Source organism: Prionailurus bengalensis, chromosome B3 (genome assembly GCF_016509475.1).
Source record: "Prionailurus bengalensis isolate Pbe53 chromosome B3, Fcat_Pben_1.1_paternal_pri, whole genome shotgun sequence".
NCBI classification, from domain to species: Eukaryota; Metazoa; Chordata; class Mammalia; order Carnivora; family Felidae; genus Prionailurus; species Prionailurus bengalensis.
In genome coordinates, this window is record NC_057355.1 from 36,391,809 (window position 1) to 36,639,314 (window position 247,506).

A 247,506-nucleotide genomic window follows, 5' to 3' on the forward strand; every position below is an offset into this window, starting at 1 on the left:
ATGTCAGGAGAGGCAGCGAGGTGACATGGAAAGAGCACCAGGAGTCAGGCAGCCTGGATGCAAACGGCCTTGAGCAGCTGTTTCTTTATCTGCGAGCGGGGATCGGAATCCTGTTCCTCGTAGGGTTAGCGTGGTGACCACAGAATGCATTCGGAAGTGCTTTGGGTGCAGGAGTGCTGCGTGAATTCAACATTCAGGCTTTGGTTTCTTTTCAAGGGCCTCAGCGAACATTTGTGGGACCGGCCCAGCGGGGGGGCAGGCACTACGTGTCCTCGTGGCCATGGGAGGTGGACCACGGAAGGGTGTGGGGGGATGTCTGCAGTGGTCCGAGGGACCGAGGAGGGGTGGGGGAAATGGAGAGCATCACTCAGAAATGTCAGTTCTCTTTGGGGACACCTTTATAACACAATGCAAATATCCTTTTTGGGCAGAGCCCCGCCCTCCATCCATATGACGCAGAATCTACATTTCTCCCTCTTGCCCTCGCTGCCCCCTGGGCGTGCAGGGTGCCAGGTGTCGGAAGTACTTTTCCCAGCCAGGAGCCCACTCCTCAGGGGGCTCACCAGCTCCTCCCGGGTGGCCCCAGATGGTCTGTCCCCTTTGTCCAGAAGGCTTTATCTGACAGCAAGAACTGTGCACCCCAAACATAGCAGGACTCGGCAGCCTCATGCATCCTTAGCTCTCTTAGCCCCCAAGTTCTCTCCCTCCTCTTACCTCCCCTGCGATGGAGTCTTCAGGCCGGGCTTCCTGCTCCACTTTGCAGATGAGAAAACGGAGGCCGGGAGAGGGGTCAGCGCTTGCCCGACAGTGCCTCTGACGAGGCTCTTCCCTTGCTGCATCAGGGCTGGAAGTATTAGCCTCATTTCACAGGAGAAGAAGTCGCCGCTCAGGGGGAGTACATGGTTGACAGAAAGGCCTTCTCTCACTATCCTGGGGGCTAGAAGTCTCCAATCGCTATGTCAGCAGGGCCACGCCCTTCGAAATTTCCGTAGGAGAGTGAGTCCTGATCTCTTCCAGCTTCTGTGGGCTCCAGGCGGTGCTCAGCTTGCAGGGGCGTGACTCCAGTCACACTCCCTTCTCCTCCGTGTCTCTCTGGGTCCTCTCCTGTTTGTATGAGGACTCCAGTCCCTGGGTCCAGGACGATCTCGTCTAAAGATCCTTAATTAGAAGTACAATGGCCCTTGTTCCCAAATACCTTCACAGACCCAGGGACTGGAGGTTAGGACATGGCATTATCTTTTTAGGGGACACCAACCAGTTCGGTGTTTTTCCTCCTAAGGGTAGCACCTCGTGGTCCCCCAGTGTCGTACCTCATCTCAGCTGCCTGGGAGAGGCCTCCCTCAGCCTCCTCCCCCACCTGGTTGTTTAGGGAGGAGACAGGCTAAGGCCACTTGGGGGCCTTGCTGGGGCAGTGAGTTGGGGGACTCCCCTTCCTCTGACTTCCTGTCCCAGCACCTCCCAGTCTGACCATGGCTGTTTCAGTAGCACCCTTTGTGTCCTTTTCTCTAATACCTTTCCATCATGGGGTACTTATGGGAAAGACTCCCTTCAAGGGGGATGTTCTCCCCGCCTTCCGTGCCCCAGCCCCTCTACTGATGCCCAGGGCTTGACAGCCCTTTACCGGGGAGCTACAAGAAACGACAAAGTTTTGCATTCCCCACAGAAATCACAGACCCCCAGGGGAACCCCCCCCCCGCTCCGGGGGGGGGGCACAGTCTCTCCCCAGGTGTGGATCCAGTCCTTAGAGCGGAGTTGAGGGAGGTAAAGCATGAGAAGCCCCCGAAGGGTGTGTGTGGAGTGGGAAGATGCTGAGAGGGGAGGAGGGTGACCCCCCACCCCCTTGTCTGGGACTCACCTCGGCCAGGGCTGAGCCACAGGGCCAGGCTTAGGGCCCGTTCACCCACCTCCTGAGGGAAATACCACGAGGGCCTGTGCCCGGTGGGTTTTTCTCCACCAAGAACCAGAGAATCTGGAAGGGCCTTCAGGGTCATTTGACCTAAGGGGTAACGGTGCTCAGGGAGGAGCAGAGATGCCATGAAGGGGACCAGCAGGCTGATGGTGTCTCGCGTGCCAGCTTCCTAGGCCAAGGCAGGTCCGTACAGCAGCCCACAGTCCTCTAGGCAAGGGGCTTGGGCAGACCCTGTTTGCAAGGGGAGAGCTACAGGACTGGTCTTGAGGCCACAGTAGCAGAGAGGTGCACGGGGTCTATTGGGTGGAGGGTTTCTAACGGGTGGCCTGGGGGAGGGCACACATGGACGTTATGAAGGAGATTTAGCTCCTGCCCCACCCCCTGGCAAACTCCATCATAACCCCACCGCAACCTCTGTTTTCTCCTGTCAGCCTCGGAGGGCCTCTGTCCCTGCAGCCAAAAATGCCCTAGCGTGAAAATATAATATCTAATCCAGCGGTTCTCAATCCCGGCTGGACATCAGCACGAGCCACCGATTCAATCCAAATCTCTGGAGGTGGGGCCTGGGTCTTTTCTAAAGTTCCCCAGGTGATTCTGGCGGGCAGCCAGCGTGGGGATCCCGAGGTAGTCCGACGCCCTGGGCTGTCTGGCTCTTGGTCTGTGTCCTCATCATCCCGCCCCCAGTGCCGTGGGTGGGACCCAGGTCACAGCAAATATACATACAAATACGGGAGCCCGCCCCTACGGCTCCAGCACCCACGATGGTGGCCTACGTACCCCAAGCCATTGTAGCAACACTTCCTGCCTGGATTCTGGGCCATCCATTGCACGTGGCTCAGTGCTTCCCTGGGTTTCTCCTGCTCCTGTCCCCCTGAGCCCCACACACCGGGTGTGGACGGCGCAGACCGGGTGTGAACATGCTGGAGGTGAGTCAAGCTCTCCGGGCGGGGGAGGAGGGGGGTAGGGAGGGGGACGAGGGGTGCCGCCTCTGGTTCTCTTCTCTCAGCTGAGGCCGCTGCCTCTCCTCCAGGCTTTTAAGGACTGCCCTCCCCCACCGCAGCAAACGTTGACTGCCCCGTGAACCCAGAGACTCCCTCCCAGACCCCCAGCTCTCTCTCTGCCCCCAGGTAAGCTCCCCGCAAAAACCGGACTCCCGCTCTCTCTCCAGAGCCAAAGGCACACGCATCGCCTTTAACACAAGGGTCCCACCCCTGAGAGCGTATCCTAAGGGAATAATCCTGAAGAAATGAAAAAGCTCTTTGAACAAAGTTTCGGCATTGTATCCAAAAGCAGGGAGCTGGAAGCAACCTAAGTGTCCAGTTCCAGGGTACCTGGGAAGGAACAGCACACCCACTGTAAAAGCTAATTGTGAGGACGGTTGCAACATCGGAGATGGCTAATGATACAGTGTTGAGTGCAAAATTGCATTGGGCAGGAGCCCAGCTGTGAAAAGTTGCATATGTGCATGTACAAGGGCTGGAGGGGAACTGGGGGGGGGGGGGAGGACTCTAGTGCCCACTTTTTAAAAGGCTGGCAATTGTGGGTGATTCTTTTTCTGCTTTCTGATATTGTTGTAATATTGTTTGTGCAATAAATAGCTGAATGAATATAAAATAATAGTAATTATTATTAGTCTCTAGGGGAAGGCTCTTGAATACACCTATTCAAGCTCAGGTATAAATGAGCACAGGTCCCCCGTGCGGGCTGCCTGGGTGGAACATTTGCATTTGAAAGAAGCTAAAGTTTCAGACGAACCCTGGTATTCAGGTCTGGGTCGCAGGGCTATTTTACAGGCAGGTGAAGGCCTGAAGTCCCCAGCCGTAGATGAGCCCCCTTCTCCACACATTTCTTAGCTCAATGTGCTCACTTTGTGGGGCCACAGGGGAAGGGACAGCGCACAGGTAACTCAGCCTCTGAGCCTCGCCCTACACTGCACATTATTTTATTCAATAATAAGGATATCTGTGGCATCAGACAGCGACACTCTGACTGGGCAGAAAAGGTGCCAGGGGTTCACAGCCAGGAAAAGGCAGGGGCTGAGATCTGAACCCTGGTGGGGTTCAGCTAAGGGGAAAGGGGCTTCTGCCCTCTGGTCTTGGGTCTTTCCTCGGAGATGAAAAAGTGACAGGTGCTATCCAGAGCCTCTCAGTGACAGCCTGGATGCACAAGGACAGTTCTAGTCATAGGAGTGGGACAGGGTGCTGACGGACCCCAGGGAGAAAGAAGGACAGGCTGGCACCGGGTCTGAGGCTTTCTTAAAAATCTGGGTGTGGACCTTTTGAAGTTGTGTGCTCAGGAAAGGCGCAGGAAGCTTGCTGTGTTCTCTGTCCCCACCCAGCTCCGGAGCTGTCAGAGGTGGGAGGGGGAAGTGATCCCCTGCTGATCTCCTGGGGCCTGGCTGGCTAGGCAGGGCAGCTCCAGAGAGCCAGTGAGCCCTGTGATATATACCCAGTCTGCTCACGGGCGTGGAAGTCCAGATTTACACAAACAAGCAGGAAAGCTTCTTTCTGACCAGAGCATTGAAGGCGACAGTCCCCACCAGTGTTTACCAAGCTCTTAACTACTGCTGGCGTAAGCTCTATAGACCCCGTATCTCATTTAATGCTCACTGAGCCCCATACCATTGTCCCCGTTTCAGAGTTGGGAAAGTGGAGGCAGTGACTTGGATGAGGTCACGCAGCAGGGACTCGGGACTGGCGCAAAGTTTGTGCTCTCAACCGCGGTGCCATTCTGCCTTAATAACCAGAGGCTACATTTTGATTTCCGAAACTTAAATCTATATACGACTTCTCCTGGAACACGTCTGCTCTGAAGTTCACCACAACGTACATCCTAACAGCTAACGTTCAAAATAGGACTCCTATTCGCATCAGCCAGCTGCTCCCCAGGCTTTCACAGGTCCAAGCCTTTGAGAAACAGTCCGCTTATGGGAAATACGGAGCACCTGCGGTCAGTTTCATGCATTAGAATACAGGGACCATAGCCATCTATTGGCCATCCTAGCAACAGTAAGATACTAAAAGAGCAAACGAGGGGCACCTGGGTGGCTCAGTTGGTTGAGCGGCCGACTTCGGTTCAGGTCACGATCTCACAGTCCGTGAGTTCGAGCCCCGCGTCGGGCTCTGTGCTGACAGCTCAGAGCCTGGAGCCTGTTTCAGATTCTGTGTCTCCCTCTCTCTGACCCTCCCCTGTTCATGCTGTGTCTCTCCCTGTCTCAAAAATAAACATTAAAAAAAATTAAAAAATAAATAAATAAAAGAGCAAACGACTTGCCTGAATGGCTCCATGACCTAGACGCCGAATTTGTATCGCACAGCCATCGGGCCTGCTAGGATTTCTTCCTCCTCAAAAATTGTTGTGCAACTCTTTTCCGGGATGGTTTCTGACCCGTTTTCTAGAAAGTCCCTTTGGCGCCAGCCCGTGTCATACCTAGCCAACACGGTCTGCTTTGCCTTTTAAAGATCCAAGTGCAATGTCTTTCTTCCGATGCCCAGGTCTGGAAGATCCAAGGGGATGGTCCTGGCCTCTGACGGAAGCAGCCGGCGCTGGGAATGTGCCGAGGCCCCCGGTGGCATCTTTGTCACTCTGAGCCATAGTTGGGTTGGCGAATACTCCCGAAATCCCTGCTAAATATTTTAGCATGGGGAGGAAGCTGCTAAAGAGAGGGAGAAGATTCTTGAGGGCTGTGTAAATAATTTAGCTCCAAGCTGGTAACCTCAATTTCAGCACACTAATGCCTTTAGCGTAATATTCCTGAATCTGAGGACGAAGAGCCCTTTCTCAGGCACACGTCAAACCCCTTCACCAGCAGGGCAACCCCACCCTCATTGACCACACCAGGGCTGGAAACCTCATGCCTTCTCTTCAGTTCTCACGACAGCCTGGTGAAGCTGGTGATATCATCCCACATTGCACAGGAAGTAACCAAGGAGGCACAGAGTGTGTACGTAAGTGGCAAATGGCTGAGTCGGGACTCGAGCCCAGAATGTATGTACTCTTGGTGACCCCGGCCACCAAACCTACCAGCAGGCGTCCCACATTCCCTTCATGGCCCACCTTTGGATTGCTGGCCCACCGGTCCTGATGTTCGCGGAGTGGCGTCCCTGGCTCCGTCCTGGCTGGTGGAGCCTCACTTCTGAGTCTCACTTGCCCAACGCACATGCACTTGTATCCAAGAAGCAATGTGCTCAGGACTATGGACAGGTCTCATCACCTAGGAACCAGGTCAGATGCTCACAGGATGCGGCAGAAGGAGGTTTCCTCTGGACTCCGATTTCTTTCTTCATTCACTCATTCACATTCTTACTACAGATCCTTGCTGAGCACGTGCCGTGGGACGGATGCTGTGGTAGGCTGCATGACGGTCCGTCAGAGATGCTCCCAGATCCTGTGACTATGGTAACTTATGTGGTGAAACGAATTTTGCAGATGTGATGAAGTTAAGGCTCTTGAGATGGGCGGATCGTCCTGGATTTTTAGAGCGGGTCCCTTGTAATCACAAAGGTTCTTATAAGCGGAAGGCAGGAGGGTCAGCGGTCAAAGTGTGACAATGGTAGCGGAAGTCGGAGAGACGCAGAGGTGAGCGGAGGAAGACGGGCAGCCTCTATAAGCAGGAAAAGGTAAAGAAATGGATTCTCCCCTGGAGTGTCCGGAAGGAACATATCCATACCAACACCTTGATTTTACCCCCAGTAAAACTGATTTTGAACGTCTGCTCTCCAGAACCATAAGATAATAAATTTGGGATGTTTTAAGCCACTGCGTTTGCAGTCATTTGTTATAGCTCCAATAGGAAACTAATACAGATACCAAGATAAATGAGGTGTGGTCCCTAACATTGAGGAGCCCTTTATGGGACCATGAAGAATCCCCTGGAGGGCTTGTCAAACACAAATGCTGGGCCCCGCCCACAGAGTTTCTGCTACAGTGGGTCTGGGGGGCGGGGGGGGAGCTGAGAATTTGCTTTCTAACAAGCTCCCAGGAGATGCTGAGGCCATAGGCTGAGGACCACACTTTGAGAATCGCTTGCCTCGAGGCGCGGTTCTGGAGTTTTACTGTGCATTCAGCCATCCCGGGGGATCTTGCAACATGCAGTTTCTGAAGATAAATGCGTTCATTTATTTGTTGCCATGTGTATTGCCTGCACCCTCCGCTAGAATATCAGGTATGGGAAAACAGCTCCTTTGCAGCTGCTGCCAGAGCAGTGCCTCGCAATGGACATGAAATAAACATCTGGTGACTGGCTGGGTGGATGAGCGAGGCTTTGGAGCTTGCTGGCACCGTTTTAGGTCAGACACGGTGATGTGGGTGTCCTGGGTACCCTTCCTGATGGCACGGAGTGAATGAGACCCCATAGGGACAGAATGAAGATTAGGAGGCAAAAGGGGATGGAAGGGTCCCCAGGGGCCCTCCATCATAGGAGAAGGGCAGCATGAGTATCCCCGAGGGAGGAGGAGCAGTTGGGGGGGGGGCGCGGAGTGGGGAGAGCCAGGACACAGCCAGGAAGGAGGGTATTCCCAAGAGGGAAGGGAAGTCAGCAGCTCCTACAGCAGCCAGCCAAGAGGGGCTTCCGGATAAGGCTCCAGGGAGGGAGAACTCAAGCACAAAACTCCCACTGTTAGGAACTGGGGTGGCATCTTCTGTGTGAAGGGAGGGCTTAGGGGCTCAGATAGGCATCCATTTTTTTCTCTCTTATTAGACAATTTATAAAAGCAAGATGTGTATGCTGGGAAATATTTTGGAGAATTCTGAGAAGTATACAGAAAAAACGGAAATCTCCAGTAACTGCCATACCCAGAAATGAGCCTTATTTATGTTTTTATATATTTCTGTTTTTATTTAATACGTGTATGTCACACACACACTATTTTCGTTCAAATTGGGATAGTACTGTTTGTATCTTTAAATCCTGTTTCTTTTACTTAATACAGTGTCCCATAAATATTTTTTTATGTTATTTTGAAGAGCAAAATATAATTTCTGAAGGAGGATGATACGCTTCCTCACAAATGCACCATAATTTAGCTCTACCCTTATTTTTTTAGTCTTTAAGTTGTTTCATTTGGTTTTAATTTCCATCACCCTAAGACTAATGATGTTCGGCATCTTTTATGTGTTTATTTTCCATCCTTATCTCTTCTTCAGTGAAATAGCTACTGAGATGTTTTGCCTATTTTTTAACCGGGTTACTTCTTTTCTTATTGTTGAGTCCTTTACATATTCTGAATATAAGTCCTTTTTCAGGGATAGGATTTGTATTTTCTCCCACTCTGTGTTTATATTGTCCATGTCTTGGGCAGAGCAAAAGTTTTTAATTGAGATAAAGTCTACTTTATTATAAATTTTTTTTTCTTTTAGATTATGTTTTTGATATCTGAACACTCTTCACTTAACCCAAAGTCACAAATGCATTCTCTCGTGTCTTCTAGAAGTTCACAGGTTTGCATTTTATATTTAGGACTATGATCCATTTTGGAATGAGGGCTTTGTTGTTGTTGTGTTGTTGTTTGTTTGTTTTTTAATAAGATGTGGGGTGTGTGAGGTCTTTTTCTTCTTCTTTTTTTTTTTTTTTCCTTTTCGGTCTTGCAAATAGATGCCCAGTTATCCCAGTCATTCATATACTTGTCCAAAGGATGTGAGTATGCACCCTGGCTTTGCACATCCGCGCTTACACATAGAAGACACAGGAATTCGCCATCGCTCTACACTCCTTGCCCACAAGGAGAGACAGCGCCTGGCACGAAGTGCCGGGGTCTTGAGATCAGACCTCCACCGTCTCCAGCCCGCCCCTTGCTCTGTGGAACAAGTCACACCATCTCCCTAAGTCTCCGTTTGAAAACCGGCAGCAGCAGTCCTGACCTCAGCGGGTTGTTGTGAGGGCTGTGGTGTTAATCTGGTAGCAAAATTCTGGACACACGGTTACAAACCGCGAAGAGCTTTCCCGAGGCAAAGGAGGTGGGTGTGAGCGCGAGCTGCGGCTGGAGAGATCGGGTTCGCAGGAATGGGACGGGAACAACCCACGCATTTGCAGGGAGCTGTATCTCTGGAAGCCCTAGGAAGCAGCTACAAAGGCTGGGGTTGCCGGTTCTCTGCAGTGAGAAAGGCTTCCTTTGCAGATGGAGCGATTGAGGTTAGGCATTGGGAAGAACTTTCCCTCTGCCGGAGGAAGAAGTAAAAAGGGATAACTGAGTAAATTGGGGAGGGGCGTCTTTCCTGATTGCACATGTGCAGACCTTCTTCTTTCCCGCGGGCCCCGCACGGGCCTGAGCAGCCTCTGGTCGGGTGCGGTTCTCCGGGCGATGCGTGCGAACGGGCTTGCTCGGGAAGGGCCCCCGCTGCCCTGCAGGTGGCGCCCTCGTGCCGGCGCAGGGGGCGGCGCGGCCTCGGTCCTGCTCTGCCTCCGCGGTGACCGCGGCCAGGGTCCGGTCCCCACCCTCGGCTCCGCACAGCCTCAGGCTAGGGTTGCAGGACCCCCGAGCCTGAGGCCTGAAGGAGCCAGAGCTAGCTTCGCGCATCAGTGTGAAGACGAGAACACCCACCTGCCCACAACAGTTCAGATCCCTGCCCGATGGGTACTCAGCTGTGTGGTGAGTCAGAAAAACCTGAATCGGGTCCCGGTTGTGGCCCTCACTGCCTGAGGCCATCAGGACAAGTCCTTGGTTTCTCTCTTTTCCCTAATGAGTGAGTACTCCCTCCCACCGCATAGGACCGCCAAAACACGTAATGAACACCTAATACATGTGAGCAATTATTGTTATTCAGCAAACACGATGTGTCAAAGACTCAGGAAAGGCTACATTGCCAGCTGGGTGGACTGGGTTGAATGCCAGAACCACAGCGGTTTTTATTTTTATAAAATATTTAACAAGGTTTAGTTACGATTTCAAAACATTAAGAATTCCAAATCAAGTAATTTTGGTTTCAAGTTTTGATATTCATTACCTACCATTTGCATTTGGCCTCTAAAGTTTAACAGTTAACTTTTGAATATTTTGGGGGGAAAAAAAAAGAGATTATTTTTCACATACATTTTTTGAAGTTAATTTTTACAACTGATGTAATTTATATTCCTATGATGAAAGTACATTCAAATTGTATACCCTGGATGTAACTCATTTCGCCTCGAATCCCTTGGATCATCCAGACTGAGCGCAAATAGAAATCACAGGAGAAGGCACAATCATGATAGTGGGGTGCAGGCAAAAAAAGGAAAAAAGAAAATGAAAAACCTTGAAGGAGACCATCTGCTTAAAATTTTTTAAATTCCTAACAGCAAAGTGAGCATATTTCACTTGTACCCCCCAAAAAGCATTTATATGATTACTAGAGACGGGAAAGAGGCACAGACAGTAATCCACGGTCAGTCTTCAATAAAGACAAGGGAACAGCAATAGGAAACATCCGTAGGATGTTCCTAAAAGAATAAAATTATGTGCCTTATGTTCAGCCAAACGTAATGTTTTATTCGGGGTGGGGTGAGGCAATAATGGCGTAAAATATACAGAAAACAAAATAATAAAGCCTAGGTTTAGTAGAAAGGACTTCAATTTGTTTTTCCTATTTCACCCCTCCCCCCACTCTTGCAACCACCAGTTTGTTTTCTGTTATTTAAGAGTCTGGTATTGTATTTATCTCTTTCTTTCCTTGTTGAAATGACTTCAAATTTTAATGTCCAAATAGCCAACCACGCAGGATGGATTTGTAAAAAGTGAAACAAATAATTACCTAGGAGATAGACAATGACTTTATTAGTTTGGGGGATAAGAAACGGGAGAAGAAATTGAACATAACAAATATTTTTAAGTGACTATTACTCAGATCGATTAGACTGTATCAGGGTCAAAAGCCACAATGAATGATTAATGTTTATTGTCCACATTTTGAACTACAGAAAAAGAAAACAGTCACGGAGCATTTCACTGGTTTTATGCCTTTTACGGAAAGTAAAGGTTTTGATTAATATGATGAACTGAATAAACAGTTTTCAGTTATAAGCAATGAACTGTCAAGGGTAAACCTATGATGATGTCAGCAACACAACTGTAAAAAAAAGGAAAAAAGTGTATAAGCCAGAATTTTGACTATAAAGGCAGAAGCATTCTCTGTGCTGTGCACAGATCGTGGCTTCAATTCATAGCAGGAGGCGTGGCTTCACTTATGTCCATGCAATGGCATTCTTTGGACAATTCAACGATCCTATGTGATATTTTCTGAGCCACTAACAATGTTAGCCAAAGGTTATTTTCAAAAACAAACATCTAAATTGGCTGTGTCATTTTTTACTTTTAATATTTGAGAGAGAGAGAGAGAGAGAAAATCCTAAGCAGTCTCCATGCTAGGCATGGACCCAGACACCGGGCTCTATCCCATGACCCTGGGATCATGACCTGAGTTGAAATCAAGAGTTGGACGTTCAACCAACTGAGCCACCCAGGCGCCTCGGCCATGTCATTTTTTAAGGGACTGAAAATATTTTCAACGTTTAGAGAAAACGTTTTCTTTTTTTAATACACAGAAGGAGCCTTCATAGAAAATATGCAATAAAAGTGATATTCCAGTAAAATATAAGAACATTAAAAAACAGAGGGAAAATGCTCATATGACTATAAATGAGAAGATTCATATTCAAATAGTCCAGTTTATATCTCTATAAACTATATTCAGGTCACTCTACATTAAGGCAGAGTCTCAATTGAAGAGATTTGAACAAATGAGCCAAATACTAGTGTTTTGGGTTTTCTTGATAATATGCCAGTATTGACAAATGTAAAAGAATTTAAGAAATGTTGGGGCACCTGGGCGGCTCGGTTAAGCGTCCGACTTCAGCTTAGGTCATGATCCCATGGAGCGTGAGTTCGAGGCCCGCATTGGGCTCTCTGCCCTCAGCCCAGAGCTCACTTCGAATCTTCTGTCTCCCCCTCTCTCTGCCCCTCCCCCGCTCAAGTGGGCACCCGTGTGTGCATGCGTGCTCTCTCTCTCTCAAAAATAAATAAACGTTAAAAAAGAACAAAAAGAAGCTTAAAGTGTCTCCATGTAGAATTTAAAGGAAAATTGTCTAAGAATTCAAGAAAGATTGTCTCATGTGGCATTTCAGTCAATAGAACAAAATTTGGTTATTCACTATGTCACAGCACAATTAGTAATTTTGTTGAAATAAAGGGAGATAACTTACAAAATCAATCGGTGCGTAACATATGTGTGTTTTTATTCTACTATCCTTTCAAACATCACTAGCCCACCAACAGAACCCTGATATACCCAGCCATGATTAAATGCAATCCTCCTTGATATTTGACTAATTTTCAGCCATATTAAAAACCAGTTTTCAGTCCCTTGAAAACACACTGTTCAATTCTGTCACTATTAAGGTATATTTGTTAAGGTAGGAGGAGAAAATATTTTCCTTTTATGGACCGTGAGCCTGATTAGTAACCTAAATATTGAGACATATAGTAGGTGGGCCTCCATTGGTGTTCTTTCAGGCCCCAGAAGTGTCAGGAACCAGCCTGAACCTTCACCAACGATAGTGTTACGCAGACGCCTCACTCCCCTTCTTCTGAGAGGCTCTGAGGCATAAAGGGGAAACCACTGAGTATGAAACATGAGGACCCACGTCACTTGCCTTATTTCCTTCATCATCCATGAAGCAAAGGTGATACGCCTGCCTCCCAGCACTGTTCAGAAATCATGTGATATGGTATATGTGGGAGTGTTTCACGACACAGGGAGGACTGTCCAGATGGAACTATTCTTGCCATGCCCCAGGACCCCTGGGATCATGCCTTACCTCCTTCCTAAGGAACACTGGCTTGCCCCAACACTTGACTCAAAGGCAGGTATAGGCCGTCATATTTTATACGATGGGCTTCCTCGTGCCCCGCGGTAGTCAACCTATGATGTGGGGCAGGAGTAGACAAAGAGAAGCTGGCACAGTAGAACATTTTGAACCGCCTGTTGATTTCCCTGCCCTCCCCAGGACATCCTTAGGATTGTTGCCAAACTTTTCTCTTCTCCAATCTGCCTCTTGTTCACCATCCTGCCTGTCCAGCTCCTAAATGTAGTCACAATTTATGTGTGTGTGTGTGTGTGTGTGTGTGTGTGTGTGTGATTTAAGCTTAGAAGTAGTTATAAATTTTTTTTTTTTTTAAATAGGCTTCATGCCCAGCATGGAGCCTAATGCAGGGCTCAAACTCACAACCCTGAGATTAAGACCCGAGCTGAGATCAAGAGTCAGACGATTAACTGACTGATCCACCCAGGCACCCCAGAAGTAGTTATACATTCTGAAGTTTTTTATCCAATGCATAGAAAAACTAAGATAGCTAAATTCAATAATTTGTAATCTACTAGAACTCATGAAAGAATCCAATGTTCTTGACAAAACTTGGAACAAAATTGGACCCTGGAAAACGGACTTGGTAGAAATAAAGTTCACAAAAGGAGAAACTCACCACCACAGAAGCTGTCATCAGTGAAATGTAATATTGACAAAAATTTGATCTATGGACCAAATTTCTGATATAAAACTTAAGTGCAAAAGAATTGGTCCCAGTGAAAATAGTTTCAATCAACTCAAAATGAAAAAAGTGAAAAAATTGGAAATAGCTTAATGGAGCTTTAAGGAAAATTGATCAAGGAATTAAATTGACTTCTTGGGGTCTATTCCGGAAAACCCTTTCCCAAGGAAAATTCGTCAAAGTCAGCAGCCTTCCTAGTTACATGTTTGAATTCAGAATGTCTCCCATGGATTTTCTGGAATTTTCCTTAAGAAGCAAAGGAGAGGGGCGCCTGGGTGGCGCAGTCGGTTAAGCGTCCGACTTCAGCCAGGTCACGATCTCGTGGTCCGCGAGTTCGAGCCCCGCGTCGGGCTCTGGGCTGATGGCTCAGAGCCTGGAGCCTGTTTCCGATTCTGTGTCTCCCTCTCTCTCTGCCCCTCCCCCGTTCATGCTCTGTCTCTCTCTGTCCCAAAAATAAATAAACGTTGAAAAAAAAAATTAAAAAAGAAGCAAAGGAGAGCTGGCCTGTGGGGAAAGTTGCGCCTGTGAGGTCACAGCGTGGAGAGACCAGGAAGTGTGATGGGCAGTGCCTCAGTGGGCAGGCCCCTCTCTTCGTAAAAATACATTAAAAATTATATAGACTGTGTTGGCATAGAGCAAAGGGCATAATCTAGACTAGATTCATTATTTTATATTCATTATTATTATATTCTTTTTTTCTTTTGATTTTAAAAGAAATTAAAATATTTTCACTAAAAAGTCCCCAAGGCACTGTGGCTGATGGATAAGTTGGCCTGGTAGGAGCCCAGGTCAAGCAGGAGAGTGTGGATGAACCTGGGGCAGGGCGGGACAAAGAGAAGAGACCCAGCTTTCTCTGAATCTTCTTAATGGAAGGCGCCAGAGGCTCCCAGAGGCTCCCAGCCTCGCCTTCCCGGCCGGTCAGCTTTTGCCACACCCTGGGTTTCCATTCACGTCTCTTCACAGTGAATGAATGTTCCACCTTAAGGCCTGGCTGCATTTCTGTTCTTCTAACTTAAACAGCCCAACTGAACAGACAATTCTAATGTTCCCCCCCACTCCCGCCCCCCGAACTCATGAAGCCTGTCTCAGCGAACTCACGTCCTGGCGGTCGGGCCTTAGTTGAGTTGTCTGCATGGAGGAGGCTAGCCGTGCTCGAGGTGGCCTCCTGACCCAGCTCTGCACTACTGGGGCCCAGGCTGACTCTTTCTCTTTAGGCCCACCCTCCAGGCATGGGGTACCTCCTGCATGCCAGACCCTAGGTCACAGGCCCTGTGGGCAAAGCATTAACCAGAACACAGAGCTGCCCTCAATAAGCTCATTCAGAGTCAGCTCAGGACAGGGTTTCTCAACCTTGGCACTATTAACAGCTGAGCCAGGTAATTTTTGTTTGTGTCCTATGTTCAGCAACATCCCTGTATCCCATCTCCAAATCATGGCCTTCAAAATGTTTCCAGACATTGCCAGATCGTCCCCGGTTGACAACTGAGTCAGAGGGCTCAGGGAGCACAGTGTAGCTCATCATGGGCTCCTCCAGAACACCCACAGGAACTAAAGGGCGGAGGCATGTGGGTCTGGCTGTCAAGGACGCTTCATGGCGAAGGTGCTGTTTAACTTGGGCCTCGAGCGAGCAGCCCCCTGGAAGAACTGGGAGCAACCCAAAAGAAAAGCAGTGAGAGAATTCTTATCAAGGAAGATGGAGGGGAACTGGCATATGCACCAGTAGGAATGATTGGGTTACGGAATAGGTAGATCTCGTTATCGGTTGGAGACAGGGGGCAGATGTAAATACCTCGGCAATCCTAAGACCTGGTAATAATTTAATTTTTGAAATGATTTTACTTTTCATTATTTCAATTTTTATTTTAGAGAGAGAGAAAGAGAGCACAAGATGGGGAGAAGGGCAGAGGAAGAGAGAGAGAATCGTAAGCAGGTTCTATGCTCAGCACAGAGCCTGACTCGGGGCTCCATCACATGACCCTGCCATCAAGAGTCGGACGCTCAACTGACTGAGCCACACCAGGCGCCCCTGATTTTTGAAATGATTTTAAATGCTTCATTTTAGCCACAGTCCCCACCATTCCTTATCACCCACTGACCCAACTATTCATTTGTAATGATTTTACCTGCCAGGTTTCTCAAGGCTTGTGAGTTTATATTTTAAAACATAAGCAATAAAGTGATTTTTCACCTGGGGTTCATGGACCCTCTCCAGATCTTTGGTTGAAATTCAGGGCATCTGGAGGCTCAACAATTGTAGGCAGGGACGATGAGACCCTGAATGCATCTATACTTTTCTGGGCACTATATTTTCTGGTGAAAGAGTCCTTGGCTTTCATAGGTTTCTCCAAAAGCTCCCCCGTCTCCTCAGAAAGAAGTCTGGCAAGGTGGGGCAGGGGTCTCTGCAGGTCCCTGGAGAAAGGAGAGACAGAGCCAGGGCTGAGTTCTATTCACCTTTCCCTCGTAGGCCATTTTAATTCCATTAGTAATTTAAAATACTAATGCACTGTGGGGTCTGCTATAGCACAGGCAGATGCTGTGGCTGTCACCGGAGGGCTGGGTGCGCTGATCTGAGGAGGGGGTGCAAAGTGAGCAACTTTGTGAGCCAGAGTGAAAGCCTCCCGTCGGTGATTTCTTCCACCCAGGAAAAGGCTGCTTTGGAGGACACAGAGCCAGAAAGGGAGACCGGAGTTGTGGCAGGTGGCAACCAGCCAGGGAGGACCCTGCTCGAGGGTGGTGTGGCCCACAGCAGGCCTCTCTCACCCTCCTCCACCCCTGGTCCCAGGGCCCACTGGCTGTGTTACCTCCCAGCAAACCACTCCAAACAAAGGATCTGCTCACTCCATTCATACCAAGGAGGAGACAATGAAAACAGCTTACTAATATTTTAACTGGCAGCATAGTTCAGCCCAAGGGCTGAGTCTCTGATTTCGGCGATAGCTTGTTGGGACGAAGCAAGGGAACAGGATAACTCTGGGAAGGGGTCTGTGGCGGTGGGGCCTCGGGGAAGGGGTAGGGGTCCTGTCTTCAGATTCAAATCCCTTTTCTTCAACTGAGAATTGGAATTGTTTGACACCCTAGGACAGCTAGGGCATTTTTTCTTGGTGGTTCCAGCATGGGTGAAGACGCATTTCCATTGAAAAGACAGCAGCTGAGTGTGCTTTTCCTCATTTCTCTCGGTTTTCTGTTAACTGTATTTCCCTCCAGCTTTTGCCCAAAGGATCTGCTGGGCCCACCAGGCCTGAGAGGAGCTCTGGATTTCCCACAGGGGTGGGCAGGCTGGCAGTGTGTATGTGTGTGTGTGCTCACGCGCACACGCACACTCACACACACAGGTCTGGGGCTCACTCTGACCCTGGCCCACCTTCCCTGCTGAGCACCCACCAGAGAACTTCCTGCCAAGAGCTCTGGAGACCTGGTCTGTTTTAGGGGATGGGGAAAATGAGAAGGCTTAGGGAGGTCACTGTCTGACCAGGGTTTAGTCCCTAGTCCGATCCCCAGTCTCCCTGCAAAGAGCAACATGAAGTGGAATAAAACAGGGCCCCGAGCACCTTAGGAACCAGGAGAAGGGTGCTTGAAAATAACAAGCACCCTGCTGATGGCTGGACCTAAATGGGAGGCAATCACATTTCCCTTTCTTCCTCCCACCGTCTCCAAGCCTTACCATTCCTTGAGCCCTGCGTTTTGCTTGCCAGCAGGCAAGAGCTCGTTCTCTCCCCAGCTAGTTCTCCACCTTGGCTGCACAGTCTAACGGGCTGGGTACTCGGCCACAGTCAAGAGCAGAGCAGATCAGAAGCCCCAGGGGAGGGCCCAGGCAGCAGTGTTGTGTATGACTCCCCATCAGTGAACTAGGGGGCGCTTCATACACTTTAATATGCACACCGATCGCCTGGGGGTATTGGTGAAATGGTAAAACCCTGACTCTGATTCAGTAGGTTTGCATGGAGCCTAAGATTCTTCATTTCCAGCAAGCTCCTAGGTCATCACCCAGGAGCTATGCTGATGCCAGAGGTCATAAGGAACTCCGTCAGAGTGTTGTAAGGAGAGAGCTAATTCCCAACCCCCCCCCCCCCCCGAATTCTTTGAAGCTTGCATTCATTCGTTCATTCATTCAACCACCCATGCACCATTTATTGAGCTCACAGGGCTGGGCTCTGTGCTAGGTGCTAGGAATAAGGTAGTGACTGACCAGAGTTAAGCTCCTGCCGTCAAGGAGGCTGCATCCCAGTGGGGGGCAGGGGGGCGGGGCACAGGTGAACCAACATGCGAGCAAGTCCATTCCTGCTGGTGAGAATGGCTATGCACATATGAAGTGGGGGGCTGTGACAGGGGCGTCCGGGAGGCTAGCTTCGCTGGGTGCTCAGAGAAGGCTTCAGGAAGGATCTGAGATTGGAGCTGGTGACTGAATGAGAAGCCAGCCCCTGAAAAACTGGGAAACAGTTCCGGCAGGAAAAATGACAGTGCCCATACCCGGGGCTGGATCAGGCGGTCCAAGAAGCCTCTGCGTGGAGCGCAGTGACAGGGGAGAAGCTAGGACTGGGCGTGAGGTGGGTGCAGGGGCAGGGGCAGCTCCTGGTGAACCTCCCAAGACTGCGGAGGAATCCGGATTCTGGTTTGGAGCAATGGGAAGCCATTGGAGAGTTTCGAGCACCTGATTTTTGTTCTAAGACAATGTCTCTGCTGGCTATGTGGACACGGGATTACAGCGAGGCAGGAGTGAAATCCCACTGGTGAATAAATTGGCCTCGTAGTGACACACACACACACACACAAACACACACACACACACACACACACACACTGCTTTTATCTCCTCATACCCTCACACACCCCTGGAAAAGGCACTGTTCTTTGGCCTGGGAGGGGACCTGGTCTGCAGAAGACCCCTGTGAGCACATTTAGACCTCTCATCTCAGCCAATGACCCTTCTGTCACCCACACCTAGGAGCCGCCCCTCACCCCCACCCAATCCTGTCCCATTACCCCCTACCTGCCACACTGCCTGTCAATTCTTAGTTCAACCACATCTCACAATCCAACCACCTCAGTCCTGGCCACCCCCCTATCCCACCCAGGCTCCTGCAATGACCCCCTTACTCCACTGCCCACTTCCCCGCCTGCCCCTGCGACCCTGGGTCCACACAGCCGGCGGAGTCACTGAAGTGTGGGAGAGGCCCAGTGAGCAGTGGGCCAGTGTGAGGACTACAATTAAATGAAAGGCTGGGGGGCCACTCAGTGGTGAAAGACTCAGCTTGGATTTTCCTTGGGAAGGAAATAAAACTATGGTTTCTAAAATTTATGAAGAAAATTGGCACCTTGAGAGACAGAATTTTTTTCCCCTTTAAAATTTAATTTGCTTTAAATAAAAACCCAGCTTGGGGCACCTGGATGGCTCAGTTGGTTAAGCGTCTGACTTCAGCTTAGGTCATGATCTCACGGTTCATGGGTTCAATCCCCGCATCGGGCTCTGTGCTGACAGCTCAGTACCTGGAGCCTGCTTCGGATTCTGTGTCTCCCTCTCTCTCTGCCCCTCTGCTGTTCATGCTTTCTCTCTCTCAAAAATAAACATTTTAAAAAATTTTAAATGAAAACCCAGCTTTAAACAAGGTGGCCAGGCAACAGGTAGGCAGACCTTTGGGTGGTTCTCTGGGTCACTTTATTCTATCTGGTAAGAGCTTGCATGTGATGAGACAGGGGACTGATAACCAAAGAGAAACAGAAACCAACAGAGAAGGGCCCCCCACCCTCATGCCAAGCCCAGGGCCAAAGGAGACAAGCCAAGGCCCAGCCCTGGCTCACGCCAGGCCGTGCCAACCCCGGGAGCCCCCTTCTAGACTCCCACCCAGGCTGTGGGTACAGCACACGATGAGGAGACGAAGTGGGGGCTTCAGTCCAGCTCTGGTGTCAGCACACGGACCCCAGGACGCCACCACACACCGAGCCCCTGCCCCTGCGCTGGAAGGAGACCCCACTTGGCTGGTCCCCCAGGACCAGTCTGAGGCTCGACTCACACAATGAAAGGACTCTAAAAGGTGTGAATGTAGGCAGGTCCTTTAGAATCTCATTAATTCAAACCCTGATTTGGAATTTGTCATATTTCAAACATGTTTTGATTCATTTTCACGGCAAAGAGTAAAAAATATGTACCTGCTGAATCTGTTACTTGGCGGACGTGTGAGGGGCAGGGACTTCTTCCTCGTCATCGCATCCCTGCAGCCGGCGGGGTGCCTGGGAGCTTCGCTGTGACTCCTTCCAGGTGTCTTCCGTGCAGCTGCGTGTGCACACACACACACACACACTCTCTCGATTACATCCTACTCTATAACAGATACAGCTTTTGGAAGTCCATTAGGGAAAACAGTCAACGGCAGGAAGGTGTTGCAGAGAGGCCACAGAGGGGACCGTCCTGCCGGGTCACCCCAAATCTAATGTAAACAGTCTGGGGATGCCGAGGAAAGGGGGGCACATACCAAGGAGACTTGATGGCGAGAGAACCTCCTGTTTCTGGACTCTTCTAACCGTGTCGTGGAGCACGTATCAATTTCAGCAGAGCTGATAGAGTCTGCGGATGAAATGGGCTAATTCTCTCACCTGTGGGGGAGCGCCGGGGCTCTCTCGTCCCCGGGAGGCCTGCAGCTCGGGTCGAGCACACTGTGCGGGGTGCAGTCGGGAGCGAGTGGAGATGGTGATGGCCTGAGGACCTCGAGGACGGCGCTTCCGAACATGGAACCTGGCTTCCGGACCTTGGTGTGTCAGAGAACCGAATGACCTCTGGCAAGCGGCTTTGCTTCACGTTTGTTTTCTCCACTGTACGGCTCGCATGATACCACTTCCCAAGATCGTCAAAAGAATTCTAAAGAACGTATACAGGGTCCTTCTGCAAAAGCCTGACTGCGGACACTTGGCCACTTTAGCTGTTAGTGTTGCCACTATCGCTTGGTCTTTGATTCTGGAAAAGGAGGGCTACCCAAGGCCTTCCAGAGCGAAGAGCATTCCACGGTGTGACTCAGGGCCGGAATGGGATCTTGTCATCCTGTCTTCTGGCAGAGAGCACAGGCTTGGCGGGAAGGTGGTCAACGAGCGTTTCAGGGAAAGGCACTGTGTGACCTTGACCAAGTTATACAGTGTTCCATTTTCTCATCTTCTGCCAGGGATGAGCCAGGCTTTCACTCATGGCTGTGAGAGTTTGGGAAGCACCTGCAACAGTGTTTGTTCCCTATCCCTAAGCAAAGATGGTCAAGAAAGACCAATCAGAACCATAGTTTGTTGTACCCGGACAGTAAGAACTCAGATTTATTCAAGCACACAAGCAGTTGCCCAGGTAGTATCTTTTGGTGGGTGTTTCCAGATGGAGATAGTATCTCTCTCTCTTGCCTGCAGGAGTTGAGAAGATACACTCTCCTCCTGATTAACTTGCCATACCATTGACAGGACCGGAGAATCAGTTTGGGGCCTCCCACCCTATATCCAACTGAATTACAGAGATTTCATTTCACCGGTGTTAAAAAGGAAAGATGAAGTTAACAGGCGTTAAATTAAAATCATGCGTGTTTGCCAAGACACCCCCACCCCCACCGCGCCCCAGGGATTTCTTTCCTTCCTCTAGTCTCCAAAGAGAGGAACGCTCTTTACTAGATTTTCTAAACTGGAGTGGGGCGGCTCAGTGCTTTCACGGGGTGCAGATGAGAACAGAGTAGAACCCCAGGAAGGTACGAGCTCTTCCAGGAGGTGGGCTTGGGGTTGCCCCCTAATATCCTATCTAAACCGTGTGTTTGCCGTCAGGCTGCTCGCTTTCTGACCCTTCACGGGTGTTCTTTCTCCCCCTTTGGCTGTTCTCTTTGCCTCTGCACCTCTCTGCTTTGCTTTGCAGCCCTGTCATTTCAAGAAATCCTTCTACTCCTGGAAAAAGATTAGCAAAATTACACAGTGTTGCTGCTACTTAACATTCAGGAAATGCAGCACGCGCGCGCGCACACACACGCTACCCATCATGCTTACCAGATGGCAAATGTAGCTCTTTTCACCAGAAAGTGAGCAGCGTTCAAATTCATCACCAATACAACATTTAAATTCACATCCATTTTCAATTTGACATCTTTAATGGGTTGGTATAATGAAAAGCAATATTTTATCCCAATATTGCTAACTATTTGTAAGTTACAATAATGCAGACTTGAGAGTAAAAAAAAAATTGTCATTAAACAAATCTTACGACTTGCAATTTTGATACACTCTGGATCTATTTATCTATTTTTGATCCCTCCGAGTTCTGTATTCAGAGAGGCTAACAGGAATGGCACTGGGTAGGAAGAATAAAAATCTAGTAGCTAATGTTGGGGTCTGTATATATATATATATATGTTATGTATATTTTAATTTTTTTTAATGTTTATTTATATTTGAGAGAGAGACAGATGCAAATGGGGGAGGCGCAGACAGAGAGGGAGACACAGAATCCAAAGCAGGCTCCAGGCTCTGAGCTGTCAGCACAGAGCCTGATACGGGGCTCGAACTCATGAACCGTGAGATCATGACCTGAGCTGAAGTCAGATGCTTAACCGACTGCGCCACCCAGGCGTCCCTGGTCTGTACACTTTTTTTAAATGCCACTGCTTAAGTTTAGTGGTGACAGTTTACTAGTTTATAAAAAACTTTAAGATTGATTACTCTTATTAGACTGTATTACCAAATAGCTGAGGTCCATGGGGTAGAGCAAGTTCCTTATGCTAACAGTGGCCAAGCCCACGAGCCCTGTCTCTGGAGTCTCAAGTGTAGATGTCTGCCCACCTACTGTTCCCCAAAGATCTCAGAGTTTTGGGTTTTAAGCTGGTTATCAACTAACTAAATGGCACCCCTGGCTAGTTCAGTTCCTCTGCACTGAAGAGTAAAGAGTAGCAAGGGGAGCCTGGGTGGCTCAGTCAGTTAAGCGTCTGACTTCAGCTCAGATCATGATCTCACGGTTCATGGGTTTGAGCCCCGCATCAGGCTGTTGACAGCTGGGAGCCTGGATCCTGGTTCAGATTCTGTGTCTGCTTCTCTCTCTCTGCCCCTCCCCTGCTTGCGCTCTCTCTCTCTCTCTCTCTCTAAAATAAACATTAAAATTAAAGAGTGAAGAGTGGTTTTTATGAGCTGATTGTGTCCCCCTCTCCCCACCAAATCCACGCTGAACGCCTAGGACTTCAGATTGTGACTGCGTTTGGAGAGAAGACCTTGAAAAAAGGTAATTAAGGTAAAGAGGTCATATGAATGGGGCCCTAATTCACTACGACTGGTGTCCTTATAAGAATAGGACACAGGGGTGCCTGGGTGGCGCAGTCGGTTAAGCGTCCGACTTCAGCCAGGTCACGATCTCGCGGTCCGTGAGTTCGAGCCCCGCGTCAGGCTCTGCGCTGATGGCTCAGAGCCTGGAGCCTGTTTCCGATTCTGTGTCTCCCTCTCTCTCTGCCCCTCGCCCGTTCATGCTCTGTCTCTCTCTGTCCCCAAAAAATAAACGTTGAAAAAAAAATTGTTTTAAAAAAGAATAGGACACAGACAACACACAGGGGGGTGACCAGGTAGGGGCACAGCAAGGCAGCCATCTACAAGCCAAGGAAAGAGGCCTCAGAAGAAACCAAACCTATCGACACCTTAATTTTGAACTTTTAGCTTCCAGAGTTGTGAGAAAAGAAATTTCTGTTGCCTAAGCCACTAAGTCTGTGGTATTTTGTTATGGCAAACCTAGCAACCACAGTGGTCCGGACTGGGGGGAAATGTATGTAGAATTTACATTATACATTTCTCTGTAATGCAGACACCATGTTATTAACTAGGGCTTGTTATTCTAGGTAACAGAGGCCAAATCCGGCCAACCTAAGCAAGCACACATTAGGAACGCATCCTGAGGAGACAGCAGTATCTCACGGAACTGGAGAAACGCAGCGGGCCCCCGAAACGCACTGCATGCAGGGCCCGAAGCACTGACAAGATTCTGTTCTCATCTCTGCGTTTCACGATGTATCTACTTCGGTTTTCTAATCCATCCCAATTTCGGATTCCCGGGGCAGACATTCATGGGCCCAGCTTGAGGGACTCACCCCTGGTCTCACAGTCCTGGCTCGAGGCAGCAGGGTCACGTGGCACAGTGGCTGGCAGAGTCCCGTGGAGAAGGAGGCATTCTCAGGTCACACGAGCTCCTCAGACTGTGGAATAAGTCCTCTGGGGCTTGGAGGGTCTGTTCCCGCTCAAGGACAATGGCGGAGGCGAACAGAAGAGGTTTAGTGTGCTAAAGCAGAATGGCCGATGGGTTAACAGTTTGGCTCTAAAAAGCAAATCAAAGCAAGAGCAGCCTGAGCCCTCATCCAGACCAAGAACTGCTTGCAACCCGTGGCTGTCTCCCAACTGAGGATGAGAGAGAGAAAAAAGAGATGCCAAGGATGTGGAGTCGTAGCCTGTGCACCCATCAGCTAGAGAAGTTGCTTGGGGATCCACCGGTAATCCGTCACACAAACGGTGTGCAATGTGTCTAACCCAAAAGATAACGTGCAGGGAAACACAACATAAACCCGGACTGGTCTCTGGTTTTACATGTACTGGGGAGGGTAGATCATTACTGAGAAGAAGGGAGGGGCGGAGATTCAATACTGCTTATTGTTCTGGAGAAGAGGCAAGGACAGAAAATACAGGAAGGACAAACTTTCAAATAAATCTAAGTCAGACGAAATTGGTTACCAGCCTGAATCAGCATGGCAAAGGGCACCCTGATTTTGCTCGTTGCCCTTTCCTCTTCTTCGACTCGGCACCGGGAACTGAAGCCCCCAGGGAGGCACTGTCTCCTCCACAACACCTTTCCTGACCAACCACAGAGTCTGGCAGTTTACTTTTCTGAAACTGTTCTGTGGACACCGTGTCCCCCTGTACAATAAACCTCCCAGGGGTTAAGACCCACGGGACAGGCCCTTCCCCACTTTGTCTTAAAGGGCCCGATACACCTCTGATGAATATTTACTGCCTAGTTGTCACCGGTTGAACAGAAAATCCTCAGAAGTCCACTTGCTGGGCTCAAAAAATCTTAGATTAGAGAAGGAAGAAATCTCCAGAGATATTCCTTTTAAGATAAAAACTTTATTTTACAATTTTATAAAGCAGCTTTACATTAAGCACAAACAATCCATTTACTTTGTATAGAAACAAAATACCTTTCCATCTGCAAAAATCCAGTTTTGCTGTATAGAAAACTAACATGTGCACATTGTGCTTAAATTGCCAAGTCTGTACAGCTTTACAAAGGACCGCCCTTCGGAAGGGCGTCCTGTAAACACTTTATTGCATATTTAACACATGGCATCTAACCCACATGGACAATGGAGGAGAAACAAGAAAAACAATTACAACAAGGATGAAAATAGCAGCTTTCAGTGAAAGTTTGCACACCGACAAAGAAAAGGCCTCTGCCACATCTGGAAAGTTGTGCTTGTGTGTCACTTCTGTATTTGCTCACAGACACTGGGTGGTTTTTGGATGAAGCCTTTATGTACAATAATCCTAAAGGGCCAAACTTGACCTTTATCTGGAAACTTTTGGCTGGTTTTACAACTGAAGTGGCAACAGATTTAATTTAACATCAGAGCTAACTCAAGATGAATGCAAAAAACAAAGACCCATTATCTTGAAACAAAGACAAATCAAAAGAAACAAAACAAAACTAAAATACCTTCCCCATTCTTCTAAGCTGAGAACAAGTAAACATTTCACATGGTTTAAAACCCTAGAAAACTCTGTAGGTGTTTCGGAACAAAAACGCAATCGATGGTCTTGGGCAGTGTTCCTCCACGTCTGCCCCGCAGATCACCTGCATGAGAATTATCCGAATGCTTGTCAAAAATGCAGATTCCCATGCTTCACGGGCAGATTTGGTGAGTAACCGGCATCTGAATTTCAGGAAGCTCCCAGGTGATGCTGAGGCACCCTGAAGTTTGAGAACCACCGGTATATGCTGGCGGGGCTGTCGCAGGTTCAACTCATCCTCTTAGAAAATTCTGGAATCACGAGAAAAATCAAGTTGCTGTTGCAACGTGGAAGGCAGTGTGAAACCAACAGCAATGAAACAGCAATGCCATTTCTAGATCAAAATGTCTTTCCTTTTTCAGTGGAAAAGGACAGCCACATCGTTAAGGCACTGGTATCTGTCACGGAAGCATACCATGCTGTTTTTGCTGATTCCCTTAGTCTGAAGTACCAGTATGCAAACACAAGGCAGAAGTCTGGACCGCTCTAGATAATAACAGAGAAGATGAAGTAAAAAGGGTTTCCAGATTGGAGAAAGTTTATTTTTTGAGCACTGAAATTAAAAAAAAAAAGAGGAGTCCAGGTATTTTTGTTGAGACATCTGATGTAGAACTACAAAAGTCAAATGCTAGGGGGAAACTGAATAACCCGCAGCTCTTCTGTTGTGGGCAAAATAGAGTTGTGGCCACATAACTTGGGAGTTGAAGCTTACTTTTCCGTAATATCGTCTTCAGTGTAGATCTATATTGTTTTCTCGGCTCCTGCTCCCTTTGCCACTAATATATATACTTTGCCTTTATGTTACACTCATACACATGTATACATTTTCTGACTTCTAAGTTGTGTTGGTAGGCTGAGTTCAATTTAAGATGCAGTATGTGGGCAAGTGCCTTCGTGGCTCTTGATGTGCATTTAATACAGGTCACAGACAAATTGCAATGTGTTTGTCAGACTCAGTCTCCTGAAAGTGTGGGGTCTCGTATTTCAATCTGTGTAAGTTACAGTAGTGATTTGGTGTTCATCACACACTAAAACAAAAACAGCAAAATCAACCTCGCTTGATATTGACAATGCCGGAAGCCCTCTAGCAGACACTGCCCGGGGTGTGAGGGCTGTGAACCTATTTATGTGAGGTATGGTGGGATATAAAACCAAAAGAAAGGTCTGGTTACACACGTACAGCGCATGTGGTAGCATCTACCCAATAGCTGAAATAATTTAAAATTAAAATTGCAAAAGAAAAACACTGATGTGCAGAGTCAATGGTCTGGAAAGTTGACAACCAAGAATGACCTAAAAGAAGGGAAAAAACCTGCTATGGTTCTTGTGTATAATATCTGACAGAGTATGTTTCTTTACAGAGGGGAAAAAAACCCCTGGAAGGGCAGCGGGAGGGGACTAGCTCCTTGAAGAAAATTTCCCAAATGTCCCCCCAAAACAGATAAAACTCTCAAGTGTAGTCTGAAATGAAATACAGAATTCTAGACAGTGACAAAAAGAAAGCATCACAGGGGGAGTGGGGAGGGATAGACTGATTATCAAATCTTTACTGATTGTAGATCGAGTTTCATAAAACAGAATAACATTTTTGTGATTTCTTGTGCAGTCAACAAGTTTCATTTTAGTTGTGCTTACATTATATAACTGTGAAGCCTGAACACTGGTTGTGTTTTTAATTTACATGTTTCAAGAAAACCATACATTCAAAATATTCTCCATATATAACAAATTCAACAAACGCAACACGAAATTTGCCCAGAAATTAATCTATAGAAAAGAAACATCATTTTAAAAAGTTGCACACAGTCCACTATTCAGGCTGCGAGTACACACTTACTGTATTACAGCACATAATTTTTTAAAGTTTGCTTCCAACATAAACATAAATAGTCACATTTTAAGAGAGGCCCATACTAAGTTTTCAGGTAAGCACTAGACAGCTGGCCACTAACAGCCACTTACCAGTGTCTTTCCCAAACCCAGAGGGATGGGACTATCTGTGGAACCGCAGAAGGTGATAAGCAAGGCAAAGTTAAACATCTTTGTTCAGCCATCGACTAACACTTTTCTGCTCCAAGGGCCACCGAGGTTTCAAAACACCCAACCCACAGAATGCAATGATCTCCGACGACTGGTTTCATTTATCACTTTGATGTAATCCACAAAAACCTAGTATACCACCTTTTAAAACGTGCCTATGCTCCGCTGACGTAGAGCCCATAGTTGTGTACGACAGAGGCTGAAAGACGATTTTGGTTCTGAGCTCTAGTTGTGCTTTGCCCTGCTGCCTTTAAGGTAGCTTTTCCACCTCTTGACAAACTCTTTGAAGATTGGGGACTCATCGATGGTGCTGAGTAGCTGCAGCTGATTGATGTGGGTGGTGTGGTAGTCCCAGCGGGCCAGGTTGGGGGCAATGCCAAGCATGAAGTGGCGGAGGTCATAGATGGTTCCTGACCCGGTGTCATACAAGGGGAGCATGGCTTTAAGGGATTCCATACCACGCTCATACAAGGACCTCGCTTCTTTCCCGAGTTTTTCCCCTGCAGTTTCTTTTAAGTCATATAGCCCAATTAAAGAATACATAAAGCCATTTAAAACGAAAGAGCTAGGTGTGGTGGGATATTCTTCATACCAATCGTGTTTATTCATAAACACAGCCCTAACTCCATGCTGTTCTGACAGAAACTTGTAAGGGGCTGTTGCCCTTAAAGCTGAACTGAGGAATAAATGGTCTTTTGTTAATAGATAGGCCCTGACTAAGGTAGAAATGGCTTGCCCTTGGGCCATGGCCGAGTACCACCCTGGCTCTAAAGACTTGAACCCCTCCCCTAACTTACGGGTCACCATAATTGGCCAGCCACCTTTCTCATCCTGGTTCCTTACCAGCCAATCGCTGGCAGCGAAGAATGCAGCCATGTGGGCTGTGGTAGAGATGGTGATGTTGTCAAGGAATCCTTTCCCTTTTGCAATCAACCTAACCACCTTTTTGGGCATGATTTTGGTTGGCTTGACAGCTTTTGTGTTGGAAAGACCCACTCCTTTCCTGAGGTCAGTGACCAGGTCCCTTGTGACCGTGCTCCATGAAGTTCTAGGCCCAATGCCATAGTATATGTCTCTTTCTTTAAAAGCAATTAGCTGGGTATTTGAGACATAATGTACAGTGAAGAGCTGATTCTTTTCTGTGGTCTCTAGAACCACGGACACACTTCCATTTGTCAAGAACTTGAGGTCAAATGAAATAATAAAATCTTTTGTGTTCCCCAGTTGCAAGGATACACCTTCACTGGTTTCTGTAGGGGGAAAATATACCAACAAAGACTGGTTAGAATAAAAGCTCTTTGTATTAAAAATAAATCGCAATTCATCCTTGATAACCACTAACCATACAAAATTAGCATTTCGATATTTTGGTTAACCATATCATCATCATCCTCCTCCTCCTCATCATTTTACTGAAGTAACCAAAAACAAATGATACAAATGATGAGCCCATCCATGATGGCTCATGAGTTTCAGGCCTGTCTAGTTTACGTTAGCGGGCTAAGAACAAATGATTAAGGTGTTGTTGATCAAACTGCCTTTTCTAGATCGAATGCTGGCTGATCAATAATCAATGGCTGCTCTAATATACCCATTCTATAAAGAGAAAAAAATAGCCAAAATAGGCTTAGCACATAATATTGTGAGACGTTAGAAGAATGGCTGCACATGAATTGAAATTTTTTAATCTAATTAACATTTAGTAAGTATTTACTATGTTCTAAGTGCTTTACTAGTCGCTTTTTTTTTTTTAATGTTTTTATTTTATTTTTGAGAGAGAGAGACAGAGTGCAAGCAGCGGAGGGGCAGAGAGAGAGGGAGACACAGAATCGGAAGCAGGCTCCAGGCTCCGAGCTGTCAGCACAGAGCCCCATGTGGGGCTTGAACCCACAGACCGTGAGTTCATGACCTGAGCCCAAGTTGGACACTTAACCGACTGAGCCGCCTAGGCGCCCCAGTGCTTTACTAGTCTTAACTCACTTAATCCTTGTAACAATAGTGCTATTGTTGTAGTGCTATTAGTGCTACTGTAGTAATAGTGCTATTATTGTAATAATAGTGCTATTATTACTCTTACTTTATGGTTGACAAACTGAGACACAGGGAAGTTAAGTAACTTGCCTGATGTACAAAATGTGAAACTCAGGTTGCCTAGTTTGGCTTCACAATACACTTTTTTTTTTTTTAAGTTTATTTTTAAGTAATCTCTATGCCCAACATGGGACTCAAAGTCACGACCCAGAGATCAAGAGTTGCTCACTCTGCCAACTGAACCAGTCAGGCTTCCCTTTTAACTGCTGCTAACTGATGCTGAAAACGATAGGTTTGCTTCCAGATATCTGCTGGAGTTGTGAATAAAATTTCTGAAAATTCAGCAATGGGTTCATGTAGCCCACAAAAAGGGAGGGAAACTGGGGGAGGTCGAGGGGGAAGCATAGAATTAAAACCCCACAAAACCTTGTTTGAACTGTTACTCTACCACCTACTAGCTTTGAGATGTTCAAGACGATAGAACTCTTTGAACCTCAGTTTCTTCGCATGTTAAATAATACTTTGCAAGGTAATTGTGAGGATTTAAAAAAAAAAAGATAGTGGCTTGGAACAAAGTAAAAATTGATAGTGATTATCATTATTATTACTCTGAAGCCACTGGCCTTCAGAGGCTGATAAAACAGTAACAGCTGTTTTATCTGGCAAATCATCAAATAAGAGATTTCTCTTGCGTATCTACAGTACAATGACAGCTGACTCCCAAAAAGTTGCCTTGCTGAATATGGCTGGTCTAGATCTACCAAGGAAAGAAACAGAGCATATTAAAGAGCAGCAGCAACACGACTACCACCACTAGCAAAAATATACGTACTGCATATTTTATATATGAATTTACCTTCCCATGTGTTATCTCACAGGATCTTTATAATAATCTGAGGCCGGTAGAGCAGGAATTACTACTTCCATTTCAGAAACAAAGATATGGAGGCTTTGCAAGGTTAAAAGGTTTGCTCAGAGCCAAATGCCAATTCGTGGTAGAGTAGGGACCAGAAACCAGGATTCCTGGACCCAAGATCAAAGACTATGAAAAAGAAATGGTATTGGAAATGGCATCCTCATGAGCATAATCGCTGGAAGAGTTATTTCTCTCAAAATAGCTACAGAATCAGATCTGCTTTGAGGAGTCCTTTGAAGAAATCTTCCGTATATCACCAGGGGCAAAGATGAAGTGTGGATTGATGATGGTGTATACAAGTGTAATTAGCCTGGAGAGCCCTAGCATGTGGAGCTGGCTGTTAAACTCTCCCAACACTGGACTCTACCAGTGTGGACATAATTGGTCCAGGGCTCTTAATTATTTCATTTGATGGAACAGACAATCATGGAAATTGTATAAGGAATGAGAACATCTTGATAGACTTACATGTCAAATGATGCTTTGAGTGACTTTTTTTTTTTAACTTTATTTTTTATTTTTTAAAATTTACATCCAAATCAGTTAGCATCTAGTGCAACAATGATTTCAGGAGTAGATTCCTTAGTGCCCCTTACCCACTTAGCCCATCCCCCCTCCCACAACCCCTCCAGCAACCCTCAGTTTGTTCTCCATATTTATGAGTCTCTTCTGTTTTGTCCCCCTCCCAGTTTTTATATTATTTTTGTTTCCCTTCCTTTATGTTCATCTGTTTTGTCTCTTAAGAGTCTTGAGTGACTTTTTAAAAAGGGATTTCAGAAGCATATTTCTAATAAAGATCCATTTTATCTGGAAAAATGTCAACATGCAATCTCTCTCTTTACTAGTTGTTTTCCTACATCTACGGTAAAATGGAATCTGATGCTCAATACGACATTCCCAAAACACTGCAGGGATTCTGAATTGACTGACAAATCACTCAAGTTTAAATTATATTCAGCAGAGAAGACTGTCTTGAGTGCTTATTTTTTCATTCTTAGGGTAATGCCTCATTAAGAAGCCAATATTATTAAGTATGACCAATTCATTCTCATGAAACTGAATAACAGTGATCCATCTTTAGAAGTTCAAATGGGGGGCTCCTGGGTGGCTCAGTTGGTTAAGTGACTGACTTTGGAATGGGGCATGATCTCACGATTTGTGGGTTCAAGCCCTGCATCGGATTCTGTGCTGACGGCTCAGAGCCCGGAGCCTGTTTCTGATTGTGTCTCCTTCTCTCTCTGCCCCTCCCCCACTTGCACTCTCTTTCTCAAAAACAATAGATAAAAATTTTTAAAATTTAAAAAGTCCAAAATGGGAGGAAGCTGAAGAATTATCTATTTTCCTCCCAGAATTTCCTTCTTTCACTTTATCAATACAAATCTAATGAAATGATATGGCCAAAATTACCTGATGTTTCACTATAACAGATTAATTGATGTCATGGGATATAACCTTTAAAAAAAAAAGACTATTTTCCTAAAACGCTATCGCCACCAGAGGGAGCTACTGAGCCACACAGAAGAAGAGAAGAAGTCCCAATTCCCAACACAAATCAATCAAACAAAAAATGGTAGTCTTTACAACAATCTTCCAAGTCTTTTAATTCCCAATTTATAGACATACAGAGTGGTTACATAACCTGTCAACACCACTCGGAAGGATCCAAATGGTAGCAAAAGGGATGTGAGTGTGGTTGTGGCAACCACTCTGGAAATACAGCAGGCGAGGTCTGAGCTCTACTGAAGGAATTCTGTATCTAGAGATGCCTACTTTCAATCTATTAGTAGAAAGTTCTGGGTTTCCCATTTTTTGAAATCCATACTCGTCCTCTCTCTGAGCAGTTAAGCCTAGGAGTTACTATAAGTGTTTATTCTTGGTGTATGTGTCCTTTAGGCCAAAAAAGGATGATAAACACTTAAGAACAGTCTTTAAATCAATGTTTTCACATACAACACAAACCATCATCATTCATTCATTTTAATCCACAGACTTATTAAGCTCAGTGAGAAGAGGCCCTCCCTACTCAGAACCTTGAGGAACAGTGAGAGATAAGGGCCAGGCAGAACAGGCGAAGCTCACAAGAAGTCTGAGAAAGAATGGCTGCACAGAGAGAGGGGAGAAAGTGAGGTCATGCAAATGAAGTGAAGAAAGTACATCAGGAAAGGGAAAGCTAATTTAATTTAATGGAGTATGACAGGTATAAAGTTTCAGTTCATTCAATATTAAAATTAGGAAGAGGAACTCAAACATTATTCAACAAACAAAACAATAAAATATGATGTAGACCCATGTTCTGGTTCTTTCTTCTAGAGGATTTTATTTCCTTTCAAGGAAAAAAATTAAAGGCCCCAAAAGAAAAACTAAAAGGCCAACAGCATTCAGCCCCTGGTCCTCTGAGACTCACCTCATTGAGGCCAATGTTTCTATACAAAAGTTCCAAATTCTTCTCAACAGGGATTCTCTGAATTTATCCCCCCAGGAGGTCTATACCCTCTGAAAAGCCTCATCTCCCCATCCTGCGCTTCAAATACAACAGTCTCACTGCTTTGATTTCCTTCTCCCGTGCTGAGCAACAACTTCCATGTAACCCAACTCACTTGCCCTCATAACCTAGATCAAATACACCTCCACGCATGCCCAAGATAGCAAAACAAGGGCCCCATTCCCAGTTAGCACACTCCACCAACAAGGAGTTCCAACTGTGAGTAGCTTGTGTGCCATTGACAGAGTGACCGTCCCAGAGTTCTCTCCCCCATATACTGAAAACCACCTTAGAAAGCAGTTCTATCTCTAGCTACGGGCTGCAGAATGAAGAGCTGACGTGAGGGTCCCTCACACAGTATGAGGTGACTTATCTTTTGTTATCACCCGGGGCATCCAAAATGAGCAATGAAATCTACTGCTGTAAATAGAATAGAGTTCAAAAGAGCACTCTAGACAACTTCTCAACATTTGAGATCAAGATGAGAGCTGTTTCTCACCCTAATCCAGACAACATTATTAATTAGTGCAAAAGTAAGTTCCTTGGGTACATACAAAAACAAATGTCCTTTTGCTTAGTCTAATCATTTCCTGCTACAATAACCTCTTTGGTATCACAAGCTAAATACTCTTGAACATCTCCTTGTACTTTCTCACCAGTCAAGCCTGTGGTTTTACAATAAGCAGAGATGCTCTGTGTACTGGAATATCACAGAATACCATAGGAGAAAAGAAGTTCTAGTCACAATAAAAACTAAAGGTCATTCATTATTTGCACTGCATTAAGCACTCATAAATCCATTACTTAAGGTCATCTAGAATGAGTAGATTTGTATTGTGGCTTTCAAGGTCTGTGAATTACACAGTCATCAATAAAGGACAAGGAGAGAATACAGAAGAGGTCTTATAACCTTTTCTCTCGTTTTATTTACCGACTGCAAGGTTGGTGGGAGGGGGGAATCAGTTCTGTTCTTGACAACATTTCCCCCATAGAGAATTAAGCCTGAGGTGCTAACTGAAATTATTTCATTGTCTTTTTAAGTAATCGACTCATTAATTCTCATGGATATTGATTAGAGGAGAAAAATACATTACATCCTAATTAATGAGACTGTCTTACTAAAAGGGGAAATGTTGCATAAAGTTAATTTGATTTTATAAATGATTTTATTAATGAAATGGTTTTATATGAAGTTTGAGACAATCTAGTACATTAACAAAACTCAATACGAGAAGCAGGCCTGGTTGCTAATGCTATAATATTTTGAAAAAAAAAAAACAAAAAAAACCAAAAAACAAAAATAACCATGCTGGTAAAAACCTGACAAAGGAAAGGATGGCTCTCTATAAAGAAAAATTTCTACCTTAATGCAAAACAGTTTAAAAGTTAAAGAATAAATGCTGCACTGAAATACTAAAATAAACCAATGAGGGTCATTCCTATGGGACATAGATCCCTGGAAGGAGACACATACCATGTAGCCATGTAGTAACCCGGATCTTAATATTCAATCTATGGCTTGGTTTTCCACGCAGTTTTTTTTTTTTTTTTTTTTTTTTTTTAAATAACCTTGAGTTTTTAGCTGTTCTTTTTCTAGGGATTTCACTTGGGTGACACCATGTCTCTTTATATAGATACAATATAAAGGGTCTGCTAATGTGCTTTTTAAAACCATAAAAGCAATTTTAAAGGAGTTATCAGGTACCATAAATCAACATAAAATTAGCAGACACATATAATAATCATCACTTACCTGGAGTAATGAACTGCTTAACATTGGTGAATCTAGACTTATCAGCCACACTAGCCATAAAGCAGCCCTTTGGCACAGTCCAGTCATTCGGCTTGTTGTTTCTGTCTCTGTCTTCTGCTGTTTCATATACCTCTACGTGAGGGGGTTTCTCAGTTAGATTCTTGCTGTAATGACTCAACCCATATTGTGCAATCTGGATTGGGTAGAAATAGCCTTGAGGTCCCCATTGTGTAGATAAAGGTACACCTACAAAATAGAGAAACTAAATAAATAACCACATCTGGACATTTCCAAGCGTATTCTGAACAACGCTCTCCACTGCTTTACCTCTGGGGCACGTTATAGGGTTATCGGCAGCTTTAAAGCTTTGGTATTACACTACTTTCATAATGATTAAAAACTAATAATGAGGCAATCAGACATGAAAAACAAAATTGAGGCTTATTCACTCTTGTTCAGTATTTGACAGACAGCAATGCAGTGTGGTAGAAAACCCTTTAAGAACTGATGTTTTACAGAGCTACAGACATCCCGTTTTCAAAACCCCGTTTCATACATTCGTATTTTGTACAATTTAAATACATGTAGATAATGTTACCACAGGTTTATCCTAAAATATTAACTCTGAAATTTTCTTACATGTTTGTACTTCACATTCAAGTTAGTAACCTACTCCTCTCTCTCTCCAATGTTAAGATGTGGTCTAACTATATCAGCTGATGGTTAAAGTATTTGCTTAAGGAGCCGGGTATGACCAGGTAACTTCAAGTATAAACGCAGTTTGCAATTCTTCTTCATATCCGGCATGTCAAAATGTGACTCTTGAGAATGAGGCGTGTTTTTTAAATGAGTTAAAGTTGTATATCTAACTAGAGATTTCTGACATAATTCATTAATGGATGATCTCTTGTAAAGTTCTAAGCAAAACTTTGAAATGTTTATTCGTGTTTATTTTAGTAATTCTACATGGGGAATACAATAATGCCACATTGCACAGAATATTGTATTGCTGCATCATGGTCTATGTGTTTAGAAATAAACTCCTTTCTGTAGTCCTAAAATAATTTGATCAACATCAGATGGACATAGCAGAAACCAAGAACCTACAAAACTGTATGTGTGATGTAGTTTCAAAACAGTTTAAGGAATTAGGAACTATAAGGGCTAAGAAACCTAGGCTACAGATATGCTTTTAATATAAAGACTGCATCATGAATTGGTGGGGACAAAAGATTATTCAATACATGTGAGGGGAAGAGTCTGAAATTATACCCTGACTTTGTACCATTTACCAAAATATAAATCAATTAAGCTGGCCTAAAAAGCTTAATGTAAAAAACCAAAACCCTAATAAAACTATTAAGAGAAAATACAGATGAACAGCTGACCACAATGTGCCAATGACTTTCTAACCATAAAAGTAAAAAAAAAAAAAAAGTCTGTAAGTTTAGTAAATGAAACTAAAAACTTCCAAAACAAATCATAAGATGAAAGATAACCAAATTGAAGAAAATATCTTTAATAAGTGTAACAAAGTATTATTAACCTTACTATATATATATAAAAGTTCACATAAATATTTTAAAAGCCCACTTAATTACATTAGAGAAAGAGGGAAAAAACATGAAGATCATTTTATAATGATTGAAAGCATATGAAAAAGATATCTGACCTCACTAATTGTTATAGAAAGCAAATCATGAGATCCTTTGTAAACAACAGATTAAAAAAAAGAAAAACCAATGTTCCTTGGGGCCTCGGGTGGCTCAGTCAGTTAAGCATCTGACTTTGGCTCGGGTCATGATCTCACGGTTCGTGAGTTCGAGCCCCACACTGGGCTCTGTGCTGATGGCTCAGAGCCTAGAGCCTGCTTCAGATTCTGTCTCTCTCTCTCTCTCTCTGCCCCTCCCCCGCTCACACTCTGTCTCTCTCTCACAAATAAACATTAAGAAATTAAACAAACAAAAAAACAATGTTCCTTACAGAAAAACAATAAAAACAAAAAACGATGTTCCACGATGTCAAGAGCTGGGTGACAAGTGTGCCCTCACACTCTGCTACTGGAAACATGAGTAGTTCAACCTTTTTTGGAAAGCAGTGTAACTAAATAGATCAACTTCTATTATTTGAATGACAGTTTATTTCCTAGGAAACTACTCTTAGAATATAATTAAAACAGCAAATGATTAACTATAAATATCTATACCATTATGTATAAAAGCAAAAAAAAACTGGAAATGACCTAAGTGGCCAACTAAGGAGAAAGGCTGAATACATTACACAATGAATAGTAGTTGTTAAAATATTCGTTAAATATTTAATAACAAGGGGGAATAATCAATATATTTTAGATGAAAAAAGGAGAATATAAAATTGACTACACAGTATGATCTCAATTTATTTAAAAAAACAACAAAAAGATAGGGAAAACACATCAAAATATTAACAGCGGTTATGGGTGCTTTTTACTTTTTCTTTAGCATCCAAACATCTATTAATTTTATACATTTTACCTAATTTACATGAAAAGGTTTGACGATGGGTATCTCTGAAATCTCTAAGAAAACATTACCACCCTGGACACTGTATGGTTAAGTATCATTACAACTATGTTAAAACATAGACCTAGGTACAAAGACCTCCAGAGAATATACAAAATGGTAATAATTATCTTGAAGTGGTACGAATATAAGTGAATTTGGCCCTTCCCTCTTCTGAACATTAGGTAAAGATATTATAAAAAACTTAAAATATTGTATTAAAATCACTTTTTAATAGAATGAAGAAAATAAAATAAAATAAAACTAAGCAAAGCAATCTGAAAACACACTAAGTTCTTTCCTCGGGTTAAATGATGTGTTTTAAGGTCAAATTCAATTTGGCTTTCAGATCCATCTTAGGTTTGAAATACAAATTCCAAAATGTACTAATGACACTCATAACGGGCTCCTACTGCTTCAGGTTTTAAAGACAATATGCAATAGACTATAGGAGTGTAGCATAAAAATTCCGAGAAAATGGTGTCTTGTTCTGAGGACTTTAAACCTCCATCCAGAGATGATACCTGGTTAATCTGGTAGCAAGACTGCATTGGTACACAGGTCTATTGGTCTCCTCTCATAGGGCACTAACTGCATATTTTAATGCAAAATTTTTGGAGATGCTGTGCCTCTACTTTAGAGGTGATAATTTTAGATTCTGAGGCGGGTTCGTGGAATAATCCTATTTGATCAGGTATCATCCTGCAGCCCCCATATCACATCATCTAGAATGATGCCTCAGGTTTAGACTTAACCCGGTCCTCCTTGCGAAGTCAGAGTGATGAATGGTCTCCTGACAGTAAGCTATGTATGTACTTGCTATATAATTAACACCTACAATTTCTTATTCCTCAACACAATCAAGACAGAAAAAGGCAGTGGGGCAGACAGATACCAACCTTCAACCCCACTTATGCACTTGACTCTGTCTCGGACTTCCACATTGTAGCCTTCAAAGGACATAAACACGCCATCAGGGTGATAAGGGGCTCTCTGTGCATAGACTTTGGAATAGCTATGAGAGAATTCAAACCGATCGTAGCCATCATACTGAACCACCTTTCCATATACGTCAAAATATTTCTCTACCCAAGTGAATGGAAGAAAGACTTCATTCCCCTCTCTTCTCCCTTTAATTGTGTGTTCATCATTTATGAGACAGTCAATTTCTTCGTATTTGAGCCCTAACACCTTGCTTCCCCCATTGCTGTTGAAGCTCCCAACAACAGGGGGTGCTTTCTGCTGTTCCTGAGGGAATGCCTCCTCAGACTGCTTGGCCATGTGGTTCACATAGTTGTTACTCTCAGATGCTGCTGCTCTTTTTTCTAATCCATCCACTCTGAAGCCACTACTCAAGTGCCGTGGAAACTGGATCGCTTTATCGCTGGAACATTTATTCCACAAAAGTACCGTGACCAAAGTGAAGAGTGTGCAGATGATAATCAAAGTCTTATAGTTGACCCGAGCTGCCAAGCAACGCATATTTCAGACCATACCTATGGAGGCAAGAAGAAAAATTCATGCAAAGCTGTACTGCAGACATTTCATAGGATAAGGTTTTCCTTATTTTTTTTATATTGAACCACATTAGGGCAATTTTATTCACTGCAGTAATCTGATCAGATTTAAAATGACTAACTCAAACTTCTCAGCAGAGACCAAGAAAAGGCAAGAGGAGCTTCCCCCTCTTAAAATACTTAGCATGATCCTCTAAAGTAGAGACTCTCAAACTTTCTGTTTGTGGCTCTCTTGGTATCTTACTAATTGTTTCAAAGTCCCTAGGCCAAAAGAAATACCTGACAGTTCCATTTATTAAGTCCTTGGGCCCAAATAACTTAACACATGATTTTTGTCTCAACAAGTTAGCAGCTGTCGGAAAAAACACAGTGGCTTTTGTAAAGGTAAACACTGATATCCATGCTGCGAAACCCAACAGTGAATTTTCGGTGCCCCTCCTACTTGCTCTCTCGGCAGCATGAATAGTCAATGACTCTTTCCTACTGGAAACACTTCCTTCTCATGGCTTCCGGGGCACCATCCTCTCATGGATTTCCTTGTACACCACTGGCTGCTCCTCCTCAGTCATCTCTGACCATTCTTTCTCATCTCCCTGAACCGTAAGTGTTAGCGTGCCTTAGGGTCTCAGGCCTCATACCTCTTCTTGACCTCTATTCACTCCTAGGCGATCTCACCCAATCCCATGGCTTTAAATACACTTTATATGCTAACTACTTTCACAATTTCCTCTCTAAGCCAGAACTTTCTCCAGAACTGCAGGCACATACATCTCAGTACCAATCCAAGTAGCTGACATCTTTACTTGGAGACCAAATGAACTTTTGAAACACCCCAAACTTAACTCCTCATCTTTCCCATCTGTTTCTCTTTTCCTGTTGCTCAGGCCAGAAACCTCGACTCTTTTCTTGCTCACCCCATATCCAATCAGTCAGGAAATGCTGTTGGCTCTACCTTCAAATTATACCCAGAATCTGACCTCTTTTCACCAACTCCACCATCACCACCACATCAGAGCCACTGCCATCTTTCACTTAGAATACTACAATGATGTCCAAACTGGTCTCTTCTTATTTCTATCCTTGCTCTACTATTCTACCCCAAGTCTATTCTCAACATAGCCATTAGAATGATGCTTTTTTTTTTTTTTCAGTTTATTTGAGAGATACAGAGACAAAGTGAGTAGGGGAGGGGCAGAGACAGAGAGAATCCCAAGCAGGCTCCGCACTGTCAGTGCAGAGCCCGATGTAGGGCTTGAACTCACAAACCACGAGATCATGACCTGAGCCGAAGTCAAAAGTCAGATGCTTAACTGGCTGAGCCACCCAGGTGCCCCAGAATGATGCTTTTAAATGTAAGCCAGATCATGTCACTCTAGTCACAATGGGAAAGGAATCTGATGCTGTTGCCCCTGCTGGCCATATAATATACTAGCCAGTTGTGACTGCAATTAAGTAGTCCCGAATTACCTGTTGCTGAAGTCACTGGGAACTATGGGAAATTATGGGATTAGTCTCCTTAGTGTTTGCTACAGTAGCTCTATAATTCATTTTATGGTGTAAATCCACAACTACTTATTTTACTGTTTGAAATTATTCACCCCCTTTTTTCTTTCCACAAACCCTTTTGGGAGCGATGAGATTTTTTAATGTTATTATTATTATTTTTTAAAGTTTATTCATTTTTGAAAGACAGAGAGAGACAGAGCACAAGCAGGGGTGGGGCAAAGAGAGAGGGGGACACAGAATCAGAAGCAGGCTTCAGGCTCTGAGCCGTCAGCACAGAGCCTGATGTGGGGTTTGAACCCATGAACTGTGAGATCATGACCTGAGCTGAAGTCGGATTCTTAACCGACTGAGCCACCCAGGTGCCCCACAATGAGATTTTTTTTTAAAAACCCCAAAATGAAAATGTTTAATGAGAAATTACACAATAATTTTTTATTTTTTAAAGAAAGGTGATGGTGAGGGGCACCTGGGTGGCTCAGTGAGTTAAGCATCTGACTTTGATTCAGGTCATGATCTTAATGGTTTGTGGGTCTGAACCCCTGCATCTGGCTCTCTGCTGTCAGCACGGAGCCTGCTTCAGATCCTCTGTCCCCCCACTCTCTCTGTTCCTCCCCAGTTTATGCTGTCTCTCTCAAAAATAAATAAATTAAAAAAAAAAAGAAAGCTGATGGTGAATGTGTAATTCCCTATCTATTTATCTATCTATCTACAGCTTGAATTCATGACCCCAAGATCAAGAGTCACATGCTCTACCAACTGTGCCAGCCAGGCACCCTCACTCATTTAATTCCAAAAGAAGGTGCCTTTGAGTTCTTATGTGTCTAAAATCAACTTCAGTCTGCTCTCTCCTTTGATTTATAGTTTGGCAAGATATAGAATCCCTGGTTACACATTATTTTCTTTTGAAAAGTTGTAGGCAATGTTTTATTGTCTTAAAGCATTAAGAACTACTGATGAGAGGGGCGCCTGAGTGGCCCAGTTGGCTGGATGTCCAACTCTTGGTTTAGGCTCAGGCTCACGATCTCGCAGTTTGGGAGACTGGGCCCTCTGTCGGACTCTGCGCTGGGAGCACGGAGCCTGCGTGGGATTCTCTCTCTCCCTCTCTGTCTGCCCCGCCCTTGCTCACTCTCTCTCAAAATAAAGAAATAAACTTTAAAAAAAATTTTTTTTAAAGAATTACTGATGAGAGGTTTGACTTCAGTTTGATACTTGTCACTCTGTACATGAATTTCCTCTGGATCTTTTATCTTTAGAATTCTGCAGCTTCCCAAGAATGTATTGCATTATGATATTTGACTCACTATTTCAGCACTTGTTGCGCCCTTTCCATCTGAAAACGTGTGTTCTCCTATTTTTGTTTAATGCGTGAAGTTCTCTTCCTACAGCCCTGAGTATATTAGAGTTCCTTTCTGGTTAAGTTCTCTCTGATTAGCTCTATTTTCTCCAGTAGCAATTTTTCTGGTTATTTTAGTCTTTCATGCCATCAGTTTTCCTCACATGCCTGGTGATCTTTGGTTACTCATTCGCATTTACATCTGAATGATTCATTTTAGCCAACACAGATTTCCTCTTATCATTGTGAAGATGGTTTGATTTCTGGTCGGACTGCTCTCCTGAGGAGGGAGGGCTCTGTGTGGGGTAGGTATAGGCTGACTGGCAGTGTTCCTTTAGGATGCATGGGTGGGGACCAGCAGACCTGCTAAATACCAGAATAAAGATGGCTTTTTTCCCCCTTTTGTTCTGGAGATATAACTTGTACTTTAAAAGCCTTAGCTTTTCCCAATTTCTCTAAACAAAATCTGTTTGATGTCTTGCCTGGGGTTTGTGCCTGCTGTCAACAGTCTAAGTGCAGGGAGGAGAGTGGTAAGGAGAAATGAGAGCCTTCTAGTACTCGAGCAGAGACCCAGAAATCTGTTCAATTACCACTCTTTGGTAGCCTTCCTATTTATTGTTATTGGTTTCTTCATTTCTTATTTCTATACATTTTATTTCAGTAGGGCATCAAGAGGGAAAGTAGGCAAAGACAGGGTTTTGGTCCATCTTGGAAATCATACACAGATTTAAGAGCCAGAATCCAGTAACACTTTATCATCCACATTATTACCATTAGAAAATGTACTGAATGCTAAAAAACCAAAGCGTGGTACAAGCGAACCTTTAGAAGTCATATATTTACAAAGGATTTCCTTGTATTATAGTACCAGCAAACCAACACACTAAATGGCATTTATTTTTAAAAAGAAGTCCTTTGTTAAAAACACTTATGTGTCAACATTTCAATCATCTGTCAGCTCTACCTAACATTTAGACCAATTAAAATAGAAATATACAGATTTTATCCCATCTTTGAGAAGTGCCCCTTCCTTCACGACTCAAATGAGAGTAAACCCGCCTATGGAAGTAAGCTACCATTATAATGAGATGCATCATGGGAAAATATGGAAAAAATAAAAATAAAAAACTTTCAATAACCTTTATGCACAGATTTTGTTATCTGATCCCATTCTTTAACAAAAGCAGTGAGGGCTTCTTAGAGAAACGGATGACTCCAGGTGTAGGTCCTTGTCATGTCAGAAAATAAAGAAAACTTAAAAGGATCAATGGATTCATAATCCAGGGGACCAAAAAAAAAAAAAGCAGTAGGAGAAAGATAAAATGAGATTAGAAACACCGATAACGTTGAAACTGAAAGATATGTTGAAGGTTCACTACATTATTCTCTATACTTTCGTTTGTTTGAACATTTCTGTTAAAGAAAAAGAATAGTATCATAGCAAAAAATACAAGACAAGAATCACCCTGAAAGTTCCCTTTCCCCATTAGTCAAAGTTGTGAGAATTATGACTGATCATAACTGAAACACACTGAAACCAGAAAAATCTGAGCCTACAATGATACTCAAAAAGGAGAAAGCCAGAAAAAAACACTAATGTCATCTTCTGACTGGGCTGGTGAAAACTGGTAACTAAATGAAAGAATTTATTTATCTATCTGGCCTTGTAAGAGAAGAAGAAGTCAATAGCCTCAGATAATAAAGAATTCTGTTACAGAAAAAGGGTGGCTAATGATGTAGAAGAAAATTGTTTAAAACATCAGAAAATTTGCATTGTGATCCCTCACAAAATTTACTAATTTAGACAAGTATTATATTTGGGTATATGTTTGACAGGGACCTAGTGATTCATATTACTCAAGGTAACACCAAATACATTATTTTCTAGTAGCAAGAGGAAAAAGTTGAGACTCTACAATGAGGGGATCAGATTCATTACCCTAATTCAGTACTCAAATGCAGTCTCATTAATGCTGACTCATCCAGATACCGTGGCTTTTGATGAGTTAAAAGAAAAAGTAAATAACCTATTATATGTCCCAGCTAAAAATGTTTAACATGATCTCTAGGCTTTACAATTTGACTTGTAACTAATAGGATATACAAGAGACAGAGGAACAAATTAAATGCAGATGCAACCAGACAAATCTAGAAGGCAAGACGTCCTGCGGGAGAGCTGGCCCTGTCCCTTTAATAAGCCAGTGGTATGAAAAGAAAAAGGGGACTAGGTCAAATTTTTTGGGATATGACAACCAGATGTGAGACACAGTCCCTCCCTGGGAAATCAGACTGTGGACTTGATAAGACATGAAGACAGAAGAACATACAGAGATTGTAAATTGGAAAAAGGAGGCTACAAACAGCACACACAGAACGATCTCACTTTAGTAAACAATGCATACATAGGTCTTTATTTTCTCATTTCCCATGAATATATTTACTGGTTTTTTTTAAAGCATTAAAATAGAAAATTAAGGTCAAAGCCACTTTTGTTAAAATATTAAAGTAAATCTAAAATTTAACTTTAAAAATGTCTACAAATATACAGTTTTCGAAATAGGCACGGACGTCTCTTCAGGCGAGAGGGGAAATATGGGAAAAAGAAGGAAGATGGAAAACAAGAAAACCCTGAGTACCGACATGCACTATTTATTAACTACTAAATAGATTTACCTAAAGGTAAACATGATGATTTTATTATAGTGTTGTTCAGATTATAGAAAACTAAGCAGAAACTTCAAAATTTCAGAAAGTATACTGCACTGACATTTTGCTAGTGCAGTAACAACGGTACTTGTAACAGCCCAAACCAGGGTTTTCTGCTGACTGTTGATAAGCTTCCTACTTACTTTAAAGCTTTTGCCACATCTATAAACCAGATTAACCTTTCAAGTTAAAAAAAGAAAAAAAAGTTTTAAACAAATCAATAAATTCCAAAACCTTGAAACCTCATCTACTGCCAGTCCTAAAGATTTATTTCATTAGAAACATTATCCAATAAAAATTGGTTTTAGTACCTTTGGAGATCTAAAACAGAAAATAACATTCAGTAAGCATCATAAAGAAACGGGAATAATTTCTCTGCAGAAATGGTTAAAAATTAGGGAAAACAAAATATGACTTAGTTTTCCTTTGGGAAAGCAAACTGTTCTCTTCTAAAACGATTTGCAATTCTAAGAACTCTTGTGTGATACTTTACTGAAATTGAATTCATTTTTCTAACTGAATATTTCAAGTAACCAAGTCATTCAGTAAACATTAAATCATGGATATCACCATGAGTTTTTAAAATATGAAGGTCGTATTTCAGATAAGAACATTTAAATAAATTTGTAGAAGATTTCATTGAAAGAAACTTTCTTCCTCTGAATAATGCAGACCAAGGCTTGCCTGATCTTTATTTTCTCTTATTTACTCACATATCTAACAATTTGTATTTCTCTGGTACCAAGTACATAGGAAGAAAAGTAGTTGTGCAATATATAAACTAACTGACTTGTTCAATCAGCATCTATTCAGCACCTACTATGTAGCAGGTGAGGCACTACTTCTGTCCCTAAAAGCCAGATTACTGGGAGATATGTGCACAAAAACGATAATGCTGAGATACCAACCGAAAAAAGTTACACAGGATCCTACACAGAGGAGGAGGCCTGTAATTCTCCCTTAATGTTTTAAGGTGTTAAGGAAAGCTTTAAGGTGGAATGAATAGAATACTCACAACTAAGCATACTCCCAGATCAAGTACCTGAACTTGCCATGCCCTCTGCCTGGCACCGTTTCCCCAGATATCATTTGGCTTGCTCCCTTACTTCTTCAGGTCACTGCTTAAGTGTTAATGTATCAGAGAGGGCTTCCCTGACCACCTTATCTAAAACAGCACTTCTTACCCCAACATTCTCTAGGTCTTTACTCAGCTTTACTCTTCTTAATAGCATTTATCATACTTGATATCATACATATTAAGCTTATTATCCATCTCCGGAATCTAAGTTCCATGAGGGCTGGGTTTCGCTTCTCTTGGTCACTGCTGGATCCCCAGTGCCTAGAAATATGTCTGCTTCACACTAGGCATTCAATAGAGATTTGCTGAATGAACAAATATTGTTAAGTATGCAATTTTAAAAAATGATAGACAACTTTGTTTTCTTTCCCATATTTGGGTATTCTGAAATCATAATCCAAATAAAAATGAATGTAACTGAGACAACAGAATATGGACTGTGATGCTGTATACTGGCCAACTCTTTAAAATAGATTTACAACTTAATTACTCCTGTTAGAAATGTTCCATCTGTTTACCGCTTGATAGACCAAGACTTAAATTACACAGTCAAATGGTTAAGTACTCTGTGACAGCTCTAACACAAAAGAGAAATGCCTAATATTTTTCGTGGTCAGGACTCTTCCAGTAACGTAAAACAGTATTCTCACTATAAAGAACAAAGTGAGAAGGTAACTTTGCCATCCTATTTTTTAAAAATATCAAAGTTAAGGGCGCCTGGGTGGCTCAGTCGGTTGAGCATCCGACTTCGGCTCAGGTCATGATCTCGCGGTGTGTGAGTTCGAGCCCCGCATCGGGCTCTGTGCTGACAGCTTGGAGCCTGGAGCCTGCTTCCAATTCTGTGTCTCCCTCTCTCTCTGCCCCTCCCCTGCTCATGCTCTGTCTCTCTCTGTCTCAAAAATAAATAAAAACATTAAAAAAAAATTTTTTTTAATATCAAAGTTAAAATAATCTCTGATACAACTGGCTCACGATGCTTCAAGTAAGATTATACCTCTAGGCAAATATCCCCAAGAAACTGAGTAGGGGGTATGCAGTACACAGGCATACCTTGGAGATATTGTGGGTTAGGTTCCAGAATACTGCAATAAAGCAAGTATCAAAATACAGCAAGTCAAATAAGTTTTTTATTTCCTAGTGCATATAAGTTTAATAGAGTACATTGTTTAATAGACTAATATGCTAAATAGACTATAACGCAGTCAATATAAGTGTGCAACAGCATTATGTCTAAAAAATCAGTGCACATACCTTAATTTAAAAATAATGCTAAAAAGTGCTAACCATCATATAAGCTTTCAGTCATAATCTTTGTACCAGTGGAGGGTCTTGCCTCGATGTTGATGGCTGATCAGGGTGGTGGGTGCTGAAGGGCAGGGTGGCTGTGGCAATTTCTTAAAATAAGACAACAGTGAAGTCTGCCGCATGGATGGACTCTTCCTTTCATGAATGATTTTTCTGTAGCATGTGATGCTGTGTGATAGCATTTTCCCCATAGTAGAACTTCTTTCAAAATTGGGAGTCAATTCCCTTAAACCCTGCCACACTGCTTTATTAACTTACTTTATGTCATATTCTAAATCCTTTGTTGTTATTTCAACCGTCTTCACCAGAAGTAGATTCCATCTCAAGAAACCGCCTTCTTTGCTCATCCATCAGAAGCAACTCCTCATCCGTTGCTAAGTTCTATCCTGAGACTGCAGCCATTCAGCCCCATCTTCAGACTCCACTTCTAATTCCAGTTCTCTTGCTATTTCTACCACACCTGCAGTTAGTTACTTCCTCCACGCAAGCCTCAAACCCTTCAAAGTCCTCCATGAGGGTTAGAATCCACTTCTTCCAAACTCCTGTTAATGTTGGTATTTTGACCTTTTCCCAAGAATCATGAATGCTCTTAATGGCATTCAGAATGCTAAATTCTTTCCAGAAGGCTTTCAATTTACTTTGTCCAGATCCATCAGAGGAATCACTACAGCAGCTATAGCCTTTTAAAATGTATTTCTTAAAATAATAAGACTTACAAGTTGAAATTACCCCTTGACCCATGGGCGGTAGAATAGTTGTTGTGTTCGCAGGCATGAAACAACATTAATCTCACTGTATACTTCCATCAGAGCTCCCGGGTGACCAGGTGCAACCGTCAATGAAGTTATATTTTGAAAGGCATCTTTTTGTTCCAAACAGCAGGTCTAAACAGTGGGCTTGAATACAAAATTCAGTAAATCGTGCTGTAAATAGATGTGTTGTTATCCAGGCTTTACTCTTCTATATAGACCATAGGCAGAGTAGATTTAGCATAACTGTTAAGGGCCCTAGGACTTTCATAATGGTAAATGACCACGGGCTTCAACTTCAGGTCATGAGCTGCGTCAGCCTCTAACCAGTCAGCCAGCCTGTCCTTTGAAGCTTTGAAGCCAGACACTGACTTCTCTCCAGCTATGAAAGTCTCAGATGGCATCTTCTTCCAATAGGAGGCTGTTTCATCTACGCTGAAAACCTATTGTTTACGATAGCCAACTTCCTTAAATATCTTAGCTGATATTCTGGATAACTTGCTGCAGCTTCCGTATCAGCACCTGCTGCTTCACCTTGCACTTTTATGTTATGGAGACCTTTCCTTATACCTCATGAACCAACCTCTACTCGCTTGCTCCAACTTTTCTTCTGCAGCCTCCTCACTTTTCAGCCTATGTAGAATTGAAGGGTTAGGGCCTTCCTCTGGATTAGGCTTTGGCTTAAGGAAATGTTGTGCCTGGTGTGATCTTTGTTTCAGACCACTAAAACTTTCTCCGTATCAGCAATAAGGCTATTTCGCTTTCTTATCACTCTTGTGTTCACTGGAGTAGCACTGTTAATTTCCTTTAAGAGCTTTTCCTTTGCATTCACAATGTGGCTAACTGTTTGGTGCAAGAGGCCTAGCTTTTAGCCTCTCTTTGCCTTCAGTGTGTCTTCCTTACTGGGCTTAATCATTTCTAGCTTTTGATTTAAATGAGAGATGTGTGACTCTTAACTTTCACTTGAATACTTAGAGGCCATTGCAAGCTTTTAATTGACCTAATTTTGATATTGTTGTGTCTTAGGGAATAGGGAGGCAAGGAGAAGAAGAAAGAATGGTCAGTCCATGGAGCAGTCAGAACACATGCAACATTTATTAAGTTTGCTGTCTTATATGGGCAGGGTTCATGGAGCCCCAAAACAATTATAATATTAAGATCAATGATCACCATAATAAGTAGATAACATTTAAAATATTGCAAGAGTTACCAAAATGTGACACAGGGACAAGAAGTGAGCAAATGCTGCTGAGACCCACAGACTTGCTCGATGCAGGGTTACCACAAACCTACAGTTTGTGAAAAACAAAACAAACAAAAAACCAAAACTGCAATATATGCGAAGCGCAATAAAGCGAAATGCAAAATGAGGTATGCCTGCCTATATTACATGATTCACATTTTATAGATGAAGGGACTAGGATATCATAGCCCACAAGAGATTCACTAAAGAGGACAGGAACAAAGCCAAGAGAGATGAGAACTTAAACATGGTTAAACATTGTGTTCTTTCTTACTTTACGGATGATGAAACAAACAGGCCTTGTCACGTTAAATAATTTACCCTAAGTTACATGATTATTTGATGGTTCACTTGAAATTTGAACTCAAGTTTGTTTGTCTGACTCCCAACCCTGTGCTCTGACAGGTCATAAGGTATCTTTGAGCAGTTATACATTATATTCCAGAAACTGAATACTATCCTTCCCCAGAAGATATTCTAATTTATAACAGGTTATCCCATTGTGAATTGAACTCGGCCATCAATGGGTCTTATTCTAGACAGAGCTGAATTTTGATCTTCAATCAATAATTTGCATCGGTAAAATACAATTTTAGGAAAAGTTATTCTAAAAGTTTATTAGTATTTTTGAATGAAACTACCAGAATTTTGAATTTTCTTCAAATCTAACAGTATAATTATATGACATATTAATATCAGAATAGAAATGAGTCAGAATTATGAGTATTTATGTATATATCATCCAATAAAGCTATCAGCTCTCCACATTAGAATAATTAAGCCCATGAAAACAGGATCCCCATTGCCCCCACAAATCTAGCAACAGCTCACAAATGCATTACAATACCTCATCTCTGCTAATAATTATTATGATGTACTGGGATAACTTGTCCAAGCAAAACCTTTCTCTAGAGATAGGAATGGAGCTTAGTAACAGTTTTATCAGTCCATGTTAGTTTGAGGCTCTGAGAATAATGTCGTAAAAACCCCAAGGTGGCAGTATATAAGAAGTGTAGCTAGCATTCATATAAGAAGTTAGAGTACAGGGGCACCTGGGTGGCTCAGTTGGTTAAGCATCCGACTTCGGCTCAGGTCATGATCTCGCAGTCCATGGGTTTGAGCCTCGTGTCATGACAGCTCAGAGCCTGGAGCCTGCTTCCGATTCTGTGTCTCCCTCTCTCTCTGTGCCCCTCCCCTGCTCTCGTTCTATCTCTCTCTGTCCCTCAGAAATAAACGTTTAAAAAAAAATTAAAAAAAAAAAGAAGTTAGAGTATAACAAAGTAGAAATCTTAAGTCTTATTGGGCATCATGGCTGTGTTGTGGCCCAGAAAGAAGAGAGAAAGGCAAAAGAAGGGCAAAAGAGCGTATCTCTCAGTAGAACGTCTTACCCACTTAATGGGAAGTACTCCACAAATATTAAACCAGAAAGGGCCTAATTCAGTCACACTGATCTAGTCACGGTGTTTATGGTTGCATACATTTTCAATTTAATCTATTGGCTTGTGTAACCTACATGGCAACCTAGTCTTCCCACAGTCTATAGCTTGTGCTAAAACTTATCACTAACTAGCAATCACTGATGGGTAGGTCAGTCATGCCACCTCATCTATCCTCAAACCTTCATGGGACATACTTAGGCTTAAAACAAACAAACACCAAATTACATTTGAATGATAAAGGAAGTTTGCTGATTTTTGAGGGGGTAGGGGGAAAGGCTACAGGGAAAGGAAACATTTAAAGACCAGTTTTACTATATGCCAGGTGCTATACATATTTCAGTTACTGAAATCAAACCCTAAGCAGGAGGAGTTCTTGTTATCACCATCATATAGCTGAAGAAACTCTACAGAAGACAAATTATTAGCAAGCACACAGTGGGATTTAAACCTAGATTTATCTGGCTTCAGAGTGTTAGGTTCTTCTTATCATACCACAATAGCCTATTATCTGCTTCCAAATCACTATTTACTTTCTCACCAACTAGATGAAGAGTAGAATGATTTGCCCTTAGTTTGTGCAGACATCTTAAACTACTGACACTATGCAGCAACTTTTGAAACTAAAAATTGTTTCTGAAAAGAGGTTCTAAATGTATTCAGCTTAATTCTCCCTAACATTGAAAACAATAATATAAAGAACTAGGGCAGCAGTGTTTTTTAAGGAGCAAAGAGCAGCAGCTTTTGTATCCAGAAAAGTTGAACAGCTATAGTGTAGCTAAAATGTTCTTTGAAGTGCTGTATAATATTTAACTAAAAAAACTGCTTCTTCTGAGCAATGTGTCAAACTCAGCATATGTTATGTAAATAAATCAGTTCAGAAAGAAGTCCTAGGCTTCTCCAGCTGTGTAACATTTCTCCCCTCATTAGGAAAGCAAGAGAAAGAAAACCTAATGATGTGTTTACTCTGCATGGTTCATGCATACGGGGATTTTACAGTACAGATTGGTGGAACTATCCTAAGAAGTTCTACAGAATAGCTGCTAATAACTTTTTATCAAGTTTGACGCACTCCTGCAAAACAGAAATGACAGAAGGGGAAAAGTTCATCAAGTTGCTTGCTTATAGCAATTTTAAAGGTATAAAGGTATAAAGATAGAGTCTTTGGCCATGCAGAAAGTATGTGGAAGAAATCATATGTGGACACTGGTCCCAGATGATTTATATATATATATATATATATATATATATATAATTTGAGAGAGACAGAGACAGAGAGAATGAACGAACGGGGAGAGGGGAAGAGGGAGAGAGAGAATCCTAAGCAGGCTCCATGTTCGGCATGGAGCCTCAATCCCCAGATCTTGAGATCATGACCTGGGCTGAGATCAAGAGTCAGATGCTCAACTGAGCCAGCTGCCCAGTGCCCTTAGAATGCAGTGTTGAGTTACTTCACAAGTAATGCAGAATGTATCACTTTGGGAAAAAAATGATTAAGGGAATGTGCTAAAAGGATCATGTGAGAACAATCTGCCAGGCTGTTGGGCTGTACTGTGAATTCTATTTGCTAGCCGAGTTTGTGTTTTTCTAATGTTTACAATAAAAAGAAACATCCAATATACTGGCCTTCTGATATTATATAATCTTTTGCAATTAAAGACATTGTAAGATGAGCACCCATATTTTAGATTTCTCTGAATAAACAGTTAACAGAAGTGCAGGGCAGGAGACAGGGAAAGTGGGACCTTTATAAGAAGGGAAGGAGAGGGGAGCCTGGATGGCTCAGTTGGTTAGGCGTCTGACTTTGGCTCAGATCATGATCCCATGGTTGGTGGGTTTAAGCCCTGCATTAGGCTCTGTGCTGACAGCTTGAACCTGGAGCCTGCTTCAGATTCTGTGTCTCCTTCTCTCTCTCTGTCCCTCCCCAACTCATTCTCTGTCTCTCAAAAACAAAACAAAAAAACCCCACACATTTAAAAAATTTTTTACAAAAGGGGGAAGGAGAGGAAGAGACTGGCAAGTCTGAGTCCTTATTAATATGCTCACATTTAATTCTCACAACTACAAAAGTGGGTATTATCTTCATTTTCCAGATAAGGAAACTGACAGGGAGTCAACTGTTGACTCACCCACCTTACTGGCTCTGCTCCCGCTGTCAGTTACCTCATTTCTGTGATTCGCAGTTTCCTCATCAGTGCAATAGGACTGGTACTAATCTACCTCATAGGTACCTCCTAGGGTGTCTAAATGAGCTAACATATACATCTAAACGATGTGGAAACCTTAGTTCCATCTTCCTTCTTGCAGAGTAATTATTAATTTGTTCAGTCACAATCTGTCCAAAGTATAGTAAGACATACACAGCTGGAAACAAACCAGGTTAAAGGACTAGTAATCAATTTGCCATTTTACTACATTTTCATTGTATTTCATTTCATATCCTTTATCTTCATACTACTACGGCATACTACGTTAAAAAGAGTATGTCCCAAATATCAGAGTACCCTTCAAATTTTGAAAACAGTCAACAACTTTCTTCATCCCCTGATTTCTAACAGAGGGCTCAGAGCCCTCCAATGAGGTATCTCATATTTTATGTTATCCATGACTAAATAACCTATGAAGTAGTATCAAGAGAAAGCCATGTCACTCAAGATGATGTCATGGTAACACAGAAATTTTAAAACTAAACAGGTTACTAACATGAATGTTTACAGCATTTATTCATAATATTCTAAAACTGAAAACCCAAATGTCCATCAGCTCAGGCGACTACATAAAGAAGCTGTGGTTCACCCATATAATGGAATACAACTCAGTAATAAACTAATACCTGATATCTGCAATGACATGGATGAATCTTTTTTTTTTTAAGTTTATTTATTTATTTTGAAAGAGAGAGACAGAGAGAGTGAGAGCAGGGGAGGGGCAGAGTGAGGGGAGGAGGAGGAGGAGGAGGAGGAGGAGGAGGAGGAGGAGGAGGAGGAGAGAGAATCCCAAGCAGGCTCCGTGCTGTCAGCACAGAGCCTGATGCAGGGAACTTACAAACCATGAGATCATGACCTGAACCAAAACGCAGAGTTGGACGCTTAACCAATGGAGCCATCCAGGCGCCCCATGGATGAATCTTTAAAAGCATTTTACTAAGTGAAAGAAGGCAGACACAAAAGGTTACTTAATATATGATCCCATTTACATGACATTCTGGAAAAAAGCAAAATTACAGGGATAAAAATTAGATAAGTAGTGGTGGCAAGGGATTAAGAGGCACTAGGAACTTTGAGGGGTAATGGAAATGTTCTAGATTTTTATTGTTCTGGTACAGGTTACATGACTGTATACATCTGTCAAAACTTATCTAACTGTACACTTTAAAAGGACTGCATTTTGGGGGTGCCTGGGTGGCTCGGTCGGTTAAGTGTCTGGCTTCAGTTCAGGTCACGATCTCACAGTTCATGGGTTCGAGCTCCACACCAGGCTCTGTGCTGACAGCTTGGAGCCTGGAGCCTGCTTCAGATTCTGTGTCTCCCTCTCTTTCTCTGCCCTTCCCCCACTCTCGTTCTGTTCTGTCACAAAAATAAACATTAAAAAAAAAAAAACTTAAAAGGAGTGCATTTTACTGCATGTAAATTATATCTCAATAAATCTGACTTTTAAAACTTGTAATTTATAAAATTAGTCAAGAATAAATGCATTTCAAAGGGTGTCTGGGTGGCAGTTAAGCATCTGACTCTTAATTTTAGCTCAGGTCATATCTCACAGTTCATGAGATTGAGCCCCACGTCAGACCCTGAACTATCTTCTTGGGATTCTCTCTCTCTCTCTGCCTCTCCCCTGCTCATGCTGTCTCTCTCTCCCCCAAGTAAACATTTAAGAAAAGATTTTTTAAAAAAGAATTAATACATTTCTATCATTTTTTTGAGTAATAAATGCTATGAATATACAGAAGTAACTTATAAAATAGGCCATAAACAAAAGGAGAGACTGTATTTGGGGGGTGGGGGGGAAACAAGCTTTTGAGCCCAATACTCCTAGATTTCAGTAGTGGTAATCTGGACAATCTTGGACCAGGTAATCTCAATTTTCTTATCTGTAAAGCTGAGATAATACCTTCTGCTTTATAAAGCAGTTGTAAGACTAAATGAACACTTAATTTGGTTCCCACCGTGTATCAGGCAAAGAAAGGAAAATGTCAATGGATGAAGTGATACCTCTTTTTGAAGTCAATAAACAGTAAGTTTCATCTATCTGTATCAGTTCATTTAATCAGCATCTATTTGTTAAACATCTATTATATGGTAAGTCACCATTTTCCCAAATAAGCATTATGAAAAAAGAGAGAATTATATGTCTCTCCCCCTGAAAAGAACAACGTTCCCTAAATTTCTATAATTTTTATTATCTCATGAAAGTTGGTAAGAACAGCAATCAAGAAACAAACAGAATGATATATTAGTAAGGAAAATACATTTTATCAGCAACAAATGTGAATTAAGTAAGATTTAAGCTAAGGTTTCCCAAATGTACAATTTTCTGAGCAAACAGGAAGGTTACCAAATTGAATTAACTTCAGCACTGTAGGAACTTTCATTTAACTCCTACTTAAGACTTTACTGCATGCTGAGCAAAGGGTATGGATACTTTCTGGTGGTTTTTAAAACTGAGATGAATGTAAATTACCACAAAGAAATAAATAAGGTGGCTGGAGTAGAAATGAAACTTATCCAAAATAGTATTTCTTAATGCACAAAAATATATTTCTATACATTTTCTAAGGGTTGAAGCTAACTTTTCACTGACAATTATGTAAAGTCTCAGATCCTGGCACTAGGATCATTTATGATGGTAAATCTGAATTACAAATATTTAACAAAGAAAATTACATCTTCTAGGATTTTTTTCCCCAAATCAAAATCCTTTTCTCCATATACATATATATGTTTATTATGTATATTTCATATACACATACATACATACATATATTTTTTCTTCTGGCAACAAAGCCTATTGTATACCGAAGCACACGCTGCTTCATGTTTCTAAAAAATTATTCCTTCAGAACAGAATTTAAAGTATTATCCAACGTCTCATGAGCTTTAGGTTTCAAAGTGTGGCAAATACTGATTCAAGAATAAGAAATGAAGATAATACACCAATTTTCCCTTTGCTCTTTAGCCAACCATAAAGCAGAGATGGCCTTCCAACAACCCAATATGAATCTCTTCCTATCATGTCCTATGATGCACATTTGTAATAAGGATAGAGATCATTCTTTGTTAGTGCTAAACTCCATCTCTGGGAAGCAGAGTGAATTTATGTAGGCATGTATATTTTGAGAGAGAAAGAGCAGGGTAGGAACAGAGAGAGAGAGTGAGCGAGAGAGAAAGAATGACTCCCAAGCAGGCTCCACGCTGACATCACAGAGCCCAATGCAGGGCTCAAACCTATGAAGTGTGAGATCATGAGCTGAGCTGGAATCAAGTTCAGACGCTTAACAGACTGAGCGCCACCCAGATGCCCCAGAAACAGAGTGAATTTTAAAAGCTTAATATTATATACTGAATCTGAATACATAATACCAATGTTTTCTACCCCCTTACTATTTACTGCCTAGGGTACGAAAGGGAGAAGGTGTTCACATTTGTTATTGGCAACTATTTCTTGACTGAAAATTAAATTCTTCTGGCAGTTTCTTGGTATAAATTGATATGGCCTGAATGCAGAAATGAAACAAGGGGACTTTGTTTGTAAGCTAAAAACAAACAAGGTCATTGAAACTTTAATTTCTCATTCTCCACTTTAGTCAGAAAGTGACTAGTGCTCCACAACGGAGCAAAGGGGGTTATAGGAATTTGGGGGCTTCAAGACTTCTGGGGGTCATATGGAGTCTTTTACATGTTTTCTATATACTTTAGAACTAAACTCTCTGAGGTTATGGAGCACCCTAAAGATAAACATGTCCAACCTGAACATACTTTTCTATAAGGAACTCCTTAAGAGAATTCATAAAATTCTAAACCAGTATATCTTCCTGCAGTCTTCCCAGGAAAATGAGAAATTACCCTAAAATGCCCAATATGGATATCCTACAATCTTTAATAATATCAAATAAGTTATTTCTTTACATTATTAGAAAATTATTTCTCATTTGTATATCCTTTGCCTCATTCCTTAATGTCTACTGCAGCATATCCTCCACCAAAACAGAAACACTCTGAATTTATGATTGTGGACTAAAGTTTGTAACTTTCCAAGGATGAATTTCTTATATACCTTTGCTGTTGCATTTATATCAGAAAATAAAGTTCTAAGAAAGAAAGAAAGAAAGAAAGAAAGAAAGAAAGAAAGAAAGAAAGAAAAAAAGAAAAAAAAGAAAGAAAAGAAAAGAAAAGAAAAGAAAAGAAAAGAAAAGAAAAGAAAAGAAAAGAAAGAAAAAGAAAATTAAGTCCTTGAGGGGAGAAACCATGTGTGAACAGATTTTTCTCCCTGCCAAAGTGCCTAGGAGTTTTCTTTTCACATAATAGCCTAATTATTCCTGAAATACATTTGGATAAATTCCTATGAATGTAATTCCCACCTCAAATTCTACTTTGCTATCTCATCCTAAATATCCACCTAAGGAGAAGTAGCCAGTTTGGGAAGTATAAAGGATCCTAAGCTCTGCAATAATGAAATACACGTTAAAAAATCAACACGTTAATTAAAAAAAAAAAAGTATTTTGAAATCTTTAAGACAACTGGCAGAATAAGATAAAAGTACAATTGAGCAATTTCTACTTTCACAACAAATAAACCTAAGAGGAAGGAAGGAAAATGGGCACATGAGTTTACACACACACACACACACACACACACACACACACACGCTTCATGCACTCACACCAATCCCAATGTACCAAGTGATAAATCAAGATCTTTACCTGGAAAAACATTTTGTAATATAGCACAATATTATGTATCTCATCTAAGATGCTACTGCCTAGAAATATCATTGATTATTTTTAGCATTTTCTTTCTTTTTTTAATTTTTATTTATTTGGGGGAAGGGGAGAGAGAGAGGGAGAGGGAGGGGGAATGAAGGAACGAAGGAACGAACAAGCAGGGGAGGGGCACAGACAGATGGAGACAGAATCTGAAGCAGGCTCCAGGCTCTGAGCTGTCAGCACAGAGCCCGATGCAGGGCTCAAAATCACGGGCAGTGAGATCATGACCTGAGCCGAAGTCGGATGCTTGACTGAGCCATCCAGGTGCTCTGAAATATCACTGATTATTCAGAATATAATATTACACCTGGATCAGCTACTGACTGTTAGAAAAGCATTAATGACTGTTCAACCATACTCTCCTATCAGATTGATACTATTGGCTTGACATACCAACATACTAGATACATATAGGAAGCTGTCCTCTAGCTTAAATAATTAGAATATTTTTATGCAGATAAAAGGGAACTATGATCACTCTGTCAACAGTCTGTTTTATTCCATTCAAAGGTTTGTATGAAAGGCAGAAACACCTATATACCCTAAATAAGAAAAACTTGTAAGGCATACATAAAGATATTGAAAAGCTCTTTCAAGAGCTAAAGAACAGAGAACACTAATAACATAAATATGAAATGGGGGCATTTGCTGTGAGTTTCAAGAGTTCAATGAAGACTCCACCAATTCACCTGATTTTTTAGGAATGACTGGAAAATAAATGGTAGAAGCAAAAACAAAACCCGTCTCCTTGGAAAAATTTGGTAAAATTTAGATATTTTTGTCTTCAAAAATCTAAAGTATAATAAAATCTGTCTCTCTCTGTCCACTTATCCACACCCGAAGAGAGCACTAGGAGAAAACTGATTTTTGTCAGAACTGCAAAGTGGATTTGAATTCTTAACCATTTGTTCGCTTTTTCAAATATTTATTTTCGCTCTCTTGTTTGAATTATCTATATATCAAGTATTCCATCTGAAATACAGGCTTTTTTACTTTAGAAGGGAGTCCTGAGCCACAGAACATAGACAGTCTCTAGAAGCTAGAAATGCAAGCAACAGGCAATTCCTAAAGCCTCAAGAGGAATGCAATTCTGCCGATACCTTGATTTTAGTCCAGTGAAATCCACTTTGGACTTCTCACTTCCAGAACTGTAAGATAATTAATAAATTTGGGTTATTTAAAGCCACTACGTGGTAATTTGTTACAACAGAAATAGAAACCTAATACATCTAGCAATTCGTAAGTCTCAATAATTATTTTTACTGATCCCTGGTTGTGGATATTTACACAGAATCGGCACCTTAATACTACTCTGATAATCAGGTTTGGTAGGCATAGTCTTTTGGTTAACAAGACAGAAAGTCTCAAATCAAAGAAAACATTAAAACGAAAAAACAGCAATAAATCATGCCTCTCACGGTAGACTATAGGTCAAACATGTATTACTGAGAGAATGCTGAAGTTTGCAACTATGTGCGTTTGCCTACTTCTCCTTTTAGTTGTACTGCTTTTCCTCCATCTATTTGAAACTCCTGTCATTAGATGCCTACAGATCTAGGACTGTTATAGCCTTTTGACGAACTGACCCCTTTTTTTTTTTTTAATTTTTTTTTCAACGTTTATTTATTTTTGGGACAGAGAGAGACAGAGCATGAACGGGGGAGGGGCAGAGAGAGAGGGAGACACAGAATCGGAAACAGGCACCAGGCTCCGAGCCATCAGCCCAGAGCCTGACGCGGGGCTCGAACTCACGGACCGCGAGATCGTGACCTGGCTGAAGTCGGACGCTTAACCGACTGCGCCACCCAGGCGCCCCCGAACTGACCCCTTTTATGTTATGAAATAATTTTCCTATTTTTTGTTCTGAAATCTACATTATCCAGTATCAATATAGGAACTCCAGCTTTCTTGTGATTACTGTTTACATGGTGTTATCTTTTCTGTTTACTTTTAACCGGTATCTTTATATTCAAAGTGGCTTTCTTATAGACAGTATGTAATTGAGTCTTTTAAAACATCTAATCAGGTAGTGAGCACATAGACCATTTAATGTGATCACCAATATGGATGGATTTAACTGTTTTACTATATCTGTCTTATCTCTGTTCTCTTTTTCTTTCTTTCTTTCCACCTTTTGGTGTTTTTTATGATTCCATTTTAGTTCTACCATTTTTAGCTCTACCTCCTTTTTTTTGTTTTTAACTTCTACTTATAAACACCATAATGTGTTGTTATTCTTGTTCTAAACAATTGTCTTTAAGAATATATGAGGGGAAAAAGAATTTTATATCCACACACATATTTACCATTTCTTATACTCTTCATTTCTTTTTGTGGATACAAATTTCCATCTGAGATTATTTTCTTTCTGCCTGAAGAACTACTCTTTTAACATATCTTATAGTATAAGCCTGCTGGTGACAAATTCTCTCAGCTTTGTTTATCTAAAAAACTCTTTATTTTGCCTTCAACTTGGAAACATCCTTTTTGCCAGGTACAGAGTTCCAGGTTGAGTTTTTGTTTTTCTTCTTCTAGTAATTTAAGGATGTCATTTCTGGCATGCATAGCTTCTGACAAGTCTGTAGTGATTTTTATGTTATTGTTCATCTGTTATTTAAGGTGATATATTTTCCTCTGGCTGCTTTTAAGGTTTCTTTCAAGATTTTTGTCACTGGTTTCAACAATTTAATTTTTGTGCCTGGTTCTTCTGCTTAGAAATTTGTGAACTTCTGGGGCGCCTGGGTGGCGCCGTCGGTTAAGCGTCCGACTTCAGCCAGGTCACGATCTCGCGGTCCGTGAGTTCGAGCCCCATGTCGGGCTCTGGGCTGATGGCTCAGAGCCTGGAGCCTGCTTCCGATTCTGTGTCTCCCTCTCTCTCTGCCCCTCGCCCATTCATGCTCTGTCTCTCTCTGTCCCAAAAATAAATAAACATTGAAAAAAAAATTAAAAAAAAAAAAGAAATTTGTGAACTTCTATAATCTGTGGGTTTACAGTTTTCATCAAACTTGGTAAATAGTTGGCTTCTATTTTTTGAAATATTTTTTTGTCTCCCGATCTCCTTCTAAAACTTGTTATACTTGTGTTAAATAGTTTAATGTTGTTCCATAGCTCACTGATAGGCTTTTTCCAACTATTTTTTTCTGTTGGTATTTCATTTTAGATAGTTGCTATGTCTTCAGGTTTTAACTAATCTTTTTCTCCTGCAATGTCTGTTAATCTCATCTGCTGTATTTTCCACTTCAGAAATTTTATTTTTCATCTCTGGAAGTTCCATTTGGGTCTCTCTTTTGAAAAACAACTCCCACTTCTCTCATTGACATGTTTGTTTTCCTTTACTCTCTTGAACATACGGAGTATAGTTATAATCACTGCTTTAATGTCCTTGTCTGCTAATTTGATCATATGTGCCATCTTTCTCTCTTCCTATTGGTTGATTCTTCTTCTGGTTTTGGGTCACATTTTCTGCTTCTTTGCATGTCCGGTAATTTTTTATAGGATGCAAGACATTAAGAATTGTTGGGTAATGAAATTTTTTCAGATCTGTTATGGATATTTTTACCTTTCATGCTTCATCCTCACTACTGCATGTTTTTTAAAGCAGAAAATGGTATTTATAGAAAATATGAGTTGACAAATGAATTTGTGCAATTTACTTTTTTGTCTACGACAAAATTTTAAGTGTATAGTACAACATAAGCACAATGTTGTACACAAGATTTCTAGAACTTTTTCAACTTCCATCACTGAAACATTATACTCATTAAATAGCAGCTACCCATTTTCCCCTAGCTCCAGCCCCTGGCAATCACTACTCTACTTCCTGTTTTTCTGAGTTTGACTACTTTTAGATACCTCATATAAGAGGAATCATGCAGCATTTGTCTTTCTGGGACTGGCTTATATCACTTAGCATAAAATGTCCTCAAGGTTCATTTATGTTGCTGCCTGACAGAATTCCTCCTTAAAGGCCAAATAATATTCTACTGTACATACACATCACCATTCTCATCTATTGAGACACTTGGGTTGCTTCCACCTCTTGGCATCTGTGAATAATACTTCAATGAACACAGAAGTGCAAATCTCTCTTCAAGATCCCGATTTCAATTACTTTAGGTAAATACCCATAAGTGAGATCACTGGATCATTCGGTATTGGATTTTTCTGAATTCCTGTGTTGTTGAGCTTTGTTCTGGGTGTAGTTCAATGGCCTGGAAACAGTTTGATAGTTTCAAGGTTTACTTTTTAAACTTTGTTAGGTGGGACCAGAGTACAACAGTTCCCCCTCATCTGTGGGAGATGTTTTCTAAGACACCCAGGGGATGCTGGAAGTTGAGCTTAGTCCCGAAACCTATGTGTGTTTTTTCCTAAACACATACTTCTGCTAAAGTTCAATCTATAAATTAGGCTCAGTAAGAAATTAACAACTAAAAATAGGACAATTATGACAATATACTATAATAAGTTACGTGAACGTGGCCTCTCTCAAAATATCGTACTATACTCACACTTCTTGTGATGATGTTAGACGATAAAATGCCTATGTGATGAGATAAAGTGAGGTGACTGACACAGGCACTGTGATGTAGCATTAGGCTACTGCCAACCTTCTGAGGATACCTCAGAAGCAGAACCACCTGCTTTTGGACCACAGTTGACCATGGGTAACTGAAACCACAGCAAGTAAACCCGCAGATAAGGAAGGGCTACTACTGTAGCTTCTGGTCTAGAGCAGTGTCCTTGAGACTTTATCCAGTCCTATTAGGAGGTCGTTCCACTCTGGCTAATGTGGCAACTTACTCTCTGTGATCTCTGAGGGCTTTTCCTCCTACTCCTTCCAGTGGTTCTTTTCCTAGTGCTGAGTAGTTACTTCACATGTATACACAGATTGATAGCCAAAGACTTGAAGAGACACTCTCCAGGTCCCTGGAGTTCTCCATTTCTATACTTCTTTCCTTTCCAATATTTTCCCTTAAAATTTTAGCTTGTCATCTCTGAACCCCAAACTCAATCCTGTGAGGCTCCTGGGCTGTTTAGGTTCCCTCTGTCGGCACTGTGGCTTAGAAACACGGTGGACTCACCCGCATTCATTTCCCCATCTCTCAGAGATCATTATCCCGGATTGACTTTTAGCCAGTATGTCAAAAACCACAACTAAGAAAGAAGTGAAGTTGAGAAGTCAATTCTTACCATTAATACGTTCTATTTGATAATTATGCCATTGCTTTGCTCCAACATAAAAAGCCTCACTTGTATTTATACCTGAACTTCATGGAGGCATGTGTTAATTACTAAACTATCTCATAAAATGTTATTATTCTACAAAGTACATTCTTTTTTTAAAAAAATTTTTTTAATGTTTTAATTATTTTTGAGACAGAGACAGAACAAGAGCAGGGGACGGGCAGAGAGAGAGAGGGAGACACAGAATCCGAAGCAGGCTCCAGGCTCTGAGCTGTCAGCACAGAGCCCGGCGCAGGGCTCGAACTCACAGACCGTGAGATCATGACCTAAGCTGAAGTCAGATGCTTAACCAACTGAGCCACCCAGGCACCCCAGTACATTCTATTTTTGTAAATGTTTATCCATTTTTGAGAGAGACAGAGAGAGAAAGAGGGAGAGAGGAGAAGAAGAGGGGAGGGGCAGAGAGAGAGGGAGACAAAGAATCCAAAGCAGATTCTAGGCTCCGAGCTGTCAGCACAGAGTCCAACATGGGGCTTGAACCCATGAATCGTGAGATCATGACCTGAGCCGAAGTCTGACACTTAACCCACTGAGCCACCCAGGTGCTCCTACAAAATACATTCAAAATCAAGCATGACTGAGAAAGAATCTTCCATGGAAATGCAAAGTTTTCTTTATCTCATCTTATAAACTGAACATGTACATTTTTGGCTAACTCTCCAAGTATCATTTTCATTTTTTTATTAAAAATTTTAAATAAACTTTTTATCACAGTATAATATAGTAATGAATAGCTTAATTTTCATGAAGTTAATGTGCCTCTGAAACCAATACCCAGATCAAGAAATATAGTACAAGTACACACGTCTGGTTTAACATTCAGAATTCAAATTAAAAGAAAAAGAGAGGAAACCCATACCATGTCAATAGCTTTTATCATATAAAAGCATTTGATAAAATTTAGTCAGTATTTTATTAAAAATGCTTAGAGCAAACTATCGGACTAGAACTTTCTTAACCAGATACACAGAAGATTCCCTGTTATTTCCCTGTCACATCTTTCCCCCAAAGAAATAATTCTCCTGACTTCTAACACAATAAATCAGTTTTGCCTATTTTTGAACTAAGTGGAATCACAATGTGTACTCTTTTGTGACTGGCTTTTTCTCCTGAACATTATGTTCCTGAGGCTTATCCATGTGGCTGTGTACTACAATAGTTCATTTATCCTCACTGCTGTATGGTATTCCATTGAACAAATAATACCACTATTTAGTTATCCAGTTTGCTGGCTTTGAACATTTGGATGGATTCCAGTTTTTGACTGTATGGGTATTGCTCTATGAACACTCTTACACGTGTGTTTTGGAGAACATATGTTAGCATTTCTGTTGGATATATACCTAAGAGTGAAATTGTAAGGTCATGTGGTATAAGCATGATTAAGTTCAGCTTTAGTGAGAAAAAAATAAAAAAAAAGTATTAACCAGAGTGGTTAAAGCAATTTATATTCCTACCAGCTGTGGAAAATGAGTTGCAAATACAATACATCCTCATCAACATTTGATAGCATCAGTCCTTGAATTCTAGCCATTCTGTAGGATAGACAGCGATATCACATCATGGGTTTAATTTATACACTGCAAATGACTAATGAGATTGAGGATCTTTTAATATGTCTGTATGCTTTCTGAAGACCTTCTGCTGCGAATTGACCATTTAAGTGTTTTGCCCATTTTTCTACTGGGTTGTTTGTCTTCCTATTGCTGTACAGGAGTTTTTAATATATTCTGGCTGAGTATTCTGCAAATACCTTTTGTTCCAAACGCAAATATCTTTTTCTCACTCTGTGGTCTGCCTTTTCAATCTTAACTGTAGTTTAGTGAACAGAATTTCTTTTCTTTTCTTTTCTTTTCTTTTTTCTTTTCTTTTAAGTAGGTGTCACACCCAGCATAGAGCCCAATGTGGGACTTGAACTCATGACCCTGAGATCAAGATATGAGCTGAAATCAAAAGTGGGACAGTTAACCAACTGAGCTACCCAGGTGCCCCAGTGAACAGAATTTCTTAATTTTAATGTATATTCCATGCAAAAGGAAAGGAAAGGAAAGGAAAGGAAAGGAAAGGAAAGGAAAGGAAAGGAAAGGAAAAAAAGAAAAAGCTGGGGGAGTAATACTTACATGAGACAAAACAGACTTGCAAACAAACATTGTAACAAGAGCCAAATAAAGGCATTACATAACGATAAACATATAATCTTCCCAGACGGAATCGAGAAGAAACAGAAAATCTGAGCAGATTACTGGCTATGAAATTGAAACAAACAAAAGTCTAGGGCCAGATGGCTTCACAGGTGAATTCTACCAAACACTTAAGAGTAAATGCCTCTCCTTTTCAAACTATTCTAAAAAAAATGGAAGAGGAAGAAATGCTACCAAATTCACTCTATGAGGCCAGCATTACCCTGGCACCAAAACCAGACACTACCAAAATTAAAAAAAAAAAAAAAAAAAAAAAAAAATTATAGGCCAACATTCCTGATAAACACAGATGTAAAAATCCTCAACAATATATTAGCATACTGAATTCAACAATACACTAAAAAAGATCATTCACCACCATCAAGTGGGATTTATTCCAGAGATGCAAGATGGGTCAGTACCTATAAATCAATCAGTGTGGTACACCATGTTAACAAAACAAAGGATAAAAACCATATCATCATCTCAATAGATGTGAAAACCCCATTTGACAAAATTCAACACCCATTCATGATAAAAAATTCTCAATAAAGTAGGTATAAAAGTTCTCAAAAATACCTCAACATAATAAAGGCTATATATGACAAACCTACAGCTAACATCATACACAATGGTAAAAAACTGGAAGTTTTTCCTTTAAGATCAAAACCACGACAAGAATGCCCACTCTTGCTACTTTCATTCAACATTAACAATGGAAGTCCTAGTCACAGCAATCAGACAAGAAAAAGAAATAAAAGGCATCCAAATTGGTAAATAAGTAAAACTGTCACTACCTGCAGATGACATGATACTGTATATAGAAAACCCTAAAGACTCCACCAAAAAAAAAAACAACAAACAAACATGAGAACTAATATGTAAATTCAGAAAAGTTGCAGGATACAAAATTAATATATAGAAATGTGTGTTTCTAGACATTAATAACAAATTGCCAGAATAATCCTATTTACACTTGCATCAAAAAGAATACAATACCTAGCAATAAATTTAACCAAGGAGGAAGGAGGAAGAAGGCCTATACTCTGAAAACTATCAGACACTGATGAAAGAAATTAAAAATGACGCAAACAGGGGCATCTGGGTGGCTCAGTAGGTTAAGCATCCAACTTTGGTTCAGGTCATGATCTTGCAGTTTGTGAGTTCGAGCCCTGTGTCAGGCTCTGTGCTGACAGCTTGGAGCCTGGAGCCTGCTTCAGATTCTGTGTCTGTATCTCTTTCTCTCTGCCCCTTCCCTGCTCATGCTCTCTCTCTCTCTCTCTCAAAAATAAATAAACATTAAAAAAAATTTTTTAAATGATGCAAACAAGTGGAAAGATAAACCATGCTCACGGATTGGAAAAATTGGTATCGTTAAAACGTCCATACCACCTAAAGCAATCTACAAATTCAGTGCAATCCCTATCCAAATTCCAATAGAATTTTTCACTGAACTAGAACAAATAATACTAAATATTGTTATGGAATCATAAAAACAAACAAACAAACCCAAATAACAAAGCAATCTTGAGAAAGAAAAAAGCTGGAGGTATCACACCCACATTTCAAACTACACTACAAAAACTACAGTAATCAAAACAGTACAGTACTGGCACAAAAAGAGAGACATAGATCAGATCAATGGGACAGAACAGAGAGCCCGGAAACAAACCCATGCTTATTCAGTCAATTAATCTTCAACAAAGGAGGCAAGACTATACAATGGGGAAAACACAGTCTTTTCAATAAATGGTATTGGGAAAACTGGACAGGTACAAGCAAAAGAATGAAACTGGACCACTTTCTTATACCACATACAGAAATCAACTCAAATGGATTAAATACCTGAATGTAAGACCTGAAATCATACAACTCCTAAAAGAAAACACTGACAGTAAACTCTTGAACATCAGTCTTATTCATATTTTTTTGGATCTGTTCTTCAAGCTAGGGCAACAAAAGCAAAAATAAACTGGGGCTAGCACAGACTAAAAAGCTTTTGCACAGTGATGGAAAGCATCAACAAATTGTAAAGGCAACCTACTAAATGGAAGAAGATATTTGCAAAGGATATTCTAATAAGGGGTTAAATCCAAAATATATAAATTATAGAATTCATATGAAAAAAGCAAACCATCGGATTAAAAACCAGGCAGAGGACCCGAATCGAAATATCCAAAGAAGACACACATGGCCAGCAGACATATGAAAAAATGCTCAACATCACTAATCACCAGGGAAATACAAATCAAAACAGCAATAAAATATTACCTCACAGGTGTCTGAATGGCTAGTTAAAAAAATAAAAAAACAAAATAAACACAAACAAAAACAAGAATAACAAGTGTTGGTGAGGATGGAGAGAAAAGAGGCCCTCATGCCCTGCTGATGGAAATGTGAACTGGTACAGTCAGCATGGAAACTAGTATGGAGGTTTCTCAAAAATTTTAACGTCGAAATACTGTATGATCCAGCAATTCCACTTCTGGGTATTTCCCACCCAAAATGAAAAAAAAAAAAAAATCAAAAAAAAAATACATGCAGTCCTATGTTCACTGCAGCATTATTTGTAATAGCCAAGATAAGGAAGCAACATAAGTGTCCACTGATAACATGAATAAAAAAGATGTGGTATACGTATAAAATGGAGTATTTTTTAAAATTTTTTTTCAACGTTTTTATTTTTATTATTTATTTTTATTTATTAAATAAATAATATTTATTTATTTATTTTTGGGACAGAGAGAGACAGAGCATGAACAGGGGAGGGGCAGAGAGAGAGGGAGACACAGAATCGGAAACAGGCTCCAGGCTCCGAGCCATCAGCCCAGAGCCTGACGCGGGGTTCGAACTCACGGACCGCGAGATCGTGACCTGGCTGAAGTCGGACGCTTAACCGACTGCGCCACCCAGGCGCCCCTAAAATGGAGTATTAATCAGCCATAAAGAAAGAATTAAATCTTGTCACTGTGACAACATGGATGGACCTAGAAGGTATCATACTAAGTGAAATGTGTCAAAGAAAGACAACTATGATTTCATTCATATGTATAATCTAAAAAAAAAAAAAAATGAACAAAAATAACAAAACAAAAACAGACTCATAGATAGAGAAAAATGGGTGGTTGCCAGAGGGGAGAAAGGTAGGGGGTGGGCAAAATAGGTGAAGGGGATTAAGAGGTACCAACTTCCAATTATAAAAGAAATCAGTCAAGGGACACCTGGATGGTTCAGTCAATTCAGCGTCCGACTTCAGCTCAGGTCATGATCTTGCAGTTTGTGAGTCTGAGCCCCGCGCCGGACTCTGCGCTAAGAGCTCAGAGCCTGGAGCCTGCTTGGGATTCTGTGTCTCCCCCTCTTTCTGCCCCTCCCATGCTCATGCTCATGCTCCGTCTCTCAATCATAAATGAATGATTAAAAAAATTGTTTTAAATAAATCAGCCACAAGAATGTAAAGTAAGGCATGGGGAATATAGTCAATAATTTGTAGTAATCTTGTATGGTGACAGATGGTAACTACACTTATCATGGTGAACATTTTTTTTAAATGTTTATTTATTTTTGAGAGAAAGAAAGGGGGAGACAGAGCGTGAGTGGGGAGGAGCACACAGAGAGGGAGACACAGAATCCGAACCAGGCTTCAGACTCTGAGCTGTCAGCATAGAGCCTGACGTGGGGCTCGAACCCACGAACCATGAGATCATGACCTGAGCCAAAGTAGGACATTTTTAACCAACTGAGCCACTCAGGCACCCCCATGGTGAACACTTCTTAATGTATATAGATGTTGAATCACTATGTTATAGACATGAAGCTAATATTTATCAATTACATTTCAATTAAAAATTTTTAAAGATGTTTTCTTCTAGAAGCTTTATTGTTTTACTTTTCATATGTATTAACTCATCTATATTTATTTTTTTGTGTGGTTTGAAGTCAAGGTCAAGATTCATCTTTTTGTTTTCCCCACGTGTATGTCTAATAAACCCACTACAATTTATTAAAAAGAATATCCTTTCCTTCTGCACTGCAATGTTATCTTTAATATAAATCAAATGACTATACATGCATATATCTGTTGGGCTCTGTTTTATTGATTTGTCTTTTCTTGTGGCAGAACCACACTGTCATTATTATAGTCACCTTATAACGTCTTGATATCTTGTAATATAAATCCTCCAGTTTTGTTATTCTTCAGTATGATTTTGGCTATTCTTGGCTCTTTGCATTTCCATAATTTAAGAATCAGCTTCTCCATTTCAAAAAAAACTAAACTAAGAAACAAATCTGGGATTCTGTTAGAGACTGCATTGAATCTACCTGGGGAGAAGTGTAGAGGTCTTTTGTTAGATGTTTGGATATTTGGTGTTTTTGATATATTGATAGGGAAACATTTAAAAAATTTCATTTTTGGCTTGTTGCTGGTATTCAGGCCTAAAACTGATTGTTATTATGTCAATTATGTATCTGGTCAACCCTGCAAAAATTTCACTTTTTAATTCTATTAGTTTGTAGACTCTTGAATTTTCTTTGTAACAATCATGTCATCTGTAAATAACTGTAGTTTTCTCTCTGCTTCCTCCCTTAGTGCACTGAGTAGGCCAGCACTGTCCAACAGAACTTTCTGTGGTAATGCTAATGTTCTATATTTGTTGTGTTTGGTGGCCACTGGCCACATGTGCCTAGATGTGGTATGCGGCCAGTTTGATTGATGACCTATAATTTTAATTAATTGAAATTTCAATTGCGAAATAAGGTATTAGACAGCTTAGGTCTAGGATCTCCAATATAATGGTGGACACAAATGGTTATAGCAGTCACCCCTGTTTTATTCCTGATCTTGAGATAAATGTTTTCAATATTTTACCACTATGTGATGCTTGCTATAGATTTTGGGGGTGGCACGGGTAGAACTCTCTATCAGATTAAGGAATTAACATTCTACTGATGGTTTACTATAAGCATTTAATAAAATCATGAACAAATAAATTTTATCAAATGCTTCCACTTGATAAAACCTATTGAGATGATGTAATTCTCTCTCTTTTTTGTTAATTTGGTTATATTCACTGAGTTCCGAATGTTAGATCAAATTTGTGCTCCTGTATTAAATTCAACTTGGTCATGACATCTACTTCTGTACCTACCTATCTATCTACTTAGACTTGATTTACTAATATATTGGAATTCGTTCACCTATATTTACAAGAAAAATAGACTTGAAATTTTTTATAATGTCCTTATCAGGTGTTGACACTAAGGTTATACAATCCTCAGAACAGGTTGAAAATATTTTCTTTTTATTCTCTGAAGGAGTTTTAGTAATACTGATGTTAGTTCTACTGAAAATTCTTGGAAGAATTCATTTGTGAAGCCATCTGAGCCTAGAAATTTATGTGCGGAAACATTCCAAATTATAGACTCAATTTCATTAATTAATATGAAACTATTCAGATTTCTAATTTTTTGAAAGTTTTAAGGGGTGCTGTTTTCCTAGGAATTTGTCCATTTCACCTAAATTTTCAAATCCATTGGCATAAAGTTATTTTAAAAATCTTCTTTTTTTTTAACATGTGAAGTATCTGCTAAAATGTCCCTTTTTCATTCCTGAAACTAGAAGTTTAGGGGTGCCCGGGTGGCTCAGTCAGTTGAGCATCTGACTCTTGATTTTGGCTCAGGTCATGATCCCAAGGTCATGGGCTCAAGCCCTGCAACGCCCTGCAACAGTCTCCACCATAAGAATGGAGCGTGCTTAAGATTTTCTCTCTCACCCTCTGATCCCTCCTCTGATGGGTACACACACTCTCCCTCTGTCTCTCTTTAAAAGAAGAAGAAGAAGAAGAAGAAGGAGGAGGAGGAGAAGGAGAAGAAGTAGTAGTAGTAGTAGTGGTAGTAGTAGTAGTTTATGCTTTTATTTTTTTCCTTCATCAATACTCTGGTGGGGGGAGTTACTGTTTTTATTACAAGTAGTGATTGTGTTGATTTTCCCTTTTGTACTTTTGTTTTCTACTTTATTAATTTTGGCTCTAACTTTTATTGTCTGCATTCAACATTCTTCATTGATTGCTTCTTACAAGACTTTGCTTGGTCCTAAGTCTTTGCTCAAAAAAAAAAAAAAAAAAAGAAAGAAAAAGTTATCCCGTTTTTTTTAGTGTCTTAGAAAAAATAAGTTGCTGGCTGCCCTGATTAAGCTACCTAACAGTTCATTCTATTGGCTGTGTTTTTAGAAGTTTCCTCTGCAATACCTACTCTAGTATCAGCTCTATAACGAGCAATTAATATTTAAGACTAGTGAGTTGTGTTGTTATAGGGCTTCACTAACACTTCACTAATACTGATATTTTCTCTCCAAAGTATGCTTATATATAAATAGGGGGCCCCTAATGATTAATTGGATACCCTTACTGTAGAACATACAAATTAGGCTAGTCAGGATAATCAAGGCCTGGGGGAAGTAACAAATATTCTTGATACTTTTAATGACTTTAGCAAAACAAATTTATTTCTTGCTCACACATGGTCTCCTAACTCAAATTACATTTAAACAATCAATCACCATTGATTTAAGTAAGCAATAATTTTATATGTGAGGTGTGTGTGTGTGTCTTTTTTTTCCTATTGACATGCATTCAAGAATATACTCATTAGTTGGCATGCTTACTCTGGCTGAAGACAGGAAATCTATATTTAAAGTCCTGATTTACAGATTAGGAATATACATGAACATGAAGTCCTTATAAAGTTTCTATGCAGCCATGTTTGGATTTTCACTAAGGAGTTGGGATTCTTCGTAGTATAAACTTTCCTGCTTGGCAATTTAGCCTTACTCCAAAGACCCCATTATTTCTATACTGCTATGCAATAAACACTATGGACAAGGAAAAAACGCTACATTTAAAGGGACTGATTGGCTATATTATTGCCTTGGATTTTCCTATCTTCTGCATTGTACATCTATCTGTGGGACAGACAAGGCTTATACAGACTAGGAGGCTTATGAGATCTTTAGAAAAATATTCTATTTTCAATGTCCATCTTAGTACAGTATCCAAAATTCTATTTAGCTTGACAGTTCCAACAATAGCAGTGTTTGGAACTTTGCCAAAATCAAGTTTATTACTCATGAAATAGTTCTAAAATGTTAATAGTTTGGAACGAAAGTGTTATTTGCGTCAAAGAGCTAATTTTTATCCAACTCACCTAAAGATAAGGAGTTTAGCGGTCACAACCACAAGATTGTCTAATCACTATAATAACAAAGAATTGAAATGGGTGTGTGTGAGGTCTGATGAATTTAAAGCCCGAAGTCCAACAAAATTCTGAAACTTCACATATATAACACTGGGAAGCTGTATAGCATAGTAATTAAGGATGTATGCTTCCAATTGCTCCTTATGGGTTTGAATCTTACCCTGTCACTTATTAACTCTGTATTTAAGAAGGTTATTTAACTTGTTTACATATCAGTTTCCTCACATACCATATGGGTTTAAAGAGTAACTACTTCAGGGGCACCTGGGTGGCTCTGTTGGTTAAACAACCAACTCTCGATTTCGGTTTACGTCATGATCTCATGATTCGTGAAATTGGGAGATCAAGTCCTGCATAGGGCTCTGCACTGGCAATATGGAGCCTGCTTGTATTCTCTCTCTCTCCTCTCTCTCTGCCCCTTCCCCCACTCTTGCATGTTCTCTCAAAATAGATAAACATTAAAAAAAAAACAAAACTACTTCACAGATTGGGATTAATGTGTTAATGCATGTAAAAGGTTTTAGATCAACGCCAGGCACAAACAAAGTACTCAATAAATGTTAATAAATCCACCACAACCCACCATCTTAAAAAAAAAGTGAGAAAAAGAATTTTTAATTAAAAAAGTCAAAGTTCAAAATTTTAAACCTCACAACAAGTTGTTCATATACTTTCAACCTAATGTCTACCAAAGTTTCAAAACCTTTATCATCCCCCAAAACATTACTATTCCTTATACATGACGATCCAACCAACAGTGTTTATTGAACACCTACTAGGCACTTGGACATAAAGACAAGAGGCATTACAACTGCTATTAAAAACCTTATAATCATATTAAAAATTTTTTTTAATGTTTATTTATTTTTGAGAGAGACAGAGACAGAATGCGAGTGGGTTAGGGATAAAGACAGAGGGAGACACAGAATCTGAAGCAGGCTCCGGGCTCCGAGCTGTCAGCACAGAGCCTGACGCAGGGTTCGGACTCCTGAGCTGTGAGATCATGACCTGAGCTGAAGTCGGATGCTCAACCGACTGAGCCATCCAGGTGCCCCAAAACCTTATAATCATTTTAACAAATTATTTAGAGAATTAGACCATATATAATCAGATGCTGAACTCTGTGGTAAAGAACATACATCTTGACTAAGATGACAAGGAATTCCATGAGAGCTGATACAAAGGTGCCTAGTGTACCACAGGCATTCCCAGTACTAAGGGCTAATGCCACATTATGCTAAGCATAGAGAGGTCCAAATAATCTAACCCTTCCCTATCTCCCTCCTGCAAAAAAGAAAAAAAAAAAGGTTAAAAATATTTGGCTAATGTTATAGTCTTTTATTCCTAATGGCAAGAAGCATTTTTTTTTTTTTTACATGTACTGTATTACTATAGGTAATCTAAGCACTTAAATTCATGAGCATAGTTGTGCTGGGCTGCTCATTCTGAAAACAAAAAAACAAAACAACAAAACAAAAATCCCTATTTATTGGTTAGAACCAGAAAAGAAAAGTAGACCAACTATACTATTTACATTAGTTTTAGTACAGACATAATTTCTGGCCTAAGAATCACAGACGTGGAATTAATCTTAGAAACCACAGTCTAGGGGCCCCTAGGTGGCTCAGTTGGTTAAGCATCCAACTTCAGCTCAGGTCATGATCTCAAGGTTCATGAGTTCAAACCACGCGTCAGGCTCTATGCTGATAGCTCGGAGCCTGAAGCCTGCTTCAGATTCAGAGTCTCCCTCCTTCTCTGCCCCTCCCAGGCTCTCTCATGCTCTCGCTCTCTCTCTCAAAACTAAATAAACATTAAAAAAAAATTAAGAGAAAAAAATGTTTAAAAAGAACCCACAGTCTAATTACATTACAGACAAAAGAATTTAAGATCTAGAGGAGTTTAATGCTCTGTCCAAAGTCACATGATTAGTATTGGCTGTACCAACATTACAATTCAACTGTGCTGATTCCTAATGGTGTACTTTCCTTTCCAACCTACTGCCTGTATAGATCTTCGTGTAACACCAAAACAAATAAGTAAATAATAAGTAAATAAACAAGTAATGTTTTTACATCATCCTACTTAATATTATACTTTTCCCTAAAATATTAACAAAAGAATAATGAATTCTTACCAGATGTCAATTAACAGCACTTTTAACAAAAGGTCTGTAGGTTGACTGCTTATATATACTGAAACAATTTCCCATACAATTTTATCATATTTGAAGTATTTTCTATATTTATTGATTTGAGAATTTTAATATGCTAGAAATAAATACTAAATAACTAATGACCTGCGTATAGATGGATTTACACTAAATGTACAATAAGATCACTAATACGATGAAAATGTTAAGGAAAAACTCTTACAACTGACACCAATTCTACATATAGTCATTAATTTTGACAGTATAACATCACTACGGGGTAAAATACCATTCAGATAAAGACAGCTTAATCACTGCACAAATAGAATTTATTGATCTGCCATAAAATGAATTTATTGACCAAACAATCTAAAGCATTATTTGCAAGCTATACAACAGTTTGTTTTGCAAATGTTATACTAAGTATCATTTCTAGTTTAATCAGACTACTAAAAAGTTACTAGTTACTAGAAGTGTGAAGTTTTGAAATAATTTTTTTTTTTAATTTTTAAAAAAAAAAATTTTTTTTTTTCAACGTTTATTCATTTTTGGGACAGAGAGAGACAGAGCATGAACAGGGGAGGGGCAGAGAGAGAGGGAGACACAGAATCGGAAACAGGCTCCAGGCTCTGAGCCATCAGCCCAGAGCCCGACGCGGGGCTCGAACTCCCGGACCGCGAGATCGTGACCTGGCTGAAGTCGGACGCTTAACCGACTGCGCCACCCAGGTGCCCCTGAAATAATTTTTTTTTACTACTAAGCAATTCATACACGTATTATTTCTGATTCACACACGATTTTTATCAAGAAAGCTAATTATCACTAACATCACTAGAATCCTTTTTGAGACATAAATTGGAGACTCAATCGTCATGAGCATTAACATGTTTTATGTATTAACATGTATTATGTATTAATTAACATGTATTATGCTGGCAGTTCCCTCATATAACCTGTATAAAATAAGTCTTCCAAAAGCGAGGTCCCTTAAGGTTGAAGAAAACACTACCAAGGTTAAGGTAATCTCAGTCTTACCTAATTATTAGTTACTCTCCTAAATGTTTAGAGATTTTCTAGTAATTTCCATTATTTTCTTCATTTTAGGATAAGCAGTATAATGGGTAAGCATAGGCTTTTAGCTCAAAAAACAAAAGGTTCAAAATCCGACTCTGCCACTATTAGCTGTTACCTTGGATACATTTTATTTGTTAAAATGTGGGTAATTATACATACCATGTAGGCTATTGTGAGGACTAAGTTAAATAACGTGGAAATTACAGCACCTGATTTGGAGTCAAGCAAAGAACAGCTGCTCAGAAGTTAAACTATGGGGGCGCCTGGGTGGCTTAGTTGGTTAAGCTCCCGACTTGATTTCAGCTTCAGGTCGTATCTCACAGTTCGTGAGTTCTGTGCCCACAAGCACAGACCCTGCTTGGGATTCTCTCTCTCCCTCTCTCTCTGCCCCTCCCCTGTTTGTGCCCTCTCTCTCTCTCTCTCTCTCTCTCTCTCTCTCTCTCTCTCTCTCTCAAAATAAATAAATAAATAAATAAACATTAAAAAATAAAAATAAAAAGAAGGGGGCCGCCTGGGTGGCTCAGTTGGTTAAGCGTCTGGCTTTGGCTCAGGTCATGATCTCATGGTATGTGAGTTCAAGTATGTCGGGCTCTGTCCTGACAGCTTGGAGGCTGGAGCCTGCTTTAGATTCTCTGTCTCTCTCTCTGCTCTTCCCCTGCTTGTGTTCTGCCTCTCTCTCTCAAAAATAAACATTAACAGTTTGTTTTTTAAAAGTGAAACTCCATACTTCCTCAATTCCCCAAATTCAGAAATGGTGATTTCTTTCTTTTCTTTTCTTTTTGAAGTTTATTTACCTTGAAAGAGAGAGACAGAGTGGAAGGGGAAGAGAGAGGGGGAGAGAAAGAATCCCAAGCTTGAACCCACAAATCTCAAGATCATGAACTGAGCCAAAGTCAGAGGTTTAACCAACCGAGTCACCCAGGCGCTTGAAATCGTGATTTCGATACTGGAAGATAAAGCTGATACTGTCAACTGTCACACATGCACCACTGTTTGTGGCTGCCACTTCTTGGAACCTAAAGCAAAATCAACCGAAGTCACAAAGTTCACCTTCCTAATCTGTAAATACGGAAGAAGCTACCATCAAAACATTAGAAAACAACCCCCCCCCTTCCTCTTTTTTCCCTGCTGTTCCAAGGAAAATGGAAAGAAGGAAATAAAATATATTTATAGCATAAATATATATAGCACACCCCCCCACACACAAGGCTGCTTCTTCTTATCTAGAACTTATTTACAAAGAAAGTCTGAAAAGGTAGGTCAATATAAGTAATATACAGTGACCAGAGCAGCCACTATAGAAAGGTTAAAATTTCCAATTTAAACTTTGCTGGTTTAGGGGCACCTGGGTGGCTCAGTGGGTTGAGCATCAGGCTCCATGCTAGGCATGGAGCCTGTTTGGGATTCTCTCTCTCCCTCTCTGTTTGCTCTTCCTCTGCTCTCTCAAAATAAATTAATTAAAAAAAACTTGCTGGTTTAAATTCAAACTGCCATGATCATACTAACAACAACCCAGGTTCAGCTACTAGAATCATCAGTAATGTAATCACACTATCAAACAGGATATTTAAAGAGACAGACTCATTCTAGTGGTGCCTGGGTGGTTCAGTCAGTTGAGCATCCAACTCTTTATTTTGGCCCAGGTCATGATCTCGCAGTTGGTGGCATCGAGCCCCACACTGGGCTCCATGCTGTCAGCTTGGGATAATCTTTCTCCCTCTCTCTCTCTCTGCCTCTCCCCTGCTCATGCTCTATTTCTCTCTCAAAATAAACTTAAAAAAAAAAAAAGAAAAGAAAAGCCTCATTCTAAAGCAGACAAGAAAGGCATCTTTCCATTTGTAATAAGTTCTAATAATAACATTATTTTCATAATCTGAATATGTAAATAAAATACTGCTTAAGTTGGCTTTTTCTGCTGAAACTGGGGATAATTCATTTTGTTAACTAAAAATCCTTATCAACAGAATCATCATAATTAACCAAGTGATTGACAGCAATATTATCCTTTAAGGCTTACATAATTATTTTCCCAACTTAAGCATACATTTTATGAAGTATACTAAGTTCTTAAAAGGACTTTATACAGCAAACAAACAGAAAAATCTATTTAAATAATCTGGCATCCGTGCATATAGTCTAATAGATCAAATACAGGCCTTTGCAAAACAGAAACAGTAAATACAAAGCTTCAATAGGGTAAAAATCACTCAATAAAACTTTATATGTTTTTACTTCATTCTGATAGAAGCTAAATTTAAACTAAGAACTTAGTTACTGAATTACAGCTTTTTTCAGCAGTAGTCTTTGAAATGCACGAACGTAGGTGACGAGTATTCCACACATTTTTATTAATTCAGCTCAAGGAAGCAACATGTTATTTTTAAGCTGTCAATTTAAATGTTTATGTAAATTGGGGCAAATTTAAAAACATTCACTTCTAATCTCTTTCACCTAATATTAACTGATGAGTTTATAAGAATGTAACAAAGGCTGCATATCTTGACGGACATCCCAAGAAAGTATCAGGTTTGTTTGTTCATTTGATAGTCAAAGGGGAAAAGATCTCACCAAAGACCCTAAGATTTCTTTTTCTACAGTGACATTTGTCAATCCAAAGCCAACCTTTAGCACTAGCAGAGAATTTATTATGTTTTACCTTACCTTGCATGTCTATGTAGTTACAGATGTAATCTATGAGTAGATTCTTATAAAACAATCTAGCTTTAGACAACAATGAAATTATCATTCAAATACTCAGCTACATAAACACATTTGTTCCACTGTAGTGAGTACAGAAAGCCAAAACTCATAATGGAAATGTGCACTTATTATAAAATATAGCCAAATCGTCAAAGATAATAGCAACAAGTTAAATCAAAACTATATTGGAAAAGACTATCCACCGGGTTGATCATAAAAGGAGAAAATCAAGAGAAATAAAAGGGACCAGCTACCCATTTACAAACATGGATGGCATATTAACATTACTGGACATTTGGGAAACGCAAATTAAAACCACCACACAGATATTAGAACAGATACAAGACAAAAATGGACTGACAATACCAATGTGCTGATAAGGATACATACAGAGCAGGAGAAACTCTCATACTCTGGTGGCGGGAACGCAAAATTATATAGCCACTTGGAAAAAAGTCTGGCAGTTTCTTAGAAAGTTGAATATGTACTTACAATAAAGTCTGTGATCCCACTCCTAGGTATTTACCCAAGTGAAAACAAAAACAAAAACAAAAACCACCTTCATGTAAACGTAGCTTTATTTGCAATCACCCAAAAGTGGAAACAATGCAGATGTCCCTCAACAGGTAAATGGATAAACAACTCTGGTAATACAATGGAATGCTACTAAGCAATAAAAAGGAACAAACTAGTGATTTGTGTAACAGATAGATGAATGTTAAATGCATTTTGTTAAGTGAAAGAAGCCAGTCCTAAGAGGCTACATATTCTTTGATCCCATTTATATGAAATTCTGGAAAAAGCTAACTAACTAAAGACATGGAAAACACGTAAGTGCTTGCTAGGTTTGGGAATGGGGCTGGGTAAAAGGGTTGACTATGAAAGGGCAACAGAAGACATTTTGTGGATGATGGAACTCTTACTGGTAGATACATGACTCTATGCATTTCCATAGAACTGTACAACACAAGGAGTGAATTTTATTGAATATAAATTAAAAAAAAAAAACAATCCAGAGTGTCGGGGAAACTGACGATGGAAACAAACTGTGAAAAACTGGATCTAACTGTATTACAAATGAATGACATAGGAGACTGAAGGGGGTATGGGAGAAAAGACCTGACTTAGCGAGCTTTGGAGCATTTTGGCTAGACTCTGCAAGAATAAAGATAAAAAGAACTGTACACAAACACTGTATTCTATTTAGTAAATGTGTTTCTCTCAGAAGTATAGGACTGAGCAATTCTGAAACTACTACATACATGGATAGCAAATAAATAATTAAACTGCAGATAATGAGAGGTTTCTCACTGTGGGCAAAATAAGTTACAAATAAGCAAAAGGAAATGCGAGAATAATCCTTATGGTGCTAGGTTGGAGTTGGAAGTATCAGTATCAAATGTTTTATATATATACAGATAGTACATACAGAAATAAACATAGGTGTGTGTGTGTGTATGTGTGGGTTAGTATACATGCACACATTTTCTAGGTCTGAAAGGCCTAGAAGCAGTTAATGCCTCAGTAGCAATGAGCACACCTAGCACCCAGATGTTGGTTTGTAAAGACTATTCTCCAAACAGATGGACCTGGGCTCCTTGGAGATGTGAGTGATTTCAGGCCTGGGGCAGGAAAAATAGAAGATGAGCCTAGAGCATTGTGTAGAGCCATAGAGTAAGAAATTGCTGGGGGGAAAAAAAAAGATGCTTTGAAAGGACAAAGATGCAAACTTCAAAGGGCTCCCAGGGGCCAAAACTGAAACAATTTGAGCAACAAAAGAAATCAACACTAGTACTGTTTCTAATCCAGAGAATAAAATAAAAATCCAAGAATGTGTATAGATATAAACAAATGATCAAATAAAATAAGTTAATGTGGGGAAGGACAACTCTTTCTTACAGAAGAAATGAAATTAATAAATGTAAGAGAAAGAAGTGGAATAGAAAATCACCATCAAACCATCAAAGGAGGGGCAACTGTGTGCCTCAGCTAAGCATTCACCACTTGATCTCAGCTCAGGTCTTGATCTCACAGTTGTGAGTTCAAGCCCCACAATGGGCTCCACACCTACTTAAAAACAAATCAGGGGCATCTGGTGGCTCAGTTAAGCGTTGGACTCGATTTCAGCTCACAACTGGTGAGACCACATCCCATGAAAAATATACAAAAACTATATACTATCTTTAGACTTATTTCTACACCTAAAATTATTATAAAATAACAAGTTGAAGAAAATCCCATAATGATCAAATAAAGTAACATTTTTTGCATTATCTCCTATAAGGATAAACCTTAAAGGTTTATTTCCAAATTACTGTCTTTACTGCCCTAAAGGCTATACAATGACATTATCAGGGTCTACAAAACTAAAAATTTGAATGTTTCTGTCCCCTGGAAATTCACGTTGAAACCCTAACCCTCAGTGTGATGGTACTTGGTGGAGGGACCTTTGGGAGGTGATTAGGTCATGTGGGCAGAGCCCTCGTGAGTGAGATTAGTGCCTTTATAAAAGTGGTCCCAGAAAGCTCCCGCGCCCCTTCCACTACATGAGGAGAACAGAGGGAAAAGACAGATGTCTACTGATCAGAAAGCAAGTCCTTACTAGAAACTAAATCTGCTGGCACAGATCTTGAATTTTCCGGCCTCCAGAACTGTAAGAAATAAATTTCTATAGTTTATTAGCTACCCAGTTTATGTTGTTTTGTTACAGCAGCCCAAATGGACTGATATTGACATTCAGAAAAAAATTCCTAACTTGTCCACCCAACCTTTCTTCTCCAGACACATATACTCTAAAAAACAAGCAGCATATTCCATTTAAAGAAGAAATTCTGTGTCTTCAACCCATGCATCTAATTGCAGTGATACTGTCAAATTAACAGTGGCTCAGTATTTGATTTTTAAAATGAAATATTTTATGTTGACCTAGAAAAATCTAACTAATCTAAGTCTGTATGGAAGGACTATGACAAAACATAAATCAGAGAAGTTAAAAAAAAAAAGACATCTTAAGATATGATTTTGATAGAGGCAAAAAGCTTTAGCAGTACCTTCTTATATCATCCATCATTTAAAAGGGAATTCTTATCCATAAGTCTCAATCTATGAATCAGATAGGTACTTCCCCAAACCAATTCAGTTTAGACCACAGCTAAACACGCATAATACTAAGATGGCCTCATTCACATATTCAAGCTACCAAGAGTCCCATCAATTCTTCTGTAGCTTAATGTTATCCATCCTTCATAATTCAAATGTGTAAGTACTCTAAGTCTATACTGATTGAAGTATAAAATGATATAAAATAATGCAAAATACACTCTTTCAGATAAAATTCCAGATTCCTCCTTATTTAAAAGTTAATTTTAAAAGTTTTAAATTCATTTTATAAGAACATAAGCAAAGATACCTCACACAAGTCTATTAGAAAGTCAAGTGTATCTCAGCTTTATGCATGTTATAAAAGAGACTATTTTTCAATTTTTTTTTTTCAACGTTTATTTATTTTTGGGACAGAGAGAGACAGAGCATGAAGGGGGGAGGGGAAGAGAGAGAGAACAGAATCAGAAACAGGCTCCAGGCTCTGAGCCATCAGCCCAGAGCCTGACGCAGGGCTCGAACTCACGGACCGCGAGATCATGACCTGGCTGAAGTCGGACGCTTAACCGACTGCACCACGCAGGCGCCCCAAAGAGACTATTTTTCAAATCAAATAGTTCTTAGGACATAAAGATTTTAGAAACTTATTTTGTTAACATTACCTAGAAAATAGCAAAAAAGAATTTCTTTTTCAGATTTTGGTTTCCAAAAAAGCAAAATCCCTTTGTTTGATATTGCTTGGAAATTCAAATTTATATGTCCACGTATTAAGAAATATGTTTTTCTGTGGTACCTGGGTGGCTCAGTTGGTTAAGTGTCCAACTTAGGCTCAGGTCATGATCTCACGGTTCATGAGTTCAAGCCCCACATCAGGCTCTCTGCTGTCAGCACAGAGCCTGCTTTGGATCCTCTGTCCCCACACCTTTCTCCCCTGCTCACACATTTTCTCTCAAAAATAAAAAAATAAACATTAAAAAAATATATGTCTTTCTTTCGCCAAGAGATTCCTGAGCAGCCTAGAAAACATTTTATTAACTATGTAGGCTCATATTTTAATTTTTCCTTCTATCTTCCATTTTTAAAATACTCATAATTTCAGGAATCACAAACAAGTATAAGTGATTCAATACAAATTTCAGAGAAACTAATTCCAACTTTAACCACTAAAACACAGTTTTATATTAGAATCAGTTTTATTTCATTAAAAAATTTATGTACTCTAAAATACTTCTGTTACTAGGACAGATATTAAAACACATAATGATTACTTCCAAAATGTTCTGTTTAAATTTACTAGGAAAGAAAACAGAATTAAAAACATTTGTGTGCCTTTTATTTTTTTTCTTTAGAGCAGGAAGTAGCTTGACCTTTATCACATAAACTTTAACTTTTTTTTAAATCTAAGCAAAATTAAGACTTCTACTGGAAATAAGAACTTGGCATTTAACTGCTCACAGCATTGTCTTATTTTTAAAATCAATTACTTCAGAAAATTAACACCTCTTTCTAAAAAATAATCTCTAATTAGTTTTCATACAGTTGTCTGTCACTTCACATATAATTACACAGCACGGTTAAGATACTCTCGATTCAGTTTTCGAAGCCAAAGGTCAACAAACTTTTCTTAAAGGGCTAGATTTTAGGGTTGCAGGCTCTACAGACACTGTTGGAACTAGAGAACTCTGCCACTGTAGTGCTAAGACAGCCACAGACAATACATAAGGAATGGATGTGACTATGTTCCAATAAAATTTTATTTAAAATAGGTGAGTGGCCTGTGGGCCACAGTTTGCTGATTCCTGCAACCAGGCAAACAGATCTGATTATCAATATATAATACCCTCAGTAAACAAATGATCACATGTTCCCTTGTTTCTGAAAGTTATTATGTCCTCTTAAATCTAGAAGTGAAACATCAGTTATTTATATGATAAAGAAATCATTAAAATACTTTGAGGTCAGAATCTCAGATAAACTGAAAAAATGTGCTAATAGAGAGCACACATTAAAATATAAGTTTCAAAATGTATAGTGGGGATATGATTAATTTTAACTAAGCAATCTTACATTAATCAAATGAAAGAATTTAAACTCTATTATTACATGTCTGGTTTCAAACTCAAAATATATTTAATCAAAACTTCAGTTTTTTGGTCAAATTCCTAGATAAATAAAATTTAAAGCTTTTAAGTCAGGTTCTAGTTCCAGATAAAATGGGTTAATCATACTCCAACCTGTCTCTCTGAGTAAAGGTAGCTACAAGACCTGGATAGAATACATGAATAGCTACTTTGTTTTATTATAATTATTATTATTATTTTTTTTTTGAGAGAGAGAGAGAGACAGAGCGTGAGCAGGGGAGGGGTAGGGAGAAAGGGAGACACAGAATCTGGAGCAGGCTCCAGGCTCTGAGCTGTCGGCACAGAGTCCGACGCGGGGCTCAAACCCACAACCGTGAGATCATGACCTGAGCCAAAGTTGGACACTTAACCAACTAAAGCACCTAGGCGCCCCTTGGAACAGCTACTTTAGAACTCTGAAAAGTAAACAGGAGCACAAAGATTGGGTTAGAAGACCAGAACTTGAAGTACCACTGAAACATCATTTTCCAGTATGTAAACCTCCAGTTCAGGTATCCTCTAGCCTGAACCTAATACCACCCCAAAACTAGAAGTGGGCATTAGTGCTGGCTCTAGGAGAGGGAAAGGGATCTTCCAACTAAAAGGAAAGTGTGGAAATCCCTCCCCCATTCCCTCAAGCTCAGCCTCCTGCAGCAGCTGTGGCAATGGAGGCCCATTAGGACCCTAAAACTCTGAGGAAGGGAAAACCTCCCTCTGATTAGAGGAGCTGTGGTCCAAAGAGGATGTGGTGAATCCCTGTTGCTTTCTCTCTGTTATTCTGCCACTTGGCGCTGGATATGGGCACAGTTGTAGGGACTGCACATTAGAGAAGAAAAAATAAAGCTCTACCTTTCTTGTCAGAGAAAAGGGGAGCCCTGAGGAATCAGAAATTACTGGGAGATCCCAAAGAAGGAGCAGCTTCGGAAAGCAATGCTTCAAAGTTGTTTATGGACTCCCAGGCTCATCTCAAGCAGCACATGTGTGTATCTGACCCAGACAAGCACAGACTTTGAGACTTAACTATGATATAGACCACTACCCAAGTTCCAGAATGGCCCATGTGTGGTGCACATGTGGGACAGATCCATAGAGCATGGCAAAGGCTCTGAAAATCCAACTAATGTTGTAGTCACAACTCACAGGAACTCGCATCCTTAACCAAACTGGGCTATTTGCCTACTAAAACAAATACATCAACATTCTGCACAGGAACTGAACAAGACCCAAAGTCTCATAACATACTAGTCAAACTCTCCAGGATATAATCCAAAATTACTTGGCAAATGAACAACCAGGAAAATCTCAACTTGCATGGGAAAAGATGCCTACACCAAGGAAATACAGTTGCTAGAATTGAGGAAGATATTAAAGATATTAGAGCAATCCATCATAGAATGCTTTACCAAGTAAAAGCAAACATTCTTGAAACAAACGGATAGATAGAAAGTCTCAAAAAAGAAACAGAAGATATAAAAAGAGAACCAAACTCAAATCTCAGAAGTGAAAAAGTATCAATAACCAAAATTAAAAGCTCACTAGATGAACTCAACAGTAGAAAAGAGATAACAAAAGATGAAGTCAATGAATACAGAGGAACAGAATTTATCCTCTGTGAACAGAGAAAAAGATTAAGAACAAAACAAAACAGGAAGAGTGCCTCAGATCCCACATTAATGACACCAGAATCCCAACAAAGGGCACCTGAGTGGCTTAGTCGGTTAACGGTCTGACTCTTGATTTCGGCTCAGGTCATGGTACTACAGTTCATGAGATCAAGCCCTGTGTTGGGCTCTGTGCTGACAGTGCGAAGCCTGCTTGGGATTATCTTTCTCCCTCTCTCTGCCCCCCCACCCTCCACCTACACACACGCTCTCTCTCAAAAATAAATAAACTTTTAAAAAATCCTAATATGAGAGGATTTCAGTATTTGTTGAATTTGTTGAAAGACAAAAACTTAGAGTTTCAAGCAGCCCAGCCAACTCCCCAAAGAGAATAAATATAAAGAAATCCATGAATAGCCACATTTAGAAAACTTTAGACAAAAAGTCTTGAAAGCAGCCAGAAAAATTTAACATTACTTAGAGGGGGAAAGTGTTCAAATGACTGTGAATCTATTTTCAGAAATCATGCAGACCAGAAGGAAGTAGAACATTTTTAAAGTGCTGAAAGAAAAGAACTGTCCACCCAGAATTCCATAACCAGCAAAAATATCCTTCAGAGATGAAAGTCAAATAAAGACATTCTTAGATGAAGGAAAACTTAGAGAATGTTTTGACAGCAGGAGTGCTGTAAAAGAATTGCTAAAGGAAATTCTTCCAACAGATGGTAAATAACGCCATAAGGAAACTGAAACATCAGTAAGGAAGAGCAATGTAACTGTTAAATATCGAATTAAATATAATGGACTATTCTTATCCTCTTGAGTTCTTTAAATATGTTTGATAGTTGAAAGCACGAAGTATAACCTTCTGTGGTGGAGCTTTCAATGCATGTCATACAATACAATATATAACACAACTACAGCATAAAGTGGAGGGCACAGTAAAGGGACTGACTGTATGATGGTACAGTTTCTATGAGCCACATAAAGTAGCAAAATCTTGATGCTAAGTAGACTGAAAAGTTAAGCACATTGTAACTTGCAGAGCAATCACTATAAAAAAAAACCGTAAAAAGATATAATTAAAAACAATCAATAAATTATCATAGAATACCTAACCAAAACACACACACCAACACACACACACGCACGCACACACCAAACACTCTAAAAGAAGGCAGGAAAGGGAAAATTGAGAAATAAAAACAGGGGTAACAAATGGAAAGAAAGAATAAGAAAATAGTAAATGTATGAGGCGCCTGGGTGGCTCAGTCAGTTAAGCGTCCAACTTCAGCCCAGGTCATGATCTCACAGTCCGCAAGTTCGAGCCCCGCATCAGGCTCTGTGCTGACAGCTCAGAGCCTGGAGCCTGCTTTGGATTCTGTGTCTCCCTCTCTCTCTCTGCCTCTCCCCTGCTCATGCTCTGTCTCTGTCTCAAAAATAAACATTAAAAAAAAAAAAAAGGTAAATGTAAATTCAAACATATCAATAATTACATTAAATGTAAAAGATCCAAACACATCAATTAAGGGAAAATCAAAAAAGAATAGTAGAAAGAAGCATTCTTTAAATACAATGTCATAAGTAGTGAGCCACTCACGAAAGGGGCCACGAGCCAAGGAAAGTGAGCACCTTTAGAAGGTGGAAAGAACAAGGAAACAAATTACCCCACAAAGCTTTCAGAAAGAAACAAAAGTCTTGCTGACACCTGGAATTTAGCCCAGTGAAACTGGCTTCAGAACTGTGAGACAGTAAATTAGTCCTGTTTAAGCCACTGTTTGTGGTAATTTGTTAAAGCAGCAACAGAAAAGTAATGCACTGGATCACAAAACAAACCTCTACAAACTTAAAAAAAAAAAATAAAATCATACAAAGAAATCAAACTAAATTATCAGTAACAGAAAGATAACAAGATATTCTCCCAAAAGGAGGAAATTGCAAACACACTTGTAAGAAATCCATGGATCAGAGGCAAAATAGAAAATACTTTGAAATCAACAAAAATAAGACACTATATCAAAATTTGTGGAATGCAGCTAAAGCAATCCTTAGGGGATAAGTTTTGGCATTAAAATACATTAGAAAAAAGAAAATCTAAAATTAACAATCTAAGCTTTCAGCTTAAGAGACTGGAAAAAGAAGAGCAAACTAACAAGTAGAAGGAAGGAGATAATAAAGAGCAGGAATCAATGAAATTGAAATTAATATTTAAAAAACCAATAAAACCTAAATTAGCTCTGTGAAAGATCAAGACAAGCAAGAATGATAAGACAAAAAGGGAGAAGACATAAATTCTCAGTACCAGTACAAATGGGGAAATTTCACAATAGACTGTATTGTGAAACATTTAAAGAATACATTTAAAGAATAACAAGGAAATACTGTGAGCAAGTCTCTATGCACACAACTCCCTGAAACCATAAACTACTAACATTCACATACATTAATATGGATAAGCTGCACAGGCTGTAACTATTAGATAAATTGAATTTGTAGTTAAAAACTTGCAAAAGAAGAAATTTTCCAGGCCCAGATGTCTTCGCTAATGAAATCTACCAAGTATTTGAAAAACAGATTAACTCTAGACTGATAAGACTAGCAAGTAAGAAATAAAACTGTCCCTATTTGCAAAAAACATTATTGTCTACTTAGAAAATTCCAAGGAATACAAACAAACAAACAAAACCCTCCTGAAACTAATAAATGAGGTTCTCAGGGTCAAAAGATACAAGGTAAACATCAATTATATTTATACATACTAAACAGTGAACAATTCAGAACCCCCAAGTTTTAAAATAATGCTATTTAAAATAGTTCCACAGAAACAAAATACTTAGGTATAAATCTGATAAAACATGTACAGGATCTGTATGCTAAAAAGTACAACATGCTGATGAAATACGTCAAAGATGATGCAAGTAAGTAGAAGCATATACGGAGTTCACAGACTGGAAGACTCAAAACAGTAAAGATGTCAATTCTTTCCCAAACTGGTCTACATATTTAATTCAATTCCAAAAACAATCCCAGGATTTTTTGTTGTTGTAGAGAAGCTGATTTTCAAACTAATATGGAAAGGCAAAAAATCTAAAATAGCCAAAAACTATCAAAAAACAAATTTAAAAAAAAAGAAAAAAAGTTGGAGGAACTATACAATCCAATGGATCAGCACAGTGTCCACAAATAGCTCCACACAAACACAACCACCTGATTTTTGATAAAGGTGCAAAGATAATACAATAAGAAAAGGATAGTTTTTTTGACAAACTGTGCTGGAACAACTGAGTGTCCCAATGCAAAAAAAAAAAAAAAAAAAAAAAAAAAAAGAATGAATTTTTACCTAAACCTCTTATATAAAAATTCACTGAAATGGATCATAAACCTAAATGTAAAATATTATACTATAAAACTTTTTACCTACTCCCCTCCCCAAAATAGGACAAAATTTTTGTGACCTAGGGCTAGGTAAAGAGTTGTTAGACATGACAACAAAATACAACCCATTAAACAAGATGGGATACATTGGATTTTATCAAAATTAAAAAATTTTGCTCTGGAAATTTTTTTTTTTTACCATAATATAAAGACAAGCTATACACAGGGAGATAATGTTTGTAAATTAAATATGCAACAAAGAATTTGTACCCAGAATAATAAAGAACTCTCAAAACTCAGCAGTAAGAAAACACTCCAATTTAAAAGAAAGAAAGAAAGAAAGAAAGAAAACAATCCAATTTAAATATGAACAAAAAGCATACTGATCAGAATGGTTAAAATAAAAAAAACATGGTAACACAAAATGCTGCCAAAAATGGAGAACAACAGGAACTCACATGCGCTGCTGGTGGGAATGAAAAATGGCAAAACCACTTTGAAAAACAGTTTGGTGGTTTCTTATAAAGTTAAATTTACACTTACACAACCCAGCAATCAAACTCCTAGATATTTACTCAGGCCAACTGAAAGCATATTCACACAAAAATCTGTATACAATTGTTTTTTTTAATTTTTTTTTTTCAACTTTTATTTATTTTTGGGACAGAGAGAGACAGAGCATGAACGGGGGAGGGGCAGAGAGAGAGGGAGACACAGAATCGGAAACAGGCTCCAGGCTCCAAGCCATCAGCCCAGAGCCAGACGCGGGGCTCGAACTCACGGACCGCGAGATCATGACCTGGCTGAAGTCGGACGCTTAACCGACTGCGCCACCCAGGCGCCCCTGTATACAATTGTTTAATGGAAGCCTTACTCAAAATCACCCCAAACTGAAGGAACCAAGATGTCCTTCAATGGGCTGTTTAAAAAGAAAATGATTAAAGGAAATAATTTAGGTGATACAAACAAATTTTATTTAACACTTTATGAGGTAGACAGTCACCCTTCCAACAACTGAACCCCACTTCCAACAACCACCCAACAACTGAAAATAGGGCAGAAGGCAGGAAGCTTTTATAGAATAAAGAACAAAGAACAAGGAAGAGAGAAACAGAAAATATCCGACTGGCTAGAGCCATACTGTCAACCTCATTTGGGATGAGAAGGCCCAGAGGTGGCCTGGTAAACACCAGGGACTGGTTGACTAGAGATACTGTGTTTCTGGTCAAGCGGAGCTTTCACAGGGACACAGGTTTGCGGATGTGGGACCTAGAGCAGGAGCAGCTCTATCTCGGGCCTAGAAAGTTGTTTCAACGAGATGAATGGATAAAACAACTGTGGTCAATGCCTACAACAGAATATGCTGCAGGAATAAAAAGGAGTGAACCATTTGATTCACGTGACGTGGAGAAAACTTAAACGCACTTTGCTAAGTGAAAGAAGTCAGATCCAAAAAGTTACATAGTATATGACTGCATGTGTATGACACGCTGGAAAGGGCAAAACAGTAAAAATAAAAGAGATTAGTGGTTGTCAGGGAAGGGGGGATGTGGGAATGGCTGACTTACAAAGCAGGTATGTGAAGTGAGTCGTGGGTTGGGCACCCCTATGGGACTGAGCCCTTCACCTGTGGAATCTGCTACTATCTCCAGGCAGATGGTGTCAGAACTTTAGTGCAATTGTGTGATTTATAACAAATACATACACTTGGTCATTCAGATGACCAAAGTATATTTCTCACATATATTTTGCCTTCGTGGTTCCTGGCTCACTGTTCCAAAACTTCCTGAGCAATAAGAGCAACAGGAACATCCTTTGTTATATTTGGTCCCTTGTTATTCATAACAGGCCCCTTTTTCCATCACAACTGGGTTTATGTTAATGAGGTGACTTCCATAAAATAACTAAGTAAGGATGGAGGCTGATTTCTGGAAGAACCAACCCTGTGATTAGGGGGTTGGAAATTTCAGTTCCACTCCCCACCTCCGGCCTGACCTCCAGGGAAGGGATAGGGACTGGAGGTGAATCGACTGCTAATGGCCAATGACTAAATCAATCATGCCTATGTAATGAAGCCTCCATAAAAAAAAAAAAAAAAAAAGAAGAAGAAGAAAAAAGAAAAACCAGGAAGGGCTTCAGAGAACTTCTAGGTTGGTAAGTACAAGAGCGTCTGGAGAGAGTGGTATGCTCCTAAAGGGCATAGAGGCTTCGCACCCTTTTCCCATATCTCGCTCTAGCCATCTCTTCCATCTGGCTGTTCCAGAGCTATATTCTTTTTTAATAAACCAATAATCTAGTAAGTAAAATGTTTCTTTGGGTTCTGTGAGCTGCTCTAGCAAATTAATCAAACCCAAAGGAGGGGGTCATTGGAACCTCTGACCTACAGCTGGAGGCTCAGAATCACTGGTGTCAACCTAGACTTGCAACTGGTGTGTGTGTGAACTGAGGTGTGGGGTGGCAGTCAGTCAGATGGGACTGAGCCCTCAACCTGTGGAATCTGATGCTACCTCTGGGTAGATGGTGTCAGAATTTAGTTGAATTGTAAGTCACCCAGCCTGGTGTCTGAGAACTGCGTGTTGGTGTGGGGAACTCCTCTGCCCTCCACACCCACACATACACAAGTTGCAACTAGGTCCAGAACCTTTTAACAGAAGAATATTCAGAGTGATGAAACCGTATGGTACTGGGATAAGCGGATAATGACCCTGTGCCTTTGCCCAAACCCGCAGAACTGTACATTGCAAAAAGTGAACTTTAATGTATGCGAATTTTTAAAAATCCACTACGATATTAGGGAAATCTTAAGATAGAATGCAGTCTGTGACAAATGAATCTGACGGTACTGCAAATGAATGGCAAAACCCCACTGAAGAGCTTAGGAGGATAATGAGCTGATTTAAGTAACTTTGGAAAACCACGTCTTAAGTGGAAACTTTAAGGCTAAATACAAAAGGGCCTATACATAAACACTGTAGTCTAGTTGGTAAGTTTATTTCTCATGAGAGTACTGGTTAATTCTGAATTTGCTTTTTACATGTATACTGGGGTGGAACAAGTAAGTAAATAGGCCAGGTTTCTCGTTCTCAGAGAAGTTACAGATAAGCTCAAAGGAGAAAGCTAGAATGAACCCTATGGTACTGAATGAGAGTCACAGACGTTGGTATGAACTTAACATATATGCTGCTTAATATATAATACAAATGGATAAATACAGAAACATTAAAGATGTGTACAGATGCATCAATTAGCATACAGATATTTAATTCCTCTGTCCTCTGAAAAGGCCTAGAAAGAGTGACACCCCAATAAAAGCACCCCGACATTGGTCTCTAAACACCACTCTCCAATACCAGCTCTACACCAGAGCTCAGAGAAATGCCTGATTCTAGGAGTAGGGTGGAGACAATACAAGATGAGTCTGGAGCATCTTATAGTGCCAGAAATCAAGGAAGTACTCAAAAAACGTCAAAGGGACACAGGGGTCAACGATGAAATAATTTTAGCAACAAAATAAATAACATAGCTTGGACTGTAAGCCAATGTATAAAATAAGTGTACATAAGGACGTAAATGCCTGAATGAATGACTGAATGAATGAAAGGGACAAACTTCCTTATGGAAGAATTCCTAATAATATATGTAGACAGACCCTCATCGATAAAAAGCATCCCCTTGAGTGCAGGCTAGAATTAGTGACTCACTTCCAAAGATCAGATGATGGAAAGACAAAAAATAACTTTACAGTGTAGAAACCTAGCAAATACTACCTTAACCAAGTGATATTATCATATACTCCCTGATATGATGTGATGAGAGGGAGGGCACTTTGCTATCATACCTTTGATATTCTTCCCTAAAACCATTAGCCTTGGTGTAATCATAAGGAAACATCAGATAAACCCAAATTGAGGGACATTCTCCAAAATACCTCACTAGTATTAGTACTCAAAACTATGAAGGTCATTAAAAGCAAGGAAAGACTGAGAAACTGCCAGAGACCATAGGAGACTAAGGAGGCACAACAAATGCAATGTGGAATCCTTGGAACAGAAAAAGGAGACTACTGGGAAATCTGAGTTTAGAATCTGGAATTTGGGTAACATAAGGTACCAAAATTGGCTTCTTCATTTTGGTTTTGTAAGACGTTATCATTACAGGAAGGTGGATGACAGGTATACGTGGATTCTCTGTATTATCTTTGCAACTTTTCTATAAATCTAAAATTATCCCAAAACAAAGTTTCTATTATTTTAAAGAATGGACAAAAGACGTGGACAGACCCAAAGAGAATACGTGTACGGCAAAAAAACACGACAAAATGTTTGACATCATTAACTATTAGGAAAATGCAATTTAAAACCATTATCAGATATCGTTCCAAATCCATTAGAATGGCTGTAATTAAAAAGAATGACCACTTGCAGACACCGCAGCCCCAGAGCTGGTCATCCACTCAGTCATGGTCAACCCCACCACGTTCTTCGTTCTTCAATTATCATTGTGGATGGTGAGCCCTCTAGCTGTGTTTCCTTTGAGCTGTTTGCAAAGTTCTAAAGACAGGAGAAAACTTCTGTGCTCTGAGCACTGGGGAGAAAGGATGTGGTTATAAAGGTTTCTGCTTTTACAGGATTTACGTGCCAGGGTGATGACTTCACATGCCATAGTGGCACTGGCGACAAGTCCATCTATGGGGAGAAATGTGATGATGAGAATTTCATCTTGAAGCACACAGATCCTGGCATCCTGTCCACGGTGAACGCTGGACCCAACGAACGGTTCCCAGTTTTTCATCTGCACCTCCAAGACCGGGTGGTTGGAGGGCAAGCACGTGGTGATTGGCAAGGTGAAGGAGGGCATGAATATCGTGGAAGCCACAGAGGGCTTGGAGTCCAGGAATGGCAAGACCAGCAAGAAGATCACCACTGCTGACTGTGGACGAATCTAATAAATCTCACTTGTGTTTTATCTTAACTACCAGACATTCCTTCCGTAGCTCAGGAGAGGACCCCTTCACCCCCACCTGTTTGAAATACCCTGTAATCTTTGTGCTCTTGCTGCCGTTCTATAGGTTCCATATTTTTCCTTACTCCCCTCCAAGTTTAGGTGGACTGCAGTGTCAAGTTTATGATTATGAATTAAAAAACTAAACAAACAAAAAAGAATGACCGTACCAAGTGCCAGCAAACAGAACTAGAACTATCACACATGGCTGATGGGAATACAAAGTGGTGCAACCAATTTAGAAACTGGCAATTTCTTACGAAGTTAAATTATACAATTACCAACAATCCCACCGCTATGTATTTACCCAAGAGAAATGAACACTCACATTCATAAAAGCCCGTACACAAATGTTTATAACATCTCTATTCAAAACAGCTACAAACTCGAAACAATTCAAAGTCCTTCAATGAATTAAGGGATAGTGGTACATCCATACATAACTACTACTCAGCAATAAAAGTGAATGAAATAATGTTATACAAAACAACTTAGTTCACATGAAATCTTAAGGCACTATGCTTTGTAAATGCATGTGTAACAGTGTCAAATAGCTAAATACTCTGTGACCCCATTTAGTGTCATTTTTGAAAAGACAAAACTAAAATGACAAAGTGGTTGCTAGAGGTTATGGGTGGAGTCGGGAGGGTACAAGCACAAAGGGAGAGCATGAGGGAGTTTATGAACTAATAGAACTGTCTGGATACGGACTGCGATGACAGTTACACTAACTTATACACGATAAAATTCATCATCTGTTCACAAAGTAAACTTTACTGCATGCTCACTTTAAAAATTAATTTCTGATACTTAAACAAATCATCTTTAAGTCATCAAGATTTTTCCAGGATGTTTAGTTTGGATTTTACTATCTGTAAAAATCCTCTTGTTAATTCTGGCTATTTTCACATAGAACAAATGACACATTTCTCAGCTCAGTCCTAACATGTAGAATCACTGGGGGATCAATAGCCTAGAAGACAATTCCTCTAGTCAGTGCATCACCTGCAAAGGAGTCTAATCTACCAACAATCACAATCTCACCTAATTGAAGAGTAAATCATGACATGCACTTAATGGCATCATAAAAGAACATTCATTAATTTTTTAAAGAGAATACTGATTTATGGGGCCCCTGGGTGCCTCAGTCAGTTGAGCAACTGACTCTTGATTTCAGTTCAGGTCATGAGATGGAGCCCTTCAACAGGCTCTTCGCTGTATGTGGAGCCTGTTTGAAATTCTCTCTCTCTCTCTCTCTCTCTCTCTCTCTCTCTCTCTCTCTCTCTCTGTCTCTCTCTCTCTGCTTCTCTCTCCCCCTCTGTTTCTTTCCCCTGCTCATGGTCTCTCTCTCCCCCAAAAAAAAACAAAACTAAAAACAACAAATTAATTAATTAATTAATTTTAAAAAAGAATATTGATTTATAGCCAGAGAATTCCAGGGAGGGGAAAAATGGGATTAATTCTACTTCCAATGTATTGAGAACATTCTAAAAATGAGAGAGTAAAACATAATCATTTGTTCCCGCATTTATTATCAGGGAAAATTAATTGTTTTATTTGAATAAGAAGAAGGTGAAGGATATAAATCAAGTGACATAATATTTCAGAATTCTACTCTTCTGCAAGAGTTTTACCTCATCTAATATAGTACTACTGTAAGCTTCCATTATACCATCCATACACATAGCACAAAACATTCAAATGCATCCACTCCAACAATTGGCTTAAATTTAAAAATCTAAGTCAAAAGGTACACCTTTCTGGAAAACACCTTTATTACTATTTACTCTATTTGATTCCTAGGTTTATCTCAGGTGTTATTTTTAAAAATCATATTTTGGCAACTATTTGATTTAAATAAAACTCACTGACTACTTGTTTTAAAGGATACAATTGCTCTCAGTTGTGCTAGTGCATTTAGCAACAATCTTAAAGTATAAAATTTTAAAAATATAAAATCTTAAAGTATAAATTTAACTTTATACTTTATTTTCAAAGAACCAGAGATTTTTTTTAAAAAGCCAATCTCCAACTGCACTAATTTCAAGTGGAAAACAAAAAACTTCTGTGAGGAACAGTGCTTGCCTTAAGGCTTTTTGTTTCCCTGATATTACATTCAATTAGAAGTGAAATGGCCTGCTTCAAGAACTTAGGTTTATTTTCCCCAGAAACACATTTGGAAAAATATATGACTTACATCTGGAACCATATCCTTTCAAACTGAAGCCATTTGTGTGCAGTCACTGTAATAGCTCACTGAGGCCAGTTTAGTTTTAACACCCATTGACACAGTGCCTACTGCAAATCAGTCTGCTTAGTCCTCCATGTAATCTTCTCAGTAAATGTTCAATATACTAAACAAAGGCTGCTTCAGTAATTCAGGTCTGACTTCTAAAGATGCAAATATACCTGTCAAAAGCTTTCGGTAAGTCAGTAAATTTCATCTCTGTGGCATTGCAAGTATTTAAGTCATTCCTATATGTTAATGTCCAAAACCATAGAGGGTTTTCCCCCTCTTCTTAGAAAAATCAACAGAACCTCAGTCATTTTCATTATTGTAGTGTTATACTTCCAGCTCTCTTCAAATTTCCATTTAATAAGTTTTTGCATGTGAACTAAATCCAATAGGACACCACAGTTTCCAAGACACTGAAGCATCAAAAAAAAAAAAAAAAAAAAAAGGCTCACAGAAATCAACATTATCTATTAATACTTTAAAGATTACAGTGCACTGGGGCACCTGGGTGGCTCAGTGCGTTAAGCGGCCGACTTCGGCTCAGGTCATGATCTCAGGGTTTGTGAGTTCAAGCCCCGTGTTAAACTCTATGCAGACAGATCAGAGCCTGGAGCCTGCTTCGGATTCTGTGTCTCCTCTCTCTGCCTCTCCCCTGTTCACGCTTTGTCTCACTGTGTTTCTCAAAAATAAATAAATGTAAAAAAAAATTTTTTAATAAAAAATAAAAATTAAAAAAATAAAAGGTTACAGTGCATTAAACCACGTCTATAAAATAAAAGTAGCTATCACCTACCTAGACCCACATTAATATCGCTCAAACTTAACAGGACAATAGCCATCTCAACTTAAGCAAATGAAATGAATTTTCTAGCCACTGTTCCAAACTTTCTTTTATCAGAAATGAAATTTTGTATAAATATACTTAGGCTACTTGTTTGGAGACATGAAGAGTCATATGGATAAGAAATCATCCATAAGTAATGTTAAATTACCAAAGAATCATGAAGGAATTTTAGTTGGAAAGCTGTGTACTGACATGAAGAAGATGCCCTAAGACCCCATATGACATTTACACTTTGTAGTCCAAACCTGTGTAACAAATATATTTAACCACTTGCCAACAGTTCTGATAACAAGTTCTGTGATGATCAAGTTTAAAATTAATGCTGGTATATGATCTATAAATCTTACATACCTATGCTTACTCCAATCCATCATTACTAGAGTTCCCCATTGCTGCTTTGGGATATTATATAGCACAGAATAACCTTGACCATCACTGAAAAAATTAAGAATTGGCTTTAAAAGTCTTTGAACAATTGGTAAGAATCCCATGGTTTTTCACAAAACTTAGACTAACACTTGGCACATCGTGAGAGCACAACAGGGAGTTGTATATGAAGAAGACAGAGCTCTAGGAGTAGTACACAATCTCTCTCATGATTTTAATTTATTTTTACTCATTTATTTACTTTTCTTTCATTATTTTAAAAAGCTATCCATCCCCAGGAAAGCCATATTGAGAAATTTATTTTAATGTGCTTCTGGGTTGGCAATTCACTATCTATTGATGAATATAGGGCTTAAAACAACAGCTGAGGGGCGCCTGGGTGGCTCAGTCTGTTGAGTGTCCAACTTCAGCTCAGGTCATGGTCTCACAGTTCGTGGGTTCGAGCCCCATGTTGGGCTCTGTGCTGACAGCTCAGAGCCTAGAGCCTGCTTCAGATTCTGTATCTCCCTCTCTTTGTCCCTCCCCCACTCATACTCTGTCTCTGTCTCAAAAATAAACATTAAAAAAATTTTTTTAAAAAACAACAGTTGATTTTTTTTTTTTAATTGGGTAAGTATTTCTGGCTGTTGAAACCAGGGGGGAAAAAAGCAAAAGTGCCAATTTGGATGATGACAGCATTTATAAAGCTATCTTTAGCACTTTGAAGTTTTAACTCAGAAAAGATGGAGTACATGATAATTCTTAAGGCCTTTTAAAAAATTCTTCAGCAGGTATCTGATTAAATCTTAAATTGTCATCTGAGTCTGGATTGATGAACTCAAAATTCCTCACTGCTTCTGGAGTAGAAAGTATCAGAAAAGAGAGAGAAATCAGGTTCCTACCAATGCAAAGGAAAACCGAAGTAAGCCATTGTGAACGGTATCGGTTAAACCCTATTCTAGTGTGGCATGAGGAAAGGACCACAACAAGGGACACTAAGACCTGCTTTCAAAGAACTTACATAAACACGAAATACATGAAGAATCCTTTATAAAGCACTGCTGTATCTGTTTTGCTTGTTTTTTTATAAGTAAACTGCTGTACACATATAGGCAGGGCAGGGAACGTGTCTGGTCTTTTCGCCACAATAGCCCCAATGCCTACTGCAATGCCTGGCACAGTGTAAGAAATCAAAAATTATTTGTTGGACAAATGAAGACTTTCAACAGTTATGTCAATACTGACATTTGGTTTCCTGGACTCTAGTGACCTAGCCCCTTTTGACAGCCAGAATGGCCCTTCAAAGATGTCCTTGCTCCTTTCTCTCCTATCCCCAGCCTAGCTTCCCTTACATGGCAAAAAGGCGTTCAGTTATAATTAAGATTATGGATACTAAGATGGGGAGATTGTCCTAAATTATCCAAGTGGGTCCAATCGAATCAATCACAAGAGTCCTTAAAAGCAGAAGAGAAAGACAAAAGGTGGCATCAGAGAGGTGAGACAGAAGAGGAAAGAGGAAATACCGGAAGTGTGAAACAGAGGTGACCATTGTTGCTGGCTTTGAGAAGAGGGGTAAGAATGCCACAAGCCAAGAAATGAGGGTGATCTTTAGAGGCTGAGAAGGGTCCTCATCCGACAGCCAGCAAGACAACTGGGATGTCAGTCAGCCCAACAACTGCAAGGAAAAGAATCCTACCTCCAGCTCCAGGCTCTGAGCTGTCATCACAAATCCCGAAGTGGAGCTTGAACCCACAAAACATGAGCTCAGGACCTGAGCCAAAGTTGAACATTCAACCAACTGAGCCACCCAGGTGCCCGGAGAGTCCGACTCTTGATTTCAGCTCAAGTCATGATCCCAGGGTCATGGGATCAAGCCCCACTTTGGGCTCTGTGCTGAGCGTGGAGCCTGCTTAAGATTCATATTCATATTCTCTTTCTCTCTCTCTCTCTCTCTCCCCCCTCTGCCCCTTTCCCCCACTCATGCTCTCTGTCTAAAATAAAAAAGTTTTAAGCTATAAAAAAATAACCCCCCTTTAACCTCTACTCTAGCACCCTGTCCTCTTGCCATCACCCTGACACTACTCCAATAAAAGATCTAAAATCTTTAAATGCTTCAATCTGATCAAATCTCCTATTAACTTTTATTCATGCTGCTCATACTTTTCACAATAAAGGAAATATCTTGTTTGAAGGAAGGGATACCTTGAAACAAAATGTGTGGTTCACCAATCACAAATTCTATTTTCTAGTTACAATGTTCAGTCAGCATCCTACCAGAGTACATGACTGCCCCCACTGAATGGTTATAATAAAACTGCAAATTTCACATTCCTTGCAACATGCAGTACCAAGGACATATACCGAACTGTGTTATTAAACAACCAGTATGTCAAATCCTGACTGACTTACCTTCGAAGGAAAAGCCTTTTGTTTTTAAATCTGGAACCATTTCTTTGCCTCTTTATATTTATACACTTGCTCTAAAATATTAAAAAAAAAAAAAAACCCAACCTCATAAACAATCTGTTTAACAGTAATTAGAATTTTATCTAGTTAAAACAACAGCAGAGCGTGCCACAACACAGATGGCAAAAGACTTTCTCCTTGCCTGATCAGTGTCAAAGAACCATTCTCCTATTTCACGATCAGGAAGCATTTTGTTATAGGCTATCGCATTTATAGCACACACGCTAGTGAGTGAAAAGACAGCTTTATTAAGAAAGCCTTTGTTCAGCAGAACTCTTGGCTATTTCTCAATGTAAAGATTTTTCTTACTGCCCAGATAAAACCCAGCCAAATATATGATTAAGGAATCAGAATGGACGGAAGTCTGTACTATTGATTTCATTCTGGTTCCAAGTCCTTAAGCACACTAATTCCTTATGGAACAGGTTCCCAAACTTGGAGCTTTTAAAAATCCCAATGCTCAAGTTATACCCCATACCAATTAACTCAGAACATCTGGGGATGGGGCAGGCATAAGCATTCTAAAAGATCCCTAAGTGGTTCCAGTATGATGATTAGCAGTGTGGCATGGTATGGTGCACCGAACGGAATCAGAGGCCTGGGATCTGGCAGTGGGCCCTGCTATGAGCAAGCTTGGGCACATCAATGACTGGGTAGCCATTTCCTCATCTATAAAAAGGTAAGACTGGGTAACTTATTGCTAATATCAAACATGTTATGAGTCTATGATGAGATTCCTTAGGTCTCTCCTAAAGATTAATAAACTGCCTCAATTTTAAACTCTCCCACCCCCCAACAAATCCAATCCATGATCTGATACTTTTCCCAGCCTGTTAAGAGCTTATTTTTGTAAATAAAGATTATTTTAGAGTAGGGATCAAATTTAGCTCTTCAACTGCTCAGATTCTGATACACCATTATGTCTATCCAGGTCATAACATAGCATATGGACTGGGAATGACTGGGAAGCTTGAATTACCTCAAAACACCACTTGTTATTAGACTTCTTGAATTCCCATTAAGTTATATACACGTATTCTGGTTTTCCTAAATAGCATTCCTGGTTTTGTTTAGGTCACAGAGGTGTAACAGGATTTTAACTTTTCACTGATGTTAGCTCATTTCAAAGAAGGAAAGCATCAAGGACACTGGCCGGAAACATGGGTTGGGAGAACTGCTGAGGAGTGGCTGTTGCTGGACAGTCTCAAGCAGAGTTCCCGCCTTCAGCCAGACCTCTTACAAATGTACGCCACCAGTGATGAGGCTGCTTGAGAAAAGACTGATCCACTCAACATGTCAAGCACTTCATAGAACGAGGGTTTGGGGACTGGGTGGCAGACTTCTAAAACGGTCCTCCAACGATCCCTGCACTCGTGGTACTCACACAATTGTATAATTACCTGTTCCTCTGAGTGTGGTCTGGGCCTAGCGACTTCCTTCGAAAGAACAGAATATGGCAAAAATGATGGGCTATAACTTCTGTGATTAGGTTAAAAATGATGTCCTTCTTGCTAGTATTCTCTTCTGCTGGCACTCTTTCTTGCCCTCTTCCTTTCCTGCTCTGAGGGATACTCAACAGTAAGATCCATGTGACGAGGGACCAAGGGAGGCCTCTGACCAACAGCCTAAGGAGAAAATGAATCCTGCCAATAACCACGTGAGTGAGCTAGGAAGTAAACTTTTAGATGAGACTGCAGGCCCAGTCAACACACCAATTGTAGCCTTCTAAGAGACCCACCTAAGCCATTCCTATATTCTTGACCCACAGTGAGATAGTACATGTGGTTGTGAGCTGCTAAGTTTTGAGGCAATTTATTATGCAGCAATAGACAGGAAATACAGGCACAGAGCAACGAACACAAACACTGTACTGAAGGAACTAAGGGTTGAATAATGAGTAGGACCAAGGTATCAACAACCTAGTAATGGATAAGGGACACGTAAGTAAGCGTGATAAAGTGTGTTAAACACTCTGACAGAAGTAAAAATATGCAGGGTACAGTAAGGACATAAGAAAGGGTTTGTTTTTGGAAGGGCACAGGCAATGAAGTTCTTTAAAACAGGAATGTGAGTTGTAAGCATGAAATATAATGGTCAGTTTGAGAAACTACATGTAATCTGTTAAATCTGGAACATAGAGGGAAGAGATGATTAATAGTCCTCCAACTTCAAAAATGTGCAAGCATTTATAGGTAGCATAAGACTCAAAGAGGTCTCTAGTATTGTATGCTAAATTTATACTAGTAAACTCTCAACCTCCACTAGATTACAGAACACCATTATGGAATATCACTAATTATGAATAAATGATCCATGCTCTAAGACAGGACTTGGCCAGGGCCAATCCTTCCATCCGTATACTAGATCCCCATTCCCTTCCACCTATACAAGGAAACTGCTCCAGCAATGACCTCTTCTCTCTACTGCATTGTCAAATATTCCCTCTCTACTGGATCATTCCCATCCCATATTTAAAAACAAAAATAAACCCGCTCCCTTAACTCTACATGCCATGTGTACATAGCTCCCCCTTTATGATAAAATTCAAAAGTGTTGCCAATACTCACCCTCTCATCTCCTTTTGAATCCCTGTCAACCAAGCTTCTTTCTCCACCTATTTGTCGAACTTGCCCTTAATAAAGTCTATAATGACTCCCACACTGCTAATACAATGATTAAGTCTCAGTCTTCCTCTTATGTGTGGCCAACAGCTGATACAAACAATAACTCCTCCCATAAGAAACATGGCTCCCAGGGCACCCCACTGTCCTGGTTTTCATCTTTCACATTATCTTTTGCTAGTTCCTCATTTCTCTATTCTCTATCTTCTGAATACATAATGTTCTAGACTTGTCCTTGGACCTCTTTTATGTAACTTATAATAAGAAATATATGCTCCATTTCTGGCACAAAGCTCCTAAAACTCCTGGAATTTTGGAATTTTCTAAGAGACAATAACAATAAGGACATCTTTTGTTGTGTTAATGAGATGACTTTTATAAAGCACCTAAAGAAGGGAGTTGGTTACTAGGAGAACCAACCACGAAATCTGAGGGTTGGAACTGCAGTCCCACCCACCTGCCATCTGGGAAAACAAGGGCAAGGGGCTGGAGGCTGAGTCAATCACTAACAGCCAATGATTTAATCAATTGTGCCTATGTAATGAAGCCTCCATAAAACATACAATAGGAAGGGTTTTAAGAGAGCTTCCAGGTTGGTGAACACATGAACATCTGCAAAGAGTGGGGTGCTCCTCGAGGGCACAGAAGCTCTGTACCCTTTCTTCATACCTTGCCTTATGCATTTCCTTCCATCCAGCAGTTTCTGAGTTATATCCTTTTATAATAAACCGGTAATCTGTAAGTAAAGTGTTTAAGTTCTGTTAGTCACTCTAGCATAAATTAACCAAACTCAAGAAGTGGGGAGGGGTCACTGGGAACATCTGATTTGTAGCTGGTGGGTCAGAATCACAGGTTAGCAACCTGGACTTGGAATTGGCATCTCAAAGGAGGACTGAGCCTTTAACCTGTGGAATCTGATGCTATCTCCAGACAGAATTGACTTGTAGGATATCCAGCTGACACCCAAGAATTGCTTGGTGTGGGGAAAAAACCCACACTCTGGAACTGAGTACAGAATAGTATAGTACTTCTATCTACATTCACTCCCTAAGTGGTCTCCTCCAGTCTGAAGACTTTAAATACTACCTATAAACTGATGACTCCCCCAATTATTTACTGATAAAGGATTATTCTTTCTCCATAATTGTCCTCTAATACATCTAAACTTTCTACTCAACATTTTTAATTGGACATTTAATATGCCTTTCTTAGTATGTTCAAAACCAACTCCTGGGGTGCCTGGGTGGCTCAGTAGGTTGTGTCCAATTTTGGCTCGGGTCATGATCTCACAGTCCGTGAGTTGAAGCCCCGCATCGGGCTCTGTGCTGACAGCTTGCAGCCTGGAGCCTGCTTCGGATTCTGTGTCTCCCTCTCTCTCTGCCCCTCTCCCACTCACACTCTGTCTCTGTCTCTCTCTCTCTCTCAAAAATAAATAAACATAAAAAATAAAAAATAGGGGAGCCTGGGTAGCTCAGTCGGTTGAGCGTCCAACTTCGGCTCAGGTCATGATCTCACAGTTCGTGAGTTCGAGCCCCGCGTTGGGCTCTGGTGCTGACGGCTCAGAACCTGGAGCCTGCTTCAGATTCTGTGTCCCCCTTTCTCTCCGCCACTCCCCTGCTTGTGCTCTGTCTCTATCTTTAAAAAATGAATAAACATAAAAAATATGTATAAAAATTAAAAAAATAAAAAGTAAACCAAACTCCTAATTAACCTCACCACCATCCAACCCACAAACTTGCTCCTCTTCCACAGTCTTCCACCTTAGTAAATGATAACTATAAGCTTTTACTAGCTCAGGCCAAACATCTACTGTTAGCCCTGCTTTCTCTCTCCCTTTTAGTTCTTATCCATCAGCTGAGTTCTTATCCAAAAACTGTTGGCTTCTCTTTTAAAATAGAATCATAAATTAAACAAACAAACAAACAAACAAACCATTTTTCACCATCTCCACTGCTACGAAGCACACACAAATTATTGCAACAGTCTCCTAAATGATTTATTTCTGCCTCAAGCCATCCACTTGCCTACCAGTGGTGATCCTTTCCAATCCCCATGCCTCCCAACATTCCCCCTCCCCTTTCCACCCTTTATTGTTCTCTATAGTACTTATTGCTATCTGCCATCCTATGTATTTCATCTGTTATCTTCTGTCTCCCTTCACTAGAATGTAAGCTCCACAAGAACAGGAATTTCTGTAATGTTGTACACTGTTTAGAACAGTGCCTGACAATAGTAGGCATTGTATTAATATTTTTGTTTGATGAATGACTGAACCAACCAAGGGGATTCTCTCACAGATCCATTCTAATATAGGGAAATAATCTCAATAATTTCAAAGGTACCAAAATATTACATTCATATTTCAATCATTGTGATGTAAGTTCTGGCAGTTTTAACTCCCTAATTATATTCATATTGGGCTCCCATTAGTTTGCATTCCCCTGGATGCATACTAATTATGTGGGGAAGAGAAGTGCAGAATGATCTTCAACAACAAGGAGAACCCAGATTGATTTTTAAAACTAATTTTCCAGGGGCGCCTGGGTGGCTCAATCAGTTGAGCATCTAACTTCAGCTCAGGTCATGATCTCGCGGTCTGTGAGTTCGAGCCCCCCGTGGGGCCCTGTGCTGACAGCCCAGGGCCTAGAGCCTGCTTTGGATTCTGTGTGTGTCTCTCTCTCTCTCTGCCCCTCCTCCACTCATGCTCTGTCTCTCTCTCTCTCTCTCTCTCTCCCTCAAAAATAAAAAAACATTAAAAAAATTTTTTAATAGAACTAATTTTCCATAGATAATCAAAGTGTAGGATTGCAAAGTGTAGGATTAGAGGAGACGTTAGGTAAAAATTTCAAATTTTACTAGTACCAACAAAAACTACTTTAAGGTTTTATAAATTTTTTCATAAGTAATGTATAACCTTTGCCTAATATAATACCACATGTTTTCCATCTGTACTCCAACCTATATTTTCCTTTTTCTAAACTATCTGTGGTAAAATAAATAAATAAACAAATAAACTATTTAGATGAAACTAGACTTACAGATTCTCAAAGATAAGAACAGGACTTGACTGAGCTAAAATAATATATTATTACACTTGTATTTGTATAATGTTTTACACATTTTCCAAAATGCCTTCACACCTCTATGATGATCTTCATACTGATATGTACAATAAGCAAGCAGATATTAGCTCACTCTCCCCTACCTCCCACATACTTAAACATACCATACAGATGGAAAATTTTGAGTTTTAATGAGATTAACTGACTTGCTCAGGGGCACAAAGCTATTTAAGTGGTTCAACCTGGACTGTAACCAAGTTCTTTCAAATCCAAGTCTACTGTTTTCTATCACAACATATTACCTCACCCAGTGATTAAAGAAAGGTACCACTGCCTAAGTCTACAAAACTTGACTGTAAAAGCGTCTTCCTTCAGGATTGGGCATTTTCACATTCCAACCTATTATAAAATGCTTTGCAGATGACACAAATGTGCAAACATTCCTACAGGGAAAAAAAGGAGAAAAAGCCCAAGAACCAATAAAAATCAAGTAAAGAAAACTCAGTCTCCAAAGCAGTAGTAAGATGAGATTAATATTCTCTGCACACAAGATCAAGGTTTTCGAACAGTTCAACTATCAAACAGATACTTAATACCACTCAGCCAGAGGTAGATGTTTAACAGGGGCCATTCCAGGTAAAAATCACTTATTACGGCTAGAACTCATAGTAGGTCCCTATCTGAATAACCCTGGAAATCTGGAATGAAAATAAGAAGAATGAATTCTTTTTGCCCTTCTCCCCTACAGCTTAACTCAGGTTTAGATCAACAAGTGCTTCCATGACTCATTTCATCTGGACTTCTTCCTGGTTTCCTCTAATATTTAAGATGAGGAGAGAGAGGAATTCCTTTATCATTCCAGCTGTACCCTAAAGCAATTCAAAAGTGGGTCAAGAGTAGAACTCAAAAAAGAGTACATTCCGTGTGAGATTAAATGTTTTGTTCTTCCCATCACCAGAACCTAACTGTGTGTCTCTGACCCATATTAAAAGTTCTTCTAGGGAACACCTGGTAGCTCAGTCGGCTGGGCATCTGACTCTTGATTTCGGCTCAGGTCATGATCTCACTGTATTTGAAATCGAGCCTTGCATCAGGCTCTGCACTGAAAGCACGGGCACTGCTTGGGATATTCTCTCTCTCTCTCTCTCTCTCTCTCTCTCTCTCTCTCTCTTCCTTCCTCCCTCCCTCCCTCCCTCCCTCCCTCCTTCCCTCTCTCTACCACTCCTCTGTTCATGCTCTCTCTCAAAATAAATAAATAAACATTAAAAAAAAAAAAGTTCTCCTAGTAGAAATCTAGATTCATTTCTGAAGCCAAGTCAGGCATACTCGGGCCTCTCAAACTACAAATATGCCTGCAAGCTCAGTAGGCAGTAGCACACAGGAATTAACAGAACCTGGCCTAGGTAGGGAGAGCCACTCCTTTCTACAACCAGGACAGACTAACCTAAAAATAGGTAAGAATTAACCACACACGGTTTGGTTCTATGAAAGAATATTTGCTACCACAGATACTCTCCTTTCTTCCATTTCAGCCAATACCTAGGGACTGACATGTCACATCAGACTTTATTTCCAGTTCCTTCAAGAAAGTAATGGCTGGTGAGAAGTTAAAATAATTTAACTATGTAGGTTTAAAAAAAAAAAAAAGTTAAAACTACTCTAAAAGAAATATGTAATATAGTTACTAGTGATTTGGGACCTACACCCTAAGTAATGAAAACGATCTTTGGTCTGGATTATCCCTTGCAAAGCCTGAAATAGAGTAAGACAAGCTAGGTACCTAGAGCACAATATTTAAGGAGGCAATGGGAAGTGGAGTACTGGTACCTGAGAGTGAGTGCCTCCTTAAATTTTGTATTAAAGGTGCCCCTTTATACTGTGAGATATATACACATATATCTACTGTGAGATATTCACTCATTCATTCATTCAAGGCACAGTGGAATATTCTGCGGCTTTTACAAACACCCCAGCAGAATTTAAAGTCTGAAGTCCTGATCACATTTATCATGACTATCTTCTGAATAGAATAAGAAAAGGAGAGGCTTGACATTTTGCACATATTCTGAAATGCAATTGCCTTAGAAAAAGGAAAAGTTTATAGTGTAAATGGAAAAGTTCAGTGTTTACAGAGAGATTTCCAATTTGAACATGAAGGACAGGGATTATTCTTCTGCCTAAACAACTAGAACCTAGACAAAATATGGAAAACAACTGTTTTCAAGCACTGAACAAAGGCAACACAAGACTGTGATCCCAGACTACTGCTCTAAAAGGGCAATAAATGAGAGAAACCTCTAGCTTTCTGCCTGGAGGTAATTTCCAGGCAATGGTAGAGAGGAGGATAACCCCAAAAGAATCCAGCACTACTGCTGAGTTTAAAAGACACAGATCAAAGTTTGAAGAGGCCAAGGCGGCTAGAATTTTGTGTGGCAGTACCAACTAGCTGAAAGGAGAGATCTACACAAAGAAAGAGATCCAAGAAACTGCATAGGGAACCTAGTGGGTCTTTGGCTGAATACAATTTGTACATGTAGAACGTGAAATCCCAAGAGGTCAGGCAAAAAACAGAATCAACCTAGGGAAAGAAAATTACTAGGAAGCTGTTAGATAAAAAATTGCCAGAACTCACAAAGGGCCAGGAATTGTTAAAGTTCCCCCTCTGCAAAGTGGAGAAATCTTGTGGAACACAGAAGTCAACAATGACCCTAGAAGGGCCATGCCTTAGAAGTGAGGTTAAAATAGTCCTACGGTAAAGGCAAGTCTGGGTTTGCCCCGAAACTGTTTATAAACAAGCCATGAAAAGACCAAACTTACCTGCAAGTAACTTAGCAGTTTACCATAAAAATTCCAACATTCTTTAATGTAATACAACAAAATCCAGGAAACAACACAAAACAATGATGATCACACCAATCAAAACCTATTATATAACATACAGCATTAAAATTAGGTTTACAAATAAGCAATAAAATGTGACCCATGAACTAGAAAACAATTGTCAGCATTAACAGAATCAGAAATGAAAGAGACGATCAAATTAGGAGATGAAGATCTTAGAGCAACTATAATATACTTGCTCAACAACATAATAGAAAATCTGAATATAATGAGGAGATAAGGAAATCTATAAAAATTAATCAAATGTAACTATTGGAGATGAAAAATACAATGTCTGAAATAAAAATGTCATTGGGAGGGATTTATAGTAGATTAGCCACTGCAAAAGAAAAGATTAGTATTTAAACCTGAAGACCAGAGAATAAAACTGCTCAAAAAAGAGGGAATGAAGATATGCCCCCCCCCCCAGGAACAGATCAGCAGTCTATCATATGTTTAACCTGAAGCCTGAAAACAAAAGAGGTGTAGCTATGTTGGAAAAGATAATGGCTGAGAAATTTGCAGTTTGTTGAATTCCTCAAACTCACAGTTCCAAGAAGTCCAAGGAATCCCATATAGGATAAACACAAACACACATTCACACATACACATAAAGCATATCATAAGCCAATTACTGAAAACAGTGACAAAAAGTCTTAAAAGCAGCTAGAAAATAAAAGGCACACTACATACAATGGAACAAAGAGAAGAATCACCACAATACTCAGAAGGTATGCAAGCCAGAAGACAATAAAATCTTTAAAGAACAAAAAGATAAAAACAAGGCAACCTAGTACACAGAAGAGTTAACTCAGCAAGCTCAAGACTGTTATCCTTAGAAAACATTCACTAGCTAATACAGGTGGTTCACTGTGCCTACAGTGTTCGTGCAAACAATATGATCTATGCTAAACGCCTGCTTTCCTTCTGGGAGTCTGGTATTTTGGTGCATGCTAGGCAGAGGGTGCTTATGTGACCAAACTCTCAATAAAAACCTTGGACACTGAGTCCCTAATGGGTTTCTCTGTTAGACAACATTTCTCATGTGCTGTCACAATTCACCGTTAAGAGAAAAACACTTCCTGTGTGACTCCACTGGGAGAAGACTCTTGGAAGCTTGTGTTTTGTTTTCTCCAGGCTTTAGTCATGCACCTTTTCCCTTTGCTAATTTGGCTTTGCATCCTTTCACTGTAATAAATCATGAGTAAACTACATGCCCAGTCCTGAAAGTTCTCCTAAAGAAACACCAAACCGGAAGGCAGTCCTGGAGACTCTCAACACACTAAAATTCAGCAGCCAGAAAAAAATCTTTCCGAAATCTTGATAAAATACTTTTTTTAGACAAATTAAAGCTGAGAGAATTTGTCACCAGCAGACTCGCACAATTAAAAAAAAAAAAATGCTGAGAAAAAAAATGGGTGCTTGGGTGGCTCAGTCAGTTGGGCATGCAACTTCAGCTCAGATCATGATCTCACCATTTGTGAGTTCGAGCTGCACATCAGGCGCTCTGCTGTCAGCATAGAGCCCGCTTTGGATTCTCTGTCCCCCTCTCTCAAAAATAAATTAACATCAGGGGCGCCTGGGTGGCTCAGTCGGGTAAACTGCCGACTTCAGCTCAGGTCATGATCTCGCGGTCTGTGAGTTCGAGCCCCACGTCGGGCTCTGTGCTGACAGCTCAGAGCCTGGAGCCTGCTTCGGATTCTGTGTCTCCCTCTCTCTCTGCCCCTCCCCCTACTCATGCTCTGTCTCTCTTGCTCTCAAAAATAAATAACATTAAAAAAAAAGTAGCATTTAAAACAAATAAATAGGGGCGCCTGGGTGGCTCAGTCAGCTAAGCGTCCGACTTCGGCTCAGGTCATGATCTCCCAGTTTGTGAGTTCGAGCCCCGCGTTGGGCTCTGGGCTGACAGCTCGGAGCCTAGAGCCTGCTTCAAATTCTATGTCTCCCTCTCTCTCTCTGCTCCTCCCCTGCTCACGCTCGGTCTCTCTCTCCTTCAAAAATAAATAAAAACATTAAAAAAAATAAAATAAATAAACATTAAAAAATAACGGTGAGAAAGAATTTCTGCAGAAGAAAAAACGACCATAAACAAAGCATAAATCATAAATCTCACAGGAATGAAGAGTACTAAAGTCGGTAAATATGTGAATAAATATAAAATATTTTTCTTTCTTAAGAAAGATTAAAGATTTAAAGATTCTTTAAAAGAATAACACTCTTATGGAGGTTGTAAAATATATAGAAATAAAACGTATGATAATATTTGGGGAAATGATGGGATAAGGGAAAAAAATGACTATGCTTAAAGTCACACATTATACATGAAGTGATAGATTATTATTTGTAGGAAGACTGTGATAAGTTAAAGATGTTTATTATAACCATATAGCAACCAATGAAAAAGATAAAAAGAGTTACAGTAGTAGTGTAGGCAGTAGTGGAGAGAAAATGGAACACTAAAATGTACTCAATTCCAAAGAAGAGTTAAAAAAACAAAGAAGAGATGGGACAAATAGGAAACAAACAGCAAGATGGCAAACATAAGTCCAATAATATTATATGTAAATGGTCTAAACATCTGACTGAAAGGAAGAGACTGTCATGTATAAAATGCCATCTAAAGAGAACCCCACTTTAAATATAAAAACATAAAGGTTAAAATTAAAGGATTATAAAAATATACCAGGATTATAAAAATATACCAGGCTACCACTAATAGAGTTGAAGTATCTATCTTAATATGAGAAAAATTATATTTCACAGCTAAGACTATTACTAAAGATAAAGAAGATCATTTCATATGATAAAGGAAATCAATTTAATCAAGAAGATAGAAGAATCTAACTAAACAGCTTCAAAATACATAAAGCAAAAACTGACAGAATTGCAACAAAGGACAAATCCATAATTGTTATCAATGATTTCAACATTCCTGTCTCAATATCTGATAGAACAAGTAGATAGAAAGTGAGTAAGGACAGAGCAGACTTGAACAATACTATCAACCAACTTAATCTAACTGAATTTATAGAACATTCAACCACCACTGACAGAATATACACTCTTTTCAAGTAACACACTGAACCATTACCCAAGACAGACTACATTCTGAGCCATAAAACCTTCTCAATAAATTTTAAGGATTTTAAATTATACAAAATACATTCTATTATCACAGTGGAATTAAATTAGAAATTAAAATCAGAACATCTTTAAAATCCCCAAACATCTGGAAACTAAATGTTATTCTAGATCTTAAAAAAGAAAAAAGGTTTGAAATCAATGACCTAAGCTTCCACCTTAAGAAATTAGGAAGAGAAGGGCAAATTAAACATAAACAGTAAATAAAGTGTTCTCTCCTTTTCTGTTAAAAACGAAAAAAAGTAAGATTGGGGTGGGGGAGTGAAAATAGGGAAAACAAAACAGAAAATGGGGATGGTGGATGGTGTGGAGTGGGGGTGATAAAACAATCAATAAAGACCAAAAAGCTAGTTTTTCCAGATTAGTAAAATGCAAAATGGTAAAGACACTCTAGAAGACAGTTTGGCAGTTTCTTATAAAACAAAACATATTCTTACACAATTCAGCAATCATGTTCCCTGGTATTGACCCAAATGAGTTGAAAACATATCTCTACACAAAAACCTGGACATGAATATTTATATAAACCTTACTTACAATTGTCAAGACTTGAAAGCAACCAAGACTTCCTTTAATAGCTGAATGGATAAACTGTGGAACATCAATGGAGTATTATTCAGGGCTTAAAAAAAAAGAGCAATGAAGCCAGGAAAAGACACGGAGGAAACGTAAAATGCGTATTACTAAGTGAAGGAGCCAATGTGAAAAGGCTATATACTGTAGGACATTCTGGAAAAGACAAAACTGTACAGTCAGTAAAGATCAATGATTGCCAGGAGTGGGGGGGGGGGGGGGGGGGGAAGAAACGAACAGGAGGAGCACACAATTTTTAGGGCAGTGAAACTACTCTATATAATGCTATAATGGTGAATACACATCATTAAACATTTATCCAGACCCACAGAACATACAACACCAAGAGTGAATCCTAATGTAAACTATGGACTTTGGTTGATAATGATGTGTCAATGTATAGATTCACTGACTGTAAGAAATAAACCACTCCTGTGAGGAATGTTGGTAGTGGGAGGTTTTGCATGTGTGGGAAGCAAGGGGTATATAGAGAAATCTGTACTTTCCACTCAACTTTGCTGGGAACTTAAAATTGCTCTAAAACACAGCCTATTTAAAAAAAAAAAAATCTTAAATCCATTAAAGCAAAAGCTGACTCTCTAAGTAAAATTGATAAATCTCTAGCCAGACTAATCAAGGGAAAAAAAGGAAAAAAGGCAAAACACCAGTATCAGAAATGAGAAGAATTTACAGACATTAAAAGGAGAATAAGGGAATGTTATGAACAATTCTAGGTCAATAAATTTAACAATTCAGATGAAACAGACAAATTCCTTAAAAGACAAGCTACCAAAGCTCACTTAAGAAAAAATAAGTAAATCCTGAATCAGTTTTAAACAAACTGAAACCATAGTTTAAAATCTTTCCATAAACAGAACTCGAGGCCCACTGGCTTCATTGGTGAATTCTACCAAGAATATAAGGAACAAATAATACCAAAGCTAAAAAACATCCAAAAAAATTGAAGAGCAGAGAATACTTCTCAGTTCATTCTACAAAGCCAGCAGTATCCTGATACCAAAACCAGACAAAGACATTCTAAGAAAACTATAGACCAAATCTCATGAATATGGACATAAGAATTCTTAACATTTCCGTAAATCAAACCCAACTAAACATGAAAAGTATAATGCATCAGGACCAAGTGGTGTTTTTACGAGAAAAGCTAAGTTGGTTTAACCATTAAAAATGAATTGATGTTAAAAAAAAAAACCTTTAATATAAGATTCTGTCCTTTAATGTGGAATACATGTTCTCATTTTCTTATTCTTTATTAACTTTTTGAATGCTTGTTTATTTTTGAGAGAGAGATAGAGAGACAGAGTGTGAGCAGGGGAGGGGCAGAGAGAGAGAGAGAGAGAGAGAGAGAGGGAAGGAGGGGGAGAGGGAAGGAGGGAGGGAGACACAGAATCCGAAGCAGGCTCCAGACTCTTAGCTGTCAGCACAGAACCTGACGCAGGGCTCCAACTCATGAACCATAAGATCATGACTTGAGTTGAAGTTGGCTGCTTAACCAACTGAGCCCCCCAGGTGCCCCCATTTAACATAGCTTATTAATATATTCAGATCCCACATGTACATTAATGTAAGGCATGATGAATATATTAAGTAGTATTTTAAGTCAAATTCCTCACCATTATCTTAATTTCATTCAACTCCAAATATGAACTTTTGCTTATCAGAGTTCTCACCAATGAAATTAAACATCTCCTTTAGCAATAACAATCAAACTCCACCCACATTTCTGTATGAAATCCTAGGTTTCTTCAAAAGAATAATGTTCCAAGAAAGAAAAAGAAAGTGAATATGAGAAAAGTCAATAACCAAAATAAATAAATAAATGTATCCATCATACCCTGCAAGCCACATAAAACACTACCGTTTACCTTTACTCTACACCTGCTATCTTTAAAAACAGCCTTACCCAAAAAACCAGGGCAAAATTTGAATGAAAAAAATTGTAAAGAATACCTGAAAAGTTGCTACTAGGAGGATACTTACTCGAATCAAGCATTCAAATAGCTGTTTTCTGATAAAACATCTTTTACTTGTTGAACATCTTAATTTCAAAACAGCTACACATCCTTATCTTCTACTGACAGATCTTGTATACTCCAAATCTAAGATCAATTGTTCACTTTTCAGGACCAGAATCTCCTGTGTTATTTAGGTTTCCTTCCTTTAAATGTACCCACTCTTTAATTAGTGTAAAAATTAAGACAATTTAAAATTGTGTTACTCTATACTTTCCACATTTCTTTCACATCATTCTGACTCCCATAAGAACTTGATGAAAAGATACTTCAGCTTACAGAGAAGACAGGTGAAGGTCTGAGAGCTGAAGTGATTTGCCCATGATCACATATAACTGGAAAGCAGTGAAGCTAGAACTAATTAGAACCCCAATCATAACCCAACTCACTTTCTACTTTATCACAATGCTCCAGGCAATTTTTGAAGAGAGAAAGAAAGGAGATACAAATCAAATCACTAAAGTCTCTATGTAAATGGCAGCTAAGTCAATTATCTGGAGGTGAAAGAGGTTAAAAGTTATTGGTTACAAGGAGATACAGATTCAAAACTGCCAACTATCTCTAATCTTTTCACTATTTCAACATTCTCTTTTTAAAGAAAGGAATGCTTAATAATTGCTATGTTGCTTTATATGATAGAAAACTCTGAACGTGGGCAATTAAATCAATAAAATATGACTAAGCATATTTTGGCTCATTATGAAAGTGTAACAGAAAAAGAATGGATAAGAAACCTCAGAGCACTAGGACACAACCAAAGCAGACACTGTGACTATTCCAATCTCCATTCTGCAACTTGTAAGTGGCAGCAACCAGGAAAACTGACTTCAGCTCAAGGGTGGGCTTATCCCTATCCTCACTGCTAGAAATTGAATCAGAAGTGAGGAGGAATCATGCCAATGAGACATAAAAAAAAGGTTCTCTGTAGCTTCTGGTTAAGTTTGTCCTTTCTGTTCAGAGGAAGCTGTGGGGTATCCAATCGGATGGAGAGGGCACCAAATGTGGGGTGCTCTGATCTGGTGGAGGCCAGCAGCACAGATGAAGAATTCATTCACCCAAGGCAGAATAAAATAGATACAAGATTACACTGCAAGGGCAGGTAGGGCAGAGAGCAAAAGAGACCGAGACAAGGCAGTAGTGACGGGCCACATTTATAGAGCAGAGTAAAGGATACAGGGACAGACAGAATTTTCCATTTTTTGGTAATGTGAGGAACTGTGCCTGGTTGTAATTGGTCAGTTAGGTCTATGGTTATTTCGACGTGGGTAACTTCATGAGCCTATTTGCCCTGCCTGTCTGTATTCAGCTCAGTGATGAGAGTGGGCCCTTTTCTATTACTCAGGTTTCCATCACTCAAGCTTGTTGCCTAAAAGCAGCCCCTACACAAGCCAGACTTTTCTTCCTTGTAGAAGAACATATGGTTCTTTTCTGGCAACCATCATATAACTACAAAGAAAATCCTGCCTTGGCATAAAGCCAGTACTACAGAGCCTAGAGTAGAACAATGCAAAGAATCTGAATTCTTGGTGTATTCATGAAGGTACTGACCAACACCGTCCTGAACACTACTGTCCTCTAGTCTTCCAGTTATGTTAAAAGCTAATAAACTACCTTATTGTGTAAGGCTGTTTGCAATGGACCTTCTGATACTCAAAGCTGAAAGAAGCCAGAGCGAAACAGACAGAAACAGATATTGAGATAATACATCTAGCAGATGAATTATAAAATTTGTGTGAGAACCAAACTGAGCTCTTGGATTTTCGAAAAGATTTTAAAAACACTTACTCCATTAGCAGGTAATTTAGACACATTAATATAAAATGGAAAAATATATAGAATAATGGGAAGGAAATGGAAGTCTTTGCTTATTTTTTATAATTAATATTTTTTCCTGACTTGGATATTCCTGAAAGACTTAGAGGGAGGCAGAGTTTGCAAGGTGGGGAGGTGTCATTATTCTGCACAGTTTCCCCACAACTACAACTAAATTGAGGAGGTGACTGGGAGGCTACAACAAAAATCATTTTTGTTAATGGTTCAGGACCAGTCTTGGGAAATATTAACCAGTGTCCTACTAATGTTGGTCTTAGGGCTGACATTCATTTTTACAAAAAAAATTCTGGATGCCAAATGCAGAGAATGCTTATTAATTCTAAGTGCTACTAAAAGAAATAAGTCTAAAAAAGACAGTGTTAAAAAGAAAATGACAGGCCCGAAATGGCATTACTTGGGCCAAGGCAAGTAACCAAACCAGGGTTTTAATACCTAACCTAACCACAGTTTCAAACTCCCACAGAAACAGAAGTCTTAACCTATCAATCAGGAAGTTTTTGATAAGCACCAGTGAGGTCATCTGTCAATGGCCCCACTCACTCCCCCAATGAAAGAGGAGGAAATCCACCTAACAATACCCCTTGTCCTCCCACCTAAGGGAGGGTGACAGATCCTTTCTTTTCTTTTGCTAGTAACTTTCTTGCCCTACCTTCCTTCCTACAAAAAAACTTCCATTTTGTACAGACCCTCAGGGATCCCCTCTACTTGCTAGATAAGACGTTGCCCAATTCATAAATTGCTTAACAAAGCTAATTAGATCTTCAAATTTACTCAGCTGAATTTTTGTTTTCTAACAATGTCAAACAGGGATACACTTAAATTCCAAAACTGCACTGCAATTTCCGCTTTCTCCAACACTGCATATCTTCTATGCCTCCATGATATTCTATTTGGGATGTTCTTCACTAGCTCAACTGGTTAAGGTGATTCTTGCTCTAACCACCACTTGACTCTCCCTTCACCATTGCTTCCCAGAATCCTTCTCTAAAAGAGTAAGAAGGAAAAGGAAATGAGAGGGAATCAAAACAATACACTAGAAAAAATAAACACAAAAAAAGGCAGTAATGGAGGAACTGAGGAACAAAGGGATATATTTTTATTAAAAAGAAGACCTTTGAATAGTTACTTTAAATGTAAATAGTTTAATTCTTCTATTATAAAGCAGAAATTGGTAGAATGGATTTTAAAAGATGATTGAATTATATGTTATCTACAAGAGACTCATTTTGTATCCAAAGACACAAACAGGTTGAACGTAAAAAAATGAAAAAAGACATTCTATGCAAACTAACCAACCAAAAGAGAGCTAAAGTGGCTATATTTATATCAGACAAAACAGACTAAGTAAAAAATAGTTATAAGAGATAAAGAAGGACACTATACACCAACAAAAGGTAAATCAGCATGAAAATATATCAAATATAAACATATGGACCTAACAAAAGATTCTCAAAATATATAAAGCAAAAACTAATGCAACTGACAGAAAAAACATTCTATAAAAATAGCTGGATACTTCAATATCTCACTTTCAACAGAAAAACCAGACAGATAATCAGTAAGGAAATTGAAGACTTAAGCAACACTATAAGCCAACTAGACCTAACAGATATATAAAGAACATTCCACTCAACAGCAAAACAATGCATTCTGGAATATTCTCCTCAAGTCCACACAGAACATGTTCAGGATAACCCATATGTTGGGCTAAATACAAACATAAGTCTCAATAAACTTAAAAGACTGATATCATACAAAGTATATTCTCAGAACACAGTAGCATAATACTAGAACTCAATAACAGAAGGAAAACTTACAGATATGTGGAAATTAAAAGACAAACTCTTAAACAGACTCAACAACTAATTTACATTTATCGTAAATACCTATAGTAAAAAAAAAACAAAACCAGTTTTCAAATCAATAATCTAACTTTACACCTTTAGGAACTAGAAAAAGAGCAAACTAGTAAAAGAAAGAAAATAATAGATTAGAGTCCTGGAGGTAAATTGAATAGAGAACAGAAAGACAATGGAGAGAACCAACGAAACCAAAAGTTGGTACTTGAAAAGATAAACAAAATGACAAACTTCTAGCTAGATTAAGAAAATAAGAGAGAAGACTCGAACACCTAAAATTTTAGTTGTCTCTTATAACTACTGACCTTAAAAAAATTAAAAGGATCATAAAATACTATGAACAATTGAAATGCCAACAAATTAGATAGCCTAGATGAAACGAGCAAATTCCTAGAAAGACATGATCTACCAAATTGACTCAAAAATAAATTAAAATCTTAACAGATCTGTTAATGGGAGACTATATCAGTAATCGAAAACCTCCCAACAAAGAATTAACACCAATCCTTCTCAAATTCCTGCAAAAAATTTGAAGGAACACTTACTAACTCATTTTAAGACACAAGCATTGTCTTGATAACAAAGCCAGACAAAGATACCGTAAGAAAACAACAGATGAATATCCCTTTTAAACAGAGATGCAAGAGTCTTCAACAAAGTACTAGTAAACTTAATCAGCAGCATATTAAAAAGACTTTGAGCAGGTAGTATTTATTCCAGGCTTGCAAAGGTAGATAACATATGAAAATAAATCAATATAACATACCTTATTAATATAATGAAAGAAAACATGATCATCTCAATTAATGGAAAAAGGCATGACAAAATTTAACACCTTCTGACAATTAAAAAAAAAAACAAAAACTCAGCAAACTAGAAACAAAAAAAGCTTTCTCCCTACCAAACATCGTACGAGAAGTTCTAGCCAGAGCAGTTAGGCAAGGCAAAATATATAAAGGCATCCAAACTGGAAAGAAAGAAGTAAAACTATCCCTATATGCAGATGACATGATCTTATTTGCAGATGACATGATCTTATACATAGAAAATCTTAAAGACTCTACAAGAAAAATTATTACAGCTAATAAACAAATTCAGTAAGGTACAGAGTATATCAACAAACAAAAATCAGTTGTGTATCTATACATTAGCAATGAACAATCTGAACAGAAGATTAAGAAAATAATTTCACTTACAATAGCGTCAAAAAGAATAAAACACTTAGGAATAGGGGCATCTGGGTGACTCAGTCAGTTAAGCATCTAACTCTTGGTTTTGGCTCAGGTCATGATCTCACAGTTCATGAGTTCGAGCCCCTCATCAGCAGATAGTGCAGAGCCTGCTTGGGATTCTCTTTTTCTGCCTCTCCCACTTGCACTCACACATGCTCTCTTTCTCTCAAAATAAATTAAAAACAAAACAAAACAAACAAACAAACAAACAAAAAAAACACTTAGGATTAAATTTGACCAAGGAAGTACAAGGCATGTAATGTACACTGTAAGGTACAAAAGACTACTGCAAGAAAATCAAGAAGACCTAAATAAATGCAAAGACGTCATATGTACATAAGTAGGAAGACTTAAAATTGTTAATTAAGATGGCAACAATCCTCAAAGGGATCTACAGACTCAATACAATCACTATCAAAATCTCCATAGTTGTTTTTGCAGAAATGAGAAAGGTGATCCTAAAATTCATACAGAATTGCAAGAACCAAACTAATCTTGAAAAGAACCAAACTAATCTTTAAAAAGGCAAAATTAAGTTGGAGAACTCACACTTCCCTATTTCAAAATGTACTACAAAAAGCTACAGTAATCATGAAGTACTGGCATAAAGACACAGCTACAGATCAATATAACAGAATTGAGAGTCCAGAAATAAACCCATTCACGCTATGATAAACTGATTTTGGTGGCAAGGATGCCAAAACCATCAACAGGAAAAGAAACGTCTTTTCAACAAACGGTGCTGGTATAACAGGATATCCACATAAAAAGAAGAATTTGGACCCTCTATGTACAAATATACTACAATATATAATTATACTATATTATTATATATAAATACTATATACTATTATACTATATATAAAAATTAACTCAAAATGGAGAAAAGACTTAAACATAAGAGCTAAAACCATAAAACTCCAAGAAAATATGCAGTTATATCTTCATAATCTCAGATTTGGAATGGTTTCTTAGATATGACACCAAAAGCATGAGCCACAAAAAAAAAAAAAAAAAAAAAAAAAAAAACCAGATCAACTGAACTCTACCAAAATTAAAAATTTTGTGTATCAAAAAAAATTTTTTTTAAGTTTATTTATTTATTTGTAGAGAGAGAGCATGCACACCAGTGGGGAAGGGGCCGAGAGAGAGAGAGAGAGAGAGAATCTTAAGCAGACTCCGCACTGTCAGCACAGAGCCTGATATGGGGCTCGAACCCAGGAACTGCAAGATCATAACCCAAGTCGAAGTCAAGAGCCAGGCACGTAACTGACTGAGCCACCCAGGTGCCCCTGTACATCAAGAAATATCATCAAGAGGGGCGCCTGGGTGGCTCAGTCAGTTAAGCGTCCAACTTCGGCTCAGGTCACGATCTCACAGTCCGTGGGTTCCAGCCCCGCGTCGGGCTCTGGGCTGATGGCTCAGAGCCTGGAGCCTGCTTCCGATTCTGTGTCTCCCTCTCTCTCTGCCCCTCCCCGTTCATGCTCTGTCTCTCCCTGTCTCAAAAATAAATAAAAAACATTAAAAAAAAAATTTTAGGGGTGCCTGGGTGGCGCAGTCGGTTAAGCGTCCGACTTCAGCCAGGTCACGATCTCGCGGTCCGTGAGTTCGAGTCCCGCGTCAGGCTCTGGGCTGATGGCTCGGAGCCTGGAGCCTGTTTCCGATTCTGTGTCTCCCTCTCTCTCTGCCCCTCGCCTGTTCATGCTCTGTCTCTCTCTGTCCCAAAAATAAATAAACGTTGGGGGCGCCTGGGTGGCGCAGTCGGTTAAGCGTCCGACTTCAGCCAGGTCACGATCTCGCGGTCCGGGAGTTCGAGCCCCGCGTCGGGCTCTGGGCTGATGGCTCAGAGCCTGGAGCCTGTTTCCGATTCTGTGTCTCCCTCTCTCTCTGCCCCTCCCCCGTTCATGCTCTGTCTCTCTCTGTCCCAAAAATAAATAAACGTTGGAAAAAAAAAAAATTTTTAAATAAATAAATAAATAAATAAATAAATAAATAAACGTTGAAAAAAAAATTAAAAAAAAAATTTTTTTTAAAGAAATATCATCAAGAGTCATTTAAACCTCCGACTCTTGATTTCAGCTCAGGTCATAGCCTCATAGTTCATGAGATTGAGCCCACATAGGGCTTGCGCTGACAGTGCAGAGCCTGCTTAGGATTCTTTCTTTCTTTCTTTCTCTTTCTCTCTCTCTCTCTTTCTCTCTCTCTCTCTCTCTCTCTCTCTCTCTCTCTCTCCCCTCCCCTCCCCTGCTCTCTCTCTCTAAAGATAAGTTAAAAAAATTATTATCAGTAAAGTGAAAAGAAAACCTACACAATGGGAGAAAATATTTGCAAATCATATGTCTGACAAGAATCTAGTATCCAGAGTATACAAAAAAATGTTACAACTACAAAAAGACAAACCCAATTAAAAACTGGCCAAAAGAGGGGCGCCTGGGTGGCGCAGTCGGTTAAGCGTCCGACTTCAGCCAGGTCACGATCTCACAGTCCGTGAGTTCGAGCCCCGCGTCGGGCTCTGGGCTGATGGCTCAGAGCCTGGAGCCTGTTTCCGATTCTGTGTCTCCCTCTCTCTCTGCCCCTCTGCCGTTCATGCTCTGTCTCTCTCTGTCCCAAAAATAAATAAATGTTGAAAAAAAAATTAAAAAAAAAAAAAAAACTGGCCAAAAGATGGGGCACCTGGGTGGCTCAGCCAGTTGAGAGTCCAACTTCGGCTCAGGTTATGATCTTGCCGTTCGTAAATTCGAGCCCCACGTCGGGCTCTGTGCTGACAGCTCGGAGCCTGGACCCTGCTTCGAATTCTGTATGTCCCTCTCTCTCTGCTCCTTCCCCGCTCATGCTCTGTCTCTCTGTCTCTCAAAAATGAATAAACGTTAAAAAAATTTTGGGGGGCGGGGGCGCCTGGGTGGCTCAGTTGGTTAGGCATCCGACTTCGGTCCAGGTCATGATCTTGCAGTTTGTGAGTTCGAGCCCCGCATTGGGCTCTGTGCTGACAGCTTGGAGCCTGGAGCCTGCTTCGGATTCTGTGTCTCCCTCTCTCTCTGCCCCTCCCCAGCTCATGCTCACACTCTGTCTCTGTCAAAAATAAATAAACTTAAAAAAAAATTTTTTTTTAATAAAAAAAAATTTTTTTTTTAAATAAAAAAGATAAAAATAAAAACTGGCCAAAAGACTTGACTAGATATTTCTCCAAAGAAGATACACAAATGATAATTAAGCACATGAAAAAATGCTCTGCATCACTAGTCATTAGAAAAATGCAAAATTAAACCAAAGTGAAATGCCACTTCTTACCCACTAGGATTGACGAATTGCTAGAATTTAAAAAAACAAAAGAAATAACAGCAAAGATGTAGAGAAAGTAGAGTCTTCATACATTGCTGGTAGGAATGTAAAATGTTATATAGTCAATGTGGAAAACAATATAGCAATCCCTCAAGAAGTCAATCACGGGGCACTTGTCTGGTTCAGTCAGTGAAGTGGACAGCTCTTGATCTCGGGATTGTGAGTTTGAGACCCACGTGGGGTAGAGAGATTACTTAAAAATAAAATCTTAAAAAAAAATTTAATCATATAATTTCCACATTACACAGTAATTTCATTCATACATATATACATCCAAAAATTGAAAACAGGTATTTAAACAAAAAACTTTACACAAAAGTTCGCAATAGCAGTATTCACTATAGCCCAAAGTAGAGACAACTCAAATGCCCATCAATGAATGAATGGATAAAATGTGTTATATCCATACAAGTATTATTCAGCCATAAAAAGAAGTGAAGGGGTGAGACATGTTATGACACGAATAAACCCTGGAAACAATACACTAAGCAAAAGAATCAAGATACAAAAGGGCACATATTGCATGATCCCATTACATGCAATATCCAGAACTGGCAAATTCATGGAGACAAGAAAATAGATTAATGGTTGCTAAGGGAATAGGAAGAAATGGGGAATGATTTAATGGGTACAAAGCTCCCTTTTGAGGTGATAAATGTTCTGGAAACAGTGGTAATCGTTGCACAACATTGTTCATGTATTAAATTTCACTTATTTGTACATTTAAATATGGTTAAATTTTATGTTATGCAAATTTTATCACAATTACTTCTTAAAAGACTCAGAACACAAATATTACAATTAGCATAGAACATTAAAATGGTCATTATAACCATACTCCACATGTGAAAAAGTTAAGTAAGGACATGGAAGATATTTTTTTTAATGGAAAATTTTTTCAATATTTATTTTGGGGAGAGCGCAAGCTGGGGAGGGTACAGAGAAGGGGACAGAGGATCTGAAGCGGGCTCTGTGCTGACAGTCTGACAGCAGTGAGCCTGATGTGGGGCTGGAACTCACAAACCACGAGACCATGACCTGAAGCAAAGTTGGATGCTCAATCAACTGAGCCACCCAGGTGCCCCTTTTACCAGAAATTTTATAGATGAAAACTACAATGACTAAGATGAAATACATTAGAGGAAATTAGCATTAGCATGGAGTAGACAATGCAGAAGAAAAGATTAGTGAACTTGAAGGCACAGCGAGAAGCTACCTAAAAGGAAAAAAGAGAGAAAAAAGAATTAAAAAAAAAAAGTGAACTATAAGTGGCTGAACCTATAGGTAACTGGAGTCTCCCAAAAGGAAGAAAGTATATTTTTACATTTTACAGAAATAGGGGTACCTGGGTGGCTCAATCCATTGAGCATCTGACTTTGGCTCAGGTCATGATCTCACAGTTCATGGACTAAAGCCCCACATCAGGCTCTGGTGCTGACATTGCAGAGCCTGCTTGGGATTCTCTCTCTCTCTCTCTCTCTCTCTCTCTCTCTCTCTGTCTCTGTCTCTCTGTCTCTCTCTCCCTCTCTCTCTGCCTACTCCCCCACTCACGCACGCCCACTCACTCTCTCCCAAAATAAATTTTAAAAAATTTATATAAAGTTTTACAGAAATAATGCCTGAAATCTTCCAAACTTAAAGAAAATTATAAGCCTAGCTAGGCTTTTATAACACATATAAAGGTAAAATTCATGATAATAGTAGTGTAAAGACCAAAAAGAGCTTTATAAACAACCTCAACAAAATCCAACCACAAAAAAAAAAAAAAAAAAAATTTTAAGAAAATTGCACAAAGGTACATCATCAAACTGCCCAAAACCAATGTTAAAGAGAAAATCTTAAAAGCAACCAGAGGAAAAACAGACATGTCATGTATATTACAATGAGGTAAGGACAACATCATATTCACAGAAACAATGCCAATGAGAAAACACTGGAACATCTTTAAAGCACTGAAAGAAAAATATGTCAATACAGAATTCTATACCCAGCAAAATTATCTTCAAAAATGAATGCAAAATAAAGACTTTCTCAGACACTCAAAAGTAGAAAGAATTCATCACAAGCAGACCTACATTTTTTAAATGTTAAAGGAAATTCTTTAGCCAAAAGGAAAATCCAGACACAAATATGGATCTACCTAAAGGAATGAAGCAGAAATGATTATTTCAAGGGGAAATATATAAGATATTTTATTATTTAAATCTCTTTAAAATTGTTTAAATAAAAATAATAACAGTATACTGAGGGTTTATAACATGTAAATGTAAAATGTATCACAACGGCATAAAGACTAAGAGAAATGAAAATATTCTTTCCTATGGTTCATATTATTATACATAAAATGATATTAACTTTGAAAGTAGAGAAATTAAAGATGTATACTATAAAAATTTATATACTATAAACCCTAAGCAACCACAAACAATCAGTTACAGCTAAAAAGGCAACTGATGTGATAAAAGAAAATCATAGAAAATACTCAACTAATCCAAAAGAAGACAGAAAAAAGAAAAAAGGAGCAAAGAACAGATAGGGCAAATGAAAAACAAATAGCAAGATGACGGACTTAAACACAATCACATCAATAATCACATTAAGAGTACAGGCATACCCCTTATTGCGCTTCACTTTTTTATATTCCACAGATAATGGTGTTTCTTACAAATTGAAGGTTTGTGGCAATGTGGTGTTGAGACAAATCCATCAGTGCCACTTTTCCAACAGTATTAGCTCACTTTATGCTTCTGTGTCACATTTTGGTCATTCTCACAATATTTCAAACTCTTTTTTTATTATTCTATTTGTTATGGTGATCTGTGATTAGTGATTACAACACTGAAAGCTCAGATGATAGTTTGCAAGTTTAGCAATACAGTATTTTTAAATTAAGGTTTGTACACTGTTCTTTTGGACACAATGCTATTGCACACTTAATAGACTACAGTATAGTATAAACATAACCTTTACACACACTGGGAAACAAAATAACTCACCTGACACACTTTATTGCAATACTCTCTTTACTGCAGTGGTCTAGAACAGAACCCACTGATTTCTCTGAGAAGAGCAATAAAATTAATAAACATCTAACCTGACTGATGAGGGGAACAGAGAAAGACACAACCAATATCAGGAATGAAAGAAGTGACAGCTTTATAGATTCTACAGATATTAGAAGGATAATAGGAAAACATGAAAGCTTTATGCCAACAAATTTGACAAGTTAGATTAAACAGACAAATACAGAATTTGCAAACCACTTCTATAACAAAGGACTCTTATCTAGAATAAAGAACCCTCAAAATTCAATAGTAAAACAAAAAATTCAATTAAAAAATAGAAGACATGAGACATTTCACCAAAGAGGATACGGATGGCAAATATATGTTCAACATCATTAGTCATCAAGGAAATGCAAATTAAACCACGAAGAGTTACCGCTATACACCTATTAGAACACCTAAAGTAAGAAGTAGTGACAATACCAAATGCCAAGGAAGGGCGAGAAACTAGGCCTCTCATACAATGCTGATGGGAATCTAAAATGGTATACCACTCTGGAAAATGGGCTGACAGCTTCTTAAAATATACTTTACACTTTCTTAAATATTTACCATAATGCCCAGTAATTCACACCCCTAGACATTCATGCCAGAGAAATGAAATCTCACATCTTACACAGAAATGTTGATCACAGCTGTAATAGCCAAAGTAGCAACTGCCCAAATGTTCAACAATGGGTGAAGATTAAATAAACTCTGGTACATGCATACCACTGGGTTTCGTTTAGCAATAAAAAGGAATTATTGATATATCCGACAACTGGATGGATTTCAAGGGAATTATGCAGAGTAAAAAAAAAGTCAGTCTCAAAGATTACATATTTTTTGATTCCATTTATATATCATCTGGAAATGGCAGAGTTCAAAAATGGAGTCCAGACTAGTGGTTGCCAGAAGTTAAGGGGACGGATATGACTATAAAGGATCACAAGGATCTTACTGGTGATAAAACAGTTCTGTATCTCAGGTGTAATGTTGATTACACAAATCCACACATGTGATAAAACTTCAAAGAATTATATACACACACAAATGAATACATGTAAAACTGGTGAAATCTGAACAAGATCTGTGTGTTGTACCAATGCCAATTTCCTGGTTTTGATATAGTACTATAGTTATGTAAGATGTGACCATTGATGGGAATTGGATGAGGGTACATGGGACCTCTCTGTGCTAATTTCAGAACTTCCTAGGAATCTGTAATTACTTCAAACAAAAAAAAAATTTTTACAACACACTCTTGACCGACCTACACACACACACACACACACACACACACACACAGTATAAAAGTGTAAAGTGTACGTAAGCAAACCAAAGTCTTACTGAGATCTCAGACTTCCAATCTCCGAGCCCCTCTCCAGAAGAAACTACTCCTTTTCTTATGTATCCTTCCAGAGAAGTCTTTAACATAGAAGCATAAATGTGCTTATTAATGTGTGCATATATATTTGCATATTCACCCACATACACACAACTTACATTTTTTTCACAGCTTACTTTTTTACAGTAATGTCAGCATACCATAAATATTGTATTGCAACTTACTTTCTTCACTCAATAATGTGTTAAAGATGAATTCATGCGGAAGTACTCCTTCTTTCTTTCTTTCTATGGCTGTGTGACATCCCATTGTATGCTTGTACAATCATTTATTTAACCCATATAAAGAATCATTTAGGGGGCACCTGGGTGGCTCAGTCAGGTAAACATCTGACCCTTGATTTCAGCTCAGGTCATGATCTCAGGGTCGTGGGATCAAGCCCAGCATGGGGCTCATGGGATTCTCTATCCCTCTCCCTCTGCTCCTCCCCTACTTGCTTTCTTGTTTGCTCTCTCTCTCTCTCTCTCTCTCTCTCTTTAAAAAAAAAATCATTTAGGGCTTAGGCATTTAAAGATAAATTCTTTAAAATTGAGTCAAAAAGTATGAAAATTTACCATTTTAATAAGTAAAACCAACTTTTCCTTCCAAGAAACTGCACAAATTTACATTCCTGCCTGGAGTGTATGAGTAAGCAATTCTAGACATCCTTGTCATGGTGGGGTATTACTGAACTTTTTAATTTTTATCAACCTAGCAAGTGAAAAATGTTCTGCTGTTGTTTAACTTTGTTATTACTAACACTTTATACTATATAAGACCATAAGGTTCTGAGAATAAATGATGTACCCAAGAGAAAATTTTACTCTGGGGAATTATAACCAATGAAGAAATAGAAACAAAGACTGGGGGTATTCGCTGGCTCAGTTGGTAGAGCATGTGACTCTTGATCTCAGGACTGAAGGTTCAAGCCCCACGCTGGATGTAAAGATTACTTAAAAGTAAAATAAATTTTTAAAAATCAGAGTTGGAAAAGTCCTTAAAGAATACATTGATTAAACACTACTCAACACACGCTTTAACACCACAGTGAGAAACTGTCCACTCTATTTTCATTTTGATTGTTAAAAATACCTTCATTATGGGGTGCCTGGGTAGCGCAGTCGGTTGGGCGTCCAACCTCGGCTCAGGTCATGATCTCACAGTTCGGGAGTTCGAGCCCCACTTCGGGCTCTGTGCTGACAGCTCAGAGCCTGGAGCCTCTTCAGATTCTGTCTCCCGCTCTCTCTGCCCCTCCCCCACTCATGCTCTGTCCCTCTCAAGAATAAATAAATGTTAAAAAAAAAAACAAAACAAACACAAAAAACAAAAAACCTTCATCATGTACCAATATTTCCCTTCCTCTAACTTTCATTCATTGTTCCTAGTTCTATCCTCTGGGGATACAAAAGATATGCTTCACTCCCTCTTCCACATGCCATTCCTTCATGTGTTTACCAGAACCACACATTTGAGTCAGGAAGAATGTTAAAGATCACTCAATTACCAATTTGAAAAGCATTCCCATATACCCCACTAAAGTCTTCTTTTTTCCTGGCTGAAAATCTCAAATGTTTCAATTATTTTGCAAGTATCTGTTTCAGACACTGCTTCATTCTGATTACCCTCCTTCTGAATACACCATCAACATCCTCCTCAAGATGTGGCACATAGAACTGAGAACTCAGCTAAAGGCAGAATAGAAAAGGATAATCAACTATGTTTTAGACAAACTACTTCAAAATAATGCTGTTTAAGTGAGTGTGAGCCTTTGGAGCAGTTATAATAAACCACTGACTCATCGACTTCAGACAAATAGAGAGACCCACCTAGGCACACACCTACTTCAAACAAAAAAATCCCACCTGTTAGCCCTCCAAGCCTTCAATACTGTATTTGTGCAGATTAAAAAAAAAAAAAAAAATTCAATTGTAAGAATTTTTTTGTCCCTATGAACCAGACATATCAAATATAGAATTATTACAAGTAGTTTCTTAGATACAGTCTAATTATTAAAAATTAATAGAGGAAGGATCCTGATTCTGTCACATAACATACTACCCTCATAATTTTGAGAGTAATGGATAAACATTTTAAATAGGACATAGGGGAAGGCAGCATCTTGAGGGACACACTAAGAATGAATTGCTGTTTAATTTTAACATCAGCCCATTGATCAGTCACAAATCCACCAACCTATGCAAGTATTCAGACTACATTTCTCTAACTTGTCTATAAAGATATCATAAAAGGCTGTCAAATGCTATCTGGATAACCTTGGGGGTACCTTACCTCATTTGTAAAACAGTACTAAATGAGGCAATCTATGTAAAGCATTTAACCCAGTGCCCAGCACAAAATTAAAAATCCAATAAACGTGGCTATCATTCTAGACGTACAATGGCAGAGTATCTCCTGATGTACCTACCAGTTTACTTACCCCTATAAGAAAAGAAGTGAGACCAGTGTGGCATGACTTGTTCTCTGGGAACCCACACTGGCTCCTAGTGATCAGCATCTTCTTTTCTAAGTACCAACAACATGTGTGTTCAAAAATCTGAGAATTTGGGGGCACCTGGGTGGTGTCAGTTGACACCACCGAAGTCAGCTGACTTCAGCTCAGGTCATGATCTCATGGTTTGTGAGTTCGAGCCCTGCAACAGCTTGCTGCCGTCAGCACAGAACCCACTTCAAATCCTCTGTCCCCCTCTCTCTCTGCTCCTCCCCAGCTTGCACTCTCTTTCTCAAAAATAAACATACATTAAGAAAAAAAATTTTTTTAATCTGAGAATTTGTTTAGGAATAACGCCTAACTCATCAGTTTATTATTATCTGCATCCTTTACTTGTTTTCCAACATTGTATATACTTCAGCTAAAACACTCTTTTACATATAGTAGATCGTTAAAAGAAATTTTGTTGAATTTTCTTTTTAAAAATCAGGATGCATTTCTTACTTTTGATAATCATGGTTATATCAAGATGTCAATTAGGGTAAGCTGAGTAAAAGGTGTATGGGAATTCTCTGTACTATCTTTGCAATTCTCCTAGGAATACATAACGACTTCAAAATTAAACCTATTAAAAATTAAGATGATCTTTTCTGACCTCTGATAAACTCCTTCTTTAAATTCCTCAAATATTATCAACCACTATCAGGTGCAAACTCTTTAGCAGCCTTTACAACTTCATAATTAATCTGGAATGGAAGATATGAATTCCAACAAATAGGAATTCTCATAATACCCCTACTTACCCTGGGCCACATAGAGTTAGTATTCAGTTAGTATTCAATAGCCATCCCCAAATTTTAGTTTTGGAAACAAGAGCCTTAAAAGAAATCTATCCTAAAAGCAAACATTTTTATGCCTAGAGCATTAAAGCTCTGTACAATCCAATTAAAACCCCTGATTCTTGGGGCGCCTGGGTGGCTCAGTCGGTTGAGCGTCCGACTTCTACCCTCATGGTCACGATCTCACGGTCCGTGAGTTCGAGCCCCGCATCAGGCTCTGTGCTAACAGCTCAGAGCCTGGAGCCTGCTTCAGATTCTGTGTCTCCCTCTCTCTCTGGCCCTCCCCCCGTTCATGCTCTGTCTCTCTCTGTCTCAAAAATAAATAAATGTTAAAAAAAAAAAATTAAAAAAAAAAAAAAACCTCTGATTCTTATTGCTCGAATCACATATTTAGCAGTAACATTCAAGTCAAGCTCAAGATCTTTGATGTATGAGACCAATTACCACCATATAGTAGCATTAGCATGAAAACTTTTTAAAAACTATACTTTAAAAATATATTTATATCATGGATAATTGGTTTCTGAATTAGGTAAATAAGAGTTTAGGAAAATGATAAATTTTATTTGTAATTATTCAAGCTCAAGCTTCCAATGTTAAGCAACAAAGTCATGAAAATTCTGCTAAAACTTTAACTCTCAAGCAAAAAAATCCTAACACCAAAAAAAAAAAAAGAAATAAATAAAGTATCTTTCCCCTAAATACCTCCAAATAGGTTTTGTACTTTAGAGTTTCTTTCAGGTATCAACTAATTTTCAAAAACTTGGCTTTGCTTTTTGGAACAGTGCTACAGAAGTGGTACCATAAACAGAAGTGCTATTGTCAAAGAATCGATCCAATAATAAAAAGAGCTAAGGCCACTTGTCTTATAGAAAATTACTGCCAAATGCTGCCAGACCCTGCTTTTCTTCCTTCTGGGCTAGTGGCCAGATACTAATCATTTTTAGACCCTTTCTAATTTTTAGTACACAATTTAGTACACAATCCCACATCTGAACTAGACAGTATTTTAATGAATGTTCTCCATAATTTGTCTAATGTTCCGGCATACAAATACACACACACACGATCTACCATACATCTGGAAGTATATACAAGAAAGTGATTAACAATGGTTGCCTCTCAGGCAACTGTTTGGGTCTTTGAATTTTGTATGCTTTTGTAAAAACTATTCAAAAATTAATTTGCCTATTAATTCCAGTTAAAATATTTTGCCTTACAAAATAATGCATGAGGCTTTCTCTTGAAGATATTTTTAGGGGCGCCTGGGGGGCTCAGTCAGTTAAGCGTCCAACTTCGGCTCAGGTCATGATCTCGCGGTTCGTGAGTTTGAGCCCCGCAGCGGGCTCTGTGCTGACAGCTCAGAGCCTGGAGCCTGTTTCAAATTCTGTGTCTCCCTCTCTCTCTGACCCTCCCCCATTCATGCTTTGTCTCTCTCTGTCTCAAAAATAAATAAACGTTAAAAAAAATTTTTTTAAGATATTTTTAAAATATTTTAATATGTAATTGTGTTAAAAACAACTTACAATGTTCAATGTTCAACTTCAATTATAATAAAAACAAATTAAAGTAAGATCATTTCTGCTTACCAAATTAGAAAAGCTGAATACTAGCATACAAATTGTCATAACCTTTCTAGAGAACAATATGACAGTATCTAATTTTTTTAAGGTCTTATCTTTGACTAAAAATTTTTATTCCTATCCTAAGAAAATAAGTATGGAGAACAACTATGCGAAGATTTTCTTCAATGTTAGCAGCAGAGGAAAAATTTTTCAATAATTAGGAATGGTTAAATCACTACACATTCATTCAATAGAACATTGTGCTATTAAAATTTAGGTTTTGAAATAATTTTACCAAATAGGAAATTCTTCATGATATAATGCTTGGTGGGGAATAAACAGCACATTATGAATAAATAATCATCGGAAGAGGAAAAAAGAATGTATAACATAACGTTAGTAATGCTTATATTTGGGCTGAGCTTACATTTTTGTCTTTTGTATTTCTCCAAGTTTTTAAAATGAGTACCTAGAACTTATAAAATCAGGAGGAAAATATAATATTAACCTACAAAACATAAACACATACCTTTATTCTTAAATTTATAATATTGCAAAACTAATGTAGTATTTATTTTTGTTTTTTTAAGTTTATTTATTTACTTTGAAAGAGATGGGTAGGGAAAGAGGCAGAGAGAGAGAGAGAAGAGAGAGAGAATCCCAAGCAGGCAACATGTTGTCAGCGCAAGCCCAATGTGGGGCTCAATGTCACGAATTGTGAAACCATGACCTGAGCTGAAATCAAGAGTCAGATGCTTAACCGACCCAGCCACCCAGGAATCCCAAACTGATATAGTATTTAAGCAGTTGAAATTAAAAAAAAAAAAAAAAAAAAAAAAAAAAAAAAAGTAGTTGAAACAAATTAAGTCAAAACCTTCTAATTAATAACATTTAGGGAAACCAATAAAGAGTAACTCAAATTACTGTGTATCTTAAGATCATTCCTACCATACAATAAGCACTACCATTCAATACAATAAGCACTAGCAGCTAGCTCATTTTTAAATCAATACAATTAAAAAATAAAAGAAGGGGCGGCTGGCTCAGTCGGTTAAGAGTCCGACTTCAGCTCAGGTCATGATCTCACAGTCTGTGAGTTCCAGCCCTGTGTCAGGCTCTGTGCTGACAGCTCAGAGCCTGGAGCCTGCTTTGGATTCTGTGTCTCCCTCTCTCTGCCCCTCCCCTGCTCATGCTCTGTCTCTGTCTCAAAAATAAATAAAAACATTTAAAAAATTTCTTTAAATAATAATAAAATAAAAAGAAAAGAAAACATCAGACTATAATATGGTACACAATATGGACAAAAATTAAATCCCATCAAACAGGATTAATAATGTAATTATGAGTTAAATTATAATGATAGTTATTAGGATAAATAATATCCCTGAAAGAAAGAACTCCTTAAACAAATATATAACATCTAAACTAATATATATTACCAGGGGCACCTGGGTGGCTCAGTCGGTTGAGCGTCCGGCTTCGGCTCAGGTTGTGATCTCATGGTGAGTTCGAGCCCCGCATCGGGCTCTGTGCTGACAGCTTGGGGCCTGGAGCCTGTTTCGAATTCTGTGTCTCCCTCTCTCTCTGCTCCTCCCCTGCTCACACTCTGTCTCTCTCTCAAAAATAAATAAAGATTTAAAAATTTTTAAAAATAAAAAATAAAAAAATAGACTAATAAATATAACCAAACTTTTCCTTTAAATAAGCAGAGTCTGCTAGTGGGAAAAGTAGTTATTGATGAATAAATTACTATTTCTCAGACATTAATCTGTACAGTTGCAAATGTAGATGGAGTATATCCCTAAAGATTATATCCACCACTACTGACCACTTAACTCACAAGTTCACTATTACTCTTAGCACTCTTCATTGGGGTACCACTGCCTTAAGCCCAAATTCCTTACATTGGTTGTAAGACTCATGGGATGGTCCTTGCTTTCACTCCCCACTCCTTTCTTCTCACCTTCTTTCTACATCTTAACCCAGCAGTTTGCAAGAAAGTATGATCCTTGAACCAGCAACACTTCCATCACCTTAGTCTTTCAAGTCAGCTTAGAAATCACTTCAAAAGAAAACTGTAAACTTTTCCAGAATTAGAAAAATATTCCTCCAGATCTCTTCTATTATTGTAGGAGCTCTTATTTGCATTATTCACCAACTAAAGCCACTTCTAGAATTATTTAAGGCCATCAAAGAAAGCCTTTGCTTGACATACCCCAAAACATAACTAACACATGACAAAAATAAAAAACAGACTCAGAGCTTTTTTACCCATGTTATGAACGCATTAGCAAAGTTGATTTCAAAGCATACAGAATATTAAAGAAATATACAGAAGAACCAAATGTCAGAAAAAATGACTTGTTGTTGAAAAATTATAGAAAAATAGCCAACCAGTTCTGAAATTCACATCTTGAAATTAATTAATTTGAATGGTCTCTTTCCTGCACATATTTCTTCTCCCATTTTCTGGAGGAGGAAGAGCAAGTAATAAGGAATATGGCTTAGAAAAAAAAAGGCAAACCCAGATGAAAGAGAAATGTGTAAAGCCTGGATAAAGCTATGTTTTATGTCAGATATAAGAAACAAGCGTGGACCAGAAACAGTTCTCCAATATTTTTAATAAGTTCGAGATAATCTCACAGTACATGATTAGTTAATAATTTATCTTCAATCATTTAATGACCATCTAACATGTGCTAAAAACCATGGGGGATTAAGAATTATGTGTATGTCTCTCTATATATGGAGATAAGTAACTCCTAGTTATTTAGCCAAGAACTTAACCATTATGTCCACCAAAAGACAGGTACAAAGTTGTTCACAGCAGCTTTGTTCCTAAGAGCTAAAAACTGGAAATGGCCCAAATGCATCAAAAGAATAGAAAAAAAATATATGTACTCAAACAACAGAATACTACACTGCAATGAAAAAGAATGAGCTACTGTTAAAAAAAAAAGCATGGATGAATCTCACAGACATAATGCTGAGCAAAGGAAACCAGGTTGATTCAATTTGTATGAAGTTCAGGAATAAACAAAACTAATCTATTATGAAAGAAGTCTGAATAATGGTTACTGTTGGGAAATACTGACTAAGAGAGAACATGAGGAAGGCTTCTAAGGTCCTAGAAGTGTTCTATATCCTGATCTGGCTGGTGACTACATGTTTACACATGTAGAAGTTCATTAAGTTATTTAGAATTTCTGTACTGTGTATGATTTTCTTGAAGTCCCATACATTTTTTTTAGAAAACGGAAGAGAAAAATTCTCCTTCCTCTCTGCCAGCCAGGAAAGAGGAACAAAGGAAGGAGAAGAAGTTAAATCAAATAATTTTCAAATTCCTGCTTTAAAGTTCAATTATCTTATTTACTGAATAAAAATTTGAGCACCTACTTAGTAACAGGTACTGTTCTGGGTGCTAGGGAGATAGCACTGAATAAAATGAGTAAAACTCCCTGCCCTCATGGATCTTATAGTATACTAGGGGTAGAAAGACAATAAAAATATAGAGTATGCTGGATAACAGAAGGAAGAAAACAAAGAAACAAAGCAGGGAAGAGAAATAGGAAGAGAGTGTAGAAAGGATGCTGTGATTTTAAACAAGGTGGCCAATAAAGGCCTCACAGAAGGGGCGATATTTTAACTAAGACTTGAAGGAAGGGAAAGAGACACGGATGTGTGGAAGAACGTGTTTCAGGCCTCCTGAAACAGAGAGAAGTCCACCATGACCGCAGGGAAGTAAGCAAAGGTAAGATTAGAAAACAAAACAAAGCAAAACAATGAGAGTTTAATGAAGAGTTTGACTCCACCTCCTCATTTAAAGATTAACTTAGGGGCACCAGGGTGGCTCAGTCAGTTAAGAGTCTGACTTCGGCCCAGGTCGTGATCCTACGCTTCATGGGTTTGAGCCCCACGTCGGGCCCTGTGCTGACAGCACGGAGCCTGGAGCCTGCTTCGGATTCTGTGTCTCCCTCTCTCTCTGCCGCTCCCCTGCTTGCACTCTGTCTCTCGGTCTCCCCAAAATAAGCAAATATTAAAAATAATAATAAAAAAAACAGGGAGTTTGTTTTAAAAAAATAAAGATTAACTTAAATCGGGGCACCTGGCTGGCTCAGTGGGTAGAACATGCGACTCTTGATTTCAGCTCAGGTCATGATCTCAGAGTTTGTTAAGAGCGCGGAGTCAGGCTCTGCTCTGACAACGCAGGGCCTGCCTGGATGCTCTCTCCCTCACTCTCTGCCCCTCTCCCACACACAGGCACTCCCTCTCTCAAAATAAATAAACACTAAATAATAAATTTCTTTAAAAGATTGACTTAAGTCAAAGCTTTTTTACACAGAAATTTCTGTAACTGCTAGCCCAATCCACCCTGATATCTTCTGAGCTCCTACAGCTGTATCGCTCATGACATCTTTACATACTACCTTGCAATCAAATACATACTGTCTCCCACTCCCAAATAAACCAAGCCTCTTTAGGGCAGTGACTAGATTTTTTGCTTTTTTTCTATCTCTACGGTTGCCCTATGGATGGCACTTAAATGGTTACTGGTAAGGCTGACACCAATAACAACTTCATCAGGCACAAAGTTAGTAAACTGAGGATAGATTTTCAAAAAGATGAAAGAGGGAGGACAGAAGCAAAGACTAGGGAACTACGTGAGTAAAGGCACCAAGGCATCTCCATGCGTCATGATCCAAAGTCCGGATTTTCTCTGAGCCGTGTCCTTAAGACTCTGAGATCCTCGACATCACTTTTTCTAAAAGCCACTCCAGGCTTTTATTCTTGGGGGGAGGAGGGAAGAGGCACCTGGTATTCCTTTCAAGTAATGGTTTTTTTAACACCTATGTGTACAACTAGCTTAACAAAGAAAATCTTAACCAATTAGCTGCATGATCTTGAGCAAGTCATTCAACTACTCTTGCCTGTGTCAATTCCCTCATATGCTACACGAAGGGTTGGATTAAATGATCTCTTAAGTCCAAACAATCTCAAATTCTCTACTTTAGCTTTTGTGAAAAAACTGAATGAATAAACATTACAACCTACTTCTTCAATTTATAAAATGAATAAAATATCTATGAATAATTTTAATACACTAAATAAGCAGTCACATTTCAAAAAGCAGTATAGGATTTGGAAAAGCATAGAACTTGGAGTACAACGGACCTGCATCTAGTTACAGCATGCTGTTTAGTAGATAATGACCCTGAGCAAGTATTAAATCTTCTGCGAATAAACAGACAATATAAAGACACACATGCATTGACAACAATCATGTCCCATACAGAAAGCAGCCAGGTAGGTAAAAAATACCTACCACATCACTGATACCAAGATCTGAAATACCCAAACTAGTTTATAACTTTCTTACCAATTTTAGTTATAGGGATTAGTGGTTGCCTCAAAATCTGCAAGTTTAACAGAGTAACCCTTAACTCCTATAGTGCTGGGAATCTCACTTCTTAAATATGAGGATAAGAACTACAGATCTAATATCAGTTTGTGGTCACAGGGTAAGAGAATAAGATAATTTAAAAAGCCCCAAATTTTAGAAAAATAGGACAAGACTTAGATTTGGGCTTAACTCGGACATTATGAAAATGGTCAATCTTGGCACAGATAGTTCAAACCTGTAACGAGAGCCAACTGTGCAAAATAAGCAATAGAGGTTCAAAAAGTAGTAAGACAAATATAAACTTGGCTTCGAGTCCGGAGGACCCAGCAACAGACATAAATAATTACAGCATACCAGTGAACATAAGAGAATGAATGAACAAGACACAGAGAGTGCATAACTCAGTGAGGTAAGAAAGAGGGACAACCAGAGGACACAGAAGACTTAAAAAGCAGATAGTGCTTAAGTTGTACCTTGAAAAAGCAGCAGACTTTGTCAGCAAGACAGGAGAAAGAAAGGCATTCTAAACAGCGGGGAGAATATATGAGAGGGCTCTGAGTCAGGAAACAGTATGACTCTTTCAGCGAACTGACTGGATTCGTACAGTTGGAGCTTCAGATTTTCGGCAGGGGAAATGCAGGAAATGAGCCAGATGGTGAAGGGCCTAGTAATGATAAAGAGTTAGAACTAAATGTGTATTGTAGGTAAAGGAGAGTATGGATTTTAAGAAAGAAGCATTGAACAGACTTGCATTTTATTTTTTTTTTAATTTTTTTTTTTAAGTTTATTCATTTTTGAGACAGAGAGAGACAGAGCATGAATGGGGGAAGGTCAGAGAGAGAGGGAGACACAGAATCCGAAACAGGCTCCAGGCTCTGAGCTGTCAGCACAGAGCCCGACCCGGAGCTCGAACTCACGAGCCGTGAGATCATGACCTGAGCCAAAGTCAGGCGCTCAACTGACTGAGCCACCCAGGCACCCCAAACAGATTTGCATTTTAGAAGTCACCTTGGCAGGAGCGTAAAGAATAGATTAAAGGGGGGCAACCACTAGAGACATCATTCTACACCCTAAGTTAAATAAGTACATTACCTTATCACATAGATACTCTATTAGAGAACCAGAAATCAGAAATAAAAATAATAATGCTTTAACAGATAAATCTAAAGTATTAAAAAAAATCATTTACCTTCATGAATGTATATTCTGAAATTAAATATGTCCTATATATCTTAAAAAGAAAGAAGTTTCTAAAATTAGGTATCATATGTAAAAATACATGGATCTAGATGTATCCTGAGAACCAGCTACTCTTTAAGGCACCCATTCCTTTTTGTACACAAAATACTGCTGACGGGCAACATCAAAACTAATGCACAAGAATCATTAGAATTGGAGTTTGCACTGATTATTGACAGGGACTTCTCTGTAATTTTATATATATGGAAACTAAGGCCGTAAGAGACTAAGAAATTACCCAAGGCCATATGGTTAATAGCACAGTGAAGATTGGAATTCATATCTTACGATTTCCTTTCTAAAAACTGCTTTAGTGTATCACATTTATCATTCCAGAATCTTGAACGATAACCCATTATAGTAATAATGAAATATAAATAGTAATTATAGTAATAATGAACCATAAAACTATTTTTGTTTCATATGCCTCAGAAGAGAAACAAATCTATTAGATGTGTCCATAGGTCGGACAAAAGAAATCTCTTCCTGAAGTCTGTGCCACAATAAGAACACCTCCATCCACAGAAACACAAAGTATTCTCGTCTAAGGAGTTTATAAAAACTTCCCTTCTCAAACTTGGAAATAGTTAAATTTTAAAATAGAAAGGCCTTAATTTGTTTTATTTTAAGTGTATTTATTTGAGAGAGAAAGAGAGAGAGGCAGGAAGGAGCAAAACGAGGGAGGGAGAGAGAATCCCAAGCAGGCTTGGAGCTGTCAGCACAGAGCCCGATGTGGGGCTGGAACTCAGGAACCATGAGACCATGACCAGAGCTGAAATTCAGAGTTGGGTGTTTAACTGACTGGCGCCCCTAATTTATTTTTATATAATTAAACATCTAACATCTTTAACATGTGTTAACGTTTTATTTGGAGCTCAGTACTCTTCTTATTCTGTTGTGCTCCCCATCCCCTATAATTTTAGATCCTTGAAATAGATTTTTTCCTTCACTAGTACACGCAATGGGAGTGGCAACACTGACAAAATGCCTTATAAATACTGTACCTTTCACAAATTTGCATAGTGACCAAAAGATTTTAATTTTTAGACTTCTTTAGTTTCCACTTGTTATGTCCACTCATTGAAACAGATTCAAATAATACAAAAGTATAAAATTAACAGCTCTCTTCCAGGACTCTGCAATGCTCTCTTATTAAAGAATGCCCCAAAGGGGCACCTGGGTGGCTCAGTAGGTTAAAGGTCTTGACTGAAGGTCTTGACTCTTGATTTTGGCTAAGGTCATGATCTCACAGTTCATGAGTTCGGGCCCTACAACGGGCTCTGTGCAGTCAGCACATACTGGGATTCTCTCTCTCTCTCTCTCTCTCTCAAAAATAAATAAACATTTAAAAAAAGAATCCCTCCCCCAATACTTAGAAGTTTGATATGTATCCTTACAGACTTTTTTATGCTTATATAACAAAAGGTACTAATCCTCAGAGTCAATATATATTTAACACCCAAACTCTACTGATCATTATTCCATCTTTAATAATTCAGAAGATAGATCATTACCTTACTTGGTTCCTGGTTATGACAACAGACATCAATCATATTACTCAGGGGTTATTTTAAAAAGTGAGCTGAACCCCAATGTTTCTTCATTATCAGCATCTTAATTATTTTATGTATTCATTTTATTTGCTGTCTTTCTCTCGCTCAACATAGGTTATATGTGAGCTGGAAATCACTGTACCTCCAATGTTGTGACACCTAGCAGATAATCAAAGATTTTGTTGACTAATATGTTTACTTAGAAATCATGAAAGCTGCTTTTTATTTCAAAGTTACTGAAATTTGCTTAATTTATCATTTGTCTTTCAAAACTAATGAGGGGAAAAAATGGTCTGCTTAGGGTTTTTTAGCTATAGTTCCACCCAAATATCTGCTCAATTGATCAGTTTCGATAGCCATAAAAGTCAATCGGGCATTTTGGTTTGAATTATAACTAAAGCAAAAAACAAAACAAAACTCTTACACTCTTCAAAGAGTTAAATATTTGCTACGTAGGAGTCCCTCCTTTTTAAAAAATGATTGCAAAACTCAAGGATTAAGTACACTGTCCCTAACCTTTCTGGTTCTAAGATCAAAAAGAAATGTCAATCTAAAAAAACTGACACTAAGAAAAAGGCTAAGGCAGGCAAAATTCTTTGCTTTGGCAAAGTCAAATTTGTCTGTTTACCCAAAGTTACAAAATTACTGTGAATATGGACTCCACTGCCTGCCACATCAGGCTTCATTTACAGGCCTCTGTGATAAAGTAGCTATCTAACCTGAAGAAATGTCAAGCAAATGCAGACTTTCCAAGCGATCCATTTTTTTAAAAAACCCCATACACATACATACAGGCCATTTTATCTGAATTTCACCTAAGACTGGGCTGGTTACCAAGCACTCTCCATTAGAGTCAAGACTAACTAACTCAAGCTTCACAATAAAACTGTTAAAGCAGGATTCTCTAAAAGAGCTGTTAGCTTACAGGTCTCAAATGACGCAGAGCTCTAGCTCTGGGACCTCAAATTCAATACATTACTTGGAGACCAAACTTAAAAGCTATCCCTCTCCACGAACGTTTTTCAAAGGACAGAGAGAAGCCGGAACACACTTCCCAGCACTACTTGATTCTGCCTAGCACTCAGGCAAGACTTCAGGACAGATCTAATATTGCAGGATCAGCAAAGCAGACTATCTAGGAAAGTGAAGCCAAAACCACACAGCCTATCTTCAGCGTCTGGCACGCTCCACCTGAGGACACTCGCCTCCTGAAGAACCTAGAGTCTATACCCACCTAAGGCGCTGCCACGCTCACGCTCCCGGAGCAGCAAGACCGAGCACGCCCCCACAGGGATCCCGGGGCAGAGAAAAGCAAACTGCGGAACAAACCCACGATTTCTCCAACTAAGAAACGACACGCATCAATCTTCCCACTGGGCGCTGAGTAAATCTCATCTAGGAAAGAGACCTGGTCCAGGATGCTGGCCAGCCACAGACTGTCTAGCGGGGCTGGCTCGGGACGCCACTAGAGCCCCCGAGCCCACCCAAGCGCCTGCTGAGCCGCGCCCTCCATCCGAGATCACCCGGAGACCCGATAACTCGCCCGGTCGCCCCCGAAAAGACTGGAGACCATGCCAAGTTACCGCCCCCCTCTGGGCAAAACAGAAACCCCAGAAAAGACGCCGGGCTCCGCCGAACACCCTTCCGCCCCCAGCAGCCCACCAAGGCTGCCCGACCCCTGCAGGACGCAGATACATCGCCCTCTCGCCGGGAGGCCCGGATAAACAGAACCCCCTCCCCGGAACCCTAATACGCTGCTTCTCCACCCAGGGATGCGAAACAGTCCCGCTCAAAGGACCCCCGAAGACCCCAATGATCTGCCCCTTCAGAGACCTAGGACCTGCTAAACTGAATCCTCTGCCCCCAAAGAGCCTGAGACCGCGGTAAGAGGACTCCCCCCCCCCCCATGTTCCGGAACCCCGCTACACCACCTCGAGGAACCCCCAGGACCCTGATAAATCTCCCTGGACCCTGAGGCGGGACCCTGTGCGCCGCCACCCACCCCCACCCCAAAGTGGAAAGAGCCCCAAGATCCCCAATAAACCGCCTCGCCCCAGGAGCCCCGGCAGCCGCCACACCGCCCTGGGGCGCCCGCACCCGGGTCCCACCCCGCCGCCTCCTGCCCCCCGCGCTCCCGAGCTCCACCAAGCCTCGCGCCCACCAGGCAGCGCCGCGCAGCCCGCGGAGCCGCCCCCGTCTGGAGCCAGCCCGCTCCGGCTGCTCCGAGTCCCCGCTCCCCGACCGCTCCGCAGCCGAGACGCGCTCCGGGCTTCCTTACCTGGGAGCGCCGGAGGGCGAGCGGACCGAGAAGCCCTGAGGAAGAGAAGGCGGCGGCAGGGAAGGGGCGGCCCAGGCCTGCGGCTGCCGCAGCTCTAACCTCTCCGCGAGGAAGCGCTTGTGTGAGGAGAGCCCTCCCGCTTCGCGCGCAGCCGGGAGACCAAGCCACAGCCGTGCCCGCCGCTCTTCCCGCGAGATCCCAGCCACGGCTAGGGGCGGCCGCGGCGGCTCGAGTGACAGCCCGGAGAGCCTGTCGGCGGCGGCGTAGCAGGCGGGACTCGGAGCCCGTTGCGACCAATTGTAAAATAGAAAAGGTGATTCGTCCCGCCCACCGCTTCTCCCCTCCCCCGCCCCTCGCAATTAACTAGGGGCAAAAGTAACAGTGACCTCAAATAGTCACAGGCGGTGGCAGATCGCCGGAGGGCACTTTGGGTGGCGAAGCTGGGCCTGTGTCTGGTCCTGCTCAGCCTCCGTAGACGCACCTGGTTTGGGGAAGAAGCAGGTCTGCACACCCGTGTAGGCGTAGAAGCCGTTACCCTTGGTTACAGCGCGGCCCCAAGTGCGCAGAAGGTTCACACCTTCCCGGTTGAAGGCGCACCCTCCTGGGGTTACTGTAATCCCCCTTCCCCCCATCTCGCCTCTCTTCCCTCTCAACCTCAAACAGGGCGCCATTGTTGAGATGCTCGTGTTTTCTAAACCCCAAGTTGGGACATCTGGTCTGACAAAGGACTCTTCTGATTCGATCATTTATTTCTACTTTGAGCCTTCTAGAAGAGTAAAAAGTGTATCTCACTTGAGTCCCAGTATAACAAAATCCAAAATTACATGAAAAGTTGTATCACTGTAGACCCCAGTGTCTGTACAGACAGGGCACTGAATAAATGAATGAATGGAGAATGTGATATTTGAATATTTGAAGTCTGGCCCAGCCCCAGAAAATTCAAGCTATTTTAGCCTTTTCTTTACAATGACAGCCAATCTCTTCACCCATAAGTCCGGCCAATCACTCCATTATTATGCGTGTCCTGTCGCCTTCATTCATCTTCTTGCCCTCCTTCCCTTACCCACAGCAAGAAGTGCCCTTTCTCCTCATCAAGGTTAACCCCTGCACCTGTGCACTGGATCTCAGCCATTCCCAGATTTTGTTGAATCATCTAACCTTTCGTTCCCCATTATTAATTTTCCCCTCTAATCTAGCTCTTTTCTCCTACAAACACACTCGGTATCCTCCAACATTTGAACAGAACAAAACCACCCTACCTCCTCCACCCTCTGAAGGTACCCTATCTCTTCTAAGAATCACATTTCTTGAGAGACATCAAAGTATGTTTGCTGTCTCCACTTTCTCATCTCTTATTTTTCCCACTACAATGTTGTTTTTCACACCACACCATCTGCTGTTCTCTCAACGGTCACAAAAGACCTCTTTCCCGGGGCGCCTGGGTGGCGCAGTCGGTTAAGCGTCCGACTTCAGCCAGGTCACGATCTCGCGGTCCGGGAGTTCGAGCCCCGCGTCAGGCTCTGGGCTGATGGCTCAGAGCCTGGAGCCTGTTTCCGATTCTGTGTCTCTCTCTCTCTCTCTCTCTGCCCCTCCCCCGTTCATGCTGTGTCTCTCTCTGTCCCAAAAATAAATAAACGTTGGAAAAAAAACCAAAAAAACAAAAAAAAAACCTCTTTCCTAATGGGCAAATGTTCTATTTGGGGCACCTTTCTCAATGGCCTCTTTGAAGCTTTTGATAATGGTGGCCATCTCCTCCTTTGGTGCCTAACTATATTCTTCTGATTCCCTAGTTACTCCTCTGACTTTTTTTTTTTTCCTTTGGGGGTGAGGGGCATGTCCCCTCTCTTGGTCTGAAAAATGTCTATGTATTGGTGTTTCCTTGTCCATATCTTGTCCATAATAAGAAAAAATGGCCATTCGTAGTTGTACACTTTGAATGCCAGTAAGTGGCTCAAATAAACGCAGTTAGAAAAGGCCAGTGGGAAAAGACATGACTATGTGACTATGAGGCTGGGTCTTAAAACAGTAGCTTGGCCGGGCACCTGGCTGGCTCAGTTGGTGGACCATCCAGCTCAGGTCATGATCTCACAGTTCTTGAGATCGAACCCCGCCTCTGGCTCTGAGATGACAGTGCAGAGCCTACTTGAGATTCTCTCTTTCCCTCTCTCTCTGCCCCTCCCCCATCTCAAAATAAATAAACATTACCAAAAAAAAAGAAAGAAAGAAAGAAAGAAAGAAAGAAAGAAAGAAAAGAAAAAGGCCTTCTAAACCAGGCCAAGCTGATTTAACTTGATTTTGTATTAAATGGGGAGCCAGAACCAATCCTAAAATTTGTAGGGTCCACAAAAAGTCTACATTTAGAGACCCACATATTAAATGAATCAATATGTAAAAATTATAAAACAAACTAACAAACTGTGAAGTTAAAAAATATATATATATGTCTGGGCACCTGGGTGGCTCAGTCGGTTGAGCATCCGACTTTGGCTCAGGTCATGATCTCGCAGTTGACGAGTTTGAGCCCCGCTATTGGGTTCTGTGCTGACAGCTTAGAGCCTGGAGCCTGCTTCTGATTCTGTGTCTCCCTCTCTCTCTCTCTGCCTCTCCCCCGCTCATGCTCTGTGTCTGTCTCAAAAAAAAAAAATATATATATATATTTAACATTAACATATATATAAACATATATAATATATAAATATATATTTTATATAAAAGTATATATTATATATTTATATTTTAATGTATTTATGTATTTAATATATTAATATATATTAAATAGATAGATAGATAGATATCCTTTCACCTTGAAAATATACTTCCAATACAACTTGGAAGACCAGGTTTGAACTTAGAATTCTGGGACTTCTCAGAGCTCCCTACTAGAACAGAGACAGCTGGTGTCCACACAGCAGCCTTCCCTACTTCACGTCCCACGGCCAGTTAGGCCCCACACTCCATGGGCACTCCAGCCCACATGTCCACTTTTTCCTCTACAAAACTGTCATTTCTTGGCCACTCCACAGGTCCAGGAGTATATATCAGAAGATCTAGGGGAGAAGCCCAAGATCTAGGGGAGAAGGCAGGGACTTTTGGCTTCTGGTTTTACCTGGAGAAACGGAGAAATATCTGAAGAGGTGAAACCAGCTCCAAAGGGACACATTCCTTTGGCTCAGAGGACTCCTGCTCAGCATGCAGGGATGCAGCTGGAGAAGGACCAGAGCAGAGTCCCTTCTGGCAGACCCTTCCCACCTGTGCCTAAAGGAGGTACCAGGAGAGCCGCTGAATTTCTTCAGGAGGCTAATGACATATATATTAGGTCCGTACCTTGAAGTATAAATCTGTGTGTTTTCTATGTTTCCTAGTGCCTCTTCTCTGGCTTATTTTAATGGCAGGAATATTCTGGAAAGAAAACTCTTCTCGGCTCTCTTGCCACGTGGCATCTTCTCCCTAGTGCCCAGTTTCATAAATTATACTATCGTATGACTCCCTTATCAATTAGTGTATCAGAAACTTGGGTTTCTTCTCTAAACGTGAGAAAAGATAAAAGCAGTGAAACACCCTTAGCCTGGACTGCAGCTTGGAATACTTACATTTGACTTCTAAATTCAAATGCTTTGGGGCTCTTGAAGAGGCCCTATGCGAAGGATACACGGTCAGGATGAGAACTGAAAAGGCACTAAGCCACGGCGGACAGGGGCACCCCTCTCACCATCTGTCTCCATGGCACGATGCTTCACTCTGTGGCCTGACAGTCACGCTCTGCCTCTCAACCTCTCCATCTGGTCCCAAGTGCTCCCTTCCTCATAGTGTACACTTAAGAGCTGCCAAGGAGCCAGAGCCACCATGGTCTCTGTTTTTGAGATCCAAGCCTAGAATTCTGCCCGTGACTCCTCACATCTCTTGGTGGTACTGCGGGTGATTCCAGCCGAGCTCTGGCGCTTGCTTGATCCCAGGACTGGAGTCTGTTCACAGCAACCCTCTTACCATCTGTGGCTGGTCTTTGCCAACCAGCAGTAGAACAGAACCAGCTAGCTTCTCACTCAGCTCTTACCATCTGCTGCCTGTATCTGACCTGTGATTAGTCCAGGTGAGTGCAACCAAACACTCCCGTCCCTGTTCAGAACCCGCCCTTCCTGGTGTCCCACTCTCTGAGTGCCCTGGGAAAAGCTACCTCCTGGCCACTGCATATTCATGGGGCGTAGAAGACAGCATTGTTTGCGAAGCTGGAAGAAGAAATCTGGCTTTCTCAGACCCAACCCCCACTCCATGAAGCTTTTGGGGGAGCACCTATATGGTTAGGTTGGAGGCTGAAATTTACATAAATTACCCCAAGAATAAAGGAGCCATATTTATCTGTTTCTTGGCTGACCATGTACTAAACCTCTGAGTTTGGTTTGTTTTTTGCAGACACTCAGTCACAAAGGGGGAAAATCAAGAAAGTTGTAGTGATTTTAAAATATGTCTACAGGGGTGCCTGGGTGGCTCAGTCAGTGAAATGTCCAACTCCATCTCGACTCAGGTCATGATCTCACAGTTCGTGAAATCGAGTCCCATGCTGGGCTCTGCTCTTCCCCCACTCACACTTGTAGGCAGGTGCACTCTCTCTCAAAATAAACTTAAAATGTACATATACACATATATATACATACATATATGTATGTATATATATATAAAATTAAATTAAATATGTCTACAAATTCTTTGATACACATCCCTTCAAGAGATGGAGCTCAATTCCCCTCCCCCTGTGTATGAGCTAGACCTAATGATTAACTCCTAACAAAGAAAATATGGTAGAAGAGCCTGGGTGGCTCAGTTGTTAAGTGTTGGACTTCAGCTCAGGTCATGATCTCATGGTTCGTGGGTTCAAGCCCCATGTCAGGCTCTGTGCTGACAACTCAGCCTAGAGCCTGCTTCGGATTCTGTGTCTCCCTCTTTCTCTGCCCACCACCCCCCCCCCCCACCCCAAGCTAGCACTCTGTCTCTCTCTCTCAAAAATAAATAAGCATTGAAAATATGGCAGACATGATGGTGTATGACTTCTGAGACTAGGTTGTAAGAGGCATTGAAGCTTCTTCTGTGGTCTCTCTCTTTAATTGCTCACTCTGGAGGAAGCCAGCTGCCGTGCCATAAGGACATTCAAGCAGAGGCTAACATGGCAAGAAACTGAGGCCACCAACCAACAGCTATGCGAGTAAGCCATTTTGGAAACCCCAGTCCCAGTTAAGCCTTCAGATGCCTGCCACCCCAGCCAACACCTTGATATAACCTCATGAGAGACTCTCAGCCAGAACCACCTAGATTCCATACAGAAACTGTGTGAGAGAATACATGTCTGTTGCTTTAAGCTAGTTCATTTTTTGACACCATTTGTTACGCAGCAATAGATAGCTAATACAAGAGTGTTAGAGTTGTTTGGTCTTCTCCAATTCCCAGACAAACATCTAAAAACTCACCTCCTGCCATTCATCAGGCACTAACATTACCTAAGAAGCAAAGAACAGTGAATTTGTAGCTATACTTGCTACATCTACAACCCAAGTGGTGCTGATCCAAACGAAAGTGGAAGAAACCATTTCTTGGTGGGAACAAAGATTCCAGCGCCTTCAGACTATTTAGAGCATCACGGCAATTAGTGATAGCAACTGCGGTGCCATTTGGAGGCAGTTGATAGGAGGCCTTGAACAGTAGAGAAACTTTTCACTCTCAAAAGCTTGGAGTGTTTTACAAACATACTACTGTTATCCAGTCTTATGGGAAAGTATACGTTTCCATGAAAACAGGGGGGGGAGGGAGGGACCTCAAACATCCTCTTGCCCATCCATACTAACTGAGTATGAAGAGCTGAAAATTCCATCTATCAGGGCCCTGTCAAAATTAAATTGACATCCTGACACCATTAAGCGCCCGTGTGAAAGTAGAGTGTGTTTGACAGCAAGAAGATTGAAATTCTCTCTGAATGAAAAAACTGTGTTTCTGGAGTCTTAACGTTGTGAATTAAGATTCAGTGGGAGAGCAATTTCCCTATTAAAAAAATGAGGAAAAGCCATAGAAAAAGGAGACCAGTTAGCCAAATTACATACACTGCCTGTCTAAATTCGTTTTACATGTGTAAGAACGCTATAGATGGGCCATACATACAAAGAGTCGAGTAATTTACAAGTTGAGGGAGAACTTACAGCCAAGATGATATATCTGAGATGCATCCGCATCTCCATGATCCAAATGACCGTGACACAGATGTGGTGCTTTTCCATTTTCTTTAGCAGTGAGGGCAAAAATTAAGCCTTCAAACAAGATCCCAGAAAGACTGACTTCTTGGCCCTTCTCTCAACCCCTCACCATCAAATTTTTAAAACCAGCCAATACTCAAAGAGGTTAGAGTGGGAGAGAGCCAAAGCATAAGAGACTCTTAAAAACTGAGAACAAACTGAGGGTTGATGGGGGGTGGGAGGGAGGGGGGGGTGGGTGATGGGTATTGAGGAGGGCACCTTTTGGGATGAGCACTGGGTGTTGTATGGAAACCAATTTGACAATAAACTTCATATATTGAAAAAAATAAAAAAAAAAGAAAAGAAAAGAAAAAGAAAAAGAAAGGAAACAAACCAGCCAATACTTCATTGAATAGCTACTAAGTGCAAGGCATTGTAAAGATGCAAAGTATAAGCCATAGTTCCTGCCATTAAACAGAAAATGTCATATGGACTAGATGCGAATCAGAAATATATAGCGCCTTGCATGTGGTAAGTTCTCAACCGCTAGCAGATAAGTTGATTAAAAAAAAGTATCCAGGCAGCCACTCTTGGTGACCTAGCCGATGGCAAGGACCTCACCCCTTCCTTCCTTCCTTCTAACAAAACCTCGCTTTTGTTCAGCAATGTGCTCAGCCCCAGGAATGAAACATGTTTGGGCTAATCCAACCTCAGCTATTCCACTCCCCTTTGCCAGATATTCATTTTCCCTGCCTCCTTGCCAAGTGATCCAAATTTCTTGGATGGCCTCTAAGGAAGCTTTCCTGTCTCTGGAAAAGCCCTTTCTCCAACTGCTCCCTTCTTCCTTCTGCTCGGAATACTAGCATTGAGTTGTGGTGGTTGGGACTCTGGCAACCATCTGATGACCATGGGGAAATAAATAAATGAATAGGGTAGACAAAAAGAGCAACAGAAATTTGGAACCAGGAGAGTCCACTCACATTTGGAGAGTTGGAATGGATCTGGGCTGTTTTTGCCTGCCTGGCACCCATCCTTCCTTCTTCTGGTAACCGTATCTCATTGTTCCTTTGGGGAGCCACCCAACTGTCATTCTTCACGCCCGCAGGGCTGACCCCACCCATGGGTCCCAGGAGTAGACATATGACCCAGACCTGGTTAATCAGAGCATCATAGCCGTAGGCTTTCAGGATGGGCATGAGACCCATCCTTCTCTGGGACTTTTGTTAGAACTTTTAAGAAAGATAAGTTTGTTTTCCCGGAGGTTGTTAAGATGATAGGATGTGAGCCCCAGAAATAGGGGCTACCATGTGAACCTTAGGTTCATCCACTCCACCCAACTCTGAATGAAATCAACAGGTTAGAAGAATCAACACAATCAGAAGAGATAAAGGTCACTAATGATATTTTATGTAAAGTCATACTTATAGTCTATCATGGACTTATTGATCAGGTAAACTAATATATATATGTATATACGTATATATACGTATGTACACATATATATGTATATATACGTATATACGTATATATGTATATACATGTATATATATGTACATATATACATGTATATATGTACATATATATACACGTGTCTATATATACATATATATACACATATGTCTATATATACACGTGTATATATTCACATGTGTATATATAGACACGTGTATATATATACGTATATATATACACGTGTATATATACGTATATATAGTACATATGCAGAATATGCATAAAATAATATATATAAATAAATATATGAATTATAAATAAACATAAATAAATATATAAATATATTTTTATACTTATGAATCTATAAATTTATATATATATATATTTACTTAAACCAGTTTGGGGTTTGCCTCACTATTTGCAACTGTAAGTGTCCTAATACAGGTGGCTCGGGACTATTATACAGGGAAAGTGGGATATGAGCTGTACTATCAGGATGGATAGAAGTTTGATAACAGAAGAAGGGGAGCTTCTGGATGGAGCAAATAATGTAAACCAAAGCTTAGAGTCAGTGAGGAAAATTGTCTGCTGGAACAAACAATTCGCTTTAGAAAGCAAGCTGACACAGAAATATAGGTCAGAATCAGATTACAGACAGGCCTGAAGGCCAGGCCAAGTCTGAGCTTTATTGTGTAGCCAGTTCTACTTCAGAGGCTTAAGTAGAAGAGTGATCTGGTCAAACCAGTCTTTGGGGAAGACTAATCCAGGAGGATCTCACAGGCTGGACTGAAGTGCGGAGAGCCCAGGTATGAGACAACCTGGGCAGAATCCAAGGACAGAGTCTGCCCAAGATGAGATGACCTCAATAGTAAGTGACCACCCAGCAGAACAGAACGAATCGGTTTTTTATTGCCAAATAGTAAAGGAACTCTTCTTGATGGAGATTTGACTTAGAGACAGAGTCCTTACGATTGGTCATGCATACATTCCACAGACATTTACTATGAGCCCAGCGCTCTGCCAGGTGCTTGGAACATAATAATAGATAGCTGTGAACACTAGTCAATGAGGTATACTTCCATGAAACAACCAAACACAATCACGACAGGTGCTCTGAAAATTATTGGGTGCTGTGAGATCATGTATCAGGGCACCTAATCCCAGTCGTATTAGGTTCTTAGGAGTCAGGGAAGGCTTCCTAGAGGAAGCAACACTTAAAAAGAGACCTACAGCAGGAGTAGGAGTTAGCATGGTGGAAGGGATTGACAAGTAGAACACTTCAAGCAAAAGCATGCTAAGCACGCTGAGGGATTTCTACCAAAGATCTGATGAAGTTCCAATGTAGTTTTCCTCCAAGGTGTAGAAAGAGCCTAAAGAGTTGAGCAGGAGGCTTTACTATGCAGGGTCTTACGTGCTGTGAAAAGGATTTGGAGCTTTATCCTGAGAGCCGAGTTAGCATGTTTTTCTGAGATCAGTCAATTCCGTTCTCTGACTTGATCATAAAAAGGGGCCAAGGAAAGGACCAACCCCATGCATTTTCCAAGTGGGTGGTCACTAGACACAGTGGGGGGGAGGTGTGGGAGAGGATGGGGGGGGAAGACTCTAAGGTTTTGCAGAAGGTCTTCTACTTTGCAAGTATCTCCCCTGCTTGCAAACTGATGTTGAAAGTTTCATGAACAGGCAACCATTTGATACAACAAGGAAAGATCAAATGTCAAATGCTAATTCCTCCAGGAAGAGAAGCACATTTGCCCGAACGTGCAAACGACTGATAGCTGAACTTCCCTGGGGATGGTTTTTGAGGTCAAAGAGAGGGAGAGGACAGGAGGAAGGAAAGCAGGAAGCAGAAAAGTCACAGAGAGGGGAGACAGATACAAAAAAGAAACACTGGAGGCATCAGAGAGAATGCCTAGTACACGCTCAACAAGTGTTTGCAGGAAGAAATGGAAGAAAGGAAGAAATAAACTTCATAATTCTACCAAGGCTTGGCATCTATTTCAGGCAAGCATGTTGGCTCTTTTCTCCCTGAGTCCACACATGTGATGCATTCGAAAGACCGGGGGGAAAGGAAAGGAGACAAGAGAGACATATCTATTCTCTAGAAGTCCAGAAGCATGCGCGGAGCATGGCTTGTGATCCAGCTCATTCCTGGGACCAGAAGCTTAGAGTATGGCTTTGCCTTCCAATGAGGAGGACATCCAACTTTTCCCCAGAAAGGCCGGGTGCCTGGGGAATGGGCTGGGACCGAGCCCTGTGAGCCAAGCAAGCAGATAACCGTGACAGACATTGCATTTCCATGCCTGCGAGCTGGAGACCCAGCACCTGCACTGTGGCAAGTCTACATCTAAGGTCCCACTTGCAGAAGCCATTGCCTTTCTTCTGACGTTTCTTTTTCTTTTTTTTTAATGTTTTTTTTTAACGTTTATTTATTTTTGAGACAGAGAGAGAGACAGAGCATGAACGGGGGAGGAGCAGAGAGAGAGGGAGACACAGAATCGGAAGCAGGCTCCAGGCCCTGAGCCATCAGCCCAGAGCCCGACGCGGGGCTGGAACTCACGGACCGCGAGATCGTGAGATCGCGACCTGAGCTGAAGTCGGACGCTCAACCAACTGAGCCACCCAGGCGCCCCTCTTCTGACGTTTCTTTAGTAGCACCTGTTCATTAGCAACCCCTAGAGGATTTCTTTAAGTATTTGATATTGAATCATTGTTACTGACCAAGAATCATCCACACCTATAGACACGTTTCCCACGTATGTTGGGGCAGAAGAGTCTGAGACAAACTGTTTTTCGGTAATTAAGGATGGTTTCTTTCTTCCTTTTCATGCGATACAAAAGAGGAACCTCCGACTTTCCTTGTTCACATTTCCACTAAAGGTATATTTTCGCCATATTCTTATAAGCCTCTGCTGTCAGAATAAAAATCCTTCTGGAAGAGCTTAGTAAATGCACCATGTTAATGGTAACTTGACCTTTCACTGATTTCAAATTAACCAACAGGGAAACAGTAAGTTGCCTTAATTAAAGCATTATCTTCATTAAAGATTATTAGATGGGTGAGAAAAGGCTCCCTGAAAACCAGCCATGTGCTCTGTGGTGGTAACAACCCGGCACCTTGAAGGTAGCCTGATTGAAAAGTTGTGCTGCGGAGCCAGAGCCAGGATACGGAGTTAAGACTATGCGGCTATGACCTGCTGAGGGGAAGGGCAGCCGTGGGGGCCCAGGTCAAGAGCGAGTGGGAAATGAGAGAGCAGGGTAGCAAGCACCTGTTACTTATAAGGCAGCTAGGGTGAAGGCCACTAAGTTTTCACAGGCTCAACTCCCCGGGAGCAGAGCAGAGCAGAGTGAAGCAGGAGGGCAGGAATCTGCCAAGGAAACTTGGGGGAGGAATCCTAAGCTCTGGTTCCTAACTAAATATCAAGACTCTGGGTATGAGCAGGGTTGTCATACTGTGAAATGCCTCAGCAGCAACTCAAAATAGCTGTTTTTCCATCACAAAGGTCCAGAATTGAATTTGGTGATTGGATATCTCTGCAAAATACGAACCATGTTAACAATGATTCCTTCTCCCCAGTGTGTTCTAAAGATTGTTTCCATGGCAATCTACATTGTTTTGTCTAAATTATGCTTCATGCCATTTTTTTCCCCTCCATCTAGATATTTGCGAAGCACCTATCGCTTGAGTATCTCTTCTGTGAACAAGTCCCCAGGAGGGGAAAGAGAATCTTTCTTGGAAGAAATGAAAGGCTGGCACTTGTCAAAAAGAGCCCAATTTGCAAGATTATATGGGGCCTGAGGTTCTCTGCAGGGAGGCCTCCCCTGCTGGGATCTACCTTGTGCTCTTGTAGTGGCAAGGCGAAAGCCCTTCTCCACGTTTTCCGTCATCTCCGAGATGTCTTCCGAGGAGTCCAAGCCTCCTTAGGCTTTGGACGGAATGATAAACTGGACGGGGAGGGGATGGCCCTTAGAAAAACAGCTGTCCCCACTGTGTAGCTGAGACAATGCTACTTGATTCCATCTTCTCCTGGCGCACGGGAGGATTTCACTTTCTAGGTGCAACCAGGAGCAAGTTGTAGCCAATGTCAAGGGCAGAAGCAATGGACACCACTTCTTGGTCAGGCCCTAAAACCTCCTGAGATATCCTTTGCTATCTCTCCTCCTTCCCTTCCCTGGCTGGCTGGACACAGAGGAACCAGTTAAAAATTCCAAGGGCCTGGAAGATGGAGGGGCACCGAATGGAAGGAGTGGTCCTGAACTGCCATTCGGTAGACTGTCAACACTTGAGCGGATGTGAGTGAGGAATAAACCTGTTCAGTCCTAAGCTACTGAGATTTGGGGTTGTTTGTCACAGCAGTTGGCCCACCCTGGCACTGACTGATGATCTATGGCAGGTTTCTGGACACACCCAGTGACAGATGGCAGCAGGAAGTGTATGCGGGGAACGAAGGGCAGTGGCCAGAAAAATAAGGTGGACAGGAAAAAGGTCAGATTCCAGATCAGGGCCTTCAAAGTGATATTAGCAGCCATAGCCCAACATTTGCTGAGTATAATAAGAGAGACTCTGTGGGATCCAAAGACTTGGGCTCCCACTGGACTCCAGCCTCTGGGACCTGGTTAGCACAGGGAGGGCAAGACGGGGCCTTCATTCCGAAGGAACGAGGTGGAACATTTCGAAAGGAGTCGGGCAGGGCAGGAGTTCGAGCAAGGATAAGACATAGGCCTGGTGACGAGGACCGCAGCACGAGGCAGAGAGGCTTGGACGTGGGAGAACAAGGCAAGAAGTTGTGTCCTGGCCCAGGGACATGAGAGAAATAGAAGCGATGGCCACAGCAAGGGCGACTCAATGGCAGTCTTCTGGGGGTGATATTATCTGGGGAGGGATTGGGTACTGCTGTACTTAGTGGGGGGCACAAAGGGGCCTCGGCAAGCAGTCAGAGGACAGCAGAGCCTGGAGAAAAGGCACTGAGCTCTGTGGGAGATCAGGTAGCCAGAGCTCAGGAAGCGAGAAAAGAGTGAGGAAGCCATCTATGGGATCAGGCAGTGAGAGACAGTGGGAACAGGAAGTTAGAAGAAGAATCTGAGAAAAAGCAACAAGAACAGAGCTTAAGGATCAGTCAACTGCCTGCTAATACCGGGTCACGTAGACTTCAAGGACGGCAACAAGTGGGAGATGAGAAGGGGCGCCGATGAGCCAGCCGGTCACGCAGTACCTGACAGCAATCAACAAGGGAAGGAAACCAGTCACCCAAGGAAACACGCTCATTCGTCCCTGGTGGCACCGTGAATCAATGGTGTCGGCACGGTGGTGAAACCTGGCTTTCCCTGAGCATCGCTCTAACCTACCTGCTCTCGTGTAAATAACCAGCCCTCACCTCATTCAGCTAGTAAGAGGTCGGATCACCACTCCAGCTGTAGGCACTGGACAATCGCCGGTTACTTAGACACCGTAAAAGAGTTTTTATAGGCAATGAGCGATGAGACTGTTAACATTTACATTTTGCCACGCGTCTAGGAGTTTGACTTGCCATATGTGAAGGGTAAGAGTTCCGCAGGTTGATCATTATGGGGCACGCTGTATTTTATTGGGAGAAATGGTTGGCAGCTCTTGGGATAATGGAACTCTCATCCAGAATACCGAGGGAGCTCAAATACCCAGATACCAGGGATGGTGCAGGCACACTGAGCTGGGCAAATGGTTAGTTCAGTCCAGGATTCTGACTCTGGTGAAGAGTGGCAGATGTGTTTCTCCATAAGACTCTTAGGCTGGGATTTCACTGGACTGGGAATTATCTCCACGACGTTCTTTCAAACAAGAAAGATACAACCTTTTGTTTTACACGCTGAAATACAATTTCTTTCTTTCTTTTTTTTTTTTTTTTTTTTTTATTTATTTTTGGGACAGAGAGACAGAGCATGAACGGGGGAGGGGCAGAGAGAGAGGGAGACACAGAATCGGAAACAGGCTCCAGGCTCTGAGCCATCAGCCCAGAGCCCGACGCGGGGCTCGAACTCACGGACCGCGAGATCGTGACCTGGCTGAAGTCGGACGCTTAACCGACTGCGCCACCCAGGCGCCCCTCTTTCTTTTTTTTTTAACATTTACTTATTTTTGAGGGAAAGGGCGCAAGCTGGGGAGGGGCAGAGAGCGAGAGAGGGACAGAGGATCTGAAGCAGGCTCCACACTGACAGCAGCGAGCCCAATGCGTGGGACTCGAACTCACGAACTGTTGAGATCATGACCTGAGCCGGAGTCAGGTGCTCAACCGACTGAGCCACCCAGGCACTCCTGAAATAAAATTTTTAACAAGGAAAAAAAAAAAACCAACCTCTCTAAGAAACAACACATTGACTTATAGGCAATAGATAATCTCATTTATACTATAGTGTATATGACTGATAGCAGGCACTTCCCAGGGCAGATGTTAATTATGGAGAGGCAGAGAGCAGGATCTCAGAACTGGGGTAGAACTACAAGGAAAAGGAAGCTCACAGGAAGGAGGATGGCAAGGAATGCTAATGGTACTCCTTTACAAGGTGACCTCCGCTTACTTCTCTCCCCGCTTGTCTGGCCGTCTCTCACACCTGTCCTCCTCCAACACTGACCAGATACCTCCTTTTTTCAAGACACATCATGGCCTGTTATGTCTCTGTGCTCCTATGTGTATTCCCCATGTTCGGAACTTTTCGCACCCCACAATCTCTGTCTGGACAGCTCTTAAGTCTCCCTCCTAGGCCAGGTTAAATGTTTTCTACCAGGCAGTGCCTGTTGCTGCTTCCTCCATGTTCCGTCAGCATTTTTGTTCAGGCTCTGTGTCAGTGCTGGTTGTTTTAGGGATCTCTCCCTTTGGGCTGAGGGGCTTTCGACGGCGGGGACCATCACTTGTCTCTGTGTGGAGCGTAGGACCAGGCATTGTCACGTCCCAAAAGATGGCTGCTGGATCGATGAAAAATTTTTCTGTTTGGCGACTGCCCCCAACATCTAATCCTTTCCTCAGATTCCACCCTGTCTCCTTGGCTCTTAGTCTCCCAGCCCTCATTTTTCTCACTGGTAAGTTGGAAGTAAATACACTTAGGTATTGTGAGAATGGATGAAGAGAAAAGTAAGCTCCAAGTAGGAATGATCAAAGCATCAAAGCCACCTAAGAGAATTATTTATATGGCCTTGACTTTGGGAAGGATTTAAAATCACATGTTGATTCATGAAAACACAACAACACAGGGGCGCCTGGGTGGCGCAGTCGGTTAAGCGTCTGGCTTCAGGCAGGTCACGATCTCGCGGTCCGGGAGTTCGAGCCCCGTGTCGGGCTCTGGGCTGATGATGGCTCAGAGCCTGGAGCCTGTTTCCGATTCTGTGTCTCCCTCTCTCTGCTCCTCCCCTGTTCATGCTCTGTCTCTCTCTGTCCCAAAAATAAAAAATAATAATAATAAAAAAAAAACCACAACAACACAATCTTTTGCAAAGTACTGGTTATGCTTCAGATGCTGGGCTGAAGGCGAGCCTTTTACCTTTAATGGGATTTATGTACGTTTTCCATTCCAACTTTCCGAGAACAGATGAGACCAAATGTTTCATCCACTAGAAGATATTGTTCTTCTGGGCTGGTCACCCATTACCACGACGAGGCTTCATATTTGAATCAAGTCTATTCACGAAAGTAGTGACCAGTTAATTCAGAAAGATAAAACCCCAAGCCGAAAGCAGCGTGGTAAATAGGACTGCAGATCTGAAGGAATTGGCTTAATAAACTCTGCCCTGAGGAGATGTGTACCAACTCTTGGTCTCTTCATCTTTCAGACGAAGAAGGCTCGGCAGACTGTATTTTCCAACGATGGCCACGATATTATCTCCCTTTCGATCCCTTCTTGTCCTCTTTTTTAACCGTGGTTGAAACCCTGGGACTGCCTCAACCAGTAGAGCACAGAAGCAGCATTTCATGACTTCTGAGTCTAGATTATTCTAAAAACCTTGCTCTCGGGACACCAGCTCTTTGACCTCAGCTGCCATCGTGTGAGGAAGCTTAAGCACGCCCATGTGACACAAACCACAGAGAAAGCCCATGTGTAGGTAGGTGCTCAGTCCATAGACAGATGTGAGTGAAGATACATCCAGAGGAGTCTAGCCATTGGCCATTGAGACACCAACCCCCCCCCCCCTCCCGCCCCGTCAGCCTTCAAGCCTTTCCAGCTGGGGTCCCAGACACCGCGGAGCAGAGAAAAACACGTCTCATCGCGCCTGTCTGAAATCCTGACCCAAAGAATTTGTGAACATAATAAGATGGTTCTCTCATGTTATCAAGTTTTGGGGTGGTTTGTGCAGCAATAATAACTTGGAATGGGAGCTAATATCTGTCCTGGCTGCCTCATGAAGTTGTGACCGCATTAGATCAGTATGTAAGATCGTTCTCTGCACATTTTCAAGTAGCCTGCAGATCAAATTCAATAAGCTTACGTGGAGGCAACTGGGTGGCTTAGTCAGTTAAGTGTCTGACTTCAACTCAGGTCATGATCTCGCGGTGGGTGAGTTCGAGCCCCACGTCAGGCTCTGTGCTGACAGCGGGGCGCCTGGAACCTGCTTCGGATTCTGTGTCTCCCTCTCTCTCTGTCCCTCCCCCGCTCACGCTCCGTCTCTCAAAATAAATAAATAAATAAATGAACATTTAAAAAATTAAAAAAAAAAAGAAAAAAAAGCTTACGTGAAGTGGCCGTGCCTGGCACTCGCTTACCTCCCCCGCTCCCTGCCCTTGCAGCTTCTATGGAACCACCACCGTGGACCAGTAAGACGTTGAGGAACCCGGTTTGCAAACCCCTGTTCTCATGCAACCTATTGTTCTCTGGATGAAAAATCACTGGCCCAGAGCGGCTCGTCCCCAATCACCCAGCCAGCTATGTGCTTGCTCCAATTTGTCACGCTGCCTCCCCAAAGAGAACTATTTAAGGCAGGACCATCCTTGCCTGAGAGCCAGAAAGTCGCAAGCAGGGACGAGCAAGATCATTATGCGATATTTCTTTTCAAGTCTGGGGCAGACACTCTGAGCTGTTGCCCAAGCATGCCAAAGACAAGCCTATTTCATTTCCCCCGTTCCCTCCCCTGCTCCTCTCCCACTCGGTCCTAGGAGCATAGATCATTTCGTCGGGTAAAACAGAAAGACTGAGAGGCATGTTCTGCATCGAGCTGTGCAGGCTGTCAGCTCAGTGATGAATGGAGAGCTGAGCTAACGCAGAGGTCCGCCGGGGTGCGGGTGAAGCTCTGTTTGATCACCCATCTTTGGCGCTTCCGGAGAGCTCCTAATTGTCACTTGGGGATGGGGTGCTGCGCTGTGGTTGAGCGCGTGGGGTCCTCTCTGGGCTATTAACCTCTGTGTTGTCCCTAAAAGCAGTGAGGGCAAAGGCAGGCTGGCACTCTGATCAAGTCACATTTAATATACTGCTTCTCTTACTCAGCTAATACCTCAACTATTTCAATGGAAGGGAAAAAAAATTAATAAACCCCCAAACCAAACCAAGCAGGAAGGATAAAGGTGAAAACTATTGACCTGAATACAGTAATGTCTTTCCATCTGGCGTGATATGTTCCTCTACCTGGAAAGGCCCTGTGGGTATTGATGAAGGACCCCTGACATTCTGAAAGCCACAGATTCATAAATCACTGGGTTTGAAAGAGGCTTTGGTGCTTGTCCCCTGAAATAAGGGTGTCGTTCATTTAGGATTTATGGCTCTGGGGAAGACAATTTATCTAAATGGCTACAGAGAACATTAACGGGAGACTTTAGTGTTTCTGAGCCACGGAGCTGGGAGCTTTCCATGGGGACCCAGGAGTATCAGGTTTAAATAAACCTTCAAAAAAAAAAAAAATCTACGGATGCGGTAATCACTGAACGATCATTCGGTTGGAATATTAGTGTCTGCATACGCGAGGAAGAGACAATGAATTATCTTTAAAGGCAAAGCAAGATGTTTATTACAGTGCTTCATGGCAGAGAACAGGGATTTTGAAATTTAAAAAGATTAAAAAATGAGCATTTTTATTACCGTAAAAGCGCATGTTCTCTGAAGAAAACTTGGTAAAAATAGAAAAGTGTAAAGAAAAAATTAAATCGCCCATATCCCCATACCGCAATGATAATCACGGGAGATATGCTGGGTGTCTTTCCTTCCAGTGTTTTTTCTTGTGTGAGTATGTGTCCTCACGCGCACACACGTATGCATACACACACTTGATTTTGTCATATATATATACATATGTACATATATATACATATATACACACGTATATACATATATATACATATATGTATATACGTGTGTATATATGTATATATATAAATTTGTACAAATAAATTCCCATGTAATTCAAAAAATAAAAATAAAGGTATATAATTAAAAATGAAGAACTTCCATACTATTGATTCGCATTCTGCTTCTTTACTTGACATTATGTGATATTATTATACATTCTGTGTTTTGTGGAAGCCATGTAACATTTAGTCCCCTTGTATGTGGCAAAGCGCATTCAATGACTCCCCCATCACTCGACATCTAGTGCTTGCCAGCTTTCACGCCGTCTCTGAAATTTTCTTTAGGTGAAATCCTAGAAGGGAGATTTCTGGAAGGATATATACTTTTTTACAAGGCACTGGACACAAATTGCCTTTACAATTTTCGATCACTTTATGTTCTCGTTTCTGTTGCCGTGTGAGCCACGGGGCTTCGGCCTGGCTTTTCAACCCCTCCTCCAAGGATGATCACGGGGAGCCTCATCCGCCCCCCCCCCAGCCACTACCCCCCCCCACCCTCCCTCCCCAACCCAGCTCCCTAATTCCAAGTTTGGTTGCGTGTGTTTACTTACTCCCACACCTTTCCTGCAAATTTGTTTACTCGATGTTCCCCGGACGTTTGCTGCCTTTGCCACTTGCACTCACCTTGCCCTTTTCTCCCCTTCCACAGACCTCACCCACCCTCGGGGTCTCCCTTAACTCCCTCCTCCCCCACAGAACCCTCCCAGACCACTCTATCCACAGGCTTGTCTCCTGAACGGCCCCATAATTTACTGTCTTCACACTACTCCTCCGACAATTAATCACCACTTACCAGCTGTATGACCTTCAGTAATCCCAGAAGCTTGTCGTGAGAATTTAATGAGATCAAGCCTATAAAATAAATACCTATCACAGAGTGGGGAGCGCACTGCAGCTGAGCAATAAATGGAAGCTCTTATTATTATTACGGCCAGTTCGCCCTGTGACATTTCTTCTGTTTAATGTTACACGCGCCCGTCTCCGCTGCTATTTAACCGCGTGCGACCTGGATTCCAGATGCCCTGAGGGCGGCCGCCGCGTGGCACCTAGAGCTGCGTCCTCCCCGAAGAAGCTCACCGGGAACTTTGCTGCTTGTGACCAGGTAGTTGGGTCACCCAAGTCTCTCTCCCTTGCTTTCCCCCAACTAGCTTAGCTTCTTAGATGACCCTGGCACCCCAAACTCTGAACTCTTCTGCCTCTCGAATGACTGCGGAAGCTGCTGTCGCATGTGGTAACATCAGCGGGGGGCGAGGGGGCCGTGGGGCCAGTTGGGGCCAGTTTGTACTTAATTTGATGGAGGGGTGGAGATGTGACTCTGTATGTGCATCAGCGTTTCTGAGTTGGAAGGGGGCATGGAGGTCCTTTGTCCCTTGTACCCATTTTCTGGATACGAGATACCTTTTCTCTCTCTCCCTCTGCCCGTCTCCGCGACTCTCCCTCTCTCTCTCTAAAATAAAAAATAAAATTAAATGAGAGCGTTGGCCTAGATAATATCTGAAGTGCCTTGCAACTAAGTTTTACGATTCTATGAAACTGAAGCCCAGAGAGGTTAGGAAACTTTCCCTAAAGTACGAAGAGCAAAACTAGAAATATGACTTACATCCCAGAACTTTGTCAATCCTCCAGCCCATCTCGCCAACCAGAGGCGCTCATCTCGGGCCTCCCACACGCTAGACGCCTGGAAGGATCACGCACGGGTGTACGTCAGGGCCCCAGTTCTCCCAGAGCTTAGAGTCCAGCTGGGAACACGGACGCAAAGAGAAAATTACAAACGTGCTAGTTTGTTCCCCAATATCTACTCCCCCTTTTCACTCACGCAATTAATAGAACTCCCAAGTTTAACTGGCTAGGTAGCGACACAGAATAAAGTTAAACGTCTCAAGCTTTGTTGCAGCTAAGTGCGGGCATGCGATTGAGCTCTAGACAGTGGGACGTGATCAGAATGTTCTGGGCAACCTCCAGGTCACTGCTCTCCCTTCACTCATTTTCCTGTCTCCCACTGGCTGGAATAGAAGCAGAGTGATGAGCCGTCTTGGGCCACGTGAATGAAGGCACTATGCTAAGAATGAGGGAAAAGATAGCAGTCTTGTGTGTCCCTGATGCCCTGGGGCCACCACAGTACTGATCATTCTTGCACTGCTAAGGAAGACAGACATATATTTCTACGTGTTAAATGAGGCAGAAATGTGACTCCGGGTCACTGTTACCGTTGCAAAACTTACATCTTTACTAATACATGTAACAGCTGAGGGTCAAAGGTATTCCTGGAATACAGGTAAGCGGGCCATTCCTGGAAACTGTGGTGGTCAAGGTCTTCAGAGAGGTGACAGGGTGTGAGCTGAGTTAAAGGCATGATGGGGAGAAATAGAGAAGAGCCAATCTAAGTGAAGTCTGTGATGTCGAGCCAAGTCACAGAAATGGGATTATAGGTGGCAATTTCGAGAGGGACTAAAGGGAAGGTTTGTGTAAGACAATGGTTTCGAAACCAACCAGTCACTATAATCACATGGGAGGCTTAGAAACAGATTCCTGGGGCACCTGGGTGACTCAGTTGGTGAAGCGTCTGACTCTTAATTTCGGCTCAGGTCATGATCTCATGGTTCGTGAGATCGAGCCCTGTGTCGGGCCCCCGCTGATAGCTTGGAGCCTGTGGGATTCTCTTTCTCCCTCTCTGCCACTCCCCCTGATCTCCCGCTCCCAAAATAAATAAATAAAACTTAAAACAAAAACAAAAACAGATTCCAGGATCCCAGCGCCAAATATTATGATTACAATAAACTAGGGATGGGATCCAAGAATCTGAATTTTAAAGCTTCCAGGTGATTCTAATGATGGAAGGCACTTTGTCTGCCATAAGGAGCAGCTGGGGTGGGACCAGATCGCGGAGGGTCTTAAATACCATGTGGAGCACCCATCGTTCCCCCAGACTGTGCTTGGTACACATAAACTTCTTAAATTGGGTCTTTAAAGCTAATTGTCAGGTAGGAGGAATTCTAAGAGAGAGCCCACATGGTATCCTAGCAATAAGTCAGACCCGACTCCCATTCCGGCTCTTCCCTTTGCCAACTGTGTAACCCCAAAGCATGAGTCTCAATTTCTTTTATCAGGGAGAATAGAGACGATAAGCGTTGCTGTGGAGATGAAACGGGAAAGCGTATGCACAAATATCTAGCTCAGCGTAAACATGCAGTCAGGCCACTGAAATGTTAGCTGCCCCTCCAGGCACGATGCTCTTGCTCTGCCTGCTGTGCACGAGGTAGGTTGGCAGGAGGAAGCGGGGAGGGTGGTCTAGAGACCAGGGCTTCAGTCCTGCCTCTGGCACCCAATCACCTTGGACCGGGGGACCTTGGGACGCTGGCACTCTGCCAGAAGTGGACTATGCCATCATGAGTCATTGGCCCCTGGATAAATAATTCAACCTTGTTATTATTTAGCACTCTGTGGTCACTGCTGGAGACCCGCCAATGTCAGGCCAGGCCTCGGTGACACTAAAGGGCTCTCGTGGGCATCCCTGCAAGCTCAGCCTTCAGCCTTGATTTCCATTAGTTCAGGATGGAGGAGAAAGGGCACATTCTGGAAGCTCCCAGGGTTCTGCATTGTGACTTGGTGAAAATAAAAGGGCTTAATTACTTTGGGCTAAAGCACACAGGCATTTGACATTTTGAAAAATGGTTTTGTGACATTTCTTTAGATAGGTCTGGACCAACGGCAGCTGCTTACTTTTTAGGGAGGTGACAGAAAAGGAGAAGGGAAGAAAGCAAGGAAGGGACCTCAGTATTTTAAGAATACTCCCTGGGACGCCTGGGTGGCTCAGTCGGTTGAGCATCCTCGGTTGAGATCTGACTTCGGCTCAGGTCATGATCTTACAGTTTGTGGGTTCGAGCCCTGCATCAGGCTCTGTAGCTGACAGCTTGCTCAGAGGCTGCAGCCTGCTTCAGATTCTGTGTCTCCTTCTCTCTCTTTGCCCCTCCCCAGCTCATGCTCTGTCTCTCAAAAATAAATAAATGTTGGGGCGCCTGGATGGCGCAGTCGGTTAAGCGTCCGACTTCGGCCAGGTCACGATCTCACGGTCCGTGAGTTCGAGCCCCGCGTCAGGCTCTGGGCTGATGGCTCGGAACCTGGAGCCTGTTTCCGATTCTGTGTCTCCCTCTCTCTCTGCCCCTCCCCGTTCATGCTCTGTCTCTCTCTGTCCCCAAAATAAATAAACGTTGAAAAAAAAATTAAAAAAAAAAATAAATAAATAAATGTTAAAAAAAATTTTTTTTTAAAGTATACTCCCTTATATTTACAAAGTGCTTTATACTTTTTTTTTTTTAATGTTTTAATGTTTATTTATTTTTGAGACAGAGAGAGACAGAGCATGAACGGGGGAGGGTCAGAGAGAGGGAGACACAGAATCCGAAACAGGCTCCAGGCTCTGAGCTGTCAGCACAGAGCCTGATGTGGGGCTCGAACTCACAGACCACGAGATCATGACCTGAGCCGAAGTCGGCCGCTTAACCGACTGAGCCACCCAGGGGCCCCACTTTATACTTTTTAAGGCAGCTTTTCATTCATTACCAAATCATTTGATATGCACAATTATTCAACAAGGGAGAACAGGGGAGGGAGGAAATACTGCCATTTACTAACTGGATGAGCCTTGGTAAATAAACTTCTCTGGCCTCAGTTTTCTCTTCTATGACATGGGGATATTGCCTGCTGTGCAGGCTAGTGGTGACAATTAAACTACATGCAAACTGTAAAAGTCCCTAGCATAGCAGCTAGCAGAGTTTCTGTATTCTCCCATTATACAGATGAGAAAACTAGGAAAGAAAAATAAAGTGATAGGAACCAGTGTCTGGGTCATGCCTGGTCTGGGGATTTTTCTTACTATATGTAACATACGGACTCTCAGAAACAGCAATTTCACAAAATAAAACAAAACTCTGCTTTCCATATTTCCCCCTCAGTTCCATACTGGGAGGAGAGCCTGAAATGGAGTCGTGGGGGTCCTACTATACAGCAGGAGAGGCAAATGGCTGGAGAAGAAACTTACCAGGAGGGCAAGAGCCCCGCAGGTGGGTAAGGGGAGAAGGAAGCTCCTGGAGAGTCTGGCTTCGGGCAGGGTGTCTTCTCCGCCAAGCCGCTGGTGGAACCAGCTGGAAGAGGACACAAATGAAAAGCATCCAGAGCTAGAGGAACTTCCCACACGGGGCTGGGAGGACCGGCCGTAGCAATGCATCGCCAAATCACGGCTGGAAATTACCTAGGCAGATTGAACGAAAGCAATGAGACGAAATCCAAAAGAACCAAAGCCAGGCTCCTGTGCTGGGTTTAAAAACCCAATAGCGCAAAACACTGAATGAGGAAAAATTGACTTGAAAGCGGGAGATCCTGAAACGACAGCCAGCCAGGAGGCAGTCTGATACGGCAAAGAAAGAGCAGGAGATCAGGAATTAGGGGTCCCCGCTCTGCGTTCTACAGAACCCCCCCCGGTTCTACAGAAGCTGTGAGTCACTTGACCTCTCTGGGCCTCAGTGACCTGCAAAATTAGTGGCTTGGACTGCTAGATAATTCTTACGGTTTAACCTTAGCCTACAACTCTATCTATTTCCCAGGTCGAGAAGACTGGGTACTTTGAGCTGGCTGTCCATTCAATAAGAGCTAATAGTATGCGAAGAAGTGGTTAATGTGAATTTAGGATGCACCAGTAGGAGGGTAGTGGTCGCTTGAGACACGGCTGTAGCCCAGCTGACCTCAGCTGCTGGGCAGACCTCTTTGTAGCAGTCAGTTTGGGAAGAAAGCACATTTTGGGAAGTCTATAGGAAAACTAGAGTCTGTCCAGAGAACGCTCGCCAGGATTGCTAGAGGTCGTATTTGAATTTGGAAAAGTTGAGGAATTGGAAGTACTTGCTCTCAAAAAGAAAATCCTGAAAAGGAACATCATAGCTATAATCCCAACATCGGACAGGCTGCGGCTCAAGAGATGACTTGGGATTATCCTGAGCTCTGTAACTTCTGCAGTCCGGACAAAGTGGGTCAACTTGAGCTCAGTTTCTGAGTGGCACTGGGACAGGGGAACCATTGCGCGGGGCACACAGGCTGCTGCCGGGAGGTGTGGGCCATCGCCCAGGGACCAGCTTCAAGGAGGCAGGCCAGTGCTTCTCCCTCTGAGCTCCACGACGAGGGCGGCAAGGTGAGGGGAGGTAATGAGGAGAGAGGGCCCGGGCTGTCTCTGGATCTGCTGCATTAATTATGCGGCCAGAGCAGGCAGTTAGCAAGCGGGCAGGAGGCAAAGCAACATGGCGGGTCGGCTGCCCCCTGCACCCTAAATGGTAGGCCACTGATGAGGGTCCATGGAGCCAGAGGTTTCTGGTTCCTCTCGGCTTTGTCTTGTAGATTGTTGGACTCCAGAGAGCAGGATCTTGTTTCGATCTTTCTGCTTCCCCCTGGGTTAGCTCCTGGCACCATTTCAGACTCACCGCCAGGGCTCAATACGTGTCTTGTCAAGTGCCTGAATGAATGGATGGAGGAACAGCGGGAGCTCAATAAATAGTTATTGACTTAATTAATTAATTAATTAATGGAGAATTGACCCAGCCTTTCATTCTGATCTCAGGAGGGTGAAGGCCTGAGAGGTAAGCTCACAACGGAGACAAAGACGAACGTGATAAAAACTAATAAAAACTAAGGAGGCAAGGCCCGTGTTGGAGGAAGGTAAAGCGAGAGGAAGTAGGGAGAAAAACAAAAGGCGAATAAAGATTGGTGAGAGGGGACCATCAATCCTGGCACCCAGGAATGGTACTCCATCCATCCTTCCATCCATCCATCCATCCATCCATCCATCCATCCCATTACTCCTTTATTCATTCCTTTGACCAGCCTTTCTTGAGGGCCTACTGTCACACCAGCTTGTTCTAGAGACTACCTAAGACAGCATGAGGCATAAAATCCAGCGACTGCCTCCAGTGTCTATACGAGATGCTCATGAAAAGAATACTTCTCAAAAAAAAAAAAATGGTATAAGATGCATGATACCTCAAGATCACGCACCAGCTCTGTAGGCTTCCTAGGTCACCAGGGGCTGGGCTGGAGGGGATCTCTAAGAACACAATTTTTAAAATGTCTATCTGGTGCCTCCTACCCATTCTGTGGCACCTCAAACTTCCTTCCGCATACTTCTGGGGGTTCCCAGCGGGTGACCCGTTGTGTTCATGGGGGCCGCAGGGCACCTGACAGCAGCCTGCCTCTCTGTTCTGCCTTGCTGAACTGAGGTCTTTGGTTACCACCAGTGGTGCGTACGGCAGCCACAGGAGGTGCCTGGCAAAGCCTGGTGCGCTGGGGGCGCCACCCAGGTCCCCGCTGCTGGTACTCTCTCATATTTGTGCCGAAGCTGCTCGTGCCCAACACCTATCCACGCCTAACACCCAGCATAGGTGTCCAACCTGGAGACAGTGTCTCTTCCCACTGGGGCAGCAGTTGCTGACCCCAAAGTGGCAGCTCTCTTAGACCATTAGGACCCATGACCGTCGTTGTGAAGCTGCTGGGGTTTTTGTAGCCTTCCTACACAAAACGGCTCAGCCATCAGTCCAGTGGGGCTGGGCAGAGGTCATTCTGAGCGACAGGATCCACATCCCCCCCCCCCCCACTGGGCCATTATCCTTAAATTGAACCTCCGTGACTCCCTTCTCTCTTCTCTTAGGATAAATTCTTTCCCAGGAGGCTCCTTTGCTCCTTATGGAAATAGATCTCTAGTGGGTCTCCCGATAGTTCCCCAAATTGGGACTCCCCTACTATTAAGGGAGGAACCAAATGAGTTGCACAGAACGTGGTTCAGAAACTGGATGTGCAGCTTGGAACCCTGGGTTGAAGATTTAGGGCTTTATGTAAGCTTAGCAGGACTGAGCCCAGTGCAGTCGTTAATTACTGATGCCTGCCATATGGGCTGGAAGGGTGTGGGCACGATGTGTGCTCCGTCTATGCCCTCCCTGGTCTAGGTTACTGTTTGCCTTAGGAGGGCAGAGAGCAGTAGGAAGGGGTGGGACTTAAGATTTGCTTATACAAATATTTAATAGTGGATCTCTTTTTTCTTTTTTAATGTTTATTGTTGAGAAAGAGAGAGGGAGACAGAGCACAAGGGGGGAGGGGCAGAGAGAGAGAGGGAGACACAGAACCCGAAGCAGGCTCCAGGCTCTGAGCTGTCAGCGCAGATCCCCCAACATGGGGCTTGAACCCCTTGAGCCACGAGATCGTGACTTGAGCCGAAGGTGGATGCCCAAGCGACTGAGCCACCCAGGCGCCCCCAGTAGTGGATATCTCACTATATCTCACAACTCTGAGAGATGTTGTTAACAACCCTTTTTCTAGATGAAAATCTACAACTCGGGGAAGGTGAGTAATTTGCTAACAGCCAGAGAGCTACTAAGTGGCAGAGTCAGGATCCACACGCTGGTTGGCCTGATTCCCGGAGCTGTGCTTTGTCCGCCACCCAACGTGGTGTCCTAGAGGTCGGCCGAAATGGGAGGGACCGCAAGACCACTGAGTGTGGCAATGAGGACTCAGGTCCTATCCCGGACAGGGCTTTAACCAAACATCGTACATAAGCAGGCATTTCAGTAACTTTCCCTGGCAATGACGATGGCTGATCATGATAAAGACTGTGGGGCTGTTGCCCAGGTCCCCACCCCCCTCATGAAAGGTTAGACTTCACAGCAGTAGAGAAAGGGTGAGTTGCCCCCAAATCATCTTTGTAGGTGATAGATGATCAGACAGACTCGTGATCGTTTCAAAACTCACATATTCATCTGCATTATCCGCAGAAGCACTCAGCCCACAGACGTACCCGAAGGCTTTTCCTAAATGCAGACTCTGACTTTGTCCTCCTTGCTGATACCAACCATGGCAGGGCAATCACCTTTGACCGCTGGCTGCCCTTGACCGTTGAGGCGTCTGCGTGCAGTAACTGTATTTTATGCATACAGCTTCCCCGTGACATTTTACGGTTTACCAAATACGACACAGGCACGCTTCGATTCCACATCAGGCACCTCCAAATCTGGCCACTCCCGTTAAGGGGTGTGAAGGTTTCATGGGAGGCAAGTAGAGTACGCTCCTGTGTCCGCCCTCCTCCAAGCCACGCACCCGGCAATTTTCACCTCCCTCGTTCCGTGCCCCCCTGAGGGTCAGAAAGTGGAGTCCTAGCCCAGAGGTTCTTCCAGCGACAGCTGTACGGAGCACTCAGCCCAGTGCCGATCACTGTGGAGGAGATAAGAAAAGACAGAATTCACAGAATTCACCCTGCCTCCAAGAGATGAGGAGACCACCCAGGCACAGCTGTACCACGTAGCAGAGAATTAAGTGCTAGATTTGGAGGAGGAGGAGGAGGAGGAAGAAGAAGAAGAAGGAAGGGGAGGAGGAGGAGGAGGCAGGGGAGGAGGAGGAAGAGGAGGAGATCTTAGGGAAGGCCTCATGAAAGGTGGCTTGCAGGGATTAAATCTAGTTCTTACTGGAGGCTAGGATTAGACTTTGAAGAAAACTCTAGGCTTGAATCTGGGCTCAGTCCTTCACTGTCTGGGTAACCTTGGCCGTGTGCCTTTTCTGAGTCTGTTTCTGAATCTCATCAAATAGGATAATCATATTCCCTTCTAGGGCTACGGTCCTGTCCACCCCCCCCCGCCCCCCCGCTACCAACCGCCCAACGAAGTGTTAGAATTACAGCACAGTGTGTTGATTCTGGTATCCCTGACGCGCTGAGAACAAAAAGTGATTTTTGTAACTCATTTGGCAGCCACATCTGACCTGACCTGACGTATTGGGTGAAAGAAACCTGGCTTGAATTAATAATCTTATGTATCCCATGTACGTATTTCACTACAGAAAAAATTAACGTGTTTGATTTGGGCACGCTGCCTCAAACCCCACGGTGGGTGACACATAATACACTATTACGTATCTGTGTGCTAAAATCTGAACGGTTCCGAGCTCTGGAACACCTCCGGCCACAAGAGACCTGGATTATTATCACACCGCCTCAGCTAGGAGGAGAGCAGCAGGCATTTCCAACCCACTCAGCCCTGTGACTGTTACGATTGCTATGGAGAGCGAGGCTTGCAGACTTTCTTCTGTGAAGGTCCCAGCGGTAAAAATTTTAGGCTTTGTGGGCCACCTATGAGCTCTGTTGTAACTATTCGTCTCTGCAGCATGAAAGCGGCTACCACAGATGGGCGTGGCTGCGTTCCAATAAAACTTTATTTACAAAAACAGACAGCTCGCTGGGCTTGGCCCACGGGCTGTGATGGACGAACTCGGAGGTAGAGGAAGGGGACGGAGAACTGGAACGAGCCCCAGAGGTCGCCTGCTCCATCCCACTCCCGTCTCACATTCTGGTCCCTGAGAGGGGCAGGAAAACCCTGAACCGGGTCCAGAGTCCAGGCTGTGGCTCTCTCCATGCCCACATCATTCTGGTAAGTCCTCAAAGTAAACTCTGCCCTGCCGTGCAGGCCTGGGACACCTGGGAGCAGGGCAGAGGGCCAGCGAGCCTCTTTGATCCTGACCCAGTGCCAGAGAGCACCGGACGCCGACAAGAATCTGAATTTCCTCATTCCACTAAATGAACAGGGCAGCTCCAAAATCAAAAGCGATGAGACGTCTAAAACCGAGTCTCAGTGCCCTTGGTCTCGAAAGGGCATTTGACCGACTGCCCGGGCTGCAGGGTGCATGCTGCCGGCCAGGGGAGACCAGAGCCAGAGTGAGAGTGGCAGATGACGGCCACCCAGGGCCCGGGAGTGGAGCGGCTCTGCTCACCATCTGCTGTCCTCCCTCCCCTTCCTCCGTCAGAGAGGGAAGAGCCCTGCCTTTTGGCCGGGTACCGCGAGGGGCCACCTCCTTCCCCAGCTCCACGCCAAGAAGCAGGAAGGCAATGGCAGATGCTCACCCAAGGCCCTGAGATGGGAGAGGAGCCGCCAGCCTGGGGCTGCAGGGAAGAGGGACAGCGTGGGGCAGAAGCTGCACAGCCAGCCTGAGCCCAGGAAGCCAATGGAGAGATGGGGTCCCGGCAGCAGTGATGGAACCACAGAGCCTTAGCACACAGGAGCCTTGGCAGTGCTGTGCTTCCACCCCCGCTTTCACCGTACGGATGAGCAGGCCAAGACGCAACGTCACACGCTCGTCAGTGGCAGAGGGGGATCTGCAAGTCCTGTGTCCTCATTCTTGGCCCCGGCCTCTTTCTACCGGAGGCACGCGTTACCAAAAAGGCTTTCGTCCATGGGAAATGTGCCAGCGTGCAAAAACTGGATATGACAGCAATACCTCTGTCGTGGGGTTATTTCAAAGGTTAAACGAGTAGGGGGGCGCCTCGGTGGCTCAGTGCGTTAAGCGTCTGACGTCCTCTGAGGTCCTGATCACGCAGTTCGAGGGGTTCAAGCCCCACGTCCGGCTCTCTGCTGTCAGCGCAGAGTCCGCTTTGGATCCTCTGTCTCCCTCTCTGTCTGCCCCTCCCCCCAACCCAAAATAAATAAGCGTTAAGAAAATAAAAATTAAAAAATAAAGGTGGCCCACAAATTATACCGTGAGTAACTACACGGTATAAGCTTTTGCAGAAGTGGGTTTCGTCACTTAGACTGTCCTGTTCCTCTTCTCTGTTGGTTCAGACCAATTGATTTTTCTGCGGACAAAAAGCATGCTCTGACTGGTCATGATCAGCTCAGCATAATGACTTCTGCCTTTGTTATTAGCCGAGAGAGAAGGGATGATATCCCGCTGATATGTACATATGTATACGTACATGTTTATATATCCATTCTCCATCTGTATCTGTCTCCTATATCTTTCATCTTTATATTCATGTGTAAATACACACACACACACACACACACACACACACACACACACACAATTAACCTTGTCCTAGAGACCTGCTCAGAAACAAACCAAATGGTCACCTTCCAGTGGCTCCCCCTCCTCCTCGACAACAGACAGGGTAGGGTCAGATAGCCCGGAAAGGCTACTCAGGCACCCCGGCCTCTGCAAGTAGGCCTTCCTCTCAGGAGCCCCAGGAGGCATCACCACTTGGCTGGAAGCTTCCTCTTCTCCACACACTGGCTCCCTTTCTCTATTATACTGATGGAGACAGCCTCACACAGGCGCTAAGGATTCAGAGTCTGGGAGCCAGGATGCTGGGTTCACGTGTCAGCCCTACCATCTGCTTGCTGGGTGACCTTGAGCTAGTTAAGCTCTCCGTATGCCAGTTTCCCTGTCTGTAAAACAGTAGCTACCTTAGAGGATTGCGAGGATCCACAGTTAACGCACTATACGTGCATATTGAACACCAAACAAATGTGAGCTTACAGCGTCGCACGCCTACAGATAGCGCTCTTACTTTTCCCAGGCCCAAAATGCGGGGCGGGCTCGGCCCTGGTCAGCCTGGGCCCCCGATTTTGTGCCTCAAACGTGCTTTCTGCTCCCCCCCCTCCCCTCACCGTGACCTCTGCCGACAGTGGCTTTTCTGTCCCCTGAAACCTCAGAGCGCACAACTCTGCCCTTCTCAGGCACTACTTGCCCTGCTGGTTTCTTTCTGTTTCTCCTAAAGAGGAAGAGTTAGTTGGCTTTCCAAAGTTTTTATTTCAGAACGCTCGAATGTAACTACCTACCCTGAGTCAGCTCTCCTAACAAGCTCAATCCGTGGGGACAGTCACACCCTGCCCCTCCTTCCGTCCTTTAATATTTCAAACCAGTGGTCAGCTTTCAAGAGTGGCTACTTTGTGGGGCGCCCGGGTGGCTCAGTCGGTTAAGCGTCCGACTTCGGCTCAGGTCATGACCTCACGGGTTTGTGGGTTTCATCTGGGCGTCTCGGGCGCTGGGCTGACAGCTCGGAGCCCGGAGCCGGCTTCGGATTCTGTTGTCTCCTTCTCTCTCTGCCCCTCCCCCGCTGGCGCTCTGCCCCGCTCTCTCTCAAAAATAAACATTAAAAAAAAAAAAAAAAGAGTGGCTACTTCGTAAAGTATCTGACAATGTTTTCTCTCTAGTACAGGCCTCAAGGCAGTGGTCAAGCACCACACTGTGGTTGTGTTCCCCAGGACACCTTAAGAAACGCTCAGTGAAGACAGACCTACCGGTCAATTGATTGGCTGGCTGAACCGGGCGGGGTTCCAATGAACCGGGCGGGGGACAAGGCCCCAGGGCCAGCTCCCTGGCCAGCAGTAGGGAGAGGAACTGAATCTCAACTCCGCCCTCCTTTCTTTGATCTGACTTCAGTTTCCCCTCTCCTAGGGGCACACTTAGGCCCAAACCGGCTCCTGCAAAGATCCTGCTGGGATCCTGCTCTATCAAGGCCAGAAAACCAGCTCCCGTGAGTACTGGAGCAGCCTTGATGAATTCTGCCTGGCAGGGGGACCGTAGCCCAGTTTCCCAATCGATGGCGCTCAGCAGAAGCCTTTTCAGAACAGAGCCAAAGAAAAATAGAAAGGATGGTTTGCTTAGTACATGGGACCTTGCTGGATGGGGACAGTATTTTCTCTCTTCTTTTCCTCTTAGTTACTTGTCAGTTATTCTAGCTTCTCCTTCCTCTTTTCCCTCCTCCGCCCTCTTCTCTCACTCGACACGGTAAAAGGTATTGTCTGTCTTCCAGTAACAAAGGAGTGGCTCTCAGCTTTGTTACATCTGCTTCAAATAATGTTTGGAAAAAGATGAGGTATAAAATAAATGAATGGGTCCGTGATGGTTGAGTGGGTCACAGCAAACTAAGCATTCAGCGTTTGAGTTTGTTGTTAAAAGGGACTCTTTTTTCACTCGGGTTCCTAAAACCATCAGGACAGGGACCAATTAAAGGCTGGCCAACACTTCCTGATAATTCTGTTTTCTTTAAAGTGGGGGTTCCTCGCTTGTATTTGTGGGTGGGGTTTATCAGGACGTTGCATATTTCCCGAGTAATTGATCTGTAATCTAAGTACACCTGGCTGTCACCAGGTGGCAGGTGAGGGGTGCCCCCTTTGCGACCTGCTGTCCAAATGGCGAGTTTCCACAGCCAATGCTAAGAAACGCTACGTGAACTCCCTCGTTTAACATCGGGGAAACTAAGGATTAGTGGCACCAGGTGAGGGGTCCAAGGTCGTGCAGTGAGTCAGTGATAGAGCCAAGGCTATGGGAGACAAATGGCATGACTTTCCTGGACCCCTAGAGCAAGGTTCTTTGGGATTAGCGTCAACTGAGGGCTTCCTGCAGTTGGAAGGGTAGAGGAGATTCCAATGATCGGAATTGCCAAGAGGCCCCTCAAAGTTAAGCCACCTTCCTCCTGGATCCCTAATTTCTAGTTGCTAATATTTGTGAAAAAGGACAGAGTGGCGATGTTTTCCCCTTCAGATACATTTTTTAAAGACAAAGAGGAAAAGAAACAGAAAACAAAAAGGTGCCGCGAACATCGTCAGACTTACGCCTGAAGAGGAAAGGAGTTGGTTTGTAGAACCTGGGAGAAAATGTAGCGGACATCTGTGGGCGGCCCAGGCAACCACTGGGGCCAGAGGGGTAGGCATCTGGGTTGCTGAAGAGATGAAAACTAGATACCGGCTGGTCCCTGGCCACAATGCCTGCCTGAACCACCTCCAGTGCCCTGGGCCTGAGCTGTGGGCCTCCCTGAGTCCCCAGAAACCACCCCTCCCCAGCAAAAGACACCTGCCTGTGGCCCCCTCCGTTTGCTGGGCCCCTAAAGTGATCTCTGAGAGCAGGACAGGCTACTTGACAAGTCTCAGGAAACATATCCCTAAAACTGCCCTGAGTTCTGGCCTCGGATCATTCCCTCGCCTAAAGCAAACCTCAGCCTGCAACGGCGGTGTCAGGCTGTTAAACACAGATTACTGTGCCCCACCCGGGTCTGGCGTGGGGCCTGATAATTTGCATTTCTAGCAAGTTCCTGGATACTGCTGATGGCGCAAGTCCTGCCATTGAGAATCTTGGCTTCAAGCATCACCCTCGTCACTGGCTCCATCTTTTGGGAGGTGAAATGGCCTGGCGAGATGGGAGGAAGCCTCAATTTGGAATCAGGCTCACTAGCCTTGTGAGGTGTCCGGGGGGGTTGGGGAGGGGCGGTGGGGGCAAGTCAGTTCATCACGTCACCTCCCTACGTCTCAGTTTCCTCACCTGGAACATGAGACGTCTACTGAATAGAATATTCTTTCCCTGAAGTTTTTGTCTTAGACACACGGTGACGTTGATGTGGTTTTCTTTCCAGGGCTCCTGTCCCTACCCCCCACCCTCCCACACACATTGGAACCACCCCGGGGGGCTTGTTAGAATCGCGCAACCTTTATTCGGCCATCATTTGGAGTAGAGACTGGAAAGTGTGTTCTCCTTTGTGCCCCTCCCCCTTTCTGCCAGGAGAGAGAGTCTTGAACCAACTTCAATCAAAAAATATATATATATGTATCGAGCGTCGACCATGTGCCCAGCACTCTTGGGGGCACTTGGAATACAGCGGTGAATAAGAAGGACAAAGATCCCCGTCCCAGTGCAGCTTACAGTCTAAGAGGTGGAGTCACACATCACCTTCTGGGGGCCACCATTCAACCAGCTACGGGCACCAAGAAGCACGTGATGTATCGCCTCCAAGCGTGTGCTCAGCCCAGGGCTCCGCGAGTCAGATGGACTCTTTCAGTCCGCAGGGCGGATGTCTACGAAGTGGGCCAACACACTTGGGCTGCTGAATGTGCTGTGAGGTGCACTCCAGCCCCGTGCATGTGCCAGTATAGACTAAAGGTTACGAACAGCCCCTCCTGTACCACTTTACTCTTACAAAACAGGTTCACCTCTTTTTACCTGATCTGATCTGAAATCAACCCACAAAGGAAACAGTCATAAAGTCACATGGAGGAGATCTAAGAATATTTATAAAGCAGTATGTGGCGGGGGGGTGGGGGGCTGGGGAGGCGGCTGGGAGGTTCAGTCAGTTAAGCGTCTGACCTCAGCTCAGGTCGTGATCTCACGGCTCGTGAGTTCAAACCCCATGTCCGGCTCTGTGCTGACAGCTCAGAGCCTGGAACCGGCTTCAGTTTCTGTGTCTCCCTCTGTCTCTGCCCCTTCCCTGCTCATGCTCTGTCTCTCTCTCTCTCTCTCTCTCAAAAAGAAATTTACATTAAAAAACATTTTTTAATTCAAAAGGCGATACATAAACAAGACACCGACCTCAATGTCTCAGCTCTGGATGGAGGAAACAAGGGGTGATATGAGCACATGAACAAGGGTAAATCTTGGCTGGGCTTTGACTGAGGAAAACCAACTTGGGAGGCTCAACGCTGTGTAGTCCGAGGATTATAAAAACCACCATTTCTCTGGTGCCCCAGGAGTTAACGTGTTGGGCACCGCGCATACACTATCTTCTATCATCACAGCCAAGGGTGATGCTAACATATTTAACAACCAGGAAGACCTGATATCAATCTGCCAGAAACATCGCTCTGGAACCATGTCTGCAGGCTCCTGCTGGGTGGGACATGATCCTCGGGCTGGATGTCTTGGGGTCCCCGAAGGGGGTGGCTAGAATGTTAGAGGCGGAAGGAAACCCAGGGGCTCAGGGCAGTGGCTCTTCAGCAACCGCTATGGATGCATTCGAACATTCTAACTGGAATGCCTCCACTTATGGGTGCAGGCTGGGTAACAAGCCTTGCAAGGTAGGCACTGATGTGATGTCCCCGCTTTATAGATGAGGGTGCCAAGGCTCAAAGTGGGGGGAGATTTCCTTGAGGGCCCAAGGCTAACAAGGGAGATACTTGGCTGGGAAGAAAGGATGCCAGAGTTGCCGGGAGGGTGTGGGAGCGTCTGGGCCACAGCTTTGGAGAGTGAAAGATTTCAGCTAAGAAATCTCCCCTGACGGTTTTCATCCGAGGAGCTTAGAGCAAAATAGCCACTCATCGGTTAGCTCACAACGGGTGGGGGGGATCTCAAAGCAGCTTCTTCCTCCCCAGGGAGCCCGGAGTCTCATGTTAAATAGGATGAAAACTTATCAGGCGTGCCCAGACGCTGAGGCCGCCCTCCCCACGAGGGACAGCGCGGCGCTCCAGCTGCCCAGCTGGGCAGTCCGGTGTGCAAGACACAGAATGGAATGGAATGTCCAGACACTGCCGGGCAGAGGGCCATGGAACAGAACATTTCAACGTGGCGGCAGGAAAGGGCTGGCAGAAATCAAAGACACTGGCCGATCAGGGGTATTTAGGAAACACTTGGCATGTGGAGCATGAGCCGTGTAAGAGGTCAGCCAGGAGTCTTCTGCCAGGGTTTCAAATCACGCAACCGGCAAGCAGGGGGAGGCTGTGTGCCGCACCCCTGCTTCAGCCAAAGCGCTTCTCTTTCACTTGGTTTACGCATTAGGGTGCCGATTCCAATTGCACGAAAGGGTTCCGCGGCTCAAAGCCATTTCCCTGGGTTGGCAAACCACCGACCTCATTCACTGGGCCCATTTTACTGATGAGGAAACTGAGGCACAGAGTTGGAGTGAGCGGCTGTCACCCAGTGGGTGTGGTCTCCTGACGGCTAGTCCAGTATTCTGTTCACTTGCCCCCCACCCCCACCTCCTTATCTCTGCTAGGCACAGGGTTGGGGGAAGGAAAGTAAAATAATGCTTGTCCTTAGGGGCGAATTTTGTTATGGAGAAAAGATTGAAATCCCCAAAGCTCTCATCCCCGGGTGGATTATGTCTGGCAGGGATGGGGAGGTCAGTTGTTCTGGAATGTTGGTGACGAAGGGGTGATCAGCCAGGCCCCACAGGATGAGCCAGACAGGAAGGGGCAGAAAGGAGCAAGGGGGACGCTGGGGAGGAAGGGCGTGAGGAAAGCGGTGGCAGCCGGTGGTGGAAAGATCCCGAGGAGGCCTGGGACGTTGGCCGTGCCCCTCCGCCAAGCAGCCAGTGTCTCAGACCACAACTGGTCTCCAACCGTGTAACAGATCAGAGCAGCGTTTCCCAAACTCCACTGGCCGACAGAACGACCTGGGGGCTTTTCCATAACACAGGGTCCTGGGTGCTGGCCCTTCTGAGGGAGGTCGTTCAACTAGTGCACTGTGAGAATCTCAAGACCCCCTGAGTTCCCCTCCCGGCTCTGAAATTCTCTGACTTTTACGATGCTTCCACGGGCATTTGGATCTCTCCCCATAGAGCTCAAACAGCATCCTTTTCTCCACCAGAGAGGAGTCCTTGACATGTGCACCTGTCCAGAGCCTCGAGGAACAAGAAGAGCTGCGTCTCTCAAGGAGGGAATTGGGTTTACGACTTCAGCTCAGGTCATGATCACGTGGCTTGTGGCTTCGAGCCCCGTGTCGGGCTCTGTGCTGACAGTTCAGAGCCTGGAGCCTGCTTCCGATCCTGGGTCTCCTTCTCTGTCTCTGCCCCTCGTCCGCTCACGCTCTCTCTCTCTCTCTCTCTCTCAAAAATAAATAAACATTAAAAAACTGTTTAAAAAAAGAAAGAAGGAAAATCACCCCAAATGTCATTTTAATCATACCTGGTATTGAGATTCTGAGATATGTCCTTCTAAACTTGTTTCGATCCAAATGAAATCCTGCTCAATTTCTTTGGTAAATTCACTTTCCCCGACACTTCTCGTCTTGCGTTTCTTTGAAAGAACAGAAGCCCTCATAGCTTCTCGTCACCAGGCTTTGAACGCCCCTCTGTCTTTACATGTCCTGGTCGTTCCACCTATTGTGACGGAAGTGGGTTTTGTGCGTGTCAAAAACCAACCCCCCTGCCCCCCGGGGCACTGGATGCTGGCCTCTCTCTCCTCCCAGTGACCCCACTTGTCATTGCCACAGCTGTCTTACATCCTCAGGGTCTCATGCCCCGGATCATCCCCAGTAGCATACAAACCTGCTCTAATATCTCCTCTGTTTAAAAATCCCCTCCTTGGGGGGGCGCCTGGGTGGCTCAGTCGGTTAAGCGGCCGACTTCGGCTCAGGTCATGATCTCGCGGTTGACGAGCTCCAGCCCAGGCTCTGTGCTGACAGCTCGGAGCCTGGAGCCTGCTTAGAATTCCGTGTCTCACTCTCTCTCTCTCTCTGCCCCTCCCCCACTCACGCTCTCTCTCTGTCTGCAAAATGAACATTAAAAAAAATTTAAAAAAAAAATCCCCTCCTTGGGGCATCTGACTGGCTCAGTCAGTAGAGCGAGCGACTCCTGATCTCGGGGCTGTAGGTTCGAGCCCCGTGTTCGGTGTAGAGATTTCTTAACCATAAAATCTTTTTAAAAATTTTAAAATAAAAATCCCTTTAAAAAATTTTTAAAATAAAAATCCCTCCTTGGCCACTGTATTACTTTCCTAGGGCTCTTGTGACAAAGTACCACACACCAAGTGGCTTAAAACATCAGAAGCATATTGTCTCAAAGGTCTGGAGCCTAGAAAGTCCAGATCAAGGTGTTGGCTGTGTTCCCTCTGAAGCCTGCAGGTGAGAATCCTTCCTTGCCTCCCCCCAGTTTCTGGGGGTGGCTGGCAATCTTTCATGTTCCTCGGTTTGCAGCCACAGCTCTTCAATTCCTACCGCTGTCCTCACGTGGCCTCGGTCCTCTCTCCTTTCGTCTGAGTCTCTCCTTCTCTCTCACAAAGACTGCCCCGTTGTCCTTTGGGATTAAAATCCCACCGGACTCCAGTAGGACTTCATCTTAATTTACATCTTCATGACATCAGCAAAGACCCTATTTCCAAATAAGGTCACAGTCACAGGTACCAGGGGTTAGGACTCAACAGGACTCTGGGGGTGGGGGTGGGAGGGGGACGCAGTTCAACCCCCAACCACTGCCGCTTCCCTCCGGCACCTGCTCTGTCTCTGGTTCCCTCCCCCGACACATCTGGAAGCTGGTTCCATCACTCCACCCCCACCCCTCCCAATCCCACCCCCTCCCCCCAGGCGTCCTTGTCCTTAATCCCCTCCTCCCTGCGCACCACGGGGGTACTTGTGCCATCATCCAAGCCATTGCTACCCTGCCCTTCCAAACTCATACCTGGCCTCTCTGCTCCCACTCTCGCCCCTGGATTCATTCGTTCACTGAACCAGAGTGCTCTCGTAGAAATATAAACCAGCTCTGCTTAAAACCCTCCAGTAGCTTTGTATCACACTTGGAATAACATCTAAGTCCTTCACGTGGCCTGTGAGGGCCTTCGTCCTCTGCCCTGCCTGCTTCTCTCACACCAACTCCCTCATGTGTCCCTTCACGTGCTGACCGCGGTTTAGGGTCTCTCCCCTCCCCCTCCCCTAGAAGGTGAGCCCCCGGAAAGCAGACACCTTGTCTTTTTATGTGTGTACATTGGGGGTGACAGCCTCCAGGATGATCCCCAATGACCCCTGCCTCCTAGGATTCCTGCTGCCTCCTGCAGTCCCACACCGAAGAGGGCGGATTTGCACAATCAAAGGAATGTAGCAGAGGTGCCAAGGTGTGCCTTCTGAGGCAGGTCCTGACAGACCCTGCGATCTTTGTCCTCTTCTCCAGGATCACTTCCTCCAGTGAGCCAGCCGCCATGTTGTGAGGGCACTCAAGCTGTCCTTCGGAGGCCTCCTCACAGCCACATGAATGAGTCCTCTCGGAAGCAAGCCTCTAGCCCTGTCAAGACTACAGGTGACACGGCTGCCCCTGGCCTTTTGACCATAACCTCATGAGCGGCCATGAGCCAGAAGCCACTTCTGAATTCCCAGCGCGCAGAAACCATGAGGTAATAAACATTCGCTGTTTTAAGGCACAAAGTTTTGGGGAGTCATTTGTTACACAGTAATAGATAACTAACACACTTATAAATGTATTTTTAATTTTACTAAGCGTATTTATTTTGAGAGAGAGAGTGCGCGAGCATGGGGAGAGCAGAGAGGGAGGGAGAGAGGGAGAAACCCAAGCAGGCTCTGTGCGGTCAGCGCAGAGCCCAAAGTGGGGCTCGAATTCTCAAACCGCCCGTGAAAGCGTGACCTGACGTGAAGTCAGGAGTCTGACGCTGAGCCCCCCCAGGCCCCCCAAACATATTCCTTCATTAAAAGGTGGCATCATAAGATACATACTGTTCAGAAAGCAACTCTTTCGTTTAAATGGTGTCTCATGATTTTCCTAGGATAAATTCTTAGAAGTGGCATCTCTGGGTTAAAGAATGTATCTTGGGTTCCATGTTTTCAAATTGTGCTTCCAGAAAGCTTATGCGATTCTTTCCAGTAGGATCTGAGAACACCTGTTCAGTAGGCAAAGCCTGCAAAAACTTTTGCCATTTGCCCATCTGATAAGTTTTTAAAATAGCCTTTGATTATGGGAAGGTACATTCCTTTGATCCTTAATTACAGCAGCTTTGAAACTGCCCGAGAGCAGCCCTGGGTGGGTAGGATGCACAGGTGAGGGCCCAGATGGCACTTCTCCCCACCCCACCCCCCAACAGCCCTTGCAAGAGCCTGCACTTCCTGGGTCTCTAAGCTCCCCCCTCTTTTCCTCTCCCCAGGGAGAGAAAGGAATAAGGGCTTTCCTTCTGGAGGCCAGGCTGGGGTCTCAGTTTGTCTCTGCAGGTGAAGGCGCTGCCTTTGCTGAGCCCCCCCCAGGCTGCAGACCCGACCTGCTGGCAGGGTGAGGTCCAGCGGTGGGACCTCCCCACTGAGCCGCCTGTTCCCCATCCTGAGGAGAAAGCCCAGCCTCCATTTCCCCACGCCCAGTCCATTTGTCCAACGTGCTTAAGAAATGGCATTTAAATTAGTAACGGCACTGACCAAACCTGGGTTAGCTTCCAAGTCAGACTGAGCCATTTAGAGCTCCACTCATCAGAAAGAAGGGGGGTTCCCTGCTCTCTGGGAGGCCTCCTGATCTGCTTGGGGGTGCCCACAGACCTCTGCTGGGCTTGCTTCCCTCTTTCTGGGGGAGGGGGATGGGGACCTCGGGGAGGGAGGGAGAGGGGGAGGAGCAGGGGCCAGCAGGGAGGGAGGGAGAGAGGGAGGAGGGAAAGGGGAAGTGGGGGAAGTGGGGAAGAGAGAAGAAAGGAAAAGGGAAATAGAGGGGACCAAGGAGGGAAGGAGAACAGAGTAAAGAACAAGAAGGCAGCAAGGCGGATGGGTGCCTCACTCACACACACACACACACACACACACACACACACACACACACACCGGATTTGTTTGGCACTTAGTGGTATCACCAAAGCATACAACTCAACTCCAGAGCGGGGGTGAGGAATGCTGATTTTACGGGCTTCTCTTGCAGGGAAGGAGCAGGTCACATCACACCCCGGCATAGCAGGCCCTCATCAAATGCTCCCCTTTTTCCTCTCCCCTAACTCTCCGGAAGCCTAGTTTTGAAAGGTCTCTTCGGGGCGCCTGGGTGGCGCAGTCGGTTAAGCGTCCGACTTCAGCCAGGTCACGATCTCGCGGTCCGGGAGTTCGAGCCCCGCGTCGGGCTCTGGGCCGATGGCTCAGAGCCTGGAGCCTGTTTCCGATTCTGTGTCTCCCTCTCTCTCTCTGCCCCTCCCCCATTCATGCTCTGTCTCTCTCTGTCCCAAAAATAAATAAACGTTGAAAAAAAAAAATTAAAAAAAAAAAAAAGGTCTCTTCAATTTGTGGGGGCTTCAGAACCCCACGGAGCAGGACCGCTCCCTGCTCTGCAGGCTGGCCACGCCTCTGGCCCCCGGAAGCCCTCCCTCTCCTCTCTCCATCTCCCAGCTCCCCTGGGTTATTCTAGAAGCCAGATCAGCCCTCTGGCCCGAGTTGTGTGGTTCTCCGAAGGCTTCTGTCTCCCTGCAGCCCCCGCAACCCATCAAAGGCCCAGGTAACTCATCCAGCTTCTCCCTAACTTATTTTTGCCCAAGAACGGGACAGATAGAGGCTGCCTGGAGGATGTGAGGGCGTCCAGAAAAAATTCACCGGTCCTCTGGATCCGTCCGTTCCTGGAGCATGCGTGTCTCCACCTTCAGTCCGTGTAATGGGCATTCTGACCTCGTACTACCTGGTACCTGTTTCCACGTTTCTACACAGCTCACAGCTCCTTAGAGATGGGCTGAGAGGCAGGGAGGCAGAGAAGCCCTGGGTTGTCCCCTGTACTTGCAGGACTCTGAACCACAAAATGGATCATTTGCTCAAGGTCACAGGGTTAAAAGGTCTGAGGAAGGACCACGGCTTTGTCTCTCCAGTCCCCGTTCAAGTCTCTTCCGTACCCCCTGCTCAGGACTGCGATACGGTTTCCCTGAGCCCTAGGCACTTTTGCCTTCATGGACCCCTTCCACCATAAAAAGTGTATTTTATGATTGTGTTGGTCTGAAGACAGACAAAATCCCAGCCGGACTCGTTATTCCGTGTTCATTAGTAGGATACGCGTTTTTTTCCTTCGGATTTTACAACAAGCTGGAAACCTTTTCATGGCCCCCGAGAGTCCCGTGGGCCCCAGACACGGCGCCTGCTGTCCTCAGGGACCAGTGGGCCAGCCCTGCAGCCCGGCATTAAGCGCTCTGCCCACTTTCCGAAGTGTTTCCATGACGTGGAGAGAGAGGAGATTATTAGGAAGAAGAAAGAGCTAGCGGATTAATAATGTAAATACCCATGTGCCTCGCAGGCCTCCAGCTGGGAAACACACAACAGCCAGAATTGATCCCCCCAGCAGCCAGGAGGCTGGAGTTCAGCTTCCCCTCCGGTGCTTGGGTTCCACTGGGTCCCCCTTAACCTCTTGGTATTCACCCCATCCTTCCTACTCCATCACACCGCAACTAGCTTCCGGATCTGTGCACCAAACCCCTGTCACTAGGGCCACTACAGAGACAGATTCTTCGCTCTCTCTCCCTGCGAGTCCACATCAAGGACGCTTATCGTGAAGATCCACGGGAAATGCGTGGTGACTGGGGACATCACCGATGGTCCAAAGTGATGTCCGGAGAGCGTTCAATCAGGAGGCCAAGTCGCTCCTTCCATGTGAGCCTTTGAAGTTCTCAGGCAATGGCTTCTATAATTCTCCTTCAGGTAATTACGAGGGTCACAGCTTGTCTTTGGCCTTCAGGGGGGAGTCAACTAGAGCACAGACGGCACCTGTGGTTTGGGGATGCTACGAGGCCCCCTGCTCAGGGAGGAGCAGACCTTTCCACCCCGTCACGCACTCCGTCGAGGCTGGGGTTGCCCTTGGAATCCTTCACAGCCCCGGCAGGGTGGCGTCCCGCTGGCACCTGCCAGACCACACCCAAGCGAGCGTCCTGCTGGAGACCTGTTAGCTAATCCCTGATCTCAGCCCTCCACGTCAGTCCCTGTCCTCCATTCTTTTTGTAACCTTGAAAAAATGTGTTCATTAGGAATCCAAACAGCACTGCCTATTTCGAACCCTTGAAACCATAAGTATGTGTGTATATATATTATAAAAAATATATTATCACTGTACACATAAATAACCACGGTCCCTGTTTCACAAAGGCTGAAAGTGAGGCTTGAAGAGGTGGAATATTGAACCCAGAACATAACAACTAACAAATGGGAGAGCCGGGGTATGCAGGCAGACGGAGTAGCCCAAGCCCAGAGCATAGCTCAATGGAGATGTGAATTCTACTAGGGATGAACCCTTACACTGATGATGAAATGTTGACTCTGGGATTCCTGCCGGTGGGGAGGTAGGAAGACTGGGGTGTCATTACCCCAGAATCACATCATGTGAGCCTGCCTCGTGAGACTGAGATCTTCATGTGCTCTCCCCTCAAAGGCTTTAAAGGAAAGGGTAAGCAGGCTGCTGTGGGGCCATGGATCTGCTTCTCCAGGGCTCACTTGCCTCTCTTGGGAGGCTCTCAACCTCCTTGGGAGACCCTGGCAGTGTCTGGGCAAGAGGCAGATCTCCGCGGTGGCCTCCGCAACAACGGTTGGCTCTCCTCTTAACTCTAGGGACCCAGAGTTACAGGAAAGCTCACCGCTTCGCTATTTTCACCAGTCATCTCCCCAGAGGAACCCTTGAGGCCTGTAAGTCATGCGCCCAAAAGAGATTAGAATAAAGCAGGGGGAAGGAAGCATAGAATCGGCCCCACCCTGCATGCTTGCATCAGGGAAGGACGGTGTCGAGGCTGGAGTTTCTCCTTATTCTCTTGTCTGCTCCTCTCTTCTCTCTTGGCCTCCTATCCGCTTCCACTGACTTCCTTTCCTGGTCCAGGCCTTTGGGATAGCCCTTTGAATTGGTTGCACAATCTGAATTTTACAATACAAAATTTACGACATTAGGTAATTTGCCCAGGGTCACGCTGCTGGAAGGCAGAGCTGGGAGTCTGTCCCATGTTTGTTTGGCTGTAGGAGCCAGGTAGGACCTTCCCTCCCTGCCTCCTGTCCCCGTCCCAACCTCCTCCCCGCCCATCAAGCTGAGCAATACATCAGAACTATCATACAGATGGGTTTTATCCTTCTGGGTACCATCATCCCTTCCGTGGGGTCACCAGTGCCTCGGAATCACCAACAGGGCGGGTGAAACACAGATACCCTTTCCCCCCAGATCCTAATGCAGGAGGTCTGGGCAGGGGCCTTTGAACTTGCGTTTCGAATGAGCTCCCAGGTGCTGCTGCGGGGGGACCCCACTTTTAAGACCTCCCAAATCATAAGCTTGGCTGTCTAATGGTGGAGTTCGGGCTTATAACAGAAAACTAGTTGAGGCTTGAGGGATTTTTCCAGCAACCCTGGAATCACACCAAGCAGGCAGCTGCCTCCTCTCCCCCAGGCAGGCTGCTTTTGCACAAGTCTTTGATGTTCTTCAAGGTGGAGCCAGAGAATGTGCTGTGTAACTGGATCTTTGGGGAAGGAACCTCAGCCGGCCCTGGCCCTGGCCGTGCCCAAGCGCAACAAGAAAACAAGAGGAAAAACCGGGACAGCAGGTGTGGGGCCACTCCAGAGGCTGCAGTGAGCTTTTCATTAGCAGGAGCCCTATCTGTCCTCAGGGTGAATCTGACAGGCGGTTGACAGGCCACAGCAGCTGTGGCCCAGTCACAGCAGCTGCCCCCACCTGGCCAGCAATTAACACAAAGCGTCACGGGGGCGGGGGGGTGGGGGGGGGGGGGGGTGGGGGGTGGTGAGTCGGGGGCTTAGAAGGCAGAGCAACTGCTCCCCTCGGAGGACTCCACCGGGGGTCGGGGTAGCTGCCCCACTGCCTGACACGTGGAGGGCACAGGGAAGGGCCTCCAGCTGTCCCCTCCTTAAGAGGGTGGGAAACCCAGGTTCAAGAGGAGGTAGGTAATGAGGACGGCGTCTGAATGACCATACAGGCTCAAATACCGGCCCCCGGCCATTCTAATAAGAGCCTAACATTTATGGGGCATTTACTAGTTCCAGGCACTGGGCAAAGCACATTAAATGGATCCTATCATTTACTCCCTGCAATAACACTATCAGGACTTTACAGACCTCATTTTGCATGTAGGGAAAGTGGGGTGCAGGGAGATTGAGTAACTGGCCTGAAGCAGCACAGCTAGTAAGCAGCAGAGCTGGGATCCGAGCAGAAACCTTCCCTCTCCAGATCCCGTGCTCTCTGTTACACTGCATCCCGCATGAGCCTGGATTCCCACCGGTCACTGCTCGTTCATACACTGCTTTCGTGGATTCCCACCGGTCACTGCTGCTTTCAGTCATACGTGATTCGTGGATTCCCTCGCTTAAACATATTAGGCCCTAGGGGCCCCTGGGGGGCTCCGTCGGTTAAGCGTCCGACTCTAGCTCAGGTCATGATCTCATGGGTTGTGAGTTCGAGCCCCGCGTCGGGCTCTGTGCTGACAGCTCGGAGCCTGGAGCCTGCTTCGGATTCTACGTCTTCCTCTCTCTCTGCCGCTCCCCTGCTCATGCTCTCTCTCTCTCTCTCTCTCATAAATAAACATTGAAAAACCAACCAAACAAAACATATTAGGCACTGGGTAATAAGAAAGGAAGACAAGTTCACAGGATGTGGAGAAGAAAAACAAGAGATTCACAGCATGACAAAGGCCCTGAAGGGTTAAGTACAAGGACTGGGGTTGTGATATGAAGGACCCTCACCCTTAAGGGCAGGGAAGGTGCCCTGGAGACACCATTAGAAGTTGTAACACTTGATAAGTAAATGAATCAACCAGTCTCCTGACCCGTTAGGGGCTCACTTGGTCTGGACGTGACCTAGGTTAGGCAGATAGTCCCATTTGGGAAGCTTGAGAACCTCCTTTTCTGGTGGTTTTCACTTGGGAATCATCTGGAGACCTTCCAGAAATCCCTACGCCCTGCCTCATGCCCGTCAATCAGAATTCAGGGCGGGGACTTCCCAGATGATTCCAAGTGTAACAGAGTTTGGCATCCCTGTTCTAGACAGTTCCCGTGCACTCCAATAGAGAGCTTAGCAAGTTCTTACAGGCTTCTTGCTCCTGTTTTGCAGCTAATGAGCCAGGGTTCGAGGAGAGCTAGAGCGGATCCCTGGTGATCCTGGAGTTTCCAGCAGAGGCACTGCAAAGAAGGGCCTGGGGGCACCAGCTGTGCTTTTCTGACTGCTTCCGGCTGAAGTTTCAAACTTGAGAACAAACAGTGTTTGTGAGGAGGGGTCGGCTGGATAGACGTGTAAAGCGAGATTGGAACTCCAGATCTGTATTTATCTTTCCCTCTCTCTCCGTGCATACACAATCACAGAGCCGAATCTCTGGATCCGGGATTCCAGACCTCGGCTGATGCCGAAGAAACGGTTGCCTCCTAGCAGAGGGATTCAGTGCATCTCAGCAAGACTTGGAAGAAATTTTTTGGTAAAAAGAACGTGAGCAACAGCAATGGCCATTTCTGAGCTCTCACTAATGGCTGCTCCAGGCCAAACACTGTTCCTTTAACCCTCACACCAAATTCAGCAGGGAAGTATTAGGATTATTCCCATTTTAGGAACGAGGAAATGGAGTCCCAGGGAGGCCGCCCGGCCCCTCAGGGGAAGAAGCAGGGTTTGAGTCCAAGTTCCAAAGCTCTTCCCACTAGACCATGCCGTCTATGGAGTATAAAGGAGTCACCGGCGTGAGAAAGGGAGGCTTGACCCAAAATTTAAGGGGGATGAAGGAGTCCAGATAAAACTGACTCCACGGAAGGCTCCTTCTCCCACCAATCCTTCTATTCGATCATTGCCATCTGTAAAACCTCCATCTTTTAAAAGGCCCTCCCTTGACCCCACCAGCCCTCTGGTTACTGCTCCAATCTTGCAAAGTGCCAAGTTATCTGTGTTTGCACGAGAAGGTATGTAAGAGAGACGAGCTGGAGGGAGAGGCAGGGGTATCCCCTGGATTGGGAGGACTCTGTGTCCTTGGAGCTGTTGGGGGCGAGCCCATTCTTGTCTTCCTTCCCCCGTTTCTCTCTCTGCCTCCCCAAGAAGGACTCTGTCGAGGCTGGGGCAGACGAAGAGCTGTGGATGGCCAGACAAGGGTGAGGGCATAGGGAGCCCGGGCCACGAGCTGAGATAGGTGCCTGGGTCCTGCTCACGGGAGATCCGGCCAGTACGACCTGAGATGTGGTCATTATCCAGACTTTATTCTCCCTCGAACGGTTAGGCCCTGGGTTATGTAATTGGAGTCTGAAGGAAGTCCTGATTTGTAGGAAACCCACAGTATGTGAGATGCGGTGTCAGGATGTTTAACATACTTTTATTTCATTCACGGCCCAAGCAGTGAAGTAGGGAATGTTGCCTTCGTTTTCTGGAGGAGGACACAGGCACAGGAAGGCAAAGACCAGCACATGTCGAGCCAAAAACTTCAGTCCAAGAAACAGCTTGAGGGGGCAGGGAGTGGGGGGGTGGGGAGAACCTGCCTTGCTGGCTTTCTCTCGAAGAGTGTTCCGAAGAGTATGTGGGTGGGAGGAAATGGTAGCTTCGGTGGCCACGGAAAACCCACCCACGCTGTCATTTCGTGCTTCATGCCCTTGGAGGCGGACAACCTGACTCCAGCCCCGATACTGGGTCCGCTCACGGGGAACGTGGCACGGTGATCACCAGACCCACGCGTTTCGTAACGCCACACGTCAGGACGAGCACCTGATGCCGTCGTTTTAAACAGGATGTCAAGAAACAAGCGAGGGACTAACCGGGGCAGCCTCTTGATCCGCCCCGCTTGCCGGGGAAGCTTCTCGGAGGAGACGGGGTTTCAGAACTGCTGGGTCGGGGTGGTGGCTGGAAGGGGGTGTGGGACTCAGCGTGCTTTCTCACCTGGCTCTGCTTACCAGCTGTGATTACTAACTTCTCCCAGCCTCAGACTTCCCATCTGTAGAATGGGAACAACCTTTCTTCGTAGGGCTGCTGTGGGAGTTAAAGGAGACCCAACATGTAGGGCCCTTGGCACAAAAATGGCAGCTCAGTGAATGGTCGCCCGCTGACAGAGAAATGGCTTGGCTTTCAGAAGTGAAGGGAGGGGAGCTATAGCTTAGAGAGGAGGGAAGCTGTTTCTTTGTACCCTCCGACCCGAGAAGGGACAAGGGCAGCCCCTTGCCAGCCCTTCAGGATTCTTGGAGAAGAATCCCAGGAGTTCATGGAACTTCTCCACAGATTCCTGGAGAATTCTGATCCCGAGCTGCTAACAAAGGAGAGGATGTCTGGATGCGGCTCTTTTCCCTGTGGTTCCTTGTGAAGAGAGGACGAGAGGCTTAGAAACAGCTTCACCCCTTAGACAAGACAGTCTGCAAGATGTGGAGACCACAAGGCATGTCCCTGCTTTCAAAGAATGTACTGTGCAGCCAAGAGCACAGAGGAAAATCACAAAGCATGTTATTAAGGATCAGAAGGAATGTTCCAGACAATAGGCGTGCGAACCGTTTGACAGAGACAGATCTCTGGAGTCTGGGGTGCAGCAGGGAAGGCTGAACAGCAAGTGTGGGGTTTGGGCTGGCCTTGGAAAGAAGGATTTTACTAGGAGACAAATGGAAAGGATTTTTCATTTGTTTGTGTTCTTTCCCCAGATGGGGTGGCTGGCATGAGCAAAGGTGTGAGGGCGGGAAACTGCAGGGCATGTTCGGAGGCAAGCAGGTGGCCAATTTTTAAAGGGCAGCCTGGGTCCGGGCAGGGAGAAGAGGCAGGGGAAGTGGGTGATGTTGTGCCTACCAGGCCAGGGCAGGCGGTGAAAGACGGCCAGGACAGGTGTCCGGGAGGCTTGGACTTGACTGTACGGGCGGATGGGAGCCGTGGCAGGGTCTTGAGCCTGGGAGTGGCCCGTTACAGCTTGGCAGAAGTGTACAAGGCAGATTGTGGGGTCGAGGAGAGGATGTAGCAATGCAGGGGCACAAGAAGTGAGTGGAGACGAGGGCCCAGACTGCTCGTGGCAGCCACGGGCACAGACAGCAAGAGAGAGTGGCAGGTGCCATTGGGAAAAGACCGGACGGGGTGAGGCGACTCCCTGCCCGTGTAGTTGAGGGGAGGTAGGAGTCTGGTGAGACTCCAGCTCTCCAGCTGGAGAGACTAGATAAAAGGTGTCCTAGAACCACGGAAGGAAATGAGGTGTGGGAGAAGGAGCCAAGTGTTCAGGGGAATCTGGCAGGAAACTCGGATGTGGAACAGGGAATAAGGAATCTGGAGTGTGAGACGGGTCCTGAGAAGGTGTCTCCGAGAATCCAGAGACAGTGCCAACAATATCAGATGCTCACTGGGGAAGCCTCAGAGCAGATGCACTCCCATCTTTACCTCCTGGACCCCTCTTCTCCCCGACCCCTCGGTCATGAGTAGAGACTCCAGAAAACAGCCCCAGCACTGCCCTGATGCCCTCATCCCAAGTCATCATTTAATTATTTCACGCTCCAATAATAGGGGCCATGTAATAATGATGTTATTGCACCCAACAGCAAACGAACAGCAAAAAGGTTAATTACATTTGTTTTTTTTTAAATCTGTGCAAAAGGAAGATGTTCAAACAGTTGGGCAGACTAATTGAAAGCTAATGTTGTCACTAAATTGAATTTCAAATGAATTTTATATCCATAGTTCACTTTGTTAATTTCATTCTCTGCATCCTGTAATTTGTTGACAGTGATTGATTATTTAAGTGAATAATATCTGTGTACCAGGATCATTTAGGGATAGAAAATGCCACCCACGATCGTAACATCAATGAATACCGTTTACTTAAATTTTCACCACCTACTTAGATTGTAAAAGGTACTGGGTTAAAAGAACTAGCCCTGAGATTCAGGGGATCAGAGATTAGAGCGACTATGGGGGGTGGGGTACATGGGCATTGGGGGGTGACCTTCACAGTCGAGACTGGATGGATCCCTGTACCTGTAAGACACCAGGCTACACCTTGACGTATTCATGGGTCGTCTGTCACTATTTTTTTTTCCCCCAGCAAAAACAAATCAGAACCACAGACAGATATCTGGGTTTGGAATCCAGGAATCTCTTCTGGATAGATCACTAGCTATGCTGGTGATGAAGAAAGCATGACTTGTGTGTGGGGCATGAGGAGGAAAGGTGAAGAGAGGTTTGTGATGGAGTCAGGGTAGTGCTATCTGGATAGAGTTACATGCAATCTCCACTCCTGGGGAAATCTACGAAGAGGACTTGGAATCCGCACACTGAAAATAAGCACCCAAAGTTATGCTAATGTGGGTAGCCATTGATGACAATTTAAAAAACACTGTTCGGGGCGCCTGGGTGGCGCAGTCGGTTAAGCGTCCGACTTCAGCCAGGTCACGATCTCGCGGTCCGTGAGTTCGAGCCCCGCGTCAGGCTCTGGGCTGATGGCTCAGGGCCTGGAGCCTGTTTCCGATTCTGTGTCTCCCTCTCTCTCTGCCCCTCCCCCGTTCATGCTCTGTCTCTCTCTGTCCCAAAAATGAATAAACGTTGAAAAAAAAAAAAAATTTAAAAAACACTGTTCATCCCTAAATATTCCCGGGGACCTGCCTCCCACTCTTTGCCCAATGGTTTCTGATCCACTCTAGTCCTTGCTGCCTTTTTTATAATAAAGTCTTTTATAATAACGTTTTTTTTTTAAATTTGAATCTCCCCCCACACCCACGATGTATGCTTTTTTCTTTTCTGCCCAGTTTCCTTATCATTTGCTGTAGCTTGCTTATTTTGGATTCATGCAGCCTATGTTGCAAATCTGTCTTATCTAGTAAACTGAAATTATTGCTTTAAAAAAACACCCACAAAACACTCTCTCCCACCCTCCAAACGACTTTATGAAATAGCCGCTATTGTAATCTCCGTGTTATAACTGAGGAATGGGAGGCCCAGAGAGGTTAAGTACTTGTACTGATTATAAGTCCAACTTTTAGAAAAAAATCTTTTTTTTTTTTTTAAGATCTTAAATTCAAGTTAGTTAACATATAGTGTAGGATTGGTTTCAGGAGTAGAATTTAGTGATTCATCACTTACATATCACACCCAGTGCTCATCCCAACAAGTGCCTTCCTTAATGCCCATCACTCATTTAGCCCATCCCCTCCCCGTCCCACCTCCCTCCAGGAACCCTCTAGAAAAGAATCTTGCTTTTGGTTCTCACTGTGTAAACCTGGGTGACTGAATTACCCAGCCACTCTGAGCCTCAGTGTTTTCAACCGTAAATAGGGATTCTAATCCCTCCCTGACAGAGCACTGAGTAGGATTAAGTACTTTGCATCATGTCAAATGACTCTTAGCCGGCTCTGAAGACCAGCCCCACCCAGAATGAGACCAGAGAAGCAGAGAACACGAGGGCATGGCAAGCCCAGCTGGGGCATGGGGGGGACTCCAACCTTATAAACATAGGATTGGGCCCAGCGTTCCTGTATTAAAAATGTCACGATCAAAGTTCACTTATTTCCAAAATGTACTATGCTGCAGCGATATACTCACAAGCCTGGAAATCATCTATATACAACATTCTGGCATTGTCTGGAATATCAAGAAATGGGAAACAAACTAAATGTCTACTAACTGAGGGCTGGTTAAAAGTTTTAAAGTTTTCTACATACCATTAAATGCTATGCCACTATAAAAAGGAAAAAGTTCTTATGCGCTGGCGTGGAATACCTTTGCGTTTCAAATACCTTTGAGTGAATTAAAAATTAGAAATCGATGGGATGCCTGGATGACTCAGTTGGTTAAGCACAGAACTCTTGATTTCGGCTCCGGTCATGATCCCAGGGTCATGGGATCGAGACCTCGCACTGGGCTCTGTGTTGAATGTGAAGCCTACTTAAAATTCTTTCTCTCTAAAAAACAAACAAACAAACAAACAAACAAACAAACAAACCAGAGATAGGTGATAGGTCGATAGAGATAAAAAGACAGAGAATGAGGTATAAAGTCTAGTAGGACAGAAAAGAAATATCAATTGTACTGGGGTAAGGAAGTAAAGAGGTGCTGGATGGACATGGGCTGGAGGAAGGCTTTTTGCTGTAAATCTTCTTGTGCCTTTTGAATTTTGAAAGAGGTGAACGTATGACATATTCGGAAAATAACTGATAATTAGAATCGGAAAAAGTGTACTAACAGCTATTTATTTATTCCTTCACAAAACGAGTGTTGGTGGGACCCCTGCTACATGCCAGGCCGTCTTCAAGGTGCTGAGCGCTCAACAGTGAACAAAACAGGCAAGAATCCCTGCCCTTTGGCTTCCATTCCAGTGGGAGAAAAACCATAATAAGTGATAAAAAACATGATAAACGAAGAATCTAGCACACTTAGAGATGATAGAGGCTATGGGGGCAAGAAAGCAGGGTAAGCAGAGTGAGGAATGCTGGGCGTCCACATTTAACAAGGTGGTCAGGGAGGGGTCTGAGATGGTGAGTTCGGAATAGACTAGAAGGAGGCCAAGGAGGGAGCAGAGGATACGGGCGGGGGGCGGGGGGCAGGGGGGACAGCCTTCCAGCGGGAGGGAATGGTCAGACAGGGCTCGAAGGGGGCAAATGCATAGCTTGGAATAGAGAGGAGGTGGTGGCTGGACTGGGGTGGGCAAGACGGAGAGGAGAAGGCGAGGGGGTCCAGCAGGGGGTGGGCGGGGAGGGGCCAGAACCGATAGGGCCTTTGGGGCCACTGTAAAGAATTTAGCTTCTATTTTGAGTGAAATTGGAATCACTGGAGATTTTGAGTAGATTGGAGAGATCTGGCTTATGATTTTAACAGGATTGCCCTGGTGTGTTGAGGAAGGACTATAGGAGGGAAGGATGGAAACAGGAGACCAGTCAGAGGCTCTTACAACAATCCAAGTGCGAGACGACAGTGAGGTACTCGCTTCCTAGGGCCTGCCTTAGCAAACTAACACACGCTAGGTGGCTTGAGACAGACGAAAACTAATGCTCCAACACTTCTGGAGTCCAGGAGTCCCAAAGCTAAGGGGTCAGCAGGGCGGTGTTGCCTCTGAAGGCTCCAGAAGAGAATTCCTCCTTGCTTTTTCAGCTTCTGGTGGCTCCAGGCATTTCCTGGCACGGGACTGCAAAACTCCGACCCCCACCTTCGTCTTCTCGTGGCCTTCTCCTGCCGTCCCTGTGTCTCTGACCTCTCTCTGCCTCTCTCTTACAAGGACACCGGTCAACAGATCTAGAGCCCACCCTGAATGCAGGACGATCTCAACTCAAGATTTTTTTTTTTTTTTTTGAGAGACAGAGAGTGTGTGAGTTGGGGAAGGGCAGAGAGAGAGGGAGAGAGAGAATCTTAAGGGAGCTCCACACCCGGCATGAAGCCCAGCGTGGAGCTTCATCTCACAACTGTGAGATCATGACCTGAGCCGAAATCAAGAGTCAGAGGCTCAACCGACTGAGCCACCCAGGTGCCCCTCAACTGAAGATTCCTAATTACATCTACAAAGACCCCTTTTCCAAATGAGGCCACAGTCACAGCTTCCACATATCTTTGGCGGATATTTCAACCTGCTACAGTGCTCTAGGGCCGGGATGGTAGCCGTGAAAGTCTTAGAAGATTCTTAATATATTTGGAAGAGAGAGCCCAGAGGACTTGAGGTATCAAGAGTGACTGCACAGGTGTTGGCTCAGCTCCTGGAAGGTCAGAGTTGCCACCAATGAGATTAGAGACGTGGCAGGTGGCTCAGACTAGGGGGAGGGTTCAATCCAAAGTTAGGTCTTTTTTTTTTTTTTTAAGTTTATTTATTTATTTATTTTTGAGAGATAAAGAGAGAGTACAAGCAGGGGAGGGGCAGAGACAAAGGGAGAATCTCAAGCAGGCTCCACACTGTTGGCACACAGCCCGACGAGGGGCTCGAACTCACGAACCGTGAGATCATGACCTGAGCTGAGTTGGGCGCTTAACTGTCTGAGCCACCCAGGCGCCCTGATCTGAAGTTCAGTCTTGAACGTTCTAAGCTGGAGATGAGAATTTGGCACCCGGATGGAGATTCAGGTAGGCAGACGGATATAAATGCCAGGGTAAAGGAGAGAGTTCCAGGCTCAGGATATAAACGTGGGAATTGTCAACATGCAGATGGCATTTAAAATCATGACGCTGGATGAGATGGTCTCAGCAGCGAGACAGCACAGAGTCGAGGGATCTGTGCCCAGGACCTGTGCTTGGCTGCGGCCAGAGAAGAATGTGATGTTCCCGCTCCCCAGACACCCACGGGCCTGGGTGGGAGACGGACAGATTCACAGATCACCGCTCACAACTGCCAGCCAGCCTTCCTTCCCAACCACCATGGGGCATGAGCACGCCTCCTGCATATATCCTCTAAGTGGCTGATAGGTCATGGCTTCTGTTTCCATAGACTCCTTTTAACGGTCAGCTCTTCTGGACACACCCATACGTATAAAAGCGTAAGAGCTAGAAGAAAGAAGAAAAAGCCCCTGGCGGTTTGGGGAAACCCCCTTGCACTCACCGGGAAGGACCTGGGCCACTGGCGCTCCCAAATTCATCTCCACCACAGAAGACAGTTCCCGTTTCTGATCTTTTCCTTTCCACATAAAAGGCCAGCCAGGCACATCGGCTGAGATCAAAACAACGCTGCCAACCTCTGTCCATTTCTGCAGCTTTCAACCGCCGTTGCCATTTGCTGAAAGACGAGAAAACAAAGATATTGGCAGGTTGTCATGAAATGTTTCCTCCCGAAGTCCAGTATACTGTATGTGACTCAAATCTGTTTATGCTCTTAAAAGATTAAAATCAATGCTTCTGTTTGTAGCATGGCTGTTTGTTCTAATCAAGTTTAGCTTCACCATGAAGGGACTACCCAGTCGGCTGAGAGCTTTCTCCACTCACGAACCTTGGGTGTTTCTGCAGGTGGTTGATGATACCAAGGTTTTGGAATAGACAGGGGTGATCGGTGTGAACAAAACCGACGGCAAGAGGGTCATCTTGTTTTTTCTTTTTTTTTTTGCATTTTATTTATTTTTGATAGACAGTGAGAGACAGAGCACAAGTGGGTGAGGGGCAGAGAGAGAGGGAGACACAGAATAGGAAGCAGGCTCCAGGCTCCGAGCTGTCAGCACAGAGCCCGACACGGGGCTCAAACTCACGGACCGCGAGATCGTGACCTGCGCTGAAGTCGGACGCTTAACCGACTGAGCCACCCAGGCGCCCCCAGCCTCCGACTCTTGATTTCGGCTCAGGTCACGATCTCATGGTTCTTGAGTTAGAACCCCACATTGGGCTCTGTGCTGACAGCACGGAGCCTGCTTGGGATTCTCTCTCGTCCTGTCTCTCACCCCGTCCCCCTCTCAAAATAAACAAATAAACTTAAAAATATATATATAAAAATAATGTGTGGGGGAGGGGTAATGTAGGAAAACATCAGCAAGGACACAAACCAGTCAGCAGTGGCTCTCTCTGGAGAGTAGGCTGGGAGCGCAGAGAACTCCAACTTTCTATTTTATAAATCCCTATATTGTTTGTTTGATTTTTTTTTTTTTACAACCAAGCAATACACTTGTAATTTAATTTTTTTTTATGAAGTAACTTTTATTTTTTTTTATTTTTTAATTTTTTTTTTCAACGTTTATTTATTTTTGGGACAGAGAGAGACAGAGCATGAACGGGGGAGGGGCAGAGAGAGAAGGAGACACAGAATCGGAAACAGGCTCCAGGCTCTGAGCCATCAGCCCAGAGCCTGACGCGGGGCTCGAACTCCCGGACCGCGAGATCGCCAGATCGTGACCTGGCTGAAGTCGGACGCTTAACCGACTGCGCCACCCAGGCGCCCCTGTAATTTAATTTTTGCAAATCTGGCAGGATAAAGATTTGCAAATCTGGCAAGAGGCTGCTCTTGCCCCTGGGAAGATCCGATGACCTTCACGCTCTTGCCCCCTGGGAAGATCCGATGACCTTCAGTGTCTTCATCAATGTCGCCATATCCAGGGCCTTCCGTGTGCCAAGTGTTTTACTCTAAGTCTCACCTGATCCCCCACCATCGTGCCATAAGCTCCGTATCAGCACCCTCATTCTACAGACGGGGAACTTGCGCTCCGAGAGGGCAGATGGTTGGGCCCAAAGTTACCCCACAAGCAATGGGCAGAGGCTGGAGTCAGGCCTGGGTCTTCCAGAGGCCAAATCTTCCCCTTTACTGGAAAAATGACGGAGCCCCTGCTGCCGAGCTCATTGATGGTAGGGGAGTAGTGGCACTTCCTTGGAGAAGGAGCGTCCCCTCTTTGGCTACTGGGAACCAGCCAAGGGGGTGCCCACAACGAGTTCTCCAATTGTTACTCCTTCGAGCCAACGTCACGTGAGTGCCCACTGCCTGCCTAGCTCTGCCGTGAACGCTTAACATCTGTTAGCAGATCCGTGGCGACAACCCCATTTTGTAGAGGAGAACAGCGAGGCACAAAAAAGCTCCCCCAAAGAGAGAGAATCTGATAAGCCGCTCACTGCTGGCTTTGTACAAGCTGCCGAGCAGCTCAGCGCCTTGCTCGCAATTACTCCCAACGCAGCAGGAACAACACGATACAAATTCCTTGGTGATCAAACAGGATCGATTGGAAAACGTGGGCCAGATGGCAGTGGAAGTAAGTAGATTCGCCACCATTAAGCGAGACAGTGGGTGCTGTGGTGCCAAGGAGAGTGCCTGGCACAGTGTGTGTCCTCCTGGACAAGCAATTGTTCAGTCTCAGACCACAAGCAAGGGGCCAGGTGCCTAGGATGGGCAGTAGGCGGGGACCACACTGATCCTTGAGTCGCAGGATGTAGGCATACATCCAGAGGTGAACCAGGGATCTAGAGCCAAATGCACCGTCCGATCTGGAATCGATTTAGGAATTCCAATCCACAGCTGAGAATTCAGATGTAGTGATGGGGGTGAAGCCTGGGGTGTCTCCTCGGTCACTGCGCAGAGCTGCAGGAGGGGGTCTCTGCAGTGGGTGGGACTTGGGGATGAGCGAGTTAACAGGCTTGAGCTCACAGTACATGCCCAACGCAGGCTAGTCGCCTTCCATCCTGAAGCCAAGGAGTGTTGTTAGCGCACTGGTGAGATTTGGGGGTGCCTTAGAATTCCATATTTCCAGCCAACGTTAAAGCCCTCTGAACTGGTCAGAGTTCATCGGGGTATCGGGCCCAACGGGTGATTTCACGGAAGCGGCATTATTCAAAGCTGTGCACAAAAGTGGGTTAGGAAGAAACAGACAAAACTCTCCAAGACAGCATGGGGACCAACAGGGATGGGTGCAAAGGCACGCAGAGAGGTTCAAAATATCATGGCACAAGATGGCTGGAGAGGCCGGGCTGGACAACACTTTACTTGAAGGCTTGAAGTTACTTGGCCACAAATTCCATAGGAACTTAAAGCAGAAAAGGACACAGCTGCGAGGAAAGCTATTGCAAACGTAGCCGGCATTCCTAGAAGTGTAGTGTGGAGGGGAAGGGAGGGGAGGGGAGGGGAGGGGAGGGGTGGGGAAGTCCCCCCCCCACCAATTCCTTAGGACTGGCCAGACCTCACTGGGGTTTGGGGTCCGGTGGGTGAACTTGTCGTTACAACGGCAGCAGTTGTAAACCCGCAGCCCAGGGGCTGGATCCAGCCCGTAGGCACATTTTGTTTGGCTTACACGATGCCGTAAAAAACGAAACTCACAAAAAGGGATCTGATAAAAATCAAAAAATTTCAAATAGAAACCCAGATTTCCAGCAGCGTTGGAAAGCTTCGGAGATCTGGCAGCCTCGCTCAGAGACGACTCCAGGCTGGATCCGAACAGCAACGGCTTCCTTCAGACCAAGCATTTGCTTGCCCGTTTGCACAGTGCTCGCCACTCACGGTCGTCTCTGACGGTGAGCCTGAGGGATGGTTGCCTTTTATCACTGAATTTGCAGAGAAAAACTTCTTTGTATCCCTGTCTCTATGAAAAGCGGGTCAATGGCGGAGTGAGGCGGCCACGAGATTTTACTGGAGTTGGCCTGCTCTTTTTGCGTCCGTGACTAGCCCGGCGTCTGCAGAAGCCTGAAGTCACGGTCTGACAACAGTCCACACAGAGGAGGAGGCACAGCATCTTGGAAGGGTCACGCTGTAGATAATCAGCCTGGCGAAGAGTAAGGCTCAGAGAACACACAATTGTGGAGAGCGGATATTGGAAGGACAGTCAGAGGCAGAGGGATTGGCCTGTGTGCTGCTTTGGTGGGCAGACCAGATGATACAGACGTTAAAACCACGTTTCCTTGGGGCGCCTGGATGGCTCAGTCGGTTAAGCGTCTGAGTCTCGATTTTGGCTCAGGTCATAACCTCACCGTCGTGAGATCGAGCCCTGCCTTGGGCTCTGTACTGACAGTGTGGAGCTTGCTTGGGATTCTCTCTCTCCCTCTGCCCCTCCACCACTTGTGCTCTCTTTCTCTCTCTCTCAGAATAAATAAATATTAAAAAAATAAAATAAAATCATGCTGACTTTTAGAGATACGGTAAAAGTAAAATTAAAGAGAATAAACGATTTTCTAGAACATTAGGCATGTAGCAAACACTCAATAAATGTTAGCTATTATTATTTGCAACCGGGTGAAAGGTTGGATAATTTATTTCTACGAGCGTGGCCAAATCCTAGCTCTGTGATTTTATGTCTCATTCATCTCCATTTCCTCCCTCCAAGAAGTTGCTAAAAAGAAAGAAAATGAGTTAATTTCAATCTCATTTTCTTTTATCGCTCCTCTCCCACCTCCCATCAAGACACTTCTAACTTCTGAAACGGCCACAGGCTAACTCTGTGAACTACAGGCTTTATCTTTAGCTCCTTCTATGGCCTCTTCCTTTGTGCCAAATACCCTGGAAGTCAGCGAAGGTTTGCAGAAGGTACGCTCATTTGAAAATGTTTGCTCATCTCTTTTGCTTCAGATTTCAAGTTGGTTGCCCGGAGACCTTTTATCAGTAGTGATGATACCAATGGGCTGGATCAAGTTCAAGATCAATCGGCTTCTTATGAAATGAATATGGAAGCAGCAGACAGACGAACATGAAATGTCGAGCCTTTAAACTGAGACAAGAGACTTCTTCCTCTGAGCGCGGGGTAAGTATGTGCTGGCTGTAGGCAGTGCCGGGCCTGCGGTTTTATGGCTAAATTTGGCAGGGAAGGAAAAAATTGTGAGAAGAAACACAAGTTTCTTTTTCTAGCAGAAGCTGGCTGTGGCAGACACGGCAAAATATATACCCATTCCTCCTTCCTCCTTACTAGTTAAAACCCCAGTTTGGGTCAGGATGTGAATGTGCCCAGTGAGTCACACTTCCCTACTCCCCGGGGCAGATTGTCCTTATCGGTGACACAAAGGTTGACTTTTGTTACAGGAGTTGATAAACCTCCTACTCTGAGTCACTGTTTATCAGATGTTCTGTTACCTCCAGCCAATCGGGGTCTCTGCAATCCTCAGATGCTCAACTGGGTGTCCAACAATTCAGTTCTGACACGGTCTACCCAGAGTTAGCATCAGACCCCACGGGTTAAAGACTCAGCCTCACAAACCTGCCCCCCACTTCCGATGCGAGTCATGAGTCCTGGGCCGTCCATACTGCTAATCAACCAGCTATATAAATTGGGGGCGGCACTGTCCCCTCGTCAGTTTTGCTAATTTGCTAGAACCGCTCACAGAATTTTACTTGTGTTTACTGGTTTATTATAAAAGCTCTAGAACTCAGGAACAGCCGAATGGAAGAGGTGCCCAGGGCAAGGTCTGGGGGGTGCCTGTGGAGCTACCAAACCCTCTCTTTCAGCATTTCCAGGAGTTTACCAACCCGGAAGCACCTGAAACGGTTCAGGGGCTTTTTGATCGAAATCACAGGCCATTCATGATGGAACTCAATCTCCAGCCCCTCTCCCCTACCTGGAGGTGAGATGGGGCTCAAAGTTCCACTCCTCTAATCAAGCCTTGGTCTTCCTGGTTCCAGCCTGAAGCTAGCTGGGGTGGGGAGCAGTCACCAGTCACTGCATTAGCAAATAAAAGACGGTATCATTCAAGAGGTTCCAAGGGTTTTAGGAGCTCCTGGGCTAGGAACCAGAGACAAAGACCAAGTGAATTCTATCGGGTTCATAGGCCAGCTACTTACTAGGTGTTTCCCTTCACTAACACAGTACTCTAAAACTTAGTGGCTTAAAACAACCACCATTTTTAAAAAATGTTTATTTTTGAGAGAGAAACAGAGGGAGACACACAATCCAAAGCAGGCTCCAGGCTCTGAGCTGTCAGCACAGAGCCCGACGTGGGGCTCGAACCCACGAACTGTGAGATCATGACCTGAGCTGAAGTCAGTTGCTTAACCGACTGAGCCACCCAGGCGTTCCCTAACAACCACCATTTTATTTTTTCTTGTGAAATAATGAGGCTCTGCTGGATGATTCTTCCGCTGGTTTCTCTTGGGGTCTCATGTGGTTGTGCTTGGCTGGCATCTTGGCAGTGACAGGTGAAAACCGGGGGCTCCTTTCTCTATGGTCTTTCCACAGGTCTTTTTACATGGCAGCTGGATCCCAAGGATAACATTCCCATCTACAAGGACTTGTCAAGCCTTCGCTTGCATTATGCTTGTTAATGACCTACTAGCCAAACCCAGAGTCGCTGTGCGACCAGGTTAATAGTCTACCACACCAGGAACGTTGTGGAAAGAATATATTCTTTACATAGAGGATAGGACTACATTAACCCCCGGGTCCCTTCTAGATAGTAGATTCCTTCTTTTCACAGTGTCTTCCACGATTCCATCCTTCTTTCCTTTCTTCCCCTTTTCTTGTTACAACCCTCACCCCCCAAAAAGGCAAAAAATGTGCCACGTTTCCACAAAAGCAGCTCAGTGACTTAGAATCTAGGGATTAGGACCTGAACTCGTTAGGGTTATAAACTGATAGGCTACAGACATGTTTGGTTTTTTTTAATTGTTTAACTGAGTTTTTTTTATTAAGTATTTTTTAATGTTTATTCATGAGAGAGAGAGAGAGAGAGCGCGCACAAGGGGGGTGGGCAGAGACAGAGAGAAGGAGACACAGAATCCGAAGCAGGCTCCGGGTTCTGAGCTGTCAGCATAGAGCCGCACTCGAGGCTCAAACTCACGAACCATGAGATCGTGACCTGAGCCAAAGTCAGAAACCTAACCGGCTAAGCCACCCAGGTGCCCCACCTACAGACACGTTTTGATTGGAGCTCATTTCTTTTAAAGTAGGGAAATTTCAAACAGACAAACACAAACAGACTCAAATACTGTGAACACACCAGTGGTTGGCGGGTGGGGGCAACACAGGTGAGGGGGATTAAGACGTACAGCCTTCCGGTTAGAAAAGAAACTTGTCCCGGGGACGAAAAGGACAGCGTAGGGAACACAGACAATAATGTGATAACATCATATGGTGACAGATGGTAAGTACACTTACCGTGGTGAGCCTTCTGTAATGTATCTAAGTGTTGAATCGCTAGGTCATAAACTTGAAACTAATATACTATTGTTTGTCAACTCTACTTCGATTTCTTAAAAAACTGGGAACTTTCGCGTGAGAATTCAGATTCGCAGCTTCCCTTGGAAATGGGAAAGAGCAAGGAGTTTCTGGCCTCCCCTTCCTCCATGGCAACAACAGGCTGTTGGGGCTTCCCTTTTCAGGAGGGTCACGGCTCCCCAGCTCACCAGGCTCCCCACAACGGATTCCAATTCGACTTACCTGCCTCACTCCTTCCTTGTATGGGGCAGGCCTCTGAAAGTTTTTGAGTTGCAACCCCTGCTTGAAACTAATTCTGAATTTTCTCTCTTTCACCATACCTCCTCCCCCCGCCCCCACAATTTATCTCCTCTCTGTAAAATGTGCTCGTTGTTATTTTCCACTCACTCACCGTAATTCCGTTATTGTGCTGGGCCCGAAGTCTTGCCCCGCTTGAGGACAGCTCAACAAAAACAATGCCTTGCCTTTTTGTTTAAGCAGTGCCAAAAATCCCACCTCCTCTTAAAAGCCCTTGCTTGACTTAATAACGGTAGTGGATTCATCTGGATTCAACCACGTTTGCATTCAGGACCCAGGATCCAACGCCTTCGTAATGTCTCCGGTCAAAGCCTGATTACAAAACCCTCCAGAAGTTGCTTGCTTTAACTGAGCCACCCAGGTGCCCCTCTGCTGCCTTTTTTATATTTTCCAGAGTCCCTCGTGGCAGCAGGTTAGTGAGTCCCAAGGTGGCTCAGCATCGGTACCACCTGAGGACTGGTTCCCAGCTCGCCCCCATCCCCACGTGAATCAGCAGGTCTGGGCTGGAGCCTGGAAGTGTGCACCTCTAACAAGCTCCCCAGGGGATGCTAGCGATTGCTGACGTGATCACTTGTAGAAAGTACTTGCTAATGGGCTCATCTCTTTCTACCCACCACTAAGCATGGGGTTGGGAGGGCAATCTGGCACTCCAGTTCTTAGAAAACCACTTTCGAAGCCCACTGCTTTTGGAGGGGTACTGAGGGCTGTGGGGCTTCTGCGAGTCATACACCGAACCACTTCTGCGGGCAAACTGCAGCTCTCCGGCCCAAATGCCCTCGCTGCCAAAGTGTTTGGTAGGCCTGCCCTTTGGGGTTTTTTGTAATGGCATTTGACCCATAATATGCTTTCTGCCTGGCCACAGGGGATTGTTTGCAGACCTTCTGGAGGGTTAATAAATAAATGATGGGCTTCTTTCTGGCCACGGGAAACCGTCTCAAGGTCAATGCTGTTGCAGAGCAGGGCTTTACAGAGCTTGCTGAGATTAAAAAATCATCGACTCCCACTAACCACATCCCCTCTTTTCTGAAACTTTGAAGCTTTGCTGCTGCAAAAAGAAGCACAATTAAGCCTCGATAAAATTTTAATAGCGGGAATTATGCACTCTGCAACCAGCCTACAATTAGCCGTTGCTATGCTACGGGCAGAACCTAATCACGATAATGAGGCAAACAAAGGGAGGGAATTAATCAGGGCTATAAGGTTAGAGCACAGCCGGTTCCATCTCGGGAGCACTGATTTCTGAAACACAGCAGTGGGGCCCCTGGGAAATCTCAGTCCTACGCAAGGTTAGATTAGCTGGTGTGGGGTGGGTGGGTGTGTGTGTAATATTCTGAGTAAGGAAGGCACTGAGAATGCAATATCATTCCTACACCACCACGAGGATGCATTCATTTTAAAACATGACGATGCCCCTACTCTGTGCAGGAAACCATGCTAGGTTCCGTGGAAGAGATATTGCTACGCAACGCACGAGCCCGGCCCTCTAGGACTTTGCTACTCCAAGTGTGCCCCTTGGACCAGCAGCATGGGCACCCCCGGGGGCTTATTGGAAATGCAGCATCTCGGGTCTCACCCAGACCTCCTGAATCACAGTTGGATTTTAGCAAGATCCCCGGGTGACCTGGGTGCACACCAGAGAGGAGACACTCTGCTCTAGAATCCGTCCTAGTAATTAGAAGAGTTGTTATTATAAGCGCATGGTTTCTGCCAGGTTCTGTGTGAGGCATTCGACATGTATGGCTATCTCATTTAATCTTTGCCATAACCCTACGAGCTTCCCCCCATTATGCGTGTGAAGAAGCTGAGGCTCGGGGAAGTTAAGAAACTTGCCCAAGGTCACCGAACTAGCAGCAGGAGATAGTCACATTGTAATTCCGGGGTTTCCTGATGGCAAAGCCCGGGGCCTCACCCTCTGGTCTGAAGTGCCTCCTATCACGGATGGACGCAGCGTGAATAAAAACAATCACAATTCAGATCTGGGTTTGACAGAGGGTCACGAGTGAGTCCCAAAGGGAAGATGGTTTTAAGAGATCATAAAGGGGGTAGTAGTCCCTTTTGGTTGGGGTGAGCAAGGATGGAGGAAGTAGCCTGTGAGCTGGGATTTGAATGATACGTGGGAATGACACAGACATAAGGGTGGGCAGGGTGTTGCAAGCAGCAGGGTCAGCGTAAGCAAAGCACAGTGACTAGAAGGCATGGAGAGTGTCCGTGGGGCTAATGAGCAGAACACTTGAGTGTGATAAGGTGTGAGGTAGGGCGGGCTTATGGTGGGCCTTGAATGTCAAGATAACTCCATTAGGAGGTGATGAGGATCCATGGATGGTGTCTGAGCCGGGGGGGGGGGCGGGTGTCACGGTCAGGCCAAGCCCCGGAAAGAGCTCTCCTGGATGTTATAAACGGCATAGAGAAGAAGACCAGAGGGCAGACTGAGAGCACGAGCCACCGTGGGGTCTTTGGAGTCTGAACTGGGGGTGTCAGTGAGATAGGAAAAGAAGGGGTGCCAAGAGATCCTACGTGGAGTGGGGGGACAGGGCACTGGGACGAGCCAGAGCCTCTGACTCCAGACTCCACCCCTGGTGACTGGGAGAGCACCGAGTCAGAGGGAAAGATGATTTGGGGAGAAAAACGGCGTTGTGATCCGAGATGTATTACGGCGGATGTGATTCGCAACCTCCCATCCGTGACATCAATGCTCATCCCACGGATGTTTACTGGGAGGGACAGCAAAGTGAATGAGGCGTGGAAGCGAACCAGTTCACAGTAACTGAGCACCACGTGGCCCGAGCTCAGTGCTTTACAGGCATTGCCCTACTGGCCCCTCCACAGCCTCCCAAAGTCCCTCAGAACCCAGGATGTATATTCTAATCACCTAGGGAGCTTTAACAAAAATACCAGGACCCAGTGCCCACGCCCTAAAAGATGTATGCACAGTCACTGAGTTGAGGGAGGGTCCTGGGCCAAGGTGGTGAGAGTATCAGCTGAGTCTCAGTGAAACCTCCAATTCTGTCCATGTTCTTCAGCCAAAGAGCACCAGGAGCACATCCGTAGTTAAGCAAGTGAATGCACTTGGCTTTGATGGGTGACTTGGATGGGGCCGGGGGGAGGGGTGGATCTCAGGAAGTGGGGGTTGCTCTAGATTGGATGGGGGGGCAATGGCAGCAAGTGGGGCAATGCTATGAATATCTCAATAGAGCTCCTCTAGGGGGAGGGGAGACTGGAATGAAGACAAAGTTGAAATCGTCAAGAGGTAGTCACTCATCATGGCCAAGAGGGTGACTGACTGCTGGGTGGCAGAGTGATCTTGTTTTGTCTGTGCTTAAACAAAATGATGGCGTGGCCTTGCTTCGTCTCATTTCATCTTGGTCTCAGTGCAAACTTGTCCGAGGTTGGCATTCTGTGAAACCGTGTTGATCTAATAGGAGCTTAGCCCGGCTTGGCTCCGCGTGTCAGGCCGGCTTCCGGATGTCAGGTCGCCACTGTTTTCTCTCCCCGGACCAAACCCTCCCATCCATCCTCCTTCCCAGCCAGCGGCAAAGGAAAGTAGAGGGGAAGTTAAGAGTGAGGAAGGTGTGCGGCTCAGGAAGTGAAAAGAAGAGGCAGAGAAGGAAACGGTGCTGGTGGGTGCGGGGACAGTAACCCGATGAACGAGTTCCGCTGCCCAGCTCCAAACCGAACCGCACCTCAGCTGAGCACGGGTGGCTGGGCCGGAAAGGGCCCCGACTGAGCATCAGCACGAGGCGAAGCCATTCATTAATGTTTCACTGCCCTGCAGCCCAGCCCTCGCGTTTCAGCGGTGACCTTGCAGCCCACCAGCAACAACCCCCCCCCCCCCCCCCCCGCAAAGCAAGCACTCTTTCCCGCCATCTGTTTGGCATCGAGCGGCTGGTGATGCTCAGCTTGGTGTGAAGGGGGACCTGCTCACGGAAGGGGAGGCGAGCAGGCGGCTCCGAGAGGATCCAGGGAGCCAGGCCCGCAGCCCTGTGCGGGAGGGGGCGGGGAGAGGGGCGTGTGCGCATGCGTGTGTTCACTCTGGCTTAGGGAAGTCTTGGCCCGACTAGGCCCGTTGACGCACAAGGTGTGTGGGCTGAGGGCTCTCCCCGAATCTGGAGTCCGGCCCCCTGAGCAGGTGTCTGCAGCCTCCCTGCCCCTACTCCAATGTACCTAGAGCAGGAGGAGAAGGCACCGGAGCCCTCTGATGCTCCTACTGGCTCAGGGGCTGCCATCTGGGAGGCCTGTGTCATTCCTCCACTTTGGGGCTGGCTCTGGGGAACTCTGATGATTCAAGGGCTGTGGAGGCCACAGGGTCCAGGTGGCCCCAAACCTGCCACGTCTGTTATGTCTTTTGTGCCTTGGCTCAGGCTTTCCCTTTTCCTGGAAAGCTGGTGCCAACCGGGCCCCAGCTACCCTTAGGACTGAGTGTAAATTCCTGCTTCCTCCTACAGAGGCAATTATCCCCTCCTCCGTGCTCCCAGAGGGAGGCCATTGCCCCTGCTTCTACGGAGAAACTCCTTGCGTTGTGTTTGTCGTTATGTGTTCCTCACTTGAGTGTCTCTCCTACCTACAGGGAACGGGCTTATTTATCACTTGGTCCCCAGCCCCTGGAACTTGGCCAGACTCACAGCGGACATTTGGTAACTGGGGGAGGCGAGGAGAGAGAACTCGACCGCCATTCTCAACTCGCAGCAGAGCCGGGGGGGGGGGGGGGGCGGGGGCGGTGAGGGAACTGTAGAAGTCAGCCCTGGTTGCTGTTGAAGGCAGGCAGCGGGCTTCCCATCTGGGCCAAGCCACAGCCGGTCACCCGTGCTCCCTTCTCTTCCCATCTCACTGGGGCTTTTACGGGGTCGAGAGTAGATAAGGCAGACGTGGGAGAGTTCCAAAATCAGGAAGAATCTAGGCCACAGGAAGCAGCAGGTGTTCTGCTGTTAGTTCAGGAGAGCCTCAAAGGAAGGGGTGACTGGCAGGTGGCTCCCCTGTTAATACAATTTTAATCCACAACTTGGCTCTCCAGAGCCAACTCCTCAGCAAAGCCCCAGAGACAAACAGAACCAAACCATAAACCTAAAGCAAGATTCTCAGGGCAATAAGATGGGGGGACGTGGGGGCTAGGAAACATTACTCACCCCCTGGGCTCCCTCGGGGGGAAGCAGAGTTAGATTCAGTACTCGCCTGGGGTGGCCGCGTCCTTGGGCAGGTGCAGTATGTGGCCGTGTCTCCGGGCCCCTGTCAGGGCCTCTGCAGGGGGACCTGCGCTCTGTGATGTTTAGGTGGAGCCGGTCTCCTCTTTGCAAACAAATGGTGCGTCTCTCCAATTATGCACTTCAGCACCCGAGCCTTTGAGCCTTTGGTGGGGACGCTAAGTGAAAGTGACAATCAGTACACGCATAATGATTCACAGCATTTGTAATGGGTGAGACACATCAAGAGACTAGGGAGAGGCAGGGAAGGCAGGAGGGATTTCTGTTCTCAGCCGGAGATGAGCGTGGTGGTCGGCACCTCAGTACTCAGCAGCCTGTCAAGTCCTACCTCAGGCCGTGTCAGGAACCACAGAGGCTCCTTTCAGAAGTTTTGGGATCCAGCCAGGGGCAGGGAGGAGGTGGGAGAGAATTGGGAATAGCATTTGAAATGTCTGCCGGAGCCCATCCCCATGGCGCACAGGGGCAAGATCCTGGCAGCCGTCATCTCAAAGAGGCGAGGGAAGAGCTGGATGTCAGACAGGCCAGGGTTCAAATCCCGGCTCTACCCCAGCTAGGTCTGTGATCTTAGACAAAGCATTTGAATTCCCCAAGCTTCTGTTCCATCATCTGTAACAGAGCTCATGTCCCTCCTCTGAAGCTGTTGGGATTTGGATTAAAAGAAAGGAGGAGCACCTGGGTGGCTCAGTCCGTTAAGCCTGCGACTTTGGCTCAGGTCACGATCTCATGGTTCATGAGTTCGAGCCCCACATCGGGCTCTGTGCTGACAGTTCGGAGCCTGGAGCCTGCTTCAGATCCTGTGTCTCCCTCTCTCTCTCTGCCCCTACCCCCCACACGCTCTGTGTCTCTCAAAAATGAATAAATGTTTGAAAAAAAGTTAAAAATAATTTAAAAAGAAAGAAAGGAGATGGCCTGGGCCACCTGGGTGGCCCAGTGGGTTAAGCGTCCAACTCTTGATTTTGGCTCAGGTCATGATCGCGCCGTTCGTGAGATCGATCCCCGAGTCTGGGGCCTGCTTGGGATTCTCTCTCTCTCTCTCTCTCTCTCTCTCTCCCTTTCTCGCTGCCCCTCCCCTGCTCTCAAAATAATTACATAAATATTTTAAAAAAGAAAAAGAAAGAACATGGCCCATAGGGAAGGAGGGAGCACAGCTTGGCCTACTGGAGCTGCCCAAGGAAGTTCCCTTCCCTCCACCCCCCCCTCTTCACAGGCTAGGAGCATGCCCCACCCCCCACCCCCCATGCCCTCCCTCCCCATACACTAGACAGCCTAGTTTCTCACAGCATGAATTACCTAGGAAGTCTCTTGCATCTAGACACTCTGCGAGTGTGTGCTTGGCAGAGAGGAAGCGGCTGGCTTGAGGCGCTGGTTGGTGGGTTCCAAATATTGGCTGTCCTCTGTGTAAAGCAGAAATTCTAATTTGCCCTAAAGAATGGCCATCCAGCTGCCCGGAGGGCTTCAAGCTGGAGCAGGCTGGGAGTAGATAAGAGTCTCTCCTTTCCCATCACGATTTTATCGACTGTAATCGCCTCTCTGTCCAGACTTCCAGCCTCCAAGTTTTCAGCTTCAAGTGATTCATCTCAAAGGCCACCCCCATGGGCCCCTCATCTGCTGTTTAATTGGAGAAGGGGGTGCTGGAGGCCCCAGAGCCTTAATTGCATTTGTTAATGGGTAGGTGCAATTATCCCTGCCACACTCCTGCACACTGCCAGGCAGACAGAAGATGATTAAGGGGATCTTTAAAACTCCAGCTCCCTACAGCCCTCTCCGCTAATTGAGCAGTGGAGGAAGCGATCTTGAGCTCCCCCACTCCTTTCTTTAAATTAACTCCTGGCTCCCAAGTCCTCCTCAGAGCAGTGCATTGGCCACATGGCTCAGAGCATTCTGTTCCAACCCCATCTGTCACCCGTCACTTAGGCACAGGGCCCAGCCAGATCATCAGTGGGTCCATCCATCACCCATGGACTGGGAGTAGCAGACTGGGGCTGGGGGGTACCTTTACGGCCCCCAGAGGGTGATATCATCCAAGCTGATTTAACTGAGAGGTGACCTGAGAGTGGCCCACTGTCCCCTGCCTTGGACCACCTGTGCTCAATCTGGACTGCCACAAGTGCCTAGTGACCGGTCCACCGTGCCCTGATTTAGTGTATTCTCCACCTGGCAGCCAGAACAGAGTGATCAGCTTGCATCATAAACAGGGTCAAGCACTCATGTGAAAAATGCCTTAACACCTTCCCACCTTTCCCGCAATGCAATCCAAGCACCATGGCTGACGAGGCCCCCGGGGGCCTGGTGCCCGGCACGCTCTCCATTCTCAACCTGTATCCTCTGGCCCTTGGCTACTAAACTCTAGCCACACTGGTCTCGTCATTCCATTTCCCAAACACACTGAGTTCTTTCCCAGCCTCAGGGCCTTTGCACATGCTCTTTACACTTCTGGGAAGAACTGCCTTCACACCTCTCGTGGTCAGCCCCTTCCTATCCTTTAGCTCTCCCTTTAAATAGATGTTGCTGAAGAGAGGACTTCTGTCCTATGACTGCCATATCTTGATTTCCCGCTTCCTTATTCCTTTTTTAAAAAATACTTGTTTCCTTCAAAGCATATATTACAATTTTCAGTATTTTCATTCTGTTCTTTTGCTATCTATTTTTGCTGTGGTTTGGGTCTCACTAGACTATAGCTCCATGAGGTCAGGACCTTCCTTTAGTTCACTGTTGTATCCCACACGCCTGTCGGAGTGCTTGGTACTTCCTCACTCATCGAACAAACATTTATTGAGCACCTACTATGTGCCAGGCACTCCCTCAGGCATGAGGGATACAGCAGTGAACAAACAGGAGAGAATCCCTGCCCTCCTGGAGATTATATTCTAGAAAGGACAGGAGAGGCAGGCCATAAACAATGACTATAATAAGTAAATTGTATAGAATATTAGAAGGTGACCGGACTTTTTCTGTCAACCAAGGCTGATGCTAGACAGTTGTCCACGATCCTGGGAATTAAATATTGGGTAAGAAGCTAACGAGAAAAGGAATGTGTGTGTGTTGGGGTGCTGAAGGATGATCAGTTAACAGGGTGGACATAGGTGCATTTTGTTCCCATGAAAGCAGACAGGTTAGCTTACACCTTCTTTCTTCTGGGTGCCTGTCTCCTCACTGCTGCTGGCCCTAGCTTTTCTCAGAAGCGCCCCCTCTATGCATCTTCTATCCCCTTCTTCATTCCCCGTAGGAAGTCTCCCACCCTGCGTGCCCATCACCACGGGATGGTCAGGGGAACTTGAGCTTTGGCCTGCCTGGCATTCGTTCCCCTTTCTTCTGGAAGCCGCATCCCGAGTTTAATTTGGAGACCACTCCCGACCCCATGAGATACGGGCTTGGTAGGACTGTTGATCACAGCGTCTGCCCCCTCCCGGCCAACAGGTGGCACTGGCCCCAGGCCTGAACCCGAGTCCTACGTGGAGAGACAGGAAGATTGCAAAACAGCTTATTCATTCCGACGAAATGAGTGTCCATTCGTTCCTGCTCCACCCCGGGTCCTCAAAGCCGCCCTGTTCCTGTCCTTATCAGTCATGGGTCTCACTTGTCTCTTTCTGGAGCTGCACCACCGTCCTTCCGTCCACGCTTCCTTGTTCACCGTAGTGGGGGCTGGTCAGTTTCAGTTGCTCACGGCCAGAGCCCCTGACCGGTGTTGACCGCTGCTGGCCGCATCAGTGCAAACGGATGTGGCTGCAGATCAGTGCTCTTGTTGGCTGGTGGGCGAACTGGGGCTAGAAGCCGATGCCTTTGGGCCTCGGTTTCCTTGCCAGTAAAATGATAGTAACAGCGCGTTCCTCGCCGGACTGGAGGTGTTTGCCTGTGAAAGTGCCCGATGGCCCTCTCCCCTCGTCTTCGCCCCAACCTCTCACACAAGTCCAGGAGGAGGAGGAGTGAAGTAGAGGTGGCAGGTCCCCACAGAGGTTGCTATGGGAACCCCAGCCACATGTGCAGCATCCTGGAGTGGGGCGGGGGGGGGGGCGCAGCTGCTGGGGGGCTGGCGGCAATGACTCTGCGCTTTGGGGCAAAAAGGCCCAGCTGTTCCCGTCCCCCCAGGTCCCAACTTGGCTCGGTTCACGGGACTCAGAACAGAGCAGCTGTTGAGCTTGGGGAGAAGGGAGGGGGACCGGACTCTCCGTGGCTCTCGCCTTCCAGTCTCGGGGGAGGCTGGGAGGGAGAAGGCGCGGTGCTCAGCTCAGAATCCTCGGACGGCAAACAAGCCTTCAGAGAGCCGTGTAGTCGAACAATCCCACAGCGAACCATCAGTGAGTCAGTCCTGGAAGCCCGGCACTAAACTGAGTAGGCAGTGAGGGGGACGAGAATCAGAAAACAGTGGTGGGAAGACCTCAGTGGAAATAAAAATAGACACTGGCAACAGCAAGCTTGGCTATTATTGATGGAGTTCCCACCATGCGTTAGCCACTCAGCCCAGCTCTTTACATGCATCCCGGTGACAGCCCCCACCAGTAACTGCAGCAAGATGCCCCTTCACCCACGCGGAGGCAGAGCTCAGAGAAGTCACGTGCGTGCCCGAGGGATCACCTAGCCGGGCGAGATCACCTCGTGTGAGGTGAGCATCATACAGGCCAATTCATTCCCTGGCCCGCACCCACAGTACGTTTTGGGCTTTGTATCAGCCATGCTGGGAGCTCCGCGGGAGAGGCTGGTGTGCACACCGGTGACAGCGACACCGGTGAGGGCCAACCAAACACCTGTGAAAGCGGTGGGGCAGGACGGTGGCTGTGCCTTGAATATCGGGGTGAAGTGGAGAGATGCGGCTGAACTGGGCCTCGAGGGATGGCCGAGTGGTAGCTTAGCAAAGGAACCACGAGGGAAGCCGGGAGGAGGGAGCTTCCCGCAGCGCGCACGGTACGGTCGCGAGTGTGGTGCAGGGCGGCCTCCTGCAGGAGTCCCTCGGCTGGAGCGCCAAGTGCGTGGGGCTCCGTGCCAGCTCATGCCACGAGCTGAAGCCAGATCGCAAAGGGCCTTTTCTGGGAGGCCAGAGGATTTGAACTGCATCTGGGGGGAATGGGGAGGCGGCAGACGGGTTTTAAGCAGCGGAGTGATGGGATCAGATCTGCCCGATACCCACACAGCCCCTGCTCTTGTGTCTGGGGCCAGAAGAGAGGTGGGGACCCTGTGGCTGTCGTCCAGGGGTCCAAGTGGGGGGTAAAGGGAGCCAGGGCCGTGGGAGGTGGGGAAGAGGGACGGTTAGGTGAGACATTCGGGGAGGGAATCAGTAGACCCTCGGGGGCAAGACGCTGAGGACAAGATTACGTTCTTTGCCAGGAACCTCTGGGTGTGTGTCTGTGCGTCTGCGTGTGACGGTGTGCGTCTGTTTACGTGCGTGTCACATGTATGGTGCATGTGTGTACGTGCACATGACACTGCTCTCTGGACGCACGCTGGGGCTCGCACGCACCTGTGTCCGTGAGCTTCCGGATGCTCTCAGGCACATCTGCACGCACGACCATATCTGTGTGTCTGTCTCATGGTCTGTGTGTCCACCTGCTGCTCCCCGTCCAAGGGCGAAGCCCCCACCCCTCACGCTCTGGGCTCAGTGGAGCACTCACTCAGTGGAGCACTCCGTGTGCCACGCACCTCCAGCGACTTAAGCTGTAGACGCTCCCACTGCTAAGGTGAGATGCACCTTCTGTCCCTGTTTGATGCTGCAACGTGAACCCCGAGGCAGTTCTTCAAAGGGAGCACTGGGGGTGGAAAGAAAGGAGGCACACGTCAGCATTAAACTGCGAACTGACCGTGCCCCTGCTCAGCCCTGGCCCAAGGACCTTCCTCCACAGATAGGCAGTGATTTGCAACTGCATTTCCCCCAGGCCAGGATGAGGGGCTTCTGGGAACGAGTGATGGGCAGGGCTTGGGGAGGGGAGAGAGCTGCCCCCCCCCCCAACCCAGCAAGTCCCTTCACCAGCCGCCAGCAGCGAGCCGGCAGGTGGAATGGGCTGCCCATAGGGGCTGAACAGAGGAGCCCTCCCCCCTTCCTTCCTTCCTTCCTTCCTTCCTTCCTGTCCTCCTCTTTAGCTCGCTCCCTTCCTCTCTTCTCTGTTTCCTTTTCCCTGCCCTCCTCTTCCTTTCCTTCCCTCCCTTCCGGAGGACTTGGAGACTTCGCAGCGACTCCCATGTGTGTATTAACTCTGATGCTTAGTGATGGTGTGATGGCATGATGGCGGGCAGGTGCTCCCCTCTCCCCTCGCAGGGTCGTTAGAATTATGTGAATTCAGGCTCCAGTGCACGGCACAGTGCCAGGCTCCCCGGCGGAACTCAAATGGCAGCCATCCGTTTGTGCAGTGGATCAATAAGGCATCTCCCCATCAAATTGGCTTTACCAGTCAGAGACATGGTCAGATAAACAAATAGTGCAATAAGAGTTTTACAAAAGGTGGGGGGCTAGGGTGCTCGGAAGAGGCTCGGAAGAGGAAGGGCCACCCTTCCTAGGAAAGGTATAGGATCAGGGAGAGCTTCCTGGAAGAGGTGCCTCCTGAGTCTTAAAGGCCGGCCGGATTTCACCCAGTGAGTCCGAGGTGAGGGCATCCAGGTGAGGGGAGGATTTTGCGGAGGTGTGGGAAGGAAACTACAAAAGCACCATGGTGCATCCGGGCCTCTGGTTCCGTGTGGGGAGATGGCCGCGGGCTGCAATGCGAGGCAGGTCTGTGAGTGAGGCGTGCCCCGGGGAGAGTTTAACCAGATGACCAGTGCTGGGCTGAGGGGTCTCAGAAAAACCTTTCCAGGCCGAAAGATCTTTTCCACTCAGGTGGCAGGCTGCCTTTGGTGGCCGCCCACATGCCTCTTGGGGGGGGGGGGCTTGCTGGAAGGGCTGTGGCAGGTGGCTTTCAGCGGTCAGCTCCTGCAGGATGGCCCCAGCTGCAGAGGGGGCTGTATGCCAGCTCCCCCCGCTTCCCCCCGTCGCAGCCCACATTCAGGGAGCGACCAGTGCCAGAAGGTAAGGATCTGGCCGTTGTGGCCCAAGTCAAGACAACTCTGAGGGGCTGATCTAGCCCCAGGACTTCCCTGAGAGGTCAGCTGAGGCTGTCAGTGGGCCCGTACTGCACTGTGACCTCTGCCTCTGCCTCTGCCTCCCCTGCCTTCCCTCCCTCCCACCGCTGCGGATCCCAGGGGCTCCCTAACCAGTGGTCCGCTGTTATCAGCACTCGCGTCCATCTGAGTCTGCGGCTGAGCCTTCAGCCTGAACGGTGCCCTTGCAACCTTCTTTCCCACCCCGCCTCTTTGTCTAGTAACCTTCCTGTTTGTTGAAGTGCCACATGCATACAGAAAGGTGCAAAGCTCTTTGAATTATGGACAACTCAAATCCTTGCAAAGTGAACCCGGCCCGTCACCGTTGCCCAGATCAGGAAGCAGAATTTTAGCACCCTCGCCCGAATCCCTTCGTGCCTGTCTCCGTCCTGAAGGTAACCACCGTCCCGACTTCTAACACCATCGGTAGATTTAAGGTTTGCTGGTCTTTGGCCCTTAAACTAATGCGGTCACCTTTAGAAGAATGTGTCTTCTTTTACTCAGTGTTACGTTTGTGCGATTCATGGTGTTGCAGGTGGCCGAAGTTCATTCATTCTCACTGCCGCACACATTTCCTGTGTCTAAATTTACCATATTGTATTCATTTATTCACCGCCCAGGGTAGTTTGGGTCCTTTCCAGTTCACGACGATTACAAATAGCTCTACTGCGAACACGATTGTACAGGACTTTCGGTGTTTTAGAAACTAGTTTCTGTTAGGTGTATACCCAGGCTCAGGGTTTTGGGGGTCGGTCTGAGTATGTCCATGTTTAGTGATATTTCTGAACTGTTTTCCAAAGGGTTATGCCACCTTCCTCTTTCACCTGTAGCTCATGAGGGCTCCAGGTACCCCGCACCCTCACCAAAACTTGACATGACCTGTCTTTTTAATTTCCATGGTGGTATGATTCTGATTTCAGTTTCCGTGATGGCCCACGAAGCCGAGCATCTTTTCATGGGTATTGGCTATCTGGACACCCTCCTGTGTGAAGCCGCTGCTCTAAGTCTTTTGCTTATATATTCACTGGTTTGTTTTTTTTTTTCCTTATTGATTTGTAGGAGTTCTTTATATATTCTGTATACAAGTCCTCTGTCAGATCCCCATGCTCCTTTTTTGAAATTCAAATATCCCCAAGAGAGGGGTGGGGGGATGGGGCGGTGGGAAGGAGGAGGATGAGGCAGCGATGAGGCCCAGCATCACCAATACCTGAATGGTACCAAACTTTTTCTTCCCTCTCTGAGCCTGGGAAGCCCTTCTAGAAAGGAGGCGTCCTCGGTGAGGCTGCATTTTCCTTCCTCCTACCGGTCTTCTTCCAGCTGGGAGAAGCTGGGATATAAAAGAGGAGTCACAGAAGAGCCAGCAAGAAAGATCTGGAATTTTCACAGTCAGGGAGAGGAGCCGAGGGAAGAGTTTGACCTCCCCCCTCCTTCTGGGCCTGCACTGGTGGTGAGCAGAGGACAGGGGAAGGACAGCAGGAGCACCCGGGCTCAGGATGCCTCGCAGTGGCTTCTTCCAGAGAGACAGTGACTGAGTCCAGGGGACACTGGAGCCCAAGCGGATTGGAGAAGGAGAAGGAAAGACCGGGGGACCAGAATGTCTTGAGGGGAGATGTGACCCCCCCCTCAATGTACAGGATTCTATCCTCTTCATCCCCAGATCCCTGGCCCCTTAGCACAGGGGGTGCTCTGTGCTTGCCCAGCAGAAAAGTAAGGGGCCTGTGGGGCTTTCTGAGAGGAAGCCCAGTGAGGTGAGGGCCTGGGGGGTGCTCATTAGTATGGGTTGAATGAATGAAGCTCAAAATGGCATGTAAATGACAATGGCACCGTTTCTTGAGCGCCTGCCCTTCGCCAGGCACACTTACTTACTAGCAGCTCCTGTCCTAAAAAGAAGCACCTCCATTTTGCAGATGAGAATAAATAATTTGCCCATGGTCACAAGGCTGTAATTAGTCCTCAGCTCTGCCGGACTCTGAAGTCTGTGTGCTTCCTGCGAAGCTGCACAGCTTCTGATTAGGGGGCCCCCTATCTAGTCGCCCCCCCACCCCCACACACACTGCAGAGAGCAGTTTACCAAGGTGTTCCCAGCAGGCAGCCCGCTTCTCCCTGCCAGGTGTGGGAATAGGAAGCCCGTAGGCGGGGCTCAAGGAAAAGAGGAGGGGATAAAGGGGAAATCAAGGGCTCTCTCTCAGGCTGTATGTTACCTGCTCTCCTGCCTCCCTCCCTCCCTCCTTTCTCTCTCTCTTCCCTCTCTCTCTCCCTTCCAGAACACTAACTGAGCCCTACTGTGTGCTAGGCCTGTGCTAGGGCCAAAGTGAAGAAAAGAGGCACAAAACCTTGCCCTCTTTCAGCCTATTTATGGTCAACTCGCGAACACCAGAGACAGTCATTCATCAAATGACTATGCAATGGCAACCGGAGGTGGGAGGGGAGGGGCTCACGTGTGCTTCCTTGGCTCCTTCTGCAGCAGATGTGCCCCCAGCATGGGAGGGGGCCCAGTGTCTGTGAGTTCTGTTCCCAGAGGCCTCTGTGCTGCAGGGGGAGCCAGCCAGAGGCTGCTGTTGCCAAGCACCCTGAAGACATCCCTCCCCTTCCTGGCTTTTGTTTTGTGAAAACACGTTTTCAGGCGAATTATGCTAAGTTGTCTGAGGGATGCGGGGCTTGTAGGGAGTGGGGGTGGGGGAAACAGCTGGAGGAGAGAATTGGGAGTGTTTCCCAACCAGAAAAGGGTCAGGCTTGGGAGGTGGGGAGGGTGCGCTGGGGGACCTTAGAGGGGGAGTGGTCAGCCCCATCACACAGGCTTCCAACACTGTCAAAGATGCAAACAATCCCTCATACGCACAGATGCTTGGCAGGGACACCATGGAGCTTCTAGTCTTTGGGGTCTAGGAAATTTGGGCATAGCTATTACCTGTGGCATCCACAGCGGAACGGAGACTGGAGTACCTAGCCTCAACAGTGCATATTCCGTAAGGCCCCGGAGACCCTTGCTTGAGTTGAGGGGGATTCTCAATGTCAGCTAAGGTGGAGTTTCCCACCCTCGTGGCCACCTCCTCCGTTCCTCACCTAGAGGTCCCCAATTTATGTTCAAACTCCTGGCCTCTGAACTATCATATTTTTGTCTAACTACGGTGGTTGACTTCCAGCCGGGATCCATATCTGCTTTCCAGCATCTTCCCCCACCTGCTGGGGCACTGACCGGGGTGACACCGGGGGAGGAGGAGGGATGGCACTATTCATGGGGGATTTGTAAGGATTAAATGAGACAATTCACGTGCAGCGCTTAGTACAGCGCCTGGTGCACCAAAGTGCCCGATAAACATTAGCTATTGTTATTAATTACCTCTCCAGGCAGAGTGGGAAGTGGAACAGAGGTGCGGAGGGGCATGGCACGCTCAGATAGTTGGATCACCAACAGCTGGTGCAGCACGGGGCTCAGGGGATGGTATCGGACGCAGGAGAGTGACCCAGGACCTGGGATCACATATGGGCACATATGGGATCACATGCACCATGCCAGCGGGTTTGCGATTTCTCCCTGCAGGCCATGGGAAGTACCAGCGTTTTATCAGCAGGAACGTGCGTTTCAGACAGCCCACTCCGCTGCAGTGTGGAAGATGGAGCTGAGTGGAGAGAGACTCAGGGCGTGTTGTTACCTGCCGCTCACCCTGGTTTATGAGGACGGCGCTTCGGCATCTGAACAGGCAACATAAGGAGAAAGGGAGTCTAACCTATTTTCCAGCAACATCTCATTTGTAAGTGAGTAAGCAACTTTAGGATGTTAACTGTACAGTCAGGGAAGTGATACAGCCGGAGACAAAACAACAACAACAACAACAACAACAACAACAACAACAACAACCCGTAAAGAGATTGCAAGTGTGGCTCTGCAGGTGACAATGATTCAGGGACACGGAAGTGTCAAACTTTCCGAAATCCTGACACTTTTCCTCCCATCGAATGTTCTACCCACCGGCCCGAGGAGACCTCCCCTTCAGCTTGTGCATTAATTAGGACTCTGGGTTGCAAGCAGCAAAGCAAACAAAACCTTTGCTCAAATGGGGCTGGGCAGTAAAGGGAAGTTACTGACTTGCATAACTGAAAAGCCTAGAGGTAGCTGGCTTCAGGTGAAGCTTGATCTGGTGGCTCAAACAGTGTCATCTGAGAATTGGCTGCTCTCTGTCCTGCTATCTGCAATTTAGACTGCCTCCTCAGGCCTTAGACAATCTCCAGCCACCCCAGGCTTCCTCCTCACAATTATGAATGGCTGCACTGGTGCCTGATTCACATCCTTACTTTATTCTTTCCAAGGCCGGATGGGTGCTGTATGTGTGTGGGGTCTCTCTTCTGAGAGAAGTATTCCTCTAAGAACAGCCGCCCTTTCCTCCCCTCACTCAGTCCAGGTCTCCTTGCTTTCCATTGGCCTTGAGAGCTTATACGGCCCTCCCTAAACCGAGCCGTGCGGTAGGGGCTGGGAGACACAATTGCCCAAGGACCGACCCTCCTCACTCAAAACACATGAAAGAATGACAGGAGAGGAAGGGTGATTTCCTGAAGGAAACTGCCCTCAGAAGTAGCATATGGAGACACAGGCCACCATGACATTGGTTCTCCCTATGTCCTTAGCTTCTGTGACCACTCCTCTTAGAAACTGGGGATCCTTCTCGGTTCCCATCCTTGAGGTAGGAGGGTCCTCACAGTGCTGTCTTGGGCCTTCTCTCTCCCTCTTCCACGTCCCCTACCCACCCAGTTGTTGGCTCCTGAATCCACACCGCCCGTCCGGGTCTCACCCTGTGCCATGAGACCACGAGTCCAACTGCCTGCTGGACCCGCTGGGCCCTGAAACCCAACATCCCTAAAACCTGACTCATTCTCACCCCCACCCCCCAAACCACCCGCTCCAAAACCGCTCTGAAACCCGGTCAGCCTTGACCCTTCCTCCCCCAGATATAACCAAGCCCCAACTATAAATCTCTGGGGAATCCATCTACCTCTTTCCAGCCCCACTGCCCAGCTCATGTTAGGTGCTCGGGAAGCACGGGGTGACCGATGGCTTCTGATTCAGCCAAGGCCACACCCCCTATTCTGCACAACCAGCTCAGCGCTCCCGCAGCCGCCAGAATGGCCTTGCCACGAGGGCAGGGTCTGTACTGTCGTTAACTGCTGCCTGAGCAGAGCCCGGGACGGTGCCTGGTGCTTAAAGATCTCCCCAGAACTGCGTGGATTGAACACACGGATGGATGGACGAGAGAGAAAAGAAAAAGGGACTGCCTCCTGGGGAAAAGAGTCAGCATCTGTGAGGCCCTGTGAGACGGCCAGTAGGGCAGAGGACTCTGAAGGTCCTCTGGGTCTCCAGATCCTGGGATCCCCTCAGGCTCGGTGCGGTGAGGCCCGAGGACCATGGGAGCAGTTAAAAGCTGAATCGCCCCGTTTCTTGTTTGAATTCATCAGAAAACGAGCCTCTCGAGGCCAGGGGCTCTGGGAACAAAGCGTGCTTGTTCTTCCCCCGCCCGGGTCACGGTCACGGGTGCCGGGCATGTGGGTTAATGACACCTAGGATTTCAGCTCCTGCGGTGACATGAAAACGTGTATCGAGGAGAAGGCAAAATGGGCCTGCTGGGCTGTAAAAAGCTCACCAACTTTATTAACCTCCTGTGACTTGGCAGAGACGGTAAGCTGGTGGCAAACACACGGATGTGGAAACAGACGTGTGGCTCTGCGACTTTGGTTTTCTCTATGAGGTCTCTGTACTTTTCTAGACAAAGACTCGCGCTTACCTCTCTCCTGCTGAACAGGGGCCTCCTTCTGCCCTCGGCAGGCTCGGAACAAAAGGGAAAGGAAGGAGAAGACTCTGTTTTGTCGTGTTCCTGCCTGGGCCAGTTTTCCACGGACACCTTCCGAGCATGATCTTATTTAAACCTCACGGTAACCTTGAAAACAAACATCTTCGCCTTCCTCCTTTTTATAGAGGAAGAGACAAAGGCCCAGAGAAGGCCCCCGATTGTCAGAGGCTGAGGGGTTGGCGAGTGTCAATACCGCGCCCTGCGTGCAAATCTGTTTTTCCTATAGACCTCGTCACCAGGCTGATTACACGGCCATGGTTAGATTTTAGGGTCTCTGTAACCTGCATCACACATGTCAGAAGCACAGGGGACGGGTTGGGGGTGGGGGGTTCAAACTGCCTTTGGCTCTGGCTCCCGAGGAGAAGTCTGAGTAGTAAACTTTACAGAACAGTCCAGGTTTCACGTTTGCAAGAAAATAATACATGCGTACCATGATAGATTCTCTGCCTGATTTCTCCATATGAGGCTCGCCTTCTATTATGCTGCTTAAAACTTTTTCTTTTGCTTTTTTAAAATATTTATTTATTTCTTTTGAGAGACAGAAAGTGAGCAAGAGAGAGCAGCAGGAGAGGGTCAGAGAGAGGGAGACAGAGAATCCCAAGCAGGCTCCACACCATCAGAGCAGAGCCCAACGTGGGGCTCGATCCCACAAACCACGAGATCACAACCTGAACTGAAACCAAGAGTTGGATACTTAACCAACTGAGCCACGCAGGCACCCCTCTTTTTCTTTTTAATATGGAGAGATTCCAAGAAGAAAACCCAAAGTGAGCCAATAAGCTCCCTGGTCAGGTTAGACTTTGTGGACACTAAACTTATTGTGGTATCATTTCACAAAATACACATGTATCAGATCGTCATGTTGTACGCCTAAAACTTATATAATGTTACCTGTCAATTACATCTCCATAAAACTGGGGGGAGAACCTAAGTATAAATTTAGGAAATTCAAACAGCAGGAACATTTTTAAAGTTAAGTACTATTACCTTCTCTCTCTCTCCCCCAAAGGCAATCTTTGCTAACATTTTCTTGTGATTCCTTCAGCAAAAAGGAACACATACGCGTAGGACTGTATCTTGTTTGTGACAGGAGTAGGGTCACGTGATACCCCTGAGATGTTCTTTCTTTACCTTGTTCTTTTTCACTCTGTACCACATCTGAGAGGATCTTCCCACTTTAGCACCAGACCATCCACCTTCTTTTTCCTGAGCACGTGGTGTTCATTTTCTCTGCTCGTTTGAAAAACCTGGTTTGGGGTCTTTTTCCCCATCAAACTCTTAGAACTTACAGAAGGCAGTTTTCGGTCAACTTTAGGTGTTACAAATACATTGTCCTCATTTTTCACTGTATAATCTCAAACACATGTTCGCATTTCTTGTTCTAGAGGTAGCTCAAATGATTGCTTCACAGGGACCAGGAGGAGGGCAGGAAGGGGCTGTATTTGTTTTCTACTGCTGCCGTAAGAAATGACCACAAATCTGGTGGCTTAAAACCAGTCGAATTTACCGTCTGAGGTTGGCAGTCTGAAGTGGGTCGCGGGGCTACGTTCCTCCAGGAGGCTCTGGGGGAGAACCTATCTCTTTGCCTCTTCCAGCTTCTAGGCACCCCCCTTGATTTCTGGCCCCTCCCCCCAAGCCAGCATCATAGAGTCCTCTCCTCCCTGGCTGTTTCCATCCTTACATCCTTCCTCTCTATTTGAGCCTCCTGATTCCTCTTAGAAGGATCCCTGTGATTACACTGGGCCCATCCAGATAATCCAGGATAATCTCCCCATCTCAAAATCTTTAATCACATTGGCAAAGACCCCTTTGCCATGTAAATTGTGACTATGTCCAGGGATAAGGACATGGACATCTTTTGGCGGGCGGAGGAGGGGTGGGAGGAAGGGTTGGTAGTATTGCTCCAAAGCACAGCCACCCCTCCTCCATCTCTGGCACTCTAGAACTTTCTACATGCAGTGTGACCTAAGCCTCAGTGCAGACCTCTTCCTCCAACCCCATCTAAAAGGGGAAGGCTGGGGCACCTGGGTGGCTCAGTAGGTTAAGGGTCTGACTTTGGCTCAGGTCATGATCTCACGGTTTGTGAGTTCGAACCCCGCATCGGGCTCTGTGCTGACAGCTCAGAGCCTGGAGCCTGCTTCAGATTCTGTGTCTCCTTCTCTCTCTCTGCCCTCCCCCACTTGTGCTCTGTCTCTGTCTCTCAAAAATAAATAAGTGTAGGGGCGCCTGGGTGGCGCAGTCGGTTAAGCGTCCGACTTCAGCCAGGTCACGATCTCGCGGTCCGGGAGTTCGAGCCCCACGTCAGGCTCTGGGCTGATGGCTCAGAGCCTGGAGCCTGTTTCCGATTCTGTGTCTCCCTCTCTCTCTGCCCCTCCCCCGTTCATGCTCTGTCTCTCTCTGTCCCAAAAATAAATAAATGTTGAAAAAAAAAAATTTAAAAAAAAAAATAAATAAATAAGTGTAAAAAAAAAGGGGGGGGGGAGGGTGCCCTTATTCTTCAAGGGCTGGCACATCACCGTGTTTGTTTCTTTCTCGCCCCAACAAACCCCCCTCCCATCTGGCACAGGGACAACTTCTGGAAATCAAGCTCTTGGGCTAAGAAATTAACTCTCCCAGCTGGACCTTACTCCCTGACCAGGCTCTCAGCTCCTGGAAGTTTCAGCTTTTGTTGTTTTGTACCCAATATGCCTGTTGTGGTACCACCTGCTGTCAGAGAGAAAAGAAAGGAAGGGGGCTGGAAGAAAGGGAGCTTCCAGGGTTGCTTCTCTGCAGCCCAGCGGGCCTCCCTCTCTCTTCCCTCTTGCTCACCTGGGGCTCAGCTTGACTTCTCTCTCCCCGTGGGTGCCTGGGTTTTCTAAGGGCCACCTCGGAGCAGAGACCTTGCAGGAGGATCTTGCCCTATTTTCCATCTAGCTATCGGAGCCCTGGTTTCTGTTCTGCACAATGCTGGGGCCACCACAGGAGCAACAGGGACACTTGGTATGAAGCTGAGCGTCTTTCGGGGTTCTGCTGGGGGTGGAAGGGGGAGGAGGGCAAGGGGTGGTTTCCGGCGTAGGGAAGGAGTTCAGATATTGCGTCTTGTTCAGGTACTTCGTCTCAGAGGCGGGGCGGGGGGGTGGACTGGATGGCCCCTCGGGGTTGCTACCAGTCCCACGTATCCGCAACTGCCACACCCCCACCCCGGCAAATCTGCCTCTTTCTCGGAAACCTCCAGATTTGAGACCTCCCTGGGCAAGTGGGCATGGAATTTTTGTGCCTCCTGATTATAAAAATAGCACATGCCTCTTATTATTAAAAAGTTGACAGTCTCAGAAAAACATAAAGAAGCAGGAAACTATGATACCCCTAACCCAGGTATCCAGGAGGAACCACGGTTGACCTTTTAGCCTATGTCCTTCTAGTCTTTCTAGGCATATATGTTTGTAACTCCTGTGAGAGGCTTCTTTCTGGGGTCTTCTGGGGAGGGGCATCTGGAGATTCACTTAGGACCTCCAGGTATCCCCAGTAGGGGGTTGCTGGCCATGCACCGTGTTGCTTTGGCCCATGCCACCAGGGAGAAGGTTGAGCAACCTTTCTCGGCAGCGGTCCTGGGACCTTAAAGAACATTTCGGTTCCGTACTGGATGACAGCAGAAGACCGTCTCCAAGTCTTACAGAATGGGAGTCCTACTTGGAGAGGGTGGGAAGGTGGTGTAGGTATCTCATGATATTCCGCGCCTCCCCCCACCCCCGCACCAGCCCAGGAGCCCTCCTGCTTGGACGTCTTTCTCCTCTCCTCTCTTTCCTGTTGCCCCTCTGACGCCGCACCTCTTCCTGCTCAGAAATCCAGCTCATCCCCTTCTGGAACGACCTCTCTCCCTGAAACAAACCAGAGACTCTTAAATCCACTCCTGTACCTCCCACGCTCCCGGCTCCTGGCTCCGAATGACCACGGCTCGTCTCCACTGCCGCCACCGCTGCTCCTGTCTGGAAGACAAGGGGGCCTCTGCAGGGGGGTGCAGGGGATGAGGGAGGAGCCCTGTTCTCTGAAGTGCAGGGACCGAGCGGGGCGGGTGGAGGGTCCTTCCTCCAAATCATAGCCGCTTCACCCAACAATGTACCTATAATACAACATGTCTCACGAGCTCAAGACTAATTCTTCCAGGAACAAAAATACCCACAACCATACAAATAATATTTGACACACATAAGAAATTAATATTCTTCCTATTACTATACTCGTAACGCTATTTCCTGTGAGCAAACTGCCTGACCTTATTAGCTCGAGAGAACATTTACCTCCTCTCTGTCAAGGTTAGATGACAAGATATCCTTCATTAACTTGACAAAAAAGCATATTGCTTTAATTGCTCGGAAAGGAAATTGGGGTGGGTGTGGGGTGGGGGGATGGGTGGGGTGAAAAGCCGCCCTTTCTGTCTATCACACACATATTTTTAACATACTTGAAAATACACAATTTTGTATCTTGCTTTTTTTCACCATGTGATAAACACTGTCCCCCCATTTAAAAAAAAAATTCCCCAAACACCCTGTCTTACATAAGCACCATTTAAAACCATTGTGTAACATTCCATCGTAGAACAGAGCCTGGGCTTTTTAGGGGCAGAAAGTCAACATCCCAGGATCATTCTTGCTAAAGTAAATCCTTAAGAGCCCTAATAACTAGCTTGGGAATTGCTGGAGACTTTCCAGAGAAATCACTAATAGGGAACAGCTTACGTTAAGTTGGAAAGGCTGTTCCAGGATATCAGAGCTGTGTGCAAGACAGCTTGAGGCCAGCCCTGCTGTAACCCGAGTGAGCTGGGTCAAGAATCATATCCTAGGAGGGGCCAAGGTAAAAGTATTAAAAAAACAACAACAAAACCAAACAGATACAAAAGGTACTCTACCTGGGTGATTGTGGCAGCAGCCATCAACCATCCCCCAGGAGTAGAATCAGTGACATTTCATCTTGGACACAGGCAGACAGCTGTATTCCTGGATGGGAATGAACAGGCATAGGAGCAGCAGATTCCTAATTTCAAGCTCTGACCATCTCTGAGACTAGGTAGCCCTCAGTTCTCAACGCTGACTGAACATTGGGGGGGAGGGGGGAGAAAAAAACCAAAACACAAACCCAAAGAAAATGCCCAGGACTTAATCACAGTCTGATTAAAAATAAAAATCAGATCCGCCCCCGCAGAACCCTAGGGAAAGCCAAAGCTCTCTGTTCAGTTTGTGCGGCTTAGATACCCTAGAATGCCTTTCTGAAGGCAGGGGGGTGGACTGTATGACCTCCAGTATGTGTCACATCCACCCCCACCAAGACTTGGCAGCAAATCCTGGGATGTCAGGAGTAATTTTTGCCTTTTTTTTTTTTTTTTTCCAATTTTGCAAACCTATTTTCAGGTCTCGTCATCCAGGAGACTTGGTTAATAGGACAGAAATGTGGGGGTATGACAAGGAACTCTGACTGCCTTAGGTCTTCCCAGATGGGTCTAGCAGTCCCGAGTTTCATCCAGATATCTGCAGGGGACCTTCCAGGGAAGTGATGGGCTGCTCACTGCCCCATTAGGATTCCTCTGTGGTCTTCCCAGAGGGCCCAGCCTGACCAGATGTGGCCTGGAACTGGGCGGGAAGCCGCGGAAGAGGAAGCTAGCTAGCTCCCTGCTACATCACAAGCGGCTTCTGGTAGCCAGCCCTGAAATGGTCCCCCACACCCACTCAAACATGCAGTCAGCCAGTGAAAGTCATCCACACTGCCTCCAAAGTCTGTCTTGGTTCCACTTCTCTTCCTCTCCAACACCAGCTCCCCAATGTCGAGATGATCTCCTCACTGGCCCACCCACCTCCAGTCTTTCTGCCGTGGGTCTATTCCCCACGTGCCACAGCCAACGTGATCGCTGAACTTCTGTTTCCAAGATGGTGTAAAGGTAACAATGCCCCCTTCTGTTACTGGAAATAATCCAAAACCAAAAAGGAACTGAAAGCAAAGCACTAACTCCGTTTTTAGTAAAAGTAGAACCTAAGACACAAAACAGGCGGAAGAGTGACCCCCAAACGATGGATCTTCAGCAGAGGCGCTCGTAGGAGGAGGCGGAGAGAGCATACCAAACTGCCAGCTTGCAAAGAAGGTAAGGGGCGCACCTGGACGAGCAACGCAGAGATCCCTCTTTGGAACAGCTGGAAGCAGGTGCACGTGCTGGTGACATGGGTTCTGCTGGACCGGGACTAACCATACTTGTAGGAAGTGGTTTGTCTCTGTGGCAACAGGGGAGGAGCGACTTTGCACGCTGGGAAGAGCCTCGCCATTGGTGAAAAGAATTCAAGGCTAAGTGCCCTTATATTGCTCCCGGGTCATAAGGAAAATTTAGCCCACTTGGAAGACAACCTTGTCCACTGTCATAGAGGAGGCGCAATGGGAAAGGAGAAAAAAAAAAATCACCTGCTTCAGTGACAAGTAATCTATACAAAACAATGACAAGAAAAAAAGGAGGGGTGGGGGGAGAAACAAACAGCAGGCAAAGAAGATACACCAAAAAATGTTGCCACAGAGCAGATGAAAACTCTAACCGCAAAATGAAGAGAACGTAGGGAAGCAATCGCCTCCGTGAAGAAAAATACAGACCTTAGAGATCCCGGAAGAGGCCATGAAACAGTAGGAGGAAATGGATCCCGAGCCGGAGTGCTCAGAAAAAAAGACAGCCATCCAAACTTCATTCTTAAAATAAAGTCTAAAATCTGAAGGAGTAAAAGGGACCATAAATTCTGTTAAAAACGCAGTGAAAAATAGCCATAGGAGTACAAATTACAGAAATGGATCGGCTGGGAGACAGTAGGTATGAAGGACAAAAAAAAGAGCTGTTTGTGCGTGAACTACTTCTCAAAGATCACACAAGAAATTGATCGGATGGTTTGCCTCTAGGGAGGGGGTGGGGGGGGTGGGAAGAGGGCAGGGATGGAAGGGAGAATTTCCACTTTTCTGCCTTTTAAGAATGTTGACTTGCATGAACATAGTAGCTCTTCAAGAAATATTCTCATCCGGCAAATCCCAAAAGCCCCCAGCACACATAACGCATGCACATTTACCAATATGACCGTGTTATTTACTCCGCTCCCTGAAAACCTCTGAATGGCTCTCCTTGCCGTTAGGATAAAGAGTGTACATCCATCTCCAGATGGCTTAGCCGTAGGGCGACCATAGAATTTATTGCGCAACAGGGCAGCGTTGAGGTGGGACGGGGGTCGGTGCTACATGTGTAACCTGAGACTAAAGTCGCCCACCTACGCGGGTGGTCACGACCTGACCCTTGCGGCCCTCTCCAGCCTCCCCGCTCAGCCCCCAGCTCTCTGTGCCCAGCCACACTCCAGAACCCTCCACGGGGCTAGCCCTTTGGATCTGAATGTACCTCTCACCACTTCGCGTATTTTACTAATTCTAAAATGCACGCTTCCCTCTCTACATTTGTACGTCTGAAATTAGAACAGGTCTTACAATCCACAGCGTGTCCTAGTTTTATCCGAAGCAAGCTTGTTGGTGGGCCCTAAATGAATGGCCCATCCTACAACAGAAGGCACATGTTATCACTCTGAACTGTAACTGTCTCGTCCCACGGCTAACAGTAGTTACATGGTAAATAAATTCCACAAGGAAGCAGAAATTTTCAGGAAAAAAAAATCGGGTGGGGTTAGGGGATTTTCTCTTGAAAACTTCTGAAAGTATTTTTTTTTCCCTGAATATGACTGGTTTTCTCTAGGTCTTTCAGGTCTCCAAATAACCCAAACTGGATTATAGAATGAAATCAAGTTCCATATCAAATACATCTTTATGTTTCTAACAGCAGGACTTTTGATCTATAAAGGAAAGTGAAATAAAGGTGAAAAATATATATATATTTCTATTGCAGCATCTCCACCTCTTCCTTGACTTGGGTCACAAGGTAGAAGTGACAAAGTGCAAAAGAACATGTTCACTCATTCAAGAAACGTCCACGGGGCATCCATGGAGCCCCCATGATGATCTGTCTGCCCTTGGTTCCATACTGAAAACACCCCAACAAAATAAGACCAAGTCTCCTCCCTGCAGGGCTTACAATCTAGTGATGGGTGCGAAACAGGAACATACGCACAAGTAAAACTATGACATGTCAGAAGTGGTGGTTATAATGATGATAATACACTGACTGGAGATCTCCAGGGGAGAGACTTGGCGAAATTATTTGAGAGAATGTTTCAGTTGATTCTTGTGATCACTGGCTGCCTGGGCTGTATTAGAGGTTTTGAACTTAGGCTGCAAGTTCATGATAGAATCACATGAAACGCTTTCATGTGTACCACACCTGGGTCCCTCCCCTAAAGATTGTGATTTAATCCATCCGGGGGAGCCCTGAGCTTTTGTATTTATTTAAAAGCTCACCAGGTAATGCTAGTGAACCGCCCGGGGTTGAGAATGGAGGGCTGTTACAGTCTCAGGGATGTTTGGAGATCGGAATTAGGAGCTCGCTCTTCCCAGGCTATCCACTCCTGCCCAGGAGTCACGATTAGGCTCTTACACCCACCTGCCCGCCCGTGTCCAAGGCTAAATGTCTTCAGATCTACACCCAGGGACAGACTGATGGCCAGCTGGAGTACTGTGCCTTCGCATCTGCTTTTATACTTTTGCTTCGGCTCCTCCTTGGCTGTGCTTCCTGTACAAAGCCAAGTCTGGGAGGTGACCCCTACCATAACATTTCAGTCAGGCCCTAATGCCTTCTGTGCACAGCTGTGACTGCCCGGAGGACAGTCCAGTCCCCGAGCACAGGTCGCTTTCCGTTAGCAATTTCTTTGGAAAGTCCCCGGTGTAGAATTTCCATTAGTGACTCCATTTTGAAATCCCATCAAGTCTACCAGGTGCTATGCCAAGAACCCAATATATAAACACCCTAACAACTCCCTCTTAAAAAAAAAAAACAAAGAAAACAAAATGTTTTCCTTTTCAGATCAAAATTTCCAAAATTCTTCTATCCCTACACCTGGCCTCTGAGGGGGATTGAAGAGGGAAAAGATTGGGGTCCCAGGACATCCAGGTGAGAGGAGCCTAGCTATTCTCTTTTCTTACGACTCGCCTCTGAAATCACTCCCACCCTGACATGAACTTGCAGGAAAGCTCCCCAACTGGCCTTGGCTGGAGCTGGGTGACATCTGTGAGCCTCAGTTACTCCATCTGTCGGTATTATTGAGAGAATCAGGGGTGCGGGGGCGTCTGCGTGGCTCAGTCGGTTGAGCGTCTGACTTCTGCTCGGGTCATGATCTTACGGTTCGTGAGTTTGAGCCCCATATCAGGCTCGCTGCTGTCAGCCCGGAGTCTGCTTCAGATCCTCTGTCCCCCTCTTTCTCTGCACCTCCTTTGCTTGTGCTCCCTCTCTCTTTCTCTCAAAAATAAATAAAATGTTAAAAAAACAAAAAAAAACAAAAAACAGAATGAGGAGTGCCGGGACTGAAGCAGCAAGTACCAAACCTTGCACATAGTAGGCAGTTCTGGTTGTTATTACCTCCCTCTGCCTTCCAGTGTTTTTCTTCTAGAGAACTGATTGTGTCCGGACTGTTTTATGTCATTGCTCAATGAGCTGGAAACGGCAGCCGTGCTGATTAGAATGCTGGTTTGCAGGGAACAAACAGTAGTGTTGACATTTGCAGAAAGCTTTCTTGCTAAACTTTAAACACTTTGCAGATCTAATCCTGCTGGCATTGCCTGTTAGTGATAGTTCTATGGCTATGATGGACGCGCCGAGTTCAATCAGACACCCGGGGCAAGGGCAGGATAATTGGTTTCCTTTAGGGTTCCAGCAAAGGTAGGTGGATACCAAGTTCATTTTAGCATGAAGGAGGCTAACTTGTATTGAGCGTTACCTGTCTGGCACACAGGAGGAGCTCAATAAATGTTGACAAGCTGAATAATGTGAAGGAATGATTAATTAATTGCATAGGCCAGAACGAACTCTGCATTTTTATTGGGTACTATCTGTTCTATAATGCACAAAAGGCTAATTTCAAATATTGATGTATTTATTTGAGCACAAAATGGCCACCTTCTCGCCATGTTCTCATATGGCCTCTCCTTGGTACACGTGAAACAAAAAAGCCGTCTGGTGTCTCTTCTTTATTTTTCATGTTTTGGTTATAGATTTATTTTGAGAGAGAGTGAGTGAGCAGGGGAGGGACAGAGATAGGGAGAGAGAAAATCCCAAGCAGGCTCCACACTCAGCACAGAGCCCGATGCGGGGCTCGATCCCACCACCGTGCGATCCTGACCTGAGCTGAAATCAAGAGTTGGATGCTTAACTGACTGAGCCACCCAGGTGCCCCTGGTGTCTCTTCTTATAAGGACACTAGTCCTATTGGATCGGAGGCCACCCTATGGCCTCACTTAATGTTAATTAACTTCTTAATTCCGATTATAGCCACATGGTTAGGGCTCCAAAACATGAATTGGTGGGGGTCAGGGGGAGGGGACACAAACGTGAAGACCACAACATTATATTACAGTGCAGTAAGTCCTGTGATGGAGAAAGCTCTGACTGTGAGCTCCTTAAGGCTAACTGGAGCTTTTGAAGGGTTTACGCAGGGGAGGGAGTAGTAAACCATAGCCCAGCGTTCTCTTCGTTTCATCTCAGGTGCCCAGGGAAGTTGGTTCAGTAAGGCTGCTGAGATGGGGGCCCAGCCTGCAGGGAGGAAGGCGGAGGAGGAACCCCGTACTTGGCGTGTCTGACATCCGCAGATGCCTCAGGTCTGCAGTCCCCTGTCCGACGCCAGGTCCAGAGCCCCCTCCATGTCCCCTTCTCTTGCAGAGGCCTAAGCAGGGTGGGGACAAGCACGGCGGCCAAGAGGCCAGATCCCAGAGCTGGAGGCCAGCTCCCTCCCTTGCACCTTGTAGGGTTGCAAACCGGCTCAAGCCTCTCTGTGCCCCCTCCTCCAGTCTCTGGTTTGTGCCCAAGGAAGGGCCCAACTGAGTCTTCCCCAGGCCTTCATGCAGAATCTTCGTGGACTTCCTGAGCCTGGGGACTCTGGGGCAGCCGCTGTCCCCGCAGGGCAGGCAGTACAGCACGCCCAGGGGACCGAGAACGCCCCACACCCCACCCTGCTCCAGGCTCCCCACCGCACCCCTTTCCACCTTCTCCCCTAACGTCCCTCAGCCACTCTGCGTGGCCTGCAGCCTGCCCTTTGGGTGTAGACACCCTACCCCACCCCTGCACCCCCTCTGTACCTCAAACCCCACAAGGGGAGCACGGGGTCCAGGGACAAGGAGGGATCAAATCAGGTAATTACCATCCTCCTTCTCCTCAACAGACCACCCTGAGCACCACTGCGGGACGGCGCCCAGCAAGGGCAAGGCCACAGAGAGGCTTCCTTCCTGTTTTCAGGTCAGGTGCCTGTAGTGAAGACTCAGTGAGTTGTGAAATGCCTCTCCCTCTCCTCCGCTTCCTTCCATGTCCTGTCTGCCCGCCTCTTTCTCTTTTCATGATTTTCCTTGTTCCATCACACGGGGGATACACAACCGCATTTTCAGGTAAGACGTTGAGACCATACATGATTGAGATTACAAAGCAAAGCGTCAGCACCCTGCCGTGCCTCCACCTCCCCCACAATCCCCCTTTCCTCCTCCCAGGTGGGATCACTGCCAGAGTTTGGTATGCACATCTCATCCCTGTAGCTGGGGGAAGTTCCTGCATTTACACAGATGTGAATACACACGTCTGCCCAGTATGTACAAATACGGCCTTCTTACCTATATGCCTACGTGTACATGTACCTACGTATAACTTTTGCGATGCTTTGATGTAATCGAGGCCATACCATAAGTGTTCTGCAACTTGCTATTTGCATGTGATGTGTTTGGGGGAACCGTCAATCACAGAACACACAGGTCTACACGGAGCCCTGTCTGGTCCTAACAGCTGCACGTTCCAATCTGCAGATTTCTGCAGGTTTTTTAACCTCTCGTTATGGACACTTCTGGGGTTTCAAAGGTTTGTTTTGGTATCACAAACAAGGAAGTGACGGCTATTATGATCGGTTATCTGTCGCTGCCTAGCACATCACCCCAAAACTCGGTGGCTTAAAACCATAATACGTATTTATTATCACTCACGGTGTTTGCCAGGCGTTGATCCGGGAGCCGCGCGGACAGGTGGCGTCTGCCTCCGCATTTTTCACGAGGCTGCAGTCACTGGGTTGTGGGGGGCGGCGGCTGGAGGGTCCCCTCGCTCACAGGGCTGGCAAGTGGGTCTCAGTTGATGGCGGCGAGCCTTCGTTTCTCCCCGTGTGGGCCTCTCCACTGGGCACTCTCACAACATGGCTGGTTTCCCCCAGAAGGAGTTATTCAAGAGGGAGCAAAGCAGACGCAGCAATGCCTGTTAAACCTAAGTTCAAAGGTCACACGTGGTCTGTAGGAGGTATTTTTCCATTCCAGTGGGGGCTGGGGAAGGGGGGAGGGGGGAGCTGGCTGGGGACAGGCAGTCCGGAGGAAGCTAGACTGCCTTCCATTGGAGGGGACTGGACCACATCCGCCCGGGAGCCGGCGGACTCTCAGTGACCTCTCGACCGCGCCTGCGCCGTCTGGACCCCTCCAGGGTCACAGGTGCCCCTGATTGAGGCGGCCCCGCCCCCGCCGACAGATCTCAATCATCAAGGGTTTAAGCGGGGCAGACGGGGGATAATTTCAAACGCAGGTGCCAGAATCTCTTCGGTCGTGACGGAGGAAGCCACAGTGAACACGTGGACGTGAACTCCAACAGTTACTTGTCTGCTAAAGAGAGAAACATCAGGATAGGTGACTCAGCTCCTCAGCAACAAAGCAGCCCCTCGGGAGAAACACGACTCGCAACAAGAGATTCCTACTCCGGGCACGTTCCGTGGAGTGGAAGGAAAAAACTTTCTTGTTCTCCAAAGACACAGTTCATCGGATACTGATAAAAGGTTTGGGAGAACTCGAATTGGACTCCAAAGAAGAGAGGTATGGCGTAAGCTCTGTGCACAAGACGGACAGAGGGTCCAACAGAACTGTAGGAAGTCGCTCTCTGACACAGAGGTTGCGGGAAACTGTGGGCCTGTGTTTTCCCAGGAGGACTTACACCAAGCGGCCAAAATCCCTCTTCTAAAAAAGGAAAAATACACCTTTCTGAATTAGTGCTTGAGAAATGCCCTTTTCCTGCTAGCTCAGATTTAGCCCCCAAACGGCACTTATTACACGGCATATAGCCCCTGTGAGCCTACACTCAACGTTTTTTGATACATTTGATAGATCCTCGGTTTCTACGAAAGATGGAGGAGATCAGCTTTGAAAAAGAAAGCAGCAGGGCGCCTGGGTGGCTCAGTTGGTTAAGCATCCGACTTCAGCTCAGGTCATGATCTCATGGTTCATGAGTTTGAGCCCCGCGTCAGGCTCTGTGCTGACAGCTCAGAGCCTGGAGCCTGCTTTGGATTCTGTGTCTCCCTCTCTCTCTGCCCCCCTCCCTCCCCCACTCACACTCTGTCTCTCTCTCTCTCAGTAAATAAACATAAAAAAAAAAGAAAAAGAAAGCAGCGAAGTATTGAAGAGGGGGTTGACCCCCCCTCCCAACACACACATATGTACATTTGAAGCGGACCACACAGGTCGATCCGTTTTAAAGTGGGACCGACGTTAACCTGGAATGACTGAAGTAAGTGGGGACAATCCTGCAATTCTATAATATGATGTGACTCAGCAGGGGATACTACCGCCCTGTGTCTGAAGTCAAGTAGGCAGAAGCAACAGCAGGTGTCTGGAGACAGCCTATGCTCACAGGTTAGCAGACAGGGAGCTTGGAAAGTCCATACGCAGATTGATTACATCCCCCGCTTCGTGCCTGATTTGCTTCAGATTACAGGGAATCCCTGTTGCTGGGGAGTGATGGACCGTTACGAAGCATAAGCCTCCTTGAAGGGAAACCTGAAGGCACATTCTCGCTCAGGGACTCTGAGCAAAAGGTCTACCTCTTCTCCATGAGCTCCCGGCACTACGACAGATCCCTGTGTGCCCCGGCTGAACAGTGGAACCACAACGTTAGTTCTGACACCCACGACCATGTGTGTTTCACTCCTCCGCTGTCACAGGACTTTCGGAACATTATAAAGGTCCCAGTGCTGGCATGGTTTTTTTTTTTTTTTTGAACCATCGCTTACTATCTCACCAAGCAGGACTTTCCCTTTTAGCCTGCAGTATATCTGCCATGCCGTAATCTGCAGACGCACTAATATGGAATTGATGGGCTCCCTTTACCATCAGCGTTGCAGGACCTTTTCTGAAAGAGTATCGTTATAGGCAAAAAGGTAGAGTTCGCTGGTTAGAATGAGAACCAGTGAAGGCAAAGGAAACTCTCCTGCCCTCAAAGGGCGTTAACTAGATCTGCTTTTATGTGCATCAGACAATACACCTATAGCAAGTACTGTATGCATCAGTGTTAGGTTTTTTCCGTACAGGATGTAGGCTTAGTATCCATCAGAGGCAATCTGCTGTTACTTAGATAAACGTGGTGCCTATGGAGACAACAGAGGACAGGGCTACAGGTGTTCAGGAAGGCTACAAACACATTTTGTCCGTTGAGCTAACAGTTTGGTTTTTGCAAACTGTAGTAATTGAGTGAGGCAACTCCGGGGCATTTGCCGTGAAGAATTCTATTTATTACTAAAGAACAAATTATTAATATTGGATGAGTGTTTCAACGGTGTGACTAATGTTTAAAATCGTTATTTTTTTTTCAGACTTTTTCTGTGAGCTTCCAAAAGTAATGATGTTTGTAGTGACTATAAATCAAGCTTTGGAAGTCCAAAAAATAAAGACGGCCTTCCTTTGAGGGAAAAAAAATGCAGTTTTCTGGCCACAAGGGCATATAGTGCTTTTCACTTACGTATTGGTATAGTTTATAGTCAGTCCCCTGTCTCTTCTGCAAAAGGTACTGTTAAGTAAACCAGGTTTTCTAAGTAGTTGTTCTAAATTTTCAGGCTTCTAAACTTGGCAATAGAATTTTATTTAAAGGCCCCAGGTATTAACTTTTTTTAAAAAAATGAGTGCTTTTGGGGCGCCTGGGTGGCGCGGTCGGTTAAGCGTCCGACTTCAGCCAGGTCACGATCTCGCGGTCCGGGAGTTCGAGCCCCGCGTCAGGCTCTGGGCTGATGGCTCAGAGCCTGGAGCCTGTTTCCGATTCTGTGTCTCCCTCTCTCTCTGCCCCTCCCCCGTTCATGCTCTGTCTCTCTCTGTCCCCAAAATAAATAAATGTTGAAAAAAAAATTAAAAAAAAAATGAGTGCTTTAACTTAAAACACACTGGGGAAAGCTGCAATGTAGTCCTGTGTGTGATTTTTTAAATTTCTTAATATTTTTATTTTATTTTTGAGAGAGAGAGATGGAGGGTGAGCTCGGGGTAGGGGGGCAGAGAGACAGGGAGACACAGAATCCAAAGCAGGGTCCAGGGTCCGAGCTGTCAGCACAGAGCCTGATGCGGGGCTCGAACCCATGAACAGTGAGATCATGACCTGAGCCGAAGTCAGATGCTTAACGGACTGAGCCACCCAGGAGCCCCTGATTTTTTAGGTTAATACATGTAGTCTAACCATTGATTAAAGTTGCATCTTTTCCTGGGCCCATGATGAGTTTGTGAACCATGAAGAACATGAGACTAGAAGATGCCCGACCAGGTCAGATCAACAATAACTACAGTGGTTGCTGATGTTGTGATTATTGTTAAAGTGTAATGAACAATTTGGATTTATCTCTTTGTTGTAAACTCTTATAGCTGAATTGCTTAAGTACAATTTATAGAATTTCAGTGCAGTTAATTTCTAATGGAAAATCTGAAACTTACATTGTAGATTTAAAAGGTACTGTACAGGGGCACCTGGGTGGCTCAGTCAGTTGAGTGTCTGACTTTGGTTCAGGTCATGATCTCACAGCTCGTGGGTTCAAGCCCCACATCGGGCTCTGTGCTGACAGCTCGGACCCTGGAGCCTGTTTCAGATTCTGTGTCTCCCTTTCTCTCTGCCCCTCCCCTGCTCAAGCCCTGTCTCTTTCTCTTTCTCAAAAATAAACATTAAAAAAAAATTTTTTTTAAAGGTACTGTGCAACCATTATATTTGTAAATTATTTAGCACGTTTTTGTCACCTAGAATAGCGTGCCATACTACTCGAGGGGGCTATCTTGCAAGTAATACCAAGTTCCAGTGTTTGCTTCTTAGTATTGAACTACATTTACAGTTCTGTCCTAGACACGTCGCACCAGTCGAATCCATTCGTGTGTCTTTTTGTTCACGTGCTCTCTACCACTGGTGAGTGCGCCTTGGTTTCCTTACCTGCTGCCACAGAAAGTTCTCTTACATCCTGATGGCTATTGCCAAGGCTACACAAAAGAAAAGCTGTATTTGTATGCAACCCTAACCCTTTGATGGCTAACCTAGGTTCCTGCTTGCTGCGCCTTGTTCCATCTGTGTTCTTATGCTAATAAAGTATGTTTGGTGTTCTCCTTGTAGAACAACAACAACAAACGAGTCGCATGTTGTCACTTCTGCCACATCCTGTTCATCGGAAACCAGTCACGAAGTCCAGCACTTTGGAAGGAAGGAGTACAAAGGATTTGTGAACATATTTTAAAACCATCAGTTCTGCCCTGACGCACGATCTGTATGGACTTATGCGAAGGTATCCTTAGAACAGATTTCTAGAACTCAACGACTGGATCAAGTGATACGTGCACTTTGAATCTTGACAATTCCTGTTTGTGGCAGAAACCGTTCATCGTCCTCCAATAGCCATCGTCTCTCTTTCTCCATTTAGCACGGGACCTCCTGACTTTTAGCTGGCACAGCTCGAGAATGTACCTCCCAACCTCCATTGCTGCTACGTGGAGATGTGCGACGGAGTCCTGCCCACTGAGAGGTATTGTGTGAAACTTCGGGTCGTGCCCTTAAAGGAAGCTATTGGCATACTTCCTTCCCTGTGCAGATCGTGGGGTGACACGTAGAAAGAACCCATCCCTGGATCCCCTCATGGAGCCGCCCTTCTTCGCAGGACTTCCTACCAGCCTAGACTTTTGTATGAGAGAGAAATGGAGTTACACTGCCCGCCTGCATGTCCCATCTCTGCCACTTGTCTGTGGTGACATGTACCTGAGTGCCCGCTAAGCACCAGGCACAGTTTCCCTCGAGAAACTGCTGTATCCGGAGCTCAGCTGTGGAGGGCCAAGAGGGACAATAAGCCAGGCTGGGCTGCAGTCCCCTCACCTGGAGAGTGGGGATAACTCCCAGGGCCATTGCAAAGACCGAATGAAGTTACGTGAGCATCGGATTGTGGCCACGGCACCTGGAGGCAGCAAAGCCTCGGTACAGGCAGCTGTTATAATGAAGAAAAGCTATATAGGTGCCTGGGTGGCTCAGTCGGTTAAGGCTCCGACCCTCGATCTTGGCTCAGGTCATGATCTCACAGTTCGTGAGTTCAAGCCCCACCTTGTGCTGATGGCCATGGCTCAGAGCCTGGTTGGGATTCTGTCTCTCTTTTTCTCTGCCTCTCCCCCGCTTATGTGTTTTCTTTCTCTCAAAATAAATAAACAAACTTTAAAAAATAATTAAGGAAAACTATAAAAGAAAGCCTCCAGCACCCCCCCCCCCCATTTCCTCTCTGTGCCCTTTTGTCCCCTCACTGGTAACTTACATAGACTTTAATACCCATCTCCCTGGGGCGGGGGGGGGAGGGGGAACCTGCTTTCGTAAAAGATCTCATAAATTCTTTCTCACCGAGATAAGAATGACTGGTATTGTTTAATGCACTTCTCCTGCTACACGTACACTCTAGTGGGGGACATACTGTGCTTGACTAGACCACAGATGTGAAAAGTCTAACTATGAAATTTCGGGCACCAGTGAAGCTAGGTGGGGGCGCTTGGCCCGCTAGGAGGGGCTTCGCTGATGCTGTCGAAATTGTAATTTTTAGGGAGCCGGCCCTGACCTCCTCTCCCCTCTCTTCTTTAATATCTTCTTCCCTCTCTTTACCTTTTTTTTTTTTTAAGGTTTATTAATTTTTCCAGAAACAGAGTGCGAGCAGGGGAGGGGCAGAGAGAGAGGGAGGGAGACACAGAATCGGAAGCAGGCTCCAGGCTCCGAGCTGGCAGCACAGAGCCCAACACGGGGCTCGAACCCATGAACCGTGAGATCATGACCTGAGCCGAAGTCGGACGCTCAACCGACTGAGCCACCCAGGCGCCCCGCTCTTCCCTCTCTTCTCTCTTCAGCTCCCTCTGTGTCTTTTCCTTGCCTAAACGGCCATCTGAGTCTCTGATGATTCAATGTGATTACGTTTCCACAGGCAGGTGTGTGTCTTGTTTAGTCACATTAAAAATAAATCACTTAGCCCCACACAGTCAATGCATCAATCTGTTGCTCTCCTCTGCTTTCCAGGAACGGGTTGCTCAAAAAGCAAATGACTCGTGGGTCACGTGAGTGGGGAAGGCCGAGGTGGAGTGACAGCGCCCTTCTAGTTCACCCACCAGCCTCCCGCGCGAGCAGACAGGGAATCCGTCGTGCCCGCGACTATGCCCATCTCAGAGTGCACGCTGTGTTCTTGCGGCCCGTGACAGTGAGCTGTGGAAGAAATACGGCTTGGGGAGGTGGGGTGGGGCTCGGATTTACTGATGCTTCCTATGTGCCAGGCCCCGTACTTTCTTTTTCATCTCTTCCCTTCTTCCATGGGGGAATCAGGATTCTGGTCGCGGGAGTCTGGGCACGTTGGTCTTTCAGGGCGTCGTTTCTTCAAACCAGAAACATTACATCTTTCTCTAATCATTCCTTCTGCTATGACGGAAGAGTCTGGGGGTTAGGCAGACCTAGCTCGCCACTGTGGGCACGTGGCTTAGCCTGTTTCTTCAGCTCTAAAATAGGGCCAGAAATCAGGATCGAACCAGATAATATATTTAAGACACCTTATAAATAGGCAGCTAAAAAAGGATGGTGTGTAATTCCTCCTTCATAACACAGGTGACATACTTCACCGTCTTAGAGGTTTGGTCATTTTTACAGGTTGGGGTGGCAGTGTTCCAGGAGGGGAGTGGGTGTGGGTGTGGGTGTGGGTGTGGGTGGGTGTTTCTTGATGAAAACAGTGTGGGGGAGAGAGACCAGAGTCTTTGTAGAAATCTCAGCACTTTAGAAAACCAGACCCCAGCCTCTATCAAATGCTGCCGGGGGGGCATATCAAAGACCGTCCTCCCCAAAGTCTTGCTCGGTGTGGCCTCCTTCCACGTCCCATGTGGGCTGGTCTGTGATTTGCTTTAACCAATAAAATGTGGCAGAAGTGACTCGGAGGCAGTTCTGGGCCTAAGCCTTAAGAAGCCATGGAAGGTCCCAATTTTGTGCTTTGGGGAGATCTGGAGCCAATATGTAAGAAATTTAGTCTCTCTGGGCTGGGGAGACCATATAGAAAGAACACGTGGAGAAGGAGAAACCCTAAGAATATATGGAGAGAGGGAGAGACAGACGCACAGTGGGAGAAAGGCCCAGCCACTCCCGTGTGCCACGGAGCCCAGCCCTCCAGCCACGGCTCTGAGGCACCAGCCATGTGAGTGACCCAACCCAGATACTCTAGCCCAGTCCAGCCCCCACATGACTGCGGTCCCAGCCGACATCGTGGGCAACAGAACTGCCGGGCAGATCCCAATCACCCCACAGTCTCACGAGAGACAATAAAACGGTTGTCTTAAGCCATTAAATTCTGTGTATTATATACAGCAATAGATAAAGAAGCAGTTAGTGGGATCTTGGAGTTATCGCTATGTGACAAACCATGGACGCTCATTATGAGAGGTACACAGGCACCGCCCTTGGGAGCTTGGTTTGGGCAAGGAGGTTGCACATGGGCAAGGATGAAGATTGGAGACTGTTATTAATCCACACTCAAGGGTGTGCTTAGAAGCGGGATGCACGGACTGTTGATGAGGGCGTTGGGCGGGTGAGGCAGGAATATTTCCTAGAGAAAAGGAGTTTTGAGCTGGGTGTGAAGGAAAGAGCAGATGACCTGAGAAGATGTCTCAGAGAATGAAGGGTAAGGCATTGATAGCAGCATGGTGGGGAAATTAGGACCCTGGGGAGGAGGAGCTGAGAAACTTAAAGCCTGGTGTTGGCTGGGTATAAAAAGAAGGGGGCTGGGGAGCCTGGGTGGCTCAGTTGGTTAAGCGTCCCACTTCGGCTCTGGTCATGATCTCGCGGTCTGTGAGTTGGAGCCCCGCGTCGGGCTCTGTGCTGACAGCTCGGAGCCTGGAGCCTGCTTCGGATTCTGTGTGTCCCTCTCCCTCTGCCCCTCCCCTGTTCATGCTCTGTCTCTCTGTCTCTCTCTCTCTCTCTCTCTCTCTCTCTCAAAAATAAATAAAAATTTAAAAAAAAATAAGGGGGGCGGAAAGGGGATCTTGCCAAGCTAGGCCTGTGGGAGCCTCAGAAAAAGCTGGTTATTTCATGAGCTTTACTTTCTCCATCCCATTTGGTAAAAATATAACTTGTGAATGGCAGCATCCTTCGCTGCAGAATTGCACATGCTCGCGCTTGCCCCTGCAGTCTCTTGGGGACTCTTCAGCACCCCCTGGAGGAGGCTCAGGGGGTGCACAGGTCTCCTCCCAGGATGGCATGTGGGGGCGGGAAGTGAAGCTGAGGGAGGGGGCTCCGTGTGGCTGAAGAGGAGGGGAAGACTTCAATCTGTGGAAGCAGCAGCCACCAGAGCGAACTGGTTGGTAATTAACAGGTTAATTAACAGGTAATTAACAGTTAATGGCTCACTTCAGGGCTAACGTGAGGCTGGAGCCAGGGCAGGAAATGACTTTAAAATCCCTTCCTTCCCCTCCGTGTTTGGTGGGGTTTTGACCTCTCCTACCTGGGAAGATCTGGGTCATGTTTGCCTCCCTGGCTCCGGGAGTCAGGGCCAGAAGGTGATGGCTAGCCCCAAGAAACGTCAACTCCTAAGAAAATGAGCGATTCTGCCCTTCCCTTGAGGAAACAGGGGCCCAAGTGCAAGTTGTAGGGAGAGGGGCACATGGTCCCTGCTCTAGGCACGGAAAGGCTGACAGGGTCAGGGGCCAGGCGGCTTACCCCGCCACGTCTTTCCAAATTGTAGGGTGGCACCTGAACTTGTGGGTCCACCCAGCTTACTCCATTGATAACTTCAGTATTCACTGTTATTAATTTTTATAGGCATGGAGCGAATCGGTTAGGAGCCTGCTTAGCTGTGAGGAATACAGCGCCCAACGAACTGTGCCCTGAGTGATAAAGACATTCCCCCAATCCACAAAGAACTACTGAGAGGTGACCCCATGCCAGGCACCGTTGTAGGAGCTGGGGAGAGAGCAGAGAAAAGCGAACTTCCTGTTCCGGAGCAAGAAGGTAGCTCCTGTGAGGGCAGGGGCTTGACTTTGCCTTGAATACCCCGGGCACCTTTCTCCTCCAGCCCCCCCTTGTATTGGCTTTTGCCTCGTGGTCAACAGGTGGCTTGGGATGTCCAGGAATCTCAGTGGAGACAGGAAGCAGGAGACACAGGTGACCAGCCATCCCTGTTCCCTCTACCAGAAGGACACAAGCTTTCCCGGAACCCCCAGCAGATTCTTGCTTACCACCATCACTGGGGAGAGCCTGGGGCAGCGTGCGGCTACCTCAGATTTTTCACGACTAGTTAATCTGGTTGTCATTTATCACCTGGGGTTGCCCAGAACAAAGTCGGGGTTTAGTCTGCAAAAGAAAAGGGGAAAGCACATTGGGGTCAGCCCGTCTTGTTCCCCCCTGTGGCTCTTGGGGGTCGGCAGCCACCAACAAGGTAAACGCTCTCTGGTCAAATCTTAAGTAAATAGAGAAACAAGTTAAAAGTGGCATTAGATACAACCCCAGATGAAGCAAAAAGGCTTTCCTCATTTATTGCTGTTTACTGAGCTCTTTGGCGAGCACTCTTCAGGACGTGTGAAGGGGGATGAAAGGCTCCAGCCTCAGGGAATGTTCAGACCAGCTGGAGATGACAGGCACATGAAACAGCCTACGCCCGTGAGAGAATGAAAAGGCTTTGGTGGGATCTCAATGCACAGATATCGAACAGAGGTCCAGGTAAAGGCCATCATCGCATGAGGCACCCTCATGGCCCTCCCTGCCCACACCCCTCCTGGAGAACACATTCTGCTCACAGGTCTTAACCGGTAGTCCTGTGACACGCAGGCCCCTCCCCACCCCCAGCAGGCCCCTCCCCACCCTACGCAGGCCCCTCCCCATCCCACACAGGCCCCTCCCACTGCTGCCCAGGCTGTGGGGACCACACACGGGCCTTGAGTCAAAGGCAGCGGATCCCCTGGCTGGCGGCAAGGAGGCGAGCCCAGCCACTCAGATACTTTCTCTCTCTCTCTCTCTCTCTCTCTCTCTCTCTCTCTCTCTCTCTCTCCTAAAGTAAGGGACACAGAGACAACAGCCCCTGTGCAAGAGGTCCTGATACCAGATGGGGCCTGAAGGGAGCAGAGAGCTGAGGCCTCTCACTCCTGACTTGGGTCCATCCTCTCTGGTTCCATCCTGACCATCAACTTCCCTTTTACTAGGGCTGGTTTGAGTGGGTTTTGTGTCTCACTTTGAATGCCATTGGTGTGGGAAGGCTTGGCCTCCACCCTTTACCCTTCACCCCTCACCCCTTCACCCACCTCTTACCTGCTTCCCAATCTATCCCCCGCCTCCACCTTGCTCCGGGTTCTCCTCCCCTAACTGGTCTCCCTGCATTGGCTCTCCTGCCTCCATTTCATTTCCGCATGTGGACAGTGATCTTTCTAATATGACCCTGGCATGCCCTTGCTCTAAGTCTTTGAGTGGCTCCTCACGGCTCGGCCTTTCGGACCCAGCTCCACCGCTGCCCTCCTGCTCTGTCAGCTACTCCCCCCAACCCCTACCCCCCTGCCGCCCTCCACCACCCTGAGACACACAGTCCCACGGGGAAGCCTGTGCACGTACTTGGACCTGTATGCATGAATATCCACTTCCCTCCACCCCCGTTTCCCACTCCTCTTTCAAGACCAAGGCCTGGGTTCATCTCACCCCACCCTGACCTTGGTTCCCTCCTCTGGCCATCACAGCACTTTATGAGGACCTCCCCTGGTATCTGCTTCATTGTATTGGGACCACACTTGCTGTCCTTGTCACCTGGCACAAGGCAGGCATTCAACAAATGCTTCTAGAATGAATGAATGAATGAATGAATGAATGATTTTCAAATGGTGAGCCAGCAGGCCTCAGATGATTCGATAGGGTTTTGTTGGGGGAAGAGGGCACGAGGAGGGGGTTTTCCTTCCTGGGAGATTAGCCTCAGTCTAGCCTGGGTGGACAGCCAGGTTCTTTTTTGTTTGTTTGTTTATTTATTTTTGAGAGGGAGAGAGAGAGAGAGCACAAGTGAGGGAGGGGCAGAGAGAGGGAGAGAGGATCCCAAGCAGGCTTTGCATTGTCAGCACAGAGCCCAACGCAAGGCTCGAACTCACGAACTGTGAGATTAGGGCCCGAGCTGAAATCAAGAGTCGGACACTTAACTGACTGAGGCACCCAGGCGCCCCTTGCCGGGTTCTTTTTGAGGCCCTCTTGCCTCCTAAAGCCCACCCCATCTCCCTGCTCATCTGGGGACATGGGGACAGGCTATTTGAAACCGGCCTTCTTGTCCTCAACACTGAATTGAAACCCCCAGGAGAATTTTGCTGTGTTTGTCTTCTGGAGAAGAGGAGCACAGAGCCGAAGGGCAGAGGCTGCAAAGTGTGGCTCAGATTTGATAAACAGGCAGGAGGTTTCAGAAGCAATCAGGGGAGAAAAGAACATACATTATTCCTGGAATTCACAATGAACCGCTAATGAGCTAGAGGAGCTATGATCTGATCTTGTCCTGCCTCCTACAGCCCAGGACTGCTGGGTATGGGACGGGACGCAGGGAGGGGCGCTGTCTGCCGCACCAGCATCCACACAGCCTGGCCAGGGCACCCCCCAGGACGGGAGGTGTGGGGCGGTGGCGTTTGCTGATCCCTGGGAGCCTGGTGGCCCTCCCTGGGATGGGAGGGTGTTTATTAGCCCTCCAAAGGTGGCCGGTCATAAAGGACCTAAAGACAAGGACTACAGGTGCTTCCTGACGGCAGTGCCGGAAGAGTGTCCTCCCTAGAACCCAACAGTGCTGGCACCCTGTCCTTGGACCCCTAGCCTCCAGAACTGCAAGAAATAAATCATGTGGTTTATAAGCCCCCAGTCCGTGCTGTTTTGTTACAGCAGCTCAAACAACCAACAGTTATTGAAATGTACTACATGCAGAGGACTGTTTTAAGCAGCTCTCACACATTACCTCATTTAATCCTTACCATTGTCCTATCTAATAGGTACCATTATTATGATTGTGCCCATTTGACAGATGAGGAAACCGAGAGCAGAGACCTTGACCCTTCTGTCCACTGTTGAACTCCAGCACCCAGAATGGTAGGAATTCAACATACTCGTCTGTTTAACGGCACCATGATGTGCTCTAATGGGGAGCTCGGGGCCAACAACCTCCCGGATGATGGCCCAGTGGGACCTGGGAAACGGACTGAGGCTCTGATGCCATTCAAGAGGTCTGCCCCTGCCTCCTGCCCTCTTTTCATCCACGCTTATTTTTCAAGGCCACTTATATGCAGCACTTTCACAAAGAGAGTAATCAGATTTAGGTTGGGCTCCTGAGTAGATTATAATTACAATTTAAATCAGGGATAACCTATGCAGAAAAACCACGGCAAAGTAACAAAAATCACAAAGAGAAGCAAACAATGTGCTGTAATAATTTTCTCATTCGTCCATTCATTCATTCATTCATTCACTCACTCAAGGAGCATTCAGTGGGTTCAGCCCTGGGATGCAGAGATGAGAGTGATTTAGGTCCCGCTTCCAGTGGGAGGAGGCAGTGAAGAATAGCAAAAGCCTGGGGCCAGCAGGTGAGGAGAGCGGGCTCCAGGCCAGAGGCCTGCCCCCCACATCTCTCTTCTCTCTGCTCTGAGGGGACCTTTCCCCAGAGCTGGTCCAGCCTAGAGTGCAGCCTAAAGCCGAGAAAAGCAAGTCAGTGGACCTTGTCCCAGGCCTTGGGGCTAGCTGACCCCTTTCTGTGTCCCTCTGTCCTCCCCCCTCCCTCTGTGATAGCTGGCAGAGGGTTCCAGGCTCCTGGCCTGGCTGCACACTCATGCACCTGCTCACTCACGCGGAGCCATCTACAGACAGCCCGGCCTCTTCCCCCATCTGCCCACGCAGCTCTGCGGGGTGATTGATGGGGCTGCTCTCGCTCTGGGTCCCAGAGAGCTCCTTTTGAATAATAACTTGGCAAAATTACTCTCTTTTTTTTGCTCTCCCTATTTCTGATTCATTTGTTCTTTCTAAGTCATTCATCTTTTTTGAGTCAGAGGAAGAATGAGGAAGAGGAGGAGGAGGAGTCACAGGTGCGAGGGGCCAGGAGCCCCGCCTCCTCCTGTCACCGACTGCACCCGAGACAACGGCACCTCTCCCGCTAGGATGTCTCTATTACACCTGACCTCTGCCCGTGGGAGAAAAGCCAGTGTGGGAGGTAAGGGAGGTGGGGGAGGGAGGGGCCTTTCTGGACTGCTGAAGCCCCACCTTGAAGGCAGCCGCCTGCTCTATTCACATGCAAGGTCTCCTGACACGCTTGCGGGAATGTTAGGGTTTTCTCACCCTCAAAGGGGAGCAGCAAAGAAGGTAGGAAGGAGAGATGGGGGTTCAAGTGGGTCCTGTCAGCTTACCAACACCTTCACTGGCCACCTGCCATGTGCCGAGCTCCAGAAAGACAGACAAACCGATTCTATTCCTGCCCCCAAGGGGTTTGCGGGCTAGTACACAGGTAAGCACAACACCTGCGGTACATAGTCCAGTGGAAGTAAGTCCCGTGCAAGCATATGGAGGAGACTATTTATTCTGTGACAAGAGGGACTAGCAAGGCAGTCGTCACAGATGGGCGGGTGATGAGCTCTTCCGAAGCCTCAGTCTAAAGGTGGGGGAGGATGCTCCAATGGGGGGAGGAAATAGCTTCTTTCTTTTACCAAAAAATGTGCCCTTTGCTCCTCAGCCACACAGAAACTCACTGCCTCTTTCTCTTTATTTTGTTTTCTCCAGCAGGCTGCATGCACACAACTGGGATGGTTCGAGTATGGTCCCAAATGTCCGTGGGCACGATCAGGGAGCCTGTTTGGGGCCATTTGCCGCATGACTACGGTTGGGAGGCTGGAAGTTTCCTTGAGAGTCAAGTCTCCTTCCAGCCATCTCTGCCATTCAGCTTGAGTATTTTTCCCCCTGGGAAGGATTTCCCCATAAAATAAATGTCTCGTCTGAATTAATCTTATTTTTCAAAGGAGGGAGTCGTCATATTGTAAAGACAGATCATAAAAAGATGCATCAATCTTTCAGGAAGGCTGGTTACTATGAGTATTTGTTTAGCAGAAACAGTGTGCCCCATCCCCACCCCAGACATCTGGTCCGAGAGGCTGGGCTATTGCTGGGCCCAGCCCCATGCGGGCAACTTCTCCTGAGTGCCCCAGGCCTCTGCAGTCTTTGCGGACCAGCCCCAGGCCCGGAAGGGGCCTGGCTAGTGTGCCCAGGTTGGCATATTGTGGCAGCCTAACTTTTCAGAAGAGGCCTGGAGCGCCCCCCACTGGAGGGGCCAGTCCCACTACCCAGACATGTCCCAGGCACTTTCATTCGGGAGCTAATGGTCTTTGGGATCTTAAGGATACTCCAGACAATCTCTCCATTTTGTTTACACTTGGAAAAAAAAAAAAAAGATTATATAGGCCTTAACCTCAGGTCATAGATTAAAAAGTAAACCGGTTAGGGGCACTTGGGTGGCTCTGTTGGTTAAGCGTCCGACTTCAGTTCAGGTCATGATCTCACAGTGAGTTCAAGCCCTGCATGGGGCTCTCTGCTGTCAGCACAGAGCCCTCTTCAGATCCTATGTCCCCCTCTCTCTGCCCCTCCTTCACTCGCGTTCTGTCTCTGTCTCTCAAAAATAAACATAGAAGGGGTGCCTGGGTGGCTCAGTCGGTTGAGCGGCCGGCTTCGGCTCAGGTCATGATCTCACAGTCCGTGAGTTCGAGCCCCGCGTCGGGCTCTGTGCTGACCGCTCAGAGCCTGGAGCCTGTTTCAGATTCTGTGTCTCCCTCTCTCTGCCCCTCCCCCGTTCATGCTCTGCCTCTCTCTGTCTCAAAAATAAACGTTAAAAAAAAAATTAAAAAATAAACATAGAAAAAACGTTTTTTAAAAAGTAGCACAACCACACAAGCAATTCCTGAACAGCATGATGCAAAATTTATATACCATAATATAAAACGTACACGGATAATACATGAAATACGAAAGAGAAAAAGGCAAAAGTCCTCCTTCGCCTCCTCTACAGCTGACCACTGTGAATGTTTGCTTATCTCCTAACTCTTTTGACGCATTTCTACTGATGTATCCCCTGCTCCCCACGCACACACGGGGTATTTTGGGTTACATGAAGTTGTTCTTTTTTCTTTTACTTAATATTCTTTTATAAAAAATAAAAGAATAGGGGCGCCTGGGTGGCTCAGTCGGTTAAGCGGCCGACTTCAGCTCAGGTCATGATCTCGCAGTCCGTGAGTTCGAGCCCC

The 247,506-nt window shown here is 44.3% G+C and overlaps 1 protein-coding gene and 2 pseudogenes across 3 annotated transcripts; 2 read left to right on the plus strand and 1 right to left on the minus strand.

Moving 5' to 3' along the window:
- Window positions 1-24,502: 24,502 nt before the first annotated feature.
- GLCE (glucuronic acid epimerase) lies at window positions 24,503-141,041 on the minus strand. 3 transcript variants are annotated; one of them, XM_043554043.1, is made up of 4 exons: window positions 140,837-141,041; window positions 37,847-38,443; window positions 34,408-34,653; window positions 24,503-28,475 (listed from the first exon to the last, which is right to left on the minus strand). In XM_043554043.1, the coding sequence occupies exons 2-4, from the start codon at window positions 38,427-38,429 to the stop codon at window positions 27,451-27,453; spliced, it is 1,854 nt and encodes a 617-aa protein (XP_043409978.1). In that variant the 5' UTR covers window positions 38,430-38,443; window positions 140,837-141,041; the 3' UTR covers window positions 24,503-27,450. The 3 variants fall into 3 exon arrangements, with proteins under 3 accessions (XP_043409978.1, XP_043409980.1, XP_043409979.1); XM_043554045.1 differs by lacking the exon at window positions 140,837-141,041 and adding an exon at window positions 101,799-102,094; XM_043554044.1 differs by lacking the exon at window positions 140,837-141,041 and adding an exon at window positions 57,904-57,965.
- LOC122467609 lies at window positions 92,055-92,771 on the plus strand (annotated as a pseudogene).
- Window positions 141,042-232,224: 91,183 nt separating the features above from the next.
- Window positions 232,225-233,177, plus strand: LOC122468005 (annotated as a pseudogene).
- The last annotated feature ends 14,329 nt before the right edge of the window (window positions 233,178-247,506 follow it).

What these genes read in the sequence shown, in the direction of transcription:
- GLCE (XM_043554043.1), bottom strand. Translation starts at nt 38,429, where the DNA reads ATGCGTTGCTTGGCAGCTCGGGTCAACTATAAGACTTTGATTATCATC. An exon ending in GTGCATAAGTGGGGTTGAAG is followed by an intron (nt 34,654 to 37,846) that starts GTTGGTATCTGT and finishes TCTATTTTGTAG; the next exon opens with GTGTACCTTTATCTACACAA. An exon ending in TAAGCAGTTCATTACTCCAG is followed by an intron (nt 28,476 to 34,407) that starts GTAAGTGATGAT and finishes TTCCCCCTACAG; the next exon opens with AAACCAGTGAAGGTGTATCC.